This window comes from Pan paniscus, chromosome 11, assembly GCF_029289425.2.
Source record: "Pan paniscus chromosome 11, NHGRI_mPanPan1-v2.0_pri, whole genome shotgun sequence".
NCBI classification, from domain to species: Eukaryota; Metazoa; Chordata; class Mammalia; order Primates; family Hominidae; genus Pan; species Pan paniscus.
This window is the reverse complement of record NC_073260.2, coordinates 42,764,574-43,022,462: the sequence shown is the minus strand read 5'-3', so window position 1 is coordinate 43,022,462 and position 257,889 is coordinate 42,764,574. Positions and strand designations below refer to the sequence as shown.

At 43.4% G+C, this 257,889-nt stretch overlaps 4 protein-coding genes and 2 long non-coding RNA genes across 32 annotated transcripts; 2 read left to right on the top strand and 4 right to left on the bottom strand.

Annotated features, from left to right (window-relative positions):
• Positions 1-20,362: 20,362 nt before the first annotated feature.
• Positions 20,363-61,766, top strand: HABP4 (hyaluronan binding protein 4). 2 transcript variants are annotated; one of them, XM_034967816.2, is made up of 8 exons: positions 20,365-20,863; positions 28,593-28,755; positions 35,559-35,720; positions 35,932-36,000; positions 41,461-41,544; positions 54,902-55,073; positions 58,525-58,710; positions 60,407-61,766. In XM_034967816.2, exons 1-8 carry the CDS (start codon positions 20,515-20,517, stop codon positions 60,461-60,463), a joined length of 1,242 nt encoding a protein of 413 aa, XP_034823707.1. In that variant the 5' UTR covers positions 20,365-20,514; the 3' UTR covers positions 60,464-61,766. The 2 variants fall into 2 exon arrangements, with proteins under 2 accessions (XP_063450373.1, XP_034823707.1); XM_063594303.1 differs by lacking the exon at positions 60,407-61,766 and having other exon boundaries at positions 20,363-20,863; positions 54,902-55,099; positions 58,525-58,661.
• LOC134728570 (uncharacterized) lies at positions 61,315-68,200 on the bottom strand. The gene is made up of 3 exons (XR_010109114.1): positions 67,629-68,200; positions 66,649-66,791; positions 61,315-63,686 (listed from the first exon to the last, which is right to left on the bottom strand). It is a non-coding gene; the product is annotated as an uncharacterized LOC134728570 (long non-coding RNA).
• Positions 68,201-70,534: 2,334 nt separating this feature from the next.
• Positions 70,535-192,848, bottom strand: CDC14B (cell division cycle 14B). 25 transcript variants are annotated; one of them, XM_034967819.3, is made up of 15 exons: positions 189,554-189,811; positions 181,395-181,421; positions 135,740-135,830; positions 135,125-135,200; positions 133,048-133,140; positions 122,169-122,245; positions 112,172-112,238; positions 109,424-109,486; positions 104,791-104,878; positions 104,263-104,493; positions 93,911-94,049; positions 93,585-93,744; positions 92,830-92,927; positions 80,108-80,224; positions 74,227-74,593 (listed from the first exon to the last, which is right to left on the bottom strand). In XM_034967819.3, the coding sequence occupies exons 1-15, from the start codon at positions 189,711-189,713 to the stop codon at positions 74,455-74,457; spliced, it is 1,626 nt and encodes a 541-aa protein (XP_034823710.1). In that variant the 5' UTR covers positions 189,714-189,811; the 3' UTR covers positions 74,227-74,454. The 25 variants fall into 25 exon arrangements, 20 of the variants coding, with proteins under 20 accessions (XP_034823714.1, XP_054973819.1, XP_063450366.1 ...); XR_008626679.3 differs by lacking the exons at positions 74,227-74,593; positions 181,395-181,421 and adding exons at positions 84,709-85,442; positions 86,142-86,285 and having other exon boundaries at positions 189,554-192,847; XR_010109112.1 differs by lacking the exons at positions 74,227-74,593; positions 181,395-181,421; positions 189,554-189,811 and adding exons at positions 84,709-85,442; positions 86,142-86,285; positions 137,112-139,831 and having other exon boundaries at positions 135,740-135,859.
• On the top strand, positions 72,850-80,849 carry LOC129398754 (uncharacterized). Its single transcript, XR_008626681.2, has 3 exons — positions 72,850-72,989; positions 74,787-76,588; positions 79,339-80,849. It is a non-coding gene; the product is annotated as an uncharacterized LOC129398754 (long non-coding RNA).
• A 13,557-nt stretch (positions 192,849-206,405) lies between the features above and the next one.
• Positions 206,406-206,904, bottom strand: LOC100974064 (small nuclear ribonucleoprotein E). Its single transcript, XM_003811166.5, has one exon. It carries the CDS (start codon positions 206,855-206,857, stop codon positions 206,579-206,581), a length of 279 nt encoding a protein of 92 aa, XP_003811214.1. The 5' UTR covers positions 206,858-206,904; the 3' UTR covers positions 206,406-206,578.
• A 5,207-nt stretch (positions 206,905-212,111) lies between these two features.
• On the bottom strand, positions 212,112-226,177 carry PRXL2C (peroxiredoxin like 2C). Of its 2 annotated transcripts, XM_034967830.3 has the most exons (6): positions 225,932-226,177; positions 225,541-225,609; positions 222,489-222,542; positions 222,220-222,325; positions 216,732-216,863; positions 212,112-212,745 (listed from the first exon to the last, which is right to left on the bottom strand). In XM_034967830.3, exons 1-6 carry the CDS (start codon positions 226,121-226,123, stop codon positions 212,618-212,620), a joined length of 681 nt encoding a protein of 226 aa, XP_034823721.1. In that variant the 5' UTR covers positions 226,124-226,177; the 3' UTR covers positions 212,112-212,617. The 2 variants fall into 2 exon arrangements, with proteins under 2 accessions (XP_034823721.1, XP_063450371.1); XM_063594301.1 differs by lacking the exon at positions 216,732-216,863 and having other exon boundaries at positions 225,932-226,173.
• Between the last annotated feature and the right edge of the window lie 31,712 nt (positions 226,178-257,889).

Sequence of the window (257,889 nt, the reverse complement as noted above, 5' to 3'; positions counted from 1 at the left end):
ACTGCAACCTCCACCTCCCAGGTTCAAGCAATTCTGCCTCAGCCTCCCAAGTAGCTAGGATTACAGGCATGTGCCACCACGCCTGTCTAATTTTGTATTTTTAGTAGAGACGGGGTCTCACCATGTTGGTCAGACTGGTCTCGAACTCCCAGCCTCAGGTGATCCACCCACCTCGGCTTCCCAAAGTGCTGGGATTGCAGGCATGAGCCATCACCCCTGGCCAGTTTCTGTCTTAGACGTCTCTCTTGATTTTTATGAACTGACATGATTTCTTGTTTGGTTGTGAATGCACACTGCCCTAGTTTTCAATAAGCCCATCATACATTTTCACCAGGTCCTCTATAGGTGCTTTTTCTATAGTGTTAACATCATCATCTTCACTGTCACTGTTACCACGATCACCTTGGTTCAGAACCAACTCAGATATTTCACCCTCAGTTAGTGAAGGAACAAGGCTCATTACTGATGTTAAAAACATCTTGAATATCCACTTCTTCCAGCTCTGACACAGACTACATATATATGTATATATATGTATATATGTATATATGTATATATGTGTATATGTGTATATATGTATATGTGTATATATGTGTATATATGTATGTATATATGTATATATGTGTATATATATATATACACACACACACACATATATATATTTTTTTTTTTTTTTTTGAGACGGAGTCATGCCCTGTCGCCCAAGCCGGAGTGCAGTGGAGCGATCTCGGCTCACTGCAACCTCCACCTCCTGGGTTCAAGCGATTCTCCTGCCTCAGCCTCCCAGGTAGCTGAGACTACAGGCATGTGCCACCACGCCCAGCTAATTTTTTTGTATTTTTAGTAGAGATGGGGTTTCACCATGTTGGCCAGGCTGGTCTCGAACTCCTGACCTCAGGCGATCCACCTGCCTTGGCCTCCCAAAGTGCTGGGATTACAGGCGTGAGCCACCGCACCCAGCCGACACAAACATTTTTGATGAAAATTTCAGCTGGGGAATGAGCAAAATAGGTATCAAGGAATAACAAAATCTTACAGTCCTCATTCAGTTTAGTTTCTCTGCAGTGAGCACATGCCACTAGTACAAAATGTTTGTGAAAACAATTAGAAAAGCTGTCCCTGATGATCCCTGCCTTTTTGTTAGCAGAACAATGGACCGGTAAAAAATTCACTCCTTGAAAACAGCAAGCTTTTTCACCTGCCTGTCACAGTAAGTTTACATTTATGTGTGCCTGCTGCATGAGCACATTGCATAGTTATTCTGTCCTTGGCATCCCTAATTCCTGTAGGGGCTGTCTCACCAGCTGTAGTCAATGTATTTCTGGGGTAATAACAGCAAAACAATAATGTTTCATCAGCATTATAGACTTGTTCTGCTGTCAGATTTTCATCAGCAATGACCTTGGCACACTAGTTAATTTCTCTGCTGCTTCATGATCACCACGAATCTTTAAAAAAATTTAATGCTGTGTCTTCTCTTAAATCTGCACCTAGCCTGCTGAATATTCACAGTTCCCTTCAATATTCAGTTCATCGTGATAGATCTTTGCTTGTCTCATGATAAGCAGGCCATTAAGTGGCATATGCTCACTGCAATGCTAATGGATGCACTCTTTCAATACATGATCAAGATCTTCATTTTCAGCTTTGCAGTGTTTTTCTATTTTTCATTAACTTCTATCCATCACTTTTAGCACAGAAGTTCAACAGTTTATCCATCTGTTTCTTCAGGTCACATATGGTGGTCATTCCAACACCATACTGTTCTGTAAGGCATTTCACACTTCCACCGCCATCCAATTTTTCCAACAGCATGACTTTCTGTGCTATAGATAAACATAAGTGCTTCTTTTTTTTCTTATTACTGTTACCCATAGGGGTATCTTTTTGGCATTTCCAACAATATCTTTAAACACAGAGCAGAGAATAAGCAAAAAAAAAAAACAAAAAAAAAACCACAGTGAGTAATGCACATAGGTCTTGGCCCTATATGGGGCATTGTGGGGAACCTGCCATTGGTGCATCCAGCTGCATATGTGCAATTTTATTACCCTTTACAGGCACGCTTGTTGGGGGGTAATCTGGGCATGCACAGAAAAGATATACCACAGCTGAAAGGGGCCGGGAGGGTCTTTTTTTCTGTTGGGGATGCTGAATAAACCATGTTGTGCAACTGCATTTTGACTGCAACCTATCACATGAGGTCAGGTGTGGAATGTTCCATTTCTGGCATCATGTGAGCACTCAAAAAGTTTCAGATTTTGGAGCATTTTCAAGTTTGGATTTTCAGGTTAGGGATGCTCAACCTGTAATTGAGTTCTGTCATCTAATCATAGTAGTGAACACCTCCAATACAATGTTGAAAAGTAGTGGATAGTGAACATCCTTGCCTTATTTCCAATGCTAGAATTCCCTATAGTGTATCCCCATTAAATAAGAAACTAATTTTAGGAATAAGGCATATACATTCAATTATGTTAAGAACGTATTTTTTAATTCCTATCTTCCTGAGTGCTTTATGACGAATGTATGTGGATTTTTTTCCAAAGGCTTTCTCTGCTTTTAAGGAGGTAATAATATTATCTTTTTTCTTTTTTCGAGACGGAGTCTCGCTCTGTCGCCCAGGCTGGAGTGCAGTGGCTCAATCTCGGCTCACTGCCAGCTCTGCCTCCCGGGTTCATGCCATTCTCCTGCCTCAGCCTCCCGAGTAGCTGGGACTACAGGCGCCCACCACCAGGCCTGGCTAATTTTTTGTATTTTTAGTAGAGACGGGGTTTCACCGTGTTAGCAGGATGGTCTTGATCGTGATCCGCCTGTCTTGGCCTCCAAAAGTGCTGGGATTACAGTCGTGAGGCACCGCGCCCGACTGTTTTTTGTTTTTTTTGTTTTTTCAGAGGAGTCTTGCTCTGTCTCCCAGGCTGGACTGCAGTGGCGCAATCTCGGCTTACTGCAAGCTCCGCCTCCTGGGTTCACACCATTCTCCCGCCTCAGCCTCCCGGGTAGCTGGGACTACAGGCGCCCACCACCACACCTGGCTAAATTTTTGTATTTTTAGTACAAACGGGGTTTTTGTAGTTTTAGTAGAGACAGGGTTTCACTGTGTTAGCCAGGATGGTCTCGATCTCCTGACCTCGTGATCTGCCCGCCTCGGCCTCCCAAAGTGCTGGGATTACAGGTGTGAGCCACCATGCCCGGCCAGCCAGGCTGGTCTTGAACTCCTGACCTCAGGTGATCCGCCTGCCTCAGCCTCCCAAAGTTCTAGGATTACAGGCTTGAGCCACGGCGCCTGGCCTATATAATTTTTAAAAAGCAATATGGACAAAGGAATAAGACCCAGAGGGGATACACACACATACACACACAAAAGGGTAGTCTCTAATTGGTAGGTGTCTAGTACATAGGGTCTATGGTTCAATCTGTCCCTTTTGGTATAAATTAGCATGCCAAGATACAATTTGAGTCAGCCAATTCTCAAGAATTACATTTTTATCTGAGGTACATTTTAGAATCTAATGTAGTGTCTAATGAGACACATGTGCAAATTTTTTTTTTTTTTGAGATGGAGTCTTGCTCTGTCACCCAAGCTGAAGTGCAAGGCATGAGCTCAGCTCACTGCAACCTTTGCCTCCTGGATTCAAGCCATTCTCCTGCCTCAGCCTCCTGAGTAGCTGGGATTACAGGTGTGCGCCACCACGTCCAGATAATATTTTGTATTTTTAGTAGAGACGAGGCTTCACCATGTTAGCCAGGCTGGTCTCGAACTCCTGACCTCAAGAGATCTGTCTACCTTGGCCTCCAAAAGTGCTGGGATTACAGGCATGAGCCACTGTGCCGGGCCAAGATGTGCACATATTTTGTGTGCATACTGTTCACCATCCCCCGCAACTACATGGAAATCTTGTCTGGGAGTTTAGATAAAGATGGCTCCAGAGCTCTTGCCGAATTCCCTGGCTATATCAGATGCTCAAAAGTTGATGACTTACTATTATTTTGATATAATCATAACCCTTCATGATGCTTTGCAGGTGTTCAAAGCTCTTCTATGTATTTTCTTATTCGACCCTCACAACATCTCTTATTGGGCTGACTTAGCAGAGTATCTGCATTTTATAGCTAAAGAGAAAAATATCAAAGAGATTAAGTGGCTTTGCTAAGGCCATATGGCTCACATGGGGTAGGGCTAGGACTGGCACAAATCCACTCTTCTTTGCTTTATGCCGTAGTGCTCATCAGAGCCTGAATTTCTTTTAAGATATGTTTTAATAATATGTCCCATCACAGTGTTTCATAAATGATAACATCAATAGCAGAGATATCATGTAGGCAAAAACAATTTAGGAATTGCATTTTTAAGTGCTCACTCAGCCTTAAGAGGGTAATTATTATATAATGAATTTAGAAAACCCAACCACTTTTAAAGACTTACTATAATGGCAGAAATGATCTTGGATGCTAAGCAAAAGAATCAAGTACACTGTATTGCTCAGCATTTCTATTTAGTTGGAAGCAAGAGTTTTCAGATATTTCACCCCCTATTTATTCGACAAATATTTATTAAGTGTCAGTTGCGTGTCAGCTCTGTTCTCCGCACTGGAAATACAGCAGTGAGCAAAACAGTCCCTGCTCTCAGGAAGCTCAAACTCTTGTGGAAGGGACCAGGAAACAAACAAATGCATATACACAGTGGACAATGCAATGGAGGAAGAAAAGGTGGAAAATGGGGCAGAGAGGCTGGTCAGAAGCTGGGTGTGGTGGGGTGTGCCTATGGTCCCAGCTACTAGGGAGGCTGAGGCAGGAAGATTCCTTGAGCCCTGGAGTTGGGGGCTGCAGACTGTGCCACTCCACTCCAGGCTGGGCAACAGAGCAAGAACCCATCTTTTTTTTTTTTTTTTTTTTTTTGAGATGGAGTCTTGCTCTGTTGCCCAGGCTGGAGCACAGTGGTGCAATCTTGGCTCACTGCAACCTCCGTCTCCCAGGTTTAAGCAGTTCTCTGCCTCAGCCTCCCAAGTAGCTCGGATTACAGGCGAGTGCCACCACACCAGGCTAATTTTTGTATTTTTAGTAGAGACGGAGTTTCAACCATCTTTACCAGGCTGGTCTTGAACTCCTGACCTCATGATCCATCCGCCTCGACCTCCCAAAATGCTAGGATTACAGGCGCGAGCCACTGCGCCCAACCGAACCCATCTCTTAAAAAAAGAAAGAAAGGAAGAAAGAAAGAAAAGAAAAGCTGGTCAGGGAAGTTCTCTTTGATTAGGAGACATCTGAGCAGGGACTTAAAAGAATTTAGGGAGTGAGCCATCTTAGGGAAACTTGGCTCTGAGCAGAGCAAACAGCAGGTAGAAACATCCTTTAACAGTAGAAAGGCCCTGGGGCAGGAGAAAAAAATTCTCTCATTCTCTCTCTCTCTCTTTCTCTCTTTTTTTTAAAGAGGCAGGGTTTTGCTCTGTCGCCCTGGCTGGAGAGGAGTGGCATGATCACAGCTCACTGTAACCTTGAACTAGGCTCAGGCAATCCTCACACCTCAGCCTCCCGAGTAGCTAGAACTACAGGCATGCCCCACCACACCTGGCTAATTTTTACTTTTTTGTAGAGATAAGGTCTCACTGTGTTGCCCAGGCTGGTCTCGAACTCCTGGCCTCAAGCAATCCATGTACCTCAGCCTCCCAACGTACTGGAATTACGGGTGTGAGTTTCATTCTTAAAAGTGTAGAAAACAGCTGGGCATGGTGGCGGGCACCTGTAGTCCCATCTTGGGAGGCTGAGACAGGAGAATCACCTGAACCCGGGAGGCGGAGGTCGCAGTGAGCGGAGATCGTGTCATTGCACTGCAGCTTGGACATCAACAGCGAAACTCCGCCTCAAAACAAAAGTGTAGAAGACAAATTCTCTCATTCCCAAGTGATCTAGAGGAGGGCCAATAACTCTCAACTTTTCCCCCAATATTAAAGGTAATGAGAAGAATGTCTTGTATTTACGTGATTACTTTTATTTAAAATAATATTTCTAATAAATAGTAAAAGCTACTATGCCTCTGTTACCTAAAGAATGTCAAATATTTTTAAGAATAAAATATTGATCATTTTATTTATTCATTCTACATATCATTATGTCTTCACCATGCAGACAACTTTGTCTTTCTTCTTTAATAAATTGAAGTTTTACCTAAAGGGCTTACTTAAGCTACACACATCATGAAGTGCTTGAAAAATTTAGTTGGCCAGGGAAGAACAACCAGAAGAGATGGCTTTCTAGCTGGACATTTGTTGAACTGAACTGCCTTCTGTGTCACAGAAAGCACACTTCTCGCTCAGGATGTTCATCTCCCGTCCTCTTGGATTTTTGCCTATGCTGTGGAAATACCCAGGATATTGGGTATCTTTGTGTTACTGACTTCCCAGCTTAATGATCTGTAAGGCCAAAACTTAAGTGACTTAAAACAACCACCATTTCATTTTCTTATAATTCCGTGGGTTGACTGAGCTCAACTAGGCAGTTCTGCTGGTCTTGTTTTGTATGTCTCTGGCAGTTGCAGTCAGATGGCAAATGGGGCTAAAGTGATCTGGAAATTTGCCAGTAATAAAGGAATGGCTGAGTCTTTCTCCTTCCCCATATAGTTTTAGGGCTTCTCCTCTCCAAGTGGCCTTTCCATGTGGCTGCTTGGGCTTCCTTACAGAATGGCAGCTGGGTCCAAGGAGAATCCCAAGAAAAAGAAAGCAGAAGCTGCCATTTCTTTTAAATGCTAGGTCCGGAATTGGCACAGCATCATTTCCACTACATTCTATTAGGTAACATGAGTCACAGCCAGTCCAGATTCAATGAGGGAGGTGACTGCACAAACACACAAGAACTGCGAGGTGTACCTCATTGTGAGCCATCTCTGCAGAACAGTCCTAACACCTTCTCATTTGCATTATCTTTATGTATATTTACTTTTGTTGGATAATCAAACAGAAAGCCCACAGGACATGCTGGTACAAAGTATGAGGCAGAGTAAAAGGAAGGACTAACACTTTCTGGTGGGGGAACAAACAACCTTGAAGTAAAGGTGGCTTCCAAGCTTCCTCTGGAATGGTGAATAGTCTCCCTGAGGAGCTCAGGGAGGGTAAGTCAAGCAGAGGAAACAGCATATGTGAGGTCACTGAGGCATGAAGGAGCCAGGGATGTTTGTAGAACATAGTCCTGTAAGGATCATATGAGAGGGTGGAGAAGGTGGTGGAAAAAACTGGAGAGGAAAGCTGGCATATGATTAAGAAAGTATAGCTAGGCATGGTGATACATGCCCGTGGTCCCAGCTACTTGAGAAGCTGAGATTGCTTCAGCCTAGGAGTTTAAGACCAGTCTGGGCAACATAGCAAGACTCTGTATGAAAAAATAAAATAAAATAGAGAGAGAGAAGAGAGAGAAAGAGAGAGAATGAATGAATGAAAACAAGGAAAAAAACGAAAGAGAAAAAAATAAAGAAAAGGTTCTATCTGAAAATGAGTTAGCCAAGCTCGAGGTGAAGGGCACAGTCCTTCAGACTGCCAAGTCTGCCTAAGACTGCAGACAACAGCCACAATGAGTCAGAGCAGATAGGTGCCACAAGAGTGTCCTCAAGTCAGACACCAGCCTCAAGTTTGGGGGCTCCCTGGGCCACCCTCATTCAGACCAGCTAGCTGCAAATTAGGGTTCCCATGGCCACCCTCAGGTCTGATAATTCACTAGAATGACTCACAGAACTCTGGAAAGTGTTATATTTGTGGTTATAGCTTTGTTATAGTGGAAGGCTACAACTCAGAACCAGCCAAAGGAAGAGACACCTCAAGCGAAAACCACAGTGGATCCCCATGTGCAGCGCTCCTGTCTTCAGGAATGGTTACCGGCCTGGTGTCCACGTGTGGCAATGCACTGGAGGACCGCCAGCCCAGGAAGCTCAGCTGAGCCTCTGATGTCCTCGTTCTTACTGGGACTTGATCACACACTGTTTGCATGGCTGACCTTTTTAGTCTCTGCCCCTCCGGAGGTCGCAACTGATAGGGCATGTCCCAAAGCCCCCACCAGAAATCACATGATTACGGTTGTCTGATCGCAAAAGCACTCCAGGCAAATAAATAAATATAAGGCAGGATATTCCAGGGACCCCCAAGTCACCTCTCAGTAGCCACACGCACAAAGGCCAGGCCTCTCTTCAGAGGAAGTGAATTCTGCACCGCACAGCACCCTGCTGTATTGTGAATACAGGTTAGGAGTGCAGGCTTTGGAGTGTGTCTGGGTTTGCCTGCCCTGTGTGGTCGCCAGTCGCTGTGAGGCCTGGTTCTGCTCTCCTTCAGCACACTTGTGGGACTGTGCTTCCGTGCACCCTTTGAAGACAGGGGTGGTCTCGTGACCTGCCTCAGCTGAGCAGCAGAGCTTCAGGAGTCAATGCCAGATTCACCACAGGCCCTTTCCTCTACCTCAGGGAGCGGAGAGGGTGTTGAGATGAAGGTTCCATCAGCCTGGACCCCTGAGTAACCGGGGGGAACATGTGTCCACCCCAACCCTTGCCAGACTTGCTGCCTGCGTGAGAAATAAACCTTTGTTGTGTGAAACTGCTGAGATGTCAGATGTTCTTTGCCACAGAATATCTTTTTTTTTTTTTCAGACGAAGTCTGAATCTGTCACCAGGCTGCAGTGCAGTGGCGCGATCTTGGCTCACTGCAACCTCCATCTCCTAGGTTCAAGCCGTTCTCCTGCCTCAGCCTCCCGAGTAGCTGGGATTACAGGTGTGTGCCACCACGCCCAGCTAATTTTTGTATTTTTAGTAGAGCCTGATGTTTAGTGTAGCCTGATGTTACATCATGGGTGACCTTGGGCAAGTTCTTCAACTCCCCAATCTGAAAAGGCTACCTACTGTACTAGCCAACTCTATGACATTCTGGAAGGATATGTCCAGAGGTAAAACTATGGAGACAGTAAAAAGATCAGTGGTTGCCAGGGGTTGATGGGGGAGGGTGAGATGAAGAGGCAGAGCCCAGAGGTTACTTAGGGCAGCAGCCCTGCTCTGTGTGATACTATAATGGTAGATACATGTCATTATACATTTGTCCAAACACATAGAATGTGCATCCCCACAACTGAGCCCTAGTGCCAACTACACACTCTGGGTGATAACAATGCATGGATGTGGGCTCAGTGATTGTAACACATGTGCCATTATGGCGGGGAATGTTGGCAGTGGAGAGGCTGTGAGTGGAAGCAGGGGGCTTATGGAGCTCTGTACTTTCTGGTCAATTTTGCTGTGCATATGAAACCACTCTAAAAGTAGTCTATTACAGTTTTTTAAAATGCAAAACAAATAATATGCTAAACTGTTAATAATGATGGGGGAGGGGTATATTACAAGGATATTTGGTCATATATTTTGATAATATTTGAATTTCTTTTTACCTGTGTGTGTGTCTATGTAAATTTGTAATCAGAAAAAAAAAATGTGTAAGAAAACAAAAGGGTGGTCAGCTCCTGGGGATCAATAATCAAAAACAAGGGCGGTTGGTCCACATCTTGTACTTCTGCGCATGCAAGGCCTAACTCTCAGCTGATGCTCCACAAAGGTTGGCAACATCCTCACTGCTTGCTAATCTCTCAGCTGGGTCATAGCTCCAAAAGATGTTGGGAAGGAAGGGCTCATCCCCTCAGAAGTAACCTCTGTCCCCTCTCTAGTAAGACCTGGCTAGGATTGAGAACTCCAAAGGACAGAGGGGCAAAGACTTAGGAGGGGGCTCTGTATGTGTGAAGAGGTGTTCAGATGTCTGTGGGAAGGGACCCTGAAGGAAGGACCACCAGGACCAGAACAGACAGGGAGGGGCTTTCATAGGCAACTTCAGCGACCATAGCACATGGTGAGGCCTTTTAAGCCAATGTAGAAGATAGCAAGTCTACTGGGTCTTTGCCCCGTAGACTATTTATATATGGTGGGGTTTTTTGTTTGTTTGTTTGTTTTTTCGAGACAGAGTCTCACTCTGTCGCCCAGGCTGGAGTGCAGTGGTGCAATTTCAGCTCACTGCAAACTCCGCTTCCTGGGTTCAAGCAATTCTTGTGCCTCAGCCTCCAGAGTAGCTGGGATTACAGGCGCACGCCACCATGCCCGGCTAATTTTTTGTATTTTTAGTAGAGATGGGGTTTCACCATGTTGGCCAAGATGGTCTTGAACTCCTGACCTCAGGCAATCCATCCACCTCGGCCTCCCAAAGTGCTGGGATTATAGGCTTGAGCCACCGTGCCCAGCCTATATATGTTTTACAACATGGCAGTGGCTTTGGCTTAGACTTAGAAAATCTGAGGTCAAATTCCAGCTTTATTAATTGCTACTGCTGTGACCTCAGACAAATCATTTAGGTATCTGACCATACGTTTCCTTGTGTATAAAATGATGATCATGATGCCAGTTTTCCAGGATCTTTGTAAAGATTTCCTGGCATAATGTGGGTGCTCACTTGATTAATGGATTGAGATATTTCTTTAAGAAGTGAACACCAATAGGCTGAACTGAGGAATCTGTAGGTAGGAACTGGGATGGGGGTGAGCAGGAAAAAGAAGCCTTTCATGCAGAAAATGGGGCCTTCTACACTTTTGTGTGTGTGTGTGTGTGTGTGAAATGGAGTTGTTGCCCAGGTTGGAGGGCAATGGCATGATCTCGGCTCACTGCAACCTCCACCTCCTGAGTTCAAGCAACTCTCCTGCCTCAGCCTCCTGAGTAGCTGGCATTACAGGTGCCTGGACCACGCCTGGGTAATATTTGTATTTTTAGTAGAGACGGGGTTTCACCATGTTGCCCAGGCTCGTCTTGAACTCCTGATCTCAGCCTCGGCCTCCCAAAGTGCTGAGACTATAGGCATGAGCCACCGTGCCTGGCCAACAGCTTTTAATTCTGTTTACAAACATCTATAAATGTTATGTGTAATATGATAATACAATTTTAAAAATATTCCCAAGGGGAATAAATTAATCTCCTAAGAGTAAAAATGCAGCTCCTCAGGTATTAAATAAACCTGAAGGAGTTGAAAGAGCTCTGATGGTCCTAGGTGTGGCTGGGTAGGGGTGTGTTACACTGGGAGAGGCTCGACTGGTTAAGAGCTTGGACTTAGATGACCATTCTGAGATGGGAAGTGAATCCTTGAGCCTATAATGATTTCTTTTTATTTTGTTTTGAGACAAAGTCTCACTCTGTCCCCGGGCTGGAGTGCAGTGGTGCAATCATGACTCACTGCAGCCTCAATCTCCTGGGCTCAAGTGATCCTCCCACCTCAGCCTCCTGAGTAGCTGGGACTATAGGTATGTCCCACAATGCCCTGCTAATTTTTTTTTTTTTTTTGAGACAGTTTCACTCTTGTTGCCCAGGCTGCAGTGCAATGGCACAATCGGCTCACTGCAACCTCCGCCTCCTGGGTTCAAGCGATTCTCCTGCCTCAGCCTCCCAAGTAGCTGGGATTACAGGCATGCACCACCACATCCAGCTAATTTTGTATTTTTAGTAGAGACGAGATTTCTCCATGTTGATCAGGCTGGTCTCGAACTCCCGACCTCAGGTGATCTGCCCGCCTCAGCCGCCCAAAGTGTTGGGATTACAGGCATGAGCCACCGTGGCCAGCCTCCCTGCTAATTTTTTAATTTTAAATTTTATCTGTAGACACAAAGTCTCCCAATGTTGCCCAGGCAGGTCTCAAACTCCTAGGCTCAAGTGATCCTCTTGCCTTAGCTTCCCAAAGTGTTGGGATTACAGGCATGAGCCACTGTGCCTGGCCTAAAGACTTCTTAAACCAACATTTTTTCCTAGCATCTACAGTGATTGTTAAGAAAGCAACTGTGGCCAACTCTTAACAAAGCCCTTGGATATCTCTAAGTAATCCAGGCCGCTGCTGATTTCCACATTTTCCCCGGCCAAATTTATCCCAGGACCTACTTTGATTGATTAATCCAAGAATGGGATGCAAATCTCTTCATGTCCCTCTCCTCAATTTAAAATTTTTGTGTAATAATCATTCAAGTGTGAGAATATATATGTCTACAGTCACTCAACATTGTTGAGAATGGTGAAAAATGGGAAACACTAAAATGTCCACTACTAGGGAACTGGTTAAGTACATTATAGTATGCAAGTTATTAAGGTATTGCCTGGCAGCACCAAACTCACCCTTTATTGCCTGCACTGTGAAAAAATGCATCTGGCTGGACCTTTTAAATTGTTTTCCTTTGCCAGAAGTTTGATGTTAAGCCCTGTCAGTAGAGGGAGCTAGAGGGACACTGGAGGAGAAAGAATACTTCTTTTCTTAGATCTGGGGTAGCTTGCTTGCCAGGCTCCTGCAGAGCACACTTTTTTCCTCACCACTTGGCCCCAAGTGGTTTTTTTCTCTACGGACTGCTAGTCTTCTACTTTTTCCAGCTTTCAATTTAAGCAGTAGTGGCAGGATAGCCAGGAGCCCCAGAACACATGGGGCCTGTGCTCCAGCCAAGGGACCTCCGTCCCTATGCGGTAGTCAGGCTATCTTTTTCAATGATGTGCCTAGGTCCCAGGCTGAACACATTAAATGTACCAGCTGCTGGATAAGGCTAAACTGCCTCAGCCAAAAAGGACGATTGGGTATCTATCCAGATTATACTGACAGATCTAATTTCTGACTGTGTATCTTTACTTTAGCTCCATGCTTCTAAAATTTTACTGTATACAGGAATCTCCTACAGATGTTGTAAAGTGTAAATTCTAATTCAGTAGCTCTGGGATAGGCCTGAAATTCTGCATTTCTAAAAAGTTCTCAGATGTGGAAGCTGCTGGTCCACAGACCATCCTTAAAGAAGTGAGGTGTTAGCTTATGAACACACTTCTGAAGTGTAGTCTAAATAGGAGAACAGCCCTATTTCAACATCTTAGCCCAATGTTAGCACAGACACAGTATAACTTTCACTCTGCAAAATGATATTTTGTAGGAGGTCTGTGTATACCAGTTGCCCCCACTAGGGCCTCAGTAAGCATATCCTCATATCATTTCTTTTTTTTTTTTTTTTTTTTGGCTCTGTCGCCCAGGCTGGAGTGCAGTGGCGCCATCTCAGCTCACTGCAAGCTCTGCCTCCTGGGTTCATGCCATTCTCCTGCCTCAGCTTCTCGAGTAGCTGGGACTACAGGCGCCCGCCACCACATCCGGCTAATTTTTTGTATTTTTAGTAGAGACGGGGTTTCACCGTGTTAGCCAGGATGGTCTTGATCTCCTGACCTCATGATCCACCCGCCTCGGCCTCCCAAAGTGCTGGGATAATAGGTGTGAGCCACTGTGCCCAGCCCATCATTTCTTTTTCTTTCTTTTCTTTTCTTTTCTTTTTTTTTTTTTTAATTAAGACAGGGTCTCACTCTGTCACCCAGGCTGGAGTGCAGTGGTGTGAACATGGTTCACTGCTGCCTCTACCTCCTGGGTCCAGGTGATCCTCTCATCTCTCAGTCTCCCAAGTAGCTGGGACCACAGGAGCATGCCACCATGCCTGGCTAATTTTTAAATTTTTTGTAGGGACAGGGTCCCACTGTGTTGCTCAGCCTTGTCTTGAAATCATTTCTATTAGTGATCTAGCTGTGGGTTTACACACAATTCCCCTTTACAGCAATTTTTTTTTTTTTAATGGAGTTTCACTCTTGTCACCCAGGCTGGAGTGCAATGACGAAATCTTGGCTCACTGCAACCTCTGCCTCCCGGGTTCAAGCAATTCTCCTGTCTCAGCATCTCAAGTAGCTGGGATTACAGGAGTGCACCACCACGCCTAGCTAATTTTTGTATTTTTAGTAGAGACGGGGTTTCACCATGTTGGCCAGGCTGGTCTTGAACTTCTGACCTCAAATGACCCACCCCCCCTCAGCCTCCCAAAGTGCTGAGATTACAGGTGTGAGCCACGGAGACTGGTTCCCTTTAGAGTGATTCTAAGAACTAGTGCTTTATATACACAGTGATGTCTGCTTCCTGCTTGCATAGGTCTTTAAGGAGAGAGACTATGTCCTACTAACACCCCATGTTTTAGCTCAATGCTTAGCAGTAGAGCATGACAGTTAGACGTGTTCATGAGCCTGACTCTTCCACTTGCTGAGGCATCCATCTCAGCATACCATGGGACTGAAAAAGCATCTACCTCATCAGGTTCAGAATTAAATGAACAGGCCAGGCGTGGTGGCTCATGCCTGTAATCCCAGCACTTTGGGAGGCTGAGGCAGTCAGATCACCTGAGGTCGGGAGTTCGAGACCAGCCTGACCAACATGGAGAAACCCCGTCTCTACTAAAAATACAAAATTAGCCTGGCGTGGTGGCACATGCCTGTAATCCCAGCTATTAGGGAGGCTGAGGCAGGAGAATCGCTTGAACCTGGGAGGCGGAGGTTGCGATGAGCCGAGATCGCGCCATTGCACTCCAGCCTGGGCAACAAAAGCGAAACTCCATCTAAAAAAAAAAGAATTAAATGAACAGATACAAAATGCTTAGAAATGATTAGAAATTATTACTCGTACCCAGTAAGCACTATATAAGATTCAGCTTACAATTATCCACAAATGTGTAAAATAATAAATCTTTCAGAAAAAGAAACAGTATCACATCTGTTTTTCTTATAATATGCATTTATCAGCTTCTCATCTATTAATTAATTTGCTGCATTTTTTTTTTTTTGAGACAGGGTCTCACTGTGTTGCCCAGGCTAGAGTATAGTGGCATGATAATGGCTCACTGCAGTCGCAACCTCCCTGGCTCAAGTGATCCTCCGACCTCAACCTCCCGAATAGCTGGGACTGCAGGTGTACACCACCACAGCTGGCTAATTTTTAAATTTTTTTGTAGAGATGGGGTCTCATGGTGTTACCCAGGGTGGTCTTAAACTCCTGGGCTCATGTGATCCTCATGCCTTGGCCTCCGAGAGTGCTGAGATTAAAGTAAAAATGTGGCCACCACACTCAGCCACATTTTTACTTTATTTTTAACACATGTAAAATTACTTGTCATAAGTACATGTATATAAACAAGAAATTCATTCACCAAACAACAAATATTTCCTGAATAAAAGGCACTGAAGATGAAACCAGAGAGAAGGGAAGGAAGGGATTCAGAAATGAATTAGACACTATTTCTAACCTTAGGGAGGAGAAATAAGGACAAAGAACTATAATGCAGGCCAATAATCCAGTGTGACAAGAGGCACAGCAATACCACATTCATGCTCATCATCACATGCAAGGAATTCTGTTTGCTACCTGCCCAGCATCTATTCCTACCTGCTGGTTTAGAAACCTTATTTTCCTCAGGGAACCACCCCATCAACTCTCAGTTCCAGTGGTTCAGGGGGTGATGACTTCAATCAGACTCCAGCTTGGGCTGGTAATCAAGCCTGGATGATGAGAGAATTAAATGATCTTCAGTACAGCAACTGGGTTCAATGGTGTATGTGTGACCCAAGACATAGGCCCGTGATTCAATTCTGGGACTTCTGTGCATGCACTAAAGTCAAGTCGGCCAGGCATGGTGGCTCACACCTGTAATCTCAGCACTTTGGGAGGCTGAGGCAGGTGGATCACCTGAGGTCAGGAGTTCGAGACCAGCCTGACCAACATGGTGAAACCCTGTCTCTACTAAAAATACAAAAATTAGCTGGGTGTGGTGGTGCACACCTGTAATCCCAGCTACTGGGGAGGGTGAGACAGGAGAATCACTTGAACCTGGGAGGTGGAGGTTAAAGTGAGCCAAGATTGCACCACTGCACTCCAGCTGTGGCAATAGAGTGAGACTCCATCTCAATAAATGAATAAATAAAGTCAAGTTGGCCGGGCATGGTGGATCATGGCTGTAATCCCAACTCTTTGGGAAGCTGAGGCAGGCAAATTGCCTGAGCTCAGGAGTTCCAGGCTGGTCTGGAATTTCTGGAGCGAATCACTGTTCCTGGTGGATTTTTTTTTTTTAATTGAGCCAACAAAGTCCTTGGTTTTACTTATTCCAGATGGGTTTTCTGTTGCTCACAACTTGAAGGATCTAGAATAAATGAGGAAATAAAAAGTTCTAAATCCCCAATTATTTATTTGGCCTTGATTAAAGTTACAACTAGAGATCAAACTTTTAATAGTAGGAATGGGAGAGAATAAAAATTTCTATTGGCACAATTGCTTTGAGTATACAAAGCACTAAGCTATCCAGTAACCTTTTGTCATAAGAAGGCAAGTTGGAAAGACCCTCAATGACACCAAGAATACAAATATTATTAGCAGGTTGGGGAAATTATTTCATGATTTAAACATTGTGTATCTGATCATCATGAATGGATTTCCGCTTGCTAGAAGTTCTTCTGGTGCATCCTGATTGTTAACTAATGGTTTATGGTTCTACAACTCCTGACTTTGAGCCTATGTACTTGCTACTTGCTTTATTCATTTGTTGTGGGAAACTGAATTTGAACTCACTTATCACCCTTGGAATAGTGAAACCAGGAACTATTATGTAACTTCATTGATCCTGTCATAATTGACTCAACTGGCATAAAAGATCAGATCCTCTTAGAGTTAGGAAAAATACTTTTGTTTTTGCATATATTATGCAAGTAGAAACAATTATAAAATAGTGAGATTTATTTTTACCTTTTTCAATTGACTTCTTTGGTCTTGTCTTCCATTCAACTATATGAAGAATGCAAGACAGGTTATAATCATCCTAACTTTAGGGACAAGAAAAAGGTAAGGAGAGAGAGAGCAGGAATTCAGCCGCAAAACAGAGCAGATTGAATGCAGTGCTTTGGTAATTAACAAGAACTCACATCCTCGCCAGCCTGACCTGGCCTCTCCTCCTTGGCTCTCACCCAGGTGTTGCTCCCTGCATGTAATTGAAAGTAATGAAGCTACATGTGTCTAAACTCTCAATTAATGGTTCTGTGAATTCCAAGTCAATCTGGAAGATGTTAGTGTATTTTATTATTCCTAATGGGACTCCTCTATTAAGTAATTCAAGGTAATTTACATCTTGTATACAGTTAAGTTTCACTGCATTTCCATTGGTGGTAATAAATAACCACTGGAATATATATAATAACCATGGAAGGGCTGGTAGTATTATTCAGCATCCACACTTCACTGCATTTTTGATGTGCTTTGTTTTTCCATGCTATAAGATGTGTGTTATTGTTTGGTATTATGATTACTAAAAGCTGTTTTCATATATCAGATTATGAAAAAGATCAGTCTATTAAACTGACCACATTAAACACAATGTGTGAATAACTTATGCTAATGTGGTAGAGTTGTATTTTAGGAATGCATTTAAGGATGCAATCTCCCAGCAGAAAAAACAATCAGTAAAAAATATGAGGGTGCTTACCCTTACTCTCAGTAAATTGTGCAGTAGTCAATAGCCCTGTAAGAAACTCATGGCCATGGCCGGGCACGGTGGCTCACACCTGTAATCCCAGCACTCTGGGAGGCTGAGGTGGACAGATCACTTGAGTTTGAGAGCAGCCTGACCAACGTGGTGAAACCCTGTCTCTGCCAAACACACAAACACACACACACACACACACACACAAAGAAAAAAAAGAAAAAAAAGAAACTTGTGGCCATCTAATACCAGGTAAGGATTACTCATCTCTATTTCAGTTCTAAAGATGTTCTGAATCCTGAAGCAACGAGAGTTGGTTCTCTTACAACCATTTGGGGCATTTGTGACTTGGAAATGAGGCGGCAGTGCTCACAGGGCATGCTTTAAGAACTTACAGTGGCTAGTTACGCTGTAAGGAAGATAAGAAGAAAACAGGGGAGCAGGCTAACTCCAGATGCCCAGTGGGAAGACGACAGGCCCTTCTCTCACATGATCATGATTCCTTGGTGTTGTGGTTTGGTGATGAGCAGTTTAAAGATACCAAAGATAACTTTAGCTTGAAGCAGTGCTTCTCAAAGTGTGGTCTCTGATGCATGTAGTGATTCTGGTTCATTGAGATAAATTTACTATTTTTACTCTGGTTCATTAAGATAAATTTACTATTTTTACAAAAAATGTACTATTTTTACTAAATTTTACACAAAATTTACTATTTTTACAATTTTAAAGTGTACAACTCAGTGACATTTACTAAATTTACAATTTTGTGCAACCATCTCCACTATCTCGTTCCAGAACATTTCATCACCCCACAGGAAACTCCTATGCCCATTAAGCAGTTACTTTCCAACACTCCCAACCCCCACACCTGGTGACCACCAATCTGCTTTCTGTCTCTATAGATTCTGGACATTTCATATAAATGGAATCATACAACGTGTGGCCCTTTTTGTCCGTCTTTCACTTAGCACAATGTTTTCAAGTTTCATCCCTGTTGTAACAAGTATCAATACTTCCTTTTTGACCAAATAATATTTTTTGTACCACATTTTATTTATCCATTCATCGGGTGACATGTATATTATTTGTTTCTGTCTTTTGGCTATTGTGAATAGTGCTGCTATGAATACTCATGTACAAGTTTTGGTTTGAACACTTGCTTTTAATTCTTTTGGGTAGAAAGCATAGGCATTAATCTTTGCTCACTCAAAAGGAGATGACCAAATATCTTAAATTCTTCAATCATTCAACAAATATTTACTGAAAACCTACTCTATAGCTGCTTAGAACGCCAAGCACTGGGAATACATACTGCAGTGAATAAGACAGGCATCATCCCTGTCCTCCTTGGGAATAACACAAAATTCAATAAGTGAGTAACACACAGACTTTACAGCATTTAGGATTAGGAATTCCTTTGCTATTAAAGGAAAGTAAAAGCTGGTCACAGAGCACCTGGCAAGATGCTCTAACTGGACGCTTTCGGATGAAACAAGCAAACACAACTAAGCGCAATCACATCTGTCACCTTACATCATAAGCCTCAAGTAGGGAGGTTCCCAAGTGGGTCCAGTCGGCAACTCAACCTCATCAAGGATCTAGCCTTTCTCTATCCTGCTCTGCCATCCTCATGGCCACGCTAAGGAACAGCCACCCGAGGCATCATGTCTTCTCATGGAACAAGGACCAGGGAACAGAAGTGGGGGAGATCCCTTCTCAATCCCTTGTTAGGTGCAAGAAAAGCTTTCCCAGAATACTTCTCAGATCTGTTCTGCCCGATTTGCCCCACAGCCTATTCCTAAGCCAATTACTGGCAAGGAATTGGAATCAGGTGCAATGAATAATGTATGATTAATCACGTTTGAGGCTGGAAGGGGCCCACTTCCCCTGGGGAATATGATGCCTGAACAAAATACAGGCTCTGGAAAAATGTAAGAGGTAAAGAACGGCTGTAGGATAGGCAGCCAAGCGTGTCTCCACCGCTGCCTATGCAAAGATTTCCTGGAGGAAGTCCAGTCCAGCGTTCTCTAAGCTCCAGGCCTCAACTGAATATCTCAAAAGAAAACAAATATCCAAACCTCAACGTGTCCCAGACTGAATTCATGATTCTCGTTAAAGTAGTGTCTTCCAGTGGTAACTAATACTATCATTCAGATGCTGGAGCCAGGAAAATAAGAGTCACCATATCTTCTTCTGCCTCATCACCACCTCTAGCACATCACCAAGTCTTTGAATCCATCTACTCTCTTCACCTCCACCGCCACCATCCTAATCCCAGTCACTATCAACTCTTCCCTGGAGCTTTGCAACAATCATGTTTGGCTTCCCAGCATCCATTTGTATTTCCCTCCAAACTATTAGTTCACAGTGCAGGTAGGGTGGCCTTTTCAAACCCAAATCTGCTCATGCTCAAAACTTGCTTCCCACTGCTCTTAGAATAGAGACCACTTTGAGCTTGAATAGGCTGTGCACATCCCACCTCAAGACTGCTGCACTTGCTGTTCCTCCTCCAACCCCTTGTCACCCCTCTCCCTCGGCTTAACTGTCACTTCCCAATTAGGTCAGATCCCTTTGCTGCAGCCCGTAGAGAGCTCTGCGCCTGTCCTTCAGGGCACTTTTTCTCCATCTACAGACTCAGATCTGTGACAACACGGAGCTAGTATTTCCTACAACATAATGCCTGGCACACGGTAAGTGCGCAATATGTAGCTGTTGCACGGCTAAGTGTATACATAAGCTTCAAAGCAGAGTGGCCCATAGCAAATACGGTCGCAGTCCCGGGAGAAAGCACACACAGCCGAGACCCCACCGCCTCGTCCGCGCCGCCTGGACCAGCCAGTAGCTCCGCCCCTGGGCCCCGCCCCTCCCTGCTGAGCGAACGGGGCGGGGCCCAGAGGTCGCGTGACGTGACAGCAGCCGGTCGGTGATTGGGTCTCCAGGAGCGCCGTCTCGGAAAGGGGGCGTACCCGCGCGCGCTGATTGGCTGTCTGGCGCGGCGGGGCGGACGGCGGCGGCGCCGCGGGGGCGGACGCCGGTAGGGGCCGGACGCCGGTAGGGGCCGGACAGGGTAGGGCCCGGAGGGCGGTGGCGGCGGAGCGGGCGGCATGGGTCCTGGCCGCCGGCTTCGCTGAGACGCGCTCGCGTGGGCTGCGCTCCCGGGCCCGCAGTGGTCGCGGCGGCATGAAGGGCGCTCTGGGGAGTCCCGTGGCTGCCGCCGGCGCCGCGATGCAGGAGAGTTTCGGCTGCGTGGTGGCCAACCGCTTCCATCAGCTGCTGGACGACGAGTCGGACCCGTTCGACATCCTGCGCGAGGCCGAGCGCCGGCGCCAGCAGCAGCTGCAGCGCAAGAGGCGCGACGAGGCGGCGGCGGCGGCCGGGGCCGGTCCCCGCGGCGGCAGGAGCCCAGCCGGGGCCTCGGGCCACAGAGCCGGCGCGGGCGGCCGGAGGGAGTCGCAGAAGGAGCGCAAGAGCCTCCCGGCGCCCGTCGCTCAGCGGCCCGATAGCCCCGGGGGCGGCCTGCAGGCGCCGGGTACGCGGGGACAGCGGGGGTAGCGGACCACGGCTCGGCCCGCTGTGAGACTGGGGTCCCGGGGGCCGGTTTCAGGAGGAGGGGCCCGGGAACAGCAGGGAGAGTTGAGGGTCCTGGTGGCCGCCGAAGGTAGGAGGAGAGGGGCAGGGGTCACACCCCTTCCAGCTCTCGCCAGCCTCGTGCGGGGCTCCGGGGGAAACGCTGGCTTGGGGTGGGGTAGGGCCCTCAAACCCTGGCACTGAGGCTCTACGGCAAGTTGAACGAAGTTGAGGGAGGTTGTCTGGGTGGCGTGTGGGGGCGAACGGCTGAGGTCGCTACCCCGGGGCTCCCACATCCAGACCTGGCGGGGACCTTCATCCTCCAGCCCAGCCTCTGCAAGATTGAGGTCGGAGCCACCCGAGAGCGCGGTGGGGAGGAGGAGGGCGCCCGGTCCCGGGGCTGGGGGCCTCTGTGATGCCGGAGTCCTGGGCGACCGCGGGGCGGCCTGTGACGTCGGGACCCGGGCGGGGGTCCCCGGCGCGGTCCGGCCTGGCGCCTTCGCCCCTTCCCCGTCCGGTAGCTTCCAGCAGGCAGCCGGCATCGTATTTCAGTACTTCGTGTGGTGTTGATGGGATGTGCAACTTATAAATAGCTCAAGGCTGCTTTAAGAAAAGCGTTTTTAACCTTTCCAGCAAGAATATTCGGAGTTCCCCACTCCCTATTTAGCAAGAAAAACCGGTGCGCAGCGTGGTGTCCTGCTGCCTGTGGACGGGGAGGGTGCTTCAGAGTTCATTCTCTCACCTGAACTGCGTCAGTGGCAGAGCCAGCAACACTCCACCTGTGTTTCCTGTTTTCTTGAAATGAGGCAGCGGTCCCAAGGTTTGCAGAGTGTTACGATTAAGATGTGTAGGTTGACCATTCCTGCCGACGTTTGCCAGTGTGTTCAACTTGGCTTTATTGGTTTGTTCCTTGCTTGATAAAAATTGTGCATCGCAGCCCTGAGGAAACGTCTCAGGTTTAAGTATTAGGGCTTTGATGTGCAGCTGGGTAATGTTTACCTTTATTTGTGAAAAGTTAAATCCAGAGTCATCACTTGAGAATCAAGTCACTACAATAAAGATGTTGAAAATGATTTTTAAAAAAATGTTATTTACTATCTCACGACACTTTGGTAGGCCAGTAAATTTCTGAGCCTATCTAAACAGTGAGACTGGAGATACGTTGTGCATTTTATATCCTGTTTTTTATCTTTTTCTCTTAAACTTATTTACATCAATATAATAAAGGAATTGAGGAAGGCTAAGCTTTTCTTCACCCTTTATTTTTTAACAAATGAAAATGCCGGGTGTGGTGGCTGACGCCTGTAATCCCAGCACTTTGGGAGTCCAAGGCGGGCGGATCACGAGGTTAGGAGATCGAGACCATACTGGCTAACACGGTGAAATCCCATCTCTACTACAAATACAAAAAATTAGTCGGGCATGGTGGCGGGCACCTGTAGTCCCAGCTACTCGGGAGGCTGAGGCAGGAGAATGGCGTGAACCCAGGAGGCGGAGCTTGCAGTGAGCCGAGATCGAGCCACTGTACTCCAGTCTGGGAGAAAGAGCGAGAGTCCGTCACAAAAAAAAAAAAAAAAAAATTCTGTGCTTCAGAAAAACGTGAGACGAGTTAGTGCTGTTAATACATTGATTTTTAGCCTTTTTAAAATTGTCATGCATTTTTGTGTTAAGAATTTTAAGCAATTCCAAAATGTATGAGGTTAAGTGAAAATCCTCTTATTTTTCCTACTAACACTTTGCATTTATATACATAAATGCACAGAGCTATTTCTTTTCTTTCTAAACTTAAATGATATAAACTGGGTTGCAACCTGTTTCCTGCACTTGATGTTGTCATGTAGTACACTCATAACTTTTTTTTTCTGTCAGTTGTTAGGTCTAAGTGATCTGGCTTTTGAAATCAACTAAAGGTATTTAGTTGATTTTGTAGTTAGAACGGAAATTTTATCATTCAAGTTCTTTTTCAAGTATGTGTTATTTCAGGAGCAAACAGCTCATTAATTTCCATTTATGTAGTTACTGTACTAAATTTATCTATAATGGGTGTCAAAGAGCTATTCTCTCAAGGTTTTGTAACCCTAGTTGATAAGAAGCACTGTACTTCTAACATTCAAAATTTTTAATCTAGTTAGAATGTTGTAAGTGAATGCTTAGCGTAGACAAAAATAAAACATGTTTGACATATCATAGAAATGTTAATCCTGAAAGAATGTGGAAGTCACAAGCTTTTCCTATGGAAAAGGGTTTGTGTTTTTTTTTTTTTTTTTTGAGACAGAGTCTTTTTTTTTGAGACAGGCTGGAGTGCAGTGGCATGATCTCGGTTCACTGCAACCTCTACCTCCTGGGTTCAAGCGATTCTCCTGCCTCAGCCTCCTTAGTAGCTGGCATTACAGGCATCTGCCACCATGCCCGGCTAATTTTTTTTTTTTTTTTTTTTTTGAGACGGAGTGCAGTGGCGGGATCTTGACTCACTGCAACCTCTGCCTCCCCGGTTCAAGCGATTCTCCTGCCTCAGCCTCCTGAGTAGCTGGGACTACAGGCATGCGCCACCATGCCCAGCTAATTTTTGTATATTTTTTAGTAGAGGCATGGGTTCACTATGTTCATGTTGGCCAGGATGGTCTCGATCTCTTGACCTCATGATCTGCCTGCCTTGGCCTCCCAAAGTGCTGGGATTACAGGTGTGAGCTACTGTGCCCGGCCTAATTTTTTATATTTTTAATAGAGATGGGGTTTCACCATGTTGTCCAGGCTGGTCTTGAACTCCTGACCTCAGGTGATCCGCCCGCCTCAGCCTCCCAAAGTGCTGGGATTACAGGCGTGAGCCATGATGCCTGGCCAAAAATGTAGGTTTTTAATGTCTGACTATCTGTCTAGCAATATGTATATAAACCCTTGGGTGAGCCTTGCTCAATAAGTTCATTCTTAAAGTCATGAGAGGCCGTTTCAGTTTTGCTTTTCCTAGCCTTTCAGAATTATGTTCTTTGAAACAAAGGTCAATTTTATTTTGTGGAAAATCTTACTGTAAATTTTATTGTATTCTGTTTCTTTACCTGGGCTTGGTTTAGATGATGATGAATGCATGTGCCAGCCTTTTCTTGGCGAGGTTAGTGAAATGCAGTGCTTGCATTCTCCTCTTGGAGCTGCTGATCCAGCACAGAAAAACAAGCCCAATTCATGGCAGTGTTGATCTCTTAGTACTAAATTGTGGGGAAAAAATTGGATGCTGATTATCTTTGTTTTGGGAGAGTTGGGAAGGAGAACGAGATGTTTTCCCAAAACTGATAATTATTCTAATTATCTTTGTTTTGGGGGGTTTGGGAGGGAAAATGAAATGTTTGCTTGATATTGATAATTATTCTAATAAGTAGCCAATTGTATTTAACAGTTTTCAGTTTTATACTGTTGGAAAAGGCTTTAATATGGTGTACAGTAAATGTCCTATTTTAAGTTTGATGAATTCCAAATTTGATGCAATTAAAAAATAACTTGGAGGAAGCAGAAAGGTGGGATAAGCACCTATAAGTAATTCTGTAGTTGAGTGGAGATAATAAAAGATGTTTTTAAAACTATGGGTTGGAAATAGGAAATCTGAAACTATGTTAAAATAACTCTTTTTACGCTGGGGTAACAGTATGGAAAAGTATTGTTACTGTTGACAAATTTTCTGATGACTGTTATGTCATGATCTGTTATAATTTTCAACTTGTTAGGTAATTAACTTTCTTAGTGGCTTTTTCTACCTTACATTTTGAATGCCTTTTCCAGTTCTGAATTATTATTATTATTATTATTTTTTGAGACGGAGTCTCGCTCTGTTGCCCAGGCTGAAGTGCAGTGGCACGATCTTGGCTCACTGCAAGCTCCACCTCCCGAGTTCAGCCATTCTCCTGCCTCAGCCTCCCCAGTAGCTGGGACTACAGACACCCGCCACCACGCCCGGCTAATTTTTTGTATTTTTAGTAGAGACAGGGTTCACCGCGTCAGCCAGGATGGTCTCAATCTCCTGACCTTGTGATCTGCCCGCCTTGGACTCCCAAAGTGCTGGGATTACAGGCGTGAGCCACCACGCCTGGCCCCAGTTCTGAACTCTTAATAAAGCACGTGCCCCCAGATCTGATGTTGCACACTCCTAGGCAACTGGGCACAAGTGTCAGTCACAGTGGGGGCTGCGTGGTGGCTCACGCCTGTGATCCCAGCACTGGGAGGCTAGGCGGGAGGATCACTCGAGCTCTGGGCTTCAAGACCAGCCTGGGCAACAAAATGAGACCTGTCTCTACAAAAAAAAATTTTTTTTTAATTAGCTGGGTGTGATGGTGCAGTCTGTAGTCCTGGCTATTTGAGAGGCTGAGGTGGGAGGATCAGTTGAGCCCCAGAAGTCAAGGCTGCAGTAAACTATGATCACACCACTGCAGTCCAGCCTGGGTGACAGAGACCCTGTCAAAAAAAAAGAAAACTGTCATTATCTTGATATGTCTGCAATCAAAGCATAATACTCTGCCGGGTGCAGTGGCTTATGTGTGTAATCCCAGCACTTTGGCAGGTCGAGGCAGGTGGGTCACCTGAGGTCAGGAGTTCAAGACCAGCCTGGCCAACATGGTGAAACCCTGTCTGTAGTAAAAATACAGAAAATTACCTGAGCGTGATGGCACAGGCCTATGTAATCCCAGCTACCTGGGAGGCTGAGACTTGAGAATCGCTTGAACCTGGGTAACAGAGGTTGCAGTGAGCTGAGATTGTGCCACTGCACTCCAGCCTGGCAGTCTGGGTGACGGAGTGAGACTGTCTCAAAAAAAAAAAAAAAAAAAAAGGGGCCAGGCACAGTGACTCACACCTGTAATCCCAGTACTTTGGGAGGCTGAGGTGGGTGGATCACCTGAGGTCTGGAGTTCGAGACCAGCCTGGCCAACATGGTGAACCCCCATCTCTACTAAAACTACAAAAAAATGAGCTGGTTGTGGTGGCAGGCACCTGTAATCCCAGCTACTCAGGAGGCCAAGGCAGTAGAATCACTTGAACCAGGGAGTTGGAGGTAGCAGTGAGCCGAGATGGTGCCATGGCAGTCCAGCCTGGGTGATAGAGTGAGACTTGGTCTAAAAAAAAAAAAAAAAAAAAAAAAAAAGGGCAGGCGTAGTGGCTCATGCCTGTAATCCCAGCATTTTGGGAGGCTGAGGCAGGTGGATCACTTGAGGTCAGGAGTTCGAGACCAGCCTGGCCAACATGGTGAAACCCCATCTCTACTAAAAATATAAAACTTAGCCCGGTATGGTGGCACATGTCTGTAATCCCAGCTACTTGGAAGGCCGAGGCAGGAGAAATGCTTTAACCTGGGAGGCGGAGGTTGCAGTGAGCCAAGATCACACCATTGTACTCCAGCCTGGGTGACAGAGCGAGACTGTGTCTCAATAAATAAATAATAAATGAAACATTATGCTCCACTTATGATAACATCTTTCCCATATCCTAAACATATCACAAGCCTCAGATTATGACCTCACTACAGGATATGAATTGAATTTAAATATTTCTAGGTTATGGGAAATTAAAATTATAGTAGGTTGAATTTAGATCTGTTGTGCAACTTTCACACTTGAAAAAAATAACAAGGAATAAATTATATAATTTTATGTTAGTGATGTCATAAACATCATTTTTGCTTTAAAATGAGACCGGTTAAGATTTACCTGTACCCAGATGATAAAGTTTTGGTAGAAAATATTAAATGGGAAAATAGAAAAGTGTGTATCTACATATATTCCTTAAGGTCTTATGTGTATCTAAGTGGGAGGGAAGTCTAATAGTTAAAAAATATATCCGTGGCCAAGCGCAGTGGCTCACGCCTGTAATCCCAGCACTTTGGGAGGCCAAGGTGAGCGGATCATGAGGTCAGGAGATCGAGACCATCCTGGGTAACACGGTGAAACCCCATCTCTACTAAAAATACAAAAAGTTAGCTGGGCGTGGTGGCGGGCGCCTATAGTCCCAGCTACTGGGGAGGCTGAGGCAGGAGAATGGCGTGAACCCGGGAGGCGGTGCTTGCAGTGAGCCGAGATGGCGCCGCTGTACTCCAGCCTGGGCAACAGAGCAAGACTCCATCTCAAAAAAAAAAAAAATAATAAATATATATATATCCATTAACTTGAATAAATGTCATAGCTATACAACTAATGTGGAGAGTAATTTGTACCAAGAAAAATTGAAGCCACTATAGTAAATATTGCACATAGTGAGAGGAGATCTTTTAAATGTATATAAAAAAAGATAGACTTTTTTTGAAGATTAAAGATGTGACAAAGTTCTCCACAATGTATTTACCAAGTATTAGATGGCTTCAAACATAGACGTTGCTTAAGATGTTTAAAGCATTAAAACTAAAGGGGAGTAAAGCAAGGTGACAGGACAGAGGAAAAGACCAGAGTCTCGGCCGGGCAGGGTGGCTCACGCCTGTAATCCTGGCACTTTGGGAGGCCGAGGAGACCAGCCTGACCAGGTTAGAGAAACGTCGTCTCTACTGAAAATACAACATTAGCCAGGCGTGGTGGCGCAGGCCTGTGATCCCAGCTAATCTCTACCCGGGAGGCGGAGGTTGCAGTGAGCCGAGATCGGGCCATTGGACTCCAGCCTGGGCAACAAGAGTGAAACTCAGTCTCAAAAAAAAAAAACAAGAACAAAACCAGAGTCTGTGGTCCCAGCACAGTGTCCAAGTGCTGGACTGAGTGGACAAAAAGAGATGCCCTCAAGTACTGGCTGACTCTTGGGCAAGTTGCCAAATAGCAGTGTTTGGTTCATATTCAGGAAGTTATAATTGCAAGTCTATATATCTCATAGAATAGCAGGAAAATCTGTTTTCAAAGTAAAAATATAAGCACTACAAACTTTAAAAACAAAAACCTTGGCCAGGCGCTGAGGCTCATGCCTGTAATCCCAGTGCTTCAGGAGGGTGAGGTGGGTGAATTGCTTGAAGCTGGGAGTTCGAGACCAGCCTGGCCAACATGGTGAAACCCTGTCTCTATTAAAAATACAAAAATTAGCTGGGCATGGTGGCACATGCCTGTAATTCCAGCATCTTGGGAGGCTGAGGCATGAGAATTGCTTGAGCCTGGGAGGCGGAGATTGCAGTGAGCCAAGATTAAACAGTGCACTGCACTTCGGGCTGGGTGACAGAGCAAGACTCTGTCTCAAAATAAGTAATTAAGTAAGTAAATAAATTTAAAAAATACAAAATAAAAACAAAAACCTTAGTAGCCAGTGATAAGCCATAGTTGCTATGTAATGTGCAGTTGGGATTCTAAAAGTACAGTCTGAAATATAGGGTATTCTTTCATTTTCTAGGTACGGCTTACACACTGTGTTTTTGTAAGATTGCTTTTGTGAACTGTAGCTTATTTAGTAAAATGTACCCATGGCTGTCACAGTTATTGGGAGGTGCCTGTAATTATAGGTGAGCTTAGTTGGTCATATACTTTCTAGGATATAGGGAAAGCATGATTTAATAGTAACATCCTATTAAAAAGTAGACTGTGGGCAGTTGTAGTATCAGCAACTTTTTTCTTTGAAGTTTTCTAAACTTCCTTAATTCTCCTATGATGTTGATTTCTAGAAAAATGAAATTTACAAGTACCTGTAAAGTTTAATACTGTGCTGTTGCAGATGTTGTGTTCCAGCTCTCTGCTTTGATTTTCTGTTGGTAGGCCAGAAGCGGACTCCTAGAAGAGGGGAGCAGCAAGGATGGAATGACAGCCGTGGGCCGGAGGTGATGCTCGAAAGAGCTGAGCGGAGATCCTACAGGGAATACCGACCCTATGAGACAGAGAGGCAGGCGGACTTCACAGCTGAGAAGTTTCCAGATGAAAAGTATGTGCCGCAGTCCTCAGCAGGGCGGGTGGGGAACCAGAAAGGTTTTGAGAAAATGCTACTTTCTTTTTCTTTTCTTTCTTTTTTTTTTTTTTTTTTTTTTTGAGACAGTTTCGCTCTTGTCGCCCAGGCTGGAGTGCAATGGTGCGATCTCGGCTCACTGCAACCTCCGCTCCCGGGTTCAAGCAATTCTCCTGCCTCAGCCTCCCAAGTAGCTGGGATTACAGGCATGTGCCACCACGCCCGGCTAATTTTGTATTTTTAGTAGAGACGGGGTTTCTCCATGTTGGTCAGGCTAGTCTTGAACTCCCAACATCAGGTGATCCACCTGCCTTGGCCTGCCAAAGTGCTGGGATTACAGGAGTGAGCCACCATGCCTGGCCCAGAAAATACAACTTTCTACTGGCTACTGCTTTTTGTGGTACCAGTCCTAGGAATGTTTTACTAATTTATGTGCAATTCATGTTACCTTAGATGATGGGAAGGATCTTCCTTTTTCCTCATAGATGCCTTTACGTCTTGGTTCAGGAAATGATTGTACAATTAAAAATGAATTGCTTGTTGGTAACTGAAGAGCACTCTTAAAAAGAAATTACACAGGAGTGTGTTGAACTGGTTTTCTTTTGAAGTTCTAGATTAGAGATATAATTTTGGACTAGGGATATAATTATGGTTTTTGATTTCACATTACCAATTTAGACTGCTCCATGGATTGAAATAAATTCCTAGCTCCACGGTCAGGTCAGTAGGCTGCCATGATGAAATTTGAAGAAGAGTCTGTTATGATGTGTAATACCAATTTCTGGAGGGCATGGCTGCTCTCGGAAGTACTCTAACATGGACAGAAGTCGTGGGCTGGTGGAGTGTTGCGTCGCTGCATAGTGATGTGGCAGCATGGTGGCCACCGCACTCCACCTCAACACGGGGAGGGGTTGTGTCTTATGCTTGGCACTTGCTGCTTAAAGTCTTTGTTTAATCATTAAACCTGTTTATGTTAAACAGAAACAAGTAGTGAATCACATTTCAAGGAAAATAAAGTTAAACAAGCTAAGGAAGACTAGAATAGTGAACAGTTATATGTCAAGGGAGCCATTTTTCCAAACTCTTTCTGCTTCTTGACTGCTAATTCCATTCCATTTAGGATTCTGGCTACAAGTTTTAACCAAAAAATGTGGCTTTGTAAAACTATACTATAGAGCCTGTTAAAAACAAAACAAAACAAAAGTCCAGCAGAGAGTAACTTAGCCTGGGTGGGCTGAGCAGGTGATGACTCGTGCAGAACTGTTCACCTGGAAGTTACACATTCAAGACATTGAGATAGTCTATCTGCAACCATGTTGGAGGGAGAAACTTACAGAAAGCCTTAATTTTGCACCTTTTTTGGTGATTACTTCAAATCTGCTGTGTAGTAAGCACAGTCTCCTTGTTTCTGCAAAGCTTCTTGGAGCAGAGCTGCTTATTTTTGGAAGCATTTGGGTATTTATTTTCCCCTCACTTTAGGGATTCTGTGGAAATGAGGAAATTATAGTTCACTTGCACAAACCCATGTTTCCCCCCTTTTTTAGTAGCAAGACTGTGTAGTCTTTAAAAAGGATAAAATAGATCTTTATATGTGACATGAAAAAATAGCTATTAAGTGAAATAATACATATATGGAAGAGTAAGGTGGGATATGGAATTATGGAGGGGTTTTTTAATTTAAATAAGGTCAGAATTACAGAAAAGTTTTAAGAATTATACAAAGAATTTCCATCTGCCCTTCGAGACCCCCCCACACACTAACTGTTTACCACATTTGCTTTATCATCCATCCCCCACCACACCACACAGCCTTTCTTTGTTATTCGAGAATAAGGTGTAGGAATGTCCCCTTACTCCTAAATACTTTAAATGCATTTCCTAAAAACATGATACAATTTTCAAAGTCATTAAAATGAATACAATACTGTTACCTAATTCTCTAAATTACGGAGTCTACAGACTTTACTCAGATTTCACCAATTGTCCCAGTGATGTCTTTTCACAAAAGAGAAAACATTTCTGGTTCAGGATCCACTCCAGGCAAATGCATTGTATTTAGTCATCTTTAATTAGGAACAGCTCCTTAGCCTTCCTTTGTCCTTATGAATTTGACATGTTGAAGAGTATGAGCCAGTTATTTTATAACATGTCCCAGATTTTGAGTTTTTCTGATGTTTCCTCGTGGAACGAGGTTACGCACTTTTGGCAGGAATGCCACAGAAGTAATGTGTTCTCAGCGCATCACAGTACAAATATGTAGGGGATTTTCACTTTCAGGGAAATCTGAATCTTGATATCAGAAAACATTTTCTTAGTTTCTTAAAAAATACCCTCAATAAATAATACTCTTAACTAATAATAAAAACACTCTTAATAAATAAAACATAGAAAGTTTTATTTGTGACAAACTCACAAGCAAAAGGAAGGAAAATAACATTTGAGCCAAGCATCCTGCTTTATAGACTTGTGATTCACTGTCTTACAACAGTCCTAGCAAGTAGACATGATGCCTGTTTCACAAGTGGGAAACCTGGAGCCCATGAAAGTATGAATGAGGAGTTCAGTGTGGATACCAAGTTTCAGTTTGAAAACATAAAAAGTTCTGGAGAAGAATGGCGATGATAGTTGCACAACAGTGTGAATGTACTTAATGCCACAGAACTGAACACTGAAAAATGATTAAAATGGTAAATGTTATGGTATGTATATTTTACCACAATTTGCTTAAAGCTTGTTAATAATGGGGGGAGGGTAAACATCTGAGGGATTTTTTTTTTTCAGAACAGGAATTGATTTTAAATGACCAGTAAACTACAGAAAGGAAGAGCCAAAATTCATCTAGACAGAGGCAGACTAATCTCCTAATAGTCTATGTTCTAAGAGTTCAGTTACGTTTATTTGGAGCCTAAGGAAAAATTCCTACTGCATTAAAAACAGTAGTTTACTCCCAGAATATATGCACCACATAATATAGCAGATCTCGGGGGCGGAGACATGCCCGTTAATCCCAGCGCCGTTTATGACATTGCTTCCATGGGAAAACACGTTCTCTGCCTGGGTAGAATAGAAATCCATGGCAGCTGGCTGTGACAAGACTACTACACACATTGCTGAAACTCTGGGTCTGTTTCCTCATTGAAAAATGGAGAGGGCTGAATTTAGATAATCTTTTGAGATTATGAAGATTCTATAATTCTGTCCAATAAGCATGTATAGGTATTAAAGAAACTCAAGGTGACACCCTTTTTCACTATCAGATGAGCAAAGATCAAATTTTATCATATTCAAGCTTGGGGAAAGTGCTATAAGAAATGCTCTTGGCGGCACAGTGGCTCATGCCTGTAATCCCAGCACTTTGGGGAGGCTGAGGCAGGCAGATCACCTGAGGTCAGGAGTTCAAGACCAGCCTGGCCAACATAGTGAATCCCCGCCTTATTAAAAATTCAAAAATTAGTGGGGTGCGCCTGTAATCCCAGCTACTCGGGAGGCTGAGGCAGGAGAATCGCTTGAACCCAGGAGGCAGAGGTTGCAGTGAGCCGAGATCATGCCACTGCAATCTATCCTGTGTGACATAGTGAGATTCTGTCTCAAAAAAAAAAAAAAAAAAGAATTTGTAGGTTGGGCACAGTGGCTCTCACCTGAAATCCCAACACTTTGGGAGGCAGAGGCAGGCAGATCACCTGAGCTCAGGAATTTGATTCCAGCCTGGCCAACGTGGTGAAACCACATCTCTACTAAAAATACAAAATTAGCCGGATGTGGTGGCACACGCCTGTAATCCCAGCTAGTCTGGAGGCTGAGGCAGGATAATCGCTTGAACCTGGGAAGTGGAGGTTGCAGTGAGCCAAGATTGCGCCACGTCACTCCAGCCTGTGTGACAGATGAGACTCTGTCTCCAAAAAAAAAAAAAATTTGCCAGGCGTGGTAGTGCACAGCTGTGATCTCAACCACTGAGGAGGCTGAGGCATGAGAATCACTTGATCTGGGAGTCAGAGGCTGCAGTGAGCTGAGATTGCATCACTTCACTCCAGCCTGGGAGACAGAACGAGACTCTGTCTCAAAAAAAAAAAAAAGAGAGAGAGTTTACTGTTGGCTGGGCACAGTGGCTTATACCCGTAGTCCTAGCACTTTGGGAGGCCTAGGTAGGCGGATCTCTTGAGCCCAGTAATTTGAGACCAACCTGGGCGACATGGTGAAACCTGCATCTCTACAAAGGGTAGTTAGCCGAGTGTGGTGGCACATGCCTGTAGTCTCAGCTGCTTGGGGGACTGACATGGGAAGATTGTTTGAGCCTGGGAGATCAAGGCTGCAGTGAGCAGTGATTGGGCCATTGTACTCCAGCTTGGGCAACAGAGTGAGATACTGTCTGAAAAAAAAAATTACTGTTACTTTTCTTTTGTTTTAGAACTGTACTTTAGATTTCTTTTTTTGCTCTGTTTCCCAGGCTGGAGTGCGGTGGCAGGATCTCGGCTCACTGCACTCCTGGGCTCAAGTAATCCTCCCACTTCAGCCTCCTGAGTAGCTGAGATTACCAGGCATGCACCACTATGCCTGGCTAATTTTTATATTTTTTAGTAGAGATGGGGTTTTGCCATGTTGCCCAAGCTAGTCTCGAACTCCTGGGCCCAAGCGATCCAACTGCGTTGGCCTCCCAAAGTTCTGGGATTGCAGGAGTGAGCCACCACTCCTAGCCTGCTTTAGTTTTTTTATTTTTATTTTTAAGACAAGGTCTCGCTTTGTTGCCCGGGCTGGAGTGCAGTGGTGCCATCTCGGCTCACTGCAACCTCTGCCTCCCGGGTTCAAGCGATTCTCCTGCTGCAGTCCCCCAAGTAGCTGAGATTACAGGCGTCTGCCACAACGGCCGGCTAATTTTTGTATTTTTAGTAGAGATGGGGTCTCACCATATTGGCCAGGCTGGTCTCAAACTCCTCACCTCAAGTGATCTGCCCGTCTCGGCTTCCCAAAGTGCTGGGATTACAGGCGTGAGCCACCGAGCCCAGCCTGCTTTAGATATTTGCTATAGTTTAGAATCAGGTTTTGCTTTAGATATTTGCTATAGTTTAGAATCAGGTTTTGGTTACAGGAGGTGGGAGACAGAAAAGCCAACTTGGAGAATTTATTTAAGTTGTGTTTCTTATAAGAGACTGGCATGACGTTAATGATCAGTACTTCTGTATTTCTTTATTTTTTGAGTAAGGAAGATTGCGAGTTTTGTATACTTTTACCCACTATTGTATAGCAGCTTCTTAATGTAACACTTTTAGCCATAAAAGTAGATTGTAACATACCTCTAGTGCTGGTGTTTGAGCTACTAATGCCACTAGGTTTCTTGATGCCAGGACCTCTATTAAATAAGTAATTTCTTGTGATTTTAAATGTTTTTAAAAGCCTTTCCAAATTAGAAAACATTTCTCTTATTAAACTATTGTTACAATGGTGAAAAAGAGCTTAGAGCTTAGTGAAGGAGAGACAAGTCCTCAGAAAGAGTGATGGTGCCCAGCGACGGTGCAGGGAGGAGTGGGTGGGCAATCAGGTCCTGGGTCCAGGCTCTGATGTGGCAGAGGAAGAAGAGGGAGGAGTGGCTTGGGCTCTCGCTCGTATTGTGAGTTGGGAATCACAGGAGGAATAAGGGCTCCGTGTTGGGCATGTGTGTGCCTGACTTGGGGATGTCCGGGTGGAGATGTCTAGGAAGTAACTGGCTTCATGTCCTGCAATCAGATGAGAGACACAGGGCCAGTTAGCATTAGCATGGGGGGCCAGGCGGATGTGGCATGAGCCGAGATCCTGCCACTGCACTCCAACCTGGGCAACAGAGCAAGGCTCTGCCTCAAAAAAAGAAATCTAAAGTAAGGTTCTAATAAAACAAAAGAAAAGTGAGAGTGCCCACAAGGATAAGGACAGATGGGTATCCGTATAGAGCACCAAGACAAGTGGTTAGGCACGAGAGGCAGGCGGAGAACTTTTCCCTTCTGTGAATCTTGAATTGGCTGCCTCTGAGAAGTGGAATTGCGTGGCTGAGGAACAATGTGAGTTTTGTACCATGTTTGGGTATTATCTATTCCAAAAATAATTTTCTAAGGGCAGGCAGAAAAAGAGAAGCCAGAAAGTCAGGAAGATTGGTGGCCAGCAGTATCATATGACACTGGGGTCAAATGACATGAAGACAAAAGTTGCTATTGGGCTTAAAGAGGTCTTAAGCTGCCCTTGGCCGTTTATGTGGAGTAATGAGGTGGAAGGCAAGTTAAGGTTTTCACAGTTCCAAATGTTACCGGCTGGTTGTGTGTTTAGGAGGGAGATTTGGGAAGGGGCATAATTTGAAGTTTAACCATTTTTCTTACACAAAACATTGCAAATTTAACTTAAAAGATTTGGTATTAGAACAGGAATGAACCTTAGAATTTATTTATCAACATTCTCATTTTTTGAGTAAGGAAACTAGATCCAGAGAGAGAAAGGAATGCCCCATTCAGATTAGTACTATGCCTGTCTAGCACCTGCTTCTCCTGGACTGGCCCCACCACTTAGCCTACTCTCTGCTTCCGTTTCCTCATCTATAGGCAATAATTGTATATTAAAGATTTGTTTGTGAGAATCCAATTACTATATGTAAGTGCTCAGAACAATATAGTCTATAGTATGCGCTCACTAAAGGTTAACTATTAATTTATGATTCAAGCCACCCTTTCCAGTATACCATAACCATGATTTTCTTTTAGAATTTTTTTCTGGAGAGACCTTAGACCTTTAATTTACCAGTTTTTATTATATCCACTCCTTCCTAGACCAGGTGATAGGTTTGATCGAGACAGACCGTTGAGAGGACGTGGAGGCCCGAGAGGGGGTATGCGCGGCAGAGGCAGAGGTGGCCCTGGGAACAGAGTTTTTGACGCTTTTGACCAGAGAGGAAAGCGAGAATTTGAAAGATATGGTGGGAATGACAAAATGTAAGTTTCTTTGTAAATGCTATTTTCACTTTAAGATGGTGTCAGCACGTGGTATGAATCTATTATGTGTTAATGTTTAGTTAACTTTATAGTACTGTGCTGTTATTCTTGTGAGAAGCTGATCCTGGGACTTTTATGAACCACTCTTTCTGATTTGGAGATTGACTGGAGACTAGCTTCTGGTTTAAGGGACTATTCTTTCTTTCCGTAGAGCAGTCAGAACTGAAGACAACATGGGTGGATGTGGAGTTCGAACCTGGGGATCGGGTAAAGATACCAGGTATGGTGTAAGTGTGTGCCCTCTGAGAACCTGCAATTAAGTGGAAATCTCTGGATCTTTGCTTTTCTTGAAAATGGTGTCTTCTGTATTGTGCTTTATACTTGTGTGCCCCTAAGTAGAGATTGATTTTAGGCTTTTGTTTCGTGAGATAAGTTTTTAAAACAGGTTTGCTATGTTGCAGTTAGATTTAAACTGCTTTTAAAATTCTATTACTTTAGCCAAACAAATTTGTGACAGATGACCATGTATTTGCTGATGCCTCAAACATATGGCACTGTACATTTGCACATGCCTCAAAATGCTTTTTGTTGGCTGCACACGGTGACTCACGCCTGTAATCCCAGTACTTTGGAAGCCAAGGTGGATGGATCACTTGAGGTCGGGAGTTTGAGACCAGCCTGTCCAACATGGTGAAACTCCGTTTCTACTAAAAATACAAAACCTAGCAGAGCATGGTGGCAGGCACCTGTAGTCCCAGCTACCCAGGAGGCTGAGGCAGAAGAATTGCTTGAACCTGGGAGGCAGAGGTTGCAGTGAGCCGAGATGGCACCACTGCTCTCCAGCCCGAGTGACAGAGCGAGACACAGCATCTCAAAAAAACAAAAAAAAGCTTTTTGTTTTGTTCATATTTTTTAAAATGGAGACAAGATCTCACTATGTTGCCCACACTGGTCTCGAACTCCTGGGCTCAGGCAGTCCTCTTGCCTCAGCCTCCCAAAGTGCTAGGATTACAGGCATGAGCTACCACATCTGGCCTAAAATGCTTTTTAAATTCCTGGATATTCTATATGTTTTTACCTTTCAAAGTTCGTGTGGATCCTTGACACATCTTTTTTTTTTTTTTTTTGTAATTATTATTATTATTATTATTATTTTTTTTTATTATACTTTAAGTTTTAGGGTACATGTGCACATTGTGCAGGTTAGTTACATATGTATACATGTGCCATGCTGGTGCGCTGCACCCACTAACTCGTCATCTAGCATTAGGTATATCTCCCAATGCTATCCCTCCCCCCTCCCCCCTCCCCACCACAGACACATCTTCATTTCATAAAATCATTTGTAGATTCAAGCTTAGTGACAGGTTTCACCTGAGGCTCAAGTTGGACATTTCTCTGAGGCTTCATGGTGCCTTAGATCTGTGCCAATTCTTCTGCTAGTTAGAGTGGATACATGGTTCTGCTCTGTTTTATTTCACAGCTGGAGGGATGATGCCTTCCTGGTGTCTGCAGAAGAAGAGGTAGGGCGTGCTACAGGCAGTGCAGTGTGAGCAGTGCTACAGGGCAGGCTTCCCGCTAGTGCAGAGGCTTGAGGGGATCCAGGCTTCCACTTTTCTTCTTTTGAAGAATATAAGCTTTTTTTTTTTTTTTTTTGAGACGGAGTCTTGCTCTGTCACCCAGGCTGGAGTGCAATGGCACGATCTCGGCTCACTGCAACCTCCGCTGCCCAGGTTCAAGCGATTCTCCTGCCTCAGCCTCCCAGGTAGGTGGGACTACAGGTGCACGCCACCATGCCTGGCTAATTTTTGTATTTTTAGTAAAGACGGGGTTTCACCACATTGGTCAGGCTGGTCTCGAACTCCTGACCTCAGGTAATCCACCTGCCTTGGCCTCCCAAAGTGCTGGGATTACAGGCATGAGCCACTGTGCCTGGCCAGAATATAAGCTTTTTACATGAACTTATTTTTCTTAAATTGTTGTCCTTAAAGACAAATGTACAAACTAATATCAAATGTAACAATGTTAGATTTACTACCATTGCTCATTTGTGTTCTCCTTGAAAAGAAGAGAAACTTGTTGAATGTTTCTCTATCTGGGGTTCCATAGGATCTTGATGACAGATCTTTTAATTTTGTTTTATTTTACTTTGATAATATATTTTAAAAAGTAATATAGGCACTTTCTTTCCTTCTTTCTTTCTTTCTTTCTCTTTCTCTTTTTCTTTCTTTCTTTTTTTCCTTTTTTTTTTTTTTTTTTGAGACGGAGTCTCACTCTGTCACCCAGGCTGGAGTGCAGTGGTGCGATCTCAGCTCACTGCAACTTCCACCTCCCAGGTTCAAGCAATTCTCTTGCCTTAGCTTTCCGAATAGCTGGGATTACAGGTGCCCACCACCACGCCTGGTTAATTTTTGTGTTTTTAGTAGAGATGGTGTTTCACCATGTTGGCCAGGCTGGTCTCGAACTCCTGACCTCAGGTGATCCACCTGCCTTGGCCTCCCAAAGTGCTGGGATTACAGGCGTGAGCTACCGTGCCCAGCTTGGGCACCTTCTTTCTTAATCATCTGATTTACCACCTTATCTAATACTACCACTTCATTTCAGTTTGCCTTTGAACTTAAAATCATTTTGGCTCTAAGTGGTTACTTATCCTAGAGGGCCAGCCTTGGCCTTGTAATGTTAAGAGGTGACCACTTGTGGCCCTGGCAGGCTGGCATGTCTCAGTGTTAAAATGACGTGTGCCCCATGGCACTCATTTTGGATTGGTTTGTGAGTTATAAAGTCAAAGCTCTTTTTTTTTTTCCTCTCTCTCTCTCTAAGACAGGGTCTGACTCTGTTGCCCACGCTGGAGTATGGTGGCTCAATCTTGGCTTACCATAACCTTGAAACCCCGGGCCCAGTTGATCCTTCCACCTCAGCTTCCCGAGCAGCTAGGACTACAGGCGCATGCCACCACACCCACCACACCCACCACACCCAGCATTTTTGTTTTTTTTTTTTTTTGAGACAGAGTCTCACTCTGTTGCCCAGGCTGGAGTGCAGTGGCATGATCTCTGCTCACTGCAACCTCTCCCTCCCGGGTTCAAGCGATTCTCCTGCCTCAGCTTCCCCCGCAGCTGGGACTACAGGCGCATGCAACCACGCCCAGCTAATTTTTTTTGTATATTTAGTAGAGATGGGTTTTCACCCTGTTAGCCAGGATGGTCTCAATCTCCTGACCTCATGATCCGCTCACCTCGGCCTCCCAAAGTGCTGGGATTATAGACGTGAGCCACCGTGCCCGGCCTTTTTTGTATTTTTAGTAGAGATGCAGGTCTGTCATGTTTCCCAGGCTGGTGTCAAACTTCTGGGCTCAAGCAATTCACCTGCCTTGGCTCCCAAAGAGCTAAGACTGCAGGCGTGAGCCACCACACTCAGCTAGTCAAAGCTCTTAGGTGGTTATAATTTGTAATGGAAAGCTTTTCTTAGAATAAGACTAATTTCTTAATTAATAAATAGAGATAAATTTTATGTATGTATACATATACTTCATACATTTCTTAATAAAGTGAGTAAGAAATTTATTTCTTAGTAAATCGGCTTGAGGTCATGAAAATGATGTATGCGAAGGAGTTATGTGCTACTTTTGATTAGTGAGAAGAAAGTGGAGGTGAGCCTAACACAGTAAGTAATGTGTTTGTGGCTGGCAAAGCCCAAGTGCTTCCCAGTGTATTAAAGGTGTAAGGGCTTTGCTGTAGTCGAGTATTCCTATTTGAAGATGCTGACAGCAATAACTGGATTTAAGGACAAAGTGCCTTCAAACTGGTATGACTGAGCCATTTCAGTAATACTGCTTTTCTTCAACAGTTTGACAGCGGTAAAATAGAATTTTTTCTATTTATCTGTGCTGAAATAGAATTTTTCCATCTGCAATAATTTAAAAAGTGTATCAGATATTATTTTCTTGTTAAAATTGGAGTAGGCACCCATGAACGCAGTTTTCAATAATGCTGCCTTTCAACTTCTATTGTGAAGAGCAAGACAGTTTTATTTGTTCTCAAAGCAAAATTTGATGAAAATCTGTTGTTGTCAGAGATTTGATTAAGTTTGAGGTCTGATTAAATTTGAACTAGGTAACAAAGCCTTGAAGTGTGTAACATCATTTTATGGAACATATGTGCACAAATAGGCATTTTCTGCACTAGTACAACTGAAGTCAAAATATAGACATGGGCCCTGGGGTTATATCTTTCTTCTGATAAATCCAACATTGGTGATTTACCTTTTTTTCTTTTTTTTTGAGACAGAGTCTCCAGGCTGGAGTGCAGTGGCATGATCTCGGCTCACTGCAACCTCCGCCTCCCAGGTTCAAGTGATTCTCCTGCCTCAGCCTCCCAAGTAGCTGGGACTACAGGCACCCGCCACCACGCCCACCTAATTTTTGTATTTTTAGTAGAGACGGTGTTTCACCATGTTGGCCAGGGTGGTCTCAATCTCCTGACCTCATGATCCTTCCGCCTCGGCCTCCCAAAGTGCTGAGATTACAGGCGTGAGCCACCGTGCCCGGATGATTTACTTTCAACAAAATAGCAGAACCTGCCAAATTAATTGCTGCTAATTTTGAAACTTAATTGTCTTTCAGTTTTGATCATACAGTTCTATGATAGCTGTAGGCACAATATTTTATATTCATTTATAAAATAGGTCAACATAGGAGGACATCTATGATTTTTCTTTTCTGTAAAATCAGCTAATTGCTGAAGTTTAAGAAATACTCAGTTTTTTGTGGTTCATGCCTATAATCCTAGCACTTAGGAAGGCTGAGGCAGGTGGATTATTTGAGCCCAGGAGTTCAAGACCAGCCTGAGGAACAAAGTGAAATCTCATCTCTACAAAAAATACAAAATATTAGCCGGGCATGGTGGTGTGCGCCTGTAGTCCCAGCTACTCCAGAGGCTGAGGTGGGAAGTTCTCTTGAGCCCGGGAGGTCGAGACTACAGTGAGCTGTGATGGCGCCACCGCACTCCAGCCACCATGCCCAGCTAATTTTTGTATTTTTAGTAGAGACAGGGTTTCACCATGTTGGCCAGGCTGGTCTCAAACTCCTGGCCTCAAGTGATCCACCCTCCTTGGCCTCCCAAAATGCTAGGATCACAGGCGTGAGCCACCCTGCTGGCCTGGAACCTTCATTTTAAAAAACAAAAGTTAATTATTCAAGTTTTGTTTTAAAAAGAGTGAGTTTTTAAAGAATTGATTTCAGTAGGTTGGAGTTGAGAATTTAATACTTATTTAAATTGAAAAAGTCTTTTCTGTTATTGTAGTTCAATTTGTGGATACTTTAAAAAAAAAACTTACTTTAAAGCCCTCAATAGGCCAGGCACAGCAGCTCATAACTGTAACCCTAGCACTTTGGGAAGTCGAGGTGGGAGGTCAGGAGTTCGAAACCAGCCTGACCAACATGGTGAAACCCTGTCTCTACCAAAAATACAAAAAAAATTAGCTGGGCGTGGTGGTGGACGCCTGTAATCCCAGTTACTCAGGAGGCTGAGGGAGGAGAATCACTTAAACCTGGGAGGGAGGTTGCACTGATCCGAGATTGCACCACTGCACTCCAGCCTGGGCGATAGAGTGAGACTCAGTCTCAAAAAAAAAAAAAAAAAACCCAAAAAACCAAAAAAACAATGTTTTCTCCATCTTAAACATACAAAGGCATTGGTATGAACGTATTTGTGTGACTAGAGAGGGTCTTGCTGTTTTTCAGTGATGTGGAGCCAACTGCACCGATGGAGGAACCCACAGTGGTGGAGGAGTCCCAGGGCGCCCCGGAAGAGGAGTCTCCAGCCAAGTAGGGCATTTTGTTCATTCCCCATTGTGGTGTTGGTTCTCTTCTTAATGATTTCTTTTTTTTTTTTTTTGAGATGGAACTTGCTTTGTCACCCAGGCTGGAGTGCAATGGCACAATCTTGGCTCACTGCAACCTCTATTTCCTGGGTTCAAGCGATTCTCCTGTCTCAGTCTCCTGAGTAGTTGGGACAATAGGCGTGCGCCACCACGCCCAGCTAATTTTTGCATTTTTAGTAGAGATGGCATTTCACCATGTCGGCCAGGCTGGTCTCGAACTCCTGACCTCAAGTGATCCATCCGCTTCAGCCTCCCAAAGTGCTGGGATTACAGGTAAGCCACCGCACCTGGCCTTTCTTGATGATTTCTAAGAGCTCTTCACAGACTGGGAATCTCAACCCCTTATCCTATCACAGAGGGCTGACCTTAATGTATGAATGACTGGTGATCAAACTAATTAATAGTTCAGACAACCTAATGAATATCAATGATAATTAATGGGTGAAAGTTGGGCATTCTGTCCTCTACTCACAAGCTCTTTTCCAGCAGCTTGTTAAATTCCTTGACTTGGAGTAGCCTGACTCTTGTATGGACCTCTAGTGTCTTGTCCCCTCTGTGCTCTCCCAGTCCTCCCTCCCTCTCTTTTCATTATGTAGCTTAGATACGGGCTCTGTCTCCAGCACCCTTCCAAGTTCTGTTTTTCTGGGGTTTTTTTTGAGACAGAGTTTCGCTCTTATTGCCCAGGCTGGAGTGCAATGCCGCGATCTTGGCTCACTGCAACCTCCACCTCCCAGATTCAAGCAATTCTCCTCCTCAGCCTCCTGAGTAGCTGGGATTACAGGCATGTGCTACCATGCCCGGCTAATTTTGTGTTTTTAGTAGAGACAGGGTTTCTCCATGTTGATCAGGCTGGTCTTGAACTCCCAACCTCAGGTGATCCGCCCGTCTCAGCCTCCCAAAGTGCTGGGATTACAGGCATGAGCCACTGTGCCTGGCCTCCAAGTTCTTAAATACCCATGTGCCTTCAACTCTCTGGCCCTTTGGACCTGCTGCTGTAACTTGCTAGCAAAACCCCTCCTGGGTGACTCCACTATCTGCCTTCTCTCTGCCTGTTCCCACAAGCTGAGCACTACAAGTCACATCGTGGGCCTGGTTGGAACCCCAGTAAATTCCCGGTCACTGATATTCTGAAACCAGGCCTTGGCGATCCCCGGTTCTTGGGTTCACTCTTTCTCCCACCTTCTCTAATGACTGTTTTAATTTCTCCTCAAAACCCTGACACTGCCTCCCACTGTACCCTTCCGCCATCGTCCTCTTTCATTTTCTGGATGCAACGTTTCCTTCTATATCACAGAGTAATTATGATCCATTAGGTGGCAACTTCATCATCCTCCCACTGCCAAAGATACAAGACTGCTACACCTGCACGCCTCCTGGGCTCCTTCCCTCGTGCTAACCATCGGGCTGCCATCCCCCCCGACCTCTTCACGCTTCAGATCTTTCCTACTGACTTCATGAAAACTTCATACTGTTAGTTAGCTCCTTCCTTTTTTGGTATATTCATCTCCTTCCTCCCAACCCTAGTCTTCCAGTCAGCATTTAAACATGCTCAGTCTCTCCTGCGTAAGTGTCCTCTGGACCCCACATTCTCCGTCAGCTGCCTCTTTCAGAGTTGCGTGTGGCCTTCTTCACTTCCTCCCCTCCACTTATTCCTCCCTTTAGCCCAGGCCTGGCTTCTGTCCTCACTGTCCTTCTGAAACAGTCACCATGTCTCCAGATCTAATGGATGCTGCAGTCTGCGTCTTTCTTGACCTCTCAGAAGCATTTGACTTTATTGATTTCTTCGTAAACGTGCTCTCCTGTTGGTTTCTGTGATCACTCTGCTCTTCTTTTCCTTCTGCCTCTCAGCATCTCCTTTGCAGGCTCATCCTTGTCTTTCGGGTCTTTTAAAATGTTAAGTTCTTCAGGGCCCTGCCTTAGGCCTTCTCTTTCTATAGAGTTTCTTTATAGGATCTTATGCACTTCTGTGACTTAAATTGTCATTTACACACTAACTCTGGAATATGTATCTCTGGCTCTTAACTCCAATGTGGGCTCCAGGCCTGTGGCTCCATCTGCCTACTGGACACTTTCCCTGGGACATCCCAGATGCTCCTGTGCCCAGCCTGACCGAGACTGAGCTGACTCCTCCCCACACCTCTGGTCCTCACTCAGTGTTTCCATCCAGCTGTACAAACCAGAAACCTACGAGTCATCCTTGGAACTTCTGTCTTCTTGACCCTCCTCTTTCCAAAACCCAGTCCTTCCCTCTGCTCTGGTGATTGTACCCCTAAATACCGAGCATCACCACTCACCAGCGTCGTCTAAGCCATTGTTATCTGGACCACCGCTGGAGCCCCTCACAGGGCTCCCTGCATCCTCACCTATGCCAAGGTGGTGTTCACACCGCATTCTGATTGTCATGCCCCCACCCCTTGCTTAAGACCCTCCAATGTCTTCCTGTCCTTTTTCTGTCCCCTGTTCTGACCTGCAGAGTCCTGTGTGGTCTGGCCCCTGCAAAACCCTCAAGTTCAGACATTCCTGTGCCTTCTCTGGGTTCACCATGAGGCCTTTATTTCATGTTCTCAAATGTACTTTTATCCCACCTCTGCCCTCACACTTGCCATACAGCTTTCACAAGTGTTGTTTCTTTGTTTTCCCAAACCCCCTTTACTCTTCGCCTATCTATCTCTTACTCATCCTTCAGCTGCCAAAAGGCAGGGTGTCTAGTGGTTAAGAGCACAGACATTGAACCAGTGTGATGAGTTGAAATCCCAGCTCTGCCACTTACTAGTTGGGCAAGTTATTTAATTTCTTTTTCAGTGGCTCAGTTTTCTTCATCTGTAAAATGGGAATAATAACGTACCTACATTATAGGGTTCTTGTAAAGATTTTGTGTGTGTGTGTGCATTTGTGTCCGTGTCCTAGAGTGGTGCCTGGCATGTAGCTAGTGCTTTATCAGTATCTGCTCTTATTATTGTTACTTACTTCAAGAGTGAAAGGCCACAGTGATTGATGATTGTGAAAGCTGTATTCAAAACAATTGCAATGTATTATTCAAAACAAGAAATGTGTTTCATTAAATAAATAGGAGTAACAGTTAATATGAATATTTAGACAGTGAGCTAACTAAGGAACTAGATTAACAGTTTATATGAACGTTGAGAAAGTTAACTGGATACCTTCAGGAGAACGTTATATCCTTTTTGAGCCAATAAACATTTATACAAATTCAGGTAATATAAGGCAGAATAATAGAGAGTAAATTATAGTATTGTTCTAATCTATAGAATTGATTGAGATACTCTAGTATTCATAATATTAGACAAAAATATTTAGTCACTGTGAAAGAAAATAAAGCTTGTTGACTGTCTGTCTGCAGTATCCCAGGAGAGCTAGCTGGAAAATCTTTCTCTCTCTTTTCTGCTGACCTGGGGGGAAAGTGAGCATCTATTTGGAATTGCAAGTGCAATGCAGGTATTGAGTGACCGTGCCGAGAGATTCTTTTTTCTGCACTGCCTTGTCAAATTTTAACATTATTACTAAAATTTCTAATAATACAATTATAATTTTTTGATACTCTAAAAGTTGGGCTGGTATCCGAGAAATACATTGAGTGATAGCGATGCTCTCTGGTGTCAGCCCTGTTTGAATGTTGATTTTGCACTCTGGCTTCTGGCATTTAGCCTGAATGTACATTCAGTGTACCTCTCAGTTCTAGAATGTCTTGATAGATGAATCTAATGTACTCTCACTTATGTTCAAACACACAACCCAAAGTGCACTTCCATTTTCCTCAAATAGGACATATTTTACTGATAATTATATGTGCAATGCCCTTCCATCCTTCCATCTTCTCTTTTCATTACAGAAGTATTAACTGTTCCTTGTTGTTCTAGTGTCCAACGATACCTGTGACAACTCTTTGTATTTTGTTTTAAGAATAACTCTAACATTGGCCAGGCGCGGTGGCTCACACCTGTAATCCCAGCACTTTGGGAGGCCGAGGTGGGTGGATCACAATGTCAGGAGATCAAGACCATCTTGGCTAACACGGTGAAACCCAGTCTCTACTGAAAATACAAAAAATTAGCTGGGTATGGTAGCGGGCACCTGTAGTCCCAGCTATTCAGGAGGCTGAGGCAGGAGAATAGTGTGAGCCCAGGAGGTGGAGCTTGCAGTGAGCCGAGATCGTGCCACTGCACTCCAGCCTGGGTGACAGAGCAAGACTTCGTCTCAACAACAACAACAAAAAAAAAAAAAAAAAAGAAGAAAAAGAATAACATTTTTAGAGCATTTGCTGTATGCCAAGAACTGCTGTAAATGCTACCATGTCTTAATGCATTCAGTTCTTTGCCACTCCATGAAGGAGGAGCTACTGCTATTCTCACACCGGGACAGAGGTTCAATACCTGCCTAAGGTCACCTGGCTCATGTGCAGAGCCGGAATTTGAACCAGGCAGATGCATAGGCATTCATACTCCTCTAGTGAGTGGTAGGAATAGCAAAAAGTGCTGTTCAGAACACCTGCTGGTAACTCAGGAGAGGGCAAAAGATGTTGGCCCTGGAAGGTAAGAGCTGCCAGGATCTCTGAGCGTTTCCCTACTCAGGAATATGGAGCATCAACTCCCATCCTTCCTGAAAAATACTTTATTAAAAGAAACTGTGAGGAAACAGTAATACAAACTATCTGCAATAAATTATTTTTATTGTAATCGGTTTCCTAGTGTATTTGCTTAAACAATGAAGATTTTCTTATGTTTTAGGTTAAATTCATTTGTCCCAGTTAAATATCCGAATAGTAAAGCTTTATTTCTGGAACCTACTTTCTTTGATTCCCTGCACTCTTTCATATATTCAGGTGAAAAGGTATTGCATGAATGGAAATGTGGACATTTGAATTGATGTTTTGTATCTTTCTTCTGCGCATATCATGACTGTTTTCCATCTAGGTATTTTTCTCTGCCCCCTTATTCCCTGAATCTCAGTGGAGCACAGAGGTTGAGTATGGGCTTTGGAAACGCAATGACAGGATTGGAACTTGCCTCTTCTATTTATTTGCTCACTATGTGACCTCTCTCTGCCTCGATATTCTTATCCGTAAAATGGGATATTAATTATATCTAACTATTGATATCATGAAATAATATAAAGCATTTTGAACAACATCTGGCACATGGTAAGCATACAGTGTTAGCTAGTCTCATCCATTTCTAAATAAAGGGAACTGTGGTTAAAGCAGTATGATTTCTATAATTTCACGTTTAGAAACAAATATATAACTATCAAATTTGTATATAGCATTATTCACATTACCATAGATTTGACCACCTTATATCCATAAGTCATTTTGATGGAAAATTCCCTCCCAAAAGTTTTTTTATAATAAACCAAGAATTGTGAAGGTCTTTGAATTACTCAAAAATGGGGGTGTTAAAGCAATAGCAGTTATGAGGCTCTCAGTTGTTAGAAATATACTTGCATGAGTCCTTCCTAGAATCGAAGGATACATCTCTTCCTGTTGAATATTTAGTCATTGCTAAAACTGCCAGTAAAACTGTACTCAGAACCAATCAAATGGGAAATGGGGTATGCGTCACAGGATTGTCATAGTGTGTGTTTGCTAATAACTTTTAGTGGGTAGGGAATAAGGTTAAGGAGCCTGTCCTTGGTGATACTATGCTGCTTTCAACGTGGCTTGTTGAAACTGCAGCTGATAAGCAGGGCATTCGTGCCTCTATTCTTGAATGAGGTGCATTCCAGTCAACAGCTTCAAGCTGATACTGCTGAAGGAGGCTGTAACTTGTAACTAATCTGAATTACACTATATGCTTTACTTTATGTGTCTATACACAGTTTCAAGCTTGCATTTCATATATACCTTGTCCTTTTTTGATCTAGTTCTTTGTTTAGATATGATGTCCTTTAAGCAAACAAACAAACTCTGTTAATAACAACTACTTCTGTGGCCTTAATGTAAAATCTATTCTTTCTAGAATTGAATTTTCTGGAATTTATAAACTTGTATTAGGTCGTCTTAAGTATGAAAGAATTACCAAATTTATAGCATTCAGTTCTGTTGATTTTTAAAATTCTGTCACAAGTAGGCTAAAGAAGATTTATGATTCCTTAATATTTCTTTATTTTTAGCTGTGTATTAAAATTTTATATTATGGAAAATTATACAAATTAAGTAGTATAAAGAACTTGTGAGTAAGTTGTTCAGCTTAAAACTGTTAGCAAATCACGGCCACTCCTGTTTCATGCATATTTCTACCAACTTCTGCCTCCCCCAGGGTATCATATGCCACTCATAAATGTTTCACAGTGTTATACCTGCTACTCTTTTTTAATAGCATAACTGGAATACCATTACTCCATTAAATTTTTTTTAATATCCTTGATATCACTAATTCCAAGACACTTCTTCAGTTTCCCTGATTGTCTTCAAAACTTTTTAAAAAGATAATTTATTTGTTTGAAATAATATTGAAATATACATGTCAATTGGTTAGTCTCATGTCTGTTTTTAAAACAGCTTTGAGATATAATTCACATCCAATAAATGGCACATATTTAGCATGTACAGTTTTACAAACTTTGATATATTTGTACACTTGTGAAACTATCACCATGAGCAAAATCATGAGCATAGCCATCGCCCCACAAAGTTTCCTGGCGTTCCTTTGTAGGCCCTCTCTCTTGCCCCATTTCCCCCCGGCAGCCAATGATCTACTTTCTGTCACTACAGATTAGTTTGCAGTTGCTATAATTTTATATGAATGGAATCATGCAGCTTGTATTCTTCTTTGGTCTGTGTTCTTTCTCCGAGCATACTTACTGTGTGATTTGTATCTGTTCATTCCTTTTCATTGCGGGGTAGTAGTCTGTTATACAGGGGGACCACCATTTATCTGTTTACCTGGTGGTGATCACTGGGTGGTTTCCAGTTTTTGCTATAAAGCTGCTATGAACATTTTTTTTTTCTTTGAGACAGAGTCTCACTCTGTTACCCAGGCTGGCGTGCAGTGGTGCAATCTCGGCTCACTGCAACCTCCGCCTCCCAGGTTCAAGCGATTCTCTTGCCTCAGCCTCCCGAGTAGCTGGGATTACAGGCGCCCGCCACTACACCCAGCTAATTTTTGTATTTTTAGTAGAGACGGGGTTTCACCATGTTGGCCAGGCTGGTCTCGAGCTCCTGACCTTGTGATTCGCCCTCCTCGGCCTCCCAAAGTGCTGGGATTACAGGCGTGAGCCACCGTGCCCGTCCTGAACATTTTAATATACAAGTGTTTATATGGATATACACTTTCATTTCTCCTGGGTAAATACCTAGGAGTGGAATGGTTGGACCAAATGGTATATGTATATTTCACTTTGTAAGAAGCTGCTGAACTCTTTTCCAACATCCTTGCTAGAACTTGCTATAGTCAGTTTTTATAACTTTCAGTCATTTTAATAGGTACATATCTCATTATGGGTTTTTGTTGTCATCTTTTTTTTTTTTCTTTTTTTAGAGACAAGATCTTGCTCTGTCACCCAGGCTAGAGTACAGTGGTGTGATCATAGCTTACTGTAACTTCGAACTCCTGGTCTCAAATGATCCTCCCACCTCAGCCTCCTGAGGTCCAGCTTATTTTTTACTTTTTGTAGAGATGGGGTCTCGTTTTGGTACCCAGGCTGGTCTCCAACTCTTGGCCTCAAGTGCTGCCTCGGCCTCCTGGAGTGCTGAAATTACAGATGTGGGCCACCGTGTCTAGCTTCATTGTGGTTTTAATTTGCATTTCCCTAATGACTAATAATGTTGAGCATTTTTTGTGTGGTATTTCCCATCTGTATTCTTTAGTAAAGCTACTTTGATAAAGAACCACTGCCACCAGGGACTTGATTGTTTCCAGGGCATTTGGGTGGACAGAGATGGGAAATACACACATACACATTATAAGATAAAATATGAGTTCATTCAATATTTCCAATTCGAAGTTATGATACGGGATTTTTACCTAGACTGCTTGTTTCTCCTTTTCTTACATACTGAAAATTCTAGTTCTGAGTAACATTGTGCTTTTAATCATTTGTTGCACATAAAACAGTCACAGCATTACCAACATTACCTTCAGTAACACAGTTACTGAAAAGTTATGTCGAGGAGGGAGATGAGTAATCAAATTTGTATTTCAAAATCATTTGAAATAGTTTCTCTTGATGGTTATATCACCAGTTTCATAAACATTTAGGTTACTTTGATTCATTTTACTTTCAAATTTTAGAGATTGAATTTTAATTTAAATCTGTTTTATAATTATGTAAAATATTTACATGTTTCCAAAGTTCAGTCTGAAAAACATGATTTTTTTTTTTCTTTTTGAGATGGAGTTTCACTCTTGCCAAGGCTGGAGTGCAGTGATGCAATCTCAGTTCACTGCAACCTCCGCCTCCCGGGTTCAAAGCGATTCTCCTGCCTCAGCCTCCCGAGTAGCTGGGATTACAGGTGCCTGCCACCATGCCCAGCTAATTTTTGTATTTTTAGGAGAGACGGGATTTCACCATGTTGGCCAGGCCTGTGTCGATCTCCTGACCTCAGGTGATCAACTGGCCTTGGCCTGCCAAAGTGCTGGGTTTACAGACAGGAGCCACCGTGCCCAGCCAAAACATGGTATTTTCAAATAGCTTTTATCCCTGTTCTTTTCCTGGCTTATATTCCAATTTTTAAAAAATGCTGGCCGGGTGCGGTGGCTCATGCCTGTAATCCCAGCACTGTGGGAGGCCAAGGTGGGTGGATTGCTTGAGCCTAGGAGTTTGAGACCAGCCTAGGCAACAAGTGAGACCCTCCCCCACCCAGTCTCTACAAAAAATACAAAAATTAGCTGGGTATGGTGGTGCATGCCTGTAGTCCCAGCTACTCTGGAGGCTGAAGTGAGAGGATCCCTTGAGCCCAGGAGATGGAGGTTGCAGTGAGCAGAGATCATACCACCACACTCCAGCCTGGGTGACAGAGTGAGACCCTGTCTCAAAACAAAACAAAACAAAAAAACTATCTATCTCTATGGGTGCTATGCATATATATTTGTGTGGCTCTCCAAGGTACTGTACACCCCTCCTTGCTTTTTTCTCATTCACTCTGGAAGGTGCTCCATAGCAGTATATACAGATAGTCCTCATTCCTTTTTTAGCTGCTATACTATAGTTTTTTCACCAAGTTCTTTTCTAGATAGGTTTGGGTTGTTTCCATTAATTTGCTGTTCCAATGTCTTAGTATCTTTTAATATTTTTGCCAATATATATTTGAGATCTATATTTTGATATTGGTATTTTTCCAGCATTTTATTGTGAAAATTTCAAAACACAGCAAAGTTTAAAGAATTTTATAGCGAACATCTATACTTACCACTACCTAAATGCTACCATTTATATCTTATATATTCATTTTACATAAGTACTCATTAATCCATGTTTTTTGACACATTTCATAATAAATTGTAGACATCTGTACACTTCCCCCTAAATAGTTCAACATGCATATCACTAAATAGAATTAATATTTGTTTACAATTTTTTCTTCTGATATAAAATGTATATACTGTGAAATGTATAAATCTTAAGTGTACATTCACTGTTTTGACAAATGCATGTACTTGTGGAATCCAAACTCCTGTCGATATACAGAACATTACCAATCACGCCAGAAAGTTCCTTCATATTCCTTCATGTTATCTTTGCTTTGATGTTTTTTCTACCATCAGCTTGGTATTGTAGAGTCACTGCAAATTTGTCTGTTTTGGATGCTCTGTGGTTAGGTTTCTCTACTGATTTTGCTTATATTTTTCATAACATTGATCTGTGTATTTCTATAATAGAACCTTAAATTACATCAGCTCTTCAGTGAAGATACAGATTTGATTCCCCACTCCCCACCTACTGTTTTGTTTTGTTTTGTTTTGGAGAAAGAGTCTCGTTCTGTCGCCCAGGCTGGAGTGCAGTGGTGCCATCTTGGCTCACTGCAACCTCCGCCTCCCGGGTTCAAGCAATTCTCCTGCTTCAGCCTCCTGAGTAGCTGGGATTACAGGGATTACAGGCGTGTGCCACCACACCCAGCTAATTTTTGTATTTTTAGTAGAGACGGGGTTTCACCATGTTGGTCAGGCTGGTCTTGAACACCTGACCTCATGATCCACCTGCCTCGGCCTCCCAAAGTGCTGGGATTATAGGTGTGAGCCACCGCGCCCGGCCTGTTTTTTCCCCTTAAACACTTTTGAGATATAATTCTCGTACTATAGCACTCAAATCTCTAAGTATATAGGCCAGATGTGGTGGTTCAGATTTGTAATCCCAACACTTTGGGAGGCAGAGGCAGGAGGATAGCTTGAGGCCAGGAGTTCAAGACCAGCATGGGCTACATGGAGAGACCCCGTCTCTACAAAACGGTTGTAAAAATTAGCTGGGCCTGATGGCTCGTACCTGTAGTCCCAGCTACTCTCAGGAAGCTGAGGTGGGAGGATCCTTGGGCTCAGGAGGTTGAAGGTATGGTGAGCCATCATCATGCCACTGTACTCCAGCCTGGCCAACAGAGTGAAACCCAGCCTGTATCAAACAAATAAATGAGTAAACGACTGAATGCATGGATGGATGGTTTGGGGTATGTTACATTATTAATTTTTTAAAATTGCAGTAAAAATAACATAAAAATTGCCATTTTTACCATTTTAATATATATAATTTAGTGGCTTCAGTAACGTTCACATTGTGTGTAACCATCACCACCATCCATCTCTAGAACTTTTTTTTTTTTTTTTTTTTTTGAGATGGAATCTCACTCTGTTGTCCAGGCTGGAGTGCAGTGGTACGATCTCGGCTCACTGCAACCTCCACCTCCCGGGTTCAAGCGATTCTCCTGCCTCAGCCTCCTGAGTAGCTGGGACTACAGGCACATTCCACCACACCCGGTTAATTTTTTTGGTATTTTTTAGTAGAGACGGGGTTTCACCGTATTGGCCAGGCTGGTCTCGAACTCCTGACCTCATGATCCGCCTGCCTCAGCCTCCCAAAGTGCTAGGATTACAGGCTTGAGCCACTGTGCCTGGCCTTGTAGAACTTTTTCATCACAAACAGAAACTCTATATCCATTTAACACTAACTCCCCATTTCTCCTCAGCATGTAGTAATCTCTATTTTACTCGTGCTTATGAATTTGCCTATTGTAGGTGCCTCATCTAAGTGGAATCGTTCAATGTTCCTTTTGCACCTGGCTTATTTTAACTATTAGCATCAAGTTTTCAGCTTCATTCATGTTGTAGCATGTGCCAGTCTTCATTTCTGTTTTTCTTTTTTTGTGTGTATTTTTGTGATGATTTTCAAATCTACAATTTTAATCCTTTTAAAGTGTACAATTCAGTGGCATTTAGTACATTCAGAGTGTTATGCAACCATCACCATGATCTGGCTCCAGAAGGTTGTTATCATCCCAAAAGGAAACCCCATGCCCATTCAGCAGTCACTCCCTATCCTCCCTCCCTGCAGCCCTGGCCACCACTGACCTGCCTCCTGTCTGTGTGAATCTGGCTCCTCTGAATATTTCATGTAAATGGAATCATACACAGAAGTCTTTCCTGCCTGGTTTATTTCACTTGCATCATTTTTTCAAGGTTTGTTCATGTCGTAATGTGTATTAATACTTTGTTTCTTTTTATTGCCAGATAATATTCCAAAAAATGTGCCATATTTGGTTTATCCACTCATTAGTTAATAGACATTTAGGTTGTGTCCACTTTTTGGCTATTATGAATAGCACTGCAGTGAACACTTGGGTTTCAGTTTTCATGTGGATGTGTGTTTTCATTTCTCTTGGGTATAAACCCAGGAGTGAAATTTCTGGGTCAGAGGCTAACTCAGCTTAGATTTTTGAGGAACCGCCAGACTGCTTTCCAAAGAGGCTACACCATTTCACATTCCCACTGGCAGTGTATGTGGGTTCCAGTTTCTCCACATCCTCCCCAACGCTTGTCAAATGTCTTTTTGGTTCTAACCATCCCACTGGGCGTGGACTGGTGCAGCTCTGTGATTTTGACTTGTCTTTCTCTAATAGCTAATGATGTGCAACATCTTACTGCCCATTTGTATATCTTCTCTGGAAAAATGTTTACTCAGATCCTTGCCTTTTTTCGGGGGAGGGTGGTCATTTGTCTCAACTAAAGAGAACTTGTATCTAGAATTCATAAAGCATTCTTTCTTTTTTTTTTTTTTTTTTTTAAAAAAAGAGACAGTGTCTCACTCTGTTGCCCAAGGTGGAACACAGTGGCCATTCACACGTGTGATCATAGCTCACTGCAGCCTCGGATGCCTGGCCTCAAGCGGTCCTCCCACCTCAGCCCCCTGAGTAGCTAGGACTATCGGCATGAGCCACCACGCTTGGCTGTTCATAAAGAATTCTTTATGTATTCTAGATACAAGTCCCTTGTGAGATATATTATTTGTAAATATTTTATCCCATTTTGTGGACTGTCTTTTTACTTTCTTGATGGTGTCCTTTGTAGTATAAAAGTATCTGATGATGTTCAATGTATGTACTTTTGTTGCTTGTTTTTTTGGTGTCATGTGGAAGAAACCATTGCCCAGTCCAGGGTTAAGAAAGTTTCTGCCTAGGTTTTCTGCTAAGAGTTTTGTATTTTAGCTCTTGTATTTATGGTGTGAGGTAGGTCTAACTTCATTCTTTCTTTTGGTGTGTGTGGATATCCAGTTGTCCAAGCACCATTTGTTGAAAATAACTTTTCATTCTCCATTGAATTGTCTTTGGCACCATGGTTGGAAAAAAAAAATCAGTTGACCGTAAATGTGAGGGTTTATTTCTGGACTCTGAATTCTTTGCTCTCAATCTATATTTCTGTCTTTTGTTTTCTTTTTAAAACTAATTAAAGAGGATATTTGCAAAAGTATGCATTCATGAGCCACTGCTTTAAAACTTGTTTATGGTTTCCTGTATTTTATTTCAACCCATTGTCCATAATTACCTCATTTTGTCTGTCATGCTGTCTGGAAGGGAGTGCCAGTGGTGAAGTGTGATGTTAATGTCATCAGGATGGTGATGTTCCCATTTTTCAAAGATTGATTTGAACACAGATAGGAAGTATCTTCTGTTGGCAGTGATGACATAAAATGTTGAAAATGAAATATGCAAGCTTGTGAGTCAAAGATTTCCTTACCTTATTTGCATTTGAAATGCAGTACCACAAAAATATGTTGAATTAATGGTTATAACTTTTTCTTTATAAAGTAGACATTTTAGTACCATCAAAAACTATTCTTTATGATTATATATCTCTTTATAGAGTTCCTGAGTTGGAGGTAGAAGAAGAAACCCAAGTTCAAGAGATGACTTTAGATGAGTGGAAAAATCTTCAAGAACAGACCAGACCAAAGCCTGAGTTTAACATCCGGAAACCAGAATCCACTGTTCCTTCCAAAGCCGTGGTGATTCACAAGTCAAAATACAGAGATGATGTAAGCATTGCATTTCGTATGTAGAGGTAATCTTTACTTTTACCTTACTGGAAGTGAAATGTACCTTTCCACTTCTGTCTTGAAAATGGAACATTAGTAGTTGGCACTCTTTGTTTCTAATCAGAGATGATGCATGCCTAATTTTACTGTATTGTTCATTAAGAAAAGGAATTGAAACTTGAGGTATTGACAGATGCACTGAGCAGTTAGAGTGACAGTGCATCTTCTGCTCACCCTGGGACCATGCGGGGACTGTACACATACTGTGTATTAACTGTATTTCATTTTTCTCAAGGGAGAGTTACAGATTGTGTCTTGTACAATTCAGAGTTATTCAAAGGAGAACTACACTCTGTATTCCCTGAGTAGGTTACTTTCAACTCTGATTCTTGATAAGAGCATTTCACTGAGTAGTTGATGACTTTTTTTTTTTTTTTTGAGATGGAGTTTCGCTCTTGTTGCCCAGGCTGGAGTGCAGTGGCGCGATCTTGGCTCACCGCAACCTCCGCCTCCCGGGTTCAAGTGATTCTCGTGCCTCAGCCTCCCAAGTAGCTGGGATTACAGGCATGCGCCACCACCCTGGCTAATTTTGTATTTTTAGTAGAGACGGGGCTTTTCCATGTTGGTCAGGCTGGTCTTGAACTCCCGACCTCAGGTGATCCACCAGCCTCAGCCTTCTAAAGTGCTGGGATTACAGGCGTGAGCCACTGCACCTGGCCGAGTAGTTGATGACTTTTTAAACTGTGGTTGAGGTTCCATGTGCTTCTGACACCTTTCCCATGTTGGTTCAGCAGCTTTGCGCCCCCTGCCTAACTGCAGACGTGGCGGGAGATGAGTCCCCGAACGCTTGGCTGCTCGGTCAGGCACTGCCACAGCGGCCAGCGTGCTGCAGGGGTGCTCAGGGAGCTCCTCCGTGTTGTGAGGCCTTATTGCTCACGGCTTACGTCCAGCTCTTCTCAGAAGCTTCAGTTTTGCAGGGAGAGGTTTTGGGGAAACATCTAGCAGCATATGTTGATAGGGATGCCATGGGGTCATCAAGTCCCCGACTTGTTACTGAACTTAAGGCTAGGTCCACTGAAGCATTCCCATTATGGGATTTAGAATCTGTATCATTCCATCTACAGCTTGATACCAGTCGCTATGTCGAGGTGGGAGTGAGCAGGTAGCAGGTTCTTCCTCTCTGTGGGGTATTAGTTATTGATTTTCATGTGGAATCTCAGGAATGTTATGCTATTGTAGAGTTGTCATTTACACTTTGGTTAGTTTCATTTTCTGAGTGAGTACTTTGATTAGGTGTCATTTAAGATACAGGGTTCTTGGGAGGCCAAGGCAGGTGGATCACCTGAGGTCAGGAGTTCGAGACCAGCCTAGCCAACATAGTGAAACCCTGTCTCTACTAAAAATACAAAAACTAGCCAGGCGGGTGGCGGGTGCCTGTAGTCCCAGCTACTCGGGAGGCTGAGGCAGGAGAATCGCTTGAACCCGGGAAGCAGAGGTTGCAGCAAGCCGAGATCACGCCATTGCACTCCAGCCTGGGCAACAAAGTGAGACTTCGTCTCCAAACAAAACGAAAAAAAAGATACAGGATTCTCTCCCATCCTCTTGTTTTGGTCAGTCCAAGCTGTAGGAGGCCTTACTGAGTTTTGAGCTGTTCCACAAGAAATGGCTTTTTGTAGACATAGGCGGCCGGAGCTTTATTTCCCTGGCAATCTCTGGGAGGTGTTTTCTAACTCCATTAGCAAGCTGGGTTGGTTCTTAACCTGTCCTCTTCCTTTGTTCTTTTTTGTTCTAGGCATTGTAAATAAAAATTTCTCTAAAACAAATGTGCTGTCAGGATTGAAATATGCAGCTGACATGTTAGGTAAAAATAGAAGCTGCTCTTTCTTAATCCACACCAGATTTGTCCTCCCGGGCTCCAGAGGTCTCCCAGAATATTTGAAGCAAGTGGGTTAGCTGAGTCATCGAGCCTGGTCTCAGTGAAGCACACATCTTGGTCCTTGTTAATCTTGGAGGATTGAAGATTTTAGCTAGGAATTGTTCTTAAAGCAACAGAAGCCAGATCTTGGGTTCATCAGTTTACTTTGTTCTGGACACCTGAAGAGGCAGAAGCACTAGAATACCTAGTAAAGTTCAGACCTAGTAACAACCTCGCGTAAGGCACTGGGCGGTGAAAGCACTTGGGCCAGGGCCAGCTGGAGCTGCAAGTGGAGCCCAAGCCTTAGACTGTGTCCACTCCCTGCTCCACTGCCCCGAGGCCCTTCCTGCCCCTTCCTGCAGTGGGAGGCGACTCAGAGCAGGGCCCCCAGGGAGACCTTACCAGCGCTTCCCTGCTGAGTGCCAAACAAGGCAAGGGTTGAGTATTTTGCCTGTTACTATTTTTTGTGTGTATCTTTTTACAGAATGCCAGTGCTCCTGGACTGTTTTTCTTCACCTTTTTAGCATTAAGCATCCAACTACCTAAAGCCTCTGCTTTATTTTAACCTGAGACCTCAAAGGGGACACAAATGTTAAACATGAAGGCTGTCATGAGCATATGGCCTCAAGGTGTTGATATGCTCGTGGAAACTTTGCTCCATTTCCTGGTTGTAGGAATGTTTAATGTTGTAGCACTTTGGAGATTCTCATCTGAAATCACTGACATATCTTCCTTTCTGTAGGTTTTTACTTTACTTAAAGTGGGGGTTTTGTGTGTGTGTGTGTGATACCCATTATTATGAGTTGAAGCCAAATCAAATTTGGATCAGATTTAATTAATTTATTTAATATAGCTGTCACAAGAGATAGAATTTTAACGAAAGCAGTTCTTAAAAAGCAGCTTGACTTCTTTGTGCAGTGTTGGTAGAACACTCAGGTAACCATACTCTTGTTTTTATAAAGTTTCTCTATATTTTGAGTCAGAATTGTTTATTATAAATCATGTGATTTTTAGCACATGGTATTATAATCAGCACCCATGCTGAAAGGAATTTCTCTGTTCTGTTCTGGGAAGGGGATATTTCCTTATTTATCAAAGCATTTGTGAACAGATAAGACAGAAAATAAGCAGAAATGAAAACTTTTTTATCTCAGCAAAATACACTTAGATATAAAACATGTATATTGTTTGCTATTATTAGTCATGCCAAATCTTATATCTTAACCTGCTCAGCTGATAGAAATTTGGTCCCACTTGAAATCATAATAAGTTCAAAGATGTTTGGATTAAGATTGTAGTTGCAAGAATGTGGGACTGTAGAACATACAGAACTCACTATCTTAGAATCAGAACAGCAGTGCTGTCTTCCTTTGTCCAGCTCTGCAGCCCAGGGCCAGAGACACATCCAGAGAATGGCTCTGACTAGCCCCTGATGGTGTGTTTTAGCTCCTGTGTAGCACACTGCAGCCACTAAGCCAGATGAGTGTGGGGATGGCTGTGGACTTGTGCGTGTTTGATGCTGTAATTGTGTTTCAGATGGTAAAAGATGACTATGAGGACGATTCCCATGTTTTCCGGAAACCCGCCAATGACATCACATCCCAGCTGGAGATTAATTTTGGTAACCTCCCTCGTCCTGGGCGTGGAGCCAGAGGAGGCACCCGGGGAGGCCGGGGAAGGATCAGGAGGGCAGAGAACTATGGACCCAGAGCAGAAGTGGTGGTAGGTGTCTGTATTATAAATCCCGGATGGTTTGGTGAAAGAAGTTAATAAGGACAGTGCCCTGGGCCCAGGATGGTCTAATTTCAGAGGGTCATCAGTTTCTGCAGTCACTTCTTTCTGTAGCTAGTGTGGGACTGATGTTGGGGCATTTGGACAGTGTTGTAGCATCATGGACATCTTGCCTAGAGACCATTCTGTAGCCCTGGCTTCCAGGGTCTGCTGTGAAGGCACTCCCAGGATCAGAGAGAAACTCACTGTCATCCGCATTAGACAAGATCCCCAGGCTTGGGATTGAACTGGAGCACCTGGCGTTTTGCTTACTGTGGCCTGATTGTGTGCCTTGGGCTCAGGTGATGCTGTCAGAGTGGACAGAATCCTCCCTAAGATCTCAAGCCCTTTGTGAGGGGACCTTCCTCAACCCCTCCCCGGCTCACCTGCCTCACACCGTCCTCAGCCAAGGCTGCCTGATTCTAGCTCTCAACACAGCACGCTCCTTACCCCTGGCCTCTGCCTGCTGGCCTCCATTCATCCTTCCAGCCTCACTTCCTCACAGGTTTCTTTGATCACATCTCCTAGACCGATCAAGGTCTCGGAGCAAAGGAGTTTCTTTTCATTGAAGCCTGATCTCCGTGTGCGGCTGTATTCCCACTGGTGTGGCTATCGGTCAGCGGCTGCTTTTGCTCATTATCGGTTTACGCAGTGCCACGCAGTGCCTGGCATGTAGTAGGTGCTTCCTAATGTGGTATGGACACTTATTCATTGGAAATCAGCCCCAAGGCCCCATGGCACAGACCCCTTCTCTGTGGCTGGTCTTGGCAATGCTCCTCCTGCTGCCCGGTTCCCTCGCTCTAGGGAGCAGCCCCTGGAAGCAGTGTCTATGGTTTGTTTTTGCTTAAGCAGGAGCAAAAACACAATTTTTTGGGTGGGGGGTGTAGGGGTATATTTGGGGCCAGGTTGGAAATAGGGTCTATTCTGAGATAGGAAACACACCCTCACTCCTTTCCTATAGCGGAGCACTCCAGGGAGTGTGTTGGGAAACCACTCTGAGATCCAGTGCCACCCACCTCTTCACTGGCATCTGTCCCCACCTCCACAACCTGTGCATCCCCCCACCTCAGAACCGCCCTTAGGGCCCGCCCCCATCAGGTCACACTGTTTCCCAATCCAAGTCCTTGTTCCCTTTGCTCATCCATTGAGGTTCATCCCAGGGAGAACCTTCTCTTCCCACAAAACCTTGCCTGACCTTGGTGTCCACTGTGCCACCAAATTGCACTGGATGGCCCTCCTGTGGCCCCTCCTTCCCAGGACGTGTTAGTGAAGCTCCTGATTCGATGGTCAGTTTCTCCAGCACCGTGAGCTCCCCGAGGATAGGCACTGTCTGTGCTCCTCCAGTGCCCGGCACGCAGTAACCATTCTATTTACTCGATGAAGGACGTGCCCATGCAGAACCCCCCAGTAAGAGCTTGCAGGACGTAGGAAGGGAGGCAGCTCCTTTTTCGAGGAGGCTGGAGGCCTGTGTGGGAGGGGAGCTGTACTTTCCTGGGTTAGCAGTGACCTGTGACTCTCCCCTTCCCACTGTGGGTCCTGCCTCTAATGCAGGCCCCTCAGCGTTGGTGCCAGGCCCTTGTTATCCCATTGGGATATTGGGAATGGATGAAGGGGCAGTGGATTTCAAAGTATTTCTTTTCTTCTTTAGATGCAAGATGTTGCCCCCAACCCGGATGACCCAGAAGATTTCCCTGCGCTGTCTTGAAAGAGCCCTGTTTCCCAGCACCGCGGAGCTGCACTGCACACCTGTGGGGAGACTTTTCCGGCTGGGCCAAGGAGTCAGACTCTAAGAACAATAGATGTTGCTTTTCCCGTGTCGTGTAAATTTGTTGCACTTTTTCGGGCTGGGCTGTTAGAGGTGCTTCTCCAGAGGCTCGAGAGCAGGCCATTTCCCAAGAAGATGAAGAATGGTGACTGTGTTTTTATTGAAGGAATTTCAAATGAAGAACAGGAATAATGTTTAAAATGTGTATATAGAGATAGTATAGACTCCTCCGCGGAAGCATGGAGGGAAAGGAGGTTGTAAAATAGACTCCATGGAGACTCTTAGGAAGCAGTAGATTCCCAGGGTCTGTGCCTTTAGCGTTAGAGGAAACACATAGAGCTGGAACTGTTAATGGAAAGCAGTCACAGCTGAGTTTTCAGAGACCAAGAAATTAAAATACAATTGCACTTACTGTTTACTTGTAAATGTTATCTTCTCTCCTGGAATATTTTGAGTTCTGGTTTTCACTTAACCAATCATTTAAAAATCGCTATTGTGTAGCCACTGGCCACCACTCTGTGACACAGAATCAGAGAAAGCGTTGATTTTTAATGGTGATTTAAACTACCTCGTGGTTTCTGTGTGTGTGCACACACACATCTAGTGTTTGGGTGGTTTTTAGGAAGAATATTAAGTATGTGACTTCAAAAACCATGTTATTTAACCTGCCAATCAAATGGAAAGGGATCATGGCAAAAGCAAATACCGCATCCTTTTCTTCCGCAGAACTAGAGTCAGAGTTCGGCAGCTGCGTACAAAGGCCTCTGCCCTCGGCTTGAGCAAAAGTTGTAAATAACTAGTATTTATTAAGCACTTATAAGCAGTTTTTCTCACTTAGTCCTGGCTCCAGTTCTAGAGTTCCTCTTTATTGCTTTTGGTGAAAGTTTGGGGTTGGGGGTACTCCTCAGAGGTTCAGTAATTCACCTGGAGCCCCACCCTGAACAGAGCTGGACCCAGAGCCACACACGCCCGGGAACACACACTGTGCTGGGGAGGAAGTGGGCCTAGGAGGGCCTGCAGGTCCAGGCAGCTGTAGAGCTGCTAGAAGCTGGGGTGTTGCTCTCCCCGCTTTCTCATAGACACAGAGGTATTGTCTGCCTGTTGTCACACAGTTCATATGCTCGCTTGAGATGGAATCTGAACCTTGGTCCCAGGATCTGTGCTTTTTCCCACTTTGCCACACTGTCTAAGGTGGCTTTGAACTGGAACCCAAGTGCAAATAAAGGTTGGTATTCGCTCCTGACTTTGTGTAGAGAAAACAGTCCTTTGGTTACTCCAGGCCACAGCAGTCGGTCATGATTTTGTTGAATAATCAAAGTTGAATCCATACACGTTAGGGTCAGTTAAGGATGTTTGCTTTGGGTGATAGCCTACTTTTGGTCTCTTATTTAATTATTATCTGAGTACTAAGGTTTATCAACTGAGTGTTTTCTTCCCTTTCCTGGAAAAGGCAATGGATGCAAGTGCCCTGATTTCTGAAATCTGAACCTAGCCGGTACAACATCAGGGCTGTGTCATGAGTCAGTGGGTTTGAAGCTGTCACACTGTCATTTTGCCTAACCGCGGCTTTGAAGATTAGCCAGAGAGCCCTTTGAAGAAACTTTCCTTTAGTGTTGTGAATAGTACTTGAAAAGCCCACAGCACTTGGTTTAATGTTGCAGTTGCAAAAACACTGACAGTTCCTATCCCATAGAGCTGTTGACTCATGTGGTTGAAGACAGTTTTGGGGAACCCGGTGCACGTTCTGAACCTGTAATGGGCTATGTTTGCTTACCAGGGCTAGCTCTCGCTGACTTGGTCGTGTGCCTGGATGTAGGCATTTTGTTTGCACCCTTTCTGGATCGTGCCAGGTTGTACATAGCCCCAAGTGCCCCAGAGAAGCCAGGGAGGACAGAAGCGAAGGGCAGGGGGGTGTCACCAGCATGCCGTAGGGACAGTCAGATGCGGAGGCGGCAGGACCTTTTGGACCACAGTGCCCCGGCCAGACTCCTCAGGTGCTTGTGACGTGGGTGTGGACATGTCCTGAGGCAGGGCACCCTGGGCACCACGTTTCTGGCTGGCGACTTAGACTCAAGCAGAGTAACCCCATGAAAGACGCCGATGAGGGCTGTCGTCCCCAAGTCTCCTGAAAAGTGGAGGTCAAGCAAGTTTGAGCTGGTTATAGCCAAGCCCAGGCTGGACTGGATCATGTCTGAATCAGGAGTTGACTGCTAGGCCTCAGGGGTGTCTGAGTTGTGCCACCAGGGCGGCTCCTGAAGACTCAGCTCAGGGTGAGGTCCTGGGGCTGCTGCGCACAGCCTGTCACCAGGTGGGGAAAGCTGCCCTGCAGTAACTGGGCTGGGGGGCCAGATCCTCTAGAGATAGGGGTGCTTGGCTGGGTGCGGTGGCTCACACCTGTAATCCCAGCACTTTGGGAGGCCAAGGCAGGCAGATCACTTGAGGTCAGGAGTTCGAGACCAGCCTGGCCAACATGGTGAAACCCTGTCTCTACTAAAAATACAGAAATTAGCCGGGCATGGTGGCAGACGCCTATAATCCCAGCTACTCAGGAGGCTGAGGCAGGAGAGTCGCTTGAACCTGGGAGAAGGAGGTTGCAGTGAGCCTAGATCGCGCCACTGCACTCCAGCCTGGACAACAAGAGCAAGACTCTGTCTTTGGAAGAAAAAAAAAATTTTTTTTAAAGGGAGGTGCTGCCCGAGAGGGAGGGGTCAGTACCCAACTTGGGATGAAAGCCTAAGCTGCATGTCAGACCAGCCTGGGAAGAGGCAGGCTGGACACACTGCTGCCGGCTGGGAATGCCTCCGAAGTCAGAGTTGGATGCTTTGAACAAGACCCCTCTAGCCTAATGTTGCTCATGAGCCTTTGGCGTTTTCATTCCACGCAAGGTGGGCCCCTCTGAGCCAGCCAGCCTCCTTCCTTGTGCTGGTCAGACTTCAGACCATTTCCTTCTGTTGATCAGCAAGTCCATGCCATTCCAGCACATGGGAGCTTCACGGGAAGGAGACTGCTGTCCTCTGAAACTGTACTGTGTGGTGCTGGCAGGTGCTTCGGAGCAGCTGAGCCTGCGTCTCCGAAGCTGGGAAAGGCAGAACAGGAGCTGCCCGTGCCTGCCCTGTTCTCAGCAGCAGTGGGCCTGCCTGCTCTCTCCACATGGCGGCCTCCGCTGTAGACACAGAAGACAGATTTGCTCATTTTCTTTGGCTGCTGCTGTCTCCTCTCAGCCTTCTGCAAGGACCATGGCCCATGTGAACAGCCTTCCCTGAACCCTCCCGACACTCATGCCTGCTTCAGACAACCTGGGGTGGGCTGCGGGCGTGAGAGGCTTTGGCCTGGCTGTGTCCCACAGGGGGCCTGTGTTGTGGATGGAGGATGAGATGTGGAAAAGGGAATGAGGAAGAAAAAATGCAGGGATATTTTAAAACCTTTTTATTATCAAATAAGATACAGATAAAAGTGCAAAACTAGACTGGGCATGGTGGCCCACGCCTGTAATACTTTGGGAGGCTGAGGTGGGAGGATTGCTTGAGGCCAGGAGCTCAAGACCAGCCTGAGCAACACAGTAAGACCATGTCTCTACAATAAATTTTAAAATTAGGTGGGTGGCACACACCTGTAGTCATAGCTACTTGGTAGGCTGAGGCAGGAGGATGGCTTGAGCCCAGGAGTTTGAGGTTACAGTGAGCTATGATCATGCCACTGCACTCCAGCCTGGGTGACAGAGAAAAACTTCATCTCTTAAAAAAAGTGCAGAACTGCCTTGTAACCACATTTTCCTCCAAAGCCTGGCCACATGGACCATGCTGATCACCACCTCATCCCCGCGCTCCCAGGACTCGCTGCCCCCAGGCGTTCCCCTCCACGCCAGTGCTGCCTTTTCAAAGAAAAGTCTTTCAGACTTTAAGTCCGAAGGATGCCCCTCCACCTACCCGCTTTCCCCCTGCACCTATGGCAAAGCCTGGTTACTGAAGGAGCAGAGCGTTTGCTTGAGAGCCTGGGAGCCCTGTCTTGTCATGCCTTGTCATTTTACACTCAGGCAAGGACGCTGTCTTTCTTGCTACCTGGCTACTATTAGGGAAGGTAGAAGCTGAAACCAGATTCAGTCCCTGAGCCCCACATCCTTTCTACACACTCCTGAAATTTCCAGTGAAAGGACTAGTCCCTTGGGCAAAGCTGTTAGGAGAGGGGACAGGAAAAGGGACGCCTGTACCTCAGGCAGGGGATGAAAGGAGACATGGAGTGTTTGCCTCTGTGCTCAGCCACTCTGAGCCATGTGGAGATGGCCATGGTGCCTAGCAGGGTACTGCACACTGCAGCAGTGCAGAGGGCCCACGCTCAGGTATTCTCCATGCAAACCAGATGGGACTAAAACTTGGCTCCCTAGGCCTAAAGGCCTAGCGGCTCCTGCCTGCTTTGCCCAGCCCAGCTTTTCTGCACATCTCCTGTTGCTCCTGGAAAGCCTCTGCCTGGCCACAAAGTTTCCTTGGACTCTAGATGAAAGGAATTTCCCAAACCAGATTGCAAAGGCTCTCACACCCCCCACAGCTACGCCTTGGGCCAATCAGGCCTCTGTGGGGAAAATCAGGGAACCACTGCCATCTGAGCACTCTTTTCTTTCTTTCTTTCTTCCTTTCCTTTCTTTCCCTTCCTTTTCTTCCTCCCCTCCCCTCCCGTCCCCTCCCCCCTCCCGTCCCCTCCTGTCCTGTCCAGTCCCGTCCTGTCCAGTCCTGTCCCATCCCGTCTCCCCTCCCCTCCCCTTTCTTTTTTGTCAGAGTCTCGCTCTGTCGCCCAGGCTGCAGTGCAGTGGCGCGATCTCGGCTCACTGCAAGCTCTGTCTCCCGGGTTCACGCCATTCTCCTGCCTCAGCCTCCCAAGTAGCTGGGACTACAGGCACCCACCACCACGCCCGGCTAATTTTTTGTATTTTTAGTAGAGACGGGGTTTCACCGTGTTAGCCAGGATGGGCTCAATCTCCTGACCTCATGATCCACCTGCCTCAGCCTCCCAAAGTGCTGGGATTACAGGCGTGAGCCACCTCGCCTGGCCTGAACACTTTCTTTACAAAACTGGGATTGGGCACACCCAATCCCAGAGGGCTGAATTACATAACTTTGGGAGCTCAAAGCCATTTGTAAGGTAAGGAGTGCCTGTCATGTGGCATCAACTTGTACATAAACCCACAGGAGGCTTCTGAGAGTCTCAAATGTTCTCAGACACTGAGGCAGGGTAAGACATTTCTCCTCAAGAACCACCACCCTGCAAAGGGACTGAGGGCGCCTTCAGCAAGGCTGCCTTTTCTGGGTACCCATGTGTGCTGCCCCCCCCCGCCCCCCGCCCCTGCCCAGGAACTTGGCTCACATTGACTTCAGTGTGCCTGGCACTCCCTGGAGTTGTGCGATGAACAACCTGCACAACTGTACTGGCGGCCCACATGGATACTGGCCACGGGTCTTGCGTCAGAGCAACAGTGAGGAAAACGTTTCAAATATCTGAGACAAGTTCTAAGCAAACTGACCACAATGTGCATGTTTTGCTGGTGAGAGGATAGAGCTGGAGCCAGCGGTGATGCTGGGGAAGTTTTCAGGAAGAGGGAAGGTGGATAGAAAGCAGGAGAAATGGGAACGCCATGTGGCCTATGAGGGACATGCTTGGGGAACTGGCTTGCTGTGACCAAGGTAGAAAGATGCCCTGGGAATTTTTACTGAGGCTCCCCGGCAGGCCCAGGCAGGGTGAGGCTGCGTGGGTGTTGCTGATTGATGAATAGACCCTGCCATCACTGCATACCTCCGGGGGTGCCTTCCACACGGCATCTGTACAAACAGCACACCTGGGGTGTGTGGCCACAGCCAGCAAGTCACTAAGTTGACCCATCGATGCAGCCTTCAAAAATTTGGTGCGAACTTTTCTGGGGAGATGGAGGGGCCTCAGCTTCCATCAGATCATCGCACAGGGGCTCCTAGCCTAAGAAAGTGTCAGCAGCACTGCCCTGCTGCGCCTGGAATGGGCCTGCTACCATCCCAGGGCGGGTGTCAGCCCGGCCATTCCCAACCCAGTCAGGCCGAGGCCCACCTAAAGGAAGGCCCTGGGCTGATGGCTCAATACCCAGTGGAAGAATGAGGCAGACGCACCTGCTGAGAGGCTTCAATTGCACCTGGAGAGAACTTGCAGTGGGCAACGGGCGTGTCCAGGAGAGACCTTCCCCGCAGGTCTAGTCCTTGTGGATCCCGAGCCAGATCAGAAGCCGGTCTAGAAAGGTGACAGCCAACCATCGCTGGAAAAGGGAGGAGATGGACAGCGCTGTACTTAACCACCACCACCACCACAGGGCCTGTCTCAGGGCTTGAGTTTGTGTGGACGGCAAGGACTAGTTTCCTGGGCCGCTAACTCTCAACCGCAAGGCAAACTTGGGTTGGGGCCCAGAACGGCCATCAGCCGTTACCCTCCAGCCTGGCCAGTGAGTGCTGAGTGGACACTCCGCGGCTACTTGAGGACACGCCAACCGCGGTCCTGCCGGGCCGCTCCGTGCGTCTCCCTCCGGCTGGGTCCCGGCTGACCCCGCAATCCAGGCGCAGGCAAGGGAGACCCCGCTGGCTCCACCGCCCAGGCCACCTTGAAGTCCCCGCTGGAGGAGGTGCAGCGGACCCGCTCCCGGGGAGCCCGTCCCGCGCCCTCCCTCCGAGAAGCCCCTTCCTCCAGCTCCTTCCTCTGCCCGCCGGCCCGAGAGCACCGAGGCGGCTTCTCTGTCCTGTGTACTGCCCAGGACAAGCGGCATTGGAAGCGAGTGAGCCGTTCCCAGCTGGGGGCAGCAACAGCCCGGGGCCAGGGAAACGCATGGGGGCCTGGACCGTCCGGTGGCACCGAGTAGGCGGGTGCCAGGACGCCAGACACGCTGCATTCCCCGGAGTCCCACGCCAGGGAGAACGGCCCCGCCGGAAAAGACGTCTTGTTTAACACAGAGAAACACACCCAGGGCCAGGAGAAACCATTGTCCTCCCCGAGTCCCACAACGCACAAAGCACACGGTGGCCCTCCCACGCGGAGTCGTCTCCCCCTTTAGAAACAGACTTGGCCCGTTAGAGCCTCCGCGGCCAGGCCGGAGCCTCCTTACCTGGGGATTTCTGTGTGGACCCAGCACGCGTCGTCCAGAAGCGTGTCAAAGCCATGCAGACTTGCTGCCAAAGAGTCAGGCGGGGTTAGAGGCGGGGAGGCAGAGGCGGGAGGCCCCCCCACTCCCACACAGGCCAGGGACCCCCGAGGCGCTGGGGAGGAATCCGGAAGGCTTTGCTCAGGGGGATCCATTTCTCCCCCAATAAACGGATAGACACAGGGAGGCTAGGACGTAAGGGCAGGCTGCGCCAACCGCTTGGAAGACAAAATGCCCAAAATCAATGTGGAAAAGCTAAAGCTAGGACGACATAATATAGCAGGACAGTGAGCGTGACCCCCTACCCACGGCGCTGAGGCCAGCGTCCTGCTATTAACTGAGCAGCTCACCAGCGTCACAACAGCTGCTAACGGGAGAGGAGCGGGCAGTGGCGACTGTGCATTTTTACACTTCTCCTGGACAGCATTAATTTTATTTTTTTTACTAGGCACAATATATATGGCTCTTAGCGTGTGCCAGACACTTGTTCTCAGCTATGAAAAATATTAACTTTTCATTTCATCCTCACACAACCCTGTAAGATGGATACTGCCATCCCCATTTCAGAGAAGAAACGGGTTTAGGGAGCCTAAGTCACTTAGCCCAAATCTAAGCTAAGTGGCAGCACTTAGGTTTGCAAACAGCCTGGGCCCAGAATGCATGTTCTCAACAATTGTACCAAGCTGCTTTTTCACACAGTGTACAGCAAAAGCTTTAACATCTTACAAATTTTTGACCCAGAAACCCCTTTTGTAAGAATTTATCCTAAGGAAATAGCCAGCACCGCCCAGGAAGAATTTCTGCAGAACACGGATGCAGTGCTCTGACAGTAAGACGTCAACAGGGAGAGTGTGGCAGCTAGTCAGGGCGTGCTATAGAGGAGCTAAAGCTCGTGTTCTTGGAGAATTCCTCCCTAGATGCTCCTTTCCAATGCACCCATAGCTGCACTTAGACACACAGAGGAGGGGGAGACGGCAAAGTTGATGTCACAGTCCCCCAGCTAAGGCACAGCCACGTACTTCTGTTAAACCAAACGCTAGGTGCTCACTAGTCCAATTGTACCACTGAACAAAGTGAGGCTCGGCCAGCAGATCAAGGGTCCCCAAGGCCACAGAAGTGGCGGAGCTGGGGCAGATACGCCCAGTGGGACTTGCACTTTCCACGGCAACTTGTATTTCAGTCCACTGAGGGGCCGCGGGAAGGGTCCCTTGCAGCTCCTCTCCCATGGCCCAAGCTTGCCTCTGAACAACCACTCTCGAGACTTAGCTTCAGCGTGTGGGTCCCCACTTCAAGGCAAAATAGTTTACGTGACCTCTTTTTAAATGTTTACACCATTACCTGTGCATAAAATTATGCTGCAGGTACCAAAAATATCAGAAACTGAGGGACTGTAATCTGCTATCAGTCATTCTTTCCCCAATTATCTAGAGAAAATGACCTAAAATATATGACAAAGTAGTGAATTGAAAGATATGCCCCGATACTGTTTTAAGCACTTTCCACGTGTTATTTTAACTCTCATACCAACTGCTAAGGTAGGGATTCTTTTCATTTCCATTTCACTTAAGAAATGGAAGCAGAGGGGATGAGCAAATCCCGCACAAGGTGGATGGGCCCTGGGCAGAGTGGCTCTAGATGACACGGAAGGAGACAAGTCTCTAAGGACCAGGGGTCCCCGCAGCCTGCTGCCTCCCAGCCACAGGCCTAGAAGGCCCAGCCCCCCAGGAGGAACAGACATGCCTCGTGGTTTCATCTCAAACAATGCCTCCAAGCCGGCCCCTTTGCAGCACTCAGGGACTTCACGGAGCTGCGTGGTGGCGCCAGCTGCCTGAGCTCTAGTGGGTCAGGGGAGAGCTCTAGTGGCCTCAGGGGAAGCCATGGAGGGGCAGGGAGAGGCCACAGCTCCCACAGAGCCAGGGTCTGCAAATAAACACTCTGGGGGGTCATGTGTGGTGTGGAGTCGGGAGAGGGGCGAGAAGGCAGGTCTCTGGTTTTTACTTTGGACACTTGTATCCCAGTGTGAATCCAAGCACAGCTCCTTGGGGGAACTGGGTAGAACTCGACAGAACACAGGGTCTTGAGTCTCAGCAGTAAGCTGTGTGTGAGGTGTGGACACTGAGCCCTTGGGGTCCTGCCTGGCACCAGAGGCAGGGCAGGTAGAAAGCAGGGGTCTGGCGTCCGGGGGGTTGGACCACAAGCTGGGGAGGGTGCTGGGGCTGGTGCCGCCCGACCTTGGCAGGCAAAATGCCCTGCAGGATCCCAAGAGCCTGACTGACTTAAGTCTTATCTTTAGAGGTCTGCAGAAAGTCAAAACTTTGTGTTGTGTGAGCTGGTGCTGGGGTGTGAGGAATGGCCTGGCAGCAGGAGCCCCCTGTCACTCACCACCTTACCCTACAGAAGGGGGCTGGACTAACTTCCAGATTCAAACACTAAAGCCCTAACCCCAGCCCCTTCAGATGTGGCTCTATGTGGACATGGGGCCTTTAACGACGTGGTGAAGTTAAAATGAGGCCATCGGGGTAAGCCCCAATCCAATCTGACTGGTGTCCTCTTGAGAGGGGAGTAGAGGGGAAGAGAGGCACCAGGGCCACGCAGGCACCAAAGAGAGGCCCTGCGAGGAGGCAGCGCCTCCAAGCCCAGGAGAGAGGCCTTGGGAGAAACCAAGCCCGCCCACAGCTTGGTCGTGGACTTGCAGCCTCCAGAACTGTGAGGAAATGAACTTCTGTGTCAGCCACCCAGTCTGGGGTATTCCATTATGGCCGTCCTAAGAAGACTTATACAGATTCCGGGTTACCTCTGCTTTATGATCTAACCCACTGCCTACCAGAATTCAAAATGCTTGGTAAGTAACACAATAAACAAAAAGGCTGTTGGGTTAATACTTTTAATTACATGATTGTAATTATACAATTTCCACTATTCGATATTTTGTATAAAACCAGTTACAACCCACAAGATTTTCAAATGTGACAATATGTATCAAACTACATACATATGCAAAGTTTACACGCCATTAGGAAGCTTTATCTTAAAAATACCTTCAGGAAAATAAACATTCATTCAACCAGTTCTCTTGGCTTTAAAAAATATGATTAGAAATATACGCTGTAAAAAAAAATCAAGACAATGATTGATCAATACTGATCAGTTACATTTTAAAACTTTTAATAATCTGTACATGAGTGCAGGTTAGATAAAAGTCTGCAAATTATTAATAGAAAACTGCAGTACTATCATCGGATGAACATGTCTGCTGACAATTCTACCAGGTAATTAAGGAGGTAATTTCCTACACAGTATAGGTGAATTGTCCAGTCTTTAAACACATCTGGAGTCATCTCCACTGAGTGACATGGAGAATACCCTGATGTGGGTAAATGGAAGAGCAGCAGATAGCCTCTCCAGGGCAGTTTCAGCGGGAGAGAACATTTAAAGGAACAATAAAATAGGTTTTAAAAGTTGCTTTTGATGAGCACTGCTTTCCAAAATGCAATAATGATTTTTTTTAATGTAGAAAGAGAAGCTGTGTTAAGAACAGACATCCAATGAGTGCACTGCTTCTGTGGCTCCAAAGGTGACTGGGGAAAGAGAAGGCCCCAGGAGAGCCCTCAGGCCACACACAAGCCCAGGCCATCCCGCCCAGCAAGCACACTGGCCTCGAGCACACTGGCCTCATAACAATGCTTGGGAACTCCTCTAAAACTTGCCTAGGCCCAAGAAAACAGAGAGGTAGCAATCACCCCTGTGAGAGGGCTAGAGAGGAGGGGAGGAAGTAGGTAGGGGACAGGCTAGGGGCATCAAGCTCAGAACAGGGGAATTCTGGAGGCCGCAGAGCTGCGTGCTGCCGGGAAGCACTGGCCACGCCAGGCCATTCTGCTCTCACGAGGCGCTGCTCCTCACCAAATTCTACAAAAAGCTAAGTCCATCTGTACTTCTAGGAACCCAGTTTTGCAGACGCTCTTCCTCCGGACTGTCCCTGACTCTTGATAATTTTGAGTCCCCAGAAAGCTTCAAGAGCACCTAAAAATATTCACTTCCAATTTTAATTCCATTGCAAACCGTCCCGGTGTACTTTCAGGGCTATTTAAGGCTCTTAGGTTAAGGGGATCTCTCCATCTGACACAGAGTTTCATGTTCCATAGCAACAAGGTCTTCTGTAACAACGACTCTAAGTCAGAATTCCAGAAGATTCTGGTTGTTTGTGGTTTCAGTTGGGGGTGAGGGGAAGAGTCCACTCTCATTCATAGCAGGAAGAACTTTCCATCCCTCAGACCCAGAGACTTCCTGGATGCTAGAGACAGTCCTCGTAAGTGTAACACTGTTGCTATGCACACCATCCCAAGTCATTTGGTTATTACAAGGAATGCCTCTTCACCAAATCACAAGTTTTCTATGACTAATTTCAGTGAACCAGTTAAATAGAAAGATTTTTAGAAAGAGCCACAGTGATAGCAATTCTAGGTGGAAACTTGAGCAGGCAACATGAAGAGGCAGTTTATAAAATGAAAAAGGGCTGTGGTTCCAGTGACACCCTTTCTTTTCTTGGACGAAACACCAGGAGGCTCATTCACCGTGAGGGAGACAGTACTCACAAGAGCTGTGGCGCCTACGTTTACTTGTTCTGATGGGATGAAAAGCCAAACTAAGAAGGGATCAGATAGAAGCACGATTTTCACAACTACCTGGATTATTATTAATGGAGGGGATGGCCTTAAAAGGGGTAAGGGGAAGAAGAGGTGCCCTGAGAATTCAATGCTTTATGCATGGCACAGTTTGAATATTTATATTGTCTCAGCTCAAAATAGCAAAAGGAATGTTCCTCCTCCCACCTAAATCTTATTGAAGAGTAGTCTGCCCACAGCCAAGTGGGTCTTTGTGCCTATTCATTTCCAGGGACAGAAAACCACTGTTTTTCTGTGATCCAGTCCCCAGTGTTTAAAAGCTGGCCTGACCCCACCCGACAGTGCCTGGCGGGGAAAGAGTTGCTTGTTTGGCTGAGAACACGGCATCTTCCGTCTCTCATGATGCCGGTCAATTTTATACTTTCTTCCAAGAAAGTACACCAAAATGGAGGCACTGCCTTTCAATTACTTTTTGCATTAAAGACTTTTAACTTGTTTATTCCAACCGCTTTTATTTCTTCCAGTTTTGTGAAAAAGGCAGCTTCTTAAAATGGAGTTGCCTACTGATCTGGCGCACGCCTTGTGGCTTAGGAGGGCATTTGTTTCCCACTGCCTGTCGACATCTCAGCCCTCCATGCTCCCGGCACAGGCAAAAATGGCTTAACAATCATTAAACCACCCACTTCTTATGGAAGGAACTGAGGTGAGTACTATATATTCTTTTATTTTGGGCCCCATTTTTTTTTTTTTTTTTTAGCAGCACATCAATTCTGTTTCTGTAATTGCTTCATGGCACAGACTCTGCTGTGTTCCAGTAGGGCTGCGGGAGAAGGCACTCTGCAGAGTTACTAGTTGTGTTCCCTAACCAAAGGCAACAGTGAGATCCAGAAGCAGATCATTGTCACTGAGATCGCAGGCCACGTCAATGGCCTTAGGTGGATCTCATAAGGGGAAAAAAAAATCCAATGTTACAGGGAAGGACTCTCAAAAAGTGGTAACTTCTTTTTTTTGTAAGCCGACATTATTTGGGATTGCTGTTTCCAAGGGGAAAAAGCAATAGTGTGTTTCTTCCATTCATGGAAGGAAATATGATTTTAATTTGTATGACTGGCAACCAAACAATGGGCAGCCTCCCAGTTCTTCAGTCCCTGAAGGACAGAAAAAGGAACGACTTGCAACATCTTCCAACTCTGAAGTCAGTTTCTCCTCCTGAGTCTTCTAAAGCTACCATTAATATTCTCTTGCAAGTTTTAGGTTACTAAGGTACCACCTGGTCTTACAACATGCAACAGTGTTTAAATGTGATTTTCACAGATTCTTGTTAATAAAGCACTCTTTGGTGGAAGACAAGCAGCTTGGGTACTTAACAGAGTTAACATTACAACAGTATTACAAATAGTCAAGTGAAGATGATTAAGCCAAATAGTATCAAATTACAGAAAGTACCATTTCAGTAATGCCTTTTGTATCTTTATAAATTTTGACACAGGGTCACAAGGTGAACAGAAAATAAATACATAAAAAACCTCCATCAGATCCTCAATTCTTCTGAAGGCCAGCAACTACAATGATTGCCATCACAGGGACACACATGCACCACAGACCAGCCAGCTCCCTGGGTACCAGAGGGCTTGGGTATTTACACCTGAGACTAAATTTACAACAGCATGTTTGTCATTCAGCTTGAGAGCTGGACCCTTCTCTGAGTCATTTGCTTGCACCCAAACTCAAAGTTCATTATTCAAACTCCAGTGGACATTTTCTCCATTGATCAACTTCTTAGGTGGAAAAAGCAACTAAGGCTTTTGCAATTTTGTTTTGTTTTCAAATTGTGCTAATTTCTGTTGCAGTTTTCAGTCCTAGAGTCTTCCTTCAGCTCTGGTCACAGGTTTTTACTTAACGCAAGACTGTTTTAGTCCTTGAAATGGAGAGACTACAGGGGGAAAAAAAAGGATTTTTACCAGAAAGTTTACACAGCGTCCACAGGCAGTTATCAAAGACAAGGAGGGCAACATAATAAAAATACTGACATGCTAAAAAGTATACGCTTGCTGTAAGTTTTTAATGACAAATACTTTGGAGAAGACAACACAATATCAACCACAAAGGAAAGACAAACAGGAGAAAGGCAGGGCAGAAAAAGGCTCAGTTCTGCAAAAAATAGAAATTTAAAAAAACCAATACGAGTAAATAAAAATCATAAAAGATGGACGGGCAGGGGCAGCAGGGCCAGGAAAGTACCATGACGCCGCCAGGGGCACGTGCTGCAAAGCACTCCTTGTCCTTCCTTTCCTCTGAGGGACCAGGCTGTGGGAGGAGCGGGCAGAATGAAAAGATAAGAGAACTGTTACTGGGTTATTTCAAAAGCCAGAATTTGGTCACAGAAAAAGCTCTGGCACCTAAGCGGCTTCCAGCTCCACCGAGCACAGGAGGCACCCTACGGGCTACCTGCCTCCGCACTCCACGATTCTCATCCTGCCTCTCTTCTCTCCTTCCCCAGTTCACGACGCTACACTTTCAGGTCAGTAACAACTTTCAGAAAGCAAACAAAACCAAAATAAGAGTCAGAAAAACCACTTCCAATCTGGAGGGCTCCTCGCCCGATGCTGCTGCTGCTGCGCTCTTCAAGGAGAAGCGTTTGAATCGATCATTTCGTTTTCAGAGATCCCAACAGAGCACTGAGTCAAAGACCCAGACCAGCTAGTGAGACAAGTGGGAAAATATCTGGAATTTCAAAGGATCATTAATATTTTAAAACACTGGAGAGAAACAGCATTTTACAAAGAAACATTTGGAGACAACCTTCTGGGACTCCTCTCCTGATGGACTTTGGAGATAATGGCAGTAGCCAAAAATTAACACCCAGAGGCAATGGAACAGGTGCCCAGATCTGAGACTCTGAGGGTCAAGAGGCAGTGGCAGGTGTGACACCAGCAAAGCCACCCGAGAACACTGAAGAAGTTAGAGGTCCTAGATGCAGCTGCTCCCAACTGAAGGGCTCCTGAAAACACTCGTGGTTTTAGAAGCTAAGGAAAGAGGCCGGGCACGGTGGCTCACACCTGTAATCCCAGCACTTTGAGAGGCCGAGGCAGGCAGATCACCTAAGGTTAGGAGTCAAGACCAGCCTGGCCAACATGGTGAAACCTCATCTCTACTAAAAATACAGAAGAAAATTTTTAGCCAGGCGTGGTGATGCACGCCTGTATTCCCAGCTATGCAGGAGGCTGAGGCAGGAGAATCACTTCAACCTGGGAGGTGGAGGTTGTAGTGAGCTAAGATCGCACCACAGCACTCCAGCCTGGGTAACAGAGTGAGACTCTGTCTCATTTAAAAAAAAAAAAAAAAAAAGAGGCTAAGGAAAGAACCTGAGCATTTCTCTCCCCAGCCCCCGCAATATGAAGAATTAGGTACAAAGCACCCCAGAGCCCCGGACCTTAGGTTTGGTTTGGCAGCTGCAGCAGAAAGTGATGGTTCCTAGTGATACAACTCAGAATTAAAGTAACTTGTACATGACAGTTTCTTAGAAAATGAATGAAGTTATCATTTTAAAAAAAGAAGAGCCTGCCCAAAAGAAACAGCATAAGCTAACAAACACGCACCAGCGGAAGGGCTGCGTGAAGACATGAGTGAATGCGAGCAAATGAGGTGGCTGCAGGCTCTCACTCGGGGCATGATGAAATTTCCAAGACTGTTCTAAGAGAGCTCTTCAGAGAGGTCATGTGAGAACACTGAAAACAGGCCAATTCAACGGAGCCAATTATTCACTGGATTTATTAATTCTTAAAAGAGAAAGGTTAGCATGGATTTATAGCTCTAACAGGAAGTGGGAGGTGGAGAAGCCCACTCACCTCCCTCTCCAGACTCAGGGAAGGGAATGAGAAGGTGCCACACAGAGCCCTGGCAGGACCGAGGGCCACACAGGCTGCCTGGCCGCCGTCCCAGACCTGTGGCCACATGAGATTTAGGTTTCGATGTGGCACAGCTTCAAATGGATACACGAGGGGATAGTCATCTTCTGTGAGAAACAGTGGCACCTTTTCCCAAAGACAAATAGTTAAGACATCACTCCTATTTTTTCAGCTGCCCCAAGTAATTGCTCTTTTGACGTTTTTGAAAAAGTTCCCCAAAGCTGAAGAGCCTCTCAGTAAAACCAAAAATCAAAAGCACCAATTAAGCGCAAAGCGAGTTTGGGTGGAGTCTTCATCCTGGATGCCAAGGAACATGAAAATGGAAGGTCAAGTTCCTATGTGCCGCAGAGATGATGACAAACCAGTAGGAACTGGCAACCCTGCTACGTTGCAGGTAGGGATGAAAGGACCCCAAAAGGGTGCTCTATTTTTTTTTCTACTGCTGTTTAAAGATTTCAACTCAATACTTTAAATTTACTCAACAATCTTAGCTCATACTATTTTGTCCAGAATCAGACCGTGCACCAATATACTAATTCCCTCTTACCCTCCAAACAGAAATGAATACTATTTAGTATGATATTATGAATAATATTCAGTAGGATAAAAGCTCCAGGCTACAGCTTGGCTAACTCCAATTCTTAAAAACTATACATAATTTGCCTTTCTTTTGTAAGCTGTAGGTGGATAACAGGTAGGGTGATGTGAGCACAGGACAAAGTCCCAAAAGAAGCACAAAGAAAGAACCCACTTAGAGGAAGGTGGGGAAATAAACTGTGAGCCCCAGTTAATCCTCACTGTTAGACTCCTTTTGCTCTCCACATCATCTCTGAAAGTCCATTTTGGAATTTAAAAGAAGTCTTTTTGGTTTTCAGAACTATCCCAAATTCCTGGAAGCTGCTTTGGGTCATTTCAACATTCAGTCCAGATTACTGACTCTGAAATCTACCTTAGGACCCTCAAAGCATCCCTGCCAGGGACCTGAGGCAGATGCTTGCTGCAACCAGGAACCACTTTTCCAGAGAGGCAGGAGTTCAGGTTACTAGAGTGACATGAAAACGCAACGAGACCTAGATAGAAAAACAGAGGCAAGGCCAGCCCTTCCTTCCTCACAGGAAGACGATATGACCTGGCAAGTGCCAGCCAGGCTCCCGGACTCTACTCTTCTGTAACCTAAAAAGCATAATCTAAAAAAGCAAACAGCAGAATTAAATGTGCAAGACACACTACGCTGTTAACAAAAGCCTGAGCGGCCGGGCGCCGTGGCTCACGCCTGTAATCCCAGCACTTTGGGAGGCGGAGGCAGGTGGATCACTTGAGGTCAGGAGTTCAAGATCAGCCTGGCCAAAATGGTGAAACCCCGTCTCTACTAAAAATACAAAAATTAGCCAGGTGTGGTGGCGCACGCCACCCACAAGTAGTAATCCCAGCTACTTGGGAGGATGAGGCGGGAGGATGAGGCAGGAGAATGGTTTGAACCGGGAAGACGAAGTTTGCAGTGAGCCGAGAAAACACTACTGCTCTCCAGCCTGAGCAACTCCATGTCAAAGGAAAAAAAAAAAAAAAAAGCCTGAGCACTCATACCTAAAAAGAATATGCCCCTTCAAGACATGTCAAAATTAACAATTAACTGTCATCAACGATAGGCTTTTTATTTGATTTTTTTTTTTTTGAGACAGAGTCTTGCTCTGTTGCCCAGGCTAGAGTGCAATGGCGCGATCTCAGCTCACTGCAACCTCCGCCTCCAAAGTTCAAGTGATTCTCCAGCCTCAGCCTCCCGAGTAGCTGGGATTACAGGCACCCGCCACTGCACCCAGCTAATTTTTGTATTTTTAGTAGAGACAGAGTTTCACCATCTTGGCCAGGCTGATCTTGAACTCCTGACCTCATAATCTACCTGCCTCGGCCTCCCAAAGTCCTGGGATTACAGGCGTGAGCCACCGCGCCCAGCCTGAATTTTTAATAGCTTGGCTCACCAAAAAGTGTCAGTTAAAACACTCCCATTTCCCTTCATTTATTGTAGAAAAATTGGAAAATAAGACGATAAAAAAGAAAAAAATCCCAACTGTCCCACCAACCAGAACTTTTATTAGTATCATAGCATATTTTTCCTGTCTTATTTCTATGCATATATAGAAACTTACTCATCTATAAATACAGATGTATTGTAGGTATATAAATATTTATACATCTCTACATTTCTATACATATATAGTATACTTACACTTACAAAATTAGAGTCATACTTCAGAATTTTTTTTTTTCTTTTTTGAGACAGAGTCTCACTCTGTCGCCCAGGCTGGAGTACAGTGGTGTGATCATGACTCACTGAAACCTCCGCCTCCCATGTTTAAGCGATTCTCCTGCCTCAGCCTCCCGAGTAGCTGGGACCACAGGTGCCTGCCACCACACCTGGCTAATTTTTGTATTTTTAGTAGAGACGGGGTTTCACTATGTTGGCCAGGCTGGTCTCAAACTCCTGACCTCAAGTGGTCCACCTGCCTCCGCCTCCCAAAGTGCTGGGATTACAGGCACGAGCCACCGCACCCGGCCCATACTTCAGAATTGTTATGCATGGCTCTTTTCACTTACTGCTTCGTGTACTAAACTGTATGACTCCCAATTCATTTGGCATAATGTAACAATCTTGAGCCCATTTCCTGTTTCTCACTGTTATAAATAACACTCCGCTATTGTTCCAATGTACCTAAATCTTTGAACTTTGGTCAGTATTTCTCTAATATTCTCAAGAAGAATCAAACAGTAAAGAAATAGGAATATTTGGTACATTTCTAATGAAAAATTTTAAATCCTGGAATCATGAGTCAGTGCCTGACAGTCCTCCAATCCTTATGCCGGGGCACTGCTGCGTCCCCATGCGAGTGTTAAGTGTGCAGTAAGGTTGTACAAAACAAACAGTGTAGAGGAGACATGGCAGAGCTGAATGAGTCTTCAAAAGGCAAAGCACACAGAACTCCCAGCTCTGCCAAGGTCTCTTGGGAGACTGGCTGCTTTGCACTGGGGACTAATTTCACACTGATAAGGCCCCTAGGCCCAAAGCCTCGGATATACATGGCAGGGAAGCTGAAAAGAAGCAGGGTACACGTGCAGGTCATTTTAAAGTCTGGTTCTGATTATCTTCAGGTCGCTCATGTCTATTAGAAGAGATCGTTTTTACCAGGAGGACAAAAACAGGACTGCATGGGCTGCCAACAACCAGGAAACGATGAAAAGGTGCCCCCTTCTACTCCTGAGCCATCTATCCCCACTTCCACTCCTGGGCTATTCTATTTATTCTCTCTTCAGATGGGATCTGTTTTCAGAATACTTTAAAAATGACATGTCCACTTCATGAGAAATATCCAAAGACAACAGAGTCACCGACGTGGCCACAGAACACATTGGTTTCCTTGTGAAATTCTGCCTACACTCACTGAAGACAGTGACGACAGTGAAAGAACTAGTGCCTCGGGTGTGGGCTGTGGCCAAGAGGACAAAGAGTCACTAGGTAGAGAAGGATCTTCAAACTCTCTGGTTATCTCATTTCTACCATCACATTCATTTGCAGCTAATCGTCCAGCAATGATGCTGTATCTGATATACACCTAGAAAAATGTCCTCCAAGTCCTGACAGCCAGCTTTGGAAATTCTTAACTTAAAACTTTCCCATATCATGACCCAGAGACCATACTTCCAGTGTTGAGAATTACTTCTAAAAAACAAAACAAAAGCCTACATTAAAATGGTCCAGATTTTCTTAGATAATGAACAAGGAATACACATTTGATGAATTTCCCATCACAGAGACTCTACTTTCTCCTAATTTCATGTCAATCTCCAGAGGTAGGGTCCAAATATTAAACTGGAAAACAAACGCTTGCAACTTTTCAGAAGAGTAGGATTCTTTTCTCACCTTTTAACACTGCTTTTCCTTGAAGCAGATCTGGTGGTTCTTTTAGTAATGCCTGCACTGCCAGAAATGTTAGGTTCAGATGTTTTACAGCTCTGAACACTGGATTGAAGAATTACTCTGAAAATAGTTGGAAAAAAATAAGATTATATTCACTGAAACCATTTGCAAATACTTGACAGAGGAAAGTATTTTTGCACTTTAGTGCAAATTATCTTGAGAATTGAGAGGATTTTCCATCAACACATTTACCAAAAAAATCTGAAACACATTTTCACATCAAGGCCTTTTAAAATGAAGCATCTCGTTTCTCTTTGAAGGTTACACAAAGACAACCAGAGGGCTTTGCTCCTGGAAGGCGAATGACTTGGCATTTTAAGCAATTCCCACACCAAAGAAATCCACCAGCTAAAGAAATCTTTGTGCCCAACAAAAGTAGAAGTAGCTTCTCAGACTTTCAGTCATGAAACAAGACACCATTAAGAGCTCAAATTCTAAAGAATAGGAACATAAATTTAGGAAATAACTATACAATATTCACTCTTCAAAGCTGTAAGTATGGGTAATAATCCACTAAATCAATACTGATTTTATATAACGTTTCAAAATTTTAGAAAGTGTTTAAGCAAAATATGAGTTTTGCCTGAATTATATATAACACTTACTAAATCTCCAAGTGCCACTAAAATGAAAGTGAAAACACTTAAATTTTGTAAAGCTTGCCTTAATTAAACTCTAAAAAGCTTGAGAAACTGGTGCATATGAGAGTAGGCTGCCCAGGAGGAAGTACACGATGAATCAGAAAAGAACATCCTGAGATAAAGGCCACACGGAATGTCCTTTAAGAGGCAGATGGTCCTTTGGTTTTTTTTTTCTTTCCTCTTTCAATTGTCATAGGGAAAACAGCAAAAGACATCAAAAGATTTTATATGCAATTCTTTTTTTTTTTTTTTTTTTGAGATGGAGTCTTGCTCTGTCGCCCAGGCTGGAGTGCAGTGGCGTGATCTCGACTCACTGCAACCTCTGCCTCCCAGGCTGGAGTGCAGTGGCGTGATCTCGACTCACTGCAACCTCTGCCTCCCAGGTTCAAGCGATCCTCCTGCCTCAGCCTCCTGAGTAGCTGGGACCGCAGGCGCCCACCACCTCACCTGGTTAATTTTTGTATTTTTAGTAGAGATGAGGCTTTGCCATGTTGGCCAAGCTGGTCTCGAACTCCTGATATCTCAGGTGATTCGCCCACCTCACTTACTCCCAAAGTGCTGGGATTACAGGTGTGAGCCACCACACCAGGCCTATATGCAATTCTTTTCTTCAAGAGATAATCAATGACAAACTAAACACATATACACACATTTATAGATACCAACTTTTAATTCTCTGAAAGAGAAAATACTGACTTAACAAGCTTTCTTCTCTCCTATTCAAACATAAAGGTGAGAAAGCCAATAACAACTTATGAGAACCCAGCTCAAAAGAGTAAAAAGTTGAACCATTACAATTAGTGAGCATCCCACCTCACGGGCCTCAGCTACCACCATGCTGGCTAATATACCAAAGACAGGGCCTTAAAATAGGCTAAGATTAATAAATTTCTACAACCTTAGCATGACCCAAACCAAAGCATATCCAACATTTAGTAAAATGCTAAACATCTCATCACTAAAAAAGCAACAAGAGGCTGGGCACGGTGGCTCACACCTGTAATCCTAGCACTTTGAGAGGCCGAGGTGGTTGGATCACGAGGTCAGGAGTTCAAGAGCAGCCTGGCCAAGATGGTGAAACCCCGTCTCTACTAAAAATACAAAAATTAGCCGAGTGTGGTGGCAGGTGCCTATAATCCCAACTACTCAGGTGGCTGAGGCAGGAGAACTGCTTGAACCTGGGCGGCAGAGGTTGTAGTGAGCTGAGATTGTGCCACTGCACTCCAGCCTGGGCCAAAGAGCGAGACTCCGCAACCAGAGCATAACCTGGAGCTTGTTTGGGCCAGCGGTCCCAAGCCTTCTGAGGAGAAGGGGATGGGCAGCTTTCCCCACTATTTCACTTTACTCATGCAGGATTTCTGAGGGCCCCATGAAACTAGCTTTCTGTCTCACAGAGGGACATGAATCCTGGATAAATCAGCCAATGTTTGGTTCAGAAATTCTCCTAGAGTGTGATCATCTGATATGTTGAATGTTCTAACAAAATAGAAAAAGGAGGTGGTTGCGGTGGCTTATGCCTGTAATTCCAGCACTTTGGGAGACCAAGGCAGGAGGATCACTTGAGGCCAAAATTTCGAGACCAGCCTGGACATTTTAAGCAATTCCCACACCAAAGAAATCCACCAGCCAAACAAGTCTTTGTGCCCAAAAGTAAAAGTAGCTTCTCAGATTTTCAGTCATGAAACAAGACACCATTAAGAAGCCCAAATTCTAAAATATAGTGAGACGTCCTCTCTATAAAATAATAATAATAATTAGCCGGGCGTGGTGGGGCGTGCCTTGGTTCCAGCTACTTGGGAGGTTGAGGTAGGAGGATCACTTGAGCCTGGGAGGTCAAGACTGCAGTGAGCCATGTTTGTGTCACCGATCTCCAGCCAGGTGATAGAGACTCTGTATTAAAAAAAAAAAAGAAGAGTGTATATGCATCTTAATTGTATGATTAAAGGCAACTATTACCCTGGCTTGTGAATTCTACTTCTAAAAACAAGGAATTATTTTTAAAATTTTCTTTTCTTTTCTTTTCTTTTTTTAAGAGACAGGGTCTCACTCTGTTGCCCAGGCTGGAGTGCAGTGGCGCAATCATAGCAGCCTCAAATCCTGGGCTCAACTGATCCTCCTACCTCAGCCTCCAGAGTAGTTGGGACCACAGGTACATGCCACCACACCCAGCTAATTTTTTCATTTTTTATTTTATAGAGATGGGGTCTCGCTATGTTGCCCAGGCTATTCTCAAAATTCTGGCCTCAGTGATTCTCTTGCCTCAACCTTCCAAAATGTTGGGATTTATAGGCATGAGCCAGCCTGCCCATCCCTAAACATTATTTGTTTATATAAAGTGATGGGGAAGTATTTATTCATCTCTGCTAAGAATTTGAATATAGAATTTTGCATAAAACCAAACAAAACAAAACAAACTGCTGCTGCTTCACTGCTACTTCTGAAGCCCAGGCCGGGGCACTCGTGCTGCCACTGTTCTCATCCGCTCCCCTCGGCCACTCCCTTACGCACGGAGAAAACAAGACTCCTGTTGGCTTTTTTTTTTTAAAATACAACACCTAATTCTCAAATAATTTGAGGCCACGGTTGGCCAAAAGTACAGACAACAATCACACTGCAAAATAATTAATCTGAGAAAAAAACAAGAGCTGATACACTGCCTGCTTAGGAAATCTGAATCCTGATTTCTCAAATTAAAACTATGACTGAAGTGTTTAAATGCCATTCAAAACAAGACACTACTGCTAAATCCTGCAGTCATTCTCAGGCTGCTGGAAAACATCTTTTTAAAAGTATTTATTTCTCTATAAAATTAGTGTAAATTAAAGTGAACTAATATAATAATAATATTAAATAGCTAGTAATTTCTGTGGAACTTTAAAACCAAGAGAATGATAGAACTTGAGTGTATTAACCACACCACGGAAGATTCCAGTTATTTGCACTGACAACACGGTATTTATCCTAACTGCAGGTTATGCACTGATTAAGTCGGGGTTGGGGGAGAACTCCACTGAGCTATCATGAGTGACAGCACACACCACCTGACAGGCACCAGAGGGTGACGTGTTGCCTCTGTCACAGGGAACCCGGGCACTCGCGGCCTTCTGCCTTCCAACCCAGGCCAAGCATGGCTTTGCAGAGCAGTGTGCAGCAGATGTATTTTCTTCCTTCCCATCTCCCCTGACAAAATCCTCCATCCTACCTACCTCTTGCCTATATTCCAGTTCACCTTCTTCTCTGCAGCATCCTTGGAGCCTCGGTACTCTGAGATTTCAGATATAGTGAAATCTGCAACCCAAGGAACACGGCAAAGCCAAAAACTAAAAAGCCAGGTCTCGAACATAAATGTCCAATTCCAAGAAAAAAATCCATCAGGGCAACTATGCACTATGTATACTGGCTGTCCACTCCGGACACCACAAGAGCGTGCACAAAGGTGACCCTGAGGCCCTGCAGCCTCCAGAGAAGGCTTTCCCACTATCTCTGAGTCTGACTCAGAAGCCTGAAGTGTTGTTATGGCCTAATTCTCCAGGCATGCCGCGTAACAGGAGCTTTTCACTGGAAACAACTTATCAGACGATGCCACGCCACCTGCGTCCACTGCCAGCAGAGGTGGGTGGTGATGACAGAGGATGGTGGAGCTCAGGAGTCACCACCTTACAAATAAAACCCTTTTGAGAGAAAGACATGGGGGTGCTACAAAGATGATACTGATGAACACCACTGTAACTGTCACAAGCTTTTTGCTTCTCAAAATTCCAAATAATTAGTCAGGCTGAACTGAATACTCTGCTTGGGTCTAGAAATACAATGGCAAACGTCATTACCAGTAACAACAGAAGGTATAGTTTACATGGAATACTGAAAAGAAAAGAGCCTGATAGAGACCATGTTTAAACTTACCCTGGGAATGATCATTCAACCACAAAGTGCCTAAGCATTATTTGCAACTGCTCCACCCATTCAGAACATCTTTGCCACTTGGAACAGTTTGAGAAGAATAACTCTATGTAGTGCATGATGCTCTTGAGTCAGAATATGTGGCAATCGTAGTTGACTAAGAGAAGTAAAGAAGAAAACACCCAAAAGGTTAATCTATCTCAGAAATACAGCAGGTCTGAATGCGCGACAATAAGCTTTTATTTGTAAGATATTCAAGAAAATGCCATAAATAGGAGCAAGTTAAGCAGGTTTTGCCTAATTCTGAAGAGTGAAATCAGCTTGATTTTTAAATCTTTCTCAGCTATGTGAAAATACTCAATGAAACCACAAAGTACCAGAGTTGGTTGCAATGGAATTTTTCTTTGGAAGAGATCTTGCAAGGAACTTTTGCATTCTTTCATAACTTCCAAGTCCAAGAGGAGACAAGAGAAGAAATTCTTAAAATATGAGTTAAGGAAAAAGCTTCAGAGAAGGAAGAACGCAGCTCAGACACAGAAGGGTGGCGGTGGACCCCGTGACACGGACACACCCGCCTTCTGGGGGTCTTCAACATGCTGTTCCACAAGTGGGCCTCTTGTACATTCTTCTGCAGAAATAAAGCCTCTTCGCTGTTAAGGTCTTCATTTCAAAGATGAAAGATCTCAAGAGAATACGAATTTGCTGCTATTAGCCTATTAAAGGCATTCTGGCTATGTCTGGGCAAGGAGAAAAGCGGGAACAATGACCATCATAGGGAAATGCACCAACTTAAACAGGCGACCTCAGCTCCGACCTCCTACTTTCATTTAGCATCAAGTGCTACACACTGTACTTACTGTATTCCCTAAAGGGGAGGAGGAAAATGAGACAGAGCAGGAAATTCTGCACACTAAAGAGAGAAGACTTATGAGAGAGCTGCTGTACAATGGCAGATTTCGAGGCTACAAAATCACATATTTAATGAAAGTAGATCAGTGGGAAAAATGCTTCTTTGCTAGATTGGGAAGGACATACTCAAGATACAGAAAACTAGAGGGAAATTGTATAGCCAACTGACGAAAATAAAACCACCCCAATTATCCTAAGCTAACTACTTTTGATAGGGAAGAAAAACTGTTTCAGTGAAGAAAACCTGTTTCAGTGTCTTTATCAACTGCTATTTTGAAATATGTTAAGGATAAGCATAACTTTAAAACAACGTATGTTACTTTCAATATCCTTTCTATGAGAGGAACAGTGAAGCCCACCTTCCCTCCCCACCACCATCCCATTAATTGAAAAGATTCAGAAAAAGAACCTTTGAAAATAGGCAAACCAACAAAGCTAGGAGCTGACAAGGAGAAAAACATGCATTGTGGGAACCACACTAGGCACCAGAAGTAAGCAACGGCAGAGAAACAGAACGGGACACTTACAGCAGCTATCTGTCAGGGGGTCCTGATGGCTACTGTGTTCTGAAACCATCGAGACAGAATAGCAGGATGGGAAGAATGTAGTCACAAACAATCCACCAGATGACAACACTACACAGTGCAGAGGTCAGCACAGCTAGGGGACATCTGGAAAGGGGTGAAGGGGAAAGAACAGATGTTCAAATTGGGAAGCCAAAATAAATTACGCAATCATCAATCAATCAAGCCATATGTGAATTTTAGACACCCTAAAAGCCCAGCCAACAGCAACAGGGATACAAAGGGGCGGTCAACAAGGATGGAGTTTTGCCATTTTATGTTGAAGAAAAAAATGCTGTGTTTAAACAGGTTTCATACTTTGGGACTCAGTCACTAGTGAGATAACTACCCCATGTTAATTTAACTTTATGATACTGAAATCAGTCACAGATAAATGATTGAGGTTCTTCAAAAAGCAGAAGATGTGCACACACAGAAAACTAAAGCAAACCACAAGGGGCAAAGGAGGCAAAACCAGATAACCAAAAACAAACAAACAAAAAAACACAAAACCCCAGACTAGTTAACAAAATCACAGGAGGCACAACTAAAAATGAACGTAATACAGCAGAACTGATCTCACTTCAAGGGAGTTACTAACTCCTGAGCCATCCAGGAAGCTAAGGGAATGGCACATTTTTATAATATGGTTCACATTTAACCCAGGGCAACACAAAATGAGCAAAATTTCACTTAGGTATGCATACTATAGACTTTTCTTAGTTGTTTTCCACACTCATTTTCCTCATACTAGTTGGCTTTCAGCTTGGTGTTTCTTTCTTATTTTTTATTTTTTAATTATTATAATTTTTTGAGATGGAGTCTTGCTCTGTCACCCAGCCAGCCCGGAGTGCAATGGCGTGATTTTGGCTCACTGCAACCTCCGCCTCCCAGGTTCAAACAATTCTCCCACTGCAGCCTCCTGAGTAGTTGGGATTAGAGGCGCACATCACCACGCCCAGCTAAGTACTGTATTTTTAATACAGGGTTTCACCACGTTGGCCAGGCTGGTCTCAAACTCCTGATCTCAGGTGATCCGCCTGCCTCAGCATCCCAAAATGCTGGGATTACAGGCGTGAGCCATCGCACCTGAGCTCTATTTTATTATTTATTTATTTAATTTTTTTTGAGATGGAGTTTCACTCTTGTCGCCCAGGCTGGACTGCAGTGGTGTGATCTCGGCTCACTGCAACCTCCCCCTCCCGGGTTCAAGCAATTCTCCTGCCTCAGCCTCCCAAGCAACTGGGATTACAGGCATGTGCCACCATGCCCAGCTAATTTTGCATTTTTAGTACAGATGGGGTTTCTCCATGTTGGTTAGGCTGGTCTTGAACTCCTGACCTCACCCTGCCTCTTTTTCATTTTTAAGAAACAGGGGTCGGCCGGGCGCAGTGGCTCATGCCTGTAATCCCAGCACTTTGGGAGGCTGAGGCAGGTGGATCACCTGAGGTCAGGAGTTCGAGACCAGCCTGGCCAACATGGTGAAACCCCGTCTCTACTAAAAAAATACAAAAATTAGCCAGACGTGGTGGCATATGCCTGTAATCCCAGCACTTTGGGAGGCTGAGGCGGGCGGATCACGAGGTCAGGAGATCAAGACCATCCTGGCTAACATGGTGAAACCCCGTCTCTACTAAAAATACAAAAAATTAGCCGGGCGTGGTGGCAGGCACCACGCTACTCGGGAGGCTGAGGCAGGAGAATGGCGTGAACCTGGGAGGTGGAGCTTGCAGTGAGCCAAGATTGCACCACTGCACTCCAGCCTGGGCGACAGAGCAAGACTCTGTCTCAAAAAAAAAAAAAAAAAAAAAAAAAAGAAGAAGAAAGGAAGAAAGAAACAGGGGTCTTGCTCTGTTACCCAGGCTGGAATGCAGTGGCGTTATCATAGTTCACTGTAACCTCCAACTCCTAGGCGCAAGCAATCCTCCCACATCAGCCTCCTGAGTAGCAGCTGAGACTGCCTGTTCATGCCACCATGCCCAGTTTTTTATTTTTTTATTTTTTTGTAGAGACAGAATCTCACTATGTTGGCCAGGCTGGTCTCGAACTCCTGGGCTCAAGTGATCCTGCTGCCTTGAACTCCCAAAGCACTGGGATTACAGGCATGAGCCACTGTGTCCAGCCTCAGCTTGGTGTTTCTTAATCCATTGGTCTGGGTCCTAGCAGCGAGGAAGGAAACCTCCCCCCATTTGGAAGGGCAGAAGCTCTTTCCAATGACTATACTTCCAAATGGTCACCTGGATACATCTGTGACCAAATATTAGAGCCTCTACTGAGCATCTGCTGTGTGCGGAGTACTGCTAATCAATTTGGAAATGGCTGATTTGGCTTATCATGTCATCTTTATTGTTGACCTCATCACTGTCATCATTAAAAATTACATGTCAGGCCGGGCGCAGTGGCTCACGCCTGTAATCCCAGCACTTTAGGAGGCTGAGGCGGGCAGATCACGAGGTCAGGAGTTTGAGACCAGCCTGGCCAACATGGTGAAACCCCATCTCTACTAAAAATACAAAAATTAGCGAGGCGTGGTGGCGTGTGCCTGTATTCCCAGCTACTCAGGAGGCTGAGGCAGGAGAATCACTTGAACCCAGAAGGTGGAGGTTGCAGTGAGCCAAGATTACGCCACTGTACTCCAGCCTGGGTGACAAAGCAAGACTCTGTCTCGGGGAAAAAGAAATTACATGCCAGGCATCCTATATTGTGGAAAAGGATTAGACTAAAGGGTGAACTCGAAATACAGCCTAACCTTACCCCACAAGTTATACCCACATCATCTTATTTAATCTTCCCACAAAAAAACAAGCTACTAATATACATAAAGATCACAGGGGTGAATATTTAAACGGAATGAATAAATGGTCTGGGAGCCCTAGAGAACTCTCTACTGATCCCAGCCTTCACCTTCAGTTCCTTAAAGGCAGAATGGCCTGAATGTCCAAGTGTCAGCGTTATAGATGGTTACTTTTTCCTCTAGTAAACCTCATGGCTTAAGAATTATTTTCCGGCTGGGCGCAGTGGCTCACACCTGTAATCCCAGCACTTTGGGAGGCCAAGGTGGGGAGATCACGAGGTCAGGAGATCGAGACCATCCTGGCTAAAACAGTGAAACCCTGTCTCTACTAAAAATACAAAAATTTAGCCGGGCGTGGTGGTGGGCGCCTGTATTCCCAGCTACTTGGGAGGCTGAGGCAGGAGAATGGCATGATCCCAGGAGGCGGAGCTTGCAGTGAGCCAAATTCGCGCCACTTTACCCCAGCCTGGGTGACAGAGCGATACTCTGTCTCAAAAATAAAAATAAAAAATAAAAATAAAAAAAGAATTATTTTCCATTGCTAACAGATATACCCATCTCCAAACCTACCAAAACCATCAGTATGTAGAACGACAGGCCTCATGGCTCAAGTTATGAAATCTACCAAATCCATTTTAGCACAGACAATATACTTGTCATCACGTCCTGAAGATCAGCTCAATGTCATGGTGCCACATTCCTGTCATCACTGTAGTCAGGATCAGACAGGCTGAGCAAATGGCCATTTTATAATCACTAAAAACTTAAACTCTCCCCCAAAACTGACCATTTATAAAAGAGAAACCGGCCAGGCGCCGGTGGTTCATGCCTGTAATCCTAGCACTTTGGGAGGCTGAGGTGGGTGTACCACTTGAGGTCAGGATTTCGAGACCAGCCTGGCCAACATGGTGAAACCTTGTCTCTACTAAAAATACAAAAAATTAGCTGGGTGTGGTGGTGCGTAATCCCAGATACTCCGGAGGCTCAGGCAGCAGAATCACTTGAACCCGGGAGGCAGAGGTTGCAGTGAGCCGAGGGCACACCATTGCACTCCAGCCCGGCCAACAGAGCAAGACTCTGTCTTAAAAAAAAAAAAAAAAAAAAAAGAGAAACCAATCATTGGAATAATATTTTATGTACTATAACCTTCTCCTAAGAATCACTAGTACTTGTGTATTTCCCACTAACTTTCCTTCTTGCATGTACTGTATTTTCATAAGGCTAAGTGCCAATGCTAAAGCAAAATAACTTGCTCACAGAAATCAATGAGTCAAACTTGGATGAAGAAATTGATTTTGTATTTTTCAACCCAAGCAACTGTTGAGAACAGTCCCTCAGGGACTTCTATTCCTAAAATAACAACAAAGACACAAGAGGGAAAGAAAGAAAATCTTCAATTGATCTTTTCTAGGGCCAAAAAACTGCAAATAATAGCAGAGAGGGTTTGAAAAAGCAGAGACAGGGATAAGCAAAATGTTGTAAGGGAGGAGGAAGGAGATTTGCTGAGATTCATCAAAAATCCCCTCGGGTCTATACACGTAACTCAGAGCTTAGAAAAACTAGCATTTCGCTTTCTTCTTTAAAAGTGTGGCCTAAAACTTTGTTATTTGTGTTATGTGGGGCTATTTATATATATTGTTTTTGGGATATTACCAAAAGGAATCCTGAGCTACCTCTTTGTTTTTTAACTTTTACCATTGTACTTGATTTTACTTATTTATTTAGACAGGGTCTCACTCTGTCACCCAGGCTGTATGCAGTGATCGTGGCTCACTGCAGCCTCAGACTCCTGGGCTCAAGTAGTCCTGTTGCCTCAGCCTCCCGCATAGCCTGGTCTACAGGTGCGCACAGCCACGCCCAGCTAGATTTGAACTCACATTAATGAGAGTAGCAGATTCAGAGGGTGACTAAAGGAAATTTCCTATTTAACAAAAACTTTTGACTAAGCAGGATTTGTATCCCCTGACTCTCAACTTGACTTCTGAACAGCAGGCAACAAAATATTAAAACATAAACTGATGATGCTGATTCTGAAAAACAAAACAAAAAATCCCAGACACAGCTAAAATCAACCCACAAAAGCATCAGTTTCCTAGGGCTTGCAATTCAATGTGTGGTCCCTGGACCAGCAGCCTCGGCTAGAAATGTGAACTCTTGGGCCCCACCCCCACCCCACCAATCATAACCCATATTTCAACAAGCGCCCGGGTGCCTCCTGCACACTGAAGTCTGAGAAGCACTGCTCAAGGGTGCTGCCTGCCTCCTCCACCACATCCGGAATTAGTATCTGGATGATTACCTGGAGCCACCATAATACTTCCAAAGAAAAACCATTAAGGCCTTAGGTGAAGACTTTTAATAAGGAAATTAAAAACAAAATGGCATTTGGAGTTAAGTAAATTATACAAAGGCACTATTTTTGTTTGTTTGTTTGTTTTTTGAGATAGAGTCTCACTCTGTCACCCAGGCTGGAGTGCAATGGCACGATCTCGGCTCAATGCAATCTCTGCCTCCCGGGTTCAAGCGATCCTCCTGCCTCAGCCTCCCGAGTAGCTGGGATCCTATAATGCCTACAGCACCCACCATCATGCCCGGCTAGTTTTTGTATTTTTGTAGAGACGGGGTTTCACCATATTGGCCAGGCTGGTCTTGAACTCCTGACCTCAGGTGATCTGCCCACCTTGGCCTCCCAAAGTGCTGGGATTACAGGCATGAGCCACCACACCTGGCCAAAAGGCACCATTTTTAAAAAAGTATAGTTGACTAAAGTACCACTAAGTTGCAAAAGAAATGCTTAATAAACGCCTATAATCAAAATGGATGCCCTACATTCATTCACATAACACTGCATATTGTAAAACTCAATTCTTTGCCTTGGGTCTTTTAAGAAGAACCTCCCAGGGGAGCAACCCATAATGACACATGCCTTAGGTGTAATTCTACTTCAGAATTTTTATGACGAGACACTAGTGAGGAATTACTTTTAATTGAAAAGAAAACCTGTTCTCTGCCAATATAAATGGTTTATTATATCATACTTCCTTACCATATTACAAGATGCTTACTGAATAAATGATCTATGTCCATCACACTCCCTCCCCGCAAAAAAGAAGGCTGGAAATCTGGTGTCCCACAATGAAAAAGGAAGTAACTAGAAGGAAGAAATCCAATGGCAACAAGTGGGAGCATTTACTAAAGAACAGCCTACAAAAAATACCATGGTCATGTACTTTGCTTCTGCATATTTTTCTAACAATCTTGGATGCTCCATCAGGTTGAATCCCAACTAACACACATTCACAAGAATGTACACATGGACATACATACACTCAGTACTACAACACTTCCTATTCTCAGGCTAAATCTTCCTCTATAATTAGAAAATCATTCCCCAAAGAAACAAACAAAAAACCCAAAATATAGTTTAGACCAGTTCATTGTTGCCCCAAAACAACATAATGTCATTAAGCCATCATGTCATGCTTATCAAAACAAATGATCTGCAACATGGCAAATGTAAAGAAATACACCACTTTAGTAACTATGGACAAGTCTGGCATCCTGGGCTTTACATCCGCTGTCGCGCTCCTGAGGATGCCCCATGCTGATTATTCATGGAGAAAAAGTATCCCTGATGTCGCCTTCCCACCCATAAAGGCTCATGAGGACCAAGGTAAACAAGGGACAGCTGAGAGCTTCCAAGGCCAGCACCCCTAGGTTTTAAATAACATAGGCAAGCATTTCAAAGTGGCATCATGGGCTTGCAACTGTGGAGAAAAATGTACAGGAAAAACCCTCACCAAGGATCCCACACACATATGAAGAAACATCAACCACAACAAAGGAACCCAGACTCACGTGAGAGGAATAGCGTTCGTTTTGGATTGTCTTCTGCTTTTCAAGGCCCGAAGTCTATCACCTTGTGTCACTCCATTGATTTCGTCATCATCACTGTACTGTGTAAGTAAAAAAACACTGAGCTAATGATTTAAGTTGCACTTATTAATGCAGTACAGCAGAGCAGCAATTTATCCACATGAACACAGTCCAAGTTTCTGCGAGCTCTAGAATACTTTTCCCTTTCACAATCAAGCTTCAGGTTACATTTTAAGACAGCCAAAGTTGACTTTCAGAGACAACCCAGCAGCACTCTTGTTAGAAAACACATCAACAGTGAAGAGGGTTAATGGGCTTTCAAGTTTGAAAACGCTCTTTTTAAAATCTCAGTGTACTTACTACCACTTAATGTAGTAGTACTGCTACCCCCTAAGCCTTTGATTTGTTAAAAGCTCTCTATTTGAGAATGATTGCTTTCCTAAATCAGCTGTTGTGAAACGGCAAAAAGGGGTGAGGGGCAGGGGTAGATCTGGCTGAAGAGCTCACTTCACAACCTTTTATGCACCTGCTGAGTGAGTAAAACATAGTTTTATGGACACACAACCTTGTTTCCACTGTTTTGGGTAAAAAGTGCTTAGAGAGGGTTATAAATATAAAAAACTGACAATCATCCAAGAGCTGCTTTATTATTTTACCTACGGTTTTCTCCATACCCTGACAGGTTCTCAATAGCAGTTAAAGCAGTAACAACATCGCAACAGAAACGGCTTGATTACCGGTTCGGGTTCTTGCTGATCTTGATTCTCGACCCCATTTATGGAAATGTCATCAACGCCAGAGAGAAGTTTGGAGAAGGCTGCTCTGTGTTGTCCATTCTCCTGCCCCTTTAACTTCTGACGAAAATAGTCCCCTTCCAGCCAGAGGTTTGTTTGCTTCCTAGAGCATTTAAATAACATCAAAATAGAGCTTTCCAGAAAGATACATGAACAACTTCTTCCTACCAGATTATCTGTTGTTATTGGAAACTAAAGGAAATTCCACTCCCCATCAGATGCCAACCCCACATGTTTCCTGGGAACTACAGACGTAGGCTACTACTTACATCACCAAAAACTGCTGCTGAGGCCCAATCACCGAGCCAGGTCTGCAGATCCTGACCCACGCAATGGTCTCGGCTGCTGTCATCCTGTAATGCTTCATGATGTAGCAGGCTATCAGAGTGCCCGTGCGACCAAGGCCAGCTAGGAAAAGAAAGCAGCACAGAAATGAAACTTGGGCTGATGTACTCCAGGATTTTGTTGGGCAGAATTTTTTTAAAAGGCTTCTCATGACTCTGCTTCTTTCAATAGTGGTTCTCAAGGCTGGTTACACTCTGGAATCACCTAGAGAGGTTTTTAAATACTGATGCCCGGTCTCACATCCGGAATGTATTTATTATTTGTTTCATTTATTTATTTATTTTTGAGACGGAGTCTCACTCTGTCGCCCAGCAGGCTGGAGTGCAATGATGCAATCTCAGCTCACTGCAACCTTCACCTCCTGGGCTCAAGCAATTCTCCTACCTCAGCCTCCCAAGTAGCTGGGATCTACAGCCATGTGCCACCACACCCGGCTAATGTCTGTATTTTCAGTAGAGACAGGGCTTCACCATGTTGGCCAAGCTGGTCTCAAACTCACCTCACCTCAGGTGATCCGCCTGCCTTGGCCTCCTAAAATGCTGGTATTATACACTTGAGCCACCACGCCTGGCCTTACGCCAAGAATTTAGATTTAACTGGTATGCAGCATAGCTTGGACACAGAGATTCCTAAAATCTTCCAGATGATTCTACGTGTAGCCGAGGTGGAGAATCACTTTCTGAGCAATGATTCTCAGTAAGAGCAGTGTCTTCTGCCCTGGGCATTTTAGAAAAATGGTACCACCATCTTTGCAAAACCAAAGGCTTGTAATTGTGCACTTACTCCCACATCCAATTATGTTTTCTGGTCTGTAATACCCATTTTCACTCAGATTTTTTTAAACCTCTATTGGTGCTGGCCTGTCTTATCTAGACTATTATCATTACCTCCAGTGATGGTTAATTTTATGTGTCAATCCGGAATGAATCTTTGGAGATTAACATTTAAGTTGGTGAGCTTTCAGTAAGCACAGTTCCCTCCATAATGTGGATGGGCCCCATCCAATTAGCTGAAAAACCTGGGCAGAACAAAAACCCTGACTTTCCTGAGCAAGAGACTGCCTTTGGCTTTCATCTGCACCATCAACTCTCCCATGTTTCCAGGCTGCTGGCCCACGCTGCATATTTTGGACTCACCAGAATCCATACTTGCATGAGCCAATTCCTTTTAATAAATCTCCTACATATAAAAAAAATCCTACTGCTTGTTTTTCTGGAGAACCCTAAATACAGATTTGGATCATGAGATAGGGGTCACCGTAACAACTACATAGAAATGGAGAAGTGGCTTTGTGAGTGACAACCTTGGATATTTAGCAGAGGAGATTTGTAAGGGAAGTGTTGAAGATACAACCTGGTTTCTCCTTACTGGTTACTGTAAAATGCAAAAGGAAAAAGAAGAATTAAAGAAGAAATTGTTAAGCAACAAGGAATCAGGAACTAGAGTCAGAAAATTCTCAGGCTATCCATATTGCAAAAAATAAGAGTGTTACAGAGAGAAAAATCAAGGGTGTGGCTGGACACTCCCCCTCTAAAGAGATTACCTAGACTTAATCTGCCATCTCAGCAGAAGCAAGGACAAGAGATGGGATTATACCAGCAGAGACACTGGCATCTTGCACTAAAGGGGATGGACATGGAATAAAATAAAGTAAGGCTTTTGGACTTCTGACAGCAGAGCTACCTGGATGCAAACATTCTTTGTCCTTCAAGAAAAGGAAGGATGATCCCAAGGGCAATTTAGAGACCCCCAGTGCTGCCACTGCCACCAAGACAGAGTATATAAGCTCAGGGCAGGCCTGCCCACTCCTTGATTTCACAGGGTAGGGCCACCTCTATTAGTTAGAGCAAACCCAGCTGCCTCTGACCACAGCCCTCAGGGACAAAGCCACTACCCTAGAGGGCCTGGAGGGCAGAGCATGGAGCCAAAGAGGATGATTCTCTAGCCTTAAGATGTAATGGGATTTGCCTGGCTAGGTTTTGGACTTGCTTAGAAGCTCTTTCTTCTGGTTTCTCCCTTTTGGAATGGTAATGTCTATCCTGTGCCTGTACCATCCCATCACAGCTGGGAGGAATTATGCCTCAGGATGGATCATACCTCAAGTCTCCCCTATACCTGAGTTGGATGCTATTTAGATGAGACTCTGAACTTGGAGTTGATGCTGGAATGAATTGAGATGTTCAGAACTGTTGAGATGGGGTGAATGTATTTTTGAAGTGAAGGGACATAAATTTGAGGGGGGCCAGATGGCAGAATATAATGAACTGAATTGTGTCCCCCCTAACCCAAATCCATATATTGTTCTAAGTCCCAATACCACTGTATTTGCAGATAAGGCCTTTACGGAAATAAATAAGGTCACAGAGTGGGGCCCTAATCCAATAGGACTGTTGTACTTCTAAGAAAAAAAAGAGATAGGCCGGGTGCAGTGGCTCACACCTGTAATCCCAGCAGTTTGGGAGGCCGAGGCGGGCAGATCATGAGGTCAGGAGATTGAGACCATCCTGGCTAACACAGTGAAACCCTGTCTCTACTAAAAAATACAAAAAATTAGCCGGGCGTGGTGGCGGGCACCTGTAGTCCCAGCTACTCGGGAGGCTGAGGCAGGAGAATGGCGTGAACCCGGGAGGCGGAGCTTGCAGTGAGCTGAGATCGCGCCACTTTACTCCAGCCTGGGAGACAGAGCGAGACTCCATCTCAAAAAAATAAAAGAAAGAGACGGCAGGAGTTAAGTGCAAACCATGAGAAGACTCAGAGATGACAGACATCTGCACTGCAAGCCAAGGAGAGAGGCCTCCCCAGAAAACATCCCTGCCAGTGCCTTGCCCTTAGACTTCTAGCCTCCAGAACTGTGAGAGAATTAACTTCTGTTGTTTAAGCCACCCAGTTGGTGATATGCCCCAGCAGATTAATATACCTCTTAATGAATCTCAATTTTCACTATACAGCCCAATTTTCATACTGTCATCATTTTTCTTCCCTAAACAAAGATGCAATCAAATAAGATCCTCTCTAGGCTTTTAATTGGTCATCATTCTATTTCAGGGTATCTCAACCTCAGCAGTACTAACATTTGAGGCTGGATAATTATTTATAGTGAGGAGCTGTCCTGTGCGCTGTAGGATGTTTAGCAGCATCGCTGATCTCTACCCACCAGATGCCCGTAGTACCCAACCCCCAAAAAAGGTCTCTGCAGGTTGCCAAATGTCGGGTGTGTGATGGGGTTGGGGTGCAAAAGGACCTTGCTGAAGAATTACTTCAACTGCTTTTTATAATTAAAAAATGAAATAAGCAATGCTGGCTTTTGTTTTAATTATGTTTAAAAATTGGAGTAAAATATACATAAAATTTACCATTTTTCTTCATGCATCATTTTCCTGATTTCATTTAGTTGTCTGAATTCTCTTTTAGCTCACTGAACATGTTTAAGACAGTTATTTTAAATTCTGTATTGGGGCCGGGTGCGGTGGCTCACACCTGTAATCCTAGCACTTTGGGAGGCCGAGGTGGGTGGATCACAAGACATCAAGACCATCCTGGCTAACACAGTGAAACCCCGTCTCTACTAAAAATACAAAAAATTAGCCGGGCGCGGTGGCGGGCGCCTGTAGTCCCAGCTACTGGGGAGGCTGAGGCAGGAGAACGGCGTGAACCTGGGAGGCAGAGGTTGCAGTGAGCTGAGATCGTGCCACTGCACTCCAGCCTGGGCGACAGAGCAAGACTCCGTCTCAAAAACAAAAACAAAAAAATTCTGTATTGGTTAATTCGGAAACTTGTATTTCCTTAGTGTCAGTTTCTGAATATCATTTTAACCACTTTTTATGTGTACAGCTCAGTAGCATTAAGTACATTCACATTGTTGTACAAACATTACCACCATCCATCTTCAGAACGTATTTCATCTTACAAAACGGAAACTCTGGACCCATTTTTATTTTTTATTATTTTTATTTATTTATTTTTTTGAGATGGAGTCTTGCTCTGTCGCCCAGGCTGGAGTGCAATGGCGCAATCTCGGCTCACCGCAAGCTCCACCTCCCGGGTTCACGCCATTCTCCTGCCTCAGACTCCCGAGTAACTGGGACTACAGGCGCCCGCCACCAAGCCTGGCTAATTCTTTGTATTTTTAGTAGAGATGGGGTTTCACCGTGTTAGCCAGGATGGTCTTGATCTCCTGACCTCGTGATCCGCCCACCTCAGCCTCCCAAAGTGCTGGGATTACAGGCGTGAGCCACCGTGCCCAGCCAACTCTGGACCCATTAAACAATAACTACCAATCCCTGCCTCCCCTCAGGCCCTGGTAATCTACTTTCTCTTACCCCAAGTATCTCATACAACTGGATTCATACAATATCTGTCCTTTTCTGACTGGCAAACCTAAATTGGCCTAATATCTTTAAGGTTCATCCATGTGGCAGTACATGTGTCAGAATTTTCTTCATTTCTAAATATGCATAATATTCTGTTGTATGATATAGCACATTTTCTTTAGCCATTTCTTTAGCCTTCCTCTGATGGAAACCTGGATTGCTTCCACCTTTTGGCTATTCAGAGTAATGCTGCTGGCCGGGCGTGGTGGCTCACACCTGTAACCTCAGAACTTTGGGAGGCCAAGGCGGGTGGACTACTTGAGGTCAGGAGTTCGAGACCAGCCTGGCCAACATGGCGAAACCCTGTTTCTACTAAAAATACAAAAATTAGCTGGATGTCATGGTGCGTGCCTGTCATCCCAGCTACTCTGGAGGCTGAGGCAGGAGAATCACTTGAACCCAGGTGGCAGAGGTTGCAGTGAGCCAAGATTGCACCACAGCACTCTAGTCTGGGAAACAGAGTGAAAGTCCATCTCAAAAAAAAGAAAAAAAAAGAAGAAGAAGAAGAATGCTGCTACAACATGGGTGTAAAAATATCTGTTCATATCCCTGCTGTCAATTGTTTCTGAGCATATAACCAGAGATGGAACTGCTGAATGACGTTAATTTTTTCAGGAACTGCCACACCATTTTCCATAGCAGCTGCATTGTTTTATACTCCCACTAGCAGTACACAAGGCTTCTAATTTTCTCCACATCTCCACACTTGTAATTTTCTGGTGGTGATGTTTTTGTTCTTTTAGATAACAGCCATCCCAATGGGTATAAAGTGGTATCTCAGTGTGGTTGTGATTTGACTTTCCCTATAAGTCAAAAATGCTGAGAACTTTACTTGTGCTCACTGGCCATTTTATATCTTTGGAGAAAGGTGTATTCAAGTCCTCTTCCCATTTATGAACTGGGTTTTGTTGTTGTTTTTAGGAGTTTTCTCTATATCTTCTGGATGTTAATCCCTTATCAGAAGTGATTTGCAAATACTTTCTCCCAATCCATGGGTTACCTTGTTACTCTGCTGATAGTATACTTTGATGCACAAAAGTTTTAAAATTTTATATAGTCCGATTTGTCTGTTCTTTCATTGTCAGTGCCTTTGGTGTCATATTACTGCCAAATCTAATGTCATGAAGTTTTCACCCTCTGTTTTCCTCTAAGAGTTTTATAGTTTTAAGTCCTATATTTAGGTCCTTGATCCATTTTAATTTTTGTATATGGTGTTATGTAAGGGCCCAATTTCATTCTTTTACATGTGGATATCAGGTTTTCCCAGCACCATTTGTTGAAAAGACTGTCCTTTCCCCATTGAGTGGTTTCTGTATCCTTCTTGAATGTCATTTGACCATATACACAAGGATTTATTTCTGAGCTCTCTATCCTATCACTGGTCTACGTATCTGTCTTTATGCCAGTAACACACAATCTTGATTGATGTAGCTTTGTACTAAGGCTTTTTTTTTTTTTTGAGACGGGATCTCACTACGTCACCCAGGCTGGAATGCAATGGCACAATCATGGCTCACCGCCGCCTCAACCTCGCAGGTTCAAGGGATCCTGCTATCTAAGCTTCCTGAGTAGCTGGGACTACAGGTAAACACCACCACACCCAGTTAATTTTTGTATTTTTCAGTAGAGATGGGGTTTTGCCATGTTGTCCAGGGTGGTCTTAAACTCCTGGGCTCAAGCAATCCTTCTGTCTCAGCCTCCCAAAGTACTGGGATTACAGGTGTTAAGCTACCATGCCCAGCCTGTATGAAGTTTTGAAACCAGGAAGTGAGTCCTCCAACCTTTTTATTCTTTTTCAAGATTGTTTTGGCCATTTGGCATCCCTTGAGATTCCAAATGAATTTCAGAATCATTTTTCTATTTTTGCAAGAAATGTTGGAATTCTGACAGGCTTGCATTGAATCTGTATATCCCTTTGGGCAATACTGACATGTTAAAAATATTAAGTCACCCAGTGCACAAATGTGATGTCATTACATTTAATTACATCTTCTTTAATTTTCCTCAAAAATGTTTTATACAAATCTTTCATCTCCTTGGTTAATTCCCCAATATTTGATTCTTCTTGATGCTATTATAAATGAAACTGTATTCTTAGTTTCTTTTTTATATTTTTATTGTCAGGGCTTAGAAACAAGGGATTTTTGCCTGTTGATTGTATATGCTGCTACTTCTTTGCTGAACTCATTTATTAATTCTAGCAGGGGCTCTGTGTGTGTGTGTGTAATCTTGAGGGTTCTCTCTCTTTTTTTTTTTTTTGGAGACAGAGTCTTGCTCTGTCCCCCAGGCTGGAGTGCAGTGGCGAGATCTCAGCTCACTGCAACCTCCACCTCCCAGATTCACGCAATTCTCCTGCCTTAGCATGCGCCACGCCCGGCTAATTTTTTTTTTTTTTTTTTTTGGTATTTTAGTAGAGTCGGGGTTTCACCATGTTGCCCAGGCTGGTCTCAAACTTCTGAGCTCAGGCAATCTACCCACCTCGGCCTCCCAAAGTGCTAGGATTACAGCCAAGAGCCATTGCACCTGGCCCAGGGTTTTCTATAATACATATAAGTCATATCATCTGCAAAAAGATAATTTTACTTCCCCCTGTCTAATTTCGATTTTTTTTTTTTTTTTTTTTTTTGCTTACTTCCTTTGGCTAGAACTTCCATTACCATGTTAAATAGAAGCCACAAAACCAAGCCTCCTTGTCTTCTTCATGAGCTTAGAGGAAAAGCTTTCAGTCTTTCACCATTGAGTATGATGTTAGCTGTGGGCTTTTCACATACGGTTCTTATGTTGAGGTAATCTCCTTCTATACCTAGTTTGTACCGTGTTTTTATCACAAAAGGGTAATGACTTTTGTCAGACGCTTTTTGTGCAGAGATGATCGTATGGTTTTTGTCCTTAACGTGGTATATCACACTGATTGATTTTCATATGTTGAACCACTCTTGTAATCATGGGATAAATCCTACTTGGTCATGGCACACAATCCTTTTAAATATGCTGCTGAATTCCATTGGCTAGTATTTTGTTCAAGGTTTTCACATCGATGTTCGTAAGGGATACTGGCCTATAGTTAGTTATCTTATAGTGTCTTTTTGTTTTTGGTATCAGGGTAATGCTGACCTTATTGAGTTAGAAAGTGTTCCTTTTTCCTCAAATTTTTAGAAGAGTTTGAGAAGGACTGGTTTTAGTCTTTTAAGTGTTTGGTAGAATTTACTGGTGATGCTATCATGTCCAGGGTTTTGCTTTCTCAGGAGGTTTTGGATTACTTAATCTCCTTATTAGTTAGGGGTCTGTTCAGATTTTCTATTTCTTTATGATTTAGTTCTGGTGTTTTGTTTTTCTAGGAATTTGTCCATTTCATGTAGACTATCCAATTTGTTGTCCTACAATACTGATCATTTTTACAGTACTGATCAGTTTTATTTCTGTAGTATCAGTGGTAATGCCATTTTCATTTCTAATTTTAGTAATTTGAGTCTTCTTCCTTTTATACTTCATCATTCTAGCTAAAGGTTTATCACTTTTGTTATTCTTCTTAAAGAACCAACCCTTGGTTTTGTTCATTTTCTTTATTGGTTTTCTACTCTCTATTTTATAAATTACAATAATATACTACTTGCAATTTTTGTATATAATAATACACAAAAATTATACTACTTGCAAACTACAAATTATTTTACAAATTACAATAATAATTTACATATTATAATATTTGCAAGTTACAATAACAAGTTACAGTAATAATATTTTACAAATTATCTTAAGTTACAATAAAACTAGCTTTTATAGTGGTCCTTGTATTTGCCTTTATCAGAAATCTTTATTTCCTCTTCTCAAATGGCTGTGTGTTACTGTCTAGTGTGCCTTCATTTCAACCTAAAAGACTCCCCCTTTAGAATTTCTTGCAGGTCAGATCTAGTGATTAAAAACTCCCTTTTAAGTGTTTGGTAGAATTTACTGGCGATGTTATTATGTCCAAGGTTTTGCTTTGTCAGGAGGCTTTGGACTACTTAATCCCCTTACTAGTTAGGGGTCTATTCAGATTTTCTATTTGTTTTTTGCAAGTTACAATATTTACAAGTTACAGTAATAATATTTTACAAATTATCTCGTTACGATAATACTAGCTTTTATAATGGTCCATGTATTTGCCTTTATCAGAAAGGCAAATTGATTGCCTGGGCAAAGTCTTAATTTTTCCATTATTTTTGAAGGAGTTTTGCCAGATGTAGAATTCTTAACAGGTTTTCCCTCACTTATGCATTTTGAATATATCAACCCACTGCCTTCTGGCCTGCAATGTTTCTGATGAGAGATGTGCTGACAATCTCAGTGGTATCCCCTGTATGTGGTAGGTCACTTCTCTCTTGCTGCTTTCAAGACTGTCTGTGGCATTATAGCTTGATTATAATGCATGTTCACATGGGCCTCTGAGTTTATCCTGCTTGGAGTTTGTTGGGCTTCTTGGATATTCCTGCATATATCAAATCTGGGGAGTTTTCAGCCAAATCATCTGTCTGCTCCTTTACTTCTCTTCTCCCTCTGGAACTCCCACGATCTGTATCTTGGTCTACTTGGGTGTGTCTCAGGGATCCCTTAAATTCTGTTCATTTATGTTATGCTCTTTATTCTTTCTGTTCCTCAGACTTGCTAATTCTTTAATGATCCTAGCTTCACACGCACTGATTCTTCTGCCTGCTCAAATATGCTTTTGAATCCCTCCAGTGAATTTTTCATCTCAGTTTTAGTACATTTCATTTCCAGAATTTCCTTTTGGTTCCCTTTTATGTGTTCTTTTTATAACTGATATTAGTATTTCTTCATAAATCGTTTCCTTGACTTTTCCCACATATTCTTTTAACTCTTGGGTATCTTTAAGATGGTTATTTAAAATTTTTTGCCTACTAAGTCCACAATTTGATCTTTCTCAGGGATAGCTTCTGTGGATTTATTTCTTCTTCTTTTTTTTGTTCTGTCTATTGGCCAGGCTGGAGTGCAGTGGCATGATCTCAGCTCATTGCAACCTCTGCCTTCCGGGTTCAAGTGATTTTTGTGCCTCAGCCTCCAAAGTAGCTGGGATTACAGGTATCCGTCACCACACCCAGCTAATTTTTTTGTATTTTTAGTAGAGACAGGGTTTCACTATTTTGGCCAGGCTGGTCTCAAACTCCTGACCTCAGGCGATCCGCCCGCCATGGCCTCCCAAAGTGCTGGGATTATAGGCGTGAGCCACCATGCCCGGCCTGGATTTATTTCTTCCCTTTGAATAGGCTATACTTTCCTATTTCTTTGTATGCCATGTAATTTTTCAATAAAAACTGAAATGTGATGTTTTGCCATTATATTTAAAACTACAAATACAGCAGTAACTCTGGAGATCAGTCTCCCCCTTTCCCCAAGGCTTGCTGAGCTTTTTTTCCAATATTGGATTTTTGTAACAAAACTATATTTCTTGTTTCTTAATTAACTAACAAAAGAAGAGAGTTAAATAAATCCTACTATCTTCATACCATTTATTATTGTATAGTCATTCATTTATTCAAAAAATATCTATTAAGTGCCAGGCACTGTTACAATTGCTGAAAACAGAGCAACTTGTTAAGAATATAGTTTCCATTAAGACAGGCTCTTACAGTCTACGCTACTCATTGATGTATCCTAGAACTTAACTATATAGTATGCACCCAATAAATATTTGATGAATAAATAAATGCATTTCAATGTGATGTATTTGTAGAATTACTTATGAAAATAAGTTACTATACTTTTCATCTGAAATCAAAGGTTTAACGGCACTCTAAAAATAAAGGCAGTTTCATGTTCTGACACATAAACTAAATGAATATGGTCTGTTTCTACATATTCATATACTTATACTGTATACTATTCTTTAACCACCCCTAGAAACATACCTTTACAATGTACTGCAATGGCACCCTCAGCATTTTCACAGATATCTAGGAATTCTTTGACAATGGCATCAGTAGGGGTGCTGCCATCCGCAAAGAAAAGATCATGGTGATCGAAGCCAGCATCCGTAAAGCGTTTGGCATCATACATCCTTTTATTTAGACGAATAATGGTAGTAACATTGTGATTCTTAAAATATTGAATATAAGTCTCAGGAGAATGTTGGTGGTAACCTACATAAAGAAATGCACCAGATCTTGTAAAACACATAAAGAAAACAATGGCTAATAGTTTCACCTGTAACTGAACGGAAACAGTATCTGGACTGGGAATTAAATACCAATTTGATTATAACTGTAAAAAACAAAAGAAAAGAAAGTTAAAATCCAGTCAGAATGATCTACTGAAGTGACCAAGTATGCTTAAATAATAATTAACACTTGGTCAAGCTTGGTGTAACTCTTTCAAAAGAAAATATAGGATAGATATTTTCAATAACAAAATGAGATTGATGCCATAATTTCACATACCACTTTCAAGTCTGGCTCTTGAATGAGGTCCACAGAAGGCAATAAATCGGTCTGGTATTATCCAATTTAAATCTCCATTTTCTGCTTTCTGCAAGGGGAAGACCAGCACAATTCGTTTTTAAATGTATTCTCCCCACAACCTCTCTACTCAAGACTGAGTCTCTGAAGGACTTCAAACTCATTTGCTTTAGCGGAAAAGCTGTTTACAAATTGCCATGAGACAGGAATCTCAATTTGCCCTGCTATAAGTATATCTAGGGAATGGACGTATATCCTGTTCCTAATCATCTTCTTTTAACAGTGTTTCATTGCTAGGGTATCAGCCCTTGGAATACAGAGCTGACTGCTGCCATACAAATATACTATTTGGTTATTTTATCTGAATCAATTCTCATTATAGTTGCTGCTAATTAATAAGAAAGCAAGCAAACTTTTCCAGTATAAGGAATCTGGGAACTTCCCTGTTTTCCTGAATGACTAACTGGCTTCCAACATGAGCAATCTTGACTCCACAAATAAAGGGGGAAAAACTATCTACTTAGGTTTCTGGCTTCCCAATATTTACTTACTTACCTACTTACAGAGATATATCTTTCCACTATCTTCCTAACTATTTAATAAGGCAACCAATTTAAAAAGTTCATTTGTTCGTGATCAGCCTGACCAACATGGAGAAGTCCTGCCTCTACTAAAAACTACAAAATTAGCCAGGCATGGTGGTGCATGCCTGTAATCCCAGCTACTCGGGAGGCTGAGGCAGGAGAATTGCTTGAACCCAGGAGGCGGAAGTTGTGGTGAGCCGAGATTGTGCCATTGCACTCCAGCCTGGGCAACAAGAGCGAAACTCTGTCTCAAAAAACAAAAATTAAAAAAAATAAATAAATAAATGCACTGAACCGACCAGGAAACTAAAAAATGACAAGTATACCAAGATCACAGTATGTCCCTACAAAAAAACAAATATAAACTGATATGTAAGACATGTTACTTCCTGTTATTAGGTCCTTTGGATTGAGTTACCATTACTATTATAACATAGATACAGTTCAAATTTAACAATAATAGAAACTTCTGTCTTAATGAAATGGACAACAGAGACTTAAGCAGAAAGTAGAAGACACTTGATAGTGGAGAAGGAGAGGACTCGTGATTAAAAACAACAGATAAATTAGCTTTGAAATTGGGGTGTTTCTATGTGTACCTAAAAATGAGTAAAAAATAACACAGTTTCTTGAATATCTACAGGGACCAAGCAGGTAATCCCAAACCAGTTTACTGGACTTAATGATCAACATGGGGAATCAGTCAGCCCATGTTCCATAATACAAAGGTCTGAACAGCCGGGTGCAGTGGCATGCACCTGTAGTCCTAGCTACTTGGGAGGCTGAGGCAGAAGGATCACTTAAGCCCAGGAATTTGAGTCCAGCCAGGGCAACACAGTGAGACCCTCTCTCTTTAAAAAAAAAGAAAAGGAAAGGTCAAAGCAGGAATGAGGGCAGCTGTTGCCAGATATTCTGATTTTAAAGTGAAATCAGAAATCTGGACTTTTAAATAACAAACCCGTGATCAGTTGTTGGCAACAACTAGATTTCACTGAATTGCTGATGCCATTAATTAAGATACATCCTGAATTCAGAGGAGCTGAAATAGGAAAAAATGGGCATTGTAGAATCAATGAATGACACTATCCCCAAATTTCTAAATACACTATAATAACTGAACTGGTGTGTGGGAACCTAAACAGTTCCCTGTGTCACCACACAGCTTCATGGAGGTGAAGACGTTTGTGGTGTGCCCCTGCTACCCCCCAGCCCAGACCCTCCAATCTCTACAGTAGTAACAGGGGAGTTACTTAGCGCCTGTATTATTCATTAATAGCACACAAAGGCATCACTACAAAAGGAACAAATACCAACTAGTGTTTTTAGCAGTTTTGCTTACATAGACAAAGTAACTTGTTTCAAATGTTTAATGTTTTAAGGACAAGCGCAAAAAAGGTGTTAATAACTTAGCTATATTCTGTAAGTTTAAGGTGCTAGTTAAATGTATGTTGTACTTTAGAAATGGACTGCTATCAGAGAAGTAAAGACAGGGTTGGCCCTAATGAATCCTACAATGTATTCTTACATCTTTGGTACATCACAGAAACAACTGAGTGTCATTATTAACTGAAATTGAAAAAACAGTTCAGTTAAACGTAAGAGTTTGAAATAATATTTACTTTGGACGTTGTGAAAAAGAATTCTCTGAGGATTCAAGATGCTGCCACATGAAGTGCTGCTGTTTGAGGAATCATCTCCCCAGTGCTGGGGAGCAAGCCTGCTCAAGGTAACTACAGCAGGGTAAGAAGACAGGAGGCTACAACTACTCTGGGCTGAAAAGGGCTTTAGCACAGTATCTTACTCATTCCCTATTTGGAGGATAAAGCTGTAGAATCAAATTATTTATTCTTTTTAAAATATATATACTATGTTAAAAAACATAGAACACACCTGTGGTTTTGCCTGGCTTATCTCTCCCTGGCCCTGTCCTATCTTTTTAAGAAATTTTGTGTGGTTGGGCGCCGTGGCTTACATCTGTAATCCCAGCACTTTGGGAGACTGAGGCAGGTAGATCCCTTGAGTGCAGGAGTTTGTGACCAGCCTGGGAAACATGGCGAAATCCCATCTCTACAAAAAAATTACAAAATTAGCTGGGCATGGTGGCACGTGCCTGTAGTCCCCGTTACTGGGAGGCTGAGATGGGAGGATCACTTGAACCCGGGAGAGAGAATGCAGTGAGCCAAGATCGCACCACTGCACTCCAGCCTGGGCAGCAGAGTGAGACCCTGTCTCTAAAAAAGAAAGAAAGAAAAATAAAATAAAATAAAATAAAACTGTTAGAAAATAAATTTTTTTTTGGTCCGGCTGGTTTGATGGGGCTGACCCTATGCCCCAGGCTCCTGGGATGGCCAGAGAACTAAGGCTGGCCAGAGTATTCCTTAGCCCTGCCCTGCCAAAGAACACAGGCTGGTGCAGAGATGGGCACATGATGTAAGTCAGGCCAGTGAGAGGCATTCCTGGGCCTTCTGATGGAGCTAAGATTACACTTTTCTGATCATTTTGCCAAACTGGCAGATCAAAGTTGCTGGTGGCCATCTTTATCACTACTGGAGAAGGCTGGCCTGAGAATAAAACTAATTTCAAGTCCAATTTCTGATTAAGTGTCTGAGCACCTGAAGGGGCATGCTAGAAGCCAATCCTATTCCTGGACTTTTAATTTATGTAATCCAGTAAATTTTTCCCTTTTTTTTGAGACAGAATCTTGCTCTGTCACCCAGGCTGGAGTGCAGTGGGGTGATCTTGGCTCACGGCAACCTCTGCCTCCCGGGTTCAAGTGATTCTCCTGCCTCAGCCTCCTGAGTAGCTGGGACTACAGGCGCCCACCACCACGCCTGGCTAACTTTTTGTATTTTAGAGATGAGGTTTCACCATGTTGCCCAGGCTGGTCTCAAACTCCTGAGCTCAGGCAATCTGCCCACCTAGGCCTCCCAAAGTGCTAGGATTACAGGCATGAGCCACTGCGCCTGGCAGATTTTTCCTTTTTTATTTAAGCTATTTGTGTTTACTTTCTGTAACTTGCAACCAGAAGTGTTCCGACAAACCGAAGGTTATGGCAAAAACAAAGATATTTTCCAGAGATAATTAGGTGTATAATGACTATTCATCTCATCTTATTCTATGCTAAGGGTTTTAAAAGCATCTCAATCACTGTGTGACAGCCATCAATACTAAAATACATTTAAACTAAACAGTATAAAGAACACACGGGGCACACTCATTCACTCTAGAATTGTGCATCAAATGCAGAAATTCCCACTGAGAATTGGGACAGGAGAAATAGGGATAAGAAGATGAAGACTTGATTTTTTTCGCTCTATACACGTCTAAAACAAAACAAGAATATTGCTTCTGTAAGTGAAATGGGTGATTAAGAAAGCTAAAAACAGGGCCGTGCACAGTGGCACACATCTGTAATCCTAGCACTTTGGGAGGCCAAGGTGGGAGAAGTGCTTGAGGCCAGGAGTTCAACTCTAGCCTGGGCAACAAAGTGAAACCCCATCTCTACAAAAATAAAAATTAAGAAATTAGCCTGGCATGGTGGTACATACCTGTGATTCCAGCTACTTGGGAGGCTGAAGAGAGAGGATCATTTAATCCCAGAAGTTCAAGGCTGCAGTGAGCCATGTATACCACTGCACTTCAGCCTAGGTAACAGAGCGAGACTTGGTCTCTCTCTCTCTTTTTTTTTCAATTTAAAAAAAGAAAAATTAAAAACAGGCAGAGAAATTTTGGTCAGAGTACAAACCATCAGAGGATAAGTAAATTCTGGAGATCTAATGTGTGTACTGTATGCTTGAAATCTGCTAGAGTACATCTCAGGTATTCTCATCACACACGCCAAAAGACTTAAATTATGTGAGGTGATGAATATGTTAATTAGCTTGATTAGGTAATCATTTCATGGTGTATACATAGATCAAAACATTACTCTGTACATCTTAAGTATATGTAAGTTTTATTTGTCAATTATTCCCCTCAATAAAGCTGGGCGGGGGGAGGAAGAGTTGAAAACATGATCCTTGAAGACTTACTTCATAGTGTTCATATTCATCAAGGTTAAATGAGTTGAAATTAAGGAAGCCATACTGCATTGCCTAAAATCCAAAAGAAAGCTTTTAAGAACAAGGATGCAAATAAGAAAACAGTTTCCTATCCAATTTCAGAATACTAAATATCAGGGGCCCCCCAAGAAAGTATTGTCATGATCAGATTACTTTCCACTGAACAGCTTTCAAAGGAAGTGGGCGGCGTCTTCTAAGTGCTTCTTTTATATGGAAATTAATTATAACTATATGTAATAAGTTTGCTGTGTTTTGTTTGGATTTTGTTTGTGAGATGTGCTTTTTTATTTTCATTCACCAGTCATCCTATCCATGTATTGTTAAATAATCATGCCCTGAAAGTAATCCTCTTCTCTTACCAGATCACTACCACCCCTGGTTGAAAATTCAGAAGTTTAGGATTCAAATATAATGCACAACCCAATGGTCTCTACATCGATAAGAAAGAGGAGAGAATCCATGTGCTAGTTTATCCCAAACAAAACCCTCATACTTCATCCATATCTTCATTTTCAAATTCTTCCGAACAGTCTTTAATCAATGTTCCCTAAAGTAAACAGCTCTGACATCAACACTAAAATCAAAACTTTTGAGGAAAAAAAAGATATTCTTTCCATAGGAATAAAACAAAAAAAATTTCTGTCCTATCCTATAGCCTTACTCTGTGTGATAGCAGGCAGAGTATGATAACCAAAATAAGCAGAGTGTCTATTTTCTGAGACAAGGACAAACAGAGCTAGCAGCCTCTGAGAAATATCCTCCTGGCTGCTGATCCCTGAGCCAAACAGGAGGGAAGCAAGAATTCTTGATCCACAAGGTATTCTTGGTTCAAAGAGGGGGCTTTTGTACACCCAGTTTTCAAAAGTAAACTACTGAAATACAAATGTAAAATAAGAAGGCTAGAATATCAACTAAAAAGGTCTTCATTTTATATAGTTATTTAAACACTAATCCCAAGACTAAGTCAATCACAAAATTTATTTCCTTGACTGCAATATATTTCATGATTTTGGACTACAGCTATTTCTAATAGAATGAAACAATAAAAAAAAAGTAGTTTATAAGGAATTCCTATTTTCCTTTGAATTTCATGAGGTGATCTTATTGGAAGTGAATCACACTGAAAACATAATTACATTGATGCATGTTTCTTCATATATGCAATATTCAAAATCAGTCACAAATAAAAAATGCTTACACTGCAAATCAGAAGCTAGTGACCCTTAAATAAAACTAAATATAGTGGCTGGGTGCGGTGGTGCATGCCTGTAATCCCAGCACTTTGGAAGGACAAGGTGAGTGGATCGCTTGAGCTCAGGAGTTTGAGACCAGCCTAGGCAACATAGTGAGACCTCATCTCCACAAAAAATATAAAAATTAGCTGAGCATAGCAGAAAAAATGAAAATTTAATTTAAAAAAAACCCAAAATATAGTATGCAAATGCCAATCTTTGACCTATCGTACCAGCTAATTGACTTTGGGTGCAATACCCAATTAAAAAAAAAAAGCCAAAAAATAATAATAGAAGCTGCCATATGGTGTTATAATAGATCATTTCCAAACCCCTCAAAGCTTTACTTTTCTCTTTTTAAAGGTGAGTGTGCCTGCCTGCATGAGCCCACCTGGCAGGGGCTGCAACTGCAACCAGAAGGTACCATTTACACCTGTTGCCCTTTGGTCTCCTGATTTCCACCAGTGCCCCATACCTGCCCACACTGAGGGCCCATGGAGCCGCCTCAGAGCTCATGGCAACTACCCCAATCAGCTCCATATCCCACAGTCACTGGGCTCAAATCCAAACAATGCGCCCATACCTCATTGATTGATACAGGGAAAAAAGTATATCAATTAGTCTCTGAATTTGTATGCTGATTAGTCCTCTCGTTTTAAGACATGTCTGTCACAATTCCCAGCAAGCCACCATGTTTCATTATACAAGAAAGTAAACCTGGGTTCCTTTTGGCTCTAAAAGCACAAGTTACAGAAAAATGCTGTCAAAGGCTTATTTGATCCATGGGCTACTGATTTACCATTCTAGTTTCTCGTGCTGTCCTGACATTAATACCAGGACTTGCTGCACTGTGTAACCCCAGGGGACCCTGTTCACGTAGAACGTGATAGGGAGGGTGTCCCCTGGAATCAACACAGCAGCCCTGGTTATGACCCAAGGAATCACTTGGAAATAGTTTGACAAAGCAGCAGTGACCCACTTAGTTTCACATAAAACTGTATAACAAACTAATTGAGGCATTCAAATTCTGTTGAACTAGAAATTGAACGCCTGACAAAACAAAAATGAAGTGTTTGACAGTGACTGTGTTACGTCTGTTGTAATGGTATTGGCAGGAATCAGGTATATAGAATATACAAATCAAAGAGAACTTACCAGTAAACAAGTCGTCTTTACTTTTGTTCTTTTAGATCATAATATACTCAAAACCAATTCTGGATCTAGAACCTAATTGTATAACTCTTATTTTCCCTGTTTCTTAAGTGACTTTTCCCCCAACTCATACATAGAAGCACTCAGAAATTCAGAATAAACTGTTTCCTGGTTTGGTCTCATTCTGGTATTAGTTGGGAAATGGAGCACCTCTGTCACCATATGCATCTTGGAAGAAACACTAACAAAAAGATCTCGGGAAGAAGGCCTAGTCTTCTTGGACCGCATGTTAGTTCCTCAACACAACACTGGGTGCATCCTACATGTCACTTACCTTCTTTACTGCATGAAAACAGTCAAGAAGTGTAATGTAGAAATTGCAACTTCCATAGGCAGCATCTCTGAAACCCAAGAGTAATAAAATGTAGATCAGTTAATTTTCTGCAATTACACTTACCTAAGACAAAGCTGACTAGAATTTAAAATCAAATGTACACTCTGAACCATTATCAAGAAGAAAAAAATCTCGCCTTTTGACTTTTAAATAAAAGATAAATCAATTACAAATTTCACTGCAGTTTCTACCTATTCCAATAGGTACTGTTTTATGGGCCTGGATCAATAATGACCACTTCCTAAATTTCAAATGTTCTCTCTGGATTATTTTTGGCTTTAACAGCTGAGCCACCTTCTTGAATTCAACAAATCAATACCTATCTCTCCCCCAAAGGGGCAAAGCATTTGAATTTTTTCTTTAAACTGGAAAATACCGTATGAAAATCTTACTGGGAAAGACTGCTTTTTGATCCTGTAATAAACATATGTGTGTATGTGTGTCTAATTATACGTGTGTCTGTCTGTGTGTGTGTGTCTCCAACCAAGTATGACAGAAATACTGAGAAATCAAGGTCATATTTAAAATATTAGGTAGAAGGTCATAAGCATTTTGTTGCTATCGTTATCCTAAAGACTTTTACCCATTTAACTGGGTAACTTCTGGGTTTTTTTTAAAAACTTTTTTATAGGGATAACGTCTTGCCCTGTTGCCCATGTTGGGGTACACTGGTGTAATCATAGCTCACTGCAGCCTCAAACTCCTGGGTTTAAGTGATCCTCCCACCTCAGTGTCCCCAGTAGCAAGGACCACAGGCATGTATCACCGCATCTAGTTAACTTTTTTTTTTTTTTTTTTTTAAGGTAGAGATGGAGTCTCATTATGATACCAAGGCTGGTCTTAAACTCCTGGCCTCTGCCGGGCGCAGTGGCTCAGGCATGTAATCCCAGCACTTAGGGAGGCCGAGGCAGGTGGATCACGAGGTCAGGAGTTCAAGACCAGCCTGGCTAAGATGATGAAACCCTGTCTCTACTAAAAATACAAAAATTAGCCAGGCACGGTGGCGGGCGCCTGTAATCCCAGCTACTCGGGAGGCTAAGGCAGAGAATTGCTTGAACCCGAGAGATGGAGGTTGCAGTGAACCGAGATCATGCCACTGCACTCCAGCCTGGGCGACAAAGTGAGACTCTATCTCAAAAAAAAAACAAAACAAAACAAAACAAAAAAACAAACCCAAAACACCCACACAACTGGCTGGGCACAGTGGCTAACGCCTGTAATCCCACCACTTTGCGAGGCCGAGGCAAGTGGATCACAAGGTGAGGAGATCGAGATCTTCCTGGCTAACACGGTGAAACCCTGTCTCTACTAAAAATACAAAAAATGAGCCGGGCGTGGTGGGGGGCACCTGTAGTCCCAGCTACTCCGAGGCTGAGGCAGGAGAATGGCGTGAACCCGGAGGCGGAGCTTGCAGTGAGCGGAGCTTGCGCCATTGCACTCCAGCTTGGGTGACAGAGCGAGACTCGAGACTCGTCTCAAAAAAAAAAAAAACTTCTAGCCTCAAGCAGTCTTCTCACCTTTTTGGCCTCCCGAAGTGTTGAGATTACAGGTGTAAACAGCTGTGCCCTACCTTCTTTCTGATTTTTAAAGGACAGTAATACCAATAAAACCACAGGAACTAACAAGTCAACTACCTTCCACAGGATCACTCTAGTTTTGGGAAAGTGCTTATATTACTTTACAGACAACTCCAGCCAAACACTGCATCAATACATACCAGTAATCTTCCTATACAAATCTCTTAATATCAAGTAAGGTTTTACCCAGAGAAATAAGGCACCCCGACCCTTACCCTGCTTCTCCTTTTTGGCTACCTTGAGCCATTACAAGATGAAATCTTCTGGAATTAGGCAACATAAAAATTAATTTAATTATGATTAAGCTAGGCGTGCAGAAAAACTGTGCCTATCTGAATGGTACTCATTTGCTCCTGGGGAAACAGGGTTGCTGGTGGAGCTATCACTAATTCCCCACCTTATTTGGGTCTTCATACTGTAATATTTCTTACTGTGTGGTAGTTACATAAATACATGTAAAACCTTACTACTGTACACTTAAGATTAGTGTTTTTGAGGCCGGGCGTGGTGGCTCACGCCTGTAATCCCAGCACTTTGGGAGGCCGAGGCAGGTGGATCACGAGATCAAGAGATTGAGACCATCCTGGCCAACATGGTGAAACCCTGTCTCTACTAAAAACATAAAAATTAGCCGGGCGTGGTGGCGCGCACCTGTAGTCCCAGCTACCTGGGAGGCTGAGGAAGGAGAATCACTTGAACCTGGGAGGCAGAGGTTGCAATGAGCCAAGATCGCACGCCACTGCACTCCAGCCTGGTGACAGAGCGAGACTCCCATCTCAAAAAAATAAAATAAAATAAAAAAAGATTAGTGTTTTTGTTAAAAACTATAAGTTATACATTAACTTAAAAGGGGAAAATGAATATTCCACAAATGTTAGAATAAAAACTAAACCACATTTTAAACTTTTAATTCTTGCTCAAACCTTAAGGGCCAAAACTACAGCAATGAGGGCAAGAAAAGGCATCCTTTTTAGCTAAAATTGTCTTCAATGTTACTGACTGAGCTGCTTAGAATTACTGAGCTATGCGAACCTTCATGAGGACAGAATGCAGGGTCTTGTTTTCTTTTTTTGAGACACGGTCTCACTATGTTGCCCAGGCTGGAGTGCAGTGGTGCAATCATGGCTCACTGCAGCCTTGACCTCCTGGGCTAAAGCGATCCTCCCACCTCAGCCTCTGGAGTAGCTGGGACCACAGGTGCACACCATCAGGCCTGGCTAAGTTTTCGTATTTTTTGGTAGAGTTGGGGTTTCACCATGTTGCCCAGGCTGGTCTCGAACTCCTGAGCTCAAGCACTCTGCCTGCCTCAGCCTCCCAAAGTGCTGGGATTACAGGTGTGAGCCACTGCGTTCAGCCAACACAAGGTCTTAGAACACACCATTTTTGTTCTGTAAGGTTCTGAAGTGAAAAACTTCTCTTCCACATCCTAGAAAAAGTCTTTAACCTAAAAGGCCACGATTTTACCAACACTTTATTGGCAATATTCAGAAAGAAAAAAACAAAAGGACTTCCAGCAGTGGTCCCCAGGCCAGCAGCACCAGGACCACCCCACCTGTTAGAAATGCAAATTCTCAGGGCCACCCCACATCTACTGAATCAAAGTTCTCAGGATAGGGTCAGGTAATTTGTGTCTTAACAGGTCCTCTAGTTGTCTGTGATTGTGTTCAAGTTTATGAATCACCGACCTACAAATCAACACAAATCCTGGTTTTGTAGAAATAGGGTGTTCATGGAATAAAGAACCCATTTAGGTAGAGAAACTAAGGCAGGAAAATGAAGTACTTTAGCCTAAATCAAATCAAAATTATCAATGGAAATGGGGTAAACCCTCAAGTTGGATCCCAATGATTTTAACCATGTCTTCTCTGTGAAGGAGTATGATTATTTTCTTTTCTTTTTTTTTTGACAGTCTCCCCCTGGAGTGAGTGCAGTGGCGCAATCTTGGCTCACTGTAAGCTCCACCTCCTGGGTTCACAACATTCTCCTGCCTCAGCCTCCCAAATAACTGGGACTACAGGCGCCTGCCACCACGCCCAGCTAATTTTTTTGTATTTTCAGTAGAGATGGGGTTTCAGTGTGTTAGCCAGGATGGTCTCAATCTCCTGACCTCGTGATCCACCTACCTTGGCCTTCCAAAGTGCTGGGATTATAGGCGTGAGCCACTGCGCCTGGCTTGATTATCTTCTTAACCTACTGATAATTCTTTTCCAATCAAGCTAAAGACATGTTGATTCAGTCTCTGTGACATTTTGGCAAATTTCTTCAATGCTTTTTTTTTTTTTTGAGAACCTACTGTGGGGCACAGCCCCGCTCCAATCTGTGATGATTTCACATGCTTTCATCTGGGCCCTGCTGAAGTCCTGCCTCATACATCATAGAATCTGAATATACGACAAGAATCTTTGCTCACTCAAGTGTATTTCATTAGCACCTCCAATTTTAGACACACCCACATCACATCTTCCTCCCACCTTGCATTCAGCCTTCTTCCAATAGGCAGAACAGCAACTCTGAGGCTCAGTGTATAAGCCTTGAGCAGTGGGGAGGGATCCTTGTCACCAAGATCATTTAACAAATTTGGAAAACACGTAAGAATCAATAAATGGGCACTGCTTAGAAACTGCACAACAATGTCAAATACTAGTTTTAAAGAATGGCAGCTTTCGTAACAGCTCGTATTCACCACGGCCAAAAACTACGAATGACCCAAATATCCATCAAAAGGACCACAGGCAAATAAATTGTGGTATACTCATAGATTGGAATGCTACAAAAGGAATAAAAAAGGATGAACTACTGATACCTGCCACAACACAGGTAAATCTCATAGACATTACATATGTGAAATCCAGTTGACAGCTCCCCAAAATGCATACCAGTAATATCAAGTTCAAAGGCAAGCAAAACTGATAGTGGTAGAAGTCAGAGCAATGATTAGCTGGGGGTGATGACTGACTGGAAAGGGGTGGGAGGGAAATCTTCTAGGAGACAGAGAATTTTTTTTTTTTTTTTGCGGGGAGTGGGGTGGGGACAGAGTTTCGCTCTTGTCGCCCAGGCTGGAGTGCAATGACACATCTCAGCTCACTGCAATCTCCGCCTCTCAGGTTGAAGTGATTCTCGTGCCTCAGCCTCCCAAGTAGCTGGGATTACAGGTGTGCACCACCATGCCCTGCTAATTTTTGTATTTTTAGTAGAGACAGGGTTTTACCACGTTGGCCAGGCTCGTCTTGAACTCCTGACCTCAGGTGATCCACTTGCCTCAGCCTCCCAAAGTGCCAGGATTACAGGCGTGAGCCACCGCGCCCGGCCACGACAGTGATTTTTAAACATGTAGGTAAATGGCCGGGCTCGGTGGCTCATGCCTGTAATCCCAGCACTTTGGGAACCTGAGGCGGGAGGATCATGAGGTCAGGAGATCGAGACCATCCTGGCTAACACAGTGAAACCCCGTCTCTACTAAAAATACAAAAAATTAGCTGGGCGTGGTGGCAGGCGCCTGTATTCCCAGCTACTTGGGAGGCTGAGGCAGGAGAATGGCGTGAACCCAGGAGGCGGAGCTTGCCGTGAGCCAAGATCGTGCCACTGCACTCCAGCCTGGGCAACAGAGCAAGACTCCGACTCAAAAAAAAGTAGCTAAATGACAGTCAACTTAAAAGGGGGAGGGTTGGAATATTTAACAAATATTAGTTAAAGGCCAGGTACTATATCAAGTGTTTGTTTTTTTTTAAGAGACAGGGTCTTGGCCAGGCACAGTGGCTCATGCCTGTAATTCCAGCACTCTGGGAAGCCGAGGCTGGTGGATCACCTGAGGTCGGGAGTTCAAGACCAGCCTGGCCAACATGGCAAAACCCCATCTCTACTAAAAATACAAAAAATTAGCCAGGTGTGGTGGCGGGCACCTGTAATCCCAGCTACTCAGGAGGCTGAGGCAGGAGAATCGCTTGAACCCGGGAGGCAGAGGCTGCAGTGAGCCGAGATCACACCAATGCACTCCAGCCTGGGTGACAGAGCGAGAGTCTGTCTTAAAAAAAAAAAAAAAGATACGGTCTTGTTCTGTTGTGCAGGCTGAGTGCAGTGGCATAATGAAAGCTCACTGAAGCCTCCTAGGCTTGAGGGATCCTCCTGCCTTAGTCTCCGAAGTAGCTAGGACTACAGACACATGCCACCCTGCCCAGCTAATTTTTTTTTCCCCAAAGAGAAATGGTCTTGCTATGCTGCAAGGCTGATCTTCCAAATCCTGGCCTCAAGCTATCCTCCTGCCTCAGCCTTCCGAAGTGCTGGAATTATAGGCATGAGCCACCATGCCCAGCCTATACCAAGTGTTTTATATGCAGGATGTCACTTCATCCTCACAACTCCTTGAGGGAGATTTTATTATTGTTTCTGTTTCTGTTTTTTTTTTTTTGAGATGGAGCCTCGCTCTGTTGCCCAGGCTGGAGTGCAGTGGCACCATCTCGGCTCAATGCAAGCTCTGCCTCCCGGGTTCACAGCATTCTCCTGCCTCAGCCTCCTGAGTAGCTGGGACTATAGGCGCCTGCCACCACGCCTGGCTAATTCTTTGTATTTTTAGTAGAGACGGGGTTTCACCGTGTTAGCCAGGATGGTCTCGATCTCCTGACCTTGTGATCTGCCCACCTCAGCCTCCCAAAGTGCTAGGATTACAGGCGTGAGCCACAGCGCCCGGCCTATTGTTTCTGTTTAAAGACTAGGAGACCAAGGCTCAAATCTGTAAAGGACCACAGAGATATCAGTAGCAGAGCTGACAGCAAGACTCCCATCTGTCTGATGTCAAGTCAAGCTATTAACAAATATACAATACTACCTCTCAAGAAAATAGGAAGCAGAGGCAAGCCCCACACACACAAAAACAACTAAGAAGCAAAGAGTATTATAACAGATAATACCAGAGAACAGAAATACACACTGTTCATAACAATGATCCTATGATATTTAAAAAAAATTAAACTATATTTTATACTATTTAATTATGCAGACCAGACACAGAGAAATATTTAATATAACTCAATAAGAAATCATATACACACATACACACACACATACATACACACACACTTTAAAACTCAGTGGTTAAAGAAGGCTGGGCACAGTGGCTCACCCTTGTAATCCCAGCACTTTGGGAGGCCAAGGTAGGCGGATCACTTCAGGCCAGGGGGTTGAGACCAGCCTGGGCAACTTAGTGAAACCCCGTCTCTACTAAAAATACAAAAATTAGCCAGGCATGGTGGCATCTGCTCTAGAGGCTGAGACATGAGAATTCCCTGAACCTGGGAGGCAGAGGTTGCAGTGAGCCAAGATTGCGCCACTGAACTCCAGCCTGGGTGACAGAGCAAGAATCTGTCTAAAAAAAAAAAAAAGAGAGAGAGAGAGAATTCTATCTAAGTTGAATTAAATCTAATTAAATAAAACATTGCTATGGAACATAAAAGAACTTATTTACTATAAATGAATGCCATTCTTGCACAACATCGTGTTAGCAATACTTTGTTGGTCATATTTATTCTATGTACTTAAAGTGGCAAGATACAAAGAATATAATGTCATTTCTATCAAAATATTATCAGGCTTTATTAATTCTGATTGGACTACTTTCTAATTGATAAGTTCTATAGAACACTATGTGAAGAAGCACTAAATTTAAAAACTAAGTCTATCACAGGTTGACACTTTTGTAAGATAAATATGAAATGCAATAGTACTATACTATTACATATCCAGTAATGCAATAATCTTATTTTTGTGAATAAAATAAATTACTAGAAAAATGAAAGGGGGAAAAAAACAAAATACAAGCTCAAATTTCTTCTACTATTTGATTCTACAGACATAAAATTGCTCTATTCAATAACTATAAATGTTTCTAAAATCTTATTCTCAACTTCTGTATTTATCTCAACACAGGCTGGTAACAAAATGTCACAGATCGGCACCAGTTCACAGGCCACACTTTATGAAATCCCAGCACTTTGGGAGGCTGAGGCGGGCGGATCATGAGGTCAAGAGATCAAGACATCCTGGCCAACATGGTGAAACCCCATTCTCTACTAAAAATACAAAAATTAGCCAGGCGTGGTGGCACACGCCTGTAGTCCTAGCTACTCGGGAGGCTGAGGCAGAAGAATTGCTTGAACTTGGGAGGCAGAGGTTGCAGTGAGCCCAGATTGCACCACTGCACTCCAGCTTAGCGACAGAGCAAGACTCCGTCTAAAAAAAAAAAGAAAGAAACACTGTTTAGATAAATCAAATACCTAGTATCTACAATAGAAGAGATTCAAATTCCACAAAGCTGAATGGTTTCTAGCTAAGTCTTGCCTTTTGGAGAATTACTGACTGATGCTCCTGGGACCAAAAGGAACTAACTTCATTTCTCAGTGCCAAACTTTAATAATTTGAAACATAGCAAGGCAGTAAGCAATGCTTATTCTGTTTTTGGCACCTGTATTTAAATTAACTCAAAACGTCTTTTTTCACATCAACAGTGTTCCATGGATCCTTCATTGCACAGTACGAAATGTGTGAGCATGTTCCTATTTCAGGACCTTGTGCTGTAAATGTAAGAGTGGCATCACAAAAGATTACCATTATAAAGAAGAGTTCTATAGAACAAATGTCACTACATCAAGAGATGACCAAGGTGCCTGTGACTCAAGACCAAAAATACAAGCATTTCTTTTAAAGGAAGAATGTGGTTGCTATCATGTTATAGGTTGAGAAGAATTTTCCAGCTTAGAAAATGATCTTTATTTCCCCCTCTTCCCTTCCTACCCACCTCAAATAAAAGAATACTTAAGATGAGCCATGAGCTAGCAGAAAGAGATGATACTGGGTTCAAGCCAATTCTAATTTGCTCAATCACCGATTTTCACAATTTTTCATGCAGCGTATTACTGAAGTCTTCAGACTGCCCTGACAAATTGTTATTTCATGGAGTAAGTCCACAGGCAGGCCTATAAAGTTATTTGAAAGGGAGATTCTGCCAATAATTAGAAATACCCATCCCAAGGCTCATCTACAATAAAGTCAGATTCACAAACTCCCTTTTTTAAAGTTAGGGCCATACATTCAAAATCAGGCATTTGTGGTTTATGTAACAATCCTAATACGATAAACTAACGAACTAATTAGTTTGAACAATGAACTAATAAGCAACAGTTATTATTAATTTGTGAATGGAAGAACAAGCAGTTTTTGAAAATATCAAAGTCTTCAATGAGTAAAATTATTTCATACATTTATTACCCATTAAGTACCATACAAGTATTTAAACTATAGAGCTAAGTCAAGTATTTTGATAAACGAGCAGAAAAATTTTTAGAACTTAATTTGATTTAAGCACTAGTCTTCTAGAAATATCTTCAACACAATTGCATGCTAAGTTTGAGATGATGTCATCCATTCCTGTAGACATCACTAACTACCACCTCTGGAACACAGTGACTTGACTGGTTTTTCTGGAAGTGGTACTGCATTAGCAACCTTATCGACTGTCTCTACTGACTGTGTCCCCAGAAAAAAGGGGTTCATTTTGGTCCCAGAAAGTAACTACTGATTATTGGGAACATTTCTTAACTTCTCAGGAACCACACTCCTCAGTGGTAGTTTTGAGTACAATAACCCAGGATTCTCACCTGATACAAAGCCCAGGTTTTGGGGTTTGCTTTTTTTTTTTTTTTTTTTGAGACAAGTTATCTCTCTATTGCCCAGGCTTGAGTGCTGTGGTATGACCATAGCTCACTCACTGCACCCTCGAACTCCTAGGCTCAAACAATCCTCCAGCCTCAGTCTCCCAAGTAGCTGGGACTACAGGCATGTGCAACCACGCCTGGCTAATTTTTTTTTTAATTTTTTTATATAGATGGGGTCTGTCTTTGTTGCCGAGGCTGGTCTGGAACTCCTGGGCTCACGCAGTCATTCCACCTTGGCATTCCAATATGCTGGGATTACAGGCATGAGCCACTGTGCCCAGCCAAAGCTTAGTTTTCATCAATGGCAGTAGTTCTCAGCGTAGGGAGATTTTGCTCTCCATCCCCCAAGGCCACTTACAGGGATATATGGCAATGTCTGAAGACATTCTGAGTTTTGACAATTAGAGTGGGTGTGGGGATTTTACCAGCATCTAGTGGGCAGAAGCCACGGAGGCCACTAAACATGCTACGATGCACAAGATAGCCTCCATGACAAAACGTCAACAGTGTCACTGTGGAAAAACCCAGATCTGTGGTGTTATTTGCGCTTATCCTAAAATGACTATTTACCAGATCTTCTTTTTTCAGAAACAACTATCAAGATATTTCTGGCAAGGATCTGATTACCTGAATCTACCACATCATTCTTATATTTACCTGAAAGGAATATAGGATGTCTCTCCAAAGATTAATATTCTATATGCTTCTTCTGGGGTTCTCCCCAAATATATAACCTATGTTTGAAAAAAGAAGAAAAAGGCAATTTATTTCTAAGTGAAGATACAGTGCTGTCACTGCGAAGTAAATTTTGTCCAATTTCCAACCGAGCAGGGTTCTCCAGCCTTCCCCAGGAGCCTAGGAATCACCCAGAATCCTGTCCATAGATTTCTTTTTTGTTTAAATCCTCCATTGCTGGTTTCTGTTGTCTGCAGTATAAGCCCTGACCAACAACCCTTCACAGCAACCTTTTGTGGTAAGAAGCACAGTATTTTAAAAACAGATTTTCCAAATCAAGACGTTAGACTGATCCCATGCTTTTACCTCCCCTCCTTCCTGAAAGTCCACTGAAATGACAGCTAAGCAGCGTGTAGGAGATGGGGATGGGGTTAGACTGGGGTGAGGTGGAAAGAGACACAAAGGCAGAACACAGACTGTGATTAACTCTGTCCATGTAGGTGTGAGGGCTTGCAATACTGAACAAGTTGATTATCAAACTGCACTTGTTTTCGACGCTCATTGACTTCTTTTGTCCTTAGAACTATGCTATGCTTTGACTTTAACCTGGGAGAATACCTCAAGTATATTCTTCAGCATTTGAGGTCTATAGTTGGTATTCCTTGCCTTTCCAAACATTTTTTTTTCCCTTGACATTTTTTATTTGACTACTATGCGTAGGATTTTTGGTCTGCAGTCATTTCCTCTTGATAGTTTCTAGATAACGTTCTCATGTCTTCTCACTTCTAGTGTTACAGAAATATTTTACTGATCTAAGTATCTCTGTCTGCTTCTTACAAGTAACCTGTTTGTTCTAGAAATCTGCTGTTTGAGACTTTCACCACCATCTCTCTAAGTAAGTCCTCTGCCTACCCCCTATTACATTTGCCTGGGACTTCAGAACCTTCCTGCAGGGCCCTTTCAACTAATGTATGGAAGGTTGGGGTTGGGGAGGCGGGAGCGGTGGGGAGGAGAAACAGCATTAAATCTGGCACATATATTATCACTAAAATTAGGTTGAACTCCAAAGATTACTTTGGGGAAATAGATTTTAAATTTCACTAATAAAAAAAAAGAAATCACTAAAAAAAGTTAATTGCAAACTTTTTATCTCCATTACTTAACATGATACATGTGACCTGTTTCCACAACCAAATGTGAAGCATTCTGAAGGTGGGACCCATGTCTTATGGTTTCATTACACACCAATCCGATTCACTGATGTACTTAGCTGAACCCAAATCTACTTACAATAGTTAGGAAAATTTTAAATGTTTAATAAAAGTTGATATCAATGTGAAACTATCACTGGACTAAGAGAAATTTTTCAAAGTTCAAAGATCCGGCAAGGATCTTAGAAACTCAGAAACAGACATATCCTAAAACTAGTCATAAGCACTGACTCAGCTTCCAAAGGGCATTTCACCAATTTTCTGACTCAAGACTCATAAACGGAAAATTTTCCCAATGACTGGCCTGTTTCTGTTTCTTTCTTTTCTTTTTTTTTTTGAGATGGAGTTTCACTCTTGTCGCCTACGCTGGAGTGCAATGGTGTGATCTCAGCTCACTGTAACCTCCACCTCCCAGGTTCAAGCAATTCTCCTGCCTCAACCTCCCGAGTAGCTGGAACTATAGGCGTGCACCACCATGCCTGGCTAGTTTTTTTGTATTTTTAGTAGAGACGGGGTTTCACCATGTTTGCCAGGCTGGTCTCAAACTCCTGACTTCAGGTGATCCGCCTGCCTCGGCCTCCCAAAGTGCTGGGATTACAGACATGAGCCACCATGTCCGGCCTACACACAGATCTTCTAAGCATCAACCTATAAGTCATGAAAATTAAAACATTTAAAAAAATCAGCCTGTTTTTTCCAAATTCCCTTATTCCCTTCCAGTCTCCAATGCATGTATGCCTCTTCTAACACTTACCAGATAACATCAGTAAAGTCTTTCATTTTCTCCATTCTATTTTAAGACTTCCTAGCAGATTAAAAAAAACAAAAAACAAAACCTAAAACCGGAAGGGTGCAGTGGCTCACGCCTGTAATCCCAGGACTTTGGGAGGCCATCACAGGCAGATCACGAGGTCAGGAGATGGAGACCATCCTGGCTAACACGGTGAAACCCCGTCTCTACTAAAAATACAAAAAATTACCCGGCACGGTGGCAGGCTCCTGTAACCCCAGCCACTCAGGAGGCAAAAGCAGGAGAATCGCTTGAACCCAGGAGGCGGAGGTTGCAGCGAGCCGAGATCGCGCCACTGCACTCCAGCATGGGCGACAGACCAAGAGTCAGTCTCAAAAGGCAAAAACAAAAAAACAAAACAAAACCCTAAAACCAAAAAACAAAACCAAATAAAAAAACACCTTGAAGCCAATAAAAATAAGAATAGAGTCTGATTCATCTGTGTACTAAAATGAAATCTAGAGACCCATTTAGGAATTTCTCTCAAATTATACAAATTTTTCCTTAAGCACTAATTTAAGATAATTTTTCCTGCTTGTGATTACAGTTCTTTGGGTTCTTTAATTAGTAAAATTGCAATGGTATTACTTTCTCCTAACTTTCAAAGCAAAAATAGTCTGTAATACATTAAGGACTGTGGTTTAGCCTTGGAACACTAGTTTGATCCAAAAAACCACAAGAACAATGTAACATTTTTTTCCTATGGGGGAAAAAACCCCTAAATTCCTGACGATGAACTTTAAAAGACTGTAATTTAAAAATCCAGTTTGGGAATGCTGGCACATAAATAAATAATGTAAAGCATAACTAGATAAACTGAAGGAAGTTTACAGATGCAGAACAAATCCACTTATATAACTATCAAAGATATATTTGCCAATCTATAACTTTTACCTTTTTTTCTTTTTTGGCCAGGCATGAAGGAAGTAACTTTTACTTTTACACCTACTCATCTTGCTGATTCAAAAGGCCTTCCCAAATGAAATCATTCTAAATTTGTTACTAAAGAAGAATCGTATAAATAACTCCTACATTAACACAAATTCTCAGATTAGTAAACTCTAAATTGATGCAACTTATGATCTATCACCGTGCTTCTGGCAGTCTGGACACTTGGCGTTTCTCAAATTCTTTTGATATATTTTCATGAGAAGCTATATATATAGAATGCCCACTCTAATTCCACAGTGCTAGTTAAGAACAGGAAACAACAAATGATGACCAAGAGAGCTGCTGACCAGCTGTGATCGCCAGCTTCCCAGGCAACCCCAAAGAGTCTCATCTGCTGGCATTTCCACCCTTGTGTGGTCCCCTCCCACAGTGAACAGGGTGCCCCTGTGTAACAAACAGGATACTGGAGTAATAGGGTGTGATTTCAGAGGCTAGATCATAAAAGAGGTAGCTCCTGTCATGCTTTCTCTTAGAACCCTCGCTCTGGGTACAGCAAGCTGTTATTTTGGGAGGATACTCAAGCAGCCCACGTGGTATGGAAGAGAGGCCTCCTGCCAGCAATCGGCACTAACCTGCCAGGTATGTGACTGAGCCCCCTTAGACATGGACCCTCCAGGTGAATGCAGCCCAGACACGGTCCAGAACCAGACCAGACCCAACCAAGTTAAGCAACTCCCAGATGCCTAACTCATAGACATGGTCTAAGACAATTCGTACTGTTGTTTTAGGTCACAAAGTTTTGCGGTAATTTGCTGGGCAGCAATAGTGTGCAGTAGCACACTCAATTTAAGGAAATGGCCGTTTCCATTTGTTAAAAGTGAATAGACAAATACATGAGGCGTAAGCACAGAGATGCAGCTTAGGAGGCATCAGTAAGACCTTGTTTCTCTAGGATAAAGACTCTCTCTGAACGAGCAAATATCACACAAACACACGCAAATACTGTGGTTGAAAATGCTTGAGACTGGTGTGGTTTTCAAAGCCATGGCACAAAGTTCTTTTTTTGCTGAACAATACCTCAACCATTCCCAGGACTTCCCACCACCCCCATTTTCTAAAATCACCATCTGCATGCCAGAGTCCCTGTGAGAACGCTGGACCCTCGATTACTAACATACGTTTCAAAACCTCGGAGGTATTGAACTAGCAGTGATGGAAGAACAAGCAACAGAAGCAACAGGATCCCAGCTGCATTACTTCTCCTTTCAATGTTTCAATGCTGACAAGCCGGGCCTCAAATCATGGAAACCCAATTAGACATGTGCTTCCTATTTCTACTCTTATGCACAGGATTCTGAAGCTTTATTTATATACTTAGAGAGCCTCTGTACAATTTAGAACCCAAACGTTACACAAGTCATTTCACCCTAGAGCTGAGAGTGACAAAGGATATTGAAATTCCAGCAACAAATGTGGCAGCCTGAGTAACCAGGAAATCCTGGAGAGATGTCACAATGTTTCCAGCACTTAAAGACTCTTGTGACTATTTTCATGTCAGCCAGATGATAGTCTTTCCTACGCCAAGAACTTGATTGATTATTAAAAAAAAAAATCACTCTCTCCAGATTAACAAAGAATGCTCACAAATCAATGCAAGTTGAAGATAGGCTTACACATTCAACTGCTCAATAAAAAAGGTGAGCAGAGGAAAGAACACAGAGAATAAAAAAGTAAATAAAATCACTTTCATAGCTCCTGCACAAAACTGGTTAAGAAAAAAAACTCGTTAAAAAAAACCTCAGATGAACTTACATTTCAATAGTTTTAACTTTTAAAATTACTTTTACATATATATAATGATATATATAATGATCCTCAATTTCGACAAAATGAAACTGGAAGTTCAGAGTAGCAAACACGTATCTACCAAGTCTGCTAATAAAAATAGTGAATTGGCCCTGGGAATTAGTACACGTTTGAGTGGTAGGGACATTTTTTAAAGACCAAGAAAAAAATCTTGATTTTTTTAAAAAATGAAATCTCCTAAATTTTAACCACAGAGGAAAAAAAACCCACAACTATTTATAATGCTCTGTGAGTTTCATAAAACTGGCAGGCTACAACTTTCCAGACCTTGGCATCAACTGCTCATCCAAGATCACACCGCCTATTATTGATGGAAGAGGGCCTGCTCCTCTGGCCTTATTTATAGACAGGAACCCATCCTATCTAAAACAATGACCGGAACAAGGATGGGACCCAAAATTCCAGAAAGCTTAACCGATCTGCAGTCAAGGATCTTAAGCTATCAGAGAGCCATTTCTCTTCACTTTTTCCCCAAGTTAACAGCACCCAGCAAGCACCACGGGCAGTGGAAACGCCCGTCAGAAGCCCTCGGGTGGCAAGGGAAGTCAAACTGTGATGCAGTGTGAGCAGGGCAGACAGCTGCCTCCCACAGGGCCGGCTCCCAAGGAAGCACTGGCTTCCCACTGAGGGCCTGTGCCGTCCCTTTGCTCAGCCCAGTTCGCCTCACACTAGCTGGGGCCTGGCTACTACTGACGGTTGCCTCGTGCTGTTTGCCCTGCCTTTCACAGACACCCAGGAAGGGTGTTATGACCTCATTCTGTCCTCCAGCCTCTGCTGTCCCATCTGGGCAGCTGTTTGCTGAACTGGATTCTTACCCACTGCGTCTAGATCCTCGTTCTCTGTTCCCTTGTCTTAACTTCCCAACTGATCCTTTCCTCCTGCAGGCACCTTAACCTAGCACTGGCTATTCTGAGTCCAAGATAATTAAATCATTTAAAAAGTGGGACCACAGATTCAAAAGATCTTCATTAAATAACAAAGTCCCTGAGCTCTTATCATAACTGTAGAGGCAATCTCAAATTTAATGCAATTTAGAATTCTTCTCACAGATTGCTGAGTTAATATATTCTTAAATTTAATTAGTATCATCATTTTCAACATAAATGCTTACAAGGTAAGCCATTCTTACAGCTATAAAAACTGCTTAAACATAAAAAATAATAATATACAGTGATAAATTTTGAACAGGGAACCTACATGTTACAATTAGCTCTACCAAAATAATCTATTAAACATTAGAGGAAAGCAAATTTGCAAGCTATGTGCCAAAAGTTTGCTTGCGTCATTTATTTTTTACACAAAATGCTTGGCATTTATTTTATACACAGAAAGATGTTAGAAATGGTGGTTAATTTCCCAGGCTAGCCCTCAAAAGTACATTTAACCCATAGAAGAGATGAATACCATGTATCTTCAGAAAATCTAACTGCTGTGGCAGGAAGATGTAACCAAAGTTGAAAGACAAATACTATTATATTCTCACTCATATGTAGGAGCTAAGTAAGTTGATCTTATGGAGGCCAAGAGTAGAATAAGGGTTATCAGAGGCTGAGAAGGGCGTGTGTGGTCAGGGGGAGTGAAGAGAGGTTGGTTCTTTGGTACAAATGTACAGTTAGAATAAACAAGTTCTAGTGTTAGATAGCACAGTAGTGTGACTATAGTTTACAATAACTTACTGTGTATTTCAAAATAGAAAGGAAGATTTAAAATGCTCTCAACACAAAGAAATGACAAATGTTTGAGGCGATGGATACTGCAACTGCCCTAATTTGGCTGTCTCACATTATATACATGTATAAAACTATCACATGTAACCCATAAATATGTACAATTATGTACCAATAAAAAATTTTAAAATTGTATGTAAACATAAAACATATACGTACACAACATACATCTGTGCATATACACACACGTGCACGTCTTGTTTCTAGAAATATAAAAACTTTTTTAAAGATTTTTTAAATTTCTCAAGAGTGCAAATATGGATTTTGTGTATGACATTTTTACAACAAAATTAACAAAACAAAATTCCCAACTTTTCTTTCCAAAAGGATCTTTTTTATTATGAATTTGTTTTGAAAAGCACTTAAAATTTTCCACTTAAAATTTCACCTTTACTTTGAAATGACAGGTTAAGTATCATTATCCCACAATCTGGCCAGGTCATAGCCACTGGCTTAAATAGGGCAGCAAACTTATTTTGTAAAACAATATAGTATGTTTACCTTTTTGTGAATAAGCAAACAAACAAAAGCTCAAGTCATCTTTTATATTTTTCAACTCTTACAGTGGTGCAAAAGATTTTTAGCTTCACTCTAATTTGATACCAAAGAGTCTACCATTCAGATAGCTGAATGGGAAAGCCATTTACCAGGCCACATGAAGAGCAATACTTTGAAATACAATAAAGACAAATGAGTACTCAACTCACTCTTCTCACTTCTTGTAACACACATGACGCCTGACCATCTGTCAAAAAGACCAATTGTGGGCATGTCAATTCATATTTTACACATTTGTGAAGCCTCACCTCTTCTGTTTTTAAGATAAAAAATAAATATAACACTTTATTTCCATGCCATAAAGGATTACCTCACACTCTCTGCCCAACCCACATTAGGTCTTTCTGTGTATACAAGGATGAAGGAAACACGTTACTTTCAGAAGCCCTGAATTCAAAAAGGACTGATAAAAATAAACAGAGTCAGTCTATTTGGAATATTTCTTTCCTAAAGATTCTTCCTCCAGATTTTTTTGGTTTTGTTTTAACATTACCATGCCAAGTCGAACACTAAAGAACCTTACTCTCTCCAAAATTCCTGACGACTCCAGAAAACGTTATCAAGGATGCGGATCAGTTTATAGGGAACTAGCACTCATCTCCACAAATCTTTAACCAGAGGATTTAATGTATTTTAACCAGATCAAAGCTTCACTTGCTTTGATGTGTTATCTTTTCAGGTGTCCATATTATATCTTGACACTGCTTTTCTACTATGAATACATTTCCTTTTCTTAGAAGCTTTTCTCCTGCTTTCCTGCCTATCAACATTACAGCTCCCAATTCCTATTTTAGCAGCCAGCTATGGCTGCAAAGGCTTCTGTCACAGCCAAGAGCTATAATCCTCCTGCCAAGCTAGCTCCTCACTGGGTAGAGTAATAAATGCGAGTGAAGATCCAGATTTGCTTACCTGGCACTTCCCTAACCAATCAAATCAGTACTAACCTGAAGGTGTGAAATTCTGGAAGGATTTCTAAATCTAAGATATATTAACTATAGAAAAATAAGCTTCTGTGGTCCAAAATACAACCATAAACAAAGTCAAAAGGCCAATATAAAACTGGAAACAAATATGCCAAAAAATTTTCAATAAATACGTCAAGGGGTTGTTGTTTGTTCACTAGTAGTTTAAAAACGACAGCAACAAGACTTAAAAAGAGTGATTTCTTATTTATAAACTTATCACACATTCTGTTTCTGTTTTTAAGACAACCCTGACTGAGTTCCCACTATGCCCATAGCCACCTTCAGAGGGGTTCTTCACGCTGTAGTCCTCGTGCCTGGCTCCTCAAGACCCTACCATCTCAGGGACATCTCATCTGACCAGAGACAGCAATTGACCCGGAAGTGGCCCGGCCTGGCCCCTCTGCTTTGGAGTTCTGCTCAGGAGCACTCTCTCCTAGATGGAACTTCAGCCATCCAGACTTTGTCCAGGGCAGTGTAAAGGCAAGATCCACAAAGAACGGTTGGAACTTTTTTCTGTCACACCAAGGACCATTTCTCCAGGGTTCCCTTTAATATTTTATGAATCTCAAGAATTCTGGCTGAATCCCTTTTTCTATAAAGTTGTCATGATTTATGTTAATCTATGAGGTTCCTCTCCCCAGTGACTGGCCAAGTAATAGGACCAAATGTCCCAGTTAAAACACCCACTTCTCCATACTCTTTTTCTTTCTTGGGTTCATACATAGACTTTTCTCTTGCTTTTTTTTTTTTTTTTTTTGAGACGGGGTCTCATTCTGTTGCCCAGGCTGGAGTGCCGTGGTGCGATCTCAGCTCATTGCAACCTCTGCCACCCAGGTTCAAGCAATTCTCCTGCCTCATTCTCCCAAGTCGCTGGGATTACAGGCGTCTGCCACCACGCCTGCCAAACTACTCAAACTTTTTTTTTTTTTTTTTTTTAAGGCTTTTGCTGCAAGTACGAGAAACACCAAGAGAGGCTGGGAGAAAGGAAAACACCAATACGTCTGGGAAAGCTTATGAAACCAAATTTTAATAGACAATCTATAACCTATGTTTCATACTTTCAGGGATGATAATAAATTTTGAAGTTTTCTCAGAAACTTTTTTTTTCTTTTGGAGACAAAGTCTCACTCACTGTCACCCAGGCTGGAGTGCAGTGGCACGATCTCAGCTCAGGGCAATTTCCAACTCCTGGATTCAAGGGATTCTCCTGCCTCAGCCTCCCGAGTAGCCGGGACTACAGGCATGTGCCACCACGCCCAACTAATTTTTGTATTTTTAGTAGAAACAAGGTTTCACCATGTTGGCCAGGCTGGTCTCGTACACCTGACCTCAAGTGATCTGCCTGCCTCAGCCTCCCAATCAGAAGCATTTAATTCAACTTTTGTGAGCATAAATAGGAAAACAAAACAAAGACCTTAACCACTGCTGTTAATGATATACCTTATACATAAAAAAGAAAATTATTAAATCTTGAGGTGCGATTTCAACTAATATCACCAACTTTTGGACTAGTCTTTGTAAATTCCAGATTATCAAACTATACTCCAGAAAATAATTTTAAAAGGGTCCGGTAAGGCATGCCAGAGATAAGGAGCAAGCTAGAAGTGGGGAAGAAAGAACCTAAAGAGCTCCAAAAACAACCCTGTTTTTCTTTTTTGAGACGGAGTCTCACTCTGTTGCCCAGGCTGGAGTGCAGTGGCGCGATCTCCGCTCACTGCAAGCTCCACCTCCCGGGTTCACGAAGTTCTCCTCCCTCAGCCTCCCGAGTAGCTGGGACTACAGGCGCCCGCCACCACGCCCGGCTCATTTTTTGTATTTTTTTTTTTTTTAGTAGAGACAGGGTTTCACCATGTTAACCAGGATGGTCTCGATCTCCTGACCTCATGATCTGCCCGCCTCAGCCTCCCAAAGTGCTGGGATTACAGGCGTAAGCCACTGCGCCCGGCCAAAACAACCCTTTTTTTCAAGTCTCGGAGAGAATAACTATTACACCGATGGTGGGGTGGGGGTGGAAGAAACATCCCCTGGCTACTCCCCACTGAACAGAGTGGCCAGCTTTCTCACCACCAGACACAGGGGGTAGTACTCTGGAGGAGCTCTAAGCTGGCTCTGGAAAAATTGCAGCTTTCAGGGCCCCTGCAGACAAATCCACTGGGTGCCAAACAAAATGTGACTCTTCAAAAAATAAATCTTTTCCATCATATTTACAAATAAATGAAATTCACAACTCTTATGTAAATACTGCTATTCCAAAGCACATTTCCAATGATCCAAATGGAGCACTTGATGGCATATGTATGTAATCCGTGTGGTATGTAACCCATCTTCCGACAACACTGACATCCCGTGGCCTCCTGCTAGATGTTTTGATGAGAAAGGAGATGACCTTAATTAGGGGAAAAATGCCTAGATTCAAATTTTAGAAAGCACTTTTTAAAAAAATTTTTAGAAAATTAATAGTGGGGTCCTGACCCCAGTAAGATGATTTTACAACTCACTAAATGGATCACGAGTGAATAGAAATAGCTTTGGAGCACTATTTTCCAACCTTTAGTGCCATAAAACATAAACCTTTGCCAAAGTAGTTGGGCACTTTTTAAAAAAATATAGGCTTTTTTCCCGAGCAGTTTTAGGTTCACAGCAAAATTAAGTGGAAGGTACAGGAGATCTCTCATCTACCTGCTACTTCCACATAAGCACAGCTTCCTTGAATTGGTCAATTTTTTAAAAGCAAAACACGTTCTTTCTGAAGAGAAATCAAGACATTATCTTGATTTCAAAATTCCAACTGCAAATGTAAAGAACCACTGTTGTGTGCATTTTTATGAATACATTAGGAAAACAAATACTTACCATGTAGCATCCAACAAGGAAGGCAGCATTTGCTTGTTTTCTCTGATCAGAGCCAGTAAAATGAACAATTTTCTTCCTTAACATTGTAATGGACTGCATAAAAATAAATAACTGTTAGCATTTTCTTTTTAATTTCAAGTCTTCCACAATTTCATTTTGTGATCAAGATCAATTCCAAATCCCATAACCATTCATATTATTAGCAAGACCTTTGAAAAGATTAACATTGATACCCACAAATACCATATATCTTCCCATAAAAAGGCACATTCTGGGATGAGAATGAACATACAATTAGAGAAGAGGGGAGGGGACATGAATGGACACATGCTTAAAGCATGGGCTGCTTCTGAAAGAGCAAACCAAGAGTGGTAGAAAAGACCACCTTTCCTTCTGTTTGGTTTTTAAAGAAATCTGTCCCCAAAGCCTTTAAGTTAAAATAAAAAGGTATACAGAATCATCTACAGTGTTATAAGCCAGGGCAGTGAATAACCAGGGGAGGGGTGTGCAGAGACAGGAACTGGAAGACAGCATGGAGGGCTGCTATGGGGTGCTGCCAGTGCACTGCTCCTGACTGGTGATCAAGATAATCATCTATGTATATTCCATTAGTGAAAGTTTACTGAGCTCTATATCCATGATGTGTACATATTTCTATTTATATGTTAAAAAGTTTTCTGGTGGGTGCGGTGGCTCACGCCTGTAATCTCAGTACTTTAGGAGGCTGAGGCGGACAGATCACAAAGTCAGTAGTTCGAGACCAGCCTGACCAACATGGAGAAACTCCGCCTCTACTAAAAATACAAAACTAGCTGGGCGTGGTGGCGCATGCCTGTAATCCCAGCTACTTGGGAGGCTGAGGCAGGAGAATCACTTGAACCAGGGGGGTGGAGGTTATAGTGAGCCCAGATTGCTCCATTGCACTCCAGCCTGGGCAACAAGAGCGAAACTCTGTCTCACGGAAAAAAAAAAAAAAAGGAAGAAGAAAAAAAGGACTGATACATTTTTGGTTGACCCAAAGACTAAAAGTCCACAGATGGTTGAGTACAGGAAAAAATTTTTTTTCCAAAATTAAAGCAAAGGAACAAATGTTGGAGGAAGAGAGAATTATTTTTAGCTTCCTAGTCCTGCATGAAACAAAAGATCTGCCACTGGCAACTGGAAAAAGGAGGGGGAACTCAAATGCACAAGGCCATAAATAGTTATATTCCTATTTAAGAAAGGCAAAAAAGAAGAGTCTCCAGCTCTGTAGCAATATAGCTTTCATGGTCAAGGAAAAACATCTGCCTTACCCATGAATTTTTAATTAAAGCATGTTAAAATTCTAATTAAAAATAAATTTTATTTCCTCTCTGTATTCAATTAAATTTTTTTTTAAGTGTCTGTCCCAGAAAGCAGTATTTTCCAGTTGAGAATTTACAGTGACTGATTTGGAACTGCTAGTAAGCAGTACATACATAACTTCCTACCGTGCATGGCCAACAATTCAGTGTTTTACATACATGAATGTGGTCTAAGTTCAAACCAATACAAATATACTTGTGTAACTCTCAGTAATACAGCCTTAATGACGTGCTTATTTGCCCTAGATTCTCACGCCCCTTAATCGTATGTATAAAGGATCATGTAGTACAGTATCATGGGAGTTTCAAAATAGGAGAGAAAGTAAGATGAGTCCAGCTTTCTTGTTAGTTTGCTATCACTCCCCATCAAAATGAAGGCAGAAAGAACAGTGGCCACAGCAAGGGAAGAGTTTCTCTTGTTAAGTTTCAGTTCTATTAGGTCAGACAATACGAGGTTCACTTAATTAGCTGATTCCCACTTTGGCTTTTCAAGTATTTGGGCATCACTAATTCAAACTAGAACCAAATGACCCAAACTTAAACTGTTCATTCAAAACTCTAGAAAACAAATAGATACACTATGATCTTATAAAACAAGAAAACCACGTGCATGTCCCAAACACCACTGCAGTGAAAAACATGTCATTTCCTTTTTAAAAAGAGATGTTTTCCTTACTTTCGTCCCCCAGATCAAGCTAACAATGATTACTTAAGTCAAATCTTAAAGACTTTACCTTTAATTTCTTATTGATCTTGCAACAATATCTGTAAACCATTGCCAGATTGAGTGGTCCAAAATCTGCGTAGAAGCTTTAAAAATGAAAAATAAAAATGTGATGTAAATTCTAGATGCTCTGAATATAAATGTCTTTTTTGGGTCTACAAGATCAAATTAAGATAAGCAAGCATATACCAAATTGTTATGGGCCAATACAACTTAAAGGTACTGTTTTACTGGTGGAAGACTATTCTGGTAAATAATGCCTACTTAAAAATGCCACAAGTGCTATAATGCCTACATGTAACCTCAATGAACATGAACATACCTTCTAAATTAAAAAAGCTGTTTTTCCACACATATTTCCAAGGGCAAAACCACAATATCTTACTTAGTACACATTTATATCTCATTGTAGTGTAAATATTAGACTAGCAAATCTAAATGTTTAAATTTAGGGAGGTTTTTTTTTTTTGCTCTAAAGGTTTATTTTATTACTACAGGTGAAAAACAAGCATCCTGTAATTAGCAATCAATAGATTTATAATTTTCCCAGGCCATCCCATTTATAACCATACCTTTAGATTCTTCAAAAACAAAAAGTTAAAATCTTTTAAAGAGCAATACTTACTTCTCATATTCAAGTTCATTATCTATGCTGAAATAATGTACATTTGATGCACTCTTTGGTCTGCTGTAGAGAATGGCAAAACAAAGGCGATCTGAAATGGAAAAATTGCAATGTTCCTTCCTGGAGGTTACAAAAAACGTTTCATATATCATGATACAACTCTTTTCAGATGAAGTCAATTTTTCATTTTTTTCATGCACGTTTCAGATGGTAGGAGTGGTAATGGGTAATTACAAAATATTCTGGCTATTTGGGTGGGAATAATCAATGAGCACATTTTTAGAAGAGAAACTGCCTTTAACCGTAAGTTTCAAAAGTGGTGATTTTTCATGTAGTGATATGACTTCTAAACAAACCTATTTTTGTAAAAGTTTAGCTCCCCTGGATCAAGACATTTCAGCAAATTGCAGCATGCATGTGATGGCTAGCATCAACCTTGTAAGTTTCTAGATGAATTTCACTACGTTTTTCAAGACATCCTAAAAAGTCATTTCAGTAAGAAACTGTTTTTTTCTTAAAGGGAAAGAATGCTTTCAAAATTGCTTCAAAATTACCGCTTACAGCTATAGAACAAACCATATGTTTCTCCAACTGTTCTTAGGGATCACTACTTTCTAACTTGGAATCACTACTTCGGTATTTTTACAATTAGACAAATTACCATTAAAACAGAAGCAATGAGAGGTTTCTGCATGATGGATCTGAGATGAACTTGTGTTGCATAAATGCAGTTAGGCTGCTGTGAGGTTAGCAAGAATGGTAATGAGTAGTAAGGCTCAGGAGGCTCCACCCGCATTCCTTGCCTAAAAATCCTCGGGTGAAATAAAGTCATCCACAATATCTAATAGTAATACTAGTGGTGCTAAGAAAATACTTACACTCACAACGTGGCAAAATCAAGTACAGCCTTTAAAATATATATACTTTCAGCAGAGCCAGCTGGCACCCTTTCCCCAAATGGTAAACTATTTTTTTTTTTTTGATCTGCAATTCAACTCATGCAATTACTGCGTTTATTTCCTTGTAAACTCCTCAGCTAAAACTTCTTGCAACCACAAACACTCAAATGGGTAACAGGGCTTAATCCTTTCCAACCACAAGGACCTTTGATCCCTGTGACAGAGCCCAAGGATCTCGCTCCCGCGGGCGGGGAGGTGCAGCTCACCTACTAGGCTCAGGTGCAGGCACGCAAGGGTCACAGCCGCCCATGAGCGCTGTAGCCCAGAGCCTGGGGACAAGTGCCGAGGCCACCCACACGCAGGAGACAAGGGCGGCCGGGGCCCAGACTAGGGGCACCTCCAAGCCAGCACCGCCCGCCCTGTCCCAGCGGGTGCCGGAGCCCCCAGGGGAAGCCCCCGCCCTCCCGGCTCACCTTTGATCACCTCGGCTACCAAAGCTGCCCCCGCGCCCTCCCGGCTCATGACTCCAAAGCATCTGGAAGGCGGGGCAGAGGCAAGGACTGCCAGCCGCCGAGAGGGGAGGCGCCGCGACCACACCCCCGAAGTTTAAAAAACAAAGTTTAAAGGGCCGCGCGGGGCAGCGGGCGCAGCGACACCCCTCGGCGGCCCAACGGCCTGACACGACAGCGCAACCCCGGAAGTCCCCAAGTCCTGGAAACAGCCCCGCGCGCGACGAGGCCGTGGGGACGGACAGCACCCCGCCCCACCTCCCGCTTTCTTTCCCCCCGCCTGGCCGCCCGCCTTCCTTCCCCAGCTGGGAATGCGGGGCGGCCTGTGCCAACCAGGGCTCCTCCAGTGCCCAAACGCTCCGCAGAGGGGACATGCGTCAGAGGCCAGCGGGCCTGCAGAGGGAAGAGTCTGGGAAAGCTCCTTAGCGATTAAAGGACTTCGAGCAAAAGGGCTCTGCCCCAGGGACAGACCCGAGGGTGATGGCAGCCGGGGCAGGGGCCTCCTGGCGCCTCCCCCGCCGCACTCCTGCCGCCAGGAGGTGCTGCAGCCGCGCCAGGCCCGGGCCCCTGCAGTGCGCCCTCCCGGAGCAGGGCCCAGCCCCTTAGCTCTGCCAAGACCCGCCAAGTGCCCCCCCAGGGCCGGGTCTTATGGGAAACGGGCATCTTCAAAATCGTGCAAGATTTCCTGAGATCAGCTGCCTCAGAGAAAACGCTTTTCTTTTAATTGTGCAAGATTTAAAGGCAACCCTCTGGTCATGCATTCCTTTAAAGGGACGGTTTGGGATGGTTTAAAAACAAAAATGTTGACACCCTTTTTAAACAACCATTTAAAATTATTGTAGAGATAGAGAGTAGAAGGATGGTTATCGGAGGCTGGGAAAGGTAGTGTGGGGGTAATGGGCACAAAAAAATAGTACAAATAAATAAGACTTATTATTTCACAGCACAATAGGGTGTGGGTGACTATAGTCCACAATAGCTTAATTGTACATTTAAAAAGAACTAAAAGAGTACAACCGGAGTGTCTGTAACATAAAGGATAAATGCTTAAGGGGATGGATACCCCATTCTCCATGATGTGATTATTGTGCATTGCCTGCCTGTATCAAAACATCTCATGTACCCCATAAATATATATACCTACTTGTACCCATAAAAACATTAAATAAATTAAAATATATTCTAAACCTATGCTTGTATTTTAATCTCAAGTGAAAAAAATTGAAATCCCAGCATAAGCATGATCTCAGTTGTTATAGATAACAAGGTGCTGGGATTGGGGTTCATTTTCATTCCCTCCTGTATTTTCCCAAGTTTTCTATAGAAAAGTGTTACTTTATACATACTTTTGCCTCAAAAGTAAACCTGCATACCTCCTAATCTTATTCTACAATTCCAGATGGATCAAAGACTTTTTAAAATACATTTTTTAAACCATGAATTATTTTTTATACTCTCCAACTGGGGAAGACCTTGCTAAATGATACAAAACCTAAAAGCCATAAACACATTTTTAAGCAGTTTTCATGGCAAAAGATACATAAACGAAATCAAGAGATAAACTGGAAAAATATGTTAAATTCATTGAGAAGATACCTAACCTCAATTTGTTATCACAAAAGTAACAGAAATGCAAAGTTCCACTATGAGGTACTATTTTTTCCTCAGACTGGCAAAACTCAAGAGAGTTGGATAAGGTGCTGCAGTGTGTCGGGAGGTTGACAGCACTCACATCCGTCACCTGTGGGTGGGAATATAAACTGGGCCACCTCCATGGAGCCAACAAATGGGAAGTTTGGGAGAAATGTTTAAGACTGAAAACTGAAAACTAGACAGACATGGCGGCTCATGCCTGTAATCACAGCATTTTGGGAGGCCGAGGAGGATGGATCATCTGAGGTCAGGAGTTCGAGACTAGCCTGGCCAACATGGTGAAACCCTGACTCTACTAAAAATACAAAAAGTTAGCCAGTCGTGGTGGCGCATGCCTGTAATCCCAGCTACTTGGGAGGCTGAGACAGGAGAATCGTTTGAACCCAGGAGGTGGAGGTTGCAGTGAGCCAAGATCACGCCTTTGCACTCCAGCCTGGGCAACAAGTACGAAATTCCATCTCAAAAGAAAAAAAAAAAAGAAAACTGAAAACTAAAGATAGCCAAGATGGACTGTTAAGCGCTACCACTTCTATGTGTGAGTTTAAATCCTATATACACATGTATACGATTGTGGATGAAATCGTAGGTAGCAAGTCTGTGGAAGCAGCCACAAGAAACGTATCAATGCCTTCATAGTCGGTGTCTAGAAATAGGGAATAAGAGAGATTTATGCCTTTTTACAGCTTTTGCATTGTACGATGTATTACCTATTCAAAATTACACTGCTTCTAAAAAGTCAACTTGCAGGCTAACAGTGTTTTTCCAAAGCCGACTCTTGATCAAGATAGGAAGCATATAATGAGCACAGTATGAGGCAACCTGGAAAATATCCTTCGTATGCATTTAAACAAGGGAACTGGTTAGTAACAAGTTTTGGGTTCTACCTATCTCTTGAAATTCCAGTTTCTTTCAAAAAACCCAATTTAAACTAGAAAAGTAGCTAGATGGAAATGGGAAGAAATTTTCCCTCCCAGCCCAAACCTTAAGTTCAATTCCTTAAGGAGTATTTTATATATTACAGGTTGGGGGAAATCACTGATTTCTGATGTGCAATTATCTCTACATAATGCCAATATTTTATTGTTAGAGTAACACACCAATAAAGTACTACAGAGACTATGGTGCTGGGTTGAGGGCCATTTATTAGGAACCTGGAACCAGAAACAGGGCTCTTCTTTTTTTCTTTTTGATGGAGTCTCGCTCTGTTGCCCAGGCTGGAGTGCAGTGGTGCAGTCTTGGCTCACTGCAACCTCCACCTCCCAGGCTCAAGCGATTCTCCTGCCTCAGCCTCCCAAGTAGCTGGGATTACAGTCACATGCAGCCACTCCCAGCTAATTTTTAGTAAAGATGTCAAACTCCTGACCTCAAGTGATCCACCGCCTCGGCCTCCCAATGTGCTGGGATTATAGGCATGAGCCACCGCGCCTGGCCGAAACAGGGCTCTTTACAAAGTTTGCTTAAAGCTTGACAATTAACTTTATAATCCTGTTAAAAATCCATGTATCCCCCCATTGATGTTTCTGTTGTCAGAAACAGAAAGCAGCAGTCATCTTTTTGCCTATACATCCCTGTCGCACCACATCATCACTACTTCTTCTTTGAGTAACATGATACAGGAGAAAGAAACAAAATCTCATGATTTAAAAATGTTAATAAAAATATTTAAAATCCATCCTTGGGCCTAATTTGTCTGTAGGTCTGATTTGACTTTTGGGCCTCCAGGTTGACTACCTCTTCCTTTAGCAAATATCTGTTAAATTTGAAATGAAAAACATTTTCCTGGATAACAGCTATAGGTATTTGGGGATAATTAACCATAAAACATAGAAATATGTAGGAGTCGGTGGGAATTATAATACAGTATGTGCTTGTTAATAGGAAAGATTTGAAGAACCCTATTTGGACCTAGAGACACTTTGTATTTCCCCCTTGAACTGGGTGTATGGCCTTCACAGGTCCTGGCAGAGCCAATGGAGAAATGGACAGCTTCCCTACAGCTGGGGGAAGTCAACCTCTGCTGAGTTCACCACAGACAGGCAGAAAGGAGATTTTACATGCTAGGGAGCAGGAGAGAACAGGCTCCACCTGAACAGATTGTCCCTCAGAGACAGGACCATAGACATCAGGCTGTCATCTGTATTAGCCACTTGTTTTTTGAGGGTAGGAAAGAACACGGGGAGCAGAGGAAGAAATGTTCATCAAAGTACTGATTAACAAAGAAGCGGCAGCAGCATTACCCACTCAAATGACAATGATAACCAACGATGATGGAGAGTTTAGTGCTGCATATTGTATTCAGCTCATTATACCCTGTGAGGTTAGCACTACCAGGGTCAACTAGCTCTAAGGAGGTGGAGTGACTAACCTGCACAAGGTCACAAAGCTTGCTGGGAAGTGGCAGAATTGGGATTTGAACACAGGCTATTGGATCTGAAGCGTAAGATTAAGTCCCAGCCTCAAAGACTTGCCCAAATATAAATCAACAGTAATTAAAACAATAGGATTTTAGCACAGCAACGTACAATCTGGACCCAGAGATATATGAACACTTACAAGAAAACTGATTATTTCAATTCAGTAACAAAGAAGGCCTTATCCAATATACGGCAGGTGTTAACATATATGAAAAGAAAATGAGATGCTAATATCACATATTTATAAAACACAGATGAAATGATTTTGAAAAAGCTGTCAGACAACTATAAAATTATAATGAAAAAAAAATTTTTTTTTTTTGAGACGGAGTCTCGCTCTGTTGTCAGGCTGGAGTGCAGTGGCACAATCTCAGCTCACTGCAACCTCTGCTTCCTGGGTTCAAGCGATTCTCCTGCCTCAGCCTCCCGAGTAGCTGGGACTACAGGCGTGTGCCACCACACCTGGCTAATTTTTGTATTTTTAGTACAGATGGGGTTTCATCATGTTGGCCAGGATGGTCTCAATCTCCTGACCTCGTGATCCGCCCGCCTCGGCCTCCCAGAGTTTTGGGATTACAGGGGTGAGCCACCTCGCCTGGGCTATAATGAATAATTTTATAATTTAACACACAGAATTTTAAAGTGTGACAAAAAACAAGTCACAAAGGGAAAAACTAGGAGAGACTTGGGGGAAAAGACCTATAATAAAAGTTAATTATCACAACAGATAAAATGTCTCTCCAAAGCAATATCACAATCTGTGATATTATAATTATATACTTATTGGTTTTCATCCACAGTTCCTAGCTCCCAACTCCCATAAGTTTTGTTACAACATCTTGTTATATGCTGGGCGCTGTGGACCTCAGAAAGCCGGCCTTGGGAAACAGAGTCTCTTTGATGTTTTCCTGCTCTCCTTTCCCCGGCCCAAGGCAGGGCTCTAATATGACTGTGAGCTGTAAGACCCTCATTCCACAAAGCATCCCACCCCATACCCTGGAGGAAGGAATGCTGCCCTGAGAGGCTGGAAGAATCTGAACAGACAGGCCTTGCTGGGTGTAGATTATACCCTTTTTGTCCAATCATATTTCAACACACTTGTCCATCCTTCAGTCATGGACAAGCAATGAAATCTCCACTAGAGGCCCAAAGGACAGGGTTCAGAGGGCTCCTGGAGAGCTGAACCACGGAGGCTGACAGGATGGTGAGTGAGAACTCATCCACATGCCTGGAGGGTGGTGCACCCCAACTCCACGGTGTCAGAAGCTCCTGCATTTGGGACCCTTCCAGACCTCACCCTGCGCATCTCTTCCTGTGGCTGTTTATCTGTATCCTTTAAAATAGCCTTCATAATAAACTAGTAAGTGAGTTTCCCCGATTCCTCCAGCAAATTAATTGAACCCAAACAGGGGATACCGGGAACCCCAACTTGAAGCCAGTCAGTCAGAAGTTGCTGAGGCCCAGACTTGTGACCTGTGGGAAGGAGGGGGTGGTCTTGGGGACTGAGCCCTCAACCTGCTATCTCCAGGTAGATGGTGTCAGAATTGAATAGGAGGACACCCAACTGGTGTCTGCCACAGAAATCCACACATATTACAGAGGTCTTTTGTGTTGATAATTGCTGTGTTGACGTGACAGCAGAGGAAAAACAGTTTGAGTTTTTCCCTAACACAACCTAAGAGAGAAAAAATCTAGGAAGGCTATGAACACTCAATTCAGAAAAGAAATACAAATGGTCAATAGCATATGAAAAGAAAATTAATCTTATTCAACATTAAAAAAAGCCTATCAACATGAACAGATTACAGGAAAAAGTTACACGATTATCTCATTAAAAACAGAGAAGGAAGTCATTAAAATCAACACTCATTTCCAATTAAGTCTTTGCACAATGGAGCTAAAAGAGAACTTCCTTAAGCTGATAAAGACTGTTCCAACAGCCAATATCACACTTTATGCCTTAACTTTGGAAGCATCCCTATAAAATAAAAAGCAAGAAAAAATTCCCACTATCATTACCTCTTTTTAACAATGTAGTAAGTGGAAGTGCTAGCTGATATCAAGATACAGAAAGGAAATCAGAGAAAACTGGAAAGGAAGAATCAAAACTGTCCTTGTTTGCAGACGACTGTCTACCTAAAAAATACAGACACGAAGCCGGGCGTGGTGGCTTATGCCTGTAATCCCAGCACTTTGGGAGGCCGAGGCGGGTGGATCACCTGAGGTCAGGAGTTCAAGACCAGCACTACCAAAATGGTGAAACCGCATCTCTACTAAAAATACAAAAAATTAGCTGGGTATGGGTGGCCCGCGCCTGTAATCCCAGCTACCTGGGAGGCTGAGGCAGGAGAATCACTTGAACCTGGCAAGCAGAGGTTGCCGTGAGCCCAGATCATGCCACTGAACTCCAGCCTGGGTGACCAAGTAAGACTGTCTCAAAACAAAACAAAAAAAAATACAGATGAGAATCGGCAGATAAACTACTCAAATAAATAATAAAGTTTTGCAATGTTTCTAGATACAGAAGATTAATACACAAAAACCAATAGCTTTTCTATCTACTTGTAATAAGCAATTACGAAATGTAATAGAAAAAAAAAGATGTGCATATCCCTTATGGATAAATGGAGAAACAAAGCAGGTTTATCAACAGGAAGACTCAATACCATAAAGATAGTAATTTCCCTCAAAAGAAATGCAATTCGAATCAAAATCTCAACAGGTCTTTTCATGAAACCTGACATGTTAATACATGTAAATTACATGCTAATAAAGGAATTAAATGTAATACATTTACATGTTACATGTAATAAACTACATGAAACCTGACATGCTAATACATGTAAATTGCATGCTGATGTATGAATTAAATGTAATAAATTTACATGTTACATGTAATAAATTACATGGAATATGACATGTTAATATATGTAAATTAATCCAGAAGATCACAGGACCAAGAAGAACAAAAAACATTATGAAAAAAAACAAGAAGGCCGGGTGCAGTGGCTCACGCCTGTAATCCCAGCACTTTGGGAGGCCGAGGTGGGCGGATCACGAGGTCAGGAGATGGAGACCATCCTGGCTAACATGGTGAAACCCTGTCTCTACTAAAAATACAAAAACTTAGCCGGGCGTGGTGGCGGGCACCCGTAGCCCCAGCTACTCAGGAGGCTGAGGCAGGAAAATGGTGTGAACCCGGGAGGCGGAGCTGGCAGTACGCCGAGATCGCGCCACTGAACTCCAGCTTGGGTGACAGAGTGAGACTCCATCTCAAAAAAAAAAAGACCAAGAAGGGGGCTCCTGTTCTGTCACATATTAAAACTTAGAAGAATTTAGGCAGTATTGGCACAGTGTACTATTGGCACAGATATAATAGGCAAAGATGAGAGCCACATATAAATGAAAACATCTCATATGACATTAGGGACATTACAAATCAATGGGAGAAGAATATTCAATACACGTGGGACAACTTGTTGTCCATGTTTTTGGGTGTGGGGGAGGGAAGAAATTTGATCCCTATCTCATACCATACACCACTACACACCAAAGACAAAAAAATACCTCAAGTGGATTAAAAACCTAGATATAAGAAGAAAAGCTTTAAAAGTTTTATAAGAATATATAGGAAAATAACTCATATTAGTGAAACAGGGATGGATTTCTTTTTTACTCAAAACAAAAAAGACCCAAACTGTAAAGCAAAAGATTGAGAAGCTTGATTACATAAAGATTTAGTGTTTCAATACAAAAATTAGCTGGGAGCCGAGATTGCGCCATTGCACTCCAGCCTGGGCAACAAGAGCGAAACTCCGTCTCACAAAAAAAAAAAAAAAAAAGATTTAATGTTTCTGTTTAACACAGGAGCCCAGAAACAAAATTTAAAAAGATAACTCACAGAATAGGAGAAGATAGACACAATGTATAAAACCAATAAAGTGTCAGTATTTAGAATTTACAAAGCACCATACATCAAAGAGAAAAAAGCTAACACCCCAATAAATACGTGAGCACAGAGTGAGATAAGAAATGCACAAGATGAAGAAGCCTAACTATCCTTCCTGCTCCTCTTTTTCAGACTGACCAAACCTACAATTAGGATGGTTCTGGTTCACTCTATACCCTATGATGAATTGAGTTTATTCGTCAGAATAAGCTGTGACAACAAATAACCCTGAAATCTTAGTGATGTGATTTACAACGGATGTTTATTTCTTGCCGGTGCTACATGTCCTCCGGAGATAAGAGGGTGGAGGAGGCACTATTCTACACAATCACCCATGGATCCGGGGTGTTGAAGGCTCTACCCATTCGCAGACACACTGTCTAGAATCTGTCCTTGTGGTTGTCCGATGTGCCAGTGGCTGCTTGCGCAAGTAATTCCAGTTGCCTTTGGATCTAAATGCCCACACAGATAAACCAAGCCTGGTAATTTTAATCTTTGTCTGTTTGACTCCTGTGTTTCTCAATCAGCTGGTCTGGAACTAAGGTAGAAAAAAGTAATCTTATCTACAGAAGCCCTGGACATCTCCCCCAACATCGTTAGTCTCCATACTCATTTGTATCTCTGAAATACTTTGTAAGTTCTTTTTTTAAGGGAGGCACTAGAAGAACTATATAAGTTTTCATACTTTCCAAATCACTACAGCAAGAGAGAAAATGACACTAAGAAAATTGAGCAAGCCACCCAATAGCAAGAAGATACATTAAGGCAAACAAAACAGAATAAGATGGTGGGAATAAGTCCAAACATATGAGTTATAATTTTAAAATGCAAAAAAAATCACCTGTTAAAAGACAAGATTTTCAAAATGAGTTTAAAAAATTCAAGCTAGGCTGGGCTCACATAATCCCAGCATTTTGGGAGGCTAAGGCAAGAGGATCCCCGAATGCAGGAGTTCAAGACCAACCTGGACAAGAAAGTGAGATACCATCTCTATCAAAAACAAACCAAAAAACCCCAAAAAGTCCTCAAGCTATATGTTTAATAAAGACAATAAAAACAAAGCCTTACAGAAAAAACTGAAATGAAAGGATAGACAAAGGTATGCTATGCAGTTGCTAGGAAAAAAGAAAGCAGCAATACTAACATCAGATAAAACAGAATTCACAGGCCGGGCTTGGCGGCTCGCGCCTGTAATCCCAGCACTTTGGGAGGCTGAGGCGGGTGGATCACCTGAGGTCAAGAGTTTGAGACCAGCCTGGCCAACATGGTGAAACCTCGTCTAAATACTAAAAACAAAAAAATTAAGCTGGGCATGGTGGCGGGCACCTGTAATCCCAGCTACTTGGGGAGGGTGAGGCAGAAGAATTGCTTGAACCCAGGAGACGGAGGTTGCAGTGAGCCGAGATCATGCCACTGCACTCCAGCCTGTGCAACAGAGCAAAAACTCCATCTCAAAAAAAAAGAATTCACAATAAAAAGCAATTAAAAGACAAAGGTGTTTAATGTTTAAAGATATATAATCACCAGGCAAGGTGGCTCATGCCTGTAATCCCAGCACTTTGGGAGGCTGAGGCAGGTGGATCACTTGAGGTCAGGAGTTTGAGACCAGCCTGACCAACATCACAAAACCCCTTCTCTACTAAAAATATAAAAATTAGCTGGCATGGTGGCCATGGGTACCTGTAATCCCAGATACTCAGGAAGCTGAGGCAGGAGAATTGCTTGAACCCAGGATGCAGAGACTGCAGGGAGCTGAGATCAAGCCACTGCACTCCAGCCAGGGCGACAGAGCGAGACTCCATCTCAAAAAAAAAAAAAAAAAAAGATATAATTTACCAAAAAAATTATAACCATCACACATAACAGATTTTAAATCAAGCAAAAACAAGTGAAAATAGGAGTAATTAGTACATCCATAATCATAGAAGACTAAACACACTTCAAAAAAATGAAATAAGGAATTAGTGGCATGACCCAATAGATAGAACTGTTTTCAATATAGAACACAAAAACTCTTCAAATAGGGTATTCAGTTGTCATGTGTTAGGTCACAAGGAGATCTCAACAAATTCTGGAAAGCAGAAACCATACACATAGACCATGTTCAATGACTACAATACAATAAAAGAAATGTTTTGGCGGGGCACAGTGGCTCACGCTTGTAATCCCAACACTTTGGGAGGCCGAGGTGGGTGGATCACTAGAGGTCAGGAGTTCGAGACCAGCCTGGCCAACATGGTAAAACCCCATCTCTACTAAAAATATAAAATTAGCCAGTGTGGTGGCATGTGCCTGTAATCGCGGTTTCTCGGGAGTCTGAGGCAGGAGAATTGCTTGAACCTGGGAGGTGTAAGTTGCGGTGAGCAGAGATCACACCACTGCACTCCAGCCTGGGTGACAGAGCGAGACTCCATCTCAAAAAAAAAAAAAGTTTTGATGAAAAGATCATCAAAAAATCTATCAATCTATCAATATGGAAACACTTAAAACCCATTTCTAAATAACTTGCAATAATGGGACATTAAAAGAAAACTCAACACAAATTAATGTCAGTAAGAATTCTTATTTAAATCTACGGAATGTAGTCAAACAAAAATCTGAAGAAAATGATTTGCCTAAAAATGTCTCCCTCTATCACACCATTTTTCAAAAAAAATTAATTATTTCTGGATTAAAAAGTTGAACATAATAATTCTGGCTCTCCACATCCCAGGCCATGGTGGGACTGCTTGTGCTGACTGCTTTGTGGTTAAGTGAACAGAGGTGAGAATGCCACTCCCAGGCCAGACCACTAATCCATGGTGCAAGACCCCACCAAACTCTCCCTCTATCCTGCAGCATTTAAGATTACAGCAGCAGTACAACCATTTTAGAAAGCTGACAGTATTTACATACAAAAAATAAACATAGCACATCTTCTGACTTAGTAATTCCAGTTCTAGATTTACATACAACAGAAATTCATACATATGTTCACCAAGAAAGGTATTTTTTAAAAGCTCATAGAATCATTATTTATAATAGGCAAACACTGAAAACAGCCCAAATGGGAACTTACTTACAATGGAATATTATATGGCAATGAGAGTGCCTGAGCTACAGCCACACACATCACAAACAATGCTCACAAACATTTAGTGAAAGAAGCTGGAAGAAAAAAAGAGTAAATACAGCATGATTCCATTTATGTAGATTTGAAAACCAAATTTACAGAACACACTATAAAAATATCTTTTAAGAAAAGAGGGTGGGAGAAGAGTGTGATACTGGAGCCAACCTGAAAAACTCCAATAGTCAAATAAAGAACAATTTGAGCAACAACATAAGTATATAATATTGGATTTTAATCCAAAGTGTAAAGTAATATGCATGAATCCATACTGTCATAAATAAGTGATTGAGTAAGTAAATGGAGAGGAGATAAATCTTCCTCATAGAACAATTCCAAATTATATACATGTAGCTACTTCTCTCCAAGAAGTGATGCTTAACCCCTCCTTAGTCCCCTTTGAGTGTGGACTGGACTTAGGTGACTTGTTTCGAAGAATACAGTGTGGAAAGGGAAAAATAGTAACTTTACAGAAGAAAAACTTAGCAAACACTATTTTAACCAAATGCTCGTGACTAACCCGTGATGTCGTGTGGATTTCATGTACCTCTGACAAGATGTGATAGAAGGGCACTTCACCTTCTGTGGTATTCATGCCAAAAATCCAGTCTAGTCATGAGGAAAACAAGCACAAGCAGACATACCCAATTTGAGGCACATTCTACAAAATAGCTGACCCATTCTCCTCAAAACTGTCAAGATCATGAAAAACAAGGAAAGACTGAGAAACTTTCACAGACCTTAGGTGACTAGGCAGATGACAACTAAATGCAATGTGGATTGAATTTCAGAATAGAGAAAGGTTAATGGGAAAGCTGGTGAAATCCCAATAAAGTCTGCAGTATAATTAATAATAACACATCAGTATTGGTTTCTTTTTTTTTTCTTTGAGACGGAGTCTCACTCTGTTGCCCAGGCTGGAGTGCAATGCCGCGATCTCGGCTCAATGCAACCTCTGCCTCCTGGTTCCAGTGATTCTCCTGCCTCAGCCTCCCAAGTAGCTGGGATTACAGGCATGTGCCACCAAGCCCGGCTAATTTTTCTATTTTTAGTAGAGCCAGGGTTTCACCATGTTGGCCAGGCTGGTCTCGAACTCTTGACTTCAGGTGATCCTCCCGCCTTGGCCTCCCAAAGTGCTGGGATTACAGGCATGAGCCACCGCACCCAGCCCAGTGTTGGTTTCTTAAAGTGCCACAGTAATGTAAGATGATGTTATGGACTGAATTGCGTCCCTAAAATTCTTATGTTGAAGCCTTGACCCCCAACGTGACTACAGGGAATAGGGCCTTTAAAGAAGAAATCAAGGTTAAATGAGGTCATACAGGTGGGACTGATATCCTTATAAGATGAGAGATACAGGCCGGGCGCAGTGGCTCATGCCTGTAATCCCAGCACTTTGGGAAGCCGAGGTGGGTAGATCACAAGGTCAAGAGATTAAGACCATCCTGGCTAACACAGTGAAACCCCGTCTCTACCAAAAAATTAGCCTGCATGATGGCGGGTGCCTGTAATCCCAGCTACTCAGGAGGCTGAGGCAGGAGAACGGCCTGAACCCGGAAGGCGGAGCTTGCAGTGAGCCAAAATCACGCAATGCACTCCAGCCTGGGTGACAGAGCAAGACTCTGTCTCAAAAAAAAAAAAAAAGGGACATACCAGAGCACTCTCTCCCACTGAATGCACACAGGAAAGGTCACGTGGAGGTACAGGGAGAAGGCGGCAGTCTGCAAGCCAAGGACAGAGGCCTCAGCAGAAGCCAACCCCGCTGGCTCCTTGTTCTTGGACTTCCTAAGCTCCAGAATTGTAACAAAATACATTTCTGTTGTCTACACCACGCAGACTATGCATAGCGTATTCTGTCACAGCAGCCCTAGATGACGAAGACAGATGACAACACTAGAGAAAAGTGAAACTGTGAGGCGGACAGAGGAATGCTCTACTATTTTTATCTTTTCTGTAACTCTAAAAGTTTTTTTTTTTAAGCAATTGACTAGGAGAAACTATTTGTAGCTTATATAACAAGGACTATATATAAATAAAAAACTATTTCTATAAAAATCCTAAAATTACACACAGTCCGATGAAAATAATCATATATTAAAAAGGCAAACCAGAAAAATAAATACAGATGACCAAAATCCATGTGACATATTTGGCCTAATTAGTAATTAGAAAAATGAAAATTACAAAATAATGAAATTTCATTTCATGCCATCCAGTTGGAAAAAAATTAAAATACTGATAGCAATCCGAGGGAAAGGTTGTGGGGAGAGTGCCACTTTTTTTTTTTTTTGAGACGGAGTTTCGCTCTTTTTTTTGCCCAGGTTGGAGTGCAATGGCCCAATCTCAGCTCACCGCAACCTCCGCCTCCCAGGTTCAAGCGATTCTCCTGCCTCAGCCTCCCGAGTAGCTGGGATTACAAGCATGCACCACCGCGCCCGGCTAATTTTGTGTTTTTAGTAGAGATGGGGTTTCTCCATGTTAATCAGGCTTGTCTTGAATTCCCCACCTCAGATGATCTGCCTACCTCGGCCTCCGAAAGTGCTGGGATTACAGGCGCGAGCCACTGCGCCCGGCTAGATTGCTACTTTTATACAAAGAAGGTGGACTGTAAATTGATGGGGGCGTTCTGGAGGGCAATCTGGCAGTATCTGTTATGCATGTAACTGGTAACCCAGCCAATCCCTCTATCGAAATCGACCTGAGAGAAATACTGGCATAGGAGTACTAAGAAGCAATTGACAGGTGTTCACTATAGCAGTGTCTGCAGTAAGACTAAATGGAAATAATTGTCATTAATAGGGGAATAATTAAACCATGGCAATCATACTATCACTTAAAGTTAATAAAGTAGATCAATATGTAATCTTTCCACAGTCATACAAAGATCAACTAAGTATTTAAAAAACCTAATTGCATGATATATGTAAACAGAATAAATCAAAACTAAGCCTTATTTCTAAGGTAAATTTATATGTATAAAAATAAACATTTAAGCTCGGTGCGGTGGCTCATGCCTGTCATCCCAGCACTTTGGGAGGCAGAGGCGGGTGGATCACAAGGTCTGGAGTTCAAGACCAGCCTGACCAACATAGTGAAACCCTGTCTCTACTAAAAATACAAAAATTAGCCAGGCATGGTGGCGCGCGCCTGTAATCCCAGCTACTCAGGAGGCTGAGGCAGGAGAATCGCTTGAACCCAGGAGGTGGAGGTTGAGGTGAGCTGCGATTGCACCACTGCACTCCAGCCTGGGCAATAAGAGGGAGACTCTGTCTCAAAAAAGAAAAACAAAATTAACAGATTTGTATCCAATGAAGCACAAAGAAGAAAATAAATAAATAATCTTCTAAAATAAAGATAAACAGAGGGCCAGACACAGTGGCTCATGCCTATAGTCCCAGCTACTTGGGAGGCTGAGGCAGGAGGATCACTTGAGCCCAGGAGGTTGAGGCCACAGTGTGTTATGATTGCAGTACTACACTCCAGCCTGGGCGATAGAGACCTCGTCTCTAAAAAAATCAAATTAATTTAATTAAATTAATTAAATTAAATTAAATTAATTTAATTTAATTAATTAAATTAATTTAATTAAAATTAATTAAAAATTAAAAAAAGACAACAGAAAAATGCCCCTACCAAAGAGTTACAGTGGTTACCAAGGAGATGGCCACTGTAAAGAGTTACAGTGGTTATCAAGGATTTGGGGGCAGGGAAGGAAGTATTTACTTTTTGAGTATTACGTGGGTTTGAACGTGTTGGTGTTAGTCCATAAGTGAAAATATATTCCTCTGGGGAGTGAGGGAAGGATGAGGAGGAAGCCTTTCATCTTTCACAGTTATGTCCCCCTTAACCTTGGTGTCCTCTGCATCCCTGTTCAGTGTGGTCAAACAACAGCTATTTCCTGCCAGGACAAGATCCACCGTCCCAGCACAGATATAAGGTTAAATACAGCATTGGTAGCTAGCGCTCTGAAATGGAAAGACGCGATAACAACTCCAGCTAGTTGCCTTTCATCACCATCCTTCCTTATCCTAGTTTATCCCCTGCAGCCCTGGGCTGGAGACACAAAGCTGACTCCCAGTGCGCTTCATGGTGAGAACCAAGGGACGGCTCCATCAGCTAGCTCTCTGCTTCTCCTCCTGTTTTACGACAAAGGGCCCTGAAACTTAAGTCACTGGAAAAAACCTCTCCAGCCCCCGTCCCACATGCTGTCAATGTGACACTGTAAAAAGTAAAGTAGAGGTTCCTCTTCAAAGACTTTCCTCCCCGTCCAATTAGGAATAAATAGTAACTTTTCTTAGAAGCAAAATTTATCCAAAGACTTATGCTAACATTCTTAAATATCTGCTAGCCATAATAAAAAACATCAATATACTTTATGTTCTTAGCTCCCACAATTTAGCCTAAATATTTGCCCTGGCATGCTTATACTGGTCCAAGCAAGCATTAGGTCATAGCCTGTTCCTCTTTAAAGTGTTTTTACCTTTCTCAGCATTTCACAAGTTACTTCCTCCTTCCTTTGTTCCACTCTACCTCTGCCTCTTTTAAAAAGTTCTAAGTTGCTAGTCAATTGGGACAAATACAGAATGTAAGGTACGGTTCCAGTCAATGGAAACTGGACACAGCAGTAGGGTGGACGCGTCAAGTTATAAATGACCCTGTCTCCTTTGTCTGGTGTACTTTCGTGACAAAACTGCTGGCGAGTGTACCCTTTCTGCAGGAAGTAAAAATGGCCTTACTAAACAAATTAAATTTATGTTCAAGTGCTATTTCTTTATGGCACTGAGGAACAAACATTTCAAACAACACAAAAGCAAAATCAGAGTTCAAGACCTTAGTTTCCTGTGTCACTGGATGCTGTATAATTAAACTCTCATCTGAGACTTTTACCAGATTTACTAATTAAATTGATCAGGAGAGAGAATGGACTATCCAGATGAATTCCTCTTACTAATTTTATATAATGGGCCTGGGTTGTTTATTTACTTTAACTGCAGAGACAAGGATAAAACATATATGATTGGTTTAAGCTACACCAGGGAGCCAATCGGGCAGATCTGGCGGCAGTTGCTCTAATCAGAAACTTACACTCCAGAGACGGATGGTCATTATTAAAGCAGGGAGTCACATTCCAGAAATAATACAGTAGCTCTTCTGTTACGCATACCTCTGGAAAATTTATAATTCAAATACTGGGCATCAAAAATATTTTTATTGGTAAAATTAGTGGCATGTTCATCAGAATAATCCCTGTTAGAAATGGGCTCTCATTGGTGAAATTAGTGACTATCCACATATGCAGATTTGTCTAAAATATTTTATGGATACACCCCACATTTGCATGAACAGGTAAGAGGAATCTAATGAGACTGTTCTTCAGGGATAGTGTTTGAAATGTCAGTCTGGATGCATAAACCGGCGCCACCCTCCGGCTACTGGTTGTGAGTATTTATTTATTTTTATTATTATTATTATTATTATTATTATTATTGAGACTAAGTCTCACTCTGTAGCCCAGGCTGGAGTGCAGTGGTGTGATCTCGGCTTACTGCAACCTCCACCTTCCGGGTTCAAGCGATTCTCCTGCCTCAGTCTCAAGAGTAGCTGGGACTACAGGTGCGCACCACCACGCCTGGCTAGTTTTTGCATTTTTAGTAGAAACCGGGTTTCACATATTGGTCAGGCTGGTCTGGAAATCCCGACCTCAAGTGATCTGCCCGCCTCGGCCTCCCAAAGTGCTGGGACTACAAGGGTGAGCCAAGGGCCCTGGCCTGGTTGTGAGGATTTCTTATTTTTTATTTTTATTTTTTTTTTGAGACGGAGTCTCGCTCTGTCGCCCAGGCTGGAGTAAAGTGGCGCGATCTAGGCTCACTGCAAGCTCCGCCTCCCGGGTTCACACCATTCTCCTGCCTCAGCCTTCCAAGTAGCTGGGACTACAGGCGTCTACCACCACGCCCAGCTAATTTTTTGTATTTTTAGTAGAGACGGGGTTTCAGCGTGTTAGCCAGGATGGTCTCGATCTCCTGACCTCGTGATCTGCCTGCCTCGGCCTCCCAAAGTGTTGGGATTACAGGCATGAGCCACCGCGCCCGGCGGTTGTGAGGATTTCTGATTGACTGGAACCAACTATAAGCATGACAAACCCTATACCTGTGCTTCAAGTAAGCTTTTCATAAAAGGGGTCAGAGTACCCACAAAATGCAAGAGCTAAGCTTTCAGGACAGGACGAATCATCTGTTTTGTGCCTGCTTGCTAATAAATATGCATTGAATGAACGACTGTTGAGTGGCAGACTTTTTCATCTGAGGCTAGCTTTTATTATAACTTGGTAGCAGTGTTGTGGGGAAGCAGCTAAACTCCATCTACCTCAAGTCTTTTTGGTTGTGACTGTAACCTATCAAAAAGTCCTAAGGGGTGTGGATGACCAGATTGGCTCAGGTCAGTTTCCAGCAGTATGGTACAAAGAATTAGATTACATATGGTATCACTAATATGCCCTAAAACATTTGGATCATAGTCAAGAAAGTCAGACTCCTGACCCAGAGAAGAGAAGGCACAGAGGAAGAAAGCATTCACTTTCAGCAGACAGATATTCTTCTAGGATAAGCCAAGAACTCTGATAGGTTACATTCTAATTTTTCCATCTAAATAAGCATTTCAAAGGGGAAAAAAGATAAGTAAGTGTCTATATCATTTCAAATTTCTTGGCAGTTAATAAAACAGACTTTATTTTATTTATTTATTTTTTGTGACGGAGTCCCGCTTTGTCGCCCAGGCTGTAGTGCAGTGGCACAATCTTGGCTCACTGCAACCTCTGCCTCCCAGGTTCAAGCAATTCTCCTGCCTCAGCCTCCCAAGTAGCTGGGATTACAGGTGCGTTCCACAATGCCTGGCCAATTTTTTTGTCTTTTTAGTAGAGGCAGGGTTTCACCATGTTGGTCAGGCTGGTCTCGAACTCCTGACCTCAGGTGATCCACCTGCCTCGGCCTCCCAAAGTGCTGGGATTACAAGCATAAGCCACCATGCCTGGCCAAGACTTACTTCAATGAGTATTTTGAATACATAATTGCCCTATCGGAAGCAAAATTATTCATAATATTTTATCTCCAATGATATTTCAAATCCTTCCTAACATTATTTAGGACATTCACAATTCTAGGCCACTCAACATATTAATAAGTAATTCTTTCTTTAGAAAACAGCTTCTCAGAGAGATTTAAAAAGCATTGTCATGCCAATTGCACTGTTGTTGTTTATTTAAAGAAAATGGTATAGAAGGGATTAAGGCACTTTTTTTTTTTAACTTTAAGTTCTGGGATATATGTGCAGAACGTGTATACATGTGGCATGGTGGTTTGCTGCACCCATCAACCCGTCATCTAGGTTTTAAGCCCCACATGCATTAGGTATTTGTCCTAATGCTTTCCCTCCCCTTGCCCCCAACCCCCAGACAGGCCCCAGTGGGTGATGTTTCCCTCCCTGTGTCCCTGTGTTCTCATTGTAAGGTACATATTGAAGTTTTAAAAATGGGAACCAGGGCAAAAGTTTTGAATACATTTCACAAAAGCAGATATAGGAATGGCCTATAAGCCCATGAAAAAAGCATTCAGTATCAGGGAAATGCAAATTAAAACCACAATGAAATACCACTTCACACCCATTAAAATGGCTAAAATTAGAAATGACAACACCAATTGTTGGAGAAGATGTAGTGCAATTAGAATTCATACATTGCTAATGGAATGTAAAATGGTATGTAGACACTGGCAAAATTGAGCAGTTTCTTACAAAGTTACTCAGGCTTTCCCTATGACCCAGACATTCTACTCCTAAGTATATACCTAAGGCAAATTAGTATGTGTGTCTACAAAAAGATTTGCAGATGAATATTTCTGCAGCTTTATAAAAGCTAAAAACCGAAAGCAACCCAAATGTACATCAATAAGACAACGGATAGACCGCATATATTCATACAAGGGAACACCGCTCAGCAGTAACAAAGGAATGAAGTACTGATACACAGAACACAATGCGTCCCTGAAATGCTATGCTCAGCAAAAGGAGACAGACACAAGAGTTTGTTTTATGATTCCATATGCATCAAGTTCAAGAGCAGGTAAAACTAATCTATAGTGACAGAAATCAGACAGCAGATGCTTGGGGTAGTGGGATGACAGGAAAGACCCAGGGAACTTTAGCATAGTTGTACACTTGCTAAAATTCAAACTACACATAAATCCATGCATTTTACTGTATGCAAATTACACTTGATTTTTTAAAAACCTGGGGTGGGGGAGGGAAGGCCACCCAAAAACTCTTAACTGATACAGATCCATGAAAAGGCTACAGAATTAATGAAGTATTCTGTAAAGAATATAATTGAGAATTATCTTGACCTTAGTATCTGTTACAGACTGTTGACAGTAAATGACATTGCAACTTTAAAAGACCTACCAGAAAAGATAAATGTGGTTAAGTAGAAAAATTCTTTCAAAGATTCTTGAAATAGTAATTGTATCCTTCTTCAGTCTGCAAAAGACGTTTACTTAAATAATTTTATTTTATAGACAGGGTCTCACTGTCACCCAGGCTGTAGTGCAGTAGTGTAATCACAACTCACTGCAGCCTTGACCTACTGGGCTCAGGCGATCCTCCCACCTCAGCCTTCTGAGTAGCTGGGACCACAGGTGTGCACCACCACACTCAGCTAATTTTTAAATTTTTTTGTGGAGATGGGGTCTTGCCATGTTGCTCAGGATGGGCTCAAGCAATCTTCTGGCCTCAGCCTCCCAAAGTGCTGGGATTACAGGTGTGAGCCACCATGCCCAGTCCATATTTAAAAAATTTTTTAAAGTGGCTCTTCAAGTCCTAAAATTGTCACAAAGGAAAATTCATGGAAATAGGGCCTAAGTTAGCTTTAATAGATTATCTGCCATTCCCTATATTCTATCAACCCCACTACTTTAAAAAAACATGAACTGGATTTAAAATGAGAAAACAGGCCAGGCGCGGTGGCTCATGCCTGTAATCCCAGCACTTTGGGAGGCTGAGGTGGGCAGATCACTTGAGGTCAGGATTTCGAGACTAGCCTGGCCAACACCGCGAAACCCTGTCTCTACTAAAAATACAAAAATTAACCGGGCGTGTTGGCGTGTGCCTGTAATTCCAGCTACTCAGGAGGCTGAGGCAGGACAATCGCTTGAACCCAGGAAGCAGTGGCTGCAGTGAAAAGAGATTGCACCACTGCACTCTAGCCTAGGCAACAAAAACAAAAACAACAAAAAAAAGAGAAAACAGTGACTAGGCCAAGCTCTCTCACCACCTAAAACATCACCATCCAAAAGAACTTTCTGCGAGAAAGGGAAAGTCTCTATCTGCTCTGTCTAATACAGGAGCCACTGCCACATGTGGGTAGTGGTCACTACAATGGACAGCACAGATGGAGGAAATAAACCTATCAGTTTCTAATCTGTAGCCTCTGACAAGGGGGATCCTGACAGACAAAAGGCCTCCATGGAAGCAAGGAGCAAATAGTGTTCCTTCTGCCTTGAGGGCCTTTGCTGCCAAGAGCCTTGATCCCAGCACCAGGCATCACTGCACCCCTGGGCAGATACACTTGGCCCTGCACTGCTGAGTTCACACCAGACACTCAGCTAATGCCCGTTTCATAAACAAGTGAATATGTACACAGAGGTTGGGCTCCATGGAGTACATCTTAGTCTAGGCACTTTATACATGTGATCTCCTTCACCTTTCACCAGTCTGATGACATAGGTCTTAGCACCCTTATTTTACGAATGGGAGAGGCGGCACCAAGGAAGAGTAAGTAGCCTGCACAGGGCTTGTGATGACAGGGTGATATATGAACATATGTAGCCAATGTATTCCGAATCAACAAATACGAAGGAGCACATATATCAACAATTGCCCCAGAGCAATTTTTTTAAAGGAAGCCAACTCCCCGCCCCGCCCCCACAATTTCTCATTATTATATCATAGTGTTATTTCGAGGAAAGCCTATGGAAAAATAATTAAGTGGCTCAGGTAAGTGACTTCCAGACTGCCTACTTTATACGATATGGCTTTCAAGATTTTTTTTTTTTTTCTATTCCAGAAAGGAAAACCAAAAAAACCCTGAAACCCACATCATAGAAAGTTTCAATTCCCTTCAAAGCTTTGCTTCTTGTGGGGGCTGCAATACTACAGAAGAAACACTCTGGGGGTCCAGGGGAGGGGGCAGGAAGCAGCAGAACTGTGTGGAAACGCAGGAGAGGGAGTGGGCTGTTCACTGGAAGCCCCCTATTAACCCACGCAGGGCTTTCAGCAAAGGAGTGTGCTGCTTTTACTTATAAGCCGGCTTTTACAACAACACATTTCCACAGCAGTAACATTCAGCTCTCTGCAGCAGCCCACTGCAGTGCATAGCCTGTCAGCAACTCCACTGGAAGCCAAAGGATTTTAAGAGAAATTTGCTTATACTTTGATGTTGAGGGCAAAAAGCTCACTAAGTTTCCCAAATTGACATTAAAATTTTGAGTTAGTTTTATCCAGAATAGGAAATGTACTTAAATTTATAGGGCTTTTCCTGTTGTTTTTGCGATAGGGCTCATCTGTCGCCCAGGCTGGAGCGCAGTGGCGTAATCAAGGCTCACTGCAGCCTCCACCTCCTGGGCTCAAGCGATTCTCCCACCTGAGCCTCCCAAGTTGCTGGGACCACAGGGACACAACACCATACCTGGCTAAGTTTTGTATTTTTGGCTAAGACAAGGTCTTGCTATGTTAACCAGACTGGTCTTGGACTCCTGGGCTCAAGTGATCGTCCCAAAATGTTGGGATTACAGACGTGAGCCATTGCACACAGCCAAATTTGTAGTTTTTACAACACTACCTTTTCTTACATAAAAAGGGCGGTTTTAGAAGAAGTCAGTAAAAATCTGGGAATTTTAATGTCAATACTGAATTATATTTATTATCTATTTTATAACAAAGTGATGTTTAGCTTGTAACTATGAAGTAGATTTAAATTTTGTAGTATCATTTGGATAGTTATCATAGACAAAATACCACTAGAAAGCAGGAGTTAAATCTTTCTGTAGAATGAAATTCATAAAGTATTAAACATTTTGATTAAAAGTACCCTGGTGGCCAGGAGCAGTGGCTCATGCCTGTAATCCTAGCACTTTGGGAGGCCGAGGCAGGTAGATTGCCTGAGCTCAGGAGTTCAAGACCAGCCTGGGTAACACAGTGAAACCCTATCTCTACTAAAATACAAAAAAAAATTAGTTGGGCGTGGTGGCATGCGCCTGTAATCCCAGCTACTTGGAAGGCTGAGGCAGGATAACTGTTTGAACCTGGGAGGTACAGGCTGCAGTGAGCTGAGATTGCGCCATTGCACTCCAGCCTGGGCAACAAAGTGAGACTCCGTCTCAAAAAAAAAAAAAAAAAAAAATACACCTAGTAAGTATATTTGGTTTTTTGTTTAACTTGAATGAATATGCAAGAATTCTGTTTATGCTTAATCACACAGCCTAAATTTTCCTAAACAATTCTAATTTCATATTTCCATTCCATTCCTAAAAGTAACCTTTTCATTTGTCAGGTGTATGCACTTATTTGCTTAAGGTCCAAGTAAAATATTCTTTGAAATCTGGACTCTTGATCTTCAGGAGCCCAATGTAATTCAGGAAAGAATAGCTACACAAATAGAATATTAAGATTAGTCTGCAAATAGAAATAGATGTAACACTGAGCTTTTAAAAACCATAAGTTTTTAGGCCGGGCACGGTGGCTCACGCCTGTAATCACAGCACTTTGGGAGACCCAGGCGGGTGGATCACGAGGTCAGGAGATCGAGACCATCCTGGTTAACATGGTGAAACCCTGTCTCTACTAAAAAAATACAAAAAAATTAGGCAGGCGTGGTGGCGGGTGCCTGTAGTCCCAGCTACTCAGGAGGCTGAGGCAGGAGAATGGCGTGAACCCAGGAGGCAGAGCTTGCCGTGAGCTGAGATTGCACCACTGCACCCCAGCCTGGGCAACAGAGCAAGACTCCATCTCAAAAAAAAAAAAAAAAAGTTTTTAAATTGTGGTCAAAAACAAACAACATAAAAATTACCATCTTAGCCATTTTAAGAGCACAGTATAATAATGTTAACTTGTATGTACACTGCTGCGCAGTACATCTCAAAGTTTTTCACCTTGCTAAACTGAAACTCTATATCCACTGAACAGGAACTCCTCTTTTCCCTATCCCCCAAAGGTCCTGGAAGCCACCATTCTACTTTCTGTCTCTAGGAGTCTGACTACTTTAGATACCCTATATACATGGAATCAAGCAGTATTTGTCTTTTCGTGACAAGCTTATTGAACGTAGCATAATGCCCTGAAGCTTCATCCATGTTGTAGTATATGACAAGATTTCTTTCTTTTTTAAAGCTGGATAATATTCCACTGTTAGATACATACCACATTTTCTTTTTCCATTCATCTGTTGATGAATATTGAGGTGGCTTCCACCTCTTGGCTCTTGTGAAAAATGCTGGACTGGACATAAGTGTAAAAGTACCACTGGGCAATCCTGTTTTCAATTCTTTTGGTGGTATAACCAGCAGTGGGATTGCTGGATCAATTTTTAGTTTTCTGAGGAACCTCTATACTATTTTCCATAGCAACTGCAGCATTTTACATTCCCACCAAAAGTGTACAAGACTTCCAATTTCTCCACATCCTCGCCAACATTTATTTCCTGGTTTTTTTTTTTTTCCTTTGACAGCAGCCATCCTAAAAGGTGTAGTTTTGATTTGCATTTCTCTAAAGATTAGTGTCAGTGAGCATCTTTTTTCTTTTTTAGAGATGGGGTCTCTTTTGCCCAGCCTGGCCTGGAACTCCTGGGCTCATGTGGTCCTTCCACCTCAGCCTCCCAAGTAGCTGGGCCTACATACAGGTGCATGCCACAGCTCTGGCTGTGGAGCAGTTTTCATACGCTCATTGGTCATGTGTATATCTTCTTTAGAAAACTGTTGATTCAAGTCCTTTGCGTATTTTTTAATTGGTTTGTTTTCGTTTGTTAAGTTGCAGGAGTTGTGTATATATTGTATATATTAGCCCCTTGTGCTATCCCCTTATCAGAGATATGGTTTGCTTCCATTCTAGGTTGTCTTTTCACTCTGCTGTTTTCTTTGCCGAGCAGAAGTTTCAAAGTTTGATGTAATCCCACTTATCTATTTCTGCTTATGCTGCCTGTGCTTTTGGTATCATATCCAATAAATTATTCCCAAATCTAACGTCATGAGGCATTTTCCTATGCTTTTGTCTAAGACTTTTATAGTTTCTGGTCTTATGTTTAGGTCTTTAAGATACTTTGCATTAATTTTTGTATCTAGGGTAAGGTAAGAGTCCAACCTCATTCTCTTGCAGGTGGACATCCAGTTTTCCCAAACCATTTGTTGAAGACACAAATTCTTGGTATCTTTGTCAAAGATCATTTAACCATATACATAAGGGTTTATTTCTGGGCTGTTTACTCTATTCCATTGGTCTGTCCTCATGCCAGTATCATACTGCTTTGATTACTGTGGCTTTATAATATATTCTGAAATCAGGAATTGAAGCCTCTAGCTTTTTTTTTCTTTCCCCTTTTCAAGCTTGTTTTGGATATTCAATATCCTTTGAGGTTCCATATAAATTTTAGGATTATTTTTCTAAGTCTGCACAAAATGCCATTAGGATTTTGATAGGGACTGCATTCAATCTGCAGATAGCTTTAGGTAGTTATTAACATTTTAACAATATTAAGTCTTTCGATTCACAAGCAACAAGATGTCTTTCCATTTATTTGTGTCTTTAATTTCTTTTTTTTTTTTTTTGAGACGGAGTCTTGCTCTGTGGCCCAGGCTGGAGTGCAGTGGCGCGATCTAGGCTCACTGCAAGCTCCGCCTCCCGGGTTCACGCCATTCTCCTGACTCCGCCTCCCGAGTAGCTGGGACTACAGGCGCCCACCAACTCGCCCGGCTAATTTTTTGTATTTTTAGTAGAGATGGGGTTTCACCGTGTTAGCCAGGATGGTCTCCATCTCCTGACCTCGTGATCCGCCCGCCTCAGCCTCCCAAAGTGCTGGGATTACAGGCGTGAGCCACCGCACCCGGCCTGTCTTTAATTTCTTTCAGCAATGTAAAACCTTAAGGGTTTTTTTGTTTTCTAAGACAGGGTCTCACTCTTTTGCCCAGGCTGGAGTACAGTGGAAAAATCACAGCTCACTGCAGCCTTGACTCCCAGGCTCAAGCGATCCCACCTCATCAGTCTCCCACATTGCTGGGACTACTGGCACATGCCACCACACCCAGCTAATTGTTGTATTTTTTGTAGAGACACGGTCTTACTATGTTGCCCAGGCTGGTCTTGAATTCCCGGACTCAAGTGATCCACTCGCCTCTGCCTGGCAGAGTGCTGGGATTACAGGTGTGAACCACCGCACCCAGCCAAACCTTAAGTTTTAAAAAGCTGTTTTTGCTTCTCAAGCAAATTCCTATGCACTTATCGAGCAAAGAAATCTATTCACTGAAATATGTTCACCATCAGTTTTGTAACTTATTCTTCAAAAACAGGTTGCTGGCCAGGCACAGTGGCTCACGCCTGTAATCCCAGCAATTTGGGAGGCCGAGGTGGGTGGATCACAAGGTCAGGAGTTCAAGACCAGCCTGGCCAACATAGTGAAACCCTGTCTCTACTAAAAATAGAAAAATTAGTCAGCATGGTGGTGGGTGCCTGTAGTCCCAGCTACTCAGGAGGCTGAGGCAGGAGAATCACTTGAACCTGGGAGGTGGAGGTTGCATTGAGCCAAGATCGCGCCACTGCAGTCCAGCTTGAGCAACAGAGTGAGACTTTGTCTCAAAAAACAAAAACAAAAAAACAGGTTGCTAAACAAGGACATTAATAAAGTCTTATTTATAAGGGCTATAATAAGATAAAATACCTACAAGATCAGAAAGGTTAATTCCTATAATTTTATTAAATTTTTAAAAAGCCATTTGGTATTCATCTACAATGTAAATGTAGTATTATGGAGGTTACAATAACTCCTCAGTCTTTAATTTCTAAACATTGAGGAGTCAAAGTTAAATAAAATTAAAATGTTTGCCCTAAGAGTTGTTAACTGCTCAGAAAATGGTTCATATGTGAAATAAAATAGAATTTAAAAACCCCATTTGTAGTTCCTAAATATCTAAGAAAAAGTTTAACATGTAATGTGCAAGACAGGTATGAAATTTTAATATATTACTGAGGGACCCAAAAGAAGACTTCAGCAGTCAAAAAGCCATACTATAGCCAGGTGTGGTGGCTCACGCCTGTAATCCCAGCACTTTGGGAGGCCAAGGCAGGTGGATCACGAGGTCAAGAGATAGAGACCATCCTGGCCAAGATGGTGAAACCCCGTCTCTACTAAAAATACAAAAATTAGCTGGGCGTAGTGGTGCACACCTGTAGTACCAGCTGGTCGGGAGACTGAGGCAGGAGAATTTCTTGAACCCAGGAGGAAGAGGTTGCAGTGAGCTGAGATGGCACCACTGCACTCCAGAACGGGCGACAGAGCAAGACTTGGTCTCAAAAAAAAAAAAAAAAAAAAAAAAAGCAAGCCATACCATGTTTGTGAACAGACAAGTCATTATAAATATTTTTTTTCTGCCTAAGTTAATTCATATAAATAATTAACAGGATTTTTGTTTCTTCGTGGAAGGCAAGTGGATCCTAAAGTTAATATGGAAAAATAAGGAAGAACAAACAAGAAGAGTTTGGGAGAAAGCTGGGAGGGGAAAAAAGCTCTGAAAAGGGATAGCACACCTGGATATGTAAAGATATTAAAAGGCCTCTGTTACTAAAACAGACAGTTGCTGGCATCCGACAGACATACACAAAGAAGAGAAGTCAAGAGAAGTCCTAAGATAGACCCAAACACATTCAGGAATGTAATACATGATAAAGATGATAAACCAGATGTCATGTAAATAAATGGTATTAGGTAGCCATCTGAAAAGATAAAGTAACTATCACCTCACAACTGAGTAAACTTAAAATGAAGAAAATATTTAGACGTAAGAAAATAAAAACAAAAAATCTGTAACAAAACATAAGATTTCCACTACTAGACAAGATGGAGCGACAGGAACCAGATTTACTATTCCTCTGGAAAAAGCAACTAACTTAAATTATAAAAACCAAAATACATTATACGTTTTTCAAGACTGGATATCAAGCAATGAAGGACACAGGCAATCCCTGAGACACAGGAAACAAAAAGGTGAGCCCTGCAACTGCCTTGGCTTACCGCTGCTGCACAAAGAGTAAACTGAGGCAGAACCTGGCAGATGCCCTGAATTAACGACATGGAGCTGAGTCCAGGGAAAATCAAGGCAGCAAGAGCTCCCAGGACAGAGTAACCAAAGAGAAGAAAGCTGCACAGAATAGAGAACCCTAGAGATTTGCAAAGGGTCCAAAGTATCCAACAGAATCCAACAGAACATAGAACATGCAAGTGAGAAAACTACTAAAGACCCAGGAGAGGGTGGCCGCAGTTGGTGCACACCTGTAATCTCAGCACTTTGGGAGGCCAAGGCAGGTGGATCACTTGAGGCCAGGAGTTTAAGACCAGCCTAGGCAACATGTCAAAATCCCCTCTTTACTGAAAACATAAAAATTGGCAGGGTGTGGTGATGCATGCCTGTAATCCCAGCTACCCAGGAGGCTGAGGAATGAGAATCACTTGAACCTGGGAGGCAGAGGTTGCAGTGAGCAGAGATTGCGCCACTGCACTCCAGCCTGGGCAACAGAGCAAGGCTGTCTCAAAAAAAAAAAAAAAAAAAAAAAGCCCAGGAGAGAACCATCTGAAAGAATTACAGCAGAATCGTACAGGCTGGCATGACTGCTTGTTCTCAGCACTCCTAAGTCATCATGGGGCACTGGATGGAGTACTCAGGAAATAAATAATAATTAGCCCTTGGCTGGGCGCGGTGGCTCACACCTGTAATCCCAGCACTTTGGCTGTCTGAGGCAGACGGATCACGAGGTCAAGAGACAGAGACCATCCTGGCCAAGATGGTGAAACCCCGTCTCTACTAAAATACAAAAATTAGCTGGGTGTGGTGGCACGTGCCTGTAGTCCCAGCTTACTCAGGAGGCTGAGGCAGAAGAATTTCTTGAACCCGGGAGGCAGAGGTTGCAGTGAGCTGAGATCACACCACTGCACTTCAGCCTGGAGGGAGAGCGAGATTCCGTCTCAAAAAGAAAAAGAAAAATTAGCCCTCAACTAAGCATTGGTCCAGGTCTGCCTAACAAATCATAAAAGCAAGACCTGAAAGTATCAGACTGTTTAAGTAACTTAACTACATCTCTGAAAGTTTAAGGTTTATAACAATACGAAAATATTTAACACCCATGAAGTAAAATTCAGCATCCAGTCAAAGATTGCCAGGCATACAACGAAGCAGAAAAGCATGACCCGTAAAGAAGAAAATAATCAACCAAAACAGACTCAGAACTGATACACAGTTGGAGTCAGCAGAGAAAGACGCTACAAGTTACTATAACTCCATTCCATATATCGGTAAGATAGGTATCTACCTATACACACCCACATAAAAACTTGTACGTGAATGTTCTTAACAGCACTATTCATAATAGCCTAAAAGGAGAAACAACTTGAATGTGCATCAACTGGTAAACAAAATATGATACCGTCATACAATGCAATATTCAGCCATAAAATGGAATACGTACTGATACATACTATAAAATAGGTGGACCTCACAAACATGCTGTGTGAAAAGAAACCAGGCATAAAAGAACACAAATAGTATGATCTCATTTATATGAAATATTCAAAATAGGAAATAAGTAGTGAGAGAAAGTAGATTCGTAGTTGCGCCTGGCTGGGAGAGGTGAGGGGAAGGGAATAGCTGCCATTGGGTATGAGCATTTTTGAGGGGATAATGAAAATATATTAAAATCAGATCATGGTAACAGGTACACAACTCTACAAATACTCCATTTATTTAAAAAAGCTTTAAAAATATTTAAAGTTAAATAATTGACATTTGAATACTATATAAAATATAACTTTCAACAAACACACCATTGAAATACACATTTTAAGTTGGTGAACTGCATGATATGTGAATTAGAGCTGTTATTTAAAAAGAAAAGAAAAGAAAAAAGGCTGGGCATGATGGCTCATACCTGTAATCCCAGCACTTTGGGAGGCTGAGGGGGGCAGATCATGAGGTCAGGAGTTTCAGACTAGCCTGGCCAACATGGTGAAATCCTGTCTCTACTAAAAATACAAAAATTAGCCGGGCATGGTGGCACAGACCTGTAGTTCCAGCTACTCAGGAGGCTGAGACAGGAGAATTGCTTGAACCCGGGAGGCAGAGGTCATAGTGAGCCGAGATTGCGCTACGACACACCAGCCTGCTGGGAGACAGTGCAAGACTCCATTTCAAAAAAAAAACACAAAAAGACATGAAAGATATAAAAATGGCCCAAACTGAACTTTTCTGAAGATAAAAACTACAATTATGAGATGAAAAATACACTGGATAGGACTAATGGCAGATAAGACATAAGAAAAGATTAGTGAACCTGAAGGCACAGCATTAGAAACTCTACAAATGAAAAGAGAAGGGAAAACAATACAAAAAAATGAAGGGCAGGCATAGTGGCTCACTCCTACAATCCCAGCATTTTAGGAGGCCAAGGAGGGAGGATTGCTTGGGCCCAGAAGTTGGAGACCAGCCTGGATAAGATTGTAAATTCCTGTCTCTACAAAAAATACAAAAATTAGCCAGGAGTAGTGGCGTGTGCCTGTAGTCCCAGCTACAGGAGGCTGAGGTGGGCGGATCACTTGAATCCAGGAGGTCAAGGCTGCAGTGGGCTATGATCACGCCACTACACTCCAGCCTGGACGGCAGATGGAGACCTTCTCTATCTTTAAAAAAAAAAAAAAAAAAAGTGTAAGAGTGAGCTATACAACAACATAAAATGGTCTAATAAGCAGATAATTATATGTTAAGGAGAAGGAGGCAGAAAAAATATTTACATAAGTAATGGCTGAGAGCTTTCTAAACTGACGAATTCTGTAAGCACACAGATCCAAGAAGTTCAACCAATCTCAAGCACATGAAACATAAAGAAAACCACACCGATGCACATCATAAACTGTTCAAAGCCAAGAAGAGAAAATCTTAAAAGCAGCCAGAGAAAAAAGAAATATTACACACAGGGAAACAAAGAAGGCTATCAGATTTATTGTTGCTACCAATTCAAGTGATAAGACAGGAGAGGGCCAGGCGCAGTGGCTCACGCCTGTAATCCCGGTACTTTGGGAGGCCAAGGCAGGTGGATCACCTGAGGTCAGGAGTTCGAGATGAGCCTGGCCAACATGGTGAAACCCCGTCTCTACTAAAAATACAAAAATTAGCCGAGCATGGTGGCATGCGCCTGTGATCCCAGCTACTCAGGAGGCTGAGGCAGGAGAAACGCTTGAACCCAGGAGGCGGAGGTTGCAGTGAGCCGAGATTGTGTCATTGCGCTCCAGCCTGGGTAACAAAGAAAGACCTTGTTTCCAAAAAAGAAAAAAAAAAAAAAAAAAGAAGAGAAACATCTTTAAAGTATTCAAAGAAAAAAAATGAAAAATGTCAACCTAGAGTTCAACACTAAGCAAAATCTTCAAAAACAAAGGCACAATGAAGACATTTTTAGACATTCAGAAGATGAAAGAGTTTATCACTAGCAGATCTACACTATAAAAAATGTTAAAAGATATCTTCCAGGTAGAAGGAAAATGCCAGTTGGAAATCTGTATTTATACAATGGAATGAATGGCTCTAGAAATGCTAACTACTACATGGAGAAATGTTTAAGAGTTTACTGTCCTCATTTAAGTTGCTTTAAAAGATGATTATTTTGACAAAATTAACAAAAGTAACAGGATTTATAATATATGTAAAAGTAAAATTCATAAGGACAATAGCGTAAAGGCTAGGATGGGAGAAATGGAAGAAAACATAGAGGAACTCCTTAATAAATTTGTTGAGTACAATTATGACTTAAAATCCCGAAGCCATAATAGAAAAGATTAACAGAGTCAGCTATAAACTTTGTGTGGCAAACACAAAGCACTAATCAAGTATAAGCAAATCGAAAGGTAAACGACAAAAAGAAAATACATTTGTAATTCATCACAGATAATAATGTCACTAATACTGAAAGAGCCTAATGCACAAAAATTGGAAACAGCCCAATAGAAAAATGTGCAAAGAATATTTATGGCCAGTTTTCAGAAACTCAACCTATACTCATAAGAGAAATACAAATGAAAACTACATTGAGACTATAATTTTCCAAATATTAGATTGGCAAAAATCTAAAAGTTTGGTAACCTACTTTATTTGTGAAGTGTTTTTTGTTTGTTTGTTTTTTGTTTTTTTGAGATGGAGTCTCGCTCTGTCGCCCAGGCTGGAGTGCAGTGGCACGATCTTGGCTCATTGCAAGCTCCGCCTCCTGGGTTCATGTCATTCGCCTGCCTCAGCCTCCCCAGTAGCTGGGATTACAGGCGCCTGCCACTACACCCAGCTAATTTTTGTATTTTCAGTAGAGACAGGGTTTCACCATCTTGGCCAGGCTGGTTTTGAACTCCTGACCTTGTGATCCACCTGCCTCGGCCTCCCAAAGTGCTGGGATTATAGGTGTGAGCCACTGTGCCTGGCCTATTTGTGAAGTCATTAAAAAAAACTATTCTCATACATTGCTAGTGGGACTGTAAATTGGTAAAGCTTCCATCAAAATTACAAATACATGTACCTCTAACTCAGCAGTGCACTTTTGGAATGTCACCCTGATACACATCTGTATATATGTGAAATGACATATATGTCCCAAATTATTGAATACAGCATTTTAATACCTAAAGACAGAAAACAATCCACATGAGTATCAATAAGGGCTTGCTTAAAGATCTTTTGTATATTATAAAGTGAAATTCTATGTAGGTACAAAAAGAATGAGAAAATTCTGTGAAATAAAGTTGAAATCTTTCCAAGATGTATCATATTCCATTAAATCTAAAATGTACTTTTCTCACATTTGAACATCTCTGAAATTATGCCGTATCTTATAATTAGTAACTTACAATTATAATTGGCAGCATTTTTCCTTTCTTAGAAGTACTTAGAGCCGGGTGTGGTGGCTCACACCTGTAATCCCAGCACTTTGGGAGGCCAAGGTGGGCGGATCACCTGAGGTCAGGAGTTCAAGACCAACTTGGCCAACATGGCAAAACCCCATCTCTACCAAAAATACAAAAAATTAGCCAGGCATCATGATGGGTGCCTGTAATCCCAGCTACTCGGGAAGCTGAGGCAGGACAATCACTTGAACCCAGGAGGCGGAGGTTGCAGTGAGCCGAGATCTCGCCATTGCACTCCAGCCTGGGCAACAAGAGTGAAACTCCGTTTAAAAAAAAAAAAAAGGAGAAGTACTCAAAAATAATAGTTACATTCCATTGGATTTTGAAATCAATGAATTATGACATCATCAGTTGAGAACAGTAAATGCAGAACCACATGGAGCACATGCTATCTCTCAATTCAAAGAGAATCTGTTTAATGCAATGTAGTGTCCTGGACTGTATCCTGAACAGAACAAAGATAACTAATGAAAAACCTGGGGAAATCCAAATAAAATCTGGAGTTTAGTTAATAATTCACAATGATGTTAGCTTCTTAGTGGTGATAAACATACTATGGCAACATAAGATGCTTTCATTTCAGGAAACTGGGTGAGCTCTCTGTATTATTTCTGTAACTTTTCTTTTGTTTTTTTTTTTTTTTTTGAGACGGAGTCTCACTTTGTCACCAGGCTGGAGTGCAGTGGCGCAGCTCACTGCAACTTCCACCTCCCAGGTTCAAGCGATTCTCCTGCCTCACCCTCCCAAGTAGCTGGGACTACAAGCGCATGCCACCACATCCAACTAATTTTTGTATTTTCAGTAGAGACGGGGTTTCACCACGTTGGCCAGGATGCTCTCAATCTCTTGACCTCGTGATCCATCCACCTTGGCATCCCAAAGTGCTGGGATTACAGGCATGAGCCACCGTACCTGGCCGTTATTTCTAAATGTAACTTTTCTATAAATCCAGTTTTATTCCAAAATAAAAAGGGTAAAATAATAACTTTTTAAAGAATCTTGGCTGAGCATGATGGCTCACGCCTGTAATCCCAGCACTTTGGGAGGCCGAGGTGGGAGAATCACTTGAGACCAGAAGTTTGAGACCAGCCTGCACAACATAACAAGAGCCCATCTCTACCAAAAAAATTATATATATATATATATATGTTTTTTTTTATGCAAATACATTTTTTTAAAAAATTCTGGAGGGAAATGAGAAATTAAAATCTGTGAGGGATAGCAGGGGTAAGAAGAACTGGAAAGATGAGGGCAAGGAGGGGCTGATGAGAGGCTCTTCACTTTATACTTATTCTCAGAACCATGTGAATTTATTTACCTACCAAAATATCAAGTGTAAAAAGTTATTAAAAGGTATCTTATGAGGGAGATTAATGGGATAAGGAGAGAGTATTCTAAATAGAGCTTGTGTTTTTTTTTTTTTTGAGATGGGGTCTAACTCTGTTGCCCAGGCTGGAGTGCAATGGTGCGATCTTGGCTCACTGCAACCTCCACCTCCTGAGTTCGAGCGATTCTCCGGCCTCAGCCTCCCGAGCAGCTGGGATTACAGGTGTGCGCCACCAAGCCCGGCTAATTTTTGTATTTTTAGTAGAGACAGAGTTTTACCATATTGGCCAGGCTGGTCTCAAACTCCTGACCTCAAGTGACCCACCTGCCTCAGCTTCCCAAAGTGCTGGGATTACAGGCGTGAGCCACCGCACCCGGCCTAGCGTTTGTGTTTATAACCTATAAACTATAACAGCAATCCATGGCTTGGCTAGGGATGGTGTCCACAACTCCTAAAATTCTCTACCCAATGTTATGCAAATGAATTTATGTACATTTTTCTCAGTAGAGGATACATAAGGAAATAGATTATTATGCAACCATATAATGGAACAGTATGCATCCACTAAAAAAAGATATCCATGTTTAGAAGTGTTTATGACAATAAAATATTCCACTACATTATATGAAATAGGAAGAAAGTAATGATATGATAGTACTTGGAATATTTATCTTGTTGATATGAAAGTATATGCGACATAGCAAGACTCCCTCTCAAAAAAAAAAAAGTGTATTTCTCTATAGACCTATCTGTGTATCTAAACATGCTCTGAACAATCTAAAAACCTAACTGTGGGGCCAGGTGTGGTGGCTCACACCTGTAATCCCAGCACTTTGTGAGGCCAAGGCAGGCGGATCATGAGGTCAAGAGATTGAGACCATCCTGGCCAACATGGTGAAACTCCGTCTCTACTAAAAATAGAAAAATTAGCTGGGCATGGTGGTGCGCGCCTATAGTCCCAGCTACTTGGGAGGCTGAGGCAGGAGAATTGCTTGAACCCGGGAGGCAGAGGTTGCAGTGAGCCGAGATTGCACCACTGCACTCCAGCCTGGTGACAGAAAGAGACTTCGTCTCAAAAAAAAAACTTACAAAAGGGCCGGGCGTGGCACACCTGTAGTAAACCCAGCACTTTGGGAGGCCGAGGCGGCAGATCACTTGAGGTCAGGAGTTTGAGACCACCCTGGGCAACATGGTGAAACCCCATCTACTAAAACTACAAAAATTAGCCGGGTGTGGTGGCAGGCGCCTGCAGTCCCAGCTACTCGGGAGGCTGAGGCAGGAGAATCACTTGAACCCAGGAGGTGGGGGTTTGCAGTGAGCTGAGAGCGCACCACTGCACTCCAGCCTGGGCGACAGAGCAAGACGCTGTCTCAAAAAAAAAAAAAAAAAAAAAAATTGGGAGGCCGAGGTGGGCTGATCACAAGGTCAGGAGATCGAGACCATCCTGGCTAACACAGTGAAATCCCATCTCCACTAAAAATACAAAAAATTAGCTGGGCGTGGTGGTGGGTGCCTGTAGCCCCAGCTACTCAGGAGGCTGAGGCAGGAGAATGGCGTGAACCCAGGAGGCGGAGCTTTCAGTGAGCCAGGATCGCGCCACTGCACTCCAGCCTGGATGACAGAGCGAGACTCAGTCTCAAAAACAAAAACAAAAACAAAACAAAACAAAAACTAACTGTGGTAGTCATTAGTGCTGTTCACCAAATATTTCTGGCCTGTTGGATGGAACCATTTGATTACTTCTGGCCCGTGAGCTATGAGTGGAAAAAGGCATCTAAATGTTAATTCCAGACCTTCCACAGCTCTTTTCCCTCTGCACAGGGACCAGCAATACTGAGAAGATGCTGCTCATCAGCCCATGTCCCCAAGCAGTCACAACAAGCACAGTTCCCTGCTGAAGCACAGCACCTCTGCAAAAAAGAATTACATCTGTATTTTCAGCTGCTGAGATTTGGGGGTCTTATTTTTTATTACCACATATGTTAGTCCGTTTTCACACTGCTGATAAGGACATACCCGAAACTGGGCAATTTACAAAAGAGGTTTAACAGACTCAGAGTTCCACGTGGCTGGGAAGGCCTCATGATCATGGCAGAACATCTCACACAGCAGCAGACAAGAGAAGAGAACTTGTGCAGGGAAACTCCCCTTTATAAAACCATCAGATCTCATGAGACTTATTCACTATTATGAGAACAGCACAGGAAAGACCTGCCCCCATGATTCAATTACCTCTCACCAGCGTCCCTCCCACTACACATGGGAATGTGGGAGCTACAATTCATGAGATTTGGGTGGGGACACAGCCAAACTATATCACCACACAACCAAGTCTAACCTAACTAATGGAATTAGCTATTCTTTGCTATTAGGATCACTGATGATTTTTTTTCTCTCTCTCTGCGTTCTTTTTTTAAAAGTAATGAGCACCTATATCATAGAAACTTTATTTGTGGGCTGGGGAGAGACGCAGGTTTAGCAGGAGCCTTAGCACTGAAGAGACAGTAACTACACCAAGGCTATTATCACCACATCTCGACTTAGAGCAGCTTGAAACCATCAGCTTCCAGCCAGCTACTGGATGGAAACCAGAAGCTTAACCATCCGTTAAGATCTTCCATCTCCCTTTGTTCCAATTCTGTGCTCATTGAGTAACCTAAGAGCAGTGAAAAAAAACAAGATGCAGAACAATGAGAATAATGTGGTGTCATTTGAGGTGATAGAAACGGACACACACACACACACACACGTAAATACACAAAACATCTCTGGTAAGACACACAAGAGGTTAGTAATATTGACAGATTATGGGGAGGGAAAACAGGAAAGTGCCTTAGTCTATGTTGTTTACTCTTTTGTTATCTTTTGAATTTTGAACCTACATGCATATATTACCTATTAAAAAAATAAACAAAATAAAATGAAAAACTTAAAAAAAAGAAAGCAACTCTAGGTGAAGAGGCATAATGCTGTCTAGTTGGCCACATTTGAAAAATACAGGAAGCCTAACCAAGGGCCAGGCATAGGCCAATGATAAATGCGTCATGAAACTAGAAACCTGGCTGCACCACAAGCGCAGGCTTAAAGGGGAGGAAGACCAGCACTACTTAGTCAAACACGTTCTAAATGCTGCCCACTGACATTCGAGAAACTGCAGAAAAATTATTTCTAAAACTATTAAGCTTCCAACGTCAAGGCTTTTATTATTGAATCTTGATCCCATGTGAAAGCTTGAGCATGTTAAATTCCACTTCTTACAAGATTAGCACTATGACTTATTTTTCCCCTCCAGTAAGAACAGACTGAATTACCTCTGAAGAAAAAATGAAAAGACACTGCGCAAGATTTTAATAAAGAGAGGAAAGCATCCAAAAAGGTACCGATAGTAAACAGCACTGAGTGACATCACATGCGGTAACCTGTGATCTCCCTATTGCCTAGCTTCGTGTAAGCATGTGACACACAGATTAGAAACCCTGGAACAATTAAACCAGTAGATCCACCTTGAAACATTCCCAAGAGTGCCAAAGTATTTGTTATCTTCCCTTATTCGAAATAAAAGACTTAAAGTGGTTGACTTTACAGGCACACACTCTGTCTAGCTAAGGACGAGGAGTTCCTGGAAATGGAACTTGAACGGAATCCACAGTCTCTGTGGAGATCCATTCCTGGCATGCTACACTGGCAATGGCTCAGCTCTTCCAGTTACTCCACATTCACCGAAGTCAGGACCTGTCACTGGCCATAATTCTAGTTACACAACTGTTAGTCAAACTTCCAAGCTACAGTGATGTTTATAAAGCCTTTCATAAAAATCACACAACTTCCAACAGTCCTTAATTGCATACTTATCTTTACCTGGTTTCCTTAAACATTTCCTTGAAAAGGCCTCGTGAAGCTTGCATTTATTATTATTATTATTATTATTATTATTATTATTATTTTGAGACAGAGTTTCCCTCTTGTTGCCCAGGCTGGAGTGCAATGGTGCCATCTTGGCTCACCACAACCTCCGCCTCCTGGGATCAAGCGATTCTCCTGCCTCAGCCTCCCGAGTAGCTGGGATTACAGGCATGCGCCACCACGCCCGGCTAATTTTGTATTTTTAGTAGAGACAGGGTTTCTCCATGTTGATCAGGCTGGTCTCAAACTCCCGACCTCACGTAATCCACCTGCCTTACAGGCATGAGCCACCACACCTGGCCTTTTTTTTTGCGGGGGGCGGGGCAGGAGGGGGACAGAGTCTTGCTCTGTCCCCCAGGCTGGAGTGTAGTGGCACGATCTTGGCTCACTGCAACTTCAGCCTCCTGGGTTCAAGCGATTCTCCTGCCTCAGCCTCTCAAGTAGCTGGGATTATAGGCATGCACCACCATGCCCAGCTACTTTTTTTGTATTTTAGTAGAGAGGGGGTTTCACCATGTTGGCCAGGCTGGTCTTGAACTCCTGACCTCAGGTGATCTACCCGCCTCTGCCTCCCAAAGTGCTGGGATTACAGGTGTGAGCCACTGTGCCCAGCTGAAGCTTGCATTTTAAACACCCAGTTTAGTACTCACCTTTCCATTGCTTCTAACAAATCCGCCCTGTCACATGCATATGCTTTCTCAACATTCACTGTCAAAAATGCCCTACCAGGACACAACATAGTGACAATAACACATTCAATTTAAGGATAATGGTTGAGAGGGAACCAGCTAAGAACTTACAATAATAGCACTAAGAGCACAGAGGAAAAAAAAAATAACAATAACGTAATGGAAGGCAGCAGGCGCTGTTAAGAACCAGCCATATCCCCTTCCCATTTTCAGCACAATTTCCAATTTCCAATTGTACCACTATTTCTTTCAGGGCTTTCTCTGGCCTAAAGAGTCCATTTTGCCTACTGTCATAGGACTTGAAACTGATCACTCCCCACTCCCCAGCAAGCCACAAGCAGGGGTAAGTGACTGGCATATAAATATCCCACACCCTCAACCCTCAGTGAGGAAAACTCTGCAGCGTGTGCCCTATACTGGCTCCCAGGGTTCCCCTGCGGCCTCTAACTCCATTCCCACAGTAGTAACCTGCCTGATAATGAGCCATTTGTGGCTTGCCTTTCCTTACCATCTCACTTCCCCACTCCCCTGTGAGTGCTTCCTGGGATCATTTCCCAAAGGAAGTACTTTCACTGGATCCTTGACTCAGCATCTGTTCTGGGGAATGCAAAGCAAGACACTGACTGCAGACATATATATGCCTACTTAGTTTTAGTAAAATATTTTAAGGGCCAGGGGCAGGGGCTCATGCCTGTAATCTCAGCACTTAGGGAGGCTGAGGCTGGAGAATCGTTTGAACCCGGGAGGTGGAGGTTGCAGCGAGCCAAGATTGAGCCACTGCACTCCAGCCTGTGCAACAAGAGCGAAATTTTGCCTCAAAAAAAAAATTTTTTTTTTTCAAAGACAAATAGTTACAACGAAGCAGCACTGCATGATGGTGTTATGTTCAATGGGATGTGTAACAGGTACACAAAAAATTGGCTTTTTCTAAAAAATAGCTTTTATAGCATTAAAGAACAAAACTTAATATTTATATTCATAAGTCTCTATATTAAAATAATATTTGCTGCCCGGGAATGGTGGCTCATGCCTGTAATCCCAGCACTTTGGGAGGCTGAGGTGGGCAGATCACCTGAGGTCAGAAGTTCGAGACCAGCCTGGTCTACATGGCAAAACCCCATTTCAACTAAAAATACAAAAATAAGCCGGTGTGGTGATGTGTGCCTGTAGTCCCAGCTACTCGGGAGGCTGAGGCAGGAGAATTGCTTGAACCCAGGAGGCAGAGGCTGCAGTGAGCCAAGATCGCACAACTGCACTCCAGCCTGGGGAACAGGGCAAGACTCCATCTCAAAAAAAAAAAAAGAATATTATTTGTTCTCTGAAATCATTTTAAACTAAGAGTTCCAGCCAGGTGCAGTGCTCATGCTTGTAATCCAAGTACTTTGGGAAGCCTGGGCAGGAGGACAGCTTGAGCCCAGGAGTTCTAGACCAGCCTGGGCAACAGAGTGAGATCTCATCTCTACTAAAAGTTTGTATGTGTGTGTGTGTGTGTGTGTGTGTGTGTTTCTGGAGATGGTGTTTCACACTTGTTGCCCAGGCTGGAGTGCAATGGTGTGATCTCAGCTCAACGCAACCTCTACCTCCCGGGTTCAAGCGATTCTCCTGCCTCAGCCTCCCAAGGAGCTGGGATTACAGGCACACGCCACCACGCCCAGCTAATTTTGTATTTTTAGTAGAGATGGGGTTTCTCCATGTTGGTCAGACTGGTCTCGAACTCTCGATCTCAGATGATTTGCCTGCCTCAGCCTCCCAAAGTGCTGGGATTACAGGCGTGAGCCACCGTGCCTGGCCTACTAATAATTTTTTAAAAAATTAGCTGGGCATGGTGGCGTGCACCTGTAGTCTCAGCTACTCAGGAGGCTGAGGTGGGAGGATCACGAGCACAGGAAATGGAGGCTGCTATGATTGTGTCACTGCATTCCAGCTTGGCCAAGAGAGCAAGACTGTGTCTCAAAAAAATTAAAAAAAAAAAAATTTAAATAAGAATTCCTAATCCAGAGCTTTGATTAAAAAAAAACAACAAAAAAAAATCTGAGTTTATTGGGAATTTAATGGTTAGCTTTCAGAATATCCCACATATCTTTATTTTGGAAATTCCCAAAACTCTCACATTAAGAAAAAATTCTATTAGCACTGTGGCAGGAAATGGTTGTCTTCTGAATCCATAAATTTAAGCTCTAAAAATCTGATCAATGCTACCTGAAAAGGCCCCCATGGATAAGGGATGCTTTGAGGTATTTCTTCCTTTTCCTGCCTTCCTCAGTAAGACAGATTTCATTAAATTTTTTTTTTTTTTCATTTTGGAGCAAAGCTGTTATTTACTTCAGGTTAAACGTGATGTCTTTTTTTTTTTTTTTTTTTTTTTAAGATAGAGTCTCGCTCTGTCACCCAGGCTGGAGTGCAGTGGTGCCATCTCGGCTCACTGTAAGCTCCGCTTCCAGGGTTCACGCCATTCTCCTGCCTCAGCCGCCTGAGTAGCTGGGACTACAGGTGCCTGCCACCACGCCTGGCTAATTTTTTTTTGCATTTTTAGTAGAGACGGGGTTTCACTGTGTTAGCCAGGATGGTCTCGATCTCCTGACCTCGTGATCCACCCGCCTTGGCCTCCCAAAGTGCTGGGATTACAGGCGTGAGCCACCGCGCCCGGCCAATGTGATGTCTTCATTCTTGTTAGTGGCAGAATACACGAGCAATGTGGGACGGGTCTGGGGAAGTTGGAAAAGAATCTTTCCCTCATGCTGGAGTAGAGTCGATTCCCACTCCCAGCTATCACCCACCACACAACTGCCACCACAGGGGCAACGGCTCTGCCAAGAAGCAGAAAGCAGACTCGTGTTGCTGTGATCCAGAACAGTTCCTGCTGGTTCTGGAGGGGAAAATAGAAAACCTTTAAAACCTATTTTAAAACTCCTTTCCAAGGATCCCATTCATTCAGAGGCACACATCTTGTTTGACTCTCTATGAGTTTTACAGATAAGGTCTTCCATGCAAAACAGCTGGCGGCACCAGGTTATACCTTGCCTGACCCAGTCTGTGTGCTAGTGTCAATTCCCAGACGTCCGTGGTCCAGTCTGAAATCTCTACCACATCTTTTTCAGCAGCTATTACAAGGATGAGACTATCAAATGCACTCAAACATGTCTGGATTGAATTAGTGCTGTATGCCCTTTCAGTTACAGTAGTTTAAAATTAGAATATATTAATAGTGGAGTTAAAATCCCAGCCTCAGCTGTGTTTGTTAGCTAAACTCAAAGCTTTTTTGACAGTTCATTGTCAGAAAGAAAAGAGATGCATATTAAGATGCTTCACTTTCACGTATTAGCTGCTTCCAACAAACTATCTAATGACAGTATTACAATAATAAATTCCAAGAGCAAACTGAGAACAACTCCCCGAAATTTAAGACCGACATTTTAATTCTATTATACATTCATGTCAAAGCAGTTCTTCCCCAGCACCCATAAAAGAATGGAAAATTAGAATGCTTTTCAGTTCAAGTCACACAATTAAATCTAGTTCCCGAAATATTTAGCAATCTTTATCTTTAGTGCCTTCAATTTAAGAAGCAATACTCAGCTTAAAGGTGCTCTGTAAGTACTTCTTACCGAGAATAAACAAGAAATCTTATTTTAAATTATATCCTCTGGGATAGCAAGAGATCCAAATTAGAGATATAGAACTAATTGAAATGTAGACCTTTTCCTTTAGATGTATTTTAGTAGAGATAGGGTTTTCGGTGAATTATTAACATATACTTATATATGATCAGTTACATACCAAAATGACACTATTCCCTGTTGTTTAAAGGTTAAAACACAGACACACACACACACACACACACACACACACACACACGAAAAGACACACAAGACAGATTTTCACCAGACATTGGAAAAATTATTCATATATATTTTTTTTGAGATGGAGTCTCACTCTTTCACCCAGGCTGGAGTGCAGTGGCACAATCTCTGCTCACTGCAACCTCTGGTTCAAGTGATTCTCCTGCCTCAGCCTCCTGAGTAGCTGAGATTACAGGTGCATGCCAACACGCCTGGCTAATTTTGTATTTTTAGTAGAGATGGGGTATCACCATGTTGACCAGGCTGGCCTTGAACTCCTGCCCTCCAGTAATCCACCTGCCATGGCATCCCCAAAGTGCTGGGATTACAGACGTGAGCCACTGCGCCCAGCCCAAATTATTCATTTTGTATAGGAATGATCGAGTGACATTTCCAACACACAATTCTTTAAAACTGATGCTATTTAAATGAAGAAAAGAGCAAAACTACGTAATGACTAATTCTTTCATTACCTGTCTTCATTCAGATGATGATTTAAGAGTGTATTCTTTCTCAGTCTTCAGGGAAAAGGGGCATGTTATAAATCTTCACATCCCTTGCCCCTCCTCTTTAATAACACTTGGCCCAATTCAAGTAGTTACTCAATAAATACTTGTTGAATGGATACATTAATTAATTCCATAGCACCATTCATATAAATATAGATAATAAATGAGCAAAACGCAAAGAATGATTCAGCTGAGATGGTCCTAAAATTGAGAGAAGGCTTTGCAGAATTCAGAATTTGTAATGATAGTATTGCATTATGGATTGGATATAAAAAGGTCAATGTCATAAATTGCAAAGCAGTGCCAAGAAAGTAATTTTACTTTCAAATGAGAACTTGAAAGAACAATAAATATCACAGACATCAGGAACAAGATGTTTTTATTTTGTAAAAAGTACACTGCCAACCAAATTTTAATGGTATAAAACTGAACTACCTGAGAGATGAAGTTGATATGTGATCTTATGCAACTAGAATTAATTTATCCAGCCTAGCTTCTTCAGCTTTTCAGACTCAAAGACAATGAATAGGACCAAATTTTTGAACCAACTGGTGAACGAAGCATTCTCTAAGAGAACTGCTCCTCTAGAATATAAATAATGCTGAGATTAAAGAAGCTGTATAAAAGACCAAGAGATTAAAGTTAGAATTGTTTTAAATTGGAAAGATATATAGATACACACACACACACCCATTCAGATTTGTTTTTTGCTTACTGCCCGTATCTGAGGCATTTGAAAGTCAACGTGAATAAGAATACTTCATTTATTTATTTATTTATTTTTTGAGATGGAGTCTCACTTCACCCAGGGTGGAGTGAAGTGGCGCAATCTCAGCTCACTGCAGGCTCCGCCCCCAGGGGTTCACGCCATTCTCCTGCCTCAGCCTCCCGAGTATCTGGGACTACAGGTGCCCGCCACCACGCCCGGCTAATTTTTTGTATTTTTAGTAGTGATGGGGTTTCAGCATGTTAGCCAGGATGGTCTTGATCTCCTGACCTCGTGATCCACCCGCCTCGGCCTCCTAAAGTGCTGGGATTACAGGCGTGAGCCACCGCACCCGGCAAGAATACTTTTTAAATTAAAAAAAGAATATAGAAGCACTTCCCTGTTTCCCAAGTTAGCATTTCATGACATTTCCCTCTTGCCAAATTCAGTAAATAGGATATAAATCTGTCTATTAGTCAAATAAATGTCTAGAAAGAACTAAATGACCACAAAAAAAAAATCAGGAGTAGCTGTTATAGTTATAACAACTCATTGTGAGTACCCTTTCCACAAGAGCCTATGAAAGTGAAATTCAATTTAAAAAGAAAAACTGAATATTACCAAAAAATATCTACCACCCAAAACCTGGCGTTCATATTAATCCAATGAAATATCGCAGAAACTACTTTCAGTATTAACTATCACAGAAACCAACAAAACCTTTCATATAAAGACAAATTTCAACTTAAGTCATAAACATACCAATGCTGCTCTACAGTTACAGAAAACTGAATCTGCTACCTAAGATTAAGACCAGCAAACAGGAAAGGACGGAACCAAGAATGACAACTAACAGATTAAATTCTACAGTTTGAAGTCATATAAAAGAACTGCAAAGTAGTCAATGATCTGAATACCTTTGTTGGAGCAGTATCCATGAAAAGCTATAGAAAAAAAAAAAAAAGAGAGAGAAAAGGGCGTAAAACTTTCATATAAACTAGAGAGTCCAGATGAGATCTACACATTCCAGTTCAATATCCTTGAGTTTAGGAAGGTTACAATCAATTTTGGAAAGTGTTTTCAAAAGTAATCCCTGCCTAATATGGACGTCAATTCTTCTTATAACACTAGAAATCAAATGACTCACTTTGGAAGCTAAAAATGAAATAGTGGAAAGAAACAATATTTGAAGATTAGTTAGTTCCCGCGAACCAGTCTGTTTGTCTCTAATACAATCTCTTCCATATTTGTCCTCAACAACTCCGCACCTACTTACCTCATTCATAAAGGTGCCTGATCTAGATGAGGCGTGGCTTTGAGATGTTCAGATGGTCTGTCCATGTTTTCATGTCAACTTACAGATCCTTATAACAATGTTAATGTGAAGGATTTACTTAGGTTATAAAAATATTCAGTAGCTAAGATGGGAAGGAAAACAAAAAATACTGGCTACTAAAATTCATTTTTCCCAGGGTAATAAAAAAGATTTAAAGATCTCATTTCTTCTTTATATCATATTCCCAACCTTTCCAAATAACTTGTCTCTCTGCTACACATTAAGCATGGAAAGGTCCTTTGAAAGCAATTTGTTTTACAAACAAAAAAACAAAAAAAGACCCTGTCTGCCAATAATATGCACCATCAGTTTCAAATCTTTTGGATAATCGTCTGTGAAACACTATTTTAAAACATATACAAGAGCATTTTTTAAATTAACCACTCTGAAAATTTATATTCTATCAGTAAATAATTTCACATATTGTTTTATTTTCTACCTCAGGCTCTCCCATGGTAGAGGGGTCTCCCATCTTTAAGAAGACCTCCCCAACAATAAGCTTAGCTGCAATTTAATATTAGGCAATATAAGTCTTCAGTATAATAAAAATACATAACAATAGCCTCAAGAATGAAGTAACAGCTTTGGTTTATTCCTCCTCTTACAGGGAATCTTTCTAAAGAGAAACTCTAGCATTTATCCCAAGGCAGAAAAGATGATCACCACGGCACCAAACCTCCTCCGCTGCTCTGACAAATACAGAGCCAGCCTCATCTGGAGCATTTCTGCCCTGAGCTCGCTCTCAGAAGCAGACAGAGGAACACACTGCATTTCCACTGTGCTGATTCACTGAACCTTTTGTGCAAGTACACGGGAATGTTTACTTCTTAGCTTGAAACCCTTCCAGCCGTGATGACTGTGCCTCAGCCTGCCCTTTGTCCTCGCGGCTGCTGTCACGCGTGTGACACAAGAGAACACTGATGCAGCCCTGGCCATCAATGGGCATGAAGCCAGGCACTTCATATGCATCCCCTTCATTTCATTCTCACAACAAATCTGTGGCAGATGAAAGCATCGAGGCTCCAAAAGGTTACTAATAATCTGTCTGTGCTCAACCCTGGGATGGGGCAGAGACTAGGTTTCCCCGGTGTCCTCATGCCTAGCGGCTAGCTTAGCTGGCCTCATAGAATTGGCTCTTCAAAAACTCTTTGATTAAAGTTTTTCTTCCCTAAAGATTTCAACCGCAATATGCGATATGGTTACTCTATATGCTAGTTCTCCCTCAGACCCTCCCAGTGTTATTTTCTCAATTAACACTGAAAACATAAACTCCATGAGAGCAGGGACTATCTCTAGCAGTGCTCTATTTTTAGCACTTGAGGGGAAGAAAGCTTGGCAGAGTAGGTATTCATTTGCACATATTCATTATGCATTTGTTGAATGAATAAAATATCCGGAAAACTGGGGCTGTTAATGACAGTCAATTTGGAAAACAGCATGACCTGCAGAAGACCTGAATGATGTACTTGTTTTGCTCATTTTCCTCAAATTCAGTAGGTAATTATTCATCTCCTAGCCTAAGTAGCACAGGACTAACTAGGAGATATCCAATAAATCATTTATGTACAACTCTGTGAAGCAGCTTTATCTGCTGGCAACAGTAAAAGTCAGGTAGTCATGGCTTTGCCAAAAAGAAACTACATCATTGTGGCCCAATTTTATCTCTGGCCCTTTGGCTTCTTCACAGGGGAATGTGGAGGGTTTTGATCTCTTGAAATTCTTTCCCCTGTCCTATCAATTCAGTGATTCCCACAGACTATCTCAGAAATTTCCAAGAAATGTCACTTGTGTGCATCAATGCCCTTCTTCCATCCTAAAAATCCACAGTGTGGTTTCAGTCCAGCTCTTCCTAACCCCAGCAGAAACTGCGAACATTCCTTCCCATTCAAAAGCACAGAGCAATTACAATTTGCACTGACTGGCAACTCCCTGGCATCAGTACCATTTCTGCAACACAATTATTCCACCTTCCATTCATGTCTGTGCCCAACTACTCTGTATGTCCACTTAAGGAGTGACATTTGAAACTGTCAAACTGTTGCCTCCATGTGGTGTTGGAGTGCCTGAGGAATTAGATTTAAAGCAGATAACTAACATGAATATCAGAAGTGAAGATGTTGAAGAATTAAGCAAGCATAGAAATCAAGAAAACAAATTCACATTACAGACAAATTTAAGTGTAAGTAAAGGAGAACCAAGACATAGGCAAGAAGAAAAATGCACACTACACACTATGGTGGGCTTCAATTCCTGAAACTGGATAATCTACTATAACACAAAACTCTTGAAGAAAAAGCAATTTTTCTCCTTGACTCAGTGTTCTACATAACAGCATTCCTTTTCTATCAAGAAAAACATACTTCCATCACTGCAATGAATATGCATGACTATTTTACATAGTAAGCATGCAATAAATACTTCTTGAATTAATGAATAAATTTTCCCTGTCTAATGTCTGCTGTGAATTTTAAAGATCTTAAAAAGGAAGGAGGGAGGAGACAATGCTGTATTTGTTTATTTGATGAGTATCCAATATATCACCATTAATTAGTGCTTTAAAGTGGCAATCCTGACCTCAATTAGTGTTTTTCCAATAAAATTATTTACTATTATAATACAGACAGTCTTTAAAAGTTAGATCATGGCAGACACTGGAAAACTTGTTTTTAAAAAGGTAAAGAAATTTAACACAAACCACCAAGAATCTTTTAGCCAGTAGCTATTACCAATATTCTTTACTAATCAGAATTTTTCTTTTCTTTCTTTTTTTTTTGAGACAGAGTTTCACTATGTCTCTTTTGCCCAGGCTAGAGTGCTGTGGAATGAACACAGCTCATTGCAGCCTTGAACTCCCAGGCTCAAGTGATTCTCCCACCTCAGCCTCCGGAGTAGGGGTTTTGCCATATTGGCCAGGCTGGTCTTGAACTCCTGGGCTCAAGCGATCTGCCCACCTTGGCCTCCCAAAGTGCTGAGATTACAGGCATGAGTCACTGCTCCCAGCCTAATCAGAAATTTTAAAAATAAAAATAGTAAAATAAGTCAAAGTTCTGCACCAACTATTACATCTTATAAATTATCAAACATAGATATATGCAGTAGTGTTAGAGTCTTTAAATTTTTTTTCCTGAGGAAAGGAGAAAGTACACTGCCATGAATGGAGGTCCCTATTTAAGGGATGGGAAAATAGAGATAAAGATTCAGACCTCTGACATTAAGGAGGTTCATAGAAAAATCTAGTATTTTTTCCTTGAAAACCCTCCTCAACCTCCCCACTTCCTCCAGTTTCCTAGACTGGTAACAGCTCATTCTGATGTGTACCCAGCATCTTTTTAGCTTTAACGCTTACAGTTTACACCGCCTGTTTTGTTTTGTTTTTTGAGGTGGAGTCTCACTCTGTCACCCAGGCTGGAATGCAGTGGCGCAATCTCAGCTCACTGCAACTTCCATCTCCCTGGTTCAAGAGATTCGCCTGCCTCAGCCTCCCAAGTAGCTGGGACTATAGGCACGTGCCACCATGCCCAGTTAATTTTTGAATTTTTAGTAGAGAAGGGGTTTCACCATGTTGGCCAGGCTGGGCTCGAACTCCTGACCTCAGGTTATCCACCCACCTCAGCCTCCCCAAGTGCTGGGATTACAGACGTGAGCCACTGTGCCCGGCCTACACTGTCTTTATGACCTTTTGTTTTCATGGTGGACTGAAACTGAACTAGCAGTACAGCTCAAGTAAAAAAATCCATGTCATTGCACATGGCAAGAGGTGAATGAATGGCTCCGTGAGAGGTGGATGGGGTTGGAATGAGAGTTAAACCCCTTAGTCTGCTCCTAGTAAGAGTAAATGCCCAGTATAGTGGTGTGGGTGGCTAGATACTAAACAATAGTGATTATATAACAAATGATGACAGGAACAAAAATAGGGATTAAGCATCCTATATTAAATACACACACACGAAGTATCCTGGGATCTATGGGAATTCAATTTACAGATTAAATAGGCTGCAATAAAAATGTCAAGGGACTAAGTTAAAAAATGATGTATTTAAGGGCAGGGTGGACGGAAGTGACAACATGCATTAATTTTTACAAACCTACTCCACTGTGAAAGAATCTTGTCAATCCAATATTAAGTGCTGGCAAGGATGTGGAATAATTGGTGCATTGCTTGTGGGAACGCTAGCGGCGTAGCCATTCGGAAAAAGAGTCTGACAGTTCCTTAAAACATTAAACATGGAGATACCATGTGATCCTGCCATTCTACTCCTGGGTGTTATACTGAAAACGTGTCCATGCAACAACCTGTATATGAATGTTCACAGCAGCATTATTCCTAATAGCCAAAAAGTCCACTGAGGAATGGATAAAGTCCATATGTACTCTGGCCTGGCGTTTTCACCTCTAGAAATACACTCTATAGATATAGTCACACATATAAACAGACACATACATTGATGCTACTGCAGCCATTTGCAATAGGGACTGGAAAACCCCCAAATAACCAGCTATTTATTACTACTAAATAAATCATGATTTGGCCATATAATGCAGCCATCAAAAGATAACTAATCAGCTGCGGGCGGTGGCTCACGCCTGTAACCCCAGCACTTTGGGAGATCTAGCCTGGGGGGGATCACGAAGTCAGGAGTTCCAGACCAGCCTGGCCAACATAGTGAAACCCCATCTCTGCTAAAATTACAAAAATTAGCCGGGCATGGTGGCATGTGCCTGTAGTTCCAACTATTCAGGAAGCTGAGGCAGGAGAATTGCTTGAACCCGGGAGGCAGAGGTTGTGGTGAGCCGAGATAGCGCCACTGCACTCAACCCGGGCAACAGAGCAAGACTCCGTCTCAAAAAAAAAGAGAACTAATCTTGCTGGTATGGCACAATTTCCAGAAACTTGAATGTGCACAGAAAATTGAAGGAGGAAAAACATTACCAAGGGAGGAAGACTCCATAAAACTCATTTGATAGGCTGGGTGAAGGCTCACGCCTGTAATCCCAGCACCTTGGGAGACCAAGGCGGGCGGATCACAAGGTCAGGAGTTCAAGACTAGCCTGGACAACATGGTGAAACCCTGTCTCTACTAAAAATACAAAAATTAGCCAGGCGTGGTGGCGGGCGCCTGTATTCCCAGCTACTTGGGAGGCTGAGGCAGGAGAATCCCTTGAACCCGGGAGGCAGAGGTTGCAGTGAGCTGAGATTGAGCCACTGCACACCAGCCTGGGCAACAGAGCGAGACTCTGTCTCAAAAAAAAAAAAAAAAACTCATTTGATAATGTTTGACTTTTTAGAAGTGTGCATGCACTGCTTTTTAAATTAAGAAAACAATAATGGAGGGAAAAACACGTTGAGAAGGAAGGGACCAGTTTGCCACTTGCTGAGGACAGGCCTCAAGCCTTCCCCCAAAAGCCCAATAAAAAGTAATCTGAACTCTGTATCTGAAGATACTTTAATTGGCCTTGTATATCACACTGCAACAGACTGATTAAGTATCATTTTTCCAGGAAGCCAAGACTATCACTGAGGGACACCTAGAGAAGTCACAGGGAAAGGTGACTATAACCTTTACTCCCCTGGAGCTCCCTTACATTAAAGCTGGACCCTTCCGTTATTAGGGCTTGCAATCTGATAGGATTTTTTTTTTTTTAGCAGCAGCAAGATTTATTGTGAAGAGCAAAAGAACAAAGCTTCCGCAGCGTGGAAGGGGACCAGAGCGGGTTGCCCTCTGATAGCATTTTTATTTCCTGTAACGCACCCCTCCTCAGTATTCTGCTTGGTTCTATTTTTCTGAAGTTAATTAATTGGTGACTGCCTCACGAAGGCTGGCCACATATTTCATCTCCATCAAGGAGAAAGATTTATTCCAATGACTTTGCTGTCACAAACCTTCTGATTGAAAACCCAAATGTTCATCAACAGGGACTGTCTAAATAGGTTAAAAAACATTCAAATCTACATAAACATTTAAATCCATACGTACTTCTTAATGGTTTTATTCATAAAACCGTATGTACATTGGCCTAAGCAGTAATTAAAATCAAGTAAGCCAGGCTTATATGCACCAACTCAGAACAATCATTCTAATAAGAAACACTATGAAAACGGAAAAATGTGCAAAACAACATGTTGTGTGCTACTCGCACGTGTATGGTAGAGAATATATAGTATATATAGTATGCATGCACAGCCTATTTCTAGAAGGCTTCACAAGAAACTGGGAAGAGTAGTTGCCTCTAGAGAAGGACACTTGGAGACTGTGAGACCAACTTTTCTGCACGTACTCCTGTGCACCTTTAGAATTGGAGTTCTGTACCATGTAAATGCATTACTTGTCCTAAAATTAAATCCCATTCAACACAGATCCTTTCAAGAGGTATAAACAATAACGGGCAGAAACTATGTATAGGCCCACCCGCTCCCAGCCCCATCCGTCCTCGGCGAGGCCCTCTCCCTGGAAGGGCACAACGTTAGCGGGACTTGGCTTCTCAGTCTCAGCAGGCTTCACCTCCCGCACACCCCCCGCAGCTACCGGCTGGGGACTGGTACTCAGGGCAACCCCTTCCTATGCCCGCTCTGTTTCCCAAGGGCCATCCACCAAAGCCGAGAAACCCGCTCTGCTCTCAGCTTCATTTCAAAACGAACTTAGTTTCCAGATTGTCCATGAACCTAGAATATTATTTCTCCTAAACGTCTGCGTTTGTCTAAACACTTCCACTTAATGTTCTCGCCACTCCAGCTTACCTGGTTTATCAAAGGCTAGGGGCTGGAAACAGTTTTTAATAACGCCACGCACCGAGGTTGACACATTCCCCGCCACTGAAAACAGACTGCCAATTCCCTCAAAATCGTGGACAGCTCTGCTGTTTACACAGCGTTGCCACATACATCATCACATTTAATGCCTTCACACGCGTCACTGTCAATCCCAGCAAACCTAACAGCTGCCAAATTGGATTTATGAGTCTCCAAGAACAGTCGAATCAGCACTAACAGAACAGCTATCGAAGGGCTGCCTGGCTACTTGCTCTGGCTGGCTGGGATTTCTCAAAAGTGACAACCCGGACATTCGTCTTGCCGGCTGGCTCGAATGCCATCAACGTGACACCTTCCTTCTCGAGGCCCCGGCGGGGAGCGGACCCCGGGAGGCGGAGGCGTTCGGGGGGCGCGCTAGGGGGCAGGGCGCGAGAGGCCCAGGAGAGGGGCTCGGGCTTCCGCGCCGGACCGGCAACGCGGCGCCCGGGGTCCCAAGGCTACGGAGCAGCGGGGGTTTGGCCAACGCCAAAAAGGGGCAGCTCCCGTGCCAGGCGCGTTCAGCGCGCTCGGGGAATCCTCTGGGGCTGATTCAGAGGTTGTGACTCGCGCGAGGGCCAACCGGGCTCGCAATCCCTGAAGGCGGAATCCACAGGAACTCAGAAGCAGCCCGCGGGGAGGAGCTGCAGGTTCGAGGCGCCGGGCTGACGCCCGCAACTTAGAAAGGTGACCCTCGGTCCATCTTGCTGGTGGAGGAGGGTGCACCAGCTAAAGTTAAAGCTCGCAGCCCACGCAGCTAGAAACTCGGGGCGGGGGGCGCTCCTCAGGAGTCAGGCTCCTAAAGGGGGTGTGGCGGCCGGGGCGTTTAAGGGGGTGGGGGCGAAGGCATTTCGGCCCGGTCCCGGAGGCCCCGGGCAGGCCGGTGGGAGGTGGGCCAGGGCCCCGCGCCGGGTGCGGCCGTCCGGGGCCCTCCGCGCGCCCACTGGCCGGCTCACCGGTGATGTCCAGGTACACGTCGTCCTGGGGGTCCCGGCGGCGCGGGTCTTGCTGCGTGGAGCTGCGGATCTTCTTCACACCCGGCGAGGTCGACGAGCAGCGCCGCGAGCAGGGGGGCGCGGCGGCCCAGCTCGACCGCCGCTCGCTTTTCCGCTTCATGGAGGCGGCCGCGGCCCGTCAGGGGGCCACGACCATGTCCCCGCGCGCCCGCGCGCCCGCCGAGGCTCCCGCCAGCCCCGCGCGGGCGCTCGGGGCGGCGGGCGCAGAGCGGCGCTGCGGGGACGGCGGGCGCCGGCAGAGCCCGGCGGGAGGCGGTCGCGCAGGAGCCGGAGGAGGAGCCCGGCCCACAGCGCCTGCCCCGCTGCCTCCCGCGGCCGCCGCAGGACCGGCGCCGCAGCCCTCGCTACAGCGCCTCCTGCCGCGGCCGGCGCCCCCAGCCCGCCCCCAGGTGCCCGCAGCCGGCTGGCGCGGCCGAGGCGACGGGGCTGCAGCTGGCGGCCGGAGCTGCCCGGGGTAACCGTGCGTGCCCACCGCGGCCGCGGCCGCTGCTGCTGCTGCGTAGGCGCCGGGGCACAGCAGGACGCGGCTCGTGGGGACCCCAGGAGGGCTGTTCCGTGGCGCTTCATTCACAAAAAAGGGCCCACAACCCTCCTCGGGGCCCGCAGACTGAGGCCTTTCATTGGCCAATGCGGCGTGACGTCACGGAGACGGGGCCTTTCTACAGGCAGGTACTCGGTGACGCCATAAAGAAAACTCTGAGGGCTTCCGCCAATCAGAGATAAAGTGTGCTAGCGACCTTCGCCAGCCCCCCAACTTTTGTTTCTTCTGTGTCCTCCAGGTGCCAGCACCCCAGATCCCAACTTTCTTTAGTGAGTCACCAAACATTTACACAGCCCCACCCTAGTAACTTAACTCCACGTCTTTGGCATATATATATCTTAAAGTATTTCTTGAATTTCCTTGTAATTCGCGCCAAGAGAAAGGGACTTTTGCCATGGCTGCCAGCTTGGAAGAGTATGGCCTGATTACATTACCTGCAGCTATATAGATTTAAAGTAGAGTTGATTTCAGAACTTAAGTAAAACTATTTAAACAACTACGCTCTATTTATCGACCTATGCCCAGCATTCAAACAGGCCAAGCAAGGGCTTCTTAAGGACCCGATGAAACTTCCGTGGAACCACAATATACCGTGGTTGTTTGCACCTCAGAGTTTCTCATCTCGGAATCCAGCGCCCACATTAATTCAGTAAGTTTATACACTCATTGCTGTGTATACTGAGGTGTCCACAGGTCCGATTATATCATGAAGTATTGAAGCAAGGGGCAAGTTTTGTCCATAAACTTCTTTATCTGGCACACTGTAGGGTCATATCCTCTTCTTTTTCTACTGGATTAAAATAATGCCCTATCTTCCTGGAACTTAACCAAAAACTGTCATTTTGGAGGGCCTTTAAACAAACGTCCATGGTAGCATCTAAAAGGGCGAGAAGATTGGAGGGCAGTGTTAAGATTTCACGGCCCCAAATTTTACAACATCTGCAAGCTGTCCCTATTTTTCACCAGCACTTGAACGTTTTATCCTGCAGTTCCGCAGTTAACTGCCAGCCTGGGGAAAAGAAAGATGAATTTGAGTCAGTCCCCTTGGAAGCCTCTCAGAAATGCAAATTTTCATAGAGCACCTCAGGAAGGGGCTCTTTGACTTCTATTGTTGTGGGCTTTTACCTTAAGCACGGCTAAATAAGGAAGTAGGGGGGCTGTGTCTGAAGCTAGAGATCAGCAACTCTGTAAGCACTTTTTCTTAAGGTTGGTTCTCCTGTTCACTCTTCCTCTGTTTCCCCTAAGGAAATCAGTGAAGGCCTTAAATTTAAAATGATCTACATGTCTGTCTGTAGGGGCAGCAAAGAAGCTAGAGACGTGGGAGGCTGTGCAGCGCTGCGCAAGTAAGTTTTAGAGAGCAGAAACGGTAGGGTCACAGTCCTTTGTTTTGACCTGGAGGAGGAGGAGACCTTTCAGACTGGCCTAGGGGCTCAGCATTGGAAAGCCACCCAGTTTCCCAGACTACCAGGGATTTTAAATGAGTGGGTCTTGTTTTGAATAGATATTACAGGAGAGTGGTCCGTGTGGCTCCCTGGAAGTACAGAGAAACTACCTCCATGACATTATGATCTTTTGAGAGTAATTTGTTTAAATGTCAGGAGGCAGAGGTTGCAGTGAGCCGAGATCGTGCCATTGCACTCCAGCCTGGGTGACAGAGCTAGACTCCGTCTCAGAAAAAAAAAAAAAAGTGTCATAAATACAGATAATTATACCATTTAAATATTTTCATACTTTGCAAGTATATAATTTTATGCTTTGTATAGTAGGAACAGACAAAGTATAGGACTACACTTTGTAATTAGGCGGAAGTATCTTCCCTTCTTGTGAATAGGAAGTCTGTGTGCTGAGTATACACATTAAAGTTTTAAACCCTATTTATATTTTGTTTTTAGGTCATGTTTAGATAGAGGCAGAAAAGTGCTGTTTCCTAGCTGATACTTGTTTTGTGTGTGTGGCACTGCTCTTGAACTGTTTGACTCCTCCCCCTCTTTGATAAGTTGACTCCTGAGCTCTGAGAATTTGGCCACAGGAAATGTATTTTAGTTTGCTTCCCTGGTTAGTTTGTTGTTCATTGCTTGACGACTCATCATAGAATTTTAGAGCTTGAAAGCTCCTTAGACAATATTTGGTCCAAGGCTATCCTTTCACAGTGAGGACACGGGGACCCAGATGAGTGGCAGTGGCCAGGCTGGGGTGGGAACCAAAACTCTCTAGGATCTGGCTTGTCTTTTCCTGAACTGTGGCGCTTAGGGAACAGATGCGTCTGGTTGATTCTCAACATTATGGCAGCACAATGAAAAGGAAAAAAAAAAAAAAAAAAGGAGGGATTCTCTAAAATATTCCTATCTTTCCTAGGTAAATTTACCCTGAAATGAAAACAACTGTGGAACATTTTCTTTTTTTTTCTTTTCTTTTCTTTTTTTTTTTTTTTTTGAGACGAAGTCTCGCTCTGTCGCCCAGACTGGAGTGCAGTGGCGCGATCTCGGCTCACTGCAAGCTCCGCCTCCCGGGTTCACGCCATTCTCCTGCCTCAGCCTCCCAAGTAGCTGGGACTACAGGCGCCTGCCACCACGCCCGGCTAATTTTTTGTATTTTTAGTAGAGACGAGGTTTCACCGTGTTAGCCAGGATAGTTTCGATCTCCTACCTTGTGATCCGCCCTCCTTGGCCTCCCAAAGTGCTGGGATTACAGGCATGAGCCACCGCGCCCCGTGGAACATTTTCTTATATGTATATTCCAGATAGAGCATATTCTGAAAATGTGAAATCTTACGCTAAAATCAGTAGCAACTGGTTGATAGAGACGTGATATGAATTTCAAATAATGTAAGTTTCAGAATCCGTGAATTACAATTTTAATTATGTGAAGATAAATAATTTGTAGAAAGTCAATTTCCATAAGTTGGTTAATTTCATAAAAAGTTAAATTTGATAAATATGGTACGTTCCATAAGAGGTTAAATTTCCATAAAACTAGAGGGCTTAGGTGGCAGTCATATGGGAAAACGGGCACACACTGAAGTCTTCACTTTCATATATAAAAAGAGTTGGTTTTGGCCAGGCGTGGTGGCTCACATCTGTAATCCCAGCACTTTGGGAGGCTGAGGCGGGCAGATCACCTGAGGTCAGGAGTTCAAGACCAGCCTGGTCAACATGGGGAAACCCTGTCTCTATTAAAAATACAAAAATAAGCTGGGCGTGGTGACACATGCCTGTAATCCCGGCTACTTGGGAGGCTGAGGCAGAAGAATTGCTCCAACCTGGGAAGCGGAGGTTGCAGTGAGCCAAGATCACGCCACTGCCCTCCATCCTGGGCCACAGAGCAAGATTCTGTCTCAAACAAACAAACAAACAAACAAAGAGTTGGTTTTGTTTCATTGGCTATCCTGGCAATCCCAACATTAATCCGAAGTCTGCCATGTTCATGCCCCTTAAGATGAAAATCTTTTAGAACCATAAAAATGGAAGGAATGAATGTTTGTTGAGCTACCAGCAAATACTAGACATGCTAGGGGCTTCATACTCATGCCCTGTTCCGTGGTATTCTCATTTGAGAGGTCATGGCAGTTACCCTAGGTCACTAAATGAGTTTGGTTTGGAAACCCAGGATACAGAACCACACGTGGCTCGAGTACTGAGGGGCTGGCATCATTCTTCATTGACAAGAGCAGGATCTAAAGGGATCCTGCCTTGCAGGTGGGCTTCTGAAATTAAATAACCTGTATAGTTGTATAAAATGTCAGAAACTTGGATGAACGCCTTTGGATCTCAGACCACACCGTAATATTGTAGATTTTTAAAACAATATTTCTGCGGTTGATTTGTTTTTTGGTTATATACACTCCTGCTTTAAAAAATAACTACAATCATGCATCACTTAACGATGGGGATGCTTCTAAGAAATGTGTCATTAGGTTATTTCATCATTGTACAAATATTGTAGAGTGTACTTACACAAACCTAGATGGTATGGTCTACTACATACCTAGGCTGTATGGTAGAGCCAATTTCTCCTAGGCTACAAACAGGTACAGCATGTTACTATACTGAATACTGTAGGTGACTGTAACTGGTAAGTATTCATGTATCTAAACATCATCTAAACATAGAAAAGTTACGGCAAAAATGTGGTATTAAAACCTTATGGGACCACTGTCCTGTATGTGGTCTGTTGAATAAAACATCGCTTTGTGGTACATGACTGTAAATAAAATAAATAATAATAATGAAATGCCAGGGGGCAGGGGTAGGGGACGATGAGAATTCTGGTTATTTTAAGTCTTGTGTTCAGAGTATGACTGAAGATGCCTTTACCTGAAAGCCACAGAGGTCTGAGCCTCAAGGGATTGAATGATACCCAAATCTTCCTCTAGAATTACCTTTTTTTTTTTTTTTTTTTTTTTTTGAGATGGAGTCTTACTCTGTCCCTCAGGCTGGAGTGCAGTGGCACGATCTCATGAGCCACCACGCCCAGCTTGCGTTACTTTTAAAAGACGCTGATAAATTAGCGGGGCGTGGTGGCACGTGACTGTAGTCCCAGCTACTCGGGAGGTCGAGACAGGAGAATCGCTTGAACCCGGGAGGCAGAGGTTGGAGTGAGCAGCGATCGCGCCATTGCACTCCAGCGAGATTCTGTGTCAAAAAAAAAAGAAAAAAGAAAAAAAAAGAAAAAGATGCTGACGTGCATTCTACATACTGTCAGGTAGTCAGTATGTCTCTAGAGTTGAATTTAATAATATGGGAGAAATGGGAAACAATACTCCACAAGTTCATGCTGTCTTGGCTAAATGCTTCCACCGGTGCTACTGAATGCTGCCTCCTCTCTATTCACCCTCCTCACTATTCGCTTCTCTTTTTCTTTTTCTGAGGGGGGGACAGGGTCTCGCTCTGTCACCCAGGCTGGAGTGCTGTGGTGCGATCTCGGCTCACTGCAACCTCCGCCTCCCGGGTTCAAGCCATTCTCCGACCTCAGCTTCCCGAGTAGCTGGGACTACAGGCACACACCACCATGCCTGGCTGATTTTTTGTATTTTTAGTAGAGACGGGGTTTCACCATGTTGACCAGGCTGGTCTCAGACTCCCGACCTCAGGTGATCCGCCCGCCTCGGCCTCTCAAAGTGCTGGGATTACAAGCTGAGCCACCACGCCCGGACTTCACTTCTTAAATCTAGGTCTTATTTTGTAATTTTACTTCAAAGATTTGTGCGTAAGGAATTTTTTTCTCTTTGGTTTTGTCCCACAATAATACATGAACACGTGATTATATTTTTAAAAAATTTAAGTAAAAAACATATATATATGTTTATTTTAAAAGTTCTCCTTTACCTTCCTACCCCAATCCTCCTATGCTCATAGATAACTGCTGCTAATGATCTGTGTTTAGATAAAAACAGATTTTGGGGCCGGGCATGGTGGCTCATTCCTGTAATCCCAGCACTTTGGGAGGCCGAGGCGGGCGGATCACTTGAGGTCGGGAATTTGAGACCAGCCTGACCAACATGGCGAAACCCCGTCTCTATTAAACATACAAAAGTTATCCAGGTGTGGTGGTGGGTGCCTGTACTCCCAATTACTCGGGAGGCCGAGGCAGGAGGATCTATTAAACCAGGGAGGCAGAGGTTGCAATGAGCCAAGATCGCCCCAGTGCACTACAGCCTGGGTGGCAGAGCAAGACTCTATCTCAAAAAAAAAACAAAAACAAAAACAGATTTTTAAAAATAAAATGGTTCATACTGGGCATATTGTTCTATGAGCTGCTGTTTTTCACATAATACTGCATTTTTTCCCCAGATTTGTTAATACTGGATCTTGAAAATTTTCCTTTTCAGTCCTTTTGACCAGCCTCATTCATGCTAATGGCTGCAAAGTTTCCCTTGTATCTTTTCCATCATTTCTTTTCCTATGGATGGATGGTTAAGTTGCATGGGGGCTGGGAGGAAAAGTGCTGTTATGTACCTGCAATGAATACCCTAACATATGGCAATCCACAGGAGGTGGAATTGCTGAATCAAAGATACTCACTTTTTAATTTTTCATTGATACCAACAATATTTCAGGATAGCCGAGCTGATTGGGTGCAGTGGCTCACACCTGTAATCCCAGCACTTTGGGAAGCCAAAGTGGGAGGATGGGTTGAGCCCAGGAGTACCAGACCAGCCTGGGCAAAATAGGAAGACCTTGTCTCAACAAAAAAGAAAAAAATTAGCTGGGTGTGGCCGTGTGCACCTGCAGTCCCAGCTACCCGGGTGGCTGAGGTAGGAAAATAGCTTGGGCCCTGGAGGTCGAGACTGCAGTGAGCTATAATTACCCAACTGCACTCCAGAGCAAGACCCTATCTCAGAACAAAACAAAATAAAAAGGAATCCCATTTTCCCACATCCTTGAAATCACTGGATACAACGTGTTTTTTAAGTTTAAGAATTAAAAAGTCTCACTATTAGTTTCATTGTATTTTCCTGATCACTGGGGAAGTTTAGCATATTATAAAGTTCTCATTAGATGTTTGCAGTATTTTTTCTAAGAATTTTTTATTCATGTCCTTTGCCTGTTTTGTATTTGCTTTCTTTTTTTCGAGTTTTTTCTCCAACTCCCGACCTCAGGTGATCTGCCTGCCTCGGCCTCCCAAAGTGCTGGGATTACAGGCGTGAGCCACCACACCTGGCTGCATTTGATTTTATTTTTGTAGATGTGTGGCAGCTTTTTATATATTATGGATATCGCCCCTTCACCCTTTGCAGATGATGCCTGCATATCTACTCTTTGTCTTGCTGCTCTATTCACGTTGGTTTACAAAAGTTTTATGGTTTTGTTTTGCTTTGCTTTGCTTTTTTGAGGCAGGGTCTTGCTCCATCACCCAGGCTGGAGTGCAGTGGTACAATCATGGCTCACTGTAGCCTGGATCTCCTGGTCTCAAGTGGCCCTCCTGCCTCAGCCTCCTGAAGTAGCTGGGACTATAGGCCCATGCCACCACACCCCGCTATTTTGTTTTATTTTAATTTTTTGTAGAGATGAGGTTTCACTATGTTACCCAAGCTGGTCTTGAACTCCTGAGCTCAGGCAGTCTTCCTCCCTTGGCCTCCCAAAGTGCTGGGATTACAGGCATGAGCAACCGAGCCTAGCCAGTTTTATCTATTTTAATGTCAAATACATTTTACCAACTTTTAAGGCTTCTAGGAATGATATATATTGTATTTTAATATTTTTCTTTTCCAACAATACTCAAAATATGGCTATCACCACCTTACACTAGACATCAAACTTTGCCTCATTAGAGTGAGTCAGCATGATATTATGCTTCCTGGATGGTGCAGTGGTGGTTCACACCTGTAGTCCCAACACTTGGGGAGGCTGAGGAGGGTGGATCGCTTGAGGTCAGGAGTTCGGACCAGCCTGGGCCACATGGTGAAACCCCTTCTCTACAAAAAATACAAAAATTATCCAGGCATGGTGTTGTGTGCCTATAGTACCAGTGACTCCAGAGGCTGAGGCAAGAGAATCGCTTGAACCTGGGAGGCGGAGGTTGTAGTGAGCTGAGATTGCACTACTGCACTCCAGCCTGGGGAACAGAGCGAGACTCAGTCTAAAAGAAAAAAAAAAGAGAGAGGTATGATGCTTCCTGATGCAAGGCAACATGATGTACCCTGGATTACCTATAAAGTAGTATTCTATCCAAAATGTTTATCCTGAATTGAATCAAGCCTTGAGATCTAACTTCGGTTTACAGGAAATATAGGGGGTGGAAGAACACGTTAAATGACTCATAAGGAAACAACCTGACAAATCTTGAATGTGGGATTTTCTATAAACTGTCTCTTTAACAAGTAAATGTCATGGAAAAAAATTTGTCCGAGTGGGTGAGGGGACTTGTGATAGATAAACAGAAGCTGGGCGTGGTGGCTCACGCCTGTAATCCCAGCAAGCCGAGCGCTGTGGCTCATGCCTGTAATCCCAGCACTTTGGGAGGCTGAGGCAGGCGGATCACCTGAGGTCGGGCGTTCGAGACCAGCCTGACCAACATGGTGAAACTCTGTCTCTACTAAAAATACAAAAATTAGCCATGCGTGGTGGCCGGCACCTGTAGTCCCAGCTACACGGGAGGGTGAGGCAGGAGAATTGCTTGAACCTGGGAGGCGGAGGTTGCAGTGAGCTGAGATCGGGCCACTGCACTCCAGCCTGGGCAACAGAGCGAGACTCAGTCTCAAAAAAAAAAAAAAAAAAAAAACCCATAAAGAGGTATAACAGTCTGGGTGCGGAGGCTCATGCCTGTAATCCCAGCACTTTGGGAGGCAGAGGCTGTGGATCACGTGAGGCCAGGAGTTCCTGGCCAACATGGTGAAAACCCGTCTACTAAAATTACAAAAATTTGGCTAGGCACAGTGGCTCACACCTGTAATCCCAACACTTTGGGAGGTCGAGGCGGGCGGATCACGAGGTCAGGAGATCAAGACCAGCCTGGCCAATATGATGAAACCCCGTCTCTACTAAAGATACAAAAAATTAACCAGGCGTGGTGGTCTGCGCCTGTAATTCCATCTACTTGGGAGGCTGAGGCAGGAGAATCGCTTGAACCCGGGAGGTGGAGATTGCAGTGAGCTGAGATCACACCACTGCACTCCAGCCTAGGCAACAGAGCGAGACTCCGTCTCAAAAAAAAAAAAAAAAGGAGGTATAATTAACATACAAAAGCAAAGATCTTCAGTGTTAGTTCAATGAGTTTTAAAAATATATACACCTGTATAACCACCATCCAAAAAGAAGATATAGGAGCAACAGGACTTTAAAAAAAAAGCCATCCTTGCAAAGCTAAGGATGGTTTCCTGGTCAGCCCTCTCTCCTGACTATCTCTTGCTGCATCCTCTCTTCTTGTTGCTCTCACTGCTCTCCATCTCTCTCACTGCTCTCCATCTCTCTCACATCTCTCCATCTCTCTCATGTCTCTCCGACTCTCTCGCATCTCTCCATCTCTCTCACCGCTCTCCATCTCTCTTGCCGCTCTCCATCTCTCTGGCATCTCTCCCTCTCTCTTACATCTCTCCATCTCTTTCGCCGCTGTCGGTCTCTGACACCTGTTTGGCACCAGACCTCGGCTCCGGAAACACCTCTGGCTTGCTTACTCTGACCAAGTTGGACAGGCTCTGCTGGCTGGAGTCTCGGTCCTCTTCTTCAGACAGAACTTGGCTGTTCTCTCTTGGGCTCTGCAACATTTGCTACAGATCCAAGTTGTCCCTGCCTTTGGCCCCCGCTGCCAGGCTCACCCCCCAGGTCTCCTCCCTCAGGGGAATGGGAAAGACAGCAGAGAGCCTGCTTCACAGTCATAATCAATGGAGATCATCAGGTAATCCGAGGTAGCTAACAGCCTCCTTTATCCTCTACACGGTTTTCTTTCCAATCATTGCAGGACAAGAAAGACATCCTTGTCTGACTCTCCCCTTATCCACACAATTAGAAGTGAATTAAAGGCATCAATTTCAAGTCACTTCTGTAGTTGTGGAAGGGTGAAGGCAATTTATTTTTTATCTCCTGTTGTGGCTGGAAAGAAAACTTCTTGCAATGACTTTTCTGGTTTTGGAAGAGAGCCAGCAACCAATTCTAAAATATCGGGTGATTTTTCTTTTTGTTACAAATTCTTCCGAATGTGATGAAATCCTAGCGCACTGGGTTCCCACTCAACCAGAGCTCTCCTTAGGAAAAAGGAGATCAGGAATGACCAAAATGCACAAATCTATAGTTTTGCATTCTCATATGGTGGGAAGTTTTTCTCTATTCATGATTTTTTTTTCTCTTCAGTGATACCAGAGCATACATTTGGGCAGATTAGGTTGGATTCTCTATTAAGTTCCTCTTTCCATTTTTAAATGCAGATTCAAATGAGCAGTGAATTATTTTATCCAAAGTTAGGGGCTATATAAAATAAAAAAAATGAAGAAGGCTGAAATGGCCCCTTATATAGGCAGTCAGCTTCTAGGAATAGAAGCAAATGAATATTTAACAATACTTAAAGAAAGGCAATTTGTTTTCACATTTAATATATTAATTATTTTAGTTTGTGCGTTATTAAATATTACATACCTTTTGGGAGGTTGAGGTTGGAAGATCGTTTGAGCCCAGGAATTTGAGACCAACCAGGGCAAGATAGCAAAACCCCATCTCTACAAAAAAATTTTAAAAATTAGCCCAGCATGGTGGTGTCCACCTGTAGTCTCAGCTCCTTGGGAGGCTGATGTGGGAGGAACGCTTGAGCCCTGGAGGTTGAGGCTACAGTGAGCCATGATCACCTCACTGCACCCCAGCCTGGGCTACAGAGTGAGACTCTATCGGGATGCCGAGGTGGGCAGACCACCTGAGATCAGGAGTTCAAGACCAGCCTGGCCAACATGGGGAAAACACATCTCTATTAAAAATACAAAATTAGCTGAACCCAGGAGGCGGAGGTTCCATTGAGTCAAGATCACACCACTGCACTCCAGCCTGGGTGACAGAGCGAGACTCTGTCTCAAAAAAAAAAAAAATCTGGGTGTGGTAGTACACACCTATAGTCCCAGCAGCTTGGTAGGCTGACGTGGGAAGATTGCTTGAGCCCAGAAGTTCAAGGCTGCAGTTCAAAAGGCTTGAGCCTTCAGATTGCTTGAGTCCAGGAGTTCAAGGCTATGATTGTGTCACTTCACTCTGTCCTGGGCAACAGAGGGAGACCCCTGTCTTTAAAATAAATAAGTAAATGAATAAATACACATTATATGAAAAAGTCATGCATCTGACTTAAATCTAGTTGCCAAAATAACTTTTTTTTTTTTTTTTCCTGAGATGGAGTCTCACTCTGTTGCCCAGGCTGGGGTGCAGTGGTGCGTTCTCCGCTCACTGCAAGCTCCGCCTCTGGGTTCATGCCATTCTCCCGCCTCAGCCTCCCGAGTAGCTGAGACTACAGGCACTCGCCACCACACCCGGCTAATTTTTTGTATTTTTAGTAGAGAAGGGGTTTCACTGTGTTAGCCAGGATGGTCTCGATCTCCTGACCTTGTGATCCGCCCACCCAGGCCTCCCAAAGTGCTGGGATTACAGGTGTGAGCCACCACGCCTGGCCGGTCACAGGTCTCTCTACCAGAATGTCTCCGGTGCTATATTTTACTTTCCAAATTATACAGCATTCATCATTTTTTCCAATACATTTTTAAAGCATTTGCTTTTGTTTCATTTTCTTATTGTGTGGCAAATTATTAATTCACATGAAGTCTTTGTACTTGCCGATATAGACAAGAGCAACAAATATCAAAATCTGAGCTTTCAATTTAGGAAAATAAAGTGGAAAGCCCACTGGATTCAGCAAAAAGTAGGATTAATGTTATGCTTATGAGACATGGATACACATTGCTTAGAAATATGAAGCTATTCCTTATTTACATAAAGTCAGTAAATATGTTCACATTTGACTTACTTTTTTTGGAGGGGGATCATATATGGAGTGGTCTCACTCTGTCACCCAGGCTGGAGTGCAGTGGTGCCATTCCAGTTCACTGCGGCCTTGACTTCCAGAGCTCAAGTGATCCTCCCACCTCCACCTCCTGAGTAGCTGGGACCACAGGTGTGCATGCCACCACGCCCGGCTAATTTGTTTTTTGTTTGTTTGTTTGTTTTTGTTTTGAGATGGAATCTCACTCTGTCACCCAGGCTGGAGTGCAGTGGCACAGTCTTGGCTCATCGTAACCTCCGCCTCCTGGGTTCAAGTAATTCTCCTGCCTTAGCTTCCCAAGTAGCTGGGATTACAGGTGCCCACCACCACGCCTGGCTAATTTTTGTAGTTTCATAGAGACAAGGTTTCGCCATGTTGGCCAGGCTAGTCTTGAACTCCTGACATCAAGTGATCCGCATGCCTTGGCCTCCCAAAGTGCTGGGATGGGGTTTTTCCATGTTGCCCAGGCTAGTTTTGAACTCCTGGGCTCAAGAGGTCCTCCTGCCTGGACCTCCCAAATTGTTAGGACTACAGGCATGAGTCACCCCACTCAGCCACATTTGGCATTTTAAATCCTTAGGCACCAAAATCCAGAAAATGTTAGTGATTACAGGCTGCTCTTAGAGTAAAGTTAAATAACAGTGTTCTGTAATGATTTCTAAAGAAACCTTAAAAATATTTTACTTACCTATTTTTAAAAATGGCATTGTAAGAAGATTGGCATAATATTTAAAATCATTTTCTAGAAACAAGTTTTACTTCCATAACAGCTGTGATCAAATACCTCCTCATGATGAATAAGGCTAATTACACTTATGATCTATGTGAGCTGCTTTAAAAAATTATATGCAAGCCTTCTTTGAACACTTCCATCCCTGATCCCTCCAAGACCTTCAAATTTGCTGTGAGATTTACTGCACTGTGCAAAGGACAGTTTATCATCCCTGCCCTCTTTTGTTACCTACCCTGACGTTCTTCCTGCCCTCCCCAAATAGCTCCTGAATGATTAAAGGCAGAAATTCTGCCTTATCTGTCCTTTAAATCTCCCAGGGTATCAACACATATAAGCACTTGAAACCATCTTTTCCTTATCAGACCACATCACCTGTAGGGCAGTACTACAGCACAAATCTCAAACAAGAAACGCTACTGGCCAGGTGCGGTGGCTCACGCCTGTAATCCCAGCACTTTGGGAGGCCAAGGCAGGCAGATCACGAGGTCAGGAGGTCGAGACCATCCTGGCTAACACGGTGAAACCTGTCTTTACTAAAAATACAAAAAATTAGCCGAGCGTGGTGGCAGGCGCCTGTAGTCCCAGCTACTCGGGAGGCTGAGGCAGGAGAATGGCGTGAACCCGGGAGGCGGAGCTTGCAGTGAGCCGAGATTGCACCACTGCACTCCAGCCTGGGCAACAGAGCAAGACTCCGTCTCAAAAATAAATAAATAAATAAATAATAAAAAATAAATAAATAAATAAAGACGCTACTGTAGCACTCTGGGTGCGAACTGCAAGGAGAGCTTAGTAAAGCTGCATGTTCTTTTTTTGCTTGTTTGCTTTTAAAAGACAGGGTCTCACTCTGTCACCCAGGCTGGAGTGGAGTCCTCCTGCCTCAGCCTCCCGAGTAGCTGGGACTACAGGTGCACCACAACACCTGGCCAATTTTTTTTTTTTTTTTTTTTTATAGAAACAGGATCTTGCTACATAGTCCAGGCTGGTCTTGAACTCCTGGACTCAAGCAATTCTGCCTTTGCCTCCCAAAGTGCTGGGACTACAGGCGTGAGCCTTTGCGCGCAGCCTTATTTTAACCTTTCAAAGATTTTTAAAGCCTGTCGATTTAAATCCTTTCCCTACAGTAAACTGTAACTGTGAGTATAACAGCTCTTAGCATGTTCTGTGAGTCCTTCTAGCAAATTATCAAACCTGAGTGTGGTTTTGGAAACCATCTGTAGTTGGTGTCAGAAATGAGGGTGGGTTGTGCATTGTACCCTCTAACTTTGCAATGATTTGTCTGTATTGCCCATTTATCCTATTATGTTGTCTTGTTTTAAAAAATTGACTTGTAGACATTCCGATATATTTTTGGTATTAATCTTTTTTGTAGTTATGTGCATTATATATATATATAATGCATTATATATATGCATTATATATAATGCATATATATAATGCATTATATATATATATATATATATATATGCTGGGCATGGTGGTTCACACCTGTAATCTCAGCACTTTGGGAGCCCGAGGCAGGCAGATCACCTGAGGTCAGGAGTTCAAGACCAGCCTGACCAACATGGTGAAACCCCATCTCTACTAAAAATTACAAAAATTAGCAGGATGTGGTGGCTGGCGCCTGTAATCCCACCTACTGTGGAGGCTGAGGCAGGAGAGTTGCTTGAACCCAGGAGGTGGAGGTTGCAGTGAGCCAAGATCATGCCACTGTGCTCCAGCCTGGGCAACAGAGCAAGACTCCATCTCAAAAAATCAAACCCCAAACATACACACACACACACACACACACACACACACACACACGCGCGCGTCTCCCTTTGTTGCCCCAGGCTGGAGTGCAGTGATACGATCACAGCTCACTGTAGCCTCACTTCCAGGCTTCAGGCTTCAGGCAGTCTTCCTGCCTCAGCTTCCCGAGTAGCTGGGATTATAGGTATGTACCACCATGCCCAACCTTGTGAATTTTTAAGTTGAATTTAGAGTAGCATTCACAATAATGTCAGATGTTTCACCTTTGAGAGAATACACTTCCAAACATTTTGCTTTGACTTTGTAAACTGGATGAGAAAAGGTAACTATTAGCTCCTTTTTTACAAAGAAATGAATGTAATCAAATTCTCTATTTAAAGCATTTGGTAATACTGACATAAAACTGGCAGCCTGTAACTTTTTTCAGAAGTTTCTAACAGAACCAGTATAGGAACAGCTACTACACTTCATTTTTAGTATGTCCATAAGAAAACTTGACTTGAAAAAGATTGGAATTAATTAGAAAAACCTCTTTGGCTTGGCACAGTGGCTCACACCTGTGATCCCAGCACTTTGGGAGGCCGAGGTGAGCAGATCCCTTTAAGGTCAGGAGTTTGAGACCAGCCTGGCCAACATGGTACAATCCCATCTATACTAAAAATACAAAAAATAGCCGGGTGTGGTGGCACACACCTGTAATCCCAGCTACTTGGGCGGCTGAAGCATGAGAATTGCTTGAACCCAGGAGGTGAGGTTGCAGTGAGCCGAGATTGCACCACTGCACTCCAGCCTGGGCAACAGAGTGAGAAAAGCAAACAAAAAACAAAACAAAAAAAACCTCTTTGATTTAAATGAAAAATCATTCTCCACAGAATGATGTGTCTATGTACGTTCTTCAACTTCATATCTTAAATTACCTTCTGGAACACTCTTTTTAAAATAGCCGTTAACTTTGAAGTAAATGATGTTACTTCTTCAGAAAATGTGTCTTCCAGTTTTCATGTAGTCAGTGATACCTCTTTGCCCCCCATTGTAAATGGTAATGTGAACAAACATTTTATGCAGGTTGCTAGTGTATCATCAGTTTTCTTGAAAAACAACAAAATATTTGATTTTAAAAATGAAACCATGCATTTTCATTTTATTGAAATTCTTGTTTCCATAGCAGTTCATCACACAAGCCATACAATGAATTTCCTCACTAGATTCCTTGGATGTGGATGGATTTGACCTTATTCTTACAAGGTTTTAGCCCTTTAAAAGTTTCCAGTCTCAGGCACAGATCTTAGGTCCTACTTTACTCTAGAGCCTTAGTTTTAATTCTCTACTGTCCCAGACCTTTGAATTGGCCAAAGAATAACCTTCTCTAATTCCTGGGATGAATTCCTGCTCTGCAGTGCAGTCCATGGCTTCCAAGCATGCTCTTCAGCCTAGCTTCTGCTCGCTTTCGGCCCTAGTGGCATTTCTTCACTTTGTTGTAAGCTCAGCTTGAAAAAAGTTGTTGCTTCTTCTCTGCAAAATGGTGATGGTGATGATAACAATATCAGTTCCATAGAGTTAATGTATGTAAAGCACTTGGAATAGTACCTAACAAATCATTAAAATGTTTGACGATATTATTTATTTTTATCCAATGTCTCCATGTATTTGTGAGAGAGGTTCTTCAGAATTTCAAGTCCAGTATATGACTGGATATGGAAGTATGTTTATAAAGTTAACAGTACATGTTATAGGTAATTTTATATTTAAAAAATGTGTTTGGGTAGGCAATTTGCCATTGCACTACACTTATGTACCTGTACCTCCCTGAAGCCACATAAAGAACATGTATTTATCTTAGAAAAATGTGGTGCACATTTATAAATACAATTAACACTTAAACAATGTTGGGGGTAGGGGTGCCAATCCCTTACACAGTCAAAAATCTGCATATAGCTTTGGGCCTCCCAAAAACTTAACTAGTAATAGTCTATTTTTGACCAGAAGCCTTACCAATAACATAAACTGTCAATAACATATTTTATATGTGATATTTATTACATACTTATATTCTTACAATAAAGTAAGCTAGAGAAAAGAAAATGCTATTATGAAAATCACAAGGAAGAGAAAATATATTTTCTATTCATTAAGTGGAAGCGGAGCATCATAAAGGTCTTCATTTTCTTTTTTTTTTCCTTGTGACAGTTTTGCTCTGTCACCCAGGCTGGAGTGCAATGGCGTGATCTCAGCTTACTGCAACCCCTGCCTCCCTGGTTCAAGCCATTCTCTTGCCTCAGCCTCCCAAGCAGCTGGGATTACAGCTGTGTGCCACCAAACCCAGCTAATTTTTGTATTCTTTTTTTTTTTTTTTTAATACAAACAATCCCATAGTATTTATTGCCATCTTGTAGTAACACAAGGGTAATCAAAACAATATGAATAAATGTTCACATTGGACAAAGGACATCTAAAAACAAACTGTATCCTTCTCAACAATTTCTCACTTCATTGATCATTTCTAGTTGGAGACACTTTGTAGCAGAGTAATATTATCTCCTTTTAGCATGATCCGACCCAGTTGTTTTCTTGACTTTGTTTTAGAATGAATCTCTTCTGCATCATCTAATACAAGGTTCATATACTCATCAAAACCAATGATACAGCCTTCTATCCGCATATTCACTTGCTCATAGAGCCACACCTGAATCCGCGATCTATTTTGTAAGTATCTGAAGATGAGGTTGATGGGCTGCACCATAACCTTCTGCACTTTCTGGCCCTGGCCACGGTACGCCATGGTGGAATTTCACAAAGCGAACAGTTGTATTCTTAGTAGAGACAGGGTTTTGCCATGTTGGCCAGGCTGGTCTCAAACTCCTGGGCTCAAGTGATCTGCCTGCCTCAGGCTTCCAAAGTGCTGGGATTACAGCCGTGAGCTGCCATGCCCCACTGAGATTTTTTTTTCTTTGATTCATGTGTTATTTAGAAGTATGTTTTTAATCTCCAAGTATTTGGGGATTTTTCCAGTTATTGCTTTTGAGTATAATTCCGTTGTGGTCTGGGATCAGGCATGCTATGAGTTCTATTATTTTACATTTGTTAAGGTGTGTTTTAGGGTACAGAATGCAGTCTATCTTGGTGCGTGTTGCATGTGAGCTTGAGAAGAATGTGTGCTATTCTGCTATTGGATGAAGTAATCTGGAAATGTCAATTATATCCAGTTTAGTGATGGTGCTGTTGAGTTCAACTATGTGCTTACTGATTTTCTGCCTGCTGGACCTATCCATTTCTGATAGAGGGGTGTTGAAATCTCCACCTATAACAGTGGATTCATCTATTTCTCTTTGCAGTTCTATCAGGTTTTACTTTGTTGTCAGGAACATACACATCGAGAATTACTATGTCTTCAGTAGGAACTGACTCCTGACCCCTTCATCCTTATGTAATAGCTCCCTTCATCCCTGATAACTTTCCTTGCTCTGAACTTAGCTTTGTCTGAGAGCACTATAACTATTCCCACTTTCTTTTTATTTGTGTTAGCACATTAAATCTTTCTCCATTCATATACTTTTTTTCTTTTGAGACAGAGTTTCGCTCTTATTGGCTAGGTTGGAGTGCAATGGCGCGATCTCGGCTCACTGCAACCTCCGCCTCCCGGGTTCAAGCGATTCTCCGGCCTCAGCCTCCTGAGTAGCTAGGGTTACAGGCACCCGCCACCATGCCCAGCTAATTTTTTGTATTTGTAGTAGAAATAGGGTTTACCATGAGCCACCGTGTCCGGCAATAACAAAATATTTCTAATTCCCTCATCTTGTCTCTTGTATCTTTGCTGTTATTCACTTATATGTAAGTGTCATTCACTTATATATAAGCATATGTAAGCATATCTATATATAAATATATATACATACATAAGCACACATAAACACACATACATTGTTGGTATTATTATTTTGAACTGTTATCTGTAAGATCAACTAAGAATAAGAAAAATAAGGCCAGGCGTGGTAGCTTACCCCTGTAATCCCAACATTTTGGGAGGCAGAGGTGGGCAGATCACCTGAGGTCAGGAGTTCGAGACCAGCCTGGCAAACATGGTGAAACCCTGTCTCTACTAAAAATACAAAAATTAGCCAGTTTTGGTGGCAGTCACCTGTAATACCAGCTACTCGGGATGTTGAGGCAGGGGAATCACCTGAATCTGGGAGAAGGAGGTTGCAGTGAGCCAAGATCGTGCCATTGCACTCCAGCCTGGGTGACAAGAGGAAAACTCTGTCTCAAAAAAAAAAAAAAGAAAAAGAAAAATATTTTACCTTCACTCACTTATTCTCCAATGCCCTTCCTTTTTTTAATGTAGATCTGAGTTTCTAATCTGTATCACTTTCCTTCTTTCTGAGAAACTTCTTTTAAATTTCTTGCATGACAGGTCTACTGGCAACAATGTCCCTCATTTTTTGTCTGAAGAATGTCTTTAGTTATCCTTCACTTTAGAAGGATAATTTTTTTCCTTCTGTTAGAAAGTTATTGAAGGATAATTTTGCAGAGTACTGAATTCTAGATTGGTGACTTTCCTCTTAACAGTTTAAATATTTCACTCCACTCTCTTCTTGCTTGCATGGTTTCTGAGGGGAAGTTGGATGTAATTCTTATTTTTGCTCTTCTATAGGTAAGGTGGTTTATTTCCCTCTGCCTTCTTTCAAATTTTCTTTTTTTTTTTTTTTTTTTTTTTTTTGATACAGAGTCTCACGCTGTCACTCAGGCTGGAGTGCAGTGGTGCAATCTTGGCTCCTTGCAACCTCTGCCTCCGGGTTCAAGTGATTCTCGTGTCTCACCCTCAAGTAGCGGGGATTACAGGAACACACCACCGTGCCCAACTAAGTTTTGTATTTTTGATAGAGATGGGGTTTCACCATGTTGGCCAAGCTGGTCTTGAACTCCTGACCTCAGGTGATCTGTTCGCCTCAGCCTCCCAAAGTGCTGGAATTACAGGCATGTGCCACCACACCCAGCTAATTTTTGTATTTTTAGTAGAAATGTGGTTTTACCATGTTGGCCAGGCTGGGCTCGAACTCCTGACCTCAGGTGATCTGCCTGCCTTGGCCTCCCAAAGTGCTGGGATTACAGGTGTGAGCCACTGCGCCCAGCCAAGATTTTTTATCTTTGATTTTCTGAAGTTTGACTACGATATGCCTAGGTGTCTTTTTTTTTTGGCATTTACTATGCTTGCTGTTTTCTGAATTTCTTGAATCTACAGTCTGATGTTTGACATTAACTTGGGGAAATTTTCAGTCTTTATTGCTTCTAATATTTCTTCTGTTAGTTTCTTTCTTATGATTTCCCATGATTCATGTTATGTCTTTTGTAGTTGTCTCTCAGTTCTTGGATTTTGTTTTGTATTTTTTGCCTTTGCTTTTCAGTTTCTAGTGTCATATCCTCAAGCTCAGAGATTATTTCCTCAGCCACATCCAGTCTACTAATAATCCCATCAAAGGCATTCTTCATTTCTATTCCAATGTTGTTAACTTCTAGCATTTCTTTTGATTCTTAGAATTTCCATCTCTCTGCTTACATTACTCATTTGTTCTTGGATGTTGTGTTTCTCCTTTAAAGTCTTGAGCACATTAATCATAGTTTAAAAAAAAAATTGGTCTGATTAATTCCAACATTCTTGCAATATCTGAATCTGGTTCTAGTGCTCGTTCTGTCTTTTCAAATTGTTTTTTGTCTTTTCATATGCCTTATAATTCCTTCTTGGTAGTGGACACGATGTGCTGAGAAAGGAAAAAAAAAAAAGGTCTTCATTCTCATCTTCACCTGGAGCAGGCTAAGGAGCAGGAGCAGGAGGAGGAGGAGGAGGAGGAGGAGGGGTTGGTTTTGCTGTCTCAAGTGAGGCAGAGGCGGAAGAGGTGACAGGGGAGCCAGGCACACTTGGTATAACTGTCTCCCAGGCTGGAGTGCAGTGGCACCATCTCGGCTCCCTGCAAGCTCCGCCTCCCGGGTTCACGGGTTCACGCCATTCTCCTGCCTCAGCCTCCGGAGCAGCTGGGATTACAGGCGCCCTCCACCACGTCCCGCTAATTTTTTGTATTTTCAGTAGAGACGGGGGTTTCACCGCGTTAGCCAGGATGGTCTCCATCTCCTGACCTCGTGATCCACCAGCCTCGGCCTCCCAAAGTGCTGGGATTACAGGCGTGAGCCACCGTACCCGGCTCACACTTGGTATAACTTCAATTGAAAAAAAAATCTACATATAACTGGACCCGTGTAGTTTGAACCTATGTTGTTCAAGGGTCAACTGTATATAATTTTTGTGTAAGCATGTGATTCAGCGGTATGAAGTCTAAAATCAGCAAAGGTCACCTTTAGTACATAAAAAAAGCACAAAATAGTTTAAATGAGAAATTTCATTTTTATTGAATAAAAACATTATACAAACATGAAGATATATTCAAATATTTGAATACATTAGTTTTTTTTGTAACTTTATATGCTTCATATAAAAGTACTGAGTTCAAAGCAGTATTATACTTGCTAATCATTACCAAAATTCTGATTTTGCTATACTTTTCATCAGGATTTCTGGGACACCTCCCAACTAAACATATTAAGATTCTAGAAAAATAGGCCGGGCGCGGTGGCTCATGCCTATAATCCTAGCACTTTGGGAGGCTGAGGCAGGCAGATCACCTGAGGTCGGGAGTTCGAGACCAGCCTGACCGACATGGAGAAACTCCATCTTTACTAAAAAATAGAAACTTAGCCAGGCATGGTGGTGCATGCCTGTAATCTCAGCTACTCGGGAGGCTGAGGCAGGAGAATCGCTTGAACCCGGGAGGTGGAGGTTGCAGTGAGCCGAGATCGTGCCATTGCACTCCATCCTGTGCAACAAGAGTGAAACTCCGTCTCAAAAAAAAAAAAAAAAGATTCTAGAAAAATAAAAGATGACAAGTCTCCCAAATAAGAGCAGTTTGAGGGTGAGAAATAGCAGTCCTCTAGGAATGCATAACTAAACCATAGTGTACATTTAAGTTACCAAGTTTTAAAAAATTTTAACAATTCTTGGCTGGGAATGGTGGCTAACGCCTGCAATTCTAGCACTTTGGGAGGCCGAGGCAGATGGATCACCTGAGGTATGGAGTTCGAGACCAGCCTGGCCAACATGGTGGAACCCCGTCTCTACTAAAAGTAGCCAGGTATGGTGGCGGGTGCCTGTAATCCCAGCTACTTGGGAGGCTGAGGCAGAATTGCTTGAACCAAGGAGGCGGAAGTTGCAGTGAGCTGAGATTGAGCCATTGCACTCCAGCCTGGGCAACGGAGCAAGACTCCATCTCAAAAAAAAAAAAAAAAAAAAAAGCCAGGCAAGGTGGCTCACACCTGTAATCCCAGCACATTGGGAGGCTGAGGTGGGCGGATCATGAGGTCAGGAGGTCAAGACCATCCTGGCTGTTATAACACAGTGAAACCCCGTCTCTAATAAAAATACAAAAAATTAGCCAGGCGTGGTGGTGGGTGCCTGTAGGCCCAGCTACTCGGGAGGCTGAGGCAGGAGAATGGCGTGAACCCAGGAGGCGGAACTTGCAGTGAGCCGAGTTCATGCCACTGCACTCCAGCCTGGGCAACAGAGTGAATCTCAAAAAAAAAAAAAAAAAAAATTCTTATAGTTCCCTTTCAAAAAGCACACTGACCATATTTTTAAATACGTATCTTAAATACCTAAAACAATTTTTTTCTCCATAGCTCCCCCAACCCCCCAAAATCCTAGTGAAACGGATAGCAAGTATGTAGTTTGAGAAGGTGCTGTGGACACTGGCTATATGTGAAATGTTCGGATTGCCACACTTCCTCTGAGTAAAGCAATTACGATGGAAAAGTGGACTACAGCTTATATAATTTTGCTCTTTTGTGAAGGTTGTTATGTGGCATAAAATTGTCCTATAATGTTTAAAGACCTTTTCCTGGCCCTACAATATTAATCATGCTCATTATATAACAGTTGGGAAATACAGAAAAGTACAGAAAAGAAAATAATAACACTAATCTTAACACAGAGATACCTACTGGCAACATTTTGGTGTTTATTTCCTGTCTTTTTCCAAAGCATACAAAAATACAAATATATACATACAAAAATGCAGTTACATTGTTGACAGATTTGATATTTTGCCTTCTTCACTGAATATAATGGTCTTGTGTTGCTCTCCTGTCCCCTTACATACTGTCAGAATTTATATTGCCAAAAAACTTTCACTGACTGAATATACCATAATGTAAAATAATTTAGAGTATTTATGATTTTATAGCTTTTAAAGTTATATTTTGTATATTCATTTTTTTTGTATAAAATGTTAAAAGTTATAAAATGGAAGTATATAACATATTTTGACAACTGATGCTTCCCAGCATGCAATTCAACAGGTTCAAGCCCCCTTTATGCTTCCCTAACTCCTCAAAGGCTGGGAAGGGACAGCAGGTTAGACACTGCACGAGGATATTACACCCAGGCATTGAAGGTCACATTCCAGAAGGTCCAGTTGAAAGTGACTGAGTGCATTTTAAGTCACACATGGATAACTGAAGGTCTGTTTGTAAAGTTCACATGCTGAACTCCTACAAGCTGTAAAACAGAGTTGATAGGTTTGTGATCCAACCTATTCCTATCGCGGTGTATAAAATGGATGTTGTTACCTAGAAGAGAATAAGAATAAAAGGCTGAGGCATAGTATTATTCATCAGATTTACTGCTTACTAAAATCAAGGAAGCTTTTCAACCTTTAATTAGTCCAAAGGGAAAAATTAATTACCTGGAGTGCATTATATTCTCTATATAATGCCATAATAATTTTTAATCATGGTAATAAAGTATGACAAGGATTATGGTTAAATAAGAGCCATACTTGATGTTTTATGAGATCCAAGGGGAAAGATTTTTAAATTATAACCTTCTGTTAGGTTTTATTAAATATAATTAAATAAAATGTCCTGTCAGACGGGCAGAATACGGAACTCACATAGATATCAAGCTGGAAAATCACATCTGTTTCTTAAATCTAATAATAGAATAAATATAATAAGGAAATAAATCACTCACTTCAAAAAATCCACTCCCAAATACTGATTTAACAGGCTATCTGTATTATAACCATAGCCCAAAAGAGGCTCTAAAATAAGGCCTTAAAAGACTATCAGTTACAATACACTTAGATGTTCACAATCCTTACATCTGTTCAAATACAGATTTTATAATTTATAATCATAAATTTACAATCTAGTTTCTGTTTGATTCTTGAACTCAAGACCAGAATTTTAACTTAAACCATTAGATTAAGTGTATGAGGCATGTTTTCATTTTTTTTTTTTTTTTTTTTTTTTGAGACGGAGGCTCGCTTTGTCGCCAGGCTGGAGTGCAGTGGCATGATCTCAGCTCACTGCAACCTCCGCCTTCTGGGTTCAAGAGATTCTCTTGCCTCAGCCTCCCGAGTAGCTGGGACTACAGGCTTGCACCACCACGCCCAGCTAATTTTTGTATTTTGAGTAGAGACGGGGTTTCACCAGATGGCCAGGATGCTCTTGATCTCCTGATCTTGTGATCCGCCCACCTCGGCCTCCCAAAGTGCTGGGATTACAGGTGTAAGCCACTGCGCCCAGCCATGAGGTATGTTTTCTAAGCACAGCTGGTCTTCTGCATCCATGGGTTCCGCATCCTCATTCAACAAACCACGGATTGAAAATATTCAGAAAAAAAGGATAGCTGCATATCTGCTGAATATGTACAGACATTTTTTTTTCCTGGTCATTATTCCCTAAATAGTACAGTACAACAACTATTTACATTGCATTTGGTATTATAAGTAAACTAGAGATGATTTAAAGTGCAGGGGAGGACGTGCATAGGTTAGATCCAAATACTACAGCATTTTACGTGAGACACTTGAGCATCTCAGATTCTGGGATCCACTGCAGGTCCAGGAACTAATCCGCCATGGATGCTGAGGGATGACTGAATGGTCCCAAGTTGGCACACAAATGATGCTCTCCATGTGCTCTTTCTTCTTTACTTATTTATTTTTTGGGGCAGTGTCTTGGTCTCTCGCCCAGGCTGTAGTGCAGTGGTGTGATTTTGGCTCACTGCCAACCTCCACTTCCCAGGTTCAAGCGATTATCCTGCCTCAGCCTCCCTAGTAGCTGGAACTACAGGTGCATGCCACCATACCCGGCTAATTTTTTGTATTTTTAGTAGAGATGGGGTTTCACTGTGTTAGTCAGGATTGTCTCGATCTCCCGACCTTGTGATCTGCCCACCTTGGGCTCCCAAAGTGTTGGGATTACAGGTGTGAGCCACCGCGCCCAGCCCATGTACTCTTTATTCTTACACAACAGAAGATGCGGACAAATGATTCAGAGACATGGAGATAAGGGACTTAAAAACATCCCCTTTTGGGTCTGAGGATGGAAATAAGTTGTTCAGAAATATGGCTAATGTCATTCTGGGCTAATGCATAGGATTCATTCTCATTAATCAGGGCTTCTTTTTATAACGAATCTGTTATAAATTCATGAGAGGGAGGCAAAGGGAGATTTTGGCTACAATGTTCCAGCTGCAAAAAGCCCAAAAATCATATTACTTAGTCAAAACCCTCCTTCTAAAAAATATGGTATTGGCTGGGTGTGGTGGCTCACACCTGTAATCCCAGCACTTTGGGAGGCAGAGGTGGGCAGATCACGAAGTCAAGTAATTGAGACCATTCTGGCCAACCTGGTGAAACCTCGCCTCTACTAAAAATACAAAAATTAGCTGGGTGTGGTGGCAGGCGCCTGTAGTCCCAGCTACTAGGGAGACTGAGGCAGGAAAATCGCTTGATCCCGGGAGGCGGAGGTTGTAGTGAGCCGAGATTACACCACTGCACTCCAGCCTGGTGACAGAGCAAGGCTCCGTCTCAAAAACAAAAAAAGGTATTTATGAAAGTAAATATTACTCATATAACTCTTATAAGCTATGCTCATTAAGCAGACAGTTTTAAAGAGGAAGAAAAAACAAAAAGATGATCTTACAACATAGTGATTTAGGCTTTTGGGCCCTGTCTGATAAGGGTGTTTGTCCTTTGTTGCAATGCTGGAACACAGTAGAGATCTAATCAGTTACAATACACTTAGATGTCCACAATCCTTACATCTGTTCAAATACATCTGTTCAAACACTTAGCAGAGACGAGCCAAAGCAATCTCAGGTGGTCCACACCCATCAATAAAGTTAACAGTGTGTGGCTTATAGTCGGACCTCAATCCCATTCTTTTTTATTTTTTGAGAGGGAGTTTCCTTCTTGTCACCCAGGCTGGAGTGCAGTGGCACGATCTGGGCTCACTGCAACCTCTGCCTCCCAGGTTCAAGTGATTCTCCTGCCTTAGCCTCCCAAGTAGGTGGGATTACAAGCATGCACCACCACGCCTGGCTAATTTTTTGTACTTTTAGTAGAGACGGGGTTTCACCAAGTTGGCCAGGCTGGTCTGGAACTCCTGGCCTCAAGTGATCCACCAATCTCAGCCTCCCAAAATGCTGGGATTATAGGTGTGAGCCACCATGCCCGGCCTCAATCCCAATCTTATGGGATGAGCTGTCCCTAGCACTGACTAACTTGCTGACACTGAGTAAGTCTCCTAGTTTTGTTAGGTATAAATAACTACATGGATTCTTTTTTTTTTTTTTTTGAGGCAGAGTCTCACTCTCTCACCCAGGCTGGAGTGCAGTGGTGCGATCTCGGCGCACTGCAAGCTCCGCCTCCCAGGTTCACGCCAGTCTCCTGCCTCAGCCTCCCGAGTAGCTGGGACTACAGGCACCCGCCACCACGTCCGGCTAATTTTTTTTTGTATTTTTAGTAGAGACAGGGTTTCACCGTGTTAGCCAGGATGGTCTCCATCTCCTGACCTCGTGATCCGCCCGCCTTGGCCTCCCAAAGTGCTGGGATTACAGGCGTAAACCACCGCGCCCGGCTGGATTCTTTTCTTGAAAAAAAAGGCACGTGACGATTTTCCCCTATTCGGAAATGTTCATCTCCACTGAACATTCCTAAATAGCGGAGTGTGTGACAGCCATATACAGATCGCCAGCCCACAGGTGACTGTGGGAAATCATCTAGGCATGGGATGATGGGCACGCTCATCAAATACATAAACATCAAAATATACAGAAGCCTTTGAAAACAAAAGATGCCCCCCTACAAAAGCACAGCATCCTGACTGTAATGCCAAGATGTCCATTTGTACAGGGTGTCTGCTTTATGAAGAAAATGGTGGCCTCTGGGTGGGGCGTGGTGGCTCATGCCTGTAATCCCAACACTTTGGGAGGCCGAGGTGGGAGGATCACGAGGTCAGGAGACCGAGACCATCCTGGCTAACATGGTGAAACCCCGTCTCTACTAAAAATACAAAAAATTAGCTGGGCGTCGTGGCGGGCACCTGTAGTCCCAGCTACTCGGGAGGCTGAGGCAGGAGAATGGCGTGAACCCGGGAGGCAGAGCTTGCAGTGAGCCGAGATTGCGCCACTGCACTCCAGCCTGGGCGACAGAGCGAGACTCCCTCTCGAAAAAAAAAAAAAAGGAAAAGAAAAGAAAATGGCGGCCTCTGAACTTGTAAAAAGCACAAGACGTCTACTGCTGAACCTGGGCTTTGATGCTTACCTGGACCCAAAATGAGGGTTCCACCTTGCTGAGCTGGGTCTCCTTGAAAATCAAAGAGAGGGCCAGTCACTGCCCGCCACAGGCTCTGAAGGCTTCCTGAGAGTAGATTTGATTTTACGTGGGGGCTCTGTCCTGAAATGTCGAAAATTGTCTTTAGATGTCATTTTATATTCAATTTGATATTAAGAAGATAATGTATTTCTATAAAACATTCTCTTTCTTCCTTGAAAGAATGGTTTCTCAATCTTTTACCATCAACATTTTGGCTCAGATCATTCTTTGTCCTGTGCGATATACGGTGTTTTGCAACATCCTTGCCTTCTATACCCACTAAATACCAGTGGCACCGTTTACCAAGTTGTAAAAACCAAAAATGTCTTCAGACAATGCCAAATGTCTCCCAAGGGAGAGAGGAGTAAATGTCCCAGTTAAGAACTACTGCTTTAAAGGAAACGTGATGACGGACCCACATCATTTTCTGCCACAGAAAAATGTCAACTATAGACTTCTCAAATTAGCAGTGCTTTCCATTTTAATTCCCCATTTATACTCTGTTTAGTCTCACTTATTAATAGGCAGCTACAGTCCTTTTCAAGAGACATTGTGACACAGACTGCTACGTGTTGGTCAAAACCTGTTTCCTCTTTCTGGGTCCACAGCTAAAGTATATTTTCCAGTCTTAGTTGCAGTTAGGCAAGGCATGTGACTATGTTATAAACAATGAATGAAATGATCTGTGCTGCTTCCAGGCCAAGCTCCTCCCACAAGTGATTCTCATGTTCCTTCTACATTCTTGGAAGGCTTGGGTTGAAGGTGGCAAAGCACAAGATGGAGGGTGCCTGGATCCCGGAACTGCTGCTCAAGAGGAAAGGCATCCAAATAGAAAAACCGTTCTTGAAAAAAATTTTTTTTTTGAGATGGAGTTTCACTCTCGTTGCCCAGGCTGGAGTGCAATGGCGCAATCTTGGCTCACTGCAACCTCCACCATCTGGATTCAAGCGATTCTCCTACCTCAGCCTCCCAAGTGGCTGGGATTACAGGCATGTGCCACCACGCCCGGCTAGTTTTCTATTTTTAGTACAGATGGGGTTTCTCCATGTTGGTCAGGCTGGTCTCAAACTCCTGACCTCAGGTGATCTGCCCGCCTCGGCCTCCCAAAGTGCTGGGATTACAAGCATAAGCCACCGCAGCCGGTCCCGTTCTTGAAATTTAAGATAAAAAGAAATAACCTCCTACCATGTCATGCTACTGAGACATGGGGGCTTAGCTGTGACAACAGCCACTGCAGCTACCTCTTCACTTCTCCTTGGCTGTCAGTTTTCTATTTCTGTTATCACAGTGGCTAATACTTAATTTCTACTTCACTGGAGCAAAGAGACTCAGTCTCTTTATTCTCCTTGTAATTAATTTTTCTCCTATCCTTGCCATGTATGTCTTACTTTTAACTTTTTATTTTAATGACTATGCAGCCTTTGGCCTGCCTAATTTCCGAATATTTCCAAACACCTATTATTTCTCCTCATCTCTTCAACTCTTTGATTTCTTTCATGTTTACATTATAATGAGCATTTATCTTACCAAGAAACAAATACAGGCTCACTAGCATAGAGACTTGAGTAAAAGATTAAGTTTTACTTTGTTTTTTAAGAGACAGGGTCATGCTCTGTTGCTCAGGCTGGAGTGCAGTGGCACAATCATAGCTCACTGCAGCCTCAAACTCCTGGGCTCAAGCGATCCTCCCCCGTCAGCTTCCTAAGTAGCTGCGACCACGGGTTCATGCCACCAATCCTGGCTAATTAAAAGTTTTTTGTTGTTGTTGAGATGGGGTCTCACTTTGTTGCCCAGGCCGGTCTCAAATTCCTGGCCTCAAGTGATCCTCCCACCTCCGCCTCCCAAAGTGCTGGGATTACAAGTGTGAGCCACCATGCCTGGCCTTGAATTTTACTATCTTATAGGATTCTACATGTGAAATAAATGCTCAGAAATCCAAACTCTCTCCTTATTTTTTAAAATGCAAAAGAAAATTTTGAGACAGGGAATCAATCCGTCACCCAGGCAGGAGTGCAGTGGCACGATCACTGCTCATTGCAGCCTCAACCTCCCAGGCTCCAATCGATTCTCCCGCCTCAGCCTCCCGCATAGCAGGGAGTACAGGCATGCACCATGCCCAGCTAATTTTTGTATTTTTTTGTAGAGACAGGGTCTGGCCATGTTGCCCAGGCTGGTCTCGAACTCCTACACTCAAGAAGTCCTCCCACCTTGGCCTCCCAAAGTGCTAGGAATGCAGGTGTGAGCCACCACACCCAGCCCAAACTCTCTTCTTATGTCCAAAGAAGGGGTCAATTAATATTTCAGAAATTTTAGAAATTCAACTTGAGATTCCATAGCCTAGAACTAAGTAATCTTTGTTGTCAAGCACAATCTAGTTTTGCCAGTTTGAATTTACTTCTTTTGTGTCAAATTCCTGTTTTTCAGTCTTCTACAAACCCAGTACTCCCTTGTATGTAATGGCTTCATTTTCTTATTCTTCATCTTTATAAAATAGGCACCATTAATTTTAAATTATAATTGTATAATATATTTTTAGTGCCTTAGTTTTCAAGTGAGACTATTCTGAGACTGATTTTGAGATTTATGCTTTATGTTTTTTTTAGGGAGAAACCTCAAAAAAATTATTTTATGAGAACCTAATATTTTGTTTGGCAATGCAGTCCTTCAACACAGGTTGAAGTAGTGAAGATTTGAATACACCCTCTCTTATAATTACAAGCATATATTCAACTTAGTATTCATCTATTTAGTTTGCAATTCCATATCTTTATTGTGACAATGAATAGTGAGGTGTTACTAAAGTGAAACTCACAGTTTATATCTAAAGTGCTAATTTTTTTTTTTTGAGACAGAGTTTCGCTCTTGTTGCCCAGGCTAGAGTGCAATGGCACAATCTTGGCTCACCACAACCTCTGCCTTCTGGGGTCAAGCAATTCTCCTGCCTCAGTCTCCCGAGTAGCTGGGATTACAGATGTGCACCACCACACCGGGCTAATTTCATATTTTTAGTAGAGACGGGGTTTCTCCATGTTGGTCAGGCTGGTCATGAACTCCTGACTTCAGGTGATCCACCCGCCTTGGCCTCCCAAAGTGCTGGGATTACAGGCGTGAGCCACCGCGCCCAGTCCTAAAGTGCTAAATAATTAAACAGACCTTACACATGTTGAGACTCAGTTACAGCACATGAAAACTGTGTACCAAAAAGTAAGGTTCACAATCTGTACTGCTATGATTTCCTATACTAAAGAGAGAAAAACAAGCAGACTCTATGTTTATGCCAGCTCATCATTAGCTCTGATCAAGTTTAGGTCTTTTTCTTTAAAAACATCTATAAAGGAGCCGGGTGCGGTGGCTCATGCCTGTAACCCCAGCACTTTGGGAGGCCGAGGTGGGTGGATCACCTGAGGTCGGGAGTTCGAGACCAGCCTGACCAACATGGAGAAACCCTGTCTCTACTAAAAATACAAAATTAGCAGGGCATGGTGGTGCATGCCTGTAATCCCAGCTACCCAGGAGGCTGAGGCAGGAGAATCACTTGAACCCAGGAGGTGGAGGTTGCAGTGAGCCGAGATCACACCATCACACTCTAGCCTGGACAACAAGAGTGAAACTCTGTTTCAAAACAAAAAACTAAAAAAAACCCATCAATAAAGGGATCAGCAACTCTGCCTCACAAACAGCTCCCAGACCTATCCCCTCCTCTCTATCCCCTCTTCAAGCCTTGTCATTTCTTTCTAGCTTATGTCTGCCCTACAACCCTGTCACAAATATCACTGGCTCTGGTTTGGCCAGCTCCAATCCCTGCTCCACATGGGTTATATGACTGTCTCACTTCTCTGCTTCAAACACTTGTATAATTCCCCAGCTGCTTCATAATAAATCCAAACTCCTTGGCACATTACCCCAGGCTCAACATGAACTGGCTGTAACTTATCCCTTGGCTCACACCAATTCCCCTAACTGGGTCTTACACTCTGGCCAGAGGTAGGGACCTGTATTTTTCTGAAGGAGTCATGTTTTCTCATGCCTTTGTGCTTTTGCACATGCTACTTTCTGTCTAGAGCATCCTTCCCTACCCTCATTTCACCCAGCTAACTCCTTTCAGAGTGAGCTGAGACTTCATCTCCTCTGAGAAGCCCTCCCAGATCCTACTGCACTTAAATTGCTGACAAAGGTATTTCTAGTCAGGAATACCTCCCTCCATCACTGGCCCTTAGATGGTATTGTAATTAGCTGTTTGTGCCTGTCTCCCAGAGTAGATGATGAGTCTGCATGGTGGGGACTATGTATTTTATCACTGTCCTCCTGGGAGCATCCAACACAGTGGGTATCAAACAAGAGGTCGATAATATTTATTCAAAATTATTGATTTTTGTTTGAATTGAGTTCTCTTATCTGGCATTTCACAAACACACACAAGCAGTACAACTCAAGTTTTCTAAGCTCTATTAATTACAAAGAACTGTGGCAAGGGCAGAGAACACAGATAATGTAAAGATGAATAAACATGAAACTCTTCAACTAACTATACTCTCTGGTCCCCTTAAGTGCAATAATAGAGTATATAATAAAGTGCAGGGTGCTGTGAAAGCAAAAGGGAAGCAATGACTTCTGCTTGAAGAGTGATTCAGAGCCCCTTTCAGTTGGGTGATTTCAAACGATAAGTGGGATTTCCTCAATTAAAGGAGATGGGGTATTAAAGACATGGTACTGAGGTATAAAATTATGTGAACTTAATACTACTTTCCGTTTAATTACAAAAGTAAAATATACTTGTAAAAAATACAAAAGCCAATTTTCTCACTCCCCTCCTTGAGGTAAACACTACCATATCTTTTAAAACCTATTTCATCATGTGCGCACACGTGCACACACGATCTTTATGAAAATCCTTTTTGTTTTCACAAAAATGGAACCACATTGAAAACACTTCTGCAACTTATTTCCATTGAATAGTGCTTTGCTAACAGCCTTCCATGTCATTACACCCAGAAAATGAATCTTCTGGAGCCTGGTGTATCTGGACCACTTATTAGAATAATAAAAAGCAGCCTGAGGCTGGGTGCAGTGGCTCATGCCTATAATCCCAGCACTTTGGGAGGCCAAGACAGGTCAGGAGTTCGAGACCAGCCTGGCAAACATGGGGAAACCCTGTCTCTACTAAAAATATAAAAAATTAGCTGGGCGTAGTGGCAAGCACCTGTAATCCTAGCTACTTAGGAGGCTGAAGCAGGAGAATCATTCGAATCCGGGAGGTGGAGGTTGCAGTGAGCCGAGATCACACCACTGCACTCCTGCCCCAGCAACAGAGTGAGACTCCATCTCAAAAAAAACAAAAAAGCCCGATTTATGAATTGACCATGTTTCCCTATGCATATATACACAAATATGAACATACACCACCAGTGTTTTCTATTTGAGACATGTTATGTCTTACCTGAGGAAGCAATTTCTTCACCTCTTTTCATTCCCAATCTTTTATAAATTTCTCTCTCAGGATCGACATAGATTTCATGAGAATATCCAGTCAGTTTGCAAAAAGGCTGAAAAGAGAGAATGGTTGGAATTTTTACAAGAACAAATGAGAGAAAAGTAATGATACTCTAACTTCAGCCAATTTAGCCTACATTTAGTGGTTTAAATAATGTAATTTTTATGTCTGAAACAGATTTTATTCATTAGTCTCCCAATGTACTAGATATTTACCTCAATATGATGGTAGGATGACTGTCCAATCACTATAAGGGTGACATTTGCTTCCTTAGGAGAAAAAAAAGGACATGTATATATCATTAGAAATTATGCATGTTTTATACAACATCCCTTAACCCAACTCTTATGTTTCATTCTAATGCCACCTATAGGCTTCTAGAGGAATGGAATACACAGCAAAATTGTGTGAGTTAATGCAAAGATACGTATAGTAAAATATTAATTCAGATGCTTCTTTTGCTAAGTAGGAATTTCCAGACTTACACATAAGACCTAAAACTATAAAACTACTAGAAGAAAACTACAAAACTGCTACATGACATGGGTGTAAACAATGATTTGTAGAATATGACCTCAAAAATACAGGCAACAAAAGCAAAAATAGACAAATGGGACTATATCAAACTAAAAAGCTTCTGCACAGCCAAGGAAACAATCAACAGAGAAGAGACAACTCACAGATTGAGAGAAAATATCTGCAAACTATACATCTGATAAGGGGCAAATATCCAAAGTGTAAAAGAAATTCAAACAATTTTGCAAGAAAACAACATAGCCTGATTAAAAAATGGACAAAGGGCTGAGCATGGTGGCTTACGCCTGTAATCCCAGCACTTTGGGAGGCCAAGTCAGGTGGATCACCTGAGGTCAGGAGATCAAGACCAGCCTGACCAACATGGTGAAACCCCATCTCCACTAAAAATACAAAAATTAGCTGGGTGTGGTGGCATGTGCCTGTAATCCCAGCTACTCTGGAGACTGAGGCAGGAGAATCACTTGAACCTAGGAGGCAAAGGTTGTAGTCAGCCGAGATTGTGCCACTGCTCTCCAGGCTGGGGGGCAGAATAAGACTCCGCCTCAAAAAAAAAAAAAAAAAAGAAATGGCCAAGAGATATATGAAAAGATGCTCAAAATCACTACTCATCAGTGAAATACAAATTAAAACTACAATGATATAACCTCACACTTGTTAAACAGCTATCAGTAAGATGCAAGATAAGCGTTGGTGAGGATGTGGAGAAAAAGGAACTTTTGTACACTGTTGTTAGGAATGTAAATTAGTACAGCCATTATGGAAAACAGTCTGGAAGTTACTAAAATTAAAAATAGAACTATAATATGATCCAGCAATCCCACTACTGGGCATTTATTCAAAGGAAATGAAATCAGTATGTTGAAGAGATATCTGCACTCCCATGTTTTATTACAGCATGATTCACAATACCAAGATATAGAAGCAACCTCAGTGTTCAACAATGGATAAATATAAAGAAAATGCGGTATCGGCCGGGCGCGGTGGCTCACGCCTGTAATCCCAGCACTTTGGGAGGCCAAGGCAGGCAGATCACGAGGTCAGGAGATCGAGACCATACTGGCTAACACGGTGAAACCCGTCTCTACTAAAAATACAAAAAATTAGCCAGGCGTGGTGGCGGGCGCCTGTAGTCCCAGCTACTCAGGAGGCTGAGGCAGGAGAATGGTGTGAACCCGGGAGGCGGAGCTTGCAGTGAGCTGAGATCGCGCCACTGCACTCCAGCCTGGGCGATAGACTGAGACTCCATCTCAAAAAAAAAAAGAAAAGAAAAGAAAATACGGTATCACATTTGGTCATAAAAAAGAAAGACATTTTTCTGTTATTTGCGACAACACTAGATGCACCTGGAGGACATCGTGTAAGTGAAATAAGCCAGGCACAGGAAGAAAAACACCGCATGATCTCACTTACCTATGGAAACGAAAAAAGTAGAGTGTAATGATGGTTACCAGAGACTGGTTACTCAGGGATAAGGAAAAGGGAGATGATCAAAGGGTACAAAGTTTCAGTTAAACAAGAGGAATAACTTTTAGAGATCTGCTGCACACCATGGTGACTATAGTTAACAATGTATACTTCAAAATTGCTAAAAGACTAGTTTTTACACGTTGTCATCACAAAAAACTAAAATCACTATCTGACATGATGGATGTATTATCTCGATTTAATCATTCCACAACGTAAATGCCTATGAAAATATTACACTGTATCCCATAAACACATACAATTATATATGTCAATTTTTAAAAAGAGAATAAAAGGATACGCAGAGGAACAGTCAAAACATTGTTTTCAAAATGATATAGTAAATAATTCTCTATATTCTCCCCAAAGACATTCTTTTTTAAAAACTCTGTAGCACAGTTGTTGTTGTTTTTTTCTTTTTGAGACGGAGTCTTACTCTGTCGCCCAGGCTGGAGTGCAGTGGTGCAATTTCGGCTCACTGCAACCTCCGCCTCCCGGGTTCACGCCATTCTCCTGCCTCAGCCTCCCGAGTAGCTGGGCCTACAGGCGCCCGCCACCAAGTCCGGGTAATTTTTGGTATTTTTAGTAGAGTCAGGGTTCCACCGTGTTAGCCAGGATGGTCTCGATCTCCTGACCTCGTGATCCGCCCGCCTCGGCCTCCCAAAGTGCTGGGATTACAGGCGTGAGCCACCGCGCCCGGCCGCACAGTTATTTAATCAATGTTATTTTTTCACATCCTGATTGATAAGGTCTGCTGAAAGAACATCTGTTTTATAAAGGCTGCTCAATGCCTTTCCTCAAAAAGCTCACTTGGGCACAAACCTATCTGTGCCTCAAGAAAAATAAGTATGTGGTTGTCCTAGGGACATGGAACTTGCAGCCTATTAACATAAACATTTGCACCTTTACGATATATTAGTATTTTCCCATAATGAGCAGCTATTTGGAGTGTAACAAAAAATAAAGGGAAGAAAATAACCATTTCCAGCATTTGTTTTAGGGCATTATCAGTCAACTTTTGAGAACAGGCACTAGGTTACCAGGCAACACCACAATTGTTAGTACGTTTACCACCAGGCAGCACCCAATGAGTTAGGGCAGAAATAGATCTCTGACGTCTCACTCCTTTTGGAGGGGCGAGGGTGGAGAGAGCTGCGGGGAGGGGCAATCCAGGCTGCAAGTTCCGCGCTGGAGACGCGTCCTCCCCCGCCCCGCTCGCAAGGTCGGCAGAAGCGGGCACTGGGCCGCCCACGCTGGGAAACTCACTTGTAAGAAACTCTTGGGGATTTTGGCCAGATCCTCTACGTATTCCTTGCAGATGTAACACAGGAAATGCTGAAAGCCAAAACGGCAGAGAGGGCAAGTTAGTAAAGCAGCACCCTCGGGCCCCGAAGGATCCCTGTACTTCGCCGTGCGTGACGCGAGCAAAGGCGACGCCCGCGGGGCCGGGACCGGCGGCTCGGGCGCCCGGCGCGTGGGAAGCGGGCCTCGCCCTCGCCCTCGCCCTCTCCCTGCCCCTTCCTAGTTGGGAAGCGGCCGCGACTGGGCAGGCTGCCTTCCCGTTTCCGTCCTAAGAAGCAGGAGGCGCGGCTCGCATCCCGGCAGCCTGCCCGGGACCCTGGGCCGCGCTTCCCTTCCAGCCCCGCCGCCCGCTCACCCGCACGAACACCACCACGGCGCGGCGCTCCCGGAACAGCGCGCCGAACGGTACCCGCTGCCCGCGGGCGTCCAGCACCGGCAGCTCGGCCACGGCGGCCGCCAGGGGCTGCCCGCTGTCGGGGCCGCTCGGGGCCGGGACCAGGGCGGCGGCGCCGCTAACCTGCCGCGTGACCGGGGCGGGCGCGGCCATGACGCGGGGCGGCCGAGGGCCTGGGTCCGCTCTGCCAGCGCGGACCGGGGCGGGGCGCGCAGAGGCTGGGCGCGGTGGGCGGGGCGGGGCGTGCAGAGGTGGGGCCTGGCAAGTCACGGTTTCCGCGGCGCGGCGCGGGCCTGGGAGCTGTCGGAGTGAAGCCCACGGGCGGTTCTGACTCAGCTCTCAGGGTAGGGGACAGAGAGAGAAAGTAAGGTCCGTCCACGGCGAGCAAGCATTATTGAGGAAGAAAGCCGCCCGCGCCCTCCATGGCCACCTGAGCGGATGTTCTCACCTATTCGAGAACTAATGGGTGTATGTGTAAAAGGTGGGCTAGGGCCGGGCCCACGTTTTGTAAACACACAGGCCGGGCCTGTAATCCTAGCGACTTGGGAGACCGAGGCGGGAAGATTACTTGAGGCCAGGAGTTCGAGACCAGCCTGGGTAGGTAACAGAGGGCAACGCCATCTCCGTTTTTTAAAAAAATAAATAATAAAAATAAAGAAATAAAAGGTGAGCTGGGTGGGATGAGGATGATGAAGTTAGATGACTTAGCAGCTGTTTTGTAGAAATCCCACACTTCCAATTCAGTTTCTCCTGGGGTGGGTAGGCAGACATAGGGAAATCTGGGGATCTCAGCCTTTGTGAGACCAAACTGGCCCTGGATTTAGAGGTTCATCTTTCTCTGGGGTTTCTCATGGGTGCTAACTGTGTGTCCAAGATTTCCAGAGCAGGACCAGATAACATTCAGGCTCTTTGTCTTCATAAGTTTACTCACTCTTGTGTATGGATTTGGGGTTCAGAAAGTACATCCTTTATCTATGGCCTTTGTTGAGCTGAAGAATATTTCTGGGGCGGAGTGCTAGGCAGGTCTATGTGACTGATGTGACTCTGCCACAAAGTGCAGGAAAGGGGGATGCTGCATCCTCTGGCTTTCACCTGTGTGAAGATTTTATACTTTATTGAGCACACATTAAGTGCTCTGTTTGAGAAGCTCTGCAGAGTATTTAGAAAATTTGAAGCATAGATCTGTTTCTAAGTCAAGATAGTTTCTTTCTGAGACAGGGTGTCGCTGTGTCGCCCAGGCTGGAATGCATTGGCACGATCATGGCTCTGCAGCCTCCACCTCCTGAGCTCAAGCAGTCCTCCTGCCTCAGCCTCCCAAGTAGCTGTGATCACAGGCATGCACCACCATGCCTGGCAAATTTTTTTTTAGATTTGTTTTTGTAGAGACAAGGGTCTCCCTATGTTGCCCAGGCTGGTTTTGAACTCCTGGGCTCAAGCAATCCTCTTGCCTTGGTCTCCCAAAGTCCTGGGGTTACAGGCATGAGCCACTGGGCCTGGCCAGGAGCTTTATGAGTTTTTGGAAATAAATGCATGACCAAAGTGCAGGCTGATGAATAGCACTCAAAACAGGCAGTTTGCCAGATGTCACCTAATTTATTGTAAGCAGTGTTTTGGTAAGCAGAAATTGATATACAGATAAGAATGGTGGTATTTTGGCAGCTCTGATTAATTGCTGATATCAATGAATGAAAAATTTTCTTTGACATTACTGCTTTCAGTGTCATATTTCATGTGAAATAAATTACAGGTTAGACAATTTCATTTTGAAATACAAAGAGCCACATGACTTAGTTTTTGCAGAGTGATGAACTCAGAAATCATCAAAAAATAGTTTTGTAGCAGGAATAGTAGCCATGCAGAAATGCAGAAATTAGAAGGTATTGTCTAGGGAGCATCAGTACATGACTGAATGAGACACTGAGAGATGAAGTGCCTGTGACAGTTATCAACTTGCTTCTCAGCTCCAAATTAACCCTTCACTATATACTCTGTGACAATGGACAGACTTCCTCTAAGCATCTAACCTTTGCAATGGGCAATATATTAAGCATTTTCAATAGACAGTGTTGGCAGGACATTGCAGGAGGAAGGGGATTTCAAATAGCCTCTTGAGGGTAGCGGGTGGGGCCCTGCCTCTGGCACTTTACCAGGATACACACTTCCTTGGCAACACTGCAACTATTGGCTGTTGTAGCAATAACCTAGCACCTCACTTGATGTGCAAACTGGAACTTGAAAGCACTCCTAACTCCACTAGCAGCCCAATTCCTCACCTGTGCCCCCAATTCCTTACCTGTTCCCATCGAGCCACCGCTCTCTGTAGAGCCGTCGGCTCACCTGTACCCATCACCATTGCCTCTGCTCTCATGCCACTGCTTGCTGATGACCTATGCCCTGCCTGCATTCTAGTGGGTTCCTTTCTGCCTTTCCCTTGACTGTATACCAGATCCAGCCTGGGCAAGCCATCAAACTTCTACACATAGCTATCCAGTAGGCTGAACTATACCTGCTCCAGTCAGATCTGAAACCCAGATTTGGGGAAGGGGTCCCTTTCAAGTTTGTCTTCTTTGAGTATTTGTCCTTAGCCATAGGTTCCTTATATTTTCTAGACACACTTTAATCAGAGTTGTTGTTTTTTCAGAGATGGGGTCTCACTATGTTTTCCAGGCTGGAGTCCAGTGGCTATTCACAGGTGCTATGATTATAGCACACTACAGTCTCATACTCCTGGCCTCAAGCATTCCTCCTGCCTCAGCCTCCTGAGTAGCTGAGATTACAGGTGCATGTCACCTGATCAGAGTTTACTCATTCATTATATTAAACTTTCCCTGTTTAACCTACAGTGTGGTTTAAATCTCATTATTGGACCCAGACTAATATAGCACCTTTAGATACTATGATTAAGGAAAAGTAAATGTAAACTATTACTGTTTCTGTTCTGTTATTATTTAGGAAGGACCTGCTAATATTTGGTGGTATAACTTCATATGTCCATGGTTTAAAATAAATCAAAGAACACACACTAAAAGATACAGAGACAGCACTACATGTGTGTAGAGTTGCCAATGTAACTACTGTGTTGCTCAAGAAAGCATCCTCCAAAATATCTTCTGACAAGTCCAACTAGAGATTCAACTGCCAAGAATACAGCTCTGAGGGGATAATACAAACAGTGTGTACAGTTTTTCTTAATTTGTTAATTTTAAAAAATATTTCCCCCTTTTGTGGTAAAATATACGTGACATAAAATTTCCCACTTTAACCATTTTTAAATGTGTAATTCATTAGCATTAAGTACATTCACACTGTTGTGCAGCCTGCTCCATCATCCATCTCCAGAACTTTTTCATCATCTCAAACTGTAACTCCATAACCATTAAACACTAACTGCCCATTCCCTGCTCTACCTAACGCCTGGCAACCACCATTCTACTTTTTATCTCTATGAGTTTGATAACTCTATTTATCTTGTGTAACTGGAATCATACAGTATTTGTCCATTTGTGATTAACTTACTTCACTTGGCACAGTCTCTTCAAGGTTCATCCTTGTAGCAGCACTTGTCAGGATTTCCTTCCTTTTTAAGCCTGAATAATATTCCATTGAATGTATCTACCGCATTTTCCTTATCCATTCATCTGTTGATGGACATGTGGGTTGTGTCTATCCTATTATGAATAAAGCTACTGTGTATGTGGGTGTACAATTCATTAATTTTTTGAGTGTTGTATTAGGGATCTCCAGAAGAGAACCAGACCATATATATCTATATATCTCTCTCTATAGAGAGATATATACATCTATAGATCTATATATAGATCTATAGATGTATATATAGATCTATATATATGTGTATGTATATATCTCTCTATATACAAATAGAGACATTTTATACATATATATAAGATGGAGAGAGTATGTGAATTTATTTATTTATTTATTTTTAGAGACGATGTTTTGCTCTTGTTGCCCAGGCTGGAGTGCAATAGCGCAATCTCGGCTCACTGCAACCTCCACCTCCCGGGTTCAAGTGATTCTTCTACCTCAGCCTCCCAAGTAGCTGGGATTACAGGCATGTGCCACCACACCCAGCCAATTTTGTATTTTTGGTAGAGACAGAGTTTCTCCATGTTGGCCAGGCTGATCTTGAACTCCCAGCCCCAGGTGATCCACCCCCCTCGGCCTCCCAAAGTGCTGGGATTACAGGTGTGAGCCACCGTGCCCAGCCGAGAGCAAATTTCTTTTAAGAAACTTACTAGTGATTGTGGGGGCTGGCACATCTGAAATGTGTAGGGCAGGTGAGCAGGCTGTAAATGAAGGTAAGTATTGGTGTTGCAGTCTTGAGTCCTAATTTTGCACGGCAAGAGGCTGGAATCATCTTGCAGTTTTGAGAAGTGCTTCTTTTTCAGGAAACCTGCCTTTGCTTAAGCCTTCTCTGATTGGATGAAACTCACCCACATTATGGAGGGTAATCTGCTTTACTCAAAGTCTACTGATTTCAATGTTAATGACATCTAAAAAATACCTTTATAACAACACTTAGACTAGTATTTAACAAAACGACTGGATATCATGTCCTAGTCAACACATAAAGTTAATCACCAGTCTATCTCTTGTCAACTTGGCACCCATACACATCCCCTAAAACCACACTTAATCTCCATATAAAGATAATAACAAAGTCATACTTCTGCCTAACAGGATACAACTATCTGGCATAGAACTGAAAATGCAATGGCCGGGCGCAGTGGCTCATGCCTGTAATTGCAGCACTTTGGGAGGCTGAGGTGGGTGAATCACCAGAGGGCAGGAGATCGGGACCAATCTGGCCAACATGGTGAAACCCCGTCTCTACTAAAAATACAAAAACTAGCCGAGTGTGGTGGCAGGCGCCTGTAATCTCAGCTACTTGGGAGGCTGAGGAAGGAGAATTGCTTAAACTTGGCGGGTGGAGGTTGCAGTGAGCCGAGATATGCCGCTGCACTCCAGCCTGGATGACAGAGCAAGACTCTGTCTCAAAAAAAAAAAAAAAAAAGAACTGAAAAACGCATTAACATTTCCCCCAGAAAAGAATGCAGAATCCTTGGATGATCTTCACTCTTCTTAATATCCTATAACTTAAATACTATGATAAAAAAGTTAAGAGTATTTAAATACTGTGGTGTAAAGTTAATACATCCTACAGTATATAAGGGGCTAAAGAAGACAGAAAAGATTTTACGCACACATGCACACACAGACAAACATATTCATAAGAAAATAAAGAAGAAATATTCACAGCAACTACCGTTCTCATTTAAACAATTGGTCATGTGTTTATTGTACCTGATATTTATAAATACCTTCCTCTATTATCCATTCCATATTCCCTTGTCCACAGCAAGCACTTCAGCTGGTTGTGTGGTTTTTTTGACTGGTGGGATGACCCAAACCTTCATTCCTGAAGGGGCTGAGCCATTCATAGTCCTGCCTGGATTGGGTTGTAGTTTTCCATTGACTTTAATCAGAGGGAATGTTAGTTCCAAGAGACACCCCAAGGGATGTCCTGCATCCCAGACATATTTTTCCTTACCTCTATTGTGAAATCCAATGACCCTTCGTAATTAGGAAAAAATCATCCCAGGCAGTAGAGTAGCTCCCTTCTTTACCAGTTGACTCAGAGGCATGCAGAGCTTGCAATGGCCGGGTGGTTGTCTTGTTGTCCAGTTCAATGAAGTTATTGTTGTGTGACCTGGTGGAAGCATTCCTCCTTTCAGAACTAAGACTTGTAGACCAGCAGAGCATGAGGTCATGGGAACAGGAAGCGAAAGCTTTGCAAATATTGTGTAGTGCCACTCTCATTTCTACCCCTGGATTCCTGCACCTGTAAATACTGTCTGCCAGATAAACAGTATCATGTATCGGACACTGATTTAGAGAATACACGGCTTCTTGGGGAGCCTTGCCTCAGCCCTGCAAGGTATGGTCACCTAGCTGGTGCTGTAACTGAACTCCCTTCCCTTCCCCTCCTTTTCCCTCCCCTCCCCTTCACTTTTTTTTTTTTGAGATGGAGTTTCACTCTTGTTGCCCAGGCCGGAGTGCAATGGTGCGATCTCGGCTCACTGCAACCTCCACCTCCCAGGTTCAAGAGATTCTCCTGCCTCAGCCTCCCGAGTAGCTGGGATTACAGGCACACGCCACCAGGCCCGGCTATTTTTTTTTTTTTTTTTTTGAGATGGAGTCTCACTCTGTCGCCCAGGCTGGAGTACAGTGGTGCGATCTTGGCTCACTGCAAGCTCTTCCTCCCGGGTTCACGCCATTCTCAGCCTCCCGAGTAGCTGGGACTACAGGTGCCTGCCACCACGCCTGGCTAATTTTTTGTAATTTTTAGTAGAGACGGAGTTTCACCGTGTTAGCGAGAATGGTCTCGATCTCCTGACCTCGTGATCCGCCCGCGTTGGCCTCCCAGAGTGCTGGGATTACAGGTGTGAGCCACCACCCCCGGCCCTAATTTTGTATTTTTAGTAGAGATGAGGTTTCTCCATGTTGGTCAGGCTGGTCTCAAACTCCTGACCTCAGGTGATCCGCCTGCCTTCGTCTCCCAAAGTGCCGGGATTACAGGCGTGAGCCACCATGCCCGGCTGTAACTGAATTTTCAAAAGGCCATTCCACTGTTCTGTCAAGCCAGCTGCTTCAAGATGGTGGGGAATATGGTAACACCAGTGAATTCCATGAGCACGAGCTCACTGCTGTACTTCACTTGTCTTGAAGTGAGTTCCTTGAATAGAAGGAATGCTGTGTGGAAAACCGTGACAGTAGATAAGGCATACTGTAAGTTCACAAGTGATAGTTTTGGCAGAAGCATGGTGTACTGGGAAGGCAAATCCTTATGTAGGGTAAGTGTCTATTCCAGTAAGAACAAAATGCTGCTGCTTCCATGGTGTAAGTGGTCCAATATAATCCACCTGCCACCAGGTAGCTGGAATCACCCTGGAGAAGGGTGCCACAGTGGGAGCACAGTGTCGATTTCTGTTTCTGGCAGATTAGGCCTACTCAGCAGCAGCTGTGGCCAGCTTGGCCCTGGCTAGTGAACGTCCACATTGCTGAACTCATGCATACCTTCACCACTGCCATGCACAACTTTGGGTTGTGGAAAAAGGCTGACTAGTATCCACATAAAAATCAACTTATCCACTTGATTATTAAAATCCTCCTCTCCTGAGGTCACCCTTTGATGAGTATTCCTCATGGAATACAAATGTTTTCGTTTTTCACTTATTCGGAGACGTGGGTCCATTCACTTGTTCCCCAGACCTCCTTATCACCAGTTTTCTAATCATGTTCCCTCCAGGTCCTAACTTGTGTTGTCCCATTTGTGTTGTAATTCAGCTACTCTGAGGATGAAGCTCTAGGTTTGTTTTTCAGAGAGGCAATCATTAAATGTTAATCACAGCAAAAAAAAAATACCTTCACAGCAACGTGTAGATTGGTGTTTGACCAAACCCCTGGGGACCAGAGTTGAGCCAAGTTGACATATAAATTAACTATCATAAAGTGGAATCAAGCTAATTACTCATCAACACAAACTGGTTCCATAATTGAGGACATATTCATTATGATTTATAGAGAGAGTGAAGTAGATTTGTATGTACTGACATGGAAAGATCTTCAATTCATATTTAGTAAAAAAGGCAAGTATCAGTGCATATAATATAAGCCACTTTAAGTGAAATAAAGAAAGCTGATGTATACATGTACTTATATTGATATGGATGCACAGAAAAGGAACTGGAAGTGTATATACTTGTTAACAGTGGCTACCCCTGTGAAGAGGGAAGTGAGGTTATGAGAGGCCTCTTGTGTTTTCCTCCATATACTTATGGATTACATGAATATTTGACTGTAAGAGTATGTCTAACATTAAACTGAGAAACAGAGTGAAAGAGAGTTAGAGGATGACAGAGAGAGAGAGAAACTACTAGACTAGATGATCTCAAAAATGCCAACTGTGGCCGGGCGCGGTGGCTCACGCCTGTAATCCCAGCACTTTGGGAGGCTGAGGTGGGCAGATCACCTGAGGTCAGTAGGTCAAGACCAGCCTGACCTACATGGAGAAACCCCGTCTCTACTAAAAATATAAAATTAGCCAGGCATGGTGGCACATGCCTGTAATCCCAGCTACTTGGGAGGCTGAGGCAGGAGAATCGCTTGAACCCAGGAGGCAGAGGCTGTGGTGAGCTGAGATCACGCCATTGCACTCCAGCCTGGGCAAAAAGATCAAGACTCCATCTCAAAAAAAAAAAAAAAAAGAAAGAAAGAAAAAAAGAAAAATGCCAGCTGTAGGGAACCTGACCTACTGGGCTGGTTCTCGGTCTCCCACTCCCTCTTTCCAGCCTCGCTCTGGCTGACTCGTAAACAGGACAGATGTAAACCCATGATTTGGTAGTATACGCATTTTGCTACATTGCCTGGGGATCACAGAAATCCAGCCTGCTAAGAAAGGAAGAAGAGCAAAGCACACATGAAGAGTCCCTGAAGGAGAAAGATTCCCAATGCAGCAGAGTCTTTGCTTCCAGTCCATTACTGAGCCCTGGCTGCATCTCTGCCTCTGGTTCTGTGAGTCACCTTTAAATGCTGATAACAAATTTCCCTCTTTGACTTTAAGTTGATTTTATGCTGTTCTCCTACTTGTAACCAAGTGTTTTAACTAACTGCAGATTTTTTTTTTTTTTTTTTTTTTTTTTGAGACGAGTCTCGCTCTTTGGCCCAGACCGGACTGCAGTGGCGCTATCTCCACTCACTGCAGGCTCCGCCTCCCCGGTTCCCGCTATTCTCTTGCCTCAGCCTCCCGAGTAGCTGGGACCACAGGTGCCAGCCACCGCTCCCGGCTAATTTTTTTTTTTTTTTTTTTTTTTTTGTATTTTTTAGTTGAGACGAGGTTTCACAGTGTTAGCCAGGATGGTCTCCATCTCCTGACCCCGTGATCCGCCCGCCTCGGCCTCCCAAAGTGCTGGGATTACAGGCGTGAGCCACCGCGCCCGGCCCTAACTGCAGAAATTATACTGATTCTATGGATAATGGTGACTTTGGTCCCCTAGAGCTCAAGGAGATCCTGTCGTATACATTGTTCTCCGTAACCCCAGCACCTATGACTGAGTTCTTCCTGAAGATACCTGATACGTTAGGACAAAGTGAAGTCACCACTTGCTATCTCTTCTGTTTGTTGTTGAAAATAAACATCTAGAAGTGGCTTAAAAGTGAAATGAAACCTAATAGTGCATGAATTTTTATGAACTATCCTGGCAGGTCAGAAAAAAATGAATTAGAATTCTCATTATATTTCATACATCAGATTGGCTCTTTAAATAAGACAAAAAGCAAATTATAAAGAATCATTTTTTTATCTAGAAGAACTGGCAAATATTGTACAAATAAAGGATTTTATTGGAGAAGTCACAAGAGGCATATACTGGGTGGTACTGCTTGTATACATTATAAATAGGAGGACCTAAACTTTTTTAAATTTTTTATTTTATTTTATTTTTTGAGGTGGACTGCTCTGTCACCCAGGCTGGAGTGCAGTGGCACAATCTTGCTCATTGCAACCTCTGCCTCCTGGGCTCAAGCGATTCTCCTGCCTCAGCCTCTGGAGTAGCTGGGACTACAGGTGCCTGCCACCACTCCTGGCTAATTTTTGTATTTTTAGTAGAGATGGGATTTCACTATGTTGGCCAGGCTGGCCTCGAACTCCTGACCTCAGGTGATGCACCCACCTCAGCCTCCCAAAGTGCTGGGATTACAGTCATGAGCCACCATGCCCAGACTTTATTTAAATTTTATTTTATTTTCAATGGAGGGGATCATGTGCATGTTTGTTGCACAGGTACATTGTGTACTGGTGGAGGCTGGTCTTCTAGTAAACCCATTACCCAAATAGTGAACAGTGGACCTGATAAGTGATTTTTCAGCCCTTGTTCCCCGCCCACTTTCCCTGCTTTTGGAGTCCCAGTGTCTATTATTCCCATCTTTATGTCCATGTGTACCCGTTGTTTAGCTCACTTGTAAGTTTCTACTTACACCTTAGCTCCCTTGTAAGTTTAAGCTCACTAAGTATAAGTGAGAACACATGCAGTATTTGATTTTGTTTGAGTTGATTTACTTAGGATAATGGCCTCCAGCTCCACCAATATTGTTGCAAAGGACATGGTTTTATTCTTTTTTTGTGGCTGCTTTATTTTTATTTTATTTACTTTTAGAGATAGGGTCTCGCCCTGTCACCTAGGCTGGAGTGCAGTGATGTGATCATTGCTCACTGCAGCCTCAGACTCCTGGGCTCAAGTGATCCTCCCACCTCAGCCTCCCAAGTAGCTGAGACTATAGGTGTGCACCACCATGCCTGGCTAATTTTTTATTTTATTTGTAGAAATGGAATCTCACTCTATTGCCCAGGTTGGTCTTGAACTTCAGGCTTCAAGCAGTCCTCTCACCCTGGCATCCTGAAGCACTGGGATTACAAACATGAGCCACTTCACCTGCCTAATAGGAGGACTTTGGGAGCTCATTTGCACTTTGTTTTCAGTAGGAGAAGGAAATCCAAAAGAGGATTCTTGAGGAGACTTCCTTTCTTAGTTCTGGTGGTCATTCCCATCTTGGCAAACATATAATATTATCAAACATCTTCACTCAGATCTGATAGCAAAATGGTAGAGAGCCTGATAGACTCGTTATCCCTGGACAATATGATTCTGACTATCATGTGTACCTCTGTCACCCCAGGCCAGATTCTAGTAATAAACCTTTCTCACTGGCACACCTGCTTACCTCTTGAAAACCCTATTTGCTCAGAGTGGTGTGGCTCGCCAGGCTGAACGATCTGCGGTCCTCCTTACCCACCATGAGAAATGCTGAGGCAGGGAAATGTGTTCGGGGCTGACCCCGGGAAGGTTGTGATCCTCAGACAGGAAACCTTTTTGAGAAGGGAGATGGGAAGACGAGAACTGAGTACTGGGCTTCAAAGGGAGTTTGTGAGAGTTGGTGCCTGTCCAGTTACATATACTCTGACAGGAATATTCCAGAATATCCCAGCAATATTCTGGGACTTTGGAGACCACACTAGAGGAGTGAGGCCTTGCCAGGTGAGGCAGAATCTTTAGGGAGCATGGCTGCTGCTGTTAGTTACTGAGAGTGAGCTGGGTCTTTTAGTCTTGGGAGGACGTTCTTCCTAATAGTAAGCTGGAGAAGGGATGTGTCAACCTCTCTTTCCCCCCCTTTCTTGGGGCTAGACATTAGGGGTAGAGGTGTCCCCCCAAGAAGTTCCTTGGTGGTGAGGGTAAAGATGGTCCCCTCTGGGCCTGGCGTGGTGGCTCACTCCTATAATCCCAGCACTTTGGGAGGCCGAGGCGGGCGGATCACAAGGTCAGGAGGTCGAGACCATCCTGGCTAACACGGTGAAACCCCATCTCTACTAAAAATACAAAAAATTAGCCGGGCGTGGTGGCGGGCGCCTGTAGTCCCAGCTACTTGGGAGGCTGAGGCAAGAGAATGGCGTGAACCCAGGAGGCGGAGCTTGCATTGAACCAAGATCGCGCCACTGCACTCCAGCCTCCATCTCAAAAAAAAAAAAAAAAAAAAAAAAAAAGATGGTCCCTTCTGAGAGCACAGCCCTGGAACTAGGACCAGAGGCCTCCTTGTGGTCAAGTGTGAGCCGACGGTGAGAAAACTGACCTATACACCAGATTAACTGGGTTGTGAAAGTCTCAACATTTATTTTCCTTTCCTTTTCTCACAGATTTTAGTAAATCCCCATTTGTAGGTCTCAGCTCAGTTTCAGCTGTCTCACTGGGTTTTCTAAGAAACCAGAGACCTTTCTGTGCATGACTGGAGGAACAGCACCTTCTTGTGGTCAGTTTGAAGGTGGCAGTATTAAACATTTATTTTTATTTATTTATTTTTTTGAGATGGAGTCTCACTCTTGTTGCCCAGGCTGGAGTGCAGTGGTGCGATCTCGGCTCACTGCAACCTCCGCCTCCCGGGTTCAAGCGATTCTCCTGCCTCAGCCTCCTGAGTAGCTGGGATTACAGGTGCCTGCCAACACGACCAGCTAATTTTTGTATTTTTAGTAGAGAGGGGGTTTCGCCATGTTGATCAGGCTGGTCTCGAACTCCTGACCTAGTGATCTGCCTGCCTCAGTCTCCCAAAGTGCTGGGATTATGGGCGTGAGCCACCATGCCCGGCCCAACATTTATTAAAGAAGGTATCATGGCCTTGTGGAGCTGTATAAGACTAGAAGTTTATACCAGGGCTATGGTGTCCATCTTGGCCTGCTGGAAGTAGTAACCGCAGACTCTAAGTGGTTTGAACTCTGATTCTCCACAGCCAAGGCAGCTGGAGCTGGGGTCATCCCATCCAGCACATCCGGGTGGCCACTGGGATTCCCTGCAGGAGTCAAAATTCCCTGCAACATGGGACACTGAAGGCCAAAGGGCTCCCTCTGGCCTCTGAGGAGAGTAACTGGAGGCCAAACTGAAAGCTTTGCGGGGACCCAGACAGGCCAGTGTAAAATTAGCTCTAATTTATGGGGGTGCCCCAGTACACTGGGCTCACCAGAAAATCCCTGCTACTTTTGCTTTATTTGTTGCTGTGATGACTAAGGTTTGAAGGAGGAAGAAGAACCATCAGGTAAACAAAGCACAGTTGAGGAACTGTGAGAGGGAACTGAGGGCCTGAACTTCACCTGGAGAAAATATCCCAAGCAAACCAAAAGCAGCTTGAGATGGGATGTCGTGAGTGGAGCAATAAAAGAGACAATGGAAACATTTCCCTCCCTTGGAATGGTCAGCAAGCAGGGCTCACAGATGCTGGGCTGCCAGTCGTGGGCAACCCTGCTGTGGTGCACCCCCGGGAAGCACATGAAGCTGAGGGGCCAAGGTCATTCATTCAGCCTTTTAAAGATCTTGCCTTCAGGTAGAGCACAGGAACAGTGGGTAGTATATGAGTGACACCAGACACTGCATTTAACGAATAAAGGGAGGGTAAACACTTCTGCCATCTGTCTCTTCCTATGCTCCAATTCCATTCTTACTCCTTGTTCTGGAGTGGTGTCGTGAGGCTCTCAAGGCACACTCCGACCATGTGCTCTTCCAAGGAATGCCTGCCCAAATGGCTCACTCCTGCTCTGGACATTCGACAAAACCAGTCCTGCTGCCCTGGCTGGGGACTGAGCTGGATTCAAAGGCAGCCCTGTGTCAAGTGATTCTGAGGGGTTGCTTGGGGATAAACCTCTGCCTCATAAGAGTGCTCTGCCTGGGAAGCCAGAAAATGGACCCAATCCCATCTCCTAGAACTCTTGGAAAATATAGGTTCTATTTATGGCAAGTACAGGTTCTCCCATAAAGGGCAGGTCATGGGTCAAACAATGATGGTTCATGTTTCCTGCGATGTTTCCTGAATATCTTCACAAAGTACTAATCTGAGTGGCTGCTGAGTTATTTGATTGAATGAATTTTTTTTTTTTTTTTTTGAGACTGAGTCTCACTTTATTGCCCAAGCTGGAGTGCAATGGCATGATCTCAGCTCACTGCAACCTCTACCTCCCAGGTTCAAGTGATTCTCCTGCCTCAGCCTCCCGAGTAGCTGGGATTACAGGCATGTGCCACCACTTCCAGCTAATTTTTGTATTTTTAGCAGAGATGGAGTTTCACCTCGTTGGCCAGGCTGGCCTCAAACTCCTGACCTCAACTGATCCACTCGCCTCAGCCTCCCAAAGTGCTGGGATTACAGGCGTGAGCCACCATGCCTAGCCTGTAATCACAAAGATCTTTATAAAAGAAGGCAGGAGATCACAGTGAATAGTAGGAGATGTGACAATGATGGAAGCAAACATTGTAGTGATGTAGGGAAGAAGTCACAAGCCGAGGAATGCAGGTAGCCACTAGAAACTGAAAAAGCAAGAAAATCGATTCTCCCCTCATAGCTCCTGGGGCGCCGGCCCCGCCAACACCTGGACTTTAGCCACATGAAACTGATGGCAGACTTCTGACCTCCAGAACTCTAAGAACAAATTTGTGTTGTTTTAAACCACTGAGTTTGTGTAGTTTGTTGCAACAGCAATCGGACGTTAATACCCTATCTTTGAGGAGGAACAGAACTGAACAAAGCTTCACCAAACTGAAAGGAAGCTGAGGGACCATGTTTGAGGGAGGAGGTGCGGAGTCTCTAAGCGCTCTCACTCAAACGCCCGCACAGGGCCCTGAGCTTCCTTTCGGTTTGGTGAAGCTTTGTTCAGTTCTGTTCCTCCTCAAAGATAGGGTATTAACGTCCGATTGCTGTTCCAACAAACTACACAAACTCAGCGGTTTAAAACAACACAAATTTGTTCTTAGAGTTCTGGAGGTCAGAAGTCTGCCATCAGTTTCATGTGGCTAAAGTCCAGGTGTTGGCGGGGCCAGCGCCCCAGGAGCTATGAGGGGAGAATCGATTTTCTTGCTTTTTCAGTTTCCAGTGGCTACCTGCATTCCTCGGCTTGTGACTTCTTCCCTACATCACTACAATGTTTGCTTCCATCATTGTCACATCTCCTACTATTCACTGTGATCTCCTGCCTTCTTTTATAAAGATCTTTGTGATTACAGGCTAGGCATGGTGGCTCATGCCTGTAATCCCAGCACTTTGGGAGGCCTAGACGGGTGGATCACGAGGTCAGGAGATCGAGACCATCCTGGCTAACACGGTGAAACCCCATCTCTACTAAAAATACAAAAAATTAGCCGGCCTAGTGGCGGGCACCTGTAGTCCCAGCTACTCAGAAGGCTGAGGCAGGAGAATGGCATGAACCCGGGAGGCGGAGCTTGCAGTGAGCCGAGATTGCGCCACTGCACTCCAGCCTGGGTGACAGAGCGAGACTCCATCTCAAAAAAAAAAACAAACTTTGTGATTACCTTGGGCCCACCTGGATAACCCAGGCTAACCTCCCCATCTCAAAATCCTTAACTTAATCACAACTGCAATGTTGGGAACAGGCCCCCAAAATGTGGCCATAAACTGGCCTCAAAACTGGCCATAAACAAAATCTCTGCAGCACTGTGACATGTTCGTTATGGCCATGATGCCCACACTGGAAGGTTGTGGGTTTACTGGAATGAGGGCAAGGAACACCTGGACCACCCAGGGCAGAAAACCGCTTAAAGGCGTTCTTAAACCACAAACAATAGCATAAGTGATCTGTACCTTAAGGACATGCTGCTGCTGCAGATAACTAGCCAGAACCCATCCCTTTATTTCAGCCCATTCCTTTATTTCAGCCCATTCCTTTATTTCCCATAAGGAATACTTTTAGTTAATCTATAATCTATAGAAACAATGCTTATCACTGGCTTGCTGTTAATAAATGCATGGGTAAATCTCTGTTCAAGACTCTCAGCTCTGAAGGCTGTGAGATCCCCGATTTCCCACTCCACACCTCTATATTTCTGTGCGTGTGTCTTTAATTCCTCTAGCGCCGCTGGGTTAGGTCTCTGTGACTGAGCTGGTCTCAGCACTGCAATGTCCCTTTTACCAGATAAGGTAACATTCCAGACTTGAAGGATTAAGATGTGCACAGATGTGATCACATGTTTCTTTCTGCAGGGAGCTCCTGAGATGTGGGGATCAGGCCATCCCTAACCTCCACTCAGCTTTTGCTCTTCCCAGTATTTTTTTTTTTTTTTTTTTTTGGAGAAAGGTCTTGCTCTGTTGCCCAGGCTGGAGTGTAGCGGTGTGATCATGGTGCACTGCAATCTCAACCTCCTGGGCTCAGATAATCCTCCCACTTCAGCCTTCCAAGTAGCTGGGACAACAGGCTTGTGCCACCATGCCTGGCTAATTTAAAACAATTTTTTGGTAGAGATGGAGTCTGCCTGTTGCCCAGTTCAAACTGGGTCTTGAACCTAGGCTCAAGTGATCCTCCTGCTTTGGCCTCCCAAAGTACTTTCATTATAGGCATGAGCCACTGAGCCTGGCATCTGTGTCTTTTTTTTTTTTTTCAGCTGGTGTCTTGCTCTGTTGCCCAGGCTGGAGTGCAGTGGTGCATTCTTGGCTCACTGCAACCTCCGCCTCCCAGGTTCAAGCAATTCTCCTGCCTCAGCTTCCCAAGTAGCTGGGACTACAGGTGTGTACCACCACACCCAGCTAATTTTTGTATTTTTAGTAGAGATGGGGTTTCACCATGTTGGCCAGGATGGTCTAGATCTCCTGACTGCGTGATCCACCTGCCTTGGCCTCCCAAAGTGCTGGGATTACAGGCGTGAGCTACCGCGCCCAGCCTATTCCTAATAGTCAAAAGCTGGAAACAATCCAGATGTGTTTTTTTCTTTTTTTTTTAATTGAGATGGAGTCTTGCTCTGTTGCCCAGACTGGAGTGCAGTGCTGCAATCTTGCCTCACTGCAACCTCTGCCTCCCAGGTTCAAGCGATTCTCCTGCCTCAGCTTCCCGAGTAGCTGGGACTACAGGTGCGCACCACCACACCCAGCTAATTTTTGTATTTTTAGTAGAGACGGGGTTTCACCATGTTGGCCAGGATGGTCTAGATCTCCTGACCGCGTGATCCATCTGCCTCGGCCTCCCAAAGTGCTGGGATTACAGACGTGAGCTACCGCGCCTGGTCTATTCCTAATAGTCAAAAGCTGGAAACAATCCAGGTGTCTTTTTTTTTTCATTATTGAGACGGAGTCTTGCTCTGTTGCCCAGACTGGAGTGCAGTGGTGCAATCTCGGCTCACTGCAACCTCTGCCTCCCGATTCAAATGATTCTCCTGCCTCAGCCTCCTGAGTAGCTGGGACTATAGGCACGTGCCACCATGCCCAGCTAATTTTTGTATTTTTAGTTGAGACTGGGTTTCACTGTGTTAGCCAGGATGGTCTCGATCTCCTGACCTCGTAATCCATCTGCCTTGGCCTCCCAACATGCTGGGATTACAGGCGTGAGCCACCACGCCTGGCCCCAGATGTCTTTCAATAGGTGAGGGTTAAGCAAACTGTGGCAACCTCACATCATGGAATACTACTTTGCAATAAAAAAGAACAAAGCAAACTACTGACACACACAACAACCTGGATGAAGCTCCTGACAATTATGCCAAGTGAAAAAATTAATTCCAAAGGTTACATGTTGTATGATTCCACTTTGTCATTCTTCAACTGACAAAATTATGGAAATGAAGAAAGGATTAGTGGTTGCCAGGGGTAAAGAAGCAGTGGAGATGGGAGGGAAGTGGCTGTGGCTATAAAAGAGCAACAGGAGTGATCCATGTGGTGACTGAATTTTTCAGTATCTTGACTATGCCAATGTCAACATTCTGGTTGTAATGTACTATAGTTTTGGTGATATTACCATTGCTGAAGACTGGGTAAAGGTACATGGGATTTCTCTGTAAGAGTTTTTGTACCTGCAGGTGAATCTACAATTATCTCAAACAAAACTTAAAAAAAATTATGGAAGAAAATGGAAAGAGTTGGCAGAAACTACAAATAAATATGTATTCACCTCACCCCACGATGACACTTGGCTCTTATCCACCTTAGAAAAGTATGAAGATTTATTTGGAGGGAGAAGTCTCCTGTGCACTCTAAAGTCTCTAAGGCTGCCTCAAAGTTGAGTCTCATCAGTATCACTAAGATCTCTTGCAGAAGGGAGCACTATTAAAGCTTGTGAATTGCTTTCTTACTTCTCCAAAACAGTTAGAGATAGATTTGCTTTATTTTTAAGATATTCTGTGCTAACTAGTAGCCCCTGGGCCAAAGAATTCATGACGCATTTCAAAGACCAGGCAAATTTCACAAATGGTTGTAATGGATGAGGCTAGTATTTCCAATGTGGAAGCACACAGGACAGACTGGAGTACCTGAAACATGCCCACGGGCACGTGGGTCTGGGACTGGAAGGGAGGAGCATGGGCTCTGACTCTTATGAGGAAAGTCATTCAAGATCTCAGTCGCCACAAGGCGGACTGTGGCTTGCCTGTCAAGACAGTTGAACATGCTTTTTCAACAGATGCACACAAAGGGTTGGACAAAACTGCTTGGAGACTTTCTCACTTGGTTTGTGGTTACCTCAAAAACTGACAAGGGATAGTTATGTAAAATGTGAACACTGGGGAAGGATGGAGAGGGACATATGGACACTCATTGTACTATTTTTGTAACTTCTATAAGTAGTTCAAATAAAACATTTTTTAAAAGCTAACTTTGTCTTGGTTGGAAATTTGCTCAAGTCACTTTTGTTTAGTCAGTGAACAGATAAGTATTTTCCCCCTTGAAAGTATCTCGGTTTAAGAAACAGTAAACATCTCGGTGAGGAGAGACCCTCGGATGCCCAGCCATGCTTAGGGTCTGGCCCTTCCACACCCACCTCATTGTCACTGCTGGATGTCTCAGTGTCATAGGAGGGCATGGGCTGACGCACAGGTGGCTCCTTCTCCTCAGGGTCATTGTGTTCACACTTTGCCAGGGACAAGGGTTCCTAATGTGTCCAGAGTTTGTTCCTTCCGGTGGGTTCGTGGTCTTGATGGCTTGCCGTGGACCTTCATGGTCAGTGTTACACAGTGTTACAGCTTTTTTTTTTTTTTTTGAAACGGAGTCTCACTCTGTTGCCCAGGCTGGAGTGCAGTGGCACGATCTCAGCTCACTGCAAGCTCTGCCTCCCGGGTTCACGCCATTCTCCTGCCTTAGCCTCCCCAGTAGCTAGGACTATAGGCGCCTGCCACCATGCCCGGCTAACTTTTTGTGTTTTTTAGTAGAGATGGGGTTTCACCGTGTTAGCTAGGATGTTCTTGGTCTCCTGACCTCGTGATCTGCCCGCCTTGGCCTCCCAAAGTGCTGGGATTACAGGCGTGAGCCACCGTGCCTGGCCAGTGTTACAGCTCTTAAAGGTGGCACCCAAAGAGTGAGCAGCACCAAAATTTATTGTGAAGAGTGAAAGAACAAAGTTTCTACAGCCTGGATGAGGACCCAAGCAGGTTGCCGCTGCTGGCTTTGGGGGAGGGGATGGGAGAGTGGCCAGCTTTTATTCTCTTATTTGTCCCCGCCCATGTCCTGCTGATTGGCCCATTTTACAGAGTGCTGATTGGTCCATTTTACAGAGCGCTGATTGGTGCATTTTACAAACCTCTAGCTAGCTACAGAGCGCTGATTGGTGCGTTTTTACAGAGCACTGATTGGTGCATTTTACAAACCTCTTGAAAGACAGAAAAGTTCTCCAAGTCCACACTCAACCCAGGAAGTCCAGCTGGCTTCACTAAGGGGGCAGAAGGTCACATGAATTTTATTCAGCCAAGAAATAACATCTAAGAACAGTGAGATCCATGCTTTATCCTTTATACAGCTTTATGCTTGCAAATAAAGGGCACGATTATGGGAATTTTTCTCAGTTGAAAAGGTAGTTTTCAGTATTTCTAGCTGCTGAAGAATTCTCATCCTGACCCCATTTCTTATCCTACACCACAGAACTACTGATGCTCAGAGAATGATGAGAAGCACATTTACAACAGTAATTTCTCTTATAATTCTTACCCTTAGGATCCCCCTTATTAATTCATGGCACAGTCAGCATGTGTTGGGGCTCTTCTGGATGAAAAGAATGGGCTTTAATGACAAACCCAAAAGTTCCTCAAGACAATTTGTATTTTTAGTAATTAAAACAGAAATCAGGAAGCCAGGCACGGTGGTTCAAGCCGGGCGCAGTGGCTCATGCCTGCAATCCCAGCACTTTGGGAGGCTGAGGTGGGTGGATCGTCTGAGGTCAGGAGCTCAAGACCAGTCTGGCCAACGTAGTGAAACCCCATCTCTACTAAAAATACAAAAAATTAGCTGGGCATGGTGGCGGGTGCCTGTAATCCTAGCTACTAGGGAGGCTGGGGCAAGAGAATCGCTTGAACCTGGGAGGCGGAGGTTGCAGTGAGCTGAGATAGAGCCATTGCACTCCAGTGTGAGCAATAAGAGCAAAACTCCATCTCAAAAAAAAGAAAAAAAAGAAAAGAAAAGAAAACAGGAATTTGATATTTCTGGTGTTTAATGATTGACAACAAGCAATATGTGTTCTGGCCATTACATTGAGACTCTAATTTGACAACTCCAGACACTCCTGTTCCTTGACCCTGGTGATCTCTACTGGTACTAGAAGGAGAGAGGAGTGCCATTAAGTAATGAGTCATAGCTACCATCACAATAAGCTCTGCCAGGTTTTCTCCAAGTTGGCATAGTCACTAAGAAAGGCAACAAAAAGATACTTGGTCTGGTTGCTGCTCAACTAATACCAAGAACAGCTCACATTTATACAGCACTTACTATGTGCCAGATACTAAGAATCATATATGAAATCATTTAATCTTCATAACAACCTTAAAAGTAGGTACTAGTATCATTCTCATTTTAGAGGTAAGAAAATTAAGTACAAAGAAGTTAAGGTTAGCTAATAAATGAAGGAGGTAGGATTTGAACATAAGCAGTTCCTGACTCATGGCTGAGTCATGATTTAAAAATACAAAACCTTTATGCCTTAATTTTTCCTTCTGCCAAGAAAAATAAAAATATAACTAATAAATGATTAAACACATTTTATTTAAGGCTCTCCTTATGGAGCTGTACAAATTAAAAGTTCTAAGGCTGAATTTAAAGTAATAGTTACAAAGTATCTGCTTTCTTCTTTCTTAGAGTCTATCTCTCAATTTGAGGACCATTCTTTCCTTCCTTAGATAAACCATCTAAAATTAATACAACTCTTCTATTTACAGGTGACATGATTTTATTTGTAGAAAATTCTAAGGAATACACACACACACACACACAAAAATCATTAAAGCCAATACATGAATTCAGAAGGTTGCAGGACATAAAATCAACATATAAAGATCAACTGTATTTCCATACACTAATAAAGAACAATCCAAAAATAAAATTAAGAGAACAATTCCATATACAATAGCGTAAAAAAGAACAAAATAGTCAGGAATAGGCCAGGCACAGTGGCTCAAGCCTATAATCCCAGCACTTTGGGAGGCTGAAGTGAGAGGATGGTTTCAGCCCAGGAGTTTGAGACCAGCCTGGGCAACATAATTAGACCCTGTCTCTACAAAAAGCAAAAATAAAAAAAGTTTGTCTGGGCACGGTGCCTCATGCCTGTAGTCTTAGCACTTTGGGAGGCCGAGGTGGGCGGATCACTTGAGATCAGGAGTTCAAAACCAGCCTGGCCAACATGGTGAAGCCCTGTATCTACTAAAAATACAAAATAATTTGCCAGGCATGGTGGTGGGCACCTGTAATCCCAGCTATTTGGGAGGCTGAGGCAGGAGAATCACTTGAACCCAGAAGGCGGAGGTTGCAGTGAGCTGAGATCACACCACTGCACCCTACCCTGGGCGACAGAGTGGGACTCCATCTCAAAAAAATAAAATAAAATAAAAAATAAGAAAAGTTAGCCAGGCGTGGCACACACTTGTGGTCCCAGCTGCTCAGGAGGCTGAGGCAGAGGATCACTTGAGCCTAGCAGGGTGAGGTTGCAGTGAGCCATGTTTGTGCCATTGCACTCCAGCTTGGGTGACAGAGTGAGACTCTGTTTCAAAAAAATAAAACAAATAAATGCAAAACTTGTATGCAAAGAGCTACAAAATATTTTAAGAAATTAAAGAAGATCCAAATTAATGGAAAGATATCCCATGTTCATACATCAGAAGAAATAGTATTTTATAGATGGCAATACTCTCCAAATTGATTCAATGCAATACATATAAGAATCTCAGCTAGCTTAGAACTGGATAAACTGGGCTGGGTGCAATGGCTTATGCCTATAATCCCAGCACTTTGGGAGGCTGGGGTGAGTGGATCACAAGGTCAGGAGTTTGAGACCAGCCTGGCCAATATGGCGAAAACCCGTCTCTACTAGAGATACAAAAAATTAGCTGGGCATGCAAAAGAACAAAGCTGGAGGCATCATGTTACCCGACTTCAAACTATACTACAGGGCTACAGTAACCAAAACAGCATGGTACTGGTACCAAAACAGAGATATAGACCAATGGAACAGAACAGAGCCCTCAGAAATAATGCCACATGTCTACAACCATCTGATCTTTGACAAACCTGACAAAAACAAGAAATGGGGAAAGGATTCCCTATTTAATAAATGGTGCTGGGAAAACTGGCTAGCCATATGTAGAAAGCTGAAACTGGATCCCTTCCTTACACCTTACACAAAAATTAATTCAAGATGGATTAAAGACTTAAATGTTAGATCTAAAACCATAAAAACCCTAGAAGAAAGCCTAGGCAATATCATTCAGGACATTGGCATGGGCAAGGACTTCATGACTAAAACACCAAAAGCAATGGCAACAAAAGCCAAAATTGACAAATGGGATCTAATTAAACTAAAGAGCTTCTGCACAGCAAAAGAAACTACCATCAGAGTGAACAGGCAACCTACAGAATGGGAGAAAATTTTTACAATCTACCCATCTGACAAAGGGCTAATATCTACAAATAACTTAAACAAATTTACAAGAAAAAATCAAACAACCCCATCAAAAAGTGGGCAAAGGATATGAACAGACACTTCTCAAAAGAAGACATTTATGCAGCCAACAGACACATGAAAAAATGCTCATCATCACTGGCTATCAGAGAAATGCAAATCAAAACCACAATGAGATACCATCTCACACCAGTTAGATGGCGATCATTAAAAAGTCAGGAAACAACAGGTGCTGGAGAGGATGTGGAGAAATAGGAACACTTTTACACTGTTGGTGGGACTGTAAACTAGTTCAACCATTGTGGAAGACAGTGTGGCGATTCCTCAGGGATCTAGAACTAGAAATACCATTTGACCCAGCCATCCCATTACTGGGTATATACCCAAAGGATTATAAATCATGCTGCTATAAAGACACATGCACATGTATGTTTATTGTGGCACTATTCACAATAGCAAAGACCTGGAACCAACCCAAATGTCCATCAATGATGGACTGGATTAAGAAAATGTGGCACATATACACCATGGAATACTATGCAGTCATAAAAAAGGATGAGTTCATGTCCTTTGTAGGGACATGGATGAAGCTGGAAATCATCATTCTGAGCAAACTATTGCAAGGACAGAAAACCAAACACTGCATGTTCTCACTCATAGGTGGGAATTGAACAATGAGAACACTTGGACACAGGGTGGGGAACATCATACACCGGGGCCTGTCGTGGGGTGGGGGGAGGGGGGAGGGATAGCATTAGTAGATATACCTAATGCTAAATGACGAGTTAATGTGTGCAGCACACCAACATGGCACATGTATACATATGTAACAAATCTGCACGTTGTGCACATGTACCCTACAGCTTAAAGTATAAAAATAAATAAATAAATAAAATAAAATAATAAGGAAAAAAAATCAGCTGGGCATGGTGGCGTGTGCCTGTAATCCCAGCTACTTGGGAGCCTGAGGCAGGGGAATCGCTTGAACCTGGGAGGCGGAGGTTGCAGTGAGCTGAGATCATGCCATTGCACTCCAGCCTAGGCGACAGGGCAAGACTCCATCTCAAAAAAACAAAAAAAGGATAAGCTGATCTTAAAATTCATATGAAAACTCAAGAGGCAAAGAATAGCCAAAACAGTCTTGAAAAAGAACATTTCCCAGTTTCATAGCTAACTATGAAGATACAGTATTCAAGACAGTCAGAGTGGTACTAGTACAAGCGCAGACAGATCTACATCAATTGAGTAAAACTAAGAGTCCAGTTGAATGCTTGTCCTCTCCAAAACTCAGGTTGAAACTTAATCCTCAATGTAACAATACTAAGAGGTGGGACCTTTAAGCAGTAACTGGGTCTTGAGGGCTTTGCTCTCATGAATGAGTTAATCCATTCAGGCGTTAATGGATGGATGGGTTATCGTGGGAATGGGTTGGTTATCACGAGACCGGGTCTGTTATAAAAGCTAGGTTGGCTCTCTCTTGGCATGAGATGTCTTCTGCCACGTTAAGATACAGCATGTGGCCCTCACCAGAAGTCGACCAGTTGTGGCTCCTTGACCTGGGATTTCCCAGAATCTCAAACTGTAACAAATACATTTATTTTTCAAACAAATTATCCAGTCTCAGATATCCAGTTATAGCAACAGAAAACATACTAAGGCACCTTGGATTCAGTCACACCTGCAGCCACTCAGTTCCTCCTCTTTCATAAGCTAAGACTAAGACAATGATAAAATTTTCTGAAATTATAAGTGGTGATCAATGCACAACTTGGTGAATATACCGAAAACTTTAAATGTGGAATCATTCACTTTAAAAAGGTGAACATTAGCCTATGTGAATTGTATCGCAATGAAGTAGTCATTAAATGTAACACTTTCTACTTAGACAAATCTAGCACACAAAAGTCCTGAAAAGTTTTAGCTTGCAGAACAATCTAAAGGTACTCAATAACAAAACAGTGATTCTTACAGAACAACATTTGTAAGTTTATGGCTTTCAAATTATTTACTATTATTCCCCTTTTCATATTACTTTTATATAAACTGGAAAATAAATGTAGAAAGAACACTGGTAAGCAATTTCTCCTGTTCTGAAGACACATAGGTGGATTTGGATACACTATCACTCTATCAGTTTCCTTTAAATGTAATAAGTATTACAAACAGTAAATGCCTGTTATAAATGTAAAGAGTTGATGATGCTCCCTGTTAAAGATGTTCCTTTTTTTACCAGAAACCAAACAGATGGCTAACCTGCTACAAACTGATAAGCAGCTATATCTGATAAGCATAGACACTTCTGTTACCACATTAAATCCTATGTTAAGACCAGTCTAGGAACAACAGAGGCTTTGTTAGAAGCCATGAAAGAGATACTCTTTTCACAACTTGGTTACTGCACAAAAATTTATTGGTGAAATTCTCTGTGGTGCTGTTCATGATAAATAAGTCCTTTTTGGTCTACTGAAGCCTTACAACTGTCACATATACCTGAACATACCAATACACAAAAGTCCTTCCAAAAGTGCAGACGTGAAAAATCCATCAAACATTTGTGGGGCTTGATGATCTATCCAGTAACTGCTATCAGTAAAGCTAATACTCATCAGTGCCCTGCAGCTTTCTTTCCCACTGCCTCAGTGTTCCTGTGGGTCAGTGATATGTCCAGTGGCTCTCCTTTACCTCATCTCCGGGAGTGAAAGGCTTCTCTACAATTCCTGGGAGATTGGCCTGGGTGGGATTGGGGGGTGGGGGCACACCACAGTGTATCAAGTTTAAGCTGAACTACATATCTGCTTAAAACAATGCTAATGCCCAATCTTCTCTAGGTTTGTCTGGGTACAGATACCACATCTGCCTTATCTTTCTTCCTGAGCAGTTTCATTCACACTGCTTGAAAGCCCCACTTAACATGAATGTGATCAATCCTGAAATCCTAAAATAAAGCATGGGCAGGAGCAGTGGCTCACACCTGTAATCCCAGCACTTTGGGAGGCTGAGGTGGGCGGATCACTTGAGGTCAGGAGTTCGAGACCAGCCTGGCCAACATGGTGAAACCCCATCTCTGCTTAAAAATACAAAAATTAGCCGGGCAGGGGGGCAGGTGTCTGTAATTCCAGCTACTTGAGAGGCTGACATGAGAATCGCTTGAACCTGGGGGGCGGGAGTTGCAGTGAGCCAAGATTACACCACTGCACTCCAGCCTGCGCAAAAGAGTGAAATTTGTCTCAAACAAAAACAAAAACAAAAACAAAAAAACTATAAAGGCTGTTAATATATATTAAAAAAATATAGCTGACCCTTGAACAATGCAGGGGTAGGGGTACCAAGCTCCCACATAGTTGAAAATCTATGTGTAACTTTTGATTTCCCAAAAACTTAATAGCCTATTGTTGACCAGAAGCCTCACTGATAACATAAACAGTTGATTAACACAATTTTGTATGTTATGTATATTATATTCTGTATTCTTAAAATAAAGCTAGAGAAAAGAAAATGTTATTAAGAAAATCGTAAGGGCCAGGCATGGTGACTCACACTTGTAATCCCAGAACTTTGGGAACCTGAGGCAGGGGGATCACTTGAGGTTAGGAATTGGAGACCAGCTTGGGCAACAAAGTGAGACCTTATCTCTACAAAAAATTTAAAAAAATTAGCCAGGTATGGTGGCATGTGTCAATAGTCCCAGCTACTTGGGAGGCTGAGGTGGGAGGATCGCTGGAGCCCAGGAGTTTGAGGCTGCAGTGAGGTATAACTGTGCCACTGCACTCCAGCCTGGGCGACAAAGACCCCGTCTCTAAAAAATTAAAAAAAAAAAACATAAGGAAGAGAAAATACATTTACAGTGCTGTACTGTACTTATCAATACCATAAGTTTATATCATCTGTTTACAAGATGAATCATCTGTCTGAAATGGCAGGCAACTGCAGCTGCAGACCTCAATCTACGGTACATGTCAAACAATTTAACTTTTTCTCATAATATTAAGACTTTTCTCTGCTTCTTGGGAGCACTTACAGCATCACTGGTGGCACTTCATATGGGTTGCATGGTGTTATTAAAGGTTTATAGTACAGCAAGTACAGCATGTTTACTGTAAACCTTTAATAACTCCATGGAACCCATATGAAGTGCCTCTAAGTGTTGTGAGTAGCACCTATTTTTGAGAACCAGCAGAGATCACTTTTTACTGTGATATACAATTTACTGGAGACAAAATGCCCACACAGACATGACTAGTGTCACATGACATTTCAAGTGGCTATACACAACACTTGAGCTCACCACGATAGCAACAGAAGATGGCTACAAAATTATTATAGTACTACAGTATGTACTACAGTGAATTTCATGCAGTTAGGATTTTTATTTATTTATTTATTTATTGAGATGAAGTTTCGGTTTTGTTGCCTGGGCTGGAGTGCAATGGCACGATCTCGGCTCACTGCAACCTCTGCCTCCCGGGTTCAAGCAATTCTCCTGCCTCAGCCTCCTGAGTAGCTGGGACTACAGGCACACGCCAACCATGCCCAGCTACTTTTTGTATTTTTAGTAGAGATGGGGTTTCACCATGTTGGCCAGGATGGTCTCAATCTCTTGACCTTGTGATCTGCCTGCCTCGGCCTCCCAAAGTGCTGGGATTACAGGCCTGAGCCACCTGCCCAACCTCAAAGTTGTTTTCTTAAGGGAAGTTCATTGGCACTGGCAGCGTCTTATAGCTGGTGTGTTCTGATTGATGAGCGTCAGCAGTTGCTAGATAGGACTTGTAATCTTGGAGTTACAGTTAGGCTCTTCCAGCTTTGGACTGGGTGTGTCAGGCAGATGCTCTCATATAACGGCTAGCTGTCCTTGTGCTGCTAGCTGTCCTTGTGTGACACATGTAGTAAGCTGTGGTTTGGAAAATTTTTTTGTGATAGTTCCTGTTATCAGCCAAATCATGTGTGAGAGCCCTCCCTTCATTGCCTTCCCTAACTCCGTTATACTAGAGTTTGACACAAGTGACTCCATTTTGAATTTGACAACTTTCACATAGACCAAAGAACAAAGTTATCGTTGAGGCTGAAATAGCTGGTGAAGGCTTCAGAAGGCACACATAGGAGTAGAAGGATGTGAAAAATATGGATAAGCAGAGGGTTCATGAGGGAATTCTGAGCATCAGAAGCATTAAGTTATCTGGCATGAGGCATTAGTAAGAAAACTGCTAGATAGGGAGATTCAAGTTGAAGAAGATAAGATTGAATGGCTAAGTATAAGGAAAGTCACATGGAATCTCAGAAGTCTTGTAAGCATGCTAGGTGCTCATTCATTCAGTATACATAAGTATTATATGGTAACAATATGAAAAGTACTAGATATACAATAGTAAACAAAACACATATCACGCTTGCCTTCATGGCCTTAGGCGGCACAATATACAAATAAATAAACATATAAGTAATCAAAAAAAGTGTTAAGTGCCAAGAAGGAAATTGAGAGAATGCAGGGGGAAGACTTCTTGAGATAGGGTGATTAGGAAAGGCTTTTCTTTTTTTTTTAAGACGGCGTCTCGCTCTGTCACCCAGGCTGGAGGACAGTGGCGGAGTCTCGGCTCACTGTAACCTCTGCCTCCCCGGTTCAAGTGATTCTCCTGCCTCAGCCTCCCGAGTAGCTGGGACTACAGGCAGCTGCTACCACGCCCGGCTCATTTTTGTATTTTTAGTATTTTTGTATTTTTAGTAGAGATGGGGTTTCACCATATTGGCCTGACCTTGTGATCCGCCCACTTCGGCCTCCCAAAGTGCTGGGATTACAGGCGTGAGCCACCGCGCCGGGCCAATAGGAAAGGCTTTTCTAAGGTGATAGCATTGAAGACAACGGACTTTTTTTCAAGGTGGTAGAAGGAAGAAGGAAGCAGCTTCCTACACAGAGGTATCAGATAGAAGAGGCCGGGCCTTGTAACCGTAAGCAGCTTGACTTTTTCTTTTTTTGAGACGGACTCTTGCTCTGTCGCCCAGGCTGGAGTGCAATGGCGCGATCTCGGCTCACTGCAAGCTCTGTCTCCAGGGTTCACGCCATTCACCTGCCTCAGCCTCCCAAGTAGCGATGACTACAGGCACCCGCCACCATGCCCAGCTAATTTTTTGTATTTTTAGTAGAGACGGGGGTTTCACTGTGTTAACCAGGATGGTCTCGATCTCCTGACCTCATGATCCGCCCGCCTCAGCCTCCCAAAGTGCTGGGATTACAGGCGTGAGCCACCGCGCCTGGCAGCTTGACTTTTTTTTTTTTTTTTTTAAAGCAATGAAAGCGCTAAGTGTAGCTGTAGCTTAGCAGGAAAGTGGGGAGAGAATAAGGTGATGTTACAGAGGTAAGAATAAACCATTCAGAGGCTAACAGGGCAGGTTACAGAGTATGGATGTTTTGTGCAGTGCATGCTTGGTAAAAATGGATGCATCAACTTTCTTTTTATAGAGTTATGCATTCATCAACAGCAGGTCTGATTTTGTAGGTTTGGGGCAGGGGAACCCAGGTTCTGCATTTTGCACAACCATCCCATGTAACTTCTGATACACAGAGTGTTCAGGAAGGCACTTGGAGAATTATGCTCTAGAAGGCTCACTGGTCTCACCACCGGTAAAGGTCACTTGAGGTAAATGTTTTGATATCATGGCTTAGATTCTCATCTGGAGAAGTTAGGAACAAGGGTCTCCTTGGTGCCCACCTAACCGCCCAGTGCAGACTCAGATCCACACTACACACACACACTGAACACTTAGTGATGTGTTAGAACTTACTGTTTTTCTTTGCTTTTTTTTTTTTTTGAGACGGAGTCTCTGTCGCCCAGGCTAGAGTGCAGTGGCGCGATCTCGGCTCACTGCAAGCTCCGCCTCCCAGGTTCACGCCATTCTCCTGCCTCAGCCTCCTGAGCAGCTGGGATTACGGGCGTGCACCACCACTCTCGCCTACTTTTTGGATTTTTTGTAGACGGGGGTCTCCACATGTTGCCCAGGGTGGTCTCGAACTCCTGACCTTAAGCGATCCGCCCGCCTCGGCCTCCCGAGTAGCTGGGCCTACAGGCGTGAGCCGCTGCACAGGCCGCGATGTGGCAATTTCTTCCCAAGTTGGCAGTGTATTTTTACAAATACTAATTTAATAGCCTGGAAGGTGTGTCTCCTGGCCCAGGCCGAGCTGCAGGGGGCGCCAAGCTGCGGCTATGAGGGGAATGCAATGGAACCAAATGCTCTGAGGAGCCCCAGCACCGTGCCTCGACCTCACCGGATTCTGGTCCTCACTGCCGCCCGGGCCTTTCCGCTTCTTCACCAAGGCGGACAGGCTGACGCACTACCACGCCGCGCGACAGCGACCGCGCGCAAAACGCCAGGCACCCCCCTACTGCCCGCCCCGCGCTGGCGAAGCGCGACCCGTCCCGCCCCGCCCCGCCCTCGGCACAGCGTCAGAGGCGGGGACGCGCGCTGGTCTATTTTTGGGCATCCGGATGGCGACTGCGGGAAATCGAGTTCTTATGCTGGGGCGAAAGGTGTGTCTGCAGGAGCCAAATCCAAATGAGCAGTCCAGGTACTTCAGAGTTTTAACCTGAGCGAAACAGGAATGTCTCGGGTCTTAACAGGACCGTCCTCCCGCTCGGAAGAGGCGAATCTCCCACGGCAGACCTCTGGGTGTGCGAATGCCAGTTGAGCGGGGCCTCGAGGACGCGTCACACACAGCGAGGATTTGAGGAGGGAAGCGCCTTCCAGGTAGAACGGTTTCTGGGTTCAGAGAACGTAAAGTTCAGTAAAGTGCGTAGGTGTGAAGTGGGGATGAGGCGGGAGAGGGATGCAGCAGCTAAAATATAGCTTTGAATACCGTATTGAGGCGTTTGGACTTTATTGTAAACGCATTTTTAAATTTAATTTTATTATTATTATACTTTAAGTTTTAGGATACATGTGCACAACGTGCAGATTTGTTACATATGTATACATGTGCCATGTTGATGTGCTGCACACATTAACTCGTCATTTAGCATTAGGTATATCTCCTAATGCTATCCCTCCCCCCTCCCCCCACCCCACAACAGTCCCCGGTGTGTGATGTTCCCCTTCCTGTGTCCATGTGTTCTCATTGTTCAATTCCCACCTAAGAGTGCCAACATGCGGTGTTTGGTTTTTTGTCCTTGTGTAAACGCATTTTTAATTTAAAGAGTGTTGTGAGGCCGAAGCGGGCGGATCATGAGGTCAGGAGTTCGAGACCAGCCTGGCCAACATGGTGAAACCCCGTCTCTACTACCTATACAAAAAATTAGCCAGGCGTGGTGGCGCGCGCCTGTAATCCCAACTACTGGGGAGGCTGAGGCAGGAGAATCGCTAGAACCCGGGAGGCAGAGGTTGCAGTGAGCCGAGATCGCGCCATTGCACTCCAGCCTGGGCACCAGGGTGAGACTCCGTCTCAAAAAAAAAAAAAAAAAAAAAAGAGTGATGTGATGTGTATTTTAGAGAGATAAGTGCAGTGGATTAAAATGGATTAGAAAAGGCAGGAAAAAACGATAGGCTGTTAACTTCGTTTTGGCTCTAAACTTCTCGTAAAGAAGTGGAGCAAGCAAGATGGGGAATGGAAGGCAAGAAGTATGAAATCTGAGGCGGACCTTTGCAAAGGATCGTTTCAGTATGACTTCACAGGGGAGTTAGGGAGTATAGGTGATATCTCAAGAGTTATCTCGGCCAGAGACAAGGGAGCTGGGCTTTCATACACTTACCTTGTTTTTCATGGGTTAAGGGCCGCTGAAGAGGATGTAAGTGTGCAGGCACGCCTAGCTCTGCACATTTAGGGAAAGCAGTTTAATAGGCTGAACAAAGGCAGTCCTCTCAAGATGACTCTTCAGTGTGGGCATTTGAAAGTGAAAGCAGGTTGAAGTTGAGTGAAGGGGCAGGTGTGTGTGCACAGAAGTGGTACAAAGTGATTGGAGGGGGTGTATCAGTCAGGGTTATCCAAATAAATAGAACCAAAGGTTGTGTGTCTGTGTGTGGATAAGGAGGTTTATTTTAAGGAATTGTCTCATGTAATTAAGGAGGCCAGGAAATCCAAAATCTGCATGGTGGACTGGCAGGCTGGAGACACAGAAAAGAGTCATTGCTGCCGTTCAAGGCTGAAGACCCAGGAAAAAGCTGACGTTGTGGTTCAAGTCTGAAAGCTGTCTGCTGCAGTTCCCTGTTGCTAGGGGGAGGTCAATCTTGTTCTAGTCAGGCCTTCAGCTGACTGGACGAGGCCCACCCACGTTATGGAGGGCAATCAGCTTTACTCAAAAGTCCATGTATTAAAATGTTAATGTCATCCAAAAACATCATGGAAACATCTGGAATAATGTTTGACCACATATTTGCGTACTGTGGTTATGCCAACTTGACATAAAATTAACCATCACAGGAGGCATTTTGGTGGATGACTGATGTTGTTCTTCTATATATA

Excerpts from the sequence above, each read along its gene's own strand:
- HABP4 (XM_034967816.2), top strand. The coding sequence starts at position 20,515 with ATGAAGGGCGCTCTGGGGAGTCCCGTGGCTGCCGCCGGCGCCGCGATG. Across the intron at positions 20,864-28,592 it reads GGGCGGCCTGCAGGCGCCGG|GCCAGAAGCGGACTCCTAGA; the intron begins GTACGCGGGGAC and ends TTCTGTTGGTAG. Across the intron at positions 28,756-35,558 it reads GAGAAGTTTCCAGATGAAAA|ACCAGGTGATAGGTTTGATC; the intron begins GTATGTGCCGCA and ends ACTCCTTCCTAG.
- PRXL2C (XM_034967830.3), bottom strand. The coding sequence starts at position 226,123 with ATGGCCGCGCCCGCCCCGGTCACGCGGCAGGTTAGCGGCGCCGCCGCC. Across the intron at positions 225,610-225,931 it reads CCGTGGTGGTGTTCGTGCGG|CATTTCCTGTGTTACATCTG; the intron begins GTGAGCGGGCGG and ends TTTGGCTTTCAG. Across the intron at positions 222,326-222,488 it reads CATCCTACCATCATATTGAG|CCTTTTTGCAAACTGACTGG; the intron begins GTAAATATCTAG and ends CTCTCTTTTCAG.
- CDC14B (XM_063594292.1), bottom strand. The coding sequence starts at position 137,521 with ATGTCCCCTCTGCGGAGCGTTTGGGCACTGGAGGAGCCCTGGTTGGCA. Across the intron at positions 104,879-109,423 it reads ATGAATATGAACACTATGAA|AAAGCAGAAAATGGAGATTT; the intron begins GTAAGTCTTCAA and ends TTCCCCTTGCAG. Across the intron at positions 80,225-92,829 it reads ACGAACGCTATTCCTCTCAC|AGTAATTCTTCAATCCAGTG; the intron begins GTGAGTCTGGGT and ends AACTATTTTCAG.
- LOC100974064 (XM_003811166.5), bottom strand. The coding sequence starts at position 206,857 with ATGGCGTACCGTGGCCAGGGCCAGAAAGTGCAGAAGGTTATGGTGCAG.